Source organism: Megalops cyprinoides, chromosome 4, assembly GCF_013368585.1.
Source record: "Megalops cyprinoides isolate fMegCyp1 chromosome 4, fMegCyp1.pri, whole genome shotgun sequence".
Classification (NCBI taxonomy): domain Eukaryota; kingdom Metazoa; phylum Chordata; class Actinopteri; order Elopiformes; family Megalopidae; genus Megalops; species Megalops cyprinoides.
The window spans coordinates 22,892,938-23,181,295 of record NC_050586.1 but is presented as its reverse complement, the minus strand read 5'-3'; the positions used below and the strand labels follow the sequence as shown (position 1 = coordinate 23,181,295).

At 40.9% G+C, this 288,358-nt stretch overlaps 1 protein-coding gene across 1 annotated transcript; it reads right to left on the bottom strand.

The window, feature by feature from the left end:
• Nucleotides 1–113,170: 113,170 nt before the first annotated feature.
• si:dkey-215k6.1 (transmembrane protein 132C) lies at nucleotides 113,171–278,643 on the bottom strand. The gene is made up of 9 exons (XM_036527031.1): nucleotides 278,030–278,643; nucleotides 225,303–226,191; nucleotides 191,699–191,839; nucleotides 155,135–155,321; nucleotides 134,116–134,259; nucleotides 119,406–119,611; nucleotides 117,749–118,022; nucleotides 115,988–116,179; nucleotides 113,171–114,552 (listed from the first exon to the last, which is right to left on the bottom strand). Exons 1-9 carry the CDS (start codon nucleotides 278,121–278,123, stop codon nucleotides 113,365–113,367), a joined length of 3,315 nt encoding a protein of 1,104 aa, XP_036382924.1. The 5' UTR covers nucleotides 278,124–278,643; the 3' UTR covers nucleotides 113,171–113,364.
• Nucleotides 278,644–288,358: the final 9,715 nt, after the last annotated feature.

Here is a 288,358-nt window from a genome sequence, read left to right as displayed (position 1 = left end):
TCACTGCCCAGATGATTTATTCTCTAAGAAACAGGCAACGATTTTTCTTTTCAAAGCAATTAATTTTAATCAGAAATAATTACAAGCACGTCACTGAGCCACTTCACATAGCTTTGGTTAGCTGTTGTCTATGCAATAATCCAAATAGTTATAAAATGGACATTAGCTTTCTTTTTGTTTTGTTTTGTTCGTTTTTTGTGCGATTTGACTGAAAACAACATTGATGTCCATTAAAAACATCACAGTTGGACTGAGGTGTTTGTCATTATGGAAATGGTTTTAATATTATGAAGTTTGCTGTGGAAAAGACAAAGAAAACTCACTTCTTTGAAGTTAATGCACTGCTACACATAAGGATGTAGCCATTAAATTTAAAAGATGAAAGAGCATTCATTCCAAAGGCATGCATATTTGTTATTTGTGAGTATGAGAGAAAATTTGAATTCTTAATTAGTTTGAATGATGAAACGTATTTCAGCCTCCACCCCCCCCCCCCCCCCCCCCCCCCCAAATATGAACAAGTTCAGCAAATAAATTAGTCATTGAACCAGAAACCACAGAGTAGGCCTATAAGTAAAAGTGACATTATGATTTATTCTTCTGAGAATATGCTGATGGCCCTTTCAAGAGGTGCACATATTAAACAACACACTGGTGAAAGCCCCTCCTGTGCCAAGTGTCTGTGCACTCAGCTGCCAAAGATCACCTCGGAGAAAAGGTTATCTTGTGGCTTTGTTTCGTTATTGCTATTTTGGAAACAATAGGTGTGGGCACCCATCTCCCGTCTGCTATTGATTAGTTGAAGCTGAAGGAGAAGAGAGAAAGGCATATATAGAAAGAGAAACACTGAGTCACTTTGCATAGGCCTGCCATGGAGAAAAAAAGATAAGTCATTAAGCGGTACTCCTTGACCAAATCATCAAAGGATACAGAGGCAAGGCTAGGCGTCTAGGCTGGGTAAACGCAAGACAAATGATGTGCTGAAGTGCGGCTGACAGATTGTGAAGAGCGTTGTTTGCAGACAGTGCCGCCTCCATCCATCACACTTAGCGCTGATGGCTCCAGATGTCAGCCACAGCTACTTCAGTGTGCCCAGGAGCCGGCAAATTGGATAAACACCTCGGTGTGGTGGATGAAAGGGCACAGCCCTAGAGGTAGGCCTGATTGTAAGGTGAAGAGGAACCCATCTGCTGGAGTGGCTCAAGTATGCAAAATGGACAGTTTAAAGGGGGCGGGGACGAGCGGAGACATCAGTGTTTCAATTTGGAAGGACTGTAGAGTGTTTGCTGGGAGTGTTCTTGCATGTGAACCTGGTCTGATTTCTCAAACATCTTTACAGTGCAGATCCGTAAGCAACTGTGTCCTCGTTAGGGCAATTTTCTTCATCTTTGTAAACTTGAAACATCCAGAGCACAGGGGTTGAATCCTTATGCAAACAGCATATTACAGCTTTTTAATTTTTTTATATTTTCTAACATAAAACCAATGTTCCCTTAAAATAATTAATTTTGAATTTCACTGTTTTTACATAAAATATCAAACAGAAACTTGATCAAACTGATCAAGGGTATGAATACTTTTAGGCACTGTATATATAGGCAGAGGAGTGGCGAGAGGTATAGCACACTATTAAAGACATTTTTATTTTGATTTTTCTGGAATTGGTCAGACAACAAATTATTTTGTTTGCTATAGTTGCCACTGAAATAACTGTCATGTGATTTTTGTTTACATTCAGATTTAATTGTTCCTTTTAAATTATGTTTTTTCCATTAAAAAATGTTATTTGAAAAGATCCCGTTAAAATTGCATTTTGACCAGAGTTAACACAATACATCATACATACTGTAGCAGTGTTGCTACTGAAAGTTTACAGGAGTGTTACAAAATGTGGTTCGGAGGCTTTTTATTTCCTTTTAGAGTTCTTGTCAAATGTGTGATTATGGAAACCACAAAATGGCTATTACATGTGTTATTACCAGAGGTTATACAGTTGTAAGTATTACATTACAATGTTGATTGTATGTGCGAAAACAGGACACTGCACGTATCTATGTCATTAGGGCCATCTCTGTTATTAGGTCAGACGATTTTATTTTCATCTTTGTAATCCTTGATGTCACATTAGAATGTGAATTTCAGCTGTCAGCAAAGGAATAAATGGCCTGGTATGCAGGATGTTGCGTCCATTTTAGCCAGAGCTCTGGATATATACAGTAGATTGAGATTTAGAGGGATAAAGTTTGATCACTCTCTAAAAGAAAGTGGCAGGGAAATGAATTGCCTTCTGTGTTCTCGTGATGAGCTTACGATGGAGCGCGAGAGCCTGGCACCTCACATCTCCCTTTCATCAAATGGATAGCGAGCGAATATTTGAGCATGTAAAATCTGTGCATAATTCATTCATGAATTCATATTTTATTTACCTGATAAATCCATCCAGTGCTTTGAATTGGTAACAGATTCATCATCTACCTTTTGATCTCCCTTGAGTCAGGCAAGAGGATGTGGTTTCAAAGGGATTAGAATCAGACATTTGGTATTTAGTCCCAACGAGTGTCAGTTAGAGTCAGCAGATGGCCCAGATTATTCAATCCTTCACACTTGCATGAATTAATAATTAAAGAAGAGGCCTTGGTGGTGGCCCAAACCTCTTATCAGTACCACCCACACGGAGCAATTGATCTGCAGATTAAATACCTTCCGGATATGTGGCTCAGGCCAGTCCATGGGAAGTATATTGATCATAAAATGACCAGTCTGAAATTGTCCAAAAGCAGTTATATTGTGTTGGAGCATCCATTGTTCAACCATTGTTACGATACAATCACATTCTTCCCCTTTTCTCTGACATGACAAATGACTAGTTGTCTATTTATGTCCTTTAGAAATTATGTGTAACCACACCACATTTCATTGCAAATAAATTCAGTGAACCTGGTGATTTAACCTCCTGCCTTCTTGCTAACAGCCAGAGTGTCTTCCTGAAAATAAAGAAACTAAAGCCAGATGTAGTTTATTCAAGTTCAAGTTTTTTCAAGTTTTTAACATGTTACATTTTCTGTGGGTGAAGTGCAGTAGGTTGCAATGCTAAAATGAATAGGGCTACATTAGGCTACTCTTAGTAACTCAAGTATATGGTTGTATCTTCTTGTTTTGTTTCGTTTGTTTTGAATAGACACACAACATTTTTGATTTAGATATCTTCGCTACAAATGCAAATAGTGGACATTGATATGTCTATTTGCTTTAATGCCACACCTTTCATTAAGTAGTGATTAATAGGTTGAAAGTACACATTAAAATCTGGGAGGCTTCTCTGCATACACTGGTTATAAAAATCCATGGCTCATTGAGGCATAACGTATGGAGGGGGTGGTGCATATGGATTGATTGCATTTTTATTTAATTGTTTTCTATCTAGATCCATGTGAGTTGCATGTGAGAGTTCTATATGATTAGCTTACTTCCTAGTCCTTACAAATGCCTTATCTGAGGCAGGGGAAAATAGGCTTTAAAAAACGTCTTGTGATTGTAATGAATGTTGGTGAACTCATCCTCAAAATCATAAATTATGTTCCAGCCCTGAGACTACACTGGAGCCCTTGTGTGTGTTGAACCTTGCAATATAAAACCATTGAGCTCCAAGCGAGGTGACATGAGATTTATATGAACAGGTTAACCTTGAAGAGGTTAGCCTTGCAGTGGCAATCATCTTTACTGTCTTTGTTAGTTACTAGAACCTTGTATGATAATATCATAGGTCTGACCAACTGAACCAGTCAAATATAGACAAAACAAGAATCTTTTGTATATATTTTAGAACTTAATACTGTTTCACCCTCCAAATATCATGTCATAGGTTGTTAATTTTTCCACCTATAAATGGAGACATCGTTCAGATTTACCTTTTAACACCACAGGCCTAGCAGAAAGAGAAAGACAGTGTAAAATTGCTGCCTGTCCGGAATGCATCACTCTAGTTAATAAGACACTGACTGATGTCAGTAAATTTCTGATCATGTTCCAAGATGTCAAGAATCAAAGCAGAACATGATGATCACTTTAATGGGATTGACATTATCTTTCCCAGACTGCAGTAAGTAATCAAGACCTGATTATACAGGAACTCTTAAAGACTGCCAATTTCTCCCAGTTCTGCTCCACTCTGCCAGAGTCATCAATGTCTGGCATTGACAATCTTGATTCAGGAGCTGTAGATCTGATAAATCTGCACTGACTGCAGTCTCCAGACAGAATTGACACAATTGGCAGATAAATGTCCTACATGGTCTTTCACATAATCCAGTTCTCTTTTTTTTCTGTCATGTAGGGGCAGGAGCTTTATCAAGAAAGAGCAATAGTCATTGTCCAGGAACAATTAGTTGTATGTTGTTGCAATCAATAATGTGTAATTCCTGTGGTTCGTTTGAGAGGTTTAATCAATCACTCAATTGATAATTCTAATTTAATGTGTTGTAATGGCCTTCCCACTAAGCATTTCACAGATAGATGAAAAATCTTGAAAAATGTAAGGAACTGAGAATATTGCTAAAGTTGAAAAGCCATCAGACCAGGAGGGATGAAGAAGTGAAAATGGAAAACAGGAAACCAAGGGAATAAGTTGCCTCATGGGTGCAGCCAAATGTTCCTCTAAGTTAAAACCCATTCAGAGATGCTTTATGTGGTCACCATCTAAATGGGCTTTGGCCTGATGATAGTGAGAGGTCCAGGGGAGAGAAGATAAATAGTTTGGTACAATGGTAAAAGGGTGACAGGGGTATAGACCAGCTACCCAATGTAAAGAGGAAATGAACAGATTTGTTTGGCAGAGTATATCCAAACAAAATATGTGCAGCAGTCTAGAGCTAAATTGTGGTTGTAATCAATGAAGAGGAAAAATGGAAAACAACCTTAATTCAAATAGAATTTGTGAGCAACCAATATGTGCCCTCAGTGTTTTGTGACTAATCTCAAAGGCCCTGGTGTGCTTCACCTTGCAAAGCCAGCCTGGACTAATTAATGCAACATTCCCATGCCAAAGGAATAACTAAGCACCATACTGCCTCTATAACACCAGCGGTTGCTAGAATGAACTCCAGCCTCACACAAGTGATAAGTGGAATTGCTTGAACATTTTGCCAGCAGTGGAATAGGCATGGTACATCCTACATGGCATGTGGCTTCTGTTTATAAGGCTCTGTCTGAATAGGTGTGTTTTAAGCAAGAAAAAGATGAAGTGAAGGACTGTCAGGGGCTTACACTTGTGTCCTCACCTGGTAAAGCATTGTGTTACTTGTATGACCCTGTCGGCACACTCACACCCACACAAAATCTGATTGAATTACGATTGACTCCCAGCAGAGGCTGATGCAACACTTCAGTTTCAAAGCCAGCTACACAGACACCACATGAAAAGACGACATGGCATTACAGGGTCCTTTTCCTCTGCATCGCTGTTGTGAGACTCTCCACGCTGGACTCTTTTCGCGTAAAGAAAACAAGCGACCACCTTACAGAAGTCCAGCCGCAACACGACGGGTGACCCGTTAGGCTCGTGCCTCTGTGTTCCTCCCACCACACAGCTCCCATTAGCCCCGCCGATGAAACGCAGCCGAGGTATCCACAAAGTGAGGGAGGAAAAATGTGAGGAAAGTGTGTAATAAACAGTGACAGCAAGCCGCTCCCGCCGTTTCATCTCACCAAGCGCCGAGCAGGTATATCAAAAGCACAACCCCCGGCAATTTCCGGGAATCCAATTTGCGCACGGTTTTATAAATATGAAGGTACCTGTGCGCGCTGCGCTAAAGGAGAGGCCAGAGTGTTAATTAACTTGCTATCTCAAACTTTTGTTAATTTTAATAGTTTTACAAGGATCAGGCAATGGCGCTAATAAAGCTCAGTCACTGTGGCAGGTGTAATTTCACGGATTAGCCCGGCAAACCCGGCGGTGCTGGATTCGCTCAGGCCCCGCAGCTCTCTGCCACAGCTTTGAAGATAACTTTTCCCATTATCCTAACAATAGCGTGCAGGATGCAACTTAATTCCTGCAGAAGCAGCGAACATGAGGACACCAGCACTCTCACTTGAGGGAAAGAAAAAAAGACCAAAAAAAAAAAGGCAAAGTTTTAAAAAAAATTTTCTTAAAGTACAAGAAACATTCCCGTACACCTTTTTCTGCCAGTGAAGCGCTGACGTGCTTCTCCGAGTGCACTTTATCTGCTCGCCACCCACTCTGCTGAGCTCTCGCTCGGCTCCGGCGCCGCTGTGACAAGCCCTTCAGATGCCGAGAAATGGGGCTGCCTTTGAAGTGGAATTGGAGCCCATGGAAGTGTCTGGTGTGTGATTAGCGCGGAGACGGTAGCGACTCGCCATGCCTGCAAGCGAGCGGGCGCCCCGCGGACCCACCTGAGGGCCTCCTGAGAGCCGGCCGGATGAGGACGGACAGGGCGCAGGCTGGGGTCAGGTGGCCGTTGTCATTAATCTTCATTGACAGTGTTGCTGCAGATGCAGCATACAGCAATGCGGAGAACAATACAGAGATCGAACAGATGCATTGAGAAAAGGTTCCTGTCTAATACAGAGAGTAGTATTAATCATGAGACAACAAAGGCGCTACAAAAACAGTGGAGATACATGCTAAGTAAGAGATAACGTAGTTAATTACATTTTAAAAAGCCCAGCACTTTGAATAAGCAGCATTGGCAAATAAATGTGCAGATGGCAGGTGATCTAGAATTGGTTGCTCCAAAAACCCTTGGAGATGTATGTGAATGCTTACATATGCAGTACTGATTGATTATATTGCAAACCGATTGTAGGAGCATTGCATATTTGTAGAGCAGTGACTTAATCTATGTACATGCTGTTTGTCTGCTTTGGCATGAAAAAATATAGCTGAGAGTGTGCCAATAAAGACAGTGGGGTCTAGTGCACATGTGTGAGGGTCAGGTCTGAGATAAAGTGGTCACAGGAGAAGCACATGTCTGCAAAAATCTGAAGCCTCTCCACTGGGTTTTCCTCTGCTCTGGTGCATGGAACTTGAATTCCTCATCAGCATGCCTGTCTAACACAGGCGACAAGCCCCTCATTTTTCTGCTAGGAACGGTCTAAACACTGATTTATATGTAACCTCCCACCACCGCCCACCACCCCCCCATCCACCCCCCACCCCCAAAGCCCAGCCCCCAGCTGCCATATGTCCTCCCCCAACGAAAAGCGGGCCACGAAGCGGTCTACGTTCCACATCCTCAGGTGAGTCTGATCAAAGACTTGCGGGGTGCACTTATGCAATATTAATGCGCCATCCGGGAGCAAGAAAAGGAAGAGACTCCAATTAAGTGCCCGTGCTGTCACATAGTCACAATGATGTATGGCACGGAAAGGCGTAGGCGCTACGGCAGGCGCACAGACGCCTATGCTTGAACAAGATGGAGCACGACTCCTTTTCGCTGTCTTTACTTCTAAAAATATTTAGCCCGCATAGATGCCCCCCGCTGGCCTCATGCTTTACCTAAACACAGTGTGTGGAGTCTGAGGTGCAAGCCAGGTCAGGAACCGGTATGTACAGGGTCCAGAGAAGCTCCCCAAACATGCACTCCAAAACTACCAGTAAAATTCTTTTGTGCACCCCTCTCCCTCCTCTAATAATCAGGGAACTCCAAAAAGTAAGTGCCAGCATTAAAATATTTGACCGCATTTTCTGAATTAACAAAAAGAATGCTCCACTTCATCCTGTTTACCGACACTGCATCTGCTGCATCATTTGCACCAGCAGGAGAAATCTCAGGGTTGCTAATTTTCCACTCTGTGCACCATTGTATAGCAATCAATTCTTTCAATGTAGCTAATGAAAAGCGTGAGTCTCTCTGGGTGATCTGGAAGTCACTTATTAACGCCTCCTTGCTGTCAGGACTCACTCTGTGTTGCTACTCATTGGACTACCTTTGAGATATAAGGAATTCATTTCTGTCTGTCGTCCTGATTTAAAGGCATTGTAGAAATTTCACCATGCTCCCCTTATCTGGTCATTAGGTGGTGTCATATTCATTTATTCATCTATTTACCCATTCATTAATTTCCAATTGCACACATTTGTGGATTAAATATTTTGAATATTATCCTCCAAGTTAAGGCACACATAAAAAAGTGGTGCTGAAATTAATTCAGTGTCCCAAAACTCTAATAAAAATTCTGCTTTGGTAGCGGTAATAACCTCACATGTGTCGATCACCTACCACTTTTTCATGACAGGCATGATTCATTCCAAATTCCAAGTCAATAAGGAAGACCTTCCAGTAACAGAACTAGCATTGTTAGTGTGCAGAACCAACCTTTCCCCTCTGTCTTTCAAATGTCTGGAAGGATCTGTCCAGTTGCAGGTTGACGAAATTGAGATGTTAACATTTGTTTTTAGAGAATGGGAAGTATTAACACCCCAGTCGTCCACAGAGAAAAAAAAAAAAACTACAAATGACAAGATTCTGTACCTAATCTCGTAACATTGTGCACATTTGTCATGCAATTACTGTTACTGCATATTTATTATTTTACTGTGTATATTCCTTTGCAAAGGCAGTACTGAAATAAATAATGAATTGTGCAAAAATTGTGTATTTGATTCTTAATTTCTCAAACAGAGTGGCTTACTATGACAGTGAATCCCATCTCCATTCTAATTCCCCCTTGCTGATTTTCCTTACTTTGTTTCCTCAATACACTTATACTGCTCTTCTCTTCTTACCTTCTGAGTACATACTACTGTACGTCTATCCTTAGTCATCTAGCTTCTCCAATTGGTTGCTTCACTTGACAGTTTCTGGAATTTGAGAAGGTGGGTCTTATGGAGGTAGTGACAGCCTTTTATACATACACTTGGTTGTGGCCCCATGTGAGCAGAACTTACAGGCAAAATTATACAGTTCATTATCAATCATATTCTATAATTTACAGTAATTTATAAATTAAAATACAGTCATTTTTAGTAATTTAGTAATTCATATTTACATTTTTACTTCATTTGTGCAGTTTTTGCTACATTTGTAAAGTCTCACTTCCATTTCTTTTCCTGTACAGTGAATGCTGTGCTGTGCATGATGATAATTTTGTGTGATAATTGCAACTGTATGATTATCAATGATGACTAATGATTGATAAACAGTAAATCTACCAGGTCAATACATTTAGAGTGTCTCTCTTTTTACATTGTGGAAAGAATGGATTTGTAGCAAACATTACAGTAAATATCACATACCTTAATTTAGAGGAACAAAACAGTTTTGTGTCACACTTCAAGTTCTAGCTTACTTGACACTGAGGCACTTTTATCTTTGTGTAACGTTATCTTACCTTTAAGAATACATTAATCTATATCTTAACTCCGGCTCTGACCTTGTAACAGTGAACATTCACAGGGGAAAGCAGACTTGCTGTCACTCGTGATTTGCTACTGTTTTGCACTGGGATTCATTTATGCAGGACATGTACCCTCTTCTTCCCATGTTTCACCTTCAAGCAACCTGTAGCCAAACCTATTGTTTAGAACATCTCTACTGCAGCTGAACACATGCACTTTTGTTGGGGTAAGCATATGCTAAATTTCCTCCTGAATCCAGAGGCAAGTGGATACTTCAACACTCTTTGCATTATAATCATAAGAACATATTATGACGAGAACAGGCCATTCAGCCTAACTAAGCTCGCCGTTACAATTAAAGAGTATCCAAGTCTGGATTTGAACACAGCAAGGGTCTCTGGGTCATGGAAATCACCGTAGCTAATTCACTTTCGATTGGGCCCCCAGTCAGTCACTCAATCAGCACATCTTTTTTTCAGTTACACTTTATTTTATTTATTTATTTGTTATTTATTATATTATCAGTACAGTATATGTCATTGTCAAAACCATACAGATAAGAAAGACAAAGGCTTAGTCTAATCAGTTTTTTTGTCCTTCAGTTTGCACAAAAGTAAAAACAAAAAACAACAAGCATTATTTTTTCATTTCCTACCCAATATTCTGAGATTAGTGGCTGCTGAAATTAATGAATATTTTTTAAGAATATAAAAAGTGCTTATTATTTGCTTGTATTTGGTTGTTCAAATTTCAGTGTTAAGTGCAATCTGGGCATATGTTTATTAAACAGATTTATGACTACAGAACAGTAAATTATTGCAAACAAAGAGCATACACTCTGGAGTATATGACTCCAGAAAGAAAACAGGCACAACTGGGAATCCATTGCCCTTATGGCACAATTACAAAATAAATGCTGCACTGCAGGATACTGTGTTTTGCTGAATACTGAAAATATTCATGACTGGCTCACTAACATCCCCCATAAATTACCTATGACCAAATGATTTAGCATAGCGTATCTGTTGTGATTTACGCTAACATGGAACTTTTCTGTCATTGACAAATACAAAGTGTGTATGTTTTGACAAATTGTAAGGAAAAGCAGAGTTCCAGAGGGGGCAGGCATGTTTCATGGAATGTGAAAATGTATTTTGATGTGTTTCAATCACAGTCATTGGCACACAAATGGCATGATTTATTCAAATGTGACATGATGTAAGCTCTTCCTAAAGACCACCTAACAGTGAACGCATGGTGGACATGATTTTGTTAGAAGCTGACAAGGTTAGAAAGAGAATCATACAGTACTCAGCTTAAAGTGTACTGGTAGGTTCTTAATAGTGACAGAGATTGACAAGTTTAGCCCTGCATGGGGGAAAGCAATCACACTTATTTGAACAGCGTGCACCTCTAAGTTGTTAATTCTGGGGATTTCCTGTGTTGTGTGATTGGTTATCTAGTGTTTAATAAATGCTTGCTCTGTAGGAGAGAGAGGATTGTTAGTGAGCAGGCACTATTCATACTTTTTAGAAGTGCTGCAATAAATTGTGCACTTTTTTTCATGTGTTTCATATATGGTTTGCTTAACAAGTTCCTGAGGCAATAATTTAAGGCTGGAGGACTTGGGGCAGGGTGTGTGGAGCAGGGGGCCGGGGGTGAGCATCAGAAGAGCACTGCTTGGCAAACATATCTTCAGGAATTGACAGTAGGGAACCATCCCAGTCCATGAGACAGGGAAACCATCCAGCCACATCTGAATCAGATGCTTGACATGCTGAAAAGGGTCAACACCCAAACCAAAAAAGGAATGCATGTAGTGCATATGCATGTAGTAGTACATGTGTGTGTGTGTGTGTGTGTCTGTGTGTGTGTGTATACAGTCCTGAAAGCCGTTCACCCAACCCATAAAGGCTTGCATACTCTAATGGTTTATGGACTGGGATCTCTAGGTTGCAGCGAAAACATGAGCGCTTTTTGGGGCATATGATTCTCATGATCATCGCCAGCCAATTTGGCAGACAACAACCTAGCAGCAGCAAGGAGCAGCTGTTTGGGTGGACACTGTGTGATGACATATTTTTTCTTTGCAGTGGGTTGCGCTAAATGAATGTAAATGGGGAAGAGGGAAGTATATGTGCATGCTCACTCTCAGGGATACCTGCTAGAAATAAGACATCACTAGCTTTGAGAAGAGCAGAGATTCAGCTTTGTACATTGTGTTGTGTAAATCAGAACAAAAAGGAAAAAAAACGTGTGCATTACTTAACTATTTTCCTCAATCTTCTTCAGACACGGGTCTCTGCATGCATTTCAGCTTGCCTGAAGGACATTTCACACTGGAAAGTGGACTGCCATCTAAAGCTCAACCTGGCTAAGCCTGAGATGCTTTACATCCCCTCCAGGTCCTCCCTTTTTTCAGGACCTCTTCCTCAGACTAGACACTATGAGCTACTTCACTGATAGCACTCCTACTGTCAGAAGCCTGGGGGTAATTCTTAATAACTAACTATCCTTCTCTTCAAAGGTTGCAGCAGTGAGTCAGGCATGCAGATTCTTTTTGTGCAACATCCCAAGGATCTGCCCCAATCTCACTGTGTATTCTACACAGGTCCTAGATCATGCCGTGGTCCTCTCACCCCCCCCCCCCCCGCGCCATCAAACCCCTGAAGCCAATCCAGAATGCAGCTGCATGACTTGTCTACAACCTCCCTGAATTTAGTCAAGTCACACCCCTCCTCACCTCACTTCACTGGCTTCATGTTATCACTCACATCAAGTTCAAAACCCTGGTGCTGGCATAAAGGACAGTAAATGGGACAGCCCCCTCATGCGTTCAATCAGTCTTCAAACCATATATATTGGCCGGATCACTGTGTTCTGCAACCCTGGGGCAACAGACTCTCCTTTCCTGACAGGGTCGCCCCTCTCAGCCACGATGCCTGTCTGTGCTGGTCCCCCAGTGGTGGAATGAATTTCCCACGGCACAGCAGAATCACTGGCCATCATTCGAGATTCATTCGATGCAGTCTGAGGACCCACCTCTTCAGAGTGCATCTTGGTTTCACTCAATCCCCACCCCTAACACCTGCCTTGTATTACTTGCTGCTTATTTTACTTTATCATGATGTATTATGGATATTGTGATCTGGTGACTCTGTGATATCTGGTAATGTATGTACTTGACTTCCCTTAGCTTTCTAGGAAGTCTAGTCTCAGATTAGTTAAATTGTGGTAGTGCCTGAATGGTGCTGTGCTCACACTCACTTGAGTGTTGTTAGTCTGATTTGACACTTTCATTCATTTAAAATAACTGGATATACTTCAGCCTCTAGATGATTCATGCTTCACATAGAACACTGGTTCTGCAACCACTCTTTCAGGTTTTTCCTCAACAACAATGAAAAATTCCATTCATTCCTCACCACAGGCTCTTGTTCCCAGCACTGTCCAGCTTGGCTTGGTGCAACTGTTGGCTGTCCTCTCTATCTGTGTACCCACACCACTTCTACTCATTAAGAATGCCAGGTTATGCAGCTAAATTTGTCTTCAGCTTCCCAAAGTATGCCCACTTGTTTCTCCTTGTCTTTCCTCACTGGCTTTCAATCAAATTCAAGACCCAAGTGTCAAGGACAAGGCTCCTTCAAATCATCAGACCTCACACCCCTTACTTTACACAAATTTTCTATTCAGATATCTCTGCTCATCATATACAGTCTGGAAATTCCTTTGCTCTTTGGTGACCCTGATCTGCAAAATTTTAATTCACCACTGGTAATGAGCAAGAGATTGTGTGTCTGTTGCTGCAACTCAACACTTGGATTTATCACATGAAAAAAAGTATAGTAACTATTCTCCATTTTAAATTTTAGGGTGGAATTCTCAGTAAATTCAAGATATGACATGTCAGTCTCTAGTTTATCTGTAATGAGCAACAACATGACACATGATGAATTGTTCTGTCCCCGTACTGTCGCTATACTTGCTGTATGCACTTTTGTAAGTCGCTTTGGATAAAAGCGTCTGCTAAATAAATAAATGTAAATGTAAATGTAAATTGTTACTTAGGGTCTTGGCATTATAGCCAACAACACAACATTACAATTGTTTAAATGATTACATAGTACAGTTGAGCTGAACATAGGCAGTGCTTACCACTAGATGGAGGCTTACGTTAATGATTTCATTACATTTTGCATGAAGTGCTAGCAACATGGGTCATATTTTTATTATGGTTTTTTACGGTTATAATCCCTCATTGTTTTGGCTGAAAAAAAATCTGGGAATTTCATCATTAGCAGTGTTCATCAATGCACTTGTCATAGAGTACAAACCATAATTGTATGAATAGAATTCTCAGTGATATTTTCCATTTAAAAAAATTCTGGGTTTGTATTTTAATGCAGGTTGGTGCAAAGCTCATTTCTTATTATTTTTATACAGTGTAGGTACTGTAAAACATAAATTAAGTATCAAGCATATGTCAAAAAATCCTTGATATTTGTGATGCTGTGCTGTAATTATTAATCAGCACAGGTGAAATTATGCCTGCTACCTGTAGGAGGGTGTGTTGCCAGTGGCAACTTGCTAGGAGACCCAAGGGGCTTTTGGGTAGAGAAAAGCTGCTGCTTTGTTAGTTAAATACTGTCAAAATTATGGATGGGTATTATTTATTCACTCTATAATTGTGAATATTCATTGCAACTAAAAAAGTATTACTAAGTAAGCACAAAACAAAGCTTTAAATAAAGTTTTAGCCCTAGAATGTTGGAAATTTATTTAGTTTTGTTTTTATGATTCTCTTCCAAGGAAAATTTAGCTTGTTGCCAATTTTTGTTCCCATTAATCTGAACCACTTCCATCCATAGATGTAAAGAACTAACATTAATTTCCTCATTTGTAAAAAGTGAATTTTCTGTATGGCAAACTACATGTAATTATGAAACATGAACATATTTGTTTGTATTTAGCAGGAGTGAGGCAGTGTTTCCAGTTTTTTAGCATAATATTCACTATGTTTTCCTCCCATCAGGAAACACTTACTTAAGTAGCTATAATCTATGAATTCAACATATAACTGAAATTGTTGCCTTACAATCCAAAAGATATTTTCTTGTGTGTTTTTTTAACAGATGGTTTAATATATATGCACCCTACCCATGATGGCTCCAGAATTGCTTTCCAATAAGAAAATTCTAATGCAAATTCAAAACATTTTCAAAACATTGTCCTCAACAAAACAATGAGATAAGTAAAGGGCAAACAAACACTGGCTGTGTCTGAGGCTTGCCATTTTGGCATGGGACAAAAACATTTTTTGCACACTGGGAAGCAGATTTTGCACAGGCTGAAGTTAGAACAAGGTTACAACCATTTTAGTCCGGAATTAAATGTCTGGCTTTCCGTCTTTCTCTCATCATTCCCCCGCCAGTACTCTCCTAGCAATCTGCAGAGAGCCAGACAAGCTGGATTAACATGAGATGGACAAGACCTCACACTCTAAAGCACTCCCAGGGCTGAAGGGATCTAGGGTGGCTAATCAGAGTCATTACCTGGTTTACGTGAAGAATCCCATTTGATAGCATTAAACCCAAAATTGCAGAAAAGAGGCTCTGTTTAATGAAGACTCAGGGGTATTGAAGCACATTATTTCTGCCATGCTGGGTTGGACACTGGCCAGTGGGAACTGGGGAGATTCCTATGTGTTTTGCACCAGAGGAGAGAGAAAGATGATCAGGGTGATGGAACTTACCACATAATATTATACTTTTTTGATGTACTCTCACTGAAACCTGGATCTTCTTTTCAAATTTAAATGTGGATTAATCATCCAGGCCATGAAGCCATGGAGTACATTAAGCAGTAATGTACCCTCTGTTGAAGTGAGAGAGGAGACAAAAAGGAAAACCATGAGCTATGTGTGTGAAAAGTTTATATCTAAAGCCTGTTGGTAACTGCAAAGATTCCTCCCCCACCCAACACACTCACACAGTTCTACCTCCCAATTTACTGTAGTAGCCTTATTATTTAATCATCCTTAGATTGTGGTTTTAGGAATACCACAGTTTTGCAATCCATAGCTTCTGATAAAATATAGCCCAAACTGTTACTGCCTCACAGCATGGGAATTAGCAATGTAGCCTGGGCATCAACAAGATATTGAAGATAATGAGCACTGACCCCAAATAAACTGTGCCTGTGAGCAAAAGTATAAGACCCATTGACAGGTTTCCAATGGTAGAATTAATGCGCTCCCCCATTCATCAGAAGCCTGTCTGGAACGAAACAACCAAAAAAAAGGCTGCATAAATCTGTTGTGCTAAGCAGGTTTTAATTTCTCAACATCAATATCACTTCCTTAACCACCTTCCCTTTAGCAAACCGATAAAATGGCTCCGCGAGCAATTAGAGAAGTAGATCTGGTGACACCCATTTAAACTGAAGGAAAGTTGTACACGGGAGTAGGACAACTTAATTTTTTCTTGCAAGTTGCCATTTGCTCTTTAAGGAAAGTGTGGAAATGCACTCAGATGATAAAAGCAATGCAACAGAATGAGTGTGCAGTGAAATATCACCTTATCTCCTTCCTGTTGGTGCACTTGCAATTCGTGGATCCACTCGCTAATGTAGACAAAGGGGCGCTCTGAACTTATCGCTGTGAAGCCAGGTGTTCCAAGGCACATCCTTAATAGTGCTGCTCCCCTGTATCTGATAAACTGGAATATGATTGGAACATCAGTATGCAAAGCATACTGTCAGCTTCACACACAGGCAATGATTAACTGTAACAAAAAGGCCTTTTGGTGTGAGGAGATTTTTATCATTTGAGACATAAATCTTTTTTGAAGCTCTGTGTTGAATCTTGGGAAAGTATGGAGAAAGAAAGTCTATTAGATAGGATTAGACAGAATTAGTATTGAAACATTAATACTAATATAACTTTAATAACAAGTAATTATGGTGCGTAGATCTTTACATATCAAAATGGTAGTCTTGTCGGTATGTATGCACACATATAGCATTCCGTATTAAAATGGATCATTTCCTGGATCATTCCTTTAAAACATCAATGTGAAGGAAAACTGAAACTTGGAAGAAGTCCACGCAGTGATCCTCACTAATTCTAAAATTTCAAAAAAGAACTTGAATGTTAATATTGCATACTGTTGAGACACTGGGTTGACTAAATTCAAACTACCTTATTGTTAGCCATGTAGCTTTCCATCTTTCTGCTTTTTGAACACTTAGCAATACAAATTAAATGCCAAGGTCATGTTTGAATGTGTGTGTGTGTGTGTGTGTGTGTGTGTGTGTGTGTGTATGTGAGAGACTGTATAAAATTGCAGAAATTTCATTCACACAGAGTGTAACATGTGAAAATAAAAACCAATTCACACATACATAAATCAGCCTTGAAAGATTCATTATAGTGCCATACATACTTGCCACCTCCACACTCATGCAGTCTGTCATGTGCTCTAATGAGTGCATGCAAGAGTGTGAGCAGCCAAAAGTGCAAGTATAGAGCGAGCATCAATAAGGTTTGTTTTGAAAGGCATGTTAGGGTCATCATTCAGCACCAGTAGCTGGTCTTCCAAGAGGCGCCTATGTGCTTTGTTTTTATTGTGTATTATAACAAATGTAATGGTGACGCTTTCATTGTGATACACATTATGCCGGACATTGACATTTACAACGTTCATGAAAATGCTGCCATTAATTGCTTTACGATGCAAAATCCTGATTTATGAGAAGAAAGATGCCAGCAAATTGGATTGGGATGAGGGTGACAAAAAGAGGTCATGATCGAAAGTGGCAAACTAAAAAAAGTCTTAAAAGGAAACATAAATTGATATTCCCCATCAGGGGGTCTTGTTTTTAGTTCGTTGTGTCATTTTTCTTCATTTACTCTGTTGTATTCATCCAGTGAATTCATGAGAGGGAGCTAAAAAACTTACTTTATCCTTTGAGCTTGTGTGCTGTCTTGCTTGCCCTGAAGAATTAAAAAAAACTGTCTGAAATTTCCAACTTGCTGTTCACTGTATTACATCATAAGTATTTACATCTGTGTTCATATCTCATGAATGTACTTAATACCATATTTATCTAGGATTTACTTCCTGACGACACGGTTTGCAGGGATGCATCGTGTAACAAAAGAAAGGCGTATTCATTAACTATGTAACTACTACCAGTCCGTCATGGTGGATTATGCATGTGCTTGATGGATGCATATGCATATGTACTGGAAACTATTATATACTTTGTGTGTCAATCTATGGTAGGGCATCTTCTTGGATACATCAAAGTGTGCTCCATGCACACACCTGAGTTTTTGAATAGCACTTAATGCTTGCTGGTGGCTGCCAGCTTTTATTGTCTTGTGAGCTTTGTAGTATGAAAGCATGGGTGCAGGAAATCCACCACTGTCTTGGTGTGTGCTGGTCATGTCCAACCAAAACATGAATAATGTAAAGTTAACCACTTGCATTGCAATAATGTAAAGTTAACCACTTCAAATCCCTAGAGAATGACCTGGTAAAACTGGGGAGCTTTTTGGTGTACCATTAGGAAGCCAGCAGGGGGCACCGTTCCTTCTGGACCAAGTTAATTTCCCCAGTACTGTGAAGGGGGCACTGCGCTTTAGGTGCTTTTTGGATGAGAATTTAAACTGAGGTCCTGACTCACTGTGGTTATTAAAAATCCCATGGCATTTATCAAGCCTAGTGCCATAGGGTCTGCTGCAGGAAACTTACTTGGGACTTAATATCAGTCTTACCCTGCAATCACAAGACAAATCTTGTTGCATGAAACATGCATGCTGGAAATAGACCATACATCTGTGGCCAGTCTTAAGGTTATTACAGGCTCATCTATGGTGACAAATTCCTCATATCTGTTGTTTGTTTGGACGAGAAGAAGTGGAGGCACAAAGAAAGAGGACAAAAAAATTAGTAAGAAAATTTTGCTCTGTTGACTGTCCTGGTGGACTAAAGGTAAAACAAACAAAGAATGTTAAACACCTCATATACTGTTCACATTTTCTCACCAATTTTTGGAAGGCTTTATCTGTGTACGATCATGGCTTGAGGCAATGGTAAAGAAAATTTGCATATACTTTTAGACACACAAGAAGACTTAATTATTGGTCAAATGAAAATGAACAAATCACTTGTGCAGTTTATGCCTGATTTTGCACAGTTTCCCCTCCTGTATAATTTCACACGTGTATGCCTTTCTGTTGTTTGCTGTGGTATGCAATTAAGGTATCTTGCCATGATGGGCTAACTCATAATGAAATGACAGACTGTCACTGTATGTGCTTATTGTACATTTTCATTCTCCTCATTGTACTTTGCACACAATATTTATTTATTGTAGGATGACTATAAATGTAGGTACTGGTATTTTTTTAATCAGGTGGGCATAATGAACTTATTTTGGATAATTATGGTGTAGCTCTCTCTCTCTCACCTGAATGCAAAAATATAGTGTGCTTTCAGTGATTCTGGGACAGAAAGTCCCATGATGGCACAGTCGCATAGCCAGCGTTTTCCCCCTTGAAGTTTGAACACCTGCTTTGCTCTCCACTGCAGTCAGTCAGACAAACGCATATATGTGGCAAACACTCGTACCCATGACTACTTGGCCAGGGTTTAAACTGGTGGAAAAACAAACATTCTTTCATGTGTTTAAGTGGGGTTTTCTTGCATTGTGTTCAATCCCAAAACCCTCTAATGTGCAGTATGTTCCAGAGCAACGCTTTTTGTAAAATCTGACATCACAGATGATACTATCAGACACACCTATGAATGATTAAATTAATAAGCAATAATTCCAAGTAATTAGTATTAGAATTCCTTGTAATTCGTATTTTATACATCAACTTCTATCATGAATCACAGTGCCAACATGATAGTGTTAAGTGTAGTGTGACTGACTGTAGTGTTTTATGAGGCACTGACACTTCTGAAGCAGATTTCAGACTTCAGATTTACTCCAAGTAGAACTGATATAGGTCCTTCACATCTTTTGCTTTTTAGTTTTAAACTGCTTCCTTAGTTCATACCACAAATTTCCGATTGGATTGAAGTCTGGAGATTGAAATGATTAGCTGAGAACATTTGTTTTGTGCTCTGTTAACCATTTCTTTGTAGATGTGGATGAATGATGCAGTAACCTCAACTTTTCAACAAAATTTAAACTTGTTGGCAGAAGAAACTGTTTTTGGCCAGAATGTAACAGTTTGTGTTGGAGTTTATGACTATCTTAATAAAGGATCCATGACCTATAGACAGAAGACATCTCCAAAGCATTAAAAACACTTTTTATGCAATACATAAAACACAGTTCACGCTCAGTTTTCATTTTATCTAACCGTGAGACATCTTTGCAATTGTCATTCAGATCAGATACAGTTTGACAAATTCTAGTTGCCCCTATTTTGTGGTAAGCCTTCAGAATGTTCCTTGCAACCATGCCATGAAATTAATATTCATGCATGCAACTTTCAATGTATTTTGACACTTTTAACCTGACAATGCCAGTTTTTCTAGGAGATCTCCAATTGATGACTTACGATTTCCTCTAACATCACGTGTCTCTAAGCCTGTGGTGAAAAAGCTTTGTATCCTGTTCCTGCCAGGGTTGCTACTCCACCAGTAGTTTTAAATTTCTTAATAATGGACACTGCTGTGGAAAGTGGAAGATTCAGCTTTTTTGTGAATTTGTTTATAGGCTACTGCCAACCTGTGGAAGTCAATGAACATTCTCCTGCAGTCTTCAGAGAACTCTCTGACCTTCACTATGATAATGCATGTTACTGATGAATCACTTCTGTGAGCTAGCTCATTTTATGCCACAGGGAAACGTTAGGCAGTGTTTGGATGCATCTGTGAAATTCCAGAAGCTTTCTTTTAGCTTCATCAGTACATTGGAGTACATTTGTTAGTTCTGATTTTGTTCAGATTGCTTTAGGTGTCAATATATACAATTCTTGTGTTTTCTGTATTAAAATGCATTATTGTGAGCATTCAGAATTTGCTCTATGCAATGCTATTGATATCAAAGTGTAAAATTTTAAACCACAAAAAAATATCACATATGTGCACTTTCGGATTTCTGACATGTTTTTTGTTACATTAAATTGGATTACATGCATTTAGCAGACGCTCTCACCCAGAGCAACTTCCAGCACAAGAGAACATAAGTATATCCATTCAAGTTACAGTGTGAGACCAGGCTAACAACACTCCCAGACCAGTTCCTATTTAGTTGAGAGTCTTAAATATGGAGGTCACTGTAACTTGCCATGCCTTCTAAGTCACATTGTCAGGGCAGCTTCCAAATAAATAAGCAACAGGACTGCCAGTTCACCTATATTAAGGTCAGATTACTGTTGGTAGCAGCAGCTTTTCACACAGCGTTTGATAAAGAAAAGTATTTATTACTCTAACTGGAAAAATACATGACTAAATCATGGACATTAATCAGCTGAAGTCTGATCAACAATTTCTCCTGATTTATTACAACAGTTAGTTGATTGTGCACAATAATCCTGGGAAATGGGTTAGTATTTAGAGTGATGATGCACATCAAGTCTTCAGTGACTGTTTTTCTTTTCAAACTTTGTGTTGCAACTTTATTGAACTCTTACAAAACTTCCTACCTGTGCTGAGATTGATCACCCACAATATCGATTGCCATATCAATAAGAAGACAAACCTCTCTCCCTCTCCAGGATACTTCCTGGCCTCTCTCAAAGTGCTGACAAAAAGTGTCATTTATGAGGAGCCTGCATTTGCATGTTAACTTTGCATGCTAACTGTTCTTGGGACGTGTTCTTGGGACTGTGTTTCAGTTAACTATTCAATGGGCCTAGACCACGAAGGCCAGCATCCTGTGCTTATCTGTTGCATAAAACTCCCTGTGTGACAATTAGCTGAATATTGTGGGTCATTCAAGGGGAAAAACTTCACTGACACTTCAATATCTCCACAAAAAGTTGTACTTCTCTGATAAATCGTTGTCTAGAGAGGTCTACCCAGGGCTCCTAGTTTAACTGCTCTGTTACGTGTCATAGTTTGAAGATTTTATTAAGTTTTTTTTAAAGAATTGCTTTTCCAAAACTTCACCCTCTCAATCTAAATGTAAATCCTAGTGAAATTTCAGAAGTCATCATCATAGAATTCTGGAGGCACAGAATTCCTCTTAGCCTTTTTTTTCCCACCGTGAAAGTGTTGAGTTCCCTAGGTGCCTCTCAGAACTTTTCTCCACACATTCACATACAGTATGTGTGGGAGGAACAGGGAGAATTTGTGAAAAGAACAAAAGAAGCTGCTGCAAATAGAATTCTTTTGTTTCGAAAACCACAGCCTCTGAATCTGGGCTACACCATTCAATAAGTGTTTGCAGATTCCAATGACACCAACAAAAACGTAAGTAATGAATTTTAAATATATGCCTGAATTAAGAAAACAAAATGTATTCATTTGTTTTGTACCTTTAGCCTTAGCCTAATTCGATGGCATAATCACAAATACTCCTTGACAGAGACATTTTGACTCTGCCGAGTGGTAGTGCAGTACTTGCAATCATTCTGTGTATTGTTCTAAGCATTTAAGAACAATACAGCCACACTAACCCGCAGGAGTGTTTAAACATAGGTTTCTTAATACAAACAAGGGCAGGCAAGGGATCTGCAGGCACAAAGGATAGAAATGTTGCTTTCCAGAACCTTCAACTTGCAATACCTTTTCAGTCATCAAAATATCAGATAACCACCTTTAAATAAATCAGATTGCTGCAATATCATAAAATCCTCCCTCAAGGCATGCTAAAGCCAGCTGTAGACATTCTGTCATCATAACAGCCATCATCATGTTTTCTGGAGACTACAAAATGACACTGAAACAGTGAATAGTTCATTAGTAAGTTAATTACTCATTATACATAGAAAAGCAGAACACTTAAAAATTTAAAAAGGATGAAAAAGGATATATCCTTTATATCTGAACTTAAATACACAATAAAATGATTTCTTACGAAAATGTATTATGTAGAAATTTCCCTTTAGTTTTAAAACTGTGCTGTTTTTCAGGAGATCATTTTACTATCATTTTACTACTGTCAGCTAAATGTTGTTTGATATACTTATTTTATTTCAGGCACTGATGCAAATTATGTTCGGCTAGCTAGCTTTGTTCATCTTGGTTAAAATCTTACCTAGGATCCTACAGGATCTTGTAAGAGCCTACAACATCTTAATTTGAAACAGATCCCAGGCAAGATCCTGGCCACAAGCAATTATCCTATGAAAATTAAGGATTTTATCCATATCTTACAAAGATACACAGATACACTTCATAAAGCCTTTATAAGCAACTTCGTTTAAAAGTGTGACCAAGTATTTTTTGGATGTCTTTCTTTGGACACAGACGAAGAAACCTTTACATTGTGCCACACTGTTGTATTGTTTTATGGACTTATTTGCTTTTGCAAACTTTTGCACGAGCGGATGCCGTTTTATGTTTTATGCCAATACATTTTTTATTGCAAGCTTATTATGTTGTGGAGTTTGCACACACTATTTTGAGAATGAGTACTGTGTTTCAGGAAATTCATTTTAGCAATTGAGAGAAAATGTAAAACATTATTAAACGTATCGATGCTGATAGCTTTAATTATTTTGTTCTGCAATGCATTATAGCATACAGTGGGTAAATTGTGTCATATTTTATTGGTAGTAATTTCAAATTGTTATATCAAACTTATGATAATAATGTGGCATTCTGTTAATTAATAATAATAATAATAATTGTCTCATTGTAATTGATCATTTACAGACTTGAGATTCATGGAGATTAATGACACTTTGGGGATCCATTGTGACGTTTTACAGGTATGTTATAGCTGAGCATTCAGTACTTGACGAAGATATATGCTGAAGCACTGAACAATTGTGCTGGAGTCTAATGTCTTAGGACTGCTATAATGAAAAATGAATTTTAAAAAGCACATACATTTTTCATTCTGGAGTGCCTGAAATAATTTCAAGTTGCTTAATCTCACTGGGAATGGGGACCAATTATTTGCTTCAATCAACTGTTTGTGCTTTTTTTTCCCTGAACTTGCTGCAAGGGTTTCTTTCAAAACATTAAAGTATTCAGAAAAGTCTGCACATCTGAGTGGTGTTTGCAGATGCTAGTAAAAAAGCAAAAATCTGATCAACATCAAAGACAAAGATTTGCAGCAACACTGCCTGTTTCAACACCATTTGCTCTGCCCAAGACTGTAGTATCAAAATATCAACTATAAAGACCAGTTTTGCAAGATGGGAGTGTTGCTGTGAATCTCTTTCTATTATATAGATAAACCTATAAAATCCATGATGTTGCAAATTAAGTGTCATTTTGTAGTGCAGAAATGGTTACATTGCAAATTTGAGTTCCCTAACTGAGAAAAACTTCCTTTGGGAGTAAAAACATGAGTGGCTGACCATGACCTCTGGTCTTCATCTACTTTCTCAGGAGTCCATCAGCCTAATGCATTGTCAAGCAACAATCTGACCCCCTGAATTATCCACTTCTGACATGGCTTGTGCCAACACAAAGCTTAGCACTCTTGTCTCCCCTGATGGGAGATGTAAATGACTCTGGTGCCCTGTCAGTCCCGTAATTGTTGTCAGTCAACTAGATGGTGTGATTGCCTGCCTAAAATGGATTTGCTTAAAATAACGGTGTACTCATGAGAGGAGTCACTCTTGTTGTGGCCTTAGACTTGCAGTCATATCATCTTTGCAAAGAGGCAGAAAAAGGTTTCAAAGCCTCAAGGTTATGTCCTTGAAAAATTAAAATAGACATCCTATAAAAAATCTTGAAAAAAAAGCTTATATGAGACCAACAAGGCACCATCCCCAATTTCTCTGATAGAAGTTTTATTTTGGTGTCAAAATTGGTTTAACAGTTTTAACATTTATTTTAAACATTGGTATTGGGGTGAATACTGCACTTTACAAGGACAACATGAATGTCAATAAAATCAAAACATTTCCTGCAGTGAAGCTACACCTTCTCTGTTTCTTCACATTTCATGTTCTTTTACAGATACTTTCACCCAGTTTCCTCATTTTATTTTTCGGTCAACACTAAAGAGCAGGAAAAGGCTAGTGGACCACATATCCCTGTAAATTTGGTAATCCAAGTATCATGAATAAGCCCTCTAAAGACTATGGGTGAATTATCCCCACTACTTATTTTATTTACTACATCAGCTAATTTTCTTTGACACTAACATGGAACTATAACCAGACACTTTCGAAGTCACAGTAATAACGACCAATTTGCCCCAATGTTCTCAGAACATTCAGCAATTTTATTTGCTTTTTTCTCTTCTTCTCCTTCTCCTTTCACTGGCATGGTGGACTACCAACATTAAAGGTGGTAAATAATAATAATTATTATTATTATTATTATTATTATTATTATTAAGGGGTGCTGAGATGAAATTTAGGTGTGCTTGAGCACCCCTAAAAACGGTCTAAAATCGCCAATGTGAGAAGGAATTTATGTTTATGTTCTATGAGGATTTGTGTGGTCAGCTCAGTGTTCAACCAGTTAATTAAGATACTGACTTTGGGGGATTCAAATTCTTCAGCTGTGTGACTTTGTGCACCATTACTTACTTGCATATGCCAGTATACTGTGCCAGATGATGGCTTGCCACAATTCCTTGTCTTTCATGGGAATGGAGACCCCCGCCATATTGAGACCTCCTGACTCCTGGCTTCACCTCTCTCATGACCACATCTTTTGTTTATTATACATATTATATACAATTTGGTCTAGGGTTGCATATTTTGTCTAGTGCATATCCCCTGTGAATGGAAAAGGTTTCCTTTACTATCTGTGGTTAGGTAAGTCATCCTTGACATGACTCATTTTCAATCAGTTCTTCAATTTATTGAAGCTCTAGTCCAACTAAGATCAGTTATCCATTAGGCAGACAGTGCTAGCTAGCTAACTTCTCTGACCACACTCACAACTATGACAGACACAAACACATTTTACATGCTGAATGCATCCCAACGAACACATACAGTAGTTTAACAATTTCATGTTTCAGGCCATGCACAGCTATTCTTCAGTTCTGTATGTGATTTCTGAATTCTTTAAGCCTACAGGGTATTTATCTCACCACCATCTGCTGATGAAACTATATGTATTATATTACATACAATCAGACTTGTAAGGGATTGCTGCAAATTTAATAAATTCTAAATTGAAAAATGTTGAACTAAATTGACAGGTAGTCTGCTGTACTTGCTAAACTATGTATCCACTTATGCAACCCTTGTACACTGATATGCAATGCCTTCAGCAGTGATACGAGACATGACCTATAGAACATGCATTTCCAACAATTCCATACAATTTTTCTGTGCAAGTTCAATTTATTTCATAATGTGAAAAATTTAGGTTATTGTAGCTGGAATAGACATCTAGAAGATTCTACATCTCTTACTATCAATTTTAGTTAATCTGTTAATCTAATCTTTAGTTAAATTAGGGTTATTATCATTCATGCAGGTTTGAAAGCTGTGAGATAAGTACAACACTCTCAATGGACTGACATATGTGTTAATTCTACTGGAAATAGACACAGAGAATACTAAGAAGAAAACCCATAGCATGAGAAAACATAAAAAACAGCTACCTACCCACTATGCCAAGTGTTTTTGAAATATGTGGTTTCTGGACGTTTCTATCCTGATAACTTTGCTGATACCCTACAGCTCTGATGTGTCTTCCCACAACCAACATGTCCTCGCTCTTGTCCAAAAGCCTTCAGTTGTTAACAAATTCTCTCACTGGCAGGAAAAAAATGACTTTCATTAAATGAACAGCAGTAGTTACAATAATGATATTGAGTTGAGTGTCTTCTCAAAAATAAATTGAAATCAACAACCACAATATTCCACAGTATTTAAGTAACATTTGAGAGAGCTGTAAGATATTGATATCTGCTCAATTTTACATTCTTTAAATTCTACATACATTTAAATATCTTTTTACACAGATTTGTTTCAGTAATTCTTAATTTTTTATTTTGCTGTTTAACTCTAATATTACCAGGTTGATAGAATTCACCATCCAAAGGTAAAGTGAAGCAAATCTGGAAAGGTTTATGCATGTATGGATGTATGTATGTATGTATGAATGTATTTATTTATTTGTTCGTTTATGATAGAATTACACTTTTCCTTAAAGTGACTTAGAGATTTTGTGTGTTCAAAACAACTTTTGATTAACACAGTAAGATTAGTTACTAGTCTGCCAATGTATGTAATAGAAATCCAAATTAAGATGGTGTAGAACCAGTCCCTGAAGCAATTGGAACATTTACAAATTAGAATGCATATTACAAATGTAAATGGATTTTTCTTTTTTTTTTTTTTTTTGCTTGTTTCTTGCAGTCTCTGTACTCTTTTCTCTGATAATGTTTGATTATCTGTTTAGTATGCTGATTTGCCACTTCAAATTGAGTCAATTTGCTGGAAAGGTTAGTCACATCCAAGACTCCGGAAGGTCCTTGCAGGTCTGAAGTCAGGGGAGCTGTCAGGCAGGCTGCCAGGCCTTGCAAAGTCATGATCTCATGCTGACCAAACACTGCTCTCCGGTGGTATCCTAAACATCATTAGAAATGCAAGCTGACCCCTGCCCATTTCCAATTCAAAGATGTTCAGTACAATCAGAGAATGAAAGGATATCTCCCATTGTGGTAACAAAAAGGTCAAGACTTTCTTTCGCTTCCATATAAGCCCCATGATTACACCACTAAATTGTGTTTGGCATGGAACAGTCAAGATTTGCACATCCTGTGCTGCATTTGTGGCTAATGTTCTTTTTGTGTTGGACATTGAAATTACCCCAGGCTTAACTGCAATTACAAATGTCAGTGTTTCAGCAGATGCTTCTATTAGAAAACATGATTTCAACCAAAAAGCAGTAAATAAAAACAAGCAAAGAGACAGCTGCCTTTGTGCAGCATAATGCATACCACTGAGAAAGGCCTGGTTTGGAGAGAAACCTTTCTCTATTTAGTGAAGTCCAGATGATATTTCTGATTTTCATGTCCACTGTGGTAAACAAAAACATTTCACATAAAAGTACACCCAATTTATAAGGTTGGTCAGGCATTTAATGGGCAATTTCCTGAGCATAAATGAGGTAAAATATGAAGAGTATGTATTTCCTACTTAAAGCAAATAATGACAACAAATAATGATAGGAATCATTTATTTTATCATGGTCAGACAACATGAATTCTTATGTTTCACCTGTCAGTTAGCTCCTTTTCCACACACACATAGTTTTAGAGAGGCAATCAGGGTGCGAAATACGGGGGGTCTCGGGGGGTCCGAGACCCCTTGATTGACACTTGAGACCCCCTGAAAGCCTCAACAGCAAAATTTTGGGAGATCTCTGGAAAAATCTTTTAAAAAATTGTTTGTCACTTGCAACTGTCACTAAAAATGTCCTTTAACCCTTAAAGCCCGACAGACGCAGCCTGCGTCCAAATTCGCATCCCTACTTCTCAGTTGAATTGCTCACAAAGTACTCATCGCTAACGATGCTAGTTGCTTGTCTATGCAACAAAATAATTTGGAATTTACATCAAATTTAATCATAGTTACAATCTGCATACAGCTCTGTGTCCATCTCCACACCCACTACTCTTGTTTGAATTACTCATGAACACGTCATTGCATAAATATGGAACACATATCACAAGAAAGAGCAGAACCGGAGCGTTGTAATGATGCTAGTCACATATTTGTATACCGAAGTAATCACATAATGAATACAGATCAAACTTCTGCAAAGTAATATCTTTACTAATTTCTTCAGCCATTTTCACACTCCTGCTTCTCAGTTGAATAAGTCACAAAGTCCCTATCGCTTCACAAATCAAAACACTGCAAATCAAATTAAACAGAACTTACCCTTTCCAATGATACTAGTTGTTTCTCTGTGCGAAGTGTTGTTGAGTAATCCGGTTTTGAAATCACAGCAAATTTCTGTATTGTCTCCAACACAGGGCTGACATTACATCCCACTTTGTATGAAAAATAAACACAAAATAATGTATTTGCTTTTCATTGTAATGATTGTAATGAAGCCATCTCCCAGCGCCCTCCCATTTTTATTGTTTCTCCCGGGAAACTCCCTGCATGGCAAACTTTATTATGATAATTGTCATACACGGATCCATAAATTTGGTATGTTTGTCTGACGTTGCCAGATTGTCTATATAACACAATGTACACACACACTACACAAACAACCATATATTTCCTTATTTATTTACTATCCACCCCCCCCGGCTGAAAAAAACTCCCGTATTTTGAAACCTAAATGTTGGCAGGTATGGGTAGGGGGGACCCTCCGATTGCCACCAGGTATTTCGCACACTGGAGGCAAGTGCGTACTTAGCTTAACTACCACTCATTCCCAGGGAATTCCCTATTACTACTCATACATCCATTTCCATGGCTTCCTTTGTCATGGGTTTATTAAGGAATTGGCTACAAATTTGGGCCTTCTGTCTCAGGAAAAATAATCAATTTGTAGCGGTTTTTCACAGGGCTGTAAGTGGTCAACAATATTTCACCATTAGTACCTCATCTACAAATTGTTCTGAAATTGACTCCTGTTATGACCATCGTTCAAAGTAGTTTCTACTGCCATCATTGTAGAGTGCCTATTTTCATTAATTTGATCCCAAGCAATTTAAATATCTTAACTGTTACAGATATCTTTCCAGGTGTGACTGAGCCATGAGTCTCTGTGTGATGTAAGTGAATTTGGACTTAAATGATATTATTCACAAAATAAATTAAAAGTATAAACCAGAGTCTGCAAGTGAGTCCACACTTCTGGAACATTCTTTGCTGCAGCCGATGGATTTTACTGTGTCTGGTGTCATCATACTCTCTATGTCAGGTCTTAGGTTCACAAACCTTCTTTTTTCTTGTGGGTTATACTGGAATGGCATACTACATCTGTATCCCTTTTTGCTTGAAGACTGCACAATCTAATTCTATTTCCTTCACTTCGGGTCTCTGTTGATACCCCTAAGCTCTGTCTTTCAAATCTTCAGTACTGACCAAACAGCAGACACCTATTTACAGAACCCTTTCATCAGAATTTTGGTTTTTTCCACTTTTCCGCCCCAGACCAGATGTCTGGTTTACCTTACACAAACCCAAGACACCAAGGCAACCCAAAGGTTGATCCTGCATGCACATTGACTTTCCTGCATAACGTCTGTGATGATTTCACCCCAGGTTGGGCATTGCAATCTGAGTCTCAAAAAGAGATGAACTAGCTGCAGGCTCAAAGCTGTGCTTGGACCACAGCTGAAGAAAAAAAAAATCATTGTTATTACACTTTCCCCAGAGTAATTGTGAGACACTTTTATCAGAGTGTATAACTGTCTCCAAGCCTTGCCTTTTTGACATTTAAATTACAAATGCTCACCTGGGTATTTAATAAAATTTCATATTGGCTTGAATATAAATTTGATTTAAATGTCCTGGGTTTGACATCCTTCTCTACTTCTCAGTCATTCTTGTGATGCTAACTAGATATGTGAACTCCCTTCTTGTGATTATTTTAGTGATTTCTATTTTGACAGTGTTGATTGTCTGCCTACGCATTTTTTTTTCTCCGCTGCTTTGGTAGACAACAAACACAAGCCATCTGCAATATCCTCCTCTTCATGTTCGGCACAGGATAACATGTAATTTCTGTCAAGAGGGAGACTTTCTGTCGTAAACCAATGGTACCTCAAATAAATTTTATTATACTGTTGTCCAAAGTATGGTGATATCTCACCTCTACTTAAGCTCATCACTGCTCTGCATACTGTACTTTCATCATCTGAGGACCTATGCATGTTCTGGCCTGCTCATGGCATCTGGTTCACCAGCACAGACCTTTATATCTTCTGAATGAAAGCACCTGGGACCTGCACCCATGTTCAGTATATAAATGTCCCCTGTGCCATCGGCAAAGGAGAGACAGCTGATGTCTCCTCGTTAGGAGCTAACTGGGGAGCAGAGGATTGGTGGAACAGCATTAGAGACCCCCCGTCCCTTCCCCTAGGTAATAATGCGCTCCACTTCATCACATATTGTGAGCTCCCCCCGTGGTACCCAAAAGGGTGCTAAAGGAACTAGCCCTACAGTGTAGTGAAACATCTGGGGGGATAATAATAAAAAGTCAACAACATTCAGGCTTTCAGACATGCAGTGAGAGACAACGTGCCAGACACTCCCAGTGTCATTTAGAAGGGAAAAAAACAAACAATTGTCACGAGACATCCATACTGGCATGCAGCAGACAATGTATGCATTTCACTGCCGGTAGGCATGTGATTCCTCAGCACACATTACAGAAAGCTCTTGCATTTATGCCGACACTGTCAATGACTAATAGAGAGCCTTTTTTATTTCACTAAAAGGAAGGCACTGAATCTTTTCTGTTCTATAATTAGGTTTCAGGCTGCCAGCCCCAGCTCGATACACTGCAATCATTTTCTTTTGGGGAGCTGGTGTAATGTACCGATTTCCCAAATGAAAGTCATCTGGGCTGTCTTTCCTCTTTCCTGTATCTGTGCACAAATCAAAAGGGCTTATTGGAAACACAGGGAGTCCATCCTTGCAAGTGCAATGGATATTTGAAATAGGAATGAAAATTTTAGAACACATCATTTGGCACAGCAAAGGGCCTTTTGTGTCGATTTTTCTGAGCTGACTGGGGGAAAAAAATTAGCCGTCAACAATAAATCTAGCTAGGAAATTCTTTGGCATAAAGCATTGCCTTTGCGTGACACCAATAAGAAAGTAAGCTGAAATTTCTCCACTAAGGAAAGCCAGTGACTTGGTAAGAAATAAAAAACCCTCCCTATTCTGAAACCCACAACCATCTAACATACCACAGGGTGTAATACTTGTGGCCCAATGGCGGCCAGCAAACTTTAAACTTTTTCAAAGATATGCCACATGCTCTGACCGCAAATTGTGTTGGACATTCCAACTACTGTTGCATCCCTGGCAGGTCAGTAGCAGTGAGAATCGGAGCCGCAGGCAATACCATTGTACAGGTAAGTATATGTGAGGTATGCACTAAATGCAACCTGCATGCTGGCAACATTTTAACAAGTTTGTCAGTGGAGACATAGAGGAGACGGTGTTGTTGTGAAGCTATACAGCAACAAATTACCTACCTAATGTGTGTATATACAGTAGAAATGGCTAATTGCTATGTTTCCCAATTTTATACAAATGCAGGTCTGAGTTCTCTTTTTTAATTGTTTATTTGCTTCCGTTTACCCCTTGGTTGGGAGACGCACAGCCAACATATATTAGTGTTGGAGCTACTGTAGAACCTGGTCATATGAAGGCAAAACTGCGGAGAATTTTTACAGTCTGTTATCTAATACACCCAAACATTAACTAAAATGGTGCAAAAGGCCTGTAAATAACAGGTAACAATAATAACAATAATAACAATAACACGCTTGTGCCTATCACTGCAAGATGCTACATTTTATATATCCAGGCTAGCTAGTTGTCATTATCTGTAATTTTCATATTGGCCCAAATATAAGGTGATCTTGCAAGGGAAATTACAATATTTATTAAATTTATTACAATAACTTCTGCAATCAATGAGGAAAAAAAAACTTTAGAGGATACAACACTGAGCTTGTTTTTATAATTTAATAACAAGGATACTGAAACCTAATATGCAATCAAAAACTATTAACATGTATTTCTAACAAAAAAGGAGCTTCACCTTACCTTATCAATTCTAAAGATTAGTGCCACAAGGCATGTAAAACCAATTAAATTTTCCCCAACACCTGTACATTACTTTGTTGCTGTCACAGTTTGAGATGTTCTGAATCCCCCAGTGGGTATTGGCTCTCCTATACTACATTATGGGACTTAATCTGACTAGATAAATGAAATGTACTGGATGTTAGAAAATCTTCATAAAACAGCCGTTTTTAGCATAGGTCTCTGGAAGCCTCTGAACTGCATCACCGGTATCCCTCTAACTCAAAGGATATAACTCAGCACTGCTGTCTCCCCACTGGTATCATTGCCTTAATGAACAGCTATCCAGATTAATGGAGTTTAGTGTCCAGGTGCCCTGGAGCTCCTGTGCAAGAAATCTTATTTCACTCCAAGTAAATGTACTACCTCAAAGAGACTGCCACATATAATTGCCAACACTTAATTTGTTTTGCAGAAAAGGGCAATATGGCCCCCTCATAGAATATTGCCTAGTCTGGTTTGCTTGCACACAATGTGGCGAATTCCCTGTCTGACACAGATTACCTTGTCAGGATGATTTTGCTTCATTGAAAGAGAAACTTTTTTCCCCTTAATACTACCCCAAAGTGGTCCTTGTTTTGTTGTGAGGGTTACAAAAAGCACTCTTTACCTTGTCTTTCTCTCAATTTGCTGTAAAACTAAATAAAGTGACAGTAGAATTGACTATTGCAGAAAATGGATGATCTCTGGAAAAGTGGTACCTTTTTTTACATGTGCCTGTTGTCATACCTCTCAAGTATATCTGTTGGGCCTCTATTCAGTGTAACTGCAGTGTGCAGTTTGACCTTTACTTTTGCCCAGTTATAACAATGTTTTTACTAAGTGCTCTATATATTAAGTAGTCACTGAAATTTACTAAAAATGTGCTGCAAGAAAAAAACATAACTCTTACCCAAATGTTTTAAATTGAGGATAAAGCCTATTTAAATAAGGCTAAACAGAGGTCTTTTTTCCTTTTTATTATATATATATATGTACAAAACAAAACAAAAACATACATTTAAAGTCAAAAAGAACAAAAAAGGAAAGAAATACATCAATCAATACTTTTTTAATTTCCTTCTTTCATTATGCCCTAGTCCCCTCCCCTTCACAGACAATCATTACCAATCCCCCTCACAAGGACAACTCAACCATATTCCCTTTAGCTATTCACTTCTTTACTACTTGACATACTACTTGTCCTTATATACATTTAGCCTACTGTTTTCTTGTGTCATGTCACCCTCAATTGTGCTGTGATGTTTTACAAAGAGTTTGAATCTCTCTGTTTGCAAAGCCTCCACAGATTCTGACTTAAAAATAAAAATTTTCCCCAAAAGTATTATAATGTTGACTATTATTTGGGTGCTATTTCTTAGATCGCCCAACAGCACGGTGGGCAAATCTAGTGTAAACTGACTACAGTATGAAGACAACCCCTCTGAACCTTGAACCCCCCCCCCCCAGTATCATCCCTTTCCCAACGTACTGTGATGTAAAATCTACCTCTATCCACCCACCTCTCTTTCCCTCACCACACTTCACACATCTCCGACACCACTTCATCCACAAAGGGCATCCCTCAATACTATCCCACAAAAACGTTTCATGCTGCCAAATAAGGCAGTGTTTCCATTGGTGATCCAAACGTACATCTTCAAAAAAAAAAAAAAAAAAAAACATTCAAAGCGCCTAAAGTTGCCCATCTGTTTCCTCTGAGAGAAAAAAAAAATTGAACAAACACAGTGTGACCCAAAAAAAGGTAGGAAAACACTTACTTACAGCAACGTTGTTATCTTGGAGTCCCTGAAAAGCTGGTTGTTAATATACAGGTTTATCCACGGTCAGTCGCACTTTATTGTTCTGTGCCCTGTTGCTTTTCATTATGGGAAAAGAGCGCGTCTACTTTCCACGATTTCTGGAGGGAACTGCTCATACATAGAAAAGGCTGTGCCTTTGAGTTTCCTTCCACGCTCAAGCACTGACATTTTCACTTTAAAATGGAGAAATCGTGCTACTATCGGTCTGGGATTCTTGGGATCCTTTTTGCGGCCAATCCTATGCGCTCTCTCAATTTCAGCTTCTGCTACCTGCTTGTCAGACATCTTAAATTCGTTTTTCATGAACTGTTTCAGCAGATTTTCAGTCGCAGTATAATTTTCGTTTTCCTCCTCCTTCACTTCCATTACAACAATAATGTTTCGCATGCTTCTACATTTCAAGTTCAGTAGTTCAGCTTTCATTTGCTTATTTTCAGAGTTTTTGGGTTGTTATTAGGAGGGTACTCACGTTTTTTTTTTTTTTTGAGAGCGGCATTTTCTTGTTTCAGGTTTTCTATTTATTAGTTTATTATTGTATTCTATTGCTGTTTTTAATCACACAATATCTTTTATGACATCGTGCAGCAGATCCAGCTTTCTTAGCTGTTTCATCTGTTCATTCATTGACGCTAACATCGCGCGGTCTTCTTCTGATAGCGCCATAGTCATTTCAGAGTCCGTTTCACTGGAACTTAATAGTTCTCTCGGGCGCTTTGCGTCTTGTTTAGAACACATTTTAATATAGTAACGATCAATAAAACTCTCGAGTTTCTCAATCTCGTTTTGTTCCAGCTTGTTTTATGATGTAGTTAAGGTTTAGTAACTTTGTAGATTTACATGGCACGTTCAGCACACCACCCGCTCCGCCATCTTGATTCACACCGTGCCTTGGCCATGTAAAGTGAAAAGCATAGCGGCATAATCTCTTCTGGGATTCTTTCTGTCTTTTCATCCCTCCAAGACAACACAGCCCCAAGCCATTGTTTATAGCCAGGTGAAGATTTGGTTTATTCATTGATTAACATTTTTGTTCAGTAATTTCCACACTTCATTCATCTTCAAAGAATTATGAGACTGCAGAATCCCATTTCAGTCAAGGGGGAAAGGGAGAGGAAATAACCATAACACAAATGCAAACCAAAGAACTGTTACATTGGTTTCCTTTGCAACTATTTTGCAAAATGAGCATTGCATAAGAACATGCTGTAGTCCCTTCCTTGGCACACACATTAACAACCTTGTCAATGTACTGTGTGAGATGAAAATGTGTGAAAATAATGATACACTGTCACAAACAACAGTTTCCTTTGAGGAATTAATCTGACGGGTAGGTCACAATATTTCCAATCTCCTCACAGCTGTAACATCAAAATTGGACGCAGCAATATCCGTGGTAAGGAATTAATGCACATCCCTTAATACATATTCAATAAAAAGACTCTGTCTGGCACTTGTTCCGCCTCATCTCTTATGATTTACCGAGAGAGGGAGCCGCGGTGATAGATGGCTGTGTCCCCAACATGGAGGACTGAGCTGAATCTCTCAGACTATACACAAATGGCAAGAATTGCAAAGCTAAGTGCACTCCTTTGCCAAATCTAAAATCGATACACCCTTTCCTCAGCATGTAACGTGCTGAATCTGTAATATTTAATGATTCCCATATAAATATGCAGTCAAGCTTAGGGTGTCCTCTCATATAATGTTTGCAGCTACTAATTCCTAGGTATAATCCACCCCTGGTATAACCACACAGAAGACACATTTAAATGTTTAATAAAATGCAAAAACATACACAGCTGCCATAGGACTCTTCTGTAGTACTCTGTGTGTTTATGTTTAAATGCAGGTAAGAGCTTATGCATTTATGAAAAAATAAGAACTGTTTTACACAAATCATAACATTTTTCTTTGGGATTAAAGACCAAATGATATCAGTTTTACTGTCTGACCCTAATGAGTTATGTATTCTTTCATATTGGTGCCCACTTACTGTTCTTGCTTTCACTTTAGATTTACCAGCTATAATTCCTGACATTTACTAGCTGTGTAACCGAGAAAGGCTTAATTGATATCTCATTCTGTAAGAATTTCTATTGGCCACACTTCTGGGAATTTCTGTGTAACCGAGAAAGGCTTAATTGATATCTCATTCTGTAAGAATTTCTATTGGCCACACTTCTGGGAATTTCTCCCAATAATGCCTGACAATCACTTGCATGAGTTAAAATGCTTTGGAGATAGGCAAAAGTCAGAAAGAATCACAGAACTAATGTCAAACTGAGGGAACACACACCTTCAGCATCATAAAACAGCCAGAAACCCAGTGGCTTCTGTCACTTTAGCCTGCGGTTGCTGTTGCAATGAAGACATAAAGCAGAGCTGACATGCATGTATGGCTTTCTAAGTGGGTGACGAGTGTACTATGCATTTACCAATCAAGCCCCAGCAGGGCTGGTTGATGAGATGTGTTGAGCTGGGTTACTCTGGGATTTTACTATGGGCTGGAAATTGGATTCAAGAACGGAGATGTGACAGAAAATATAAAGTACCTTAAGGCCAGATTCACTAAACAATCATGTGTGAGTAGCAACAGAAGAGGCAACGAGGAGCATATATTCACCATTTTGAACGCATAAAATTTCTAATAACGTTTCTCTCTGATTATGTTAATTATGTTTTAATACTGATCATACATATACTGTGTATATTTTAGCATACAATGCTCTCCATGTTTCCCTATTAAATCGAAACACAACCTTGATATATAACAGTGTGGTGTTGTCTCTGGAAGAAAATTTATTATCAAATTCTAAAATTGCAAGTCTTGAAGATTTCTGAGAGAACAGTACTATTTCATTTCACAATCAATGAGGCAACTAATGAAATATAATCCAAGCTGTTGTTGTTCATAATTCAAGTGAAATTTAATGAATTTCTAATAATGCTTATTGTCCACACAAGCAAGACCAGGGTGACAATGGCATGGAAAAACACCCTTCCAGCCAAGGTGAAGGAGGGCAGTAACACAGGATTCAACTCATTCAATTCATGTGAATGTAAAATATCTTACACTCCTTATCCATTACAGTCTGAGGATTTGATTAGCATTGAAAGAATTTACCATTTCAGAAAAATGCAATTTTATGGAGTTCCCTATGTCTTGCACTGTATATGGAGTAACAGTCTCATGCCCCTGTGCACTGTGCCTCACCTGAACTGAATGCTGTCCTCTCATTACAAACTGTCTGCTGCCAGTGCAAACAAATTTACAAAACTTGCATAAAGAACAAAAAACAATGAAATGATTGTTCTTGAATCATTCCCATAACTTACAACATAATGCTGGGTTATGGAGAGCTGAGCGTTACAGGCAATGTCAGCAGTTTCATCTATATACCATACAAAAATGACTTGCCATCAGTGTTGCCATCTTAGCGAATTTGCTATATTTAGCTACTTTTCAGTCCCTTTTAGCAACTTAATTTTAAAAAGTGAGTAGCAATAAATCCAGCCAATTTTTTTGGACCAACGGTGAAAATGCTAGTGTGATAGCAGTGATAACAGAATCACAACCCTTCCCTCCTCAAATGATAGCGAGAAGAAACAATTCTGTGTTTGAAACACATTATTTACCTTATGTAAATAAATGTGTGATTGTGTCATTAATAAGCAAACTGATGTATGTTGTCGTCATGTGACTTCTAGCAGCGAAGAGCTACTTTCATTGAAAAAGAGCTGGCAGCAGTGGGTGCCATAGCTTCAGTGGCTCTAGCACCATAAGAAAATGGATGCAACTCAATCATTCTGGGTTTGGTTATGACATACACAAAAGCACAGGTGAAGATTCAGAATGCCAAACCAGAACTTCATCATGCCAGGTAATTACTACAATATTCATAGTATCAGGTGTGAAATCATCAGATGGCCAAGAATACTGTGCACTACATAGCATGCTAGAGTATGATTTGGGACACAGCTGACGATTCTGCCCATTATACTTAATCAAACACTTCCACTAATGTGCTCTTTTGAATTCTAAAGCCTTTTACAAGCTTTTTCCAAAATTACGGACATCAGTAAATCCCGTTCCTGACTGAGTCAGCAGACTGGGCCAACAGTACATTCACTTAGCAATGATGCTACCAGTCAGGTACTCTTCCTTCCTTTTATCCATAAACCAGAAGGACTGAAACAAACACAAAAAATGATTTTGATCCCCACTTTTAATCCAAATAATCAGCAGGTTGTGGTGTATGCTCTGATTTAATGCAATTTTTTTCTTAACTATTCTATTCGTATAGAAAGTCATGTAAAATCAGTCTACAATGTTCTCCATTTACAGCTTTGTAGGCAATCTACAAATTCATTATTCTGCCAGCTGGTGAACTAGCTAGAAGGAAGTGAAACTAGCAATTAGCCAAGTAAATACAACAGTAATTTCAAAATAAATAAAACACTACACAACATACACCCTTGTTAAACTGGACAATCTTCCAATTTTACAAGACTAAAACAATGATTTAAGTATCATTATCCAGATATTCTCTCATATTATTCTCACATACCAACTTCCTGCAGTCACCTGAATTCACTATTCATGTGATTGTGATTGGCTCTGTATAAGGTGACTGAACTTAAGTAAGATTGGTCATCTTATGGTCCTGTGTTAATACACTTGCACAACCAGCTCTGTACAAGTATACATGAAGCTGGGTTTCCAGGCAGGTATATAACCCTAATGTTTTAGAGGAGGCTTGGCTTTCTTTGCATCCTTTAAACAGCTGACACTGTTAAAGTATGTGCTCTTCAGTTAGTTTCACCTGTTTGCTACAAAGAGCAAGAGCTAGTTCACTAAGAATGGCTTTGATGACACTGTAATTTTATACAATCAGGTATGGCCTGAAGCATTTTTTAGTATTTACAGATTCATATGATTAGTAACATCTTCCATTTGAATACATTACAGCAACATCATATTATTTGCTATTTGTTTGCCAAGGAATTCCTATCCACTTAATTTCAGCATTCACTTTCAAAATTTTACTTTCAAAACAGATTTTGAAAGAAAGCACATTGAGGCAGAAGGCATCCAAACATTTAAGCCTCTGCTGCTACAGCATACTGTAAACTTCTGTTTGTAGATAAATTAGACGTTCTTATGCCATGTGGGCAATGCAGGTTTGGGGAATGAGAGAGAGTATATTGATTACTGATTAAATCTATGCACAATGTCATGCAATATGACATCACAGAATCCTGCAAGCAGATACATTTACTGATAAATTTTTAATTTTGACAGATTTAATCCTCCATAAAGATTTTATTGGGGAGTATATAAAGAAATGTCTGGAAATAATTGTGCTTATTATACTTCATGCAAAAACAATTTTACATGTCCTGAATGGGGGTTTAATAACTCTACCAAACATATGAAAAGCATTAGGTGTACAACAATGTCAACACTATTCAAATAATACCATGTGAATGTGTATAATCATTGGAATTAGTTCAAGGTGAGTATTTGATGGGAACTTATTGTCATATGTATGAATGTATGAATGACTGAAAGAGGTTCAAGAACATCCTAGAGGGAGTGTGGGTATGGGAAGACTGTTAATAAGTGTGAAACCTCCTACTGTGCTTTCCCAGCATTGTCATCTCTGTAATTAGCAGAAAAGGACTGAACCATGGGGCTTTCTCTAGTAAAGGAGGGGCGACTGCATCTGGTCTGCAGGGTGAGAACCTGTCTGATGGGATGACTGCAGGTTTCTCTGTGCAATGTCTGTAAGCCCTTTTTCATGCTGTGTCACGAGGCCCCTTTCCTCCACTAGCACTATCTCCACCATCAGACTCCTGCCAGGGTGAGCTGAGCTGGGGTCTGTCGCAGTTAGAAACCAAAGATTTGTTAAAAGTTCCTTCTTTTTAATGGGAGGTTTGTGCTCAAAGGAAACCTTGAGTGATTTAACCAATGACAAGTCTGCCACGGCTGATTTTTATTATCTTTCATGTTATGCATAAGGAATGAAAGACATGTACAGAGAAGGATCAATATGATGGTAATGAAGGGAGCAGAGGAATGGAGTTGCCAGCAAACCTTTGAAGTACAGCAAAGTGAGGGATGCGGCGGAAAGCGACTGTCCATTATGAAAACGATAATGAATTCAATGCAATCTAAGAGTTCTTGTTATTATGGAGACGTGTACCCTTCCTGACTTGTAAGTTCAAAGGGAATCAAAATTCAGCGTACTTTGTGATTCAAAAGTATATGTATACGAGATTATTAACTTGAGGGGTATTCATAAAAAAATGTGTTTCAAAATAAAAAGGCTTCAATGTGCTTATGAGAAAATATGCTTTTGAAAAAATATGCATATAAAAACTACAAATATTGATGAAACACACATAATACTGTTGTATGACAAGCTACTTGAAAGATATTTATTTCTTTAGGCTCTACTACAAAACAATTGAGTGCATTTGATGTGTTCAGATATAGTCTTATGTCATGAAATCCCAAACGCAGCCCATAGTGTGAAGCTCACCAGGAATTAATGCACTAAATTTGTTCTAGTCCTTTTGATATGAAACAAAGAAAAGTGAATTTTTGATATATGCAAGATGTCATTAAAGAGACCTATTTTAATTAGAAACATAAAATGCTGCAATATCTCCAGGAGAGTACTCTTTTTAGATGAAAATAAATTGTTCAATTACTGAACCACTAATGGATGAAGTATAATTAAGGCTGTCAAGAAGCTAATTTTCCTTTATTTTCATGCTATTAGTCATTTTTTCATGTTATATGCAGCAAATGTTTTTCTTTTTCTTTGCCAATTGCCATCGGAGTGGCACTGTATCAAATTGAGTGCCACAAATGCACCGCCAGACTTTCAAAATGAATTCTCATCTGGATATATCAGTGCTTTTGTCAGGTGTAAAATAAGTTTATTAATTCTGAAATATGTTTTGACTTAGAAAGATCCTTTTGACAGTGTGGGTCTATGCTTCATTCACACATTGTAATCCTTGGAAAAAAACATTCAAATGTACACCGATGAACCAAAACATTATGACCACTCACAGGTGAACCGAATAACGTTGATCATCTCCAAACAAGGGCATATGCAGGGCAGGAGTAAAGACCTGAGCGACTTTGACAATTGTTATGGCCAGACAACTGGGTCAGAGCATCTCTGAAACCGGCAAGGCTTGTGGGGTGCTCCCGGTCAGCAGTGGTGAGTACCTACTGACAGTGAAGTATTATGGAGTCCATAAAAGATGGAATGTAAAAACACTATGTGCTGTTATACTACACAATTGTTATGTATGCATGCATATACTGGATGTACAGAGTCCTGAGAACATTGAATAACAATTATCTACACAGACATACTTGCAATGTAGAGTCTGAAAGTCATTATGTTGCATTGCACAATGCCAAAAAAAAAGAAATAAAGCATACGATCTGCAGAAGGAAAGCTAATGTTTATGCTGCATGAAAGTTACTTTGTTCTGAGATGTCAAAAGTGTGGCTCAATATTTATATCTATAAAGACAAGGGGAAACCTGATACAACTGTAACTGGCAGCACCACAATTAGAATCTGATTGGCATCACACTTAACCTCTGCAGGTGGCACCCCATAATTTCCATGTCAGACTGGTGACCAAGTTACCTGGCAACCCCTCACATCATATTATGTAATGTTTTGCTATTACGAAAGGACTGTGCCAGTGACAGTAAGGTTAATGTGCCCTTAAATTACAGCACACTTTTACGTGAAATATTATAAAAGGTGGTGATGCCTAAAATTCTGTAGTGTCACATAACATATGGTCTCTGATTAAAGCCTTTCCCATATTATTTGATTTCTGCTCCTGGGAAGTTATCTTCTCTGGATACATATTTCACGCATGAAACTGTAAAACATTTTCTTCAACAGTTTGGCTTAAGATCTACAGAAACTCAAAGGATAATGCTCCTGCAGTCCTGTGCACATTTTTACATTTTATTTCATGGAAAAAAGGGTCTGTACCTTATATTTCTTCCCCATTAGATATACTGTGAGAGGAAGGAGACCTTTCACAACAATCTACTGTACAACTTGCTAGTTAGTCAGAAAAATGCAGTGAGAATATTGGACATTGGACACTGGACATGGCGTTGTATTTCATGAGATTTACTTTAGTAAACCATAGTTAAAGGATGCTATTGGTCTCAAGGTATAGTATTATTCACTCAAGCAAGAGTTAGAAATGTGTTTCCCCTAACAGCTTCTTACCATTTCGTTTCTGGTCCTTGTGCTCCGGACACAATAAGGTTCCTAGCCAGTGGCAGAGTGTACATGAATGATTATACTGGCTTCCTAGCTAATGTTAGGTAGCTAGAACTACTAGACTGGCTATCTAGGTGAAGAAATACTACTTTGTAGAAAAGTATGCTAGTTTAGGTACTCTATCCAGCAGAAGCTAATATTTTGTGAAAAGTATTAATCAGAACATTAACACCTTAAAAACAACCACTAAAACTCCCTGTTTTGTCAGTGTTAGCTGGCTTCTCTCTGCCACTGACCTGTTCAATTAGAGTACTTCCTGATTTGTAAACATTGTTTACTGACGCTTTTATAACATTGCCATGACAGGTATTACCATTTTATCCACCCCCTGTTACCATTTGCATGTGATGATGTTATTAAAAAAACAAGAGGAACATGGTGAAAATATCACCCACTTCTCTGAAGTGTAAGGCAGGCAGGCATTTCATGAATCAATATGAAAATGTATCACTTTGCACAACATAGTTGAAAAACAAATCTCAGAATTCTTACTACTTGCGTTCTAAGAAATTAGTGTTTGGATTGTACCAGCAATGTCCATGATGGCTAATGTATCATTTATATGCGATAGTAAAAATTGTCATATAAAATCTCATTTGTTGTCATCTGCACACCAATGTACCACATAGGCTAAGGCTATGATAATTTGACACACAATATTCAGATGCCACTATGGACAGTTCTCCATTTGAAAATGACAGTTTGCAAAATGACAGTACTGCATGTGGATGGGTATAATGTGACCTGTTACAGCAGATCTTAAAGTAGATTGTGGGCCTCCATTCTGGTAAATTAGCAAGTAGGAGGGTGCTTTCAGTGGTGGCATCAAATTTTCATATATTGTTTATCAAGAGAGGCTACAACTAATGGTAATTGCAATGCCATATGTGAATGTGTTTAGAAGGGATGAATGATCCTATATATTTAAATAAAGCAATATGATAAAATTTAAATTATTTTTGATTATTATGTTACAGTATGAATAAAGAATATTTATGACTATGCAGTAGGTATACATACTTTCAATACAATACATATAATATAAATTCATTCCTATGACAGAAATTAGAATAGAAATGAGAAAATCAAAAATTGTTTAAAGGGCCAATAACATCAACAATCTTATTTAGTCTACAAAAATATGAAATAACCATTCCAAATATAAATCTTAATAAACTCTACAACCTCAATACATTATCAATAACATTAAAATCAGTTATCTGTATATCAAATAACCTTAAACATATGCTTAAACAATTTCACTGTGATACCGCTAGGCAAAGTAGCTATAACTAAGTGATATTAGAGTGACAGATAAAACTGATTTGTTTTGATACACCAAACATTAAAAATACCTGCATACCTAGTCAGATGGGCAACAGAAATACACCGCTTTATGACGGCTTTACATTGTATTCACTTCCCTATCAAGAAACAATTCACATTCAAAGACATCAAGAATACATTAAACTAGCTAACATATGTTAACAGCTGACGTGACAGGCTAACATTAGCTGGCTTTAAAATTTTACCTCAGAATATGACGATTTAAAACAAATAAGCATATTACAGAGCTTCACAATGGAGCACAGCTACTACAGTACATGGCTACATGTTTTTTACACGCTATATATAAGATGAAAGATTCTAAGATCACTGACCGCTTTTCATAACCTTTTCATAATTTATAAACGTGGATACGGCAATTTATAAACGTAAACGGCATATCACGCAGTCTACCTACAATTTACTTAAACGAGCTGGTGTGCGCGACGCTGACGTCACACCAGAGCCCACAGAAACATAACAGAATGATTAGAAGAAAGGCAATGTTGTGGAAATTCATCACATAGGTACTCCTATTAAATAATCAATAAAACTTGTTACAGCTGGACTCTCCTTTTACTTGTAGGTATCTAAGTAGCTAGTCAATGTTAGCCTTAAATTCATGAAATAATGGTTCTTAGTAAAAGTGACAGGTATTCAATGCGTAATGTAAGGTAATGTAACAATGTAAGAAAATTTGTTGTATAATAATCAGTATATCAGTAATTGTGTCAGTAGATAAAGGGCCAGATTTAGCTATAAACTGTAACTTTCCATCTGTAGCCCTTTTAGTGTAGACTGGAAGACAACAGTGTTTTGTTGTTAAGTTTGATGGATCCATTAAGCATCATCCAAAGTAAAGTGGGTGTGAAGACGCTGTGTAGACATTATGTTGGCATCCAGGCTACATAATTGCTGATAAAGAAACAGATTTATATATTAATTAATCTGTGCTGCACTACTCTAAAATCTGTCAGCCCAAAACTTTGATGGTGCTAATCAATCTTCAGCTGATTTCCCTGGGAGGATAGGCAGAGAATGATGTGAAAGAAATTTGGCTATGCTGACTACTTTGCATGCTTTTGTAACTTATCTAGAGCAATTTACAGAGGTTGTTTTTTTTTTTGTTTGTTTTATATCCATTTATATAGCTGGACTTTTACTGAGGCAATTCTAGTTAAATACTTTTCCCAGAGGTCAACAGTAGTGGCCTGTTGAGTAATCTGATGACATTGGAGTACAAGGTTATTGCTCTGTGTTCCCCTCTGTTTCTCATTTCAAATGATAATACTGTAATTGTTTGCATCATTTATATGATCATTTATTCTCGGGATAGCTTAATTCTCAGATCTACCAAAAGAAGAGGGGATTTGCTCATAAACCTAACTTTGGCTATGATTCAGAAATCAAGGGGAAAATTTCCACTTTTTTTCTTGAGGTATTTTGTGGTTTTCCATCCTCTCAAGAGCAAATTGTATGCAGAATATCTTTTCAACAGTAATGTGTCAATTGAGTGTATCTTGTCTGTTTACAAGCAAATGCAGCTTAAACAAAACCATTTGTTTTCATACTCTCTCTCTAGGTGATATGTTTTCATTACTGCACCCTTGCTGTGCTTTTTACAATCCATTTACTGTTGTGTCTGTTATTATTTGCATTGCTTCCCTGTGAAAGACTCTTACAGCTCCTTTCTTAAGAGCATAATATTACATGTTGATTAACTGATTGATATCCAGGTTGTTCTCTGCATGCTTGTTTTGTACCCTAATTCTGCCCACTTCTCAATGGGCACAGAGAATTCCTGATAGCTCATCTTTGAGCTGTAAAGGGTAAAGAATATTTAGGGACAGCAATTACAATACTGATTAATTCTAATGTAATGACAGCCATCTGATCACCCAGTCACATAGAATATGTGGCAAAGTGTTGAATGAATGAAGTGTATGGATTGCATTTTCCTTTTATTATAGCATGAATAGTTAGACAAGTACTTAAATGTCTTGACAGATACCTGTTTGCTGTCACTCCATTATGTATATCCCAGATAACACTACAGATTAACAAGCATGCATATGCTGTAAAAGGTTATGTGAATGAGGTCACAGGGCTTTGTGTGGTGGCTGCTTCTTCATGAGCAAATCACTCATGGAAACTGCAAGGTCTCATTTTTAGGTAAGAGGTTGTAAGAGGTTTTAATGTCTGTAAAATAAAGGTTGTTGTTGTTGTTGATGATGATCATGATGAGCTATTCTGTTGAGGGTCTTCAATAACATGCATGTCAGGTGGTGTGTCGCCATGTCAGCTGCCCCCAGTAAATGCTGCATTGCTGTTCCCCTTCATAATTTGTCTGAAGTGCTAGTTGCACCCCTGATTGGTATGGCAGTTTGGACCATTTCCAGAGGGACAGCTTAGCACCTTCCTTCTCCTCATCCCGATGCTAGCCTTGAGCCTTTCCATGCACAGTCAAGCACTGTTTCCACTTTATCAGAAAAATCATTCAGCCACACCATCGTTTTCTTAGCCATTTAATCCCCTCCTTTCCCCCAAATAGACCTCATGACAAAGACCCACTGAGCAATGGGGCCCAAGAGCCAAAGAAGGAGATCACTCCTGGCAACTGTCAGTGACGACGCAGCCACGGCGACCTTGTGTTTGATGGACAGATCCCTCATCCCCACCCAGCACCTGTATTTTTACAGGTCCTTTCCAGTCCCATCCTGACAGTTGCCATGGGTGGCTCCCTATTTTCCCCTCCAATGCCTCAGTCAGGGGCTGTGGAACATGATGCATAAGTGTGAAAACACAAAGGCCGTGAGTTGTTGTTATGGATTCATGCACTTAACGCACTGAAGATGGAAGAAATTATTGTTCCATATTGTGAACCACTGCACCGTGTATTGTTAATGATACAATGATGACATGTTTGCAAGTTGGCAGTAGCAATACTGGCAATCAGTAATGAAAGTTTTATTTTCCAACACTTTCATTTAACTTTTATTGACTGCAATAATAGTAGACACTTCTTCTGTTCAAATATTCTTTCATTGCAGTGTGTGTCAACAGTATGTTTTGTATTACACTATACCCGTGTTATTTACAGAATTGTAATTCACAGTTTTGAGTATTTGTGTCAGGTAGTAGCCTTTATTCCTAGACCATTATCACAGACCGTAAACCACTTGCTTATCATATAATTACTTGAAGATTGTGACGGAGCGCAGCGCGTCCGTCACTGGGAGCGGCGGCCTTTCCGCCTCCGCATGAACAATGACATGAATTAAACCGCAAATGATGCTTTACCGTCTGTTTGTATGATGTTAATTTGTTTTGCTGGTATGCTGTAGGATGTCTGGTCAAGGTCTGGGGTTTAGCTAGAGTCTGTGATAACACTCAAAAGTTGTAATGTATGTAACACGGAATCAATGAAAGACGCAAAACACGGTACATTGTAATTTAGAATCGTAATTTATTTAAAGCGGCTATGTAAGAGTTCTTTAAGTGCGCACATTTAACATCAGAACACTTGCTAGTTGGCTGTTATTTATGCTGTTTCTAAATGTATGTACCTACTTACTGGTGGTTCCTGTACTCCTGTTGTCTTCTGGGTGTGAGCGAACAAACTTGGGTGCAGGAAGGGGAAGCTTTTTCTGCGCTCTTTTCGCGCTCCGATAAGGAAGCGCTCATTGGTGCAGGGGTGCTGCGTGCGATTTTATTTTAATCGTTAAAGAAGTGTCTTAGGGCATTGATAAAATAAACATCTGATTGTCTGTAAGAAAGGTGTCTAGGTGTCTAGGTGCTTTGATCAATGAAATATTGTGTGTAGTGGTTAATTGATTTATGTCTGTGCAATGGTTGAGCCCGGGGTTTCATATGGTTGCTGTGTAGCTCAGATGGGGAGATGCCTCTGAAGTGAGAGGTCGTGCCATTGGACCTTTGTAATAGGGCCTAGTTAGTATATGGACATTGTCTCAGTGTTCTTTTCCCTTTTTGCCAAAGTGTTTTGTTTGTTTTGTCTTTAGTGTCTGTATGCTTATAACCCTGCCGGTAGCCGAAAGTAAAATAAAAAGTTTTCAAATTGGAAACTTTTGTCTGCAGTTGTCCCTCATTCAGTCTTTACCACATCTCAGCTCGGGCACACTCCTTTACAAAGATACATATTATTCACTTCGTTCTTGCAATATTACATTGGTTACAAATCCCCCTGTTCCCATAGCTTTCAGAATCAAGTCAGTGCAATATGCAAATATTTCTCCATTCACAGGAAATTCTAGAATATATTTCTTGCAAATGGCAAGTGTATTCTAAATATTGGTTATGGTTGCTCTCATGTGTGTTACTTTATACTTGTGTGAGGACACTCTTTGTATTGCAAAAATCATATAACTCACAGTAAAACATATTCTACTTATATTCACATGTGAAAGCTGCAGTCACTTCAATGTTTCTATATAATATTTTGACATATTGTGAGAAATTACAGCATTCTGCCCCAGAGTGTGTAAACCACCAGGCATCTAATTTGAATAGCCATGGCATTCCAAAGGGCTTGAGATCATAGATACCCTGACAGGATGGTCCACACCTCTGCTGACACCTTAACAATTGGGTCAAGCGAGATGGCAAACAATTATAGAATGGGACTGGAAGTGGGAAATCAAGAACCATCTCAGACAGAGGGGTAACAACAATGGTATCTTAGCTTACTCAAAACCGGCACTCTGATTTCATTATCATACAGGCAACGGGTCCAGTTCACCTACATCAAGAGCGTAACCTAAACTGTGTATATGAATTAGTCTGAATGATCAGGGTTCACACCGACACTGCTGAACTCAAAGTCTGTGTTTTTCACATACTTCGATACGGTTTTCTGCTGAATTGCAGACTTTCATATCAACACGCATTCTTCTTCTCCATCCATATATAGATTTTGGATGGTATATTTTAATATTTACTGACTATTATTTTTTGTTTGGGTACTGTATCTGGTATGACTAACTTAAGTATTCATTCAACTGATATCAGTGTCACATCTATTCAGAAACCACAATGCACAAGCCCTTGTCATTGGGCTTAGTGATGACAGTTTCTGGGCAGCAGGAGTAGAGGACTTGTTGACAGATCTGAGAAGCCTTCTGACAGAGCACCAACAGCATGCAGTCCTTTACCTTTTACCAAGTGATGTTCTTATTCCGCTCCATCTGATTTTAATTACCACAGTTTTCAATGACTGCCTGCTGGAGATCACATTAACAGGTGACTTGGTGCATTTGTAATTCTTAATGATGAAGGAAACGCATAAATATAATCATTGTCACTGTAGTACATATTAAGCACACAATTCCTACATGAATAATCTGGGGCACATGCATGAAATTCAGCATGCATCACCTTTTTTGTTTGCTTTCTTCCAGCATGCTTTTTTTCCCAACCTATGTGTTTCTGCAATGAATTTGCTTTTCTCAAACCACCTCCTGCCTTTTCATCAGTGACAGCATGCATTTTTCCTCAATTTTAGTCCATTACATACACATTACAGACAACACACTGACTGACAGCCTGAAATAACTATTATACTGTTATCTCTCCTTAGTACACTCTTGGGCTGGTTCACCTTATTGTTCACATTTCTCACATGTGTTCTGTATCTTACAATCTGTTTGTTGACACTGAATCCCACACAGCTGCTCTCTGAACAAATTTTCTGTGTGCAGTCCCATACAGTATGGCAAAGTAGAGGTACAGCATTCCAGTGAGCCTGCACAGACAACTAGATGTGCAGCACACCTGTTGTGTTGAACATCATAAAAAAAATGGCAGGGGCAAAAAGCCAACTATACTTCATGTCGCTGGCATCCCTCCCCCATGCGCATTCAGATTGTTTATAGCCATGACACCCTGACTTCTGCATTCATTATTATTCTTGACAAATCTACCGTTAAAATGTTTACAGTTTGTCTAAAGCAATGAGGTGTCAAAGCACTTACAGCAGCTACTCAGTGCGGGAGATTTTGAAATTCTAATGGGGCCATTATCATGGCCTGGGGCCCGACTGATGGCTTTACACTTCCTGCTCCACTAGATTTCTCATGGTAATGCCATCTAATCTGCTTTAGGATTTAATTAAACAGCTGACACTTTCCTTTTCCATTTTGTTGTACGGTGTGTAGAACTAGGATTTAAATTAGTTGCAGATAGAGTCTGGGAACATTCCTCAAAGTGTATGAAAACTGGAGCCTGGTAGATGCTGGAACATTGTTGGAAAGATCACTTCCTTGGAGCTGCTCAGGAAAATTCCATTATTCCAATTCCAAAGCGAAGGGCAGCTAGGAATACAGGCCCAGTCATATACCAGCACAGTAAATGCCAACAATCCATATCTGAGATACAAAGAGGAAATTTCACATATGCTAATGCAAGTTTGCCAAGCAGCCATTCTCTGGATAAACAGCAGGAGCATCCCAGAGGCTTCATCAACGAAAATATAGCAGACAACCCAATACATAAAACATTTGCCTCCAGCTAAATAGCAATTATGGCAGCATCAGCTGGAAGCTTGTTGTATTTCGATTTATCATGACTTAACCATGTTTAGAGGCAAACATTTCATTTTCCCTGTAATGCTGCCAAATTAAGAGACTGGACTCCATTTATATCTGTAATATTCTTCAACACAGAGATATCAAATAAATATTATCACGCTTAAATATGGACAAGGGAAGAAGAGTTTGATATTTTCTTTATTCGAACCATGTGAAGAGTCACAGTTCTGAACTGTATATTTGGCAACCCCCATAATTACTCTTGTTATGGCATGTTTCTTGGTATCTTATTTGAACAACACAATAACTTTTCTTTGCCTACAGGGTTTAACAACTAGGACTAGGTCAACTGGTCTAGGATGAGGTCTCCATACCCTGATCTTATCCATGATAAGCAAAACCGAGGATCAGTCATTAGAGGCATAACTGCAACTTCTGTCTCTACACCAGGGTAAAGAGGACTTCAGTTTTGCAGAAATTAAATCAATCAATAATGTTTACACAGATATAAGTGCTCTGACTTGATAGCTTTCGTCTACTGTAGTACTGCACACCTAACAGTTGGAAAAGTTGTAACATTTAACACTTGAGTAACTTTTCGTATTCATTGTTGTCAACCGTGAAGAATAATAATTTATTGGTTACTGAATAGTGTTCTTGGCCAGACTCCCTAAACTGCCTAACATTATTATAGCAGAAGGATGCATTTAAGATACTAAAACGCTGCTACAGTATACCTTAAGGAACAAAGCATTACAAATTAAAGGATGAATTAAATTAAGCAATTTTATAGCTATGGAATACTCATTTTCAGTGGGATTTGACAGTGATATAACTTGGTGTAAGTGTTCAGTTCTTCTGTGATGAACACTACTAGTTTACACAGCTAACAAGCTAAGTAGCATACACCTAGCTAGCTAAATTGGTAAATTTCATGTTATTTGCAAAAACTGTGCCTATGACTGCATTTCAAAGAGGAGTGACTGTATGACTGTATTTCAACTAAACAAGGAGTTTCATTCCAAAATGCATTAATTCCATTTGCATTACTTTTTATTACTTGACATCCATTAACATCCTAATAATTAACTATGATCTTACATTTTTGTAAGTTATATGTGCAAAATGTTATATATCCCCTTTGCATATTATACATTTGCACAAAAAAGGGAGGTAACTGTGGGTGATGTCAATTTCTATTTATTTGTCAGTGTGACAAACATCATTAGCTGCACCTCAGTGATCAGTCTGATTGGTGTCTTCTTTTCCCCATAATGTTGTCTGATCTTGCCCTTTCCACATCTGTGATTCTTTTTGAAAACCTTGCATTCTTTCCCCATGGCCACAGATGCACCATATTCTAGCAATTCGTCAAAAACCTCATTGTAACCTGGTCAGAATGAAAGTGACACTTTCGACTTAGTCTTTTAACTACGCTGTAACTAGCTATCAAGTCAGTTCTGACAGCTCACTAACAGCTCATCTAGTCAGTTGACTAGTAACAAGTAAACAAAAAAGCTCATTTACAACTCGTCAAATTAGCTTTTCACTTTTGATTTAGACTTGGTCAAAAAATAAAATCAATACATGAATTTCTTTATCAACGAAGCAAGGGAGTTGAACAGTGAAAGTAGCACCCAATGTGGCAGGTAGTTTAAAGTTACATTTTAGCTCAACAATAGATACAGTGAGTTTTGATTTAAAAAAGAATGTCAGATACCACACACCACAAAACAATGCATTTTAAAGCACACCTAAAATGTGCTATTTAAAAATATAAGGACAAATATTTTATACATGAGAAGCTTTCTAAAAGCCATAATTTCTGATGCAAAAATGTAAATATGATAAAAAAAAATCTGTATAATTTTCAGAACAAAACTTAAAATATTCCATTAACATTTACAAATTTAGCTAGTTACAGGCTTAGGAAGTTGAGATCTTGCAACACTAATGAAGTTAGCTATAGTAGGTAGTCTTCTAGCTAGCTAACTAGTTTGACCTCACTATCCACCTACTATAGCTAACAGAAATGCAGTTAGCAGTTTTATCTAGAATTACTTTTGCAGTTCTTTGGATGTGTTATCCATTTACTGTAAACAGCTGGGTATTTCCTGAGGCACTTTGGGTTAAATGTCTTACTGAAGGGTGTAATAGTGGTGGTCCACTTTGGAAGTGAATTGGCAATGTTTAGGTTGGGAGATGTACTCTGTACCACTATGCCATGTGTGTTCCACATTCCAAAAGCTACTTAGGTGAATATATAGATACTACCACAAAAGCTGGCAGGAACAATTTGTGTCACGCATTTAGGACGTCGCATCTGGGTAAATATTTTGCATTTGTGTAAATCTTTATCAGGTACAATTTATTGAATTAAAGACATTTGCAGAATAAATGACCCCATTAAGAGTAATTTATGAAAACGAATTCCATATAGAGGTTTGCACAGGATCTGCACTAATGGACTCATTAGTCCAGTGCTTTCCTCTTAAATTCAATTTGAATTTTTTCAGATGGGATTGCTGTAATTACCTACAAAATGCAAAGGTGCCATTTGCACCTTTTGTATCCCACACCGGTCATTTGGGATTCTGTTGTTTCCATAACTTACCATAAAGCAATTAGGAAACTGTGCATGAGAAGAAAGGAGTCTGTTTGTATCAATGAATAGTTTTAGAATAGTTTAAGGTAACCGTGATTTGGATGTAAGAACCATTTGACACAAAATAACAGCCTCCGTGAACTAGTGAAGGCCTCCTGGTCCTGTGTCTTTTCAGAGAAGTAGTATATATTCTACAAGCACTGGAGTCAATTGAAAGTGAACTCATGTAGACCTGGGGCAACTGCACAAAGGGGGAAAAGGGGGCCAAGCCTCCTCTTAAAATTAATTGTTTGTATTTTTAATATTTCACCTTTTTCATGTGACGTAATGAAAACTGCATAAATTTGGTTCGCACAAGTACAGAGACCTTATAGACAACCAATCATACCTTTTGATAAATATTACCTTTACCACATAATCCCTAGTACCTTGTATGTGCATAATGAATTAAGGTGACTGCTGGAGGGTGGTACATGAGAATAATTTATTGAAGCAGTGGATTTTAAATAATTGTTTTGTTCTTGTTAAACTGGAATGCCAACAAATTGGCATTTTCTAGGGTTTTTTTTTTTTTTTACAATTGTATTGAGTTGTCCAAGTTAACTGCTGGCTACTCTTATTACTATTTTGGCTAGCAGACTAATACTAGCCAGTTGTCTATATGGAGCCATCTGCCTATAATGGAGAACATCATGGATCAAATTACATGACTTGATTGAGTTCATTAGTTACAAAGAAAAAATGCATTAAATGACTGCATAGATCAAAACCTGCTAATTATTTGGGTCAAAAGTCAGGATGGAGAAATCAGTATTTTCAGTCCTTCTGGTATAAGAGATTGCAAATTGCACAAAACAGTGAGGAAAAATAGGGCAGTTCTGAAATGACTGGAATTAGCATGGTGGAATTGGCTTTCAGAGGGTACACTGAGGACAAACAATAAGGGCAATTACAAGGACCTAGTCAGAGTATCTGCCCAGTATGTTGAGGTTCTAGCTATTCTAAATCTTCAGCTGTATTTTCCCTTATGTCAAAAACAACCCAGAATGATCTAATTGCCTCTGTTTTGCAATGGCGCTGAGAGACTAAAGTTTTCGCAGGTCCTTTTTTACATGGCAGATAGGTGAAACTACTGACCTTTCCTGTCATGCCCAGCTCTCCATTATACCAAGAAATGTGGATGTTCTGGGAATCATTTGGGAAACTGTTTCATTGTTTATTTGTTTGTTTTTTGTTTTTTTTTCAATATTTCAGATGGTTACGATGCTTAGTCAGTGTTTACCTTTGTGGTTACATTACTTACCTTAGTAACATACCTTTACCTTTATTTATGTTTACATTTACATTTAGTTACTTAGCAGATGCTCCTATCCAGAGTGACTTAGGTTACAACTTTGCCTGTGATCTATTTATACAGGGAAACAATCTGGATTAAGAAACTTGCCCAAGGGTACAACAGCAGTGCTCAAGCAGGTAATCGAGCCTTTGAGTTACAAGCCCTGCTCCTTACCACTATGGCACACTGCTATGTCTGTTAATAAGTTTATGCCTTACATGTGATATTTGTTTTCATCAGCAACAGGCACTTTGCATGTGAGAGGACAGCATTCAGGGGTTAAGAGTCATAAGATATTTTGTGTTCAAATGAAGCATTGAGTCCTGTGCTACTGTCACACTGGTCTTGCAGACGTGGATGTTGAGCACTGCATGATATATGGGAAAATGTTTACGCAATTGATAAATGCTGTTCTGTTCTTTCTTTAGAGGAGAGGGATGTCATCAAAAAACACCTGGAAAGCTAGAGAATTGGTTATTTACCCAATCCTTTCATTATCTATTTATTCCTAATATTTGTTAATATTAATTTATTAATATTATTCATTACTTACCTTTATTACACATTAAGATAGTGAAGAAAAATAAACACTGCAGGGCAAATTCACTTCTCTTAGGGGAAACATGAGTGAATACACTGCATGTTGAGAATGTGTTAGTTTACATTACAACAAGTTACAAGTTTTCAAGATTAATAAACTGATTTGAATGACCCATCTTAACATATATGCTGAAAACCATGTATAAATGATTTGTGGAAACCTATTAAACATTAATTCATTTTAGGAAGTACTCATTGACTTATCTTGCCATTCACGTCATAAAATAATTTCTGAGAAGTGATGCATACTTTAGGACAATGAATACATGCACTGAATGCTATTATTATTTCAGTAATATATTAACTAATGGCTAATTAATTGGACCATGTACATAAACTGTATATTTCTGTATATTTTCGTTATTAATATTTTTAGAGGAAATTCCCATTGTTCAAATACAGGCTTTGTGCTAAAGCACAATGCTCAGAATATAAGCTGAGCCATCAGCTTTGCTTTTTCTTCCTTGGTCCCCATGACCAATGTGTTACAATCACTCACTTTATTGACAAAAAGCTCAAGTAGGATGGCAGTACAGGGTGATAAATTCTTCGGAAGACTTGCAGTCCACAATATATTCAATCTTGAGGCACTTTACTAACAAAATACTAATCAGGACTCCTTAAACTACAGCATTTGCAGATTTACCATGATCAAGGTTATTAAAAGTGTACAGAAATATTTAGTATTTAAGTAGTAGTATTTAATCTTAAGAGGAAATTGCACCATCATACATTTACAGTTTTTGTTTCATGCTGTTTTTTAATATGTAAAAATGTGTGCCAGCTTTATGTGTTTTTTTTTTTTTTTTTTTTTAATAATACCTTTTTTCCCTGCCTTCAGAACATCTTCAATGAATTGGAAAAAATACTTGTGAAAGTATTTGCAATTACCTTTGATACCAATGGTTATTGATATTTTAATATTTTTTTGTTTACTGTTGTTAAATTATATTTAATTTATGTGCATAGCAATGTACTATTCATGAATTATGATTTACAAAATAACAGTATTGATAATATTATCTTTCCTTGTTTGGCAGTGGCTGTGTTCAAGGTTAAGCAGTCATTGTTTGAAATACTGTGTAGTTCATCACAAATAACATTGTTGGCCGTGACTGTTATATTTTTTCACTGAAAGGAGACAGGGATTTCTTTGCACACTATATTGGATTATCACAACTATTTTTAGATGATGCCTGAAGCATGAGTAGTTTGGAAGCAACATTGAGAAGTATCGGCAAGTCACCTTGCATCTGATAAAGCTGCTCAAGGCTGAGAGAGATAGGGGAGGTTATTAGATTTCACTGTTCTGTAAACACTGCTGTTGTCCTCTGTGTACTGCTTTTTCTCTAATCAAAGTCACACTTTTTGGACAGTTTTAAAAGGTTCATTTTTGTGGAACTTATTTGAATTATTTGAATCATTTTCTTAGAATTTTTCTAGTATTTATTTTCCATTTAAACACCAAATAGCCACATGTTATAGCCATAATAATGAAAGTGCGAACAATGAAATTTAGTGGGGTTTTTTAAATGCATGCTTTCTCTGGTTTGTGTTTGTGTCATTGGTATGACTGTAAAATTTCTGTTAATGGGTGTCTTTTTTAATTCTTAAAAGCAATTAAAGGTATGATTATAGTGTGGGATTGTAAAAAATCATGGATGTGCTGGTTGTAGGCAATCACCAGTATGTCATGGAAATATACACACTTGTAGCTTTAAGTCATAGTACTTAAATGCACTGCTTATAAACTTCGTAGAGAGATTTTTTAAATTGGTCAGGATTTTAAGTGTCTCATATTTTAAATGTCACGACAAGAGATTTAGTGAATGGAATCAATGCTTGAATGAGGGTTTGAACTCTTGGTGTGAAGTCTGGAAGTGCACCTAAATTACCAGCTGCTGCTTAGGGAACACATGCTTTTATTCTACAGATGGAGGATGAATGTAGCTGGGCAGTTGTCAGAGCTCTTTGCTAGATTGTGCCCAGGAGAGTTTCCGATTCCTGCTGAGATACAGTTATGATAAATTTAGAGTGAGGAGATCATGAAGATACTGTAGATTGTTTGAAAATGCAGGAACTGGCGGAATAGATAGAAGTAAATGATGGCCTTTGTGTATAATTGGTAACTGACTTGGCTAGGAGCTGTCAGCTATAGATTTTATGATTACATTTAAGCAGTTAAGGCAGTACCCTTGCCAGAAACATTAGGTGTTTGAAGTGAAATACAAGGTTTTTGTTTTACTTTTTCCTTGCATGTGGATTTCAAAAATTCAGAGGCCTCTTGTCTCTGGATGTTTGCTTACCTGACAAAATCACAGCCTTTTAAAGAATTATCTGTGTCTTGCATTTAGCTGAATGTATTGTATTTCAATTTTTACTGATGTGCATGTAGATTTTGCTGCTTGCTTTTATATGCTGATTTGCTGCATGTGATTTTAATGTCTTAATAGACCCCTTTTCCATCACAAAGTGTTTCTACACTCTGACCTACAGCACCCCAAGTTTCCCCATCTGTAGTAAACATAAGCAAGTATGATCAAAAGCCTGCTTGGGGGTTGTGATCAACAGGTAACTGTTGAGCTATCTTTTTGCTATGGTGCCTCTGATAGGTGAGGTTATTACATGTTAAGCACTGTAACACTTTGACTCTGGACTGCATTGCCCATGAACATCTCTGTGAAATAATGTGTTGGGTTTTGCTTTTTGAATGCATCTCCCATGTCTTCAGATCATGAGGCAGAGAATGTTCTGGGACAGAGATGGAGCAACAGTGCTCAGGACTAAAAGGCTGTACTGTGGGTGCCCCATTTCTGGGGATGGCCCTTGTTCAGCTGGGCATAATTTAGTGCTCCTGAGAACCCCTCCCCTCACCTAAAGTGATTATGAGTTAGTTTTCCATGAGTATAATGTGGAGAAATACTCAGGACATGGGTTCTCTTTAGATGTGTGTGCATGTTACCTTGTACTGGACTGCAGGAGAGAGACAGGTCCGGGCAGAGTCCTGAGATACGGAGATGTTTGCTGGTTTGCAGGAGGAAGGTTGGTGTATATGGGATGGGGCATGGCTCACCATATAATATCAGGGCAACACAAAGGACAGGTTGGCTTAGGGCATTGGTGGATATCCTGATCATATTATTGTATTTGCTCCAAAAAGCTGTACAACTGGACAGCATGGGCTGGACTTTGGGTTTTCAGATGAGATTTCATAAACCTTTCTTCTATTATAGCACATGCACGTCTCGTACCTGCCACAATCACTGGTTTATTTTGCATAGGAGTAATGAGTGGTCAATGAACTGATTTGTCTGTTTCAGAGCTCATGATTGGAGGTCTAAAAGAACATGCTGGGAAATTGAACAGAGGGTTTATCTACTTACATTGTGCTCAAATCCTTTAGTTGTCTTATTATTTATCCCCCAGCTGACATTTATGTACTGCAGTTATATTACATTTATACACAGAGAATGCATTTACATATCTTATACACCCTACACGGTTTTGTTTGTGACTGTAAATTCAATTCAGATTTTGCCTGTGACTATAATATGGGGGCGACTTGGATTGGGCTAAATATTGTATTTTTGACTTTGCACAATGGAAGCATGCCTGCTCGGACTATTCATGGTGATTGGTGCAGTTTGAACACAAATGCTCCTATGTGCATCAGAGTGAATCAAGATGCATGGGTATTTTTCTTTGCAGGTCGATTGCCTCATCCAACAAACCAAGGTAGTGTTCGTTTCCCTGACAGCTGCTTAAAATGGAAAGGTTGCTAAATATGACACTCCTACAGGGCTTATCTTTGTTGCCTGGCAGAACGTGAGGGATTAGAAATGGTGCTCCCCCCTAGGGCAAGCAAAAAACAGTTCAGCGTTTACGAGCCACTCCACTAAGGTATTCCAGTTGGCAGCCAGTAAACAGAAATGGAGCGTGAGGGAGGAAGAACAGGAGAGGGAAAGACAGTCACAAAAAGAGAGAGACATTATATTTGGCACAACATACACACCATAATGTATATCGTCCTCATAAACTATCACTGTTGACTCCTTGTTAATATTAGTATGATGCAGGTGTTTTGCTGTAAGAATAATTCTTAGATACTGTATATGCACTAAAACATTATTGTTGTGTGCTGATATTGTAGTACTACAGCTCAATCTGAAGTGGAATCAGATGAGCTAATTGCTGATTTGTGCCTACATTGTCACTGATCTTGGTGAGCTGCTGTGGTGTGATAAAATATCTGAAAAAATTATTGTTGTGGCTAAAATATTATTATTATAAAATGTTATTATTACTCACTCTCTCTTTATTATTATTGAATGGAATTAAACATGGCCTCTAAGTAACTTGTGTACATAAGATAGTCATAAAAACAAAACACTTTTTTTGTAAACCCCCTTTCTAAAATCTTGGATTCACCTCTGAGCCCTGTATGTTTGTGTTGGTACATGATTTTTCTGTAATTCACACCAATGGATGGTACATTGTCAGTTTCCATCACATCAGATGTAGGACCAGTGGACCAGTTCTTTGGGGTGAAGTGAATGTAACATAGGGTGATAAAAATGCTCATTCAAATCTCCTGTGATGTCAGAGATCCAGTAAGAATATCTGTGCCTCAGTAAGACCATTTGCACAGTTATATTTGCCAAGTTGCTCCAATGGATCTGCATGCTATGAGAGAGAGAGAGAGAGAGAGAGAGAGAGAGAGAGAGGGAGAGAGAGAGAGGACAACAAATTAGAAGTAACAACCAATTTGCAATCTAAGAAACAAATGTGACAAGTTAATATTCTAACAAACTTTTGGGGAGTTGTGGGTAGACCTTAAAAGCAGAAATTTTTTTTTCATCAATCTACTAACCGGTTCAAGCATTTGCATTTTCTTATTCTCAAAGCCTGGAAAAAGTGAGCAATAGAATCTCAGGGTTTAGATGAAAGGGGCTGCTGACAAATAAAAATGAACAGCAGTATATGCCAAAAGATCTGATTTATTAATAAGTGTTTTGTTTCAGTTTAGAACTTTCAAAGACAATGGGAAACATTGATTTTTATTAGGGATGAAGCCACCTCATACACGGCTTGACTTGGTTTGAAATTTCCATCAATATTCATGTTCCTGCTGCATAAATTACCAGCTGGAAAGATAACTGTTGGGTAGGAAAATCTAAATGAAAATGTTCTGGTCTGATTTGCCGTGCTGGGATAACTAATCATGTCGGAGCACTCCAGGGAAGATCAGGGGAGGTTAGGAAAATTGGATTTGTACGTTGCCAGAAACCTGAGTCATGTTCTTACCTTGAAATCGGTTGCCTTTTCAGCCGTGATTGACAGGGGGATATTCTGCTCCACATGTTGAAGGAGGCTATGGACAGGTTCTTACATTTCCTCCCCTTATAGCCTAGTATGTGCAATGATTTGGAACTGATTCTCTGGTCACTGGACAGATGTGTGAGCCATCCACATCATTAATTGGAATTGGATGGGCCTTTAAATGGCTGTCATGAAAGGGGAGAAATGAGCCCTGATTAAAAATTAATATCACAGCTCTAAATGTATTAGAAACACATGCTATATGTTTAACAGCACGTTTTAAAATACGAAAAAAACTGAAATTATATATATATATATATATATATATGTGTGTGTGTGTGTGTGTGTGTGTTTGTATATTAATTAACATAAAGCCTGTATAACATATCGGCAAATTAACTAACCTATTTTTGCTTTTGGATTTTAGAGTATCCACAGGCTCATTGCTTTCCAATTAAAATTCTTGATCTTTTATGAACACTAAATGTGGTACTGTAAAAAGCTCTGTGACAGACAATGTTGGCAATCTTTCAGGACAGAAATATGCCACGATAACATGAAGTTCATATTTGTGTTTGGCAAGCGTGTAATAACAGCTGGCATGTGACCCTCAAGTGTGCAGTACAAGCAGAACAGGTTGTCCTCTGAAGCAGTATGTTTTTTGTCACTCATAATAAATGTGTCGTTGAGTTGGACAGGGGACATATGACGGTAAACAGCTGCAGTTAGGGTTCTTTTATTATAACTACACTATTCCTGATTTCCCAGAGCAGGATACATCCCAATTTATGAAAAAGAAATGTTTTTAAAAGAAGAAATAAAAAATATAAGAAATATTCAAATATATTTAAATATATTTGTATAATAATTTTGTTGTTAATGGCATTACTTTAATATTATGTAATATTATGTATTATTGTATTCATAATGGCTAATTCGGAACTAGGCCCCCCCATGTTTTCATTTGTTGTGTGCAACTGAACAGATATACCTCTTTGCATTCTCAAGGGAGACTCATATGTATGTTTTCAGTAGTTTTGTGCTATTGGTTAGTTGCCTGTGGATCTTTTACAAACAAAAGCCTGTCCTATGTGTGACTCACCAAATAAGTAATCTTTGTGAAGTCTCCCTATATTGATTCTTACACATAGCATCATCCATTTCCAGCAAGGAATATCATAGTGTTGGTCAGATACTTTTAACTACGGAGAAACAGTGTAAAAGCTGAAGTGTCTGAAAGAATAGATGCTCAAAATGTGTCAAAGGGAATGCTGACCTTCTGAACCAAGCTGCCACCAGGCAGACACAATGGCTTTATGAATGATTACTCTGAGGGTGGTGTTCTCACAAATTAATCAAACTAAATAATTATAACATTGCATTTGCTGTTCTGCATTTTGTAGTTTAGATAATCATAATGAATGTAAATTTGTGTTTTTATCCATAAGCTCCACCTATCCAACAGATCAGTTTCACCACAGGAGACAATGGAATGGTTGTTCCCAAAGCAGTCCAAGACAAAGGAATTGCTAGCTAGCATGCCAAAGCAATTGGACAACTTAAGCCCCCCTGTTATTCTCCATTGAGGGACTCTTCTGCACTGTGCTGAATTGACCCTTAATTATACACTCCTTCTTATCCAGATCATTTCAATAATTAAGGAGCTGATGCAAGAAAAAGGCACAATATAATGAGAGTGTGTGCCAAGAGTGCTTTCCCACAAACTAGGAGGCTAAAATCCAGAGGGAACTGACATTCTTATGTTCTCCAATCAACCAAAAAGAGCAATTTGAAAGTGAAAATTCTCTCAGCAGTATATCTGTGCTACAATGCATTTTTTTAAAATGACCAAACGTATATAACAGATGCCAGTGCATACTGTTAAAAAAGGACAATGGACAATCTGCATTAAAGCCCCACAAAGAAAGTTTTCTTTTATACATTAAAGGGAGGCACCTCTTGAAAGGATCTCAAAGGGTGCAGATGTGAATTTTGTCTGTGTTCCTGCCAGCTAAAGCTGGGAAGGGGTGTGGGGAGGAGGGGGTGGTAGAATCAAAGCCAAGCACACTGTCGTGCCGACGCAATTCGGGCTGATTGATAAACTTCAGGGTCTCTATGTCTTTGGGAAACAATGCGAGGAGCACAAACAGATGGAGCGCTGGGGAAGCGGCTGTGAAGATGGGCATCTTTCATCTCGACAGAAGCGCCAAGCGGAAGAGCGGTCTGTCGCCCGTCGACACACACAGATAAATGAAGAGCACTTGTGCAGATCAACAGAGATGGCTGAGTGATGTTGACTTGACTGTGAGATGCAGATGCGTGTAACTGCACAGTATGCAGTTAAATATGTTAACATTGCTACGGTCTCTAATCTATGCATGATTTTGCACATCTTGAAATAATTCTTGATAACTGTCCTCCCACCAGGGAAAATTGTATGAGCAATGTACCTTCTAATGTGAACTTTCACACAGAGAGATCCGTGGTGGGTTTTCTTTTGACTCAGCGGTGCTCTGGTCTCCAGCACAGGCGTGCAGCATGTCCTGTGTGCTCCAGCTGCGCTTATTAGCCAGTCAGCAGACAAAAGCCCTTTGGAAGCTAATTACCATAACACCAAGACAAACGCAGGTCTAGGCGCCTGTGATAACCCTGTCTACACAGTTTGTAGCCTACCCGAGGAGTGGAGTGCTTAGGCCAGAAATGTGATATGCAGAATTACTGATGTCGTTAGGTAATGAAACTTTTTTCCATGCACTTCTACAGTTTAAGTGGCTAAAAATGGTTTATTATCACTCATCAATATTACATCACCTCCCAGAGCAATTTCCCCTATTAACACAGGAAAAACCTTTTCCTTCCTCTTAGCATCAGCGCACTTCGCAGAATCTGGATAAAAGCTTTAGATGCCTTGCTGCATGTTCATATTCACAACAATATTAATGATGCAAATGCTAGGGCAGTGCTACTCCATCATACTGTTTTGTTTGATGAAAAACGAACATAAATTAAGTCAATGAAAACAGTTTCAGGTTTTGTTTATTAAATTCTGTTGCCATACCACTTTCCTCTTGGCTTGAGACAATGGGATCAGCACATTGTAGTTGTACAGTGAGATTGTATGGTGAGGTGTTTTAGGTCAAATAATTGGTGATAGTGTCACACTTCCCCATATTGCACAGGCTTGAAGGCCATCCTGCTCATCTGCTTTGCTCTGCAAGGTAACACTCAAACATAAAAATGCATATTTTCCCACAGGGGTCTTGCAGACATATTTTAGTAACAGGGGCGGATGGCCAGTTATTCATATTTCATTGTCAAATAAATTTAAGGCTTTTAAACATATTGCCACTTTTTACTTTAAGGTATGTTAACTTATTGTAATTTAAATGCATTGTAAGCTGTTGTATGCAGGAGGAAACCGTTGTATGATTGACATTGTAGCATTATTTTATTTCATCGTTTAAAGCTAGCTAACATAAAATATGCTGGTATTACATACTGATGTTCCATTTGGAGATAAATATCCTGTGTCCTGAGCTTTCCAAATTATTATCACGCTTTCAAAACTACATGTGTTGTACATTTTGTGCTGTTGGATTGTGGGTATTGTAGTGAACCGTCTCCCAACAGGATTTTTTTCTAAATCTCATGAGTTAAATGGATTACGAAGATCTCATGCACCAAAGATAATCCTGTAGTATTTCAGTCTGTTAGCAGCAGCATATTTAAAGACCATTCCAATTGGGCCTGTGAGATAATACACATATGCAAATTCATAATGGATTTCACATGACCAAACGTTCACTGCAACTGGGGCTGGATCTAGAAAACATAAATAGAGACCTTTGGATGGTCCCACACTAAACAAACAAATGGCTATCACCACTGCTTGTGCCTAGAAAAAGTCACATTTCCCAGAAAAGGACATTTGTAAATTGTCAGGAAAAAAGCCCGAAATATCCACCAAATGTGTGTAAGTGGGTATGATCAATTTACTGGAATTATATTATTATAGACAAAACCATTTGGATTTAAGGTGGAAAGTGAGTGTATTCAGCACAATAAATCTTACAACAATGTGGGTTGTCTGGAATTTACTCATTTGCTACATACTTTGGCCCTGAGTGATGGAATATCAAACACCTGGACAAAAAAGTGCAGAAAGACGATAAAGAGAGAACAAATGAACTTATTTGAAAAAAAAAAAACTATAATTCCATAATTCTGAAAAACTATTTGATTATTTAATTAAGTTATTTGGGAAAAAAAGAATATTATATGTTAATAGCAGCTGGTCATTTTATTCCAGAAGGTGGATTTTGGAGGGCTTAAAAACCTGGAACCAGAGATGAATATTCTAGCCATTTCACTGAATGCCAAGAATTAGAAATGTGTGGAAATATGACATACTGATAATACGTAAGACAAAGGAGGTCTATAAGAAGGCATGAGAATGCACCAACACATTGTTGCTTGCTGCCACCTATGACATCTCATTGTTTTTGCTGCCTGGTGCATTGGTCTGGTGCACACAGTGAATTGTGTAAAACTGTAGGACATCAAAAGTTCTCATCTCCCTATAGACTACTAACGTCTTTATTCCCATGGAAACAAATAATCTCTTTGCTGTTTGGATTGTTGATGGTCCTTGCATGTGTTTCTCATTAACTAACGAGATGAGAGCTACTTTAGTCACATTAGTGTTATTGGTCTTGGGCTTTGGTGAGACATCATGCTTGAGAGTCAGAGAGCCATTCAATCACAGAACTTTGTAGTGTGTCCTTGACTGTGACTGAGGAATTAATAATGATAGTGTCAGGTTTTTGATTATTTATAGAACATTATTTGTTTATGCATGCATGCACCTATCCACAGGCTGAATCGAATTTTCACATTTTGGGCCCAGGGATAGCTTGATGAGGAGCATGAAGTGAGATGAGAACTTTTGAAGTTGCACTCTGAGTAAAATGTAATGAGACATGAATTGGATTGCTTTTTCTTAACTTGAGCCTTTCTTTGTAGGAAATTCACCAACAGTATCACCAGTTTCTCACACGAACACATATCCACGCTTGTGTAAAACTAATACAGAAAGGCCCAAGGTGTGCAATATAGTGTATTTTGCTTTCACGAAAAGCTGCAATTACAACATTATTCTAATGTGTGTAGATGTGAATTACTGCAGCTACATTGTCTTGTCTTTTTTGATGTGGATCTAATACCCATAATTTTAATGATAATCAATTACAGTATTTCAAAGTAATAACAAAAATGAGTGAATAAATATAGATCATTCTTTAGCAGATTTTGTATATATAAATCAATTTTAAAAGCTGCTTTAGTGCTTACATTTGTCTAGTTTTTTATTCAGCTTTAAATGAAACTTAGTTATCATGAATTCTATCACAAAAAGTGGAATGTGATAAGATGAATCAATTTTTTTTATTGAATTGTTTCTTCATTTTCCATGCTTTCTGATTATAACAGTATGATGCACCTTTGTGAATCATAAACATGTGAGAAAAGAGGGACAGAAAAAAGGGACCACAAGCCTGTTTTCACACCTCTTTCCTTTCATAATTTGGGTCTCTGGATCCAAGGTTGCCAAACTGGAGAAAGGGGATCAACAATAAAGAAAAATTATATCAGTGAAGAGTAGTTATCAGTAGCAGTTTCTCATAGGAGAAAAAGAAAGCTAAGCATCCTCTAAAAATTAATCAAAATAGTTTTTAAAAAATATTTTCATAAATATAAATCTGCATTTGATGCTGTTTTATGCCGGTTGTTTTAGCTTAAAATATTTATTTGCTTAAAATATTATAATATTTTCAAGCCAAATAACATATTTGGTTTGAATATGTTAAAAGATGAAAGAGTCTTCAAAAATAGAAAATTGCATTTCAATAGATGTCAATGTGATGCTTTTTCTGGCTCTGATTGTATGATGACAACATAATGACAAGAATTTAGACTACCTGGAAGTGATGGCTTAGGACTGCTTCCCATTGAAATATGAATTGAGTTTAAATACGTGTTTCTGAATAAGAAAAACACTTCTTGTTAAGCTGAAAGATCAACAAATTGCTGTGTGTTGTCTAGGGGTGTATTTTGTATTTTTCAGTTATAGTTGTATTTTGCTATTTAATTTAACTGCTGACTTTGCTAACTAGCTAGCTAGCTATTTTGGCCAGCGCACTAATGAGAGTTAGCAGATTGCATGCATGTCTGTAAATGGAAACCATGGATTTTATGTGACTTGTGTGAGTACGATGAGGACCAAGACTCTGATGATAAAGGCAACAACAAGGAGTTTTAGACAAATTAATTGGCCAATATGATGAAGTTTTGGCTGGGTATTTTGAATCTTAAATGGTGTTTTCCTTTATGCGAAAAACAAACAACGGAATGATTTACTCGCCTCCATTTTGCTACTGAGACACCGCAGCTATCGCTGCTCCTTTTTGTTTAGCAGACAGGAGATAGAATTGACATTGCCTGTCACGGCAAGCTCGTTATTCTTCGTTATGCAGATGTTCCGGGAATCATTCAGGAAACCGTTTAATTGTTTTTTGACGTTTCAGATGGCTGTGATGCTTAGTCAGTGTTTACTTTTGTGAATGCATCATTTGGCCTGTTAGTTTTCTTTAGCAGCTGGCATTTTGCATTAAGAGGACAACATTCAGGTCAGGAGAGATACAATGCACAGAAGCATGAGACAGTTACTCCATATCCAGAGCAAGACATAAGGAACTCCAAAAATCTGCACTATCCTCAGAGGATAAATATTATGAATGCCTATCAATCTCAGATGACAATGGATAAGAAGTATCCATACGGTCACCCTGGTCTTGCTTGCATGGAGCTTGCATGCAGCATTTGAGAATGTGTGGGAAAAATATTTATACAAATTAAATAATTAAGTTTGACTTGAACAGTAAGCAATCAGATTTACAGCCCATTAGCTGCCACTGGTAGTTATGTATATGGATCACTGTGAAAAAAAAAACATGAATTTGTTTCACAGTTCCACAGTGGCTCAGTGTGTGGCTTTGGCTCAGCATATCCCCCTTTACTTTTCAAGGAAAAAAGCCACATCTGTATGTAGACCATGTATTATTAATGCAAAAGAAAATACGGTTGATTGCTGCCATGGCATGTGCAAAGTGTAAAATTATGTAACAGACCAGCAGGCATTTCTAAAAGTGGACCCCCGGATGAGAGAGCAGATTCCCACAGCGTCCTGCTTTTTGTGAGCCTGGACATTGCTAAACGCAGGCTGCAGGAAACCTCTTTGTGCGCGTCCTCTGTCCTGTAAACCAGTGGCCGACAAATCCCTTGCATTAGAACACTTAGCCAGTCTGCCCTCTAGACTGGTAGCTAATGGGCTGAGAAATCTGAGTGAGGCAGCATTCCACTGTGCTGGCTTGCCGTTGCAGTCCTATAGAGGGCGCTTGTGTGATTCCATGCAGGAGGCACAGCGCAGGCATTTGTGCTGGTTTTGTGCTGTCTCTGTGTTGGAGAAACACAGGCTTATAGTCTTTTTCACATAGGGGAGGCATATCACTGAAATGTGTCAGTTTCATTTATGCATACAGCTATGCATTTTTATGTCTATGAAAATATTTTATTTAACTGAATTTGCATGATCAATAACATTTGTATTAATTATTGTGTTAATTTTGTGAATTTCTTTCCATATAATTTGTGTACATGCTCCGAACAGTGTCTGTGTCAAATACTTTTGATTTTGATGACATTCAGTGACCATGCTGCATTCTTGTCTTGTGGTATAATATGCTTTGATATATGTGGTCAGTATTTTATGATTGATGTAAGGTGTTATTAGTCCTATTAATACTCTTGATGTACATTATATAATTGCATATGGAGGTGGCATGTAGGCCACATAGAGGAGGGTGTCAAATATGGTGTTACCAAAAAAAGATTGCCTATGACTTAAAGGAAGTAGTGCTTTTTGTCATAACTTACACAGGGCCTTTTGTTCTTTCAGACTCCGATAAATCGAAAAATGTTGTGTAAGTTCCGACAAAATGTTCTATAGGCCTGCCTTGCAGCAATATCTGTGCTATCCAACGTTGGTCAATGTCTGACTGTAGCAGTGTTTTTACCCCCTTTTTTCTTTTACTTTTCTTTATTCTTCAAAGTTAAGAATAAAGGGGAGTTATTTTTAACAAACCTCAGTGTGGCTCTCCTCCTTCAGAGGAACAGCTGTGTATGTCATGCACAAAATGTTTCCTCCTCCTTCCTGCTGTCCTCCCCGTCTCCAGCTCATTTTAGGATCAGTCGGCTTGGAGCTCTCAGTCCAGCAGTGTTTTTGGGAAGAGGGAGAGGCTGGAAGGGATGTTGGGTGGCATCCTGTTGACATGTCCACGGCTCAAAAAGTCTTGAACCCTCGTATCTACTCTGAGCATGAGGAAAGATCTACAAGGAGGCAAGGAAGTTGTTACTCTGGGGAAAACTGTGAACACAGCAGCAGGCCCACGTGATAAAATTTTAATTTGCCCACCTCCCCACCTTTCAGACTTCTTGTACCTCTACCCTGGTGTGACACAGGCCCTCCCACAAGGGCATCCATCAGGAGATTAATTGACAAGGCCCCAAGCGCTGTGTGTGGAAAAAGTAATTGTTGAGCTCCGGGGCTGTTTAAATGAGTGAGAACTCACCCTGAGGGAAAGGAACCAGGAGCTGCACTTGGAAAGGCAGTGATACAAACAGCTTGCAGCTTCAAACACCACAACCTTGCACTTTAATCCACTCCTTTTATTTGGGGTCACCACAGTCCTCTTTGTGTTATCAACAATTCATTAATATGTAAATGTTTGGCTATGCTGTAATCTAGTGTAAGAATATACCCATAACATGTTTCATATACCTGAACAAAAGGCTAGCCCAAGGGATGATATTTTTGGATAGAGGGGTCAAGGCAAAGTTATCTTGAGGAATCTTTAATTATATTTTTTCCATCCACAGCACACAATGTTCCCTGTAAAGTCATTGCATGTGACAGTAAAAATGTGTGGAAAAAAATTCGGGTAACTTCAATTTCTCTTTCTGAGAACACACCTAGAAAACCATACTGTAAATGTTATGTAAAGTCATCGCATCATTTCAACTTTAGCTGACCTTTTACTCTGTTACTTTGTACCAAATCAGCGAAAACAAACAAACTTTGGCTCAATATTATGCACTTCACCGAACTTTCAAATTTCTACCTTGTTAGTGGAAAGGTCAGGCAGCCCATTTTTTCTTCAGCAGATATGTTTTTTATTTGGATAATCAGGTAGGATGTACAAGCACCATTTTTGTGGACAATTCCACTTGAAAGGAAAGAACATTAATGACTATTCATATGATTTATGTATCCATCCTTGGAATTAGACTTTAAACTGAGGTTATGGCAGTACTGTGGTTATTAAGGGTCTAATGGCTCTGATTGTAAAAATGGTGACCAGGTCAGATTTCCACTCTGGCTCTCAGACAGGCTATTCTAATGATCCATAGTATGATAAAATGACTGCCCTCTCACTATATCTGATGTGTGTGTGTGTGTCTGTGTGTGTGTGTTGGGGCTCTAGTGCTTGCCATGGCTCACCCAGGTGAGTGCTACACATTGGTGGTGGATGTTATCATCTCACTGTAAAGCCACTTTGATCCCAGGATAAAATGTTCCATATGAACAGAAGTCATTCTGGCTGATGCATCATCATTACTCTCATGACTCAAATGTGACTGTGGGGTGCATGTCCCAGGTAATGTTTAGAATCCCCAAGAATCAGTTTGTCCTGTGTGCCTTGCCAGTAAACTGCAACAGCTAGGCTAACTGTCAGTAATTTGAGGGAAAAGAAAATAAATACTGGGTAATGCTGGTGCAAGCTGCACCACTGGGCTTCCCATTACCTAGCTGGATGTCAGAACATTTCTTCTGTCCAGTAATATCATAGAAAGATAAAATCTCACAGAGGAAGTGAAGAAGATTCATGCACTGCTGTTTTTACACCATGCCTGTGACATAAGCTTGATCTGTCTTTTGTCAGATCCTTGGAATATGGATGAGAAGATATTTAGGGAGCATCTATCAATGCTGATATCAGTGGAATGTGTTATTAGAATGGGGGATATGGTGAAAGTCCATGTGGGGGGTAGAGGTGCTGAGTGCTCTCATTCAAGAATAGAGAGAAGGTGCACGGCACAGCACCTCCCTCTCCTACCCAACTGGGGCATGCTGTTCTGAAAATATTGCTGTCACATTAGACACATTAGACATCATGGTAATATTGCTACAATGCTGCAGAAGTGTGTGGTAGGTCTTAGCAGGATAAGCCCCACAGCACAGAACCACATGCGTTGCCTCACAGATCGATCCTGTGATGGAGTGCCCAGCAAATCCATGACCCTGTGGCCAGGCGCATAAAACACAAGGTCAATTTTGGAGACACAACATTAATGTGAATGGCTTTCACTTTCACATTGCATTAGGCTTGCAGTGTTGACCTGATTAGCACAACACCTTGGCAGGACACAAATAATCACCATTGTGGAAGTCTTGCTGGAAAGTGAAAATAGATGGGCAAGAGCAATGAAACTGGGTTTTGAGCAAGCAATTTCCCATAAAAGCAGAAAAAACAAAACAGAGCAGAGAAACATACAGTCAGAAAAAGCAAACAGTATTCACCATTTTATAAAACAACAAAGTAGGTCCCTAAAATGTGTTGTTGAGGCAGGTACACTGAAAAATGTTGTGTTCACTTCTTTGTATTTCCAAGCCATCCTCTGTCATATTTAATTAACAACTGATGTGGGCAGGGCATGAGAGACAGTACAGGTAATCACTGACATTGCTGGAATGGTTGAGGGGTCAGGAATACCAACTGAGGTTAAATAAAGATGCTAACTGCCATTGTGATGGGTCCCTAGCTAACACAGAACACCTCCCCTGCACTATAATATGGTCAATTAATATTGGGGACGTATATTTACATTCAGGTACTTAATACAGTAATAGGACATGGCCAATGGGGTGCCCCCTCACAGGAGACCTTGCCAATCCAGCTGATCTGAGCAGTATTTAGTTTGTGCTGAGTGTAACATGCAGATGAAAACAAGTGCATTCTTTTTCATATTTGATTCTTTCATATTTTATCTGGCCACTACATTGATTCTTGGAATTGCTTTATGAAATGTGTTTGCTAGCTGCCTCATCTATCTTGCTAGAACACAGAACATAAGCTATTTACAATTATCAATTGGCTGCAATTGCATTCGGACAGTAAGCTCTTTTGAATAACAACATATTGTAACTTAGCAAGACCTAGTTACAGGTAGCTTGATGTGTAGGACAGTGTGCACATGAGACTGATACCATGTGGCCTGAGGTAAAGCAGAAAAGTAAAGCATATGGTGTTTTGAGTGCAATCGAAGTAATGCATATAGTCACATAATTATCTCTTCCCCAAATAATGATTTTGTCCATCTGCCCCTCATTGTTAAAATCCTGAACACCTCTGATACAGTGTCAATATCTTGGTATTACTGCCTTAGCAGTTACTATGTCTGATGTTTTTTTCTAATAGAAACTAGACTATTTCTGTAATATAAACTTACTCCAGCTGCTTTACAAACTTTCAAAGAACACATTTCTAGCATTTTAATTGCACCACTTTCAGCTACTCCAGACAATTCATATCACATACTGTATTTGTACCCACGAGGGAAAACTACTAATTAACTATTAACATTGTTACCCTAAACAACACTTACAACACAGCTGCAATGGCATACTGTGAACGTGTTTAATCAGACCCCTGAGAGCCAATAACGAAAGGATGACTATGATCTGCATTTTCAATTATATTGAGTTAAGACATACACTGAGTTCCAACCATTTAACCATTTAATATGCACTATGAGCATATGGGTGTTTAGATTCGGATGACTTACATTAAAAATTAGGTTATGCCTTCTTTGAAGTATGTGTGTATGCTGTAAAACATTATGTAGCTTACTAAATGGATTCATAAAATCTTGATAAAGCATAATAATACATTTGTAATGACTTATAGTATGTGACGTAAGTGGTTGTATACGTTTGTTATTGCTTATGACAGCCCGTCATACACATAATAACAATCCACATAATGCATTAGGAGTATGTAATACATCTGAAAATGCAATGCATCCATAAATATATGCATAATACATGTTGTTTCAAGGACAAGAATCTCAGGAGTCCTGGGAGTCTCAATTGTAAACAATATGGATGATTACCTATCAAACTAATCAGGTCCAACCAGGACAGGTTAAAGTCTTAGATCTCCAGGTAATAACGAAGTCATGCACACTGCATTTAAATAGTTGGGGGAAAAGCTATATTTGTAAAATAAAATACATTAACATAAAAGTAAAAATAAAGAAGGTTAAAAGAAAATAAGGTTTGGTTTCAGAGGGTTATCCTGTAGGAACTCAGTGTTTTTCAATATAGTTTCTTCATTGAAATCAAGTTACAACATAAAATAAGACTACTGCCTTCTCTCAATATTCTGTTAATGAGGCCAAATTAATTGTAACAAAACACAATTTTTTTTAAAAATTAAATTTGTAATGGATTTTTGAACTATCCCATTTTAAGACCAGGCATTTTCATAAGCTTACATTAAATGTCTTCATAACCCTGTATGAAATCAAAATCTTTCAAATTATCCAGTCCTGACCGTTATCTATCTCTGCACTCCACAGATCATTTCCAGTTTTTCCCCAAAAAATATACAGAAACAAGGAATGTGGAAAGTCATTGCCTCAGGATCCTTATCTTTTGCCACAGACAGCTAATGTTTAGAAGACCTGGATATGATCCCTGCTATCTTGGTAAGCACTCTGTCGTGTTCTTAATTCTATTGTCATTACAGGAGAGAGAGAGAAAAAAAAAAACATCAAGATAGACTGCTCAGGAAGAGAGATGCAAGGTTATATGCTGTTGACAGACAGAGGGGGCAGTGCACTTTAAAAAAGAAAGATTATCCTGCCTTGAAATGAATATCTTCAGCCACCTGTGCTTTTTCTGAGATAGAAGGGCAATGTAGTCAGGAAATGTTCGCAATTCTACGAGGAATAAAAGACAAACAACACTTCTGTTGAAGCTATGCCCAATGTGTAAATGAATAAATATTGTTTTTCAATGATAGGTGATGTGCTCTCCTATTGCAGCCCCCCAACAACTGGATGTCAGGGGACTACTGTTGTGACAGCTTAGTATCTAGCACAACACAATGTAAAAAAGTGATTATGGTCAGATAGCATGGAGGGCAAAAATTGGAGGGGTAGTCTGGATCTGTGTGATTTTTGAGCTACATTATAATCAACTCCAGCAATGCTGAAAATTAACAATGATTTAACCTTGTCAAGGTACTGTAACCCTAAATCCAAAAGAAGACTACATGGTTATCTCCTACATTCAGAGTAAACAGTTCATGCTGGATTTAGCAAGTCAGTTCATGTTACCTGATTTGCCCAGTACAGGTGGGCCTCTAATAATGGGAGAAGTACTGTTTTATACAGCAAATTAAAGTACTGCCAATTCCTTCAGTAACCGTTATTTTCATAAATCACATCATAATCACATCAAACCCAGCTGGATGTATTTCTCATCAACATAAATACCTTAAGACTACTGTTCTATGTCGCAACAATCAGACCCAACCAAAGCCAGTAACATCTTGGTGAAATCTGGCATGTCAACACCGAACTCATACCTTTCAGCTGTCCTTTGGTTGTACCAATATGTTCATTTTCAGCTGTCCTTTGGTTGTACCAATATGTTTTCAATAGATATTATTTCAAAGCCAAAGCTTGTCAAATCTAATGCAAGAGTCTGGCAAGCACTTGTGAGCCAAAACAGCGTATAAAATCATCGGCTGCAAAAGGCTGAAAGTCATGTCATACACATACTGCTGCCCAACTGAGCATGTGAAACTGATTTAGACAACAGGGGCATTTAAGGAGCAGGTCTTGTATGCCAAAACCTGTACAAGTTACAGGTGGTATATTGCTGCTGTACCCTTGAGCAAGGTACTGAACCCAAATTGCTTCACTAAATATTCTGTTGTATAAATGGATGATATGTAGGTGACATTAGGCACTCTGGAGAAGAGTGTCTGCTACTCAAAAGATATATATATATTCTTGTGTGTGTGATGCAATGGGTTTCTTCCAGGGTATTTGGACATGAAAGGTGCAAATGACTTTTCTGTGCAAATGCTCTACACAGATCAGGATCCAAATGCACTAAGGCCTAAGACATAATTTATTCACATCAGAAAATGACAAAAAAAAACACAGAATGAACAAAATTCACTTGCACAATATTTACAATATTTCCAGTATACACACACAGACATACATGCTTATATATATTTATGATTTTTTTGGCCTCACAACAAACTGTATCTAAGTGTTTGTTGTCTGCCATTTCCATTAAAACTAATGCTATTTTGTCCTTTTTCTTTGACTGAAACAGATGACCCTGCTTAAGTTCAATAATACATTTTGTTTATTTCTGTCATTCTTACAGCTGTCAAGGGTGAGTAACTCTCAGCATTGATGCCTTGGAGTCAAACATTTAATCAAAGCATATGTTAATCTACTGAAATGTTTTCAGGTCATCCCTATTTATTTTCAATATGGATTTAGCACCATTGGGTCAACTGTTAAAATAATCCTGATCAGGAGTGTTGTGTAAATGTTCTTAATGTTATTTTTTATCTCTTTGACATATAGAATAGAGTGAGTCACGAAAACAAATGGCCAACAGCACACTGTTGTGAAGGAAAACAGCAAAAACCCCTCCAGTGTTTTAACAAGAGGCTAACGTGAATATGAATACCAATTTACTTGCAAAGTAAAATTGCCCGGTAGAACTTATTATTTGGGCCTGTCAACATGTAATTGCTGAGCAAAAAAATATGGCAAGGAAAAGACCATTGAAAATAAAATATCTAAGCCTTCTTCAGAAAAGGACAGAGAATCTAGAAAAAAATAAGCTTTCTCAATGTCCTGAGGGCCCCTTATATCCAATATTTAAGTGCAATATACAACAGCATATCAGATCTGTATTCCACATAAACAACATACTGGCACATAAATAAAAATACCCCTGCTGGTGAAAAGTCAATATTGACCCATTCCATTTCTCAGTTTCAAGAGAGCAAAACCTGATATCAAAGTTTATTTGATTATTTATTTTACATGCATAAATATGTATAACATCCAAGTCATCTCTGTTTTACTTTATGAGTATATATTTCATAAAGATATTCTGACTCATTTTTTGTGATCTGAGAGAGCTCTCCTCTCTTCATTAAAAAGTATCATTTTAGGTGACACTCTGCCACATCAATAGTGATGTGAAATGATGCATTTGTCACATAGTGAGTCTGCATAAGCATACTGAATCTCTAATGATGCCAGGACTGTCAGGAGGGAAGAAGATTCACAGGTATCCCTGCTTGAAGGGATCCCTTCTTGAAACTTTTCAGCAAGTCATAGAGTATGACAATTTGATTAATCTTAATCTAATCACATCTCCACACATGACCACAAAACCAATTACATAGGTTATGTGAATATCTGTAGCTGAAATACCAGTGCACAAGACTTAATTGCAGATAGGTTTTGAAGTTAAATAGTTAAATCATATTGATTGAACAAAACATTTTAAAGCTTTTAGATATAGGATAACAATTCATTATTATTATTATTATTATTAAGGATAAAATAATAATTAGAGGTAGTAGGAGAGTAGTTGACAGCACCAGCTGAGACCAATGACTTTTATTATTTTTAAAAATTCACAAATAGACACCACATGTCAATCCACAAAAATGAATATCAAAATCCATTAATGTTCCGAGGTTCAAAGCTCACAAATCTGTTGAACATCATCTCATTTGTACTTACGTTATGATTCAGATGCACTCATTTATTCTCTGTAGCTCGCTGCCAGATGGTGCTGGAGATTTGTACTTATTTCCTCACCTCTCACCAACACTGCTCTCTGGCGTCCGTGCCCAAGAGCTGTACTCATAGCTAGCTGGGTGATAGCTGGCAGGTGTGCAGCTAAGTTTGCCCAGCTGGGTTTGGTGACAGACATCTGGCCCACAGTAATTCAGCTTCCCCCCTCAGCCTCCCAGTGCCTTCCCCAGAGGTTCTGTTTATCAGTCCACCACATGAGAACTTTCAGTGCCTGTAGAGGTTTCCTCCCTCTGCCAAATCCCCTCATCTCACTCTGAATCAACCTGGGCTTCCACCCTGACCCCATCATCCAGGGGTAAACTGTGACCAGGCACACTTTGTGCTCTTTTTCGTGTTGCATTTTCTCCCTGTGCTGCACCTAGCTCCCCTTGAAACAGGTATGTGTATCACAGCAGTCACCACACTTTGTTATGTATGGTAGGCCTTTCAGAGGCCTTTTACATATACTTCACCATCAGAGTGCAAATGTGCCTCCATTTGTGCTCAGAATACAGATAGTGGGGCTAAACCCAAGCAAATTGGAGGCATTAGAACTCACTCAAGAGGAGAGGATTGGCAAACAAATTATGTAGTAAATGCACTTTGGGCAGGAAGTGCTGTAGTCTGCCCTCCTCATTGGTAGGTAGACAGCTGAATTTGACATCTTACAATACATCTATTGAAAAAGACTGTACACGCACATCATCAACAAAGATTTTTAATGCTGCCAGAAGTGAAATTCTGTCCATTTGTAATACACATTATTATATACAATATTTATGATGTTAATTGTTGAGGTTTACTGACTCTTCAAATTCAGAATATTGTTTTGGAATAGATGTTTAAATTTTATAGATTCAGATTGGCAGGGAATATCTCATACTTACAGAGTACCAAGAGTCAGGTCCTTTTTGGGGTTTCCCACAAAAACAATCCCAATTGGGCTCCCAAGTGGCTCAATTGGTAAAAGCAGGGGTGAGCACACCAATTGACAGTGGTAGTCATAGCTGCAGGACATGTACACAATTGTGCTTTCCAAATTGTGGAGAAAATGAGGGAAAATCATTGGACATTTGAAAATTATATTCCAAATATATAAATAATTTAATAAATAACTTTTACCCTGTGTACTGATTGAGTACGAACATTTACCTGTGCCCTATCTAACATCATTTAACCAAACATAATTTGGATAAATTCTCATATTGCCACACAATGAATACCCAAACTTGGACAATTTTCACTACCATCTTCTGCTTCTATATCTTTATTTTCTGCTGTATTATATAACAGAAAGGTGCTCAACCATGCACTTAAAAGAAATTAAACTATTTCCACACATTCTGAAAGTCCAAAGTGAGATTTCAGAACTGAAAAGGGTGACAGCCATGGCTATATTCAAACATTTGAACTAAAATTGCTGTATGAGACACATTTGTATGTATTTGTTTTGCGGGGCAGGGCCAGGCTAAATTGGAGACTCTCGTCCCTTACTGATTGTCACTGTCTTCTCTCTAAAAAATACACAAAACAGACTCAGTCTGTGTGTATGTTGTTGCCTGCCTGTTAAGAACACTGAAGTTGTTCTTTTGTCAGATTATTAAATTAGACTTTCAATTGCTTTTTCCAGTTTTTTCTCCTCAAAATTTTGCTGTATGATTTCAATAAAACGGACCTCAAAGGTTAACCGAAAGAAAAAAGACATTCTTGTTTCACAGTAATGAAGTTGCAAAGTAATAGATGCATTTGGGTTATACCCCCATGTGGCACAAAGGAAACCTCATATCATTGTCACTGACAAAATTAGGCATCATGCTGGGCAATTTGATAAATCTGGAGCATCTGATGAAGCCTTTTAATAAATATTCATCAATCATAAATATGCAGATATTGATATGCATATACCCTATCTCTTGTTCCAAAATGGCAAGCTTCATTGGTCTTCACTGGTCTCAGTGGGATTTTTGAAATCCCCAGGGAGGGATTTTCAAAACCACTTTAAATGTAATGTCTTAAATCCCTTAAATTTGTGGTATCTTAATTACCTTCACAGTTTGTAATCCAAGCCAATGCTATCTTCAACTACCATTTACTCCTCATTTATAATATCTCTACAGGCAATCCCAACTTTTACAACACTGAATGCAGCCCTGTTGACAATCATAATTATCAGGAATTTAATTGTATTTTCCCATAGGTGCTGTGTCAAAAGTGGGGTTACATTCCAAAACACAGGTAAAAATTCCATATATATGACTAGACAACATAAGTATAGGATTAAGTCAAATGTTCATAAGATACAATTACTATGTATATATTTAAATGTAATTACTCACATGAAGCACAACATAAATATTCTGCATTGTGACATGTACTGAATGATGTTTGTGAATGACAGGACACAGAGAACAGCATAACAGAAATGTTAATCTTCAGACTGCAGCATACAAAAGCGCATTCATACACAAAGAATAAAATAAGTGTGTCTTCCTCAGCTCCCCCTCATAGATTCAATGAATGAAAGCAAACTGGAATAAAGAATGCAACAAACTTTTAAGGAAACAATTCTTGGTTTTATCAGAGTTTTCAGACCTTGTTTTTACTAAACTACTTTCTTGCTCTCACCTGGTGACATTTTTATGAGTGGGATTGTTGGTAGAGATATTGGGAATGAAGAATTAATGGCAGTTGAAGGTAGTGTTGTTTCAGAGTACAAACCAAAAAGCAGGGATTGCCTTTATTTTCTCTTCTCCAGCAACAGGTATCTGATGCAGAGTTTTTTATGTTCCTTGTGAAATCCTTAATAGATTTATGAAACCAATGGAAGTAATAAAAACTCCCTTACAGTCTCCAGTATAGCAGACTGTAAGAGGGAGGATGCACCATTAGGGAGCATCTGAGAAGGTATGTGCTTTCGCAGTCTCCATTTTATCCCAACAAATCAATCACAGTGTACAGCAAATTATGCATTGTGTTTCCTAGAAAATCCTGTACATTCATTCATTGAGTGAAGATTCCAAATGGCCAACAAATTGTGTCATTAACAACAAAGTAGTTCAGAACAACAAACACGTCCCTCCAGGATACTATTTTATCACTGCTCCTGGTCCTACTTTCGTCAGCAAAAAAAAGAAGAAAGAGAGAAAATTGCATCTGCCAAAGATACTAATTTTGTGCCTGAATGACCACCTAATTGTATTCACTCACTACATGCAGAAGTCAGTTTAGTTTTTTTTTTTTACTTCTAGCGAAAAGCACAGGGGCTGGTGCCTGGAGATTGTGACCAGCTGAAACAAAGACCCCCAAGGAGGAGATTGTTTGCTGTCTGACCAACACAATTACAGCGAGTGTTGTCCCTTGAGCATCCACCAGGGAGCAGAGATCTGAGAATTGGATATGGGTACAAGCTACAGGACCCACACCATTTCTCTTTCTGTTGTTTCACTGACATGGCAAGAAGGCCAGCATGAAAGCCTTCAGATGAATGAGTCTATCAGTTATGAGAGGCACATTTGAGGGTTGGAGAGGTAGGATATGGTGTCTGAAATCTAGTGCTCATCTCTGGTGAGATATGTGCCTTTTATGAATAATGGTGTGAATGTTACCTCTTTAACAATGAGCCAAACAATACCTCTACATTGCCTTCAATAATACAGTTTAACAGATTATAAACTGTAGTTTTAGACTTTTTTCACCCTCCATGCACTGGATATGCTCAGTATGTTGCCTTGGTTAAGGTTTTCTGACAAATAAAGTAATGCTTGCTAATGTCATGGATTTTAGAGTGTACTTGTCCCTATAATCTCCTGTCAGACTATTGCAGTTACAGTCAGTAAATTGATTCAATGCTAAAGTCTCATAGAACCTTTCTTGTGAGGTTTCATCCAATGATATATCAAATCTTTAACACACACACTGCACTGACCACACATTGTAAACCCATTATAACTTGCACATTCAGTTCTCCTTCAAAAAAACACAATTGGGTTTTGTTCACTTTTATTTTAATATGAAAAGGTAGGACAAGTTCTTTATTTCCAGCTCAAGTCATTTCCTCATATGCACAATACCCTAGGGCTGATTTACAGATCTAGGCTTTTGCTGGTGGTGCAGAGTTGTCCTATGCAAGCTTACAACAGAATGGATCCTTCTGACGTTCAGACTCATGACACTCCGGTCAGAAGTCTTGTGTCCTTACCATCTCTTCCTGTTGCTACCCTGTGGGGCTACATCCCAGTGCATTGCAGAAGCAGGTCCAAACATCACCTGGCATTTCCTGGCAGCCAGGAAGAGATTACAGTGCGGCACAGCTCTTGATTACACGACTGCTGGGATGCCATCCAAAGCCTCACGGCGGCCTGATACATCCCAGCCTGCATCACATGGAGGCCAAATATCCCCAGTGAACGTGTAACGCTCTCACTGCTTTGCCATTACATAAAAGCAATACAACATCATTGTAGAGAAAGCTGTAAGAGTTGTGATGTGTTACCTTTTGTTCCGTGACCATCTGACAGCTGACGCCCCTCTGTGAAACCCTGTCTGTGGAGTCCACGCCAAGGTTCTGTCTCCATTCTTAGCTGAAGAACACATGAGTTATTATAGTAACTATATAGCTTTGATACTTAATATTTTCCTCTCTAAGTAGATTTGTTGTATTCTGAAGGTTGTCTCGTTATTTATGTTTAATTTTACATTGCTTTTAACAGCCCCGTGCCATAGGAAGAGTTCTCCTGCACTCCCTCAAACTCATTATGTATTGTGGCGGTGAATCAATACTATTCTCAAACTTGCAGCCATTGTTTCAATATCAATTTTATGAGGGTGATTGAGAAATTGACCGAGTCAATCAGTCATGTTGAACCCTGCTGAGAAATTCCCCTGTCACATGGTAAGGTGCAGTTTGCAGTTTGGTAACTGCTTATTTTATGTGTGCTTTTCCTTTAAAATCTGTCTCATCTGACAGCATTGGCACTTGTGCCAATGTGCAATGGCCCTCGTGAAATTTTCCTTCTCTCTGATAACTAAATCAACCCTATTTTCCTGTTGAGTCTTCTTGTGAAGTTTCTTGCATCATTAGTTCACCACAGTCAACCACATCAGCTATGTGGAATGGGCATATTCAGTAAATTGAACTATTTAATAAAGATAAAATAAATAAATAAATAAATAAGCAGTGTGGTCATATTCTCCCAAACCTTCATAGGTGTATTTTGACAAAAATACATACTGAAAATATGGTATTTTCAAAGCATGTAGTGAAACATTACAATGAATTTTAATCAGTTATGAATTTGCCAAACATAGTCCTTTTTGACCACATTTAGCATAATATTCTGAGAAAGCAAGATTCATCAATCTCAAAAATGGGGCGTCAAAGTTTTTTTCATTCACTAAGAATGAACTCTGATCACAGATGGCCTCATTTTTTTGGAAAATCACCTGCAAAAGCTATCTGAAACATCTTAACAACTGTTTAACTAAAGAATTACATACAAATTAAGTACAGTAACTACTATAAAGTATAATACTATAAAGTAAAACAAAGTATAGTATAAAGTATAAATATATAGTGTGTCACATGACCTAGACATTCAGCACATAAGTATGTGTCCTGTTGCTGAAGATGTTATTTTTCCCTCAAGGTAGCATCAGTTGAACACGTGTGCTGTTAATTATATCAAGCACATTAGGGAAGGCAGCAATATTAAAGCTCTTCCCTCACCCTATCAATTCCATGTTTGCTGCTTGGGAAATGAGCATTCCTTTTTTATCAAAGTTATCAAATCATCTAACACTGCCCTGCTTTCACTGTACTTGTAGAGTTTTGAGAGATGCCAAATACAGAAGCAAGTTGTTTTGCAAGAGCCAGACTCAAGAACATGGAGCATTGAAAGTAATTTAACAATTACAGGCAGGCCTATAGAATGCAATCTTTAGGTGACTGGCTTAATATTGACTTTAATCTCCTTCAAGCAATTCAATTATTGATAGACTTCTTAGCCTGTTCTGACAAATTATGTTTGTCTCCCATAACTGGAAGAGGTCTGCCCTTGTGTGGAATACCATCCCTCTAGTGTGCCTCATATGTTTCAGATGCCTCAATGTCTCAATGCATTGACAGCCACCATAGTCATTGGCATATTTGCATACCACATCTAAATATCTCCAGCCTTGAAAAGTTCTTTTAAAAAATTACACTAATTGTGATCGGTAATTAGCAATGATCTCTGTGAATTGGACGCACCATGTAATGAGCTTCATTTGCATACAGATGAATCATTGTAGCACTGAAATGGATATGGATAACACAAATTAATTATTCATGAATACCAGCGGTGCACTGTGTCATGATTTCCATGTCAGTGCAGATAAATGTGCTTTCCACCCTCTGCGGGTAGTTTGTGAATCACTTTTTTTCTGGCTCTTGTGATGGTTTTACTGGCACAAAATAGCAATCCTTTTGTGGATTCACTCCAGAATGTGATTTTTCAATACTCTAAGAGGGGTATATCAGGTGTTACAGGGGTATATCAGGCCACCAATGTAATCCAGCAAGTTTTTTTTTACTTTGCAGAAAAATACTTATCTGTGATCCAAATATCCAGGACACAAAATTTGTTATAAAGGTACCAAAAAAACATCTGCTAAGACGCACCTCCATTTTTGTACACGTCTTTTTTGATCATGCCTAATCAATGTTGTGTTCAATTTACCTGTAGTCCATGGACTACACAACTACGTAGTTAGTTGGGGATGAAATGATCTTTTTCCAGAAAAACTACATTGATGAATTCAGATCACAAATTGAATATACTAGATAGCTAGCATCATGTTTTTTTTTTTTTTTAATAAATGAGCTTATTCACAGAAGGTGATCATTTTAAAACAGTAAATTTGAACAATAATTTAGTTGAACAGCTAAAACGGTGATGGAGAAGCAAAATAATGTTCTTACACAAAACAGCTATACTTTCAAACGTGATTGAAAATGGTTATAATGGCATAACACACACAAGGGCGAACTTGAATAAAGGACCATCACAAAACTTTTTAAGGGCTGAGAAACATACACAGCATTCTCTATAAATCATGCTTAGGCCTTTTTGTCCAGCAAAATAACACATGGGATGGAACATTTTCCATGAAAGCTTTTCATTCACCCATCAGCAATTGGTGGGTAATTGTCAGTTAACGGAAACCATGTATTCTACCTTTATTCAAGAATAATTAAATAATTTAATAATTAAATTTAATAATTAAGTAATTAAATAACTTGATAATGCGTATAATGTGATATGATTGGCCTATATATTGATTCTTATTTCTTGGCTTCATTGGGAGCGTCTTGTTGGGTATATATGATAGAATGGTTTCTTGTTTCTTTGTAACTGATTTCCCTTCAATCACCCAGTAACTTGTACACAGAGCTCTATACTATCATTATTTTAAATAGATAAAGGGTTGGGATTCTCATGTTTGTTTCGCAATTGCTTTTGTTGTCTGTCCACCACCACAAGATCACCTTTTGAAACCAAAAAAACCACTGAAAAGAGAACTTCCTCACCCCAAAAACAAAACCAAAAAAGGTAGGTGTTGCACTGTGCATGGTGTATATACAAGTTCACTACTTTATTAATGCATTTGTTAGTATTTATTGTATAATGTGAAAATGTTCATGAACAGGAATTCCAAGCTAGCATTTTACAGAATATCCTTTCATCCCGTTTGTTGAGTGGCAGTTTGATATCAAATCTTTCCCAAAATGCTCTGTACTGTTTTGTTTATACTCAACCACTATTAATTATAAGCAATTCATTTTGTGCATGCATGTTGTCTTTGCAAGAACAAAAGTATACATTTTTCTAGATATTCAGATATTGTTTGAAAAAGTATGAAGGCAATATGTACCAGTGTCAGGGTCAATTTTGTACGTGAACTGCAAAATAGAGGACAATCACAAATTTAGCAATTCTCTTACATTTACCATCTCTTCTGCATTTACCTGCAATGTTCTTGTTTTACCATTTATAACCTGTTGTACTTTTTCTCCCAGTGGTGAACAATAAGGGACATCAAATATGTGACATAAGCCCATGTAAGACACTGTTAAAAGTTCCCCAATTACACTCCCCAGACATCACCTGATGTCTTGTTATACAGGCTGCTAGACTATAATATCTTTTCTCCAAACTGTATAAAGAGGGAAACATATGCATTATAAATTATAAATAATATTTTGGTCTCTGTATACGAAATGTAGAGCACTTCCCACAAAGTCAAATATTAACATTTAACAACTGGTAGGCAAAATTGTACATATACAGGCAAATTACAGGACTGACTTTTGTTTTATGTATTTGTAATTCTACTGCAGAGTCAGGAAGTCAGTGTGCAAGTACAAAGCAACATACTTTGTAAAGAAAAAATCCTTTGCACACTCTACTGTTCTGAGAGGCAAGTCCATTGAGAAAAGTAAAGCCAATTTAAGTTGGTTTTGCATTTTCTTGCCTTCAAAATGAAAAAATACAAACAAATGGGACTTTTTCCTCTATGTGGCAATTGTTGTGGCCTTTAAAATCTGGATTGGGATTTGATCAGAATTTCTTTAAGACCTTAATTTACCTCAGGCTACAGTTCGTAGGCTAGTGGTTGGAATGCACCTCATTCACTGCATCATAATAGCAGATTTTAAACGTCAAATCAAAGATGCCAGCAAATCATCATCAGAAATAAGATGTGCTTTGTGGGACAGAAAGAAACTCTCTGTAGGAACTAAACTCGTATCTCTTCTGGAGCAGTACGTTACAATATCACTGTGTGCTACTGCTTAACTCAGATCAAATGGAGGAGGCAGAGTTTGGTTTGCATCACAGTAATGTTTAGCTCCAAAATGGTTAAATGCCTTAGACATAATGAAAGAAACATAAACAATAATTCAACCATGTACTAGGCCCTGTTTGAGAGCATCCTCTCTTTATAGGTCAGTTCACTTCCTTTCTCCTCCCTCACTCTCCTGTTGCACAATGGGAAATCAGAACCAGAGCTCCTTTCTTATAGGGAATGCACATACTATAGAATGTAAATAACTTGTAATCAGATCACCATTATAAATGCATTGGCTAACATACATACACCCATTTACATAAATACATAAACATTAAGTGGCTTTGTAGAATTTACTTCACAATTGTCCCTTTTGAACCTTCAGTGACATAACTGACACTACATTTATTTGACTATCACAGCAGAAAAAAATGCTGTGAAATATGTTTTCACTGCTTACTTAATATACTATGCAGTCATGCAGAGTATATTAAGTAATTGTTGTATTTCGATTATTTTAATGAATTTATTTTGCTTTCGCTCAAACACTAAATTGTCATATATTTTCCTTTCAGTTTTCATCTAATTGCCACGGCAGTATATATCCCCCATTCAAATCAGTAATAATGCAACGCTTTTCACTGGAGAAGGTTTAATCACACGCAGCATAACCGGCTTATCAGCACACTCTTGTAATACATATAGTAATAATGTTAATCTTATTTAACACACGCATTTCTCTAATTCTAATGCTTTAAACAAATTATGTTTTGTCAAAGACTGCGATTACAAGCAAATAATATACTACATTCTCATCCTTAAAACAATTTTAATGTGCAAGGCATCTTTTATTTGTATGATTTTTATTGATATTAAGATCAGACCCAAAACATATCAGGTTAATTTAACCTGTGCTATGAAATCAGATATTTGTACTGGTCACTCCTATCACTACCCCTGTTCTTAATTACTTGATTTTGAATTATACTGTACGTGCTTGGCAAAAAAAAAAATCCCTGAGTGATCCAAATGTCCCCTGTACACAGGACTAACAAGAGCAGTTAAAAACCACTGTAAATATATTTCTTTTCATACAGACTAAAATATTCACGCTAAAGTAACTGTTTGGAAGACTACTTTTTGTCTATGGGCCTCTACCAACCGAGCCTCCAGGTAAAACGTTAGCAGTGATATGATTGTCTATGACCTCAAAATATGTTGTAAGTAAGTGCAGCTTAAGTCACAGCCAATAGCGCTGGCAAGGCCAAGTGCTTCTCTTTGTTTACTGCTCTCAGCAGAGTCTGATTATTTTCTTATGGCCATGTTCACAGCCCCTTAAGGACTTCATCTCCAGTTGTGCCCAATTATTGCCACCACAGTCACCCTGTTTGCCACTCTAGGTCACTCTTGTTCCTTTTGTCCTGCAAGGGGAAAGTGGTCAAAGGGGATGCCCAGAATGATCAGAATTAGGAAAAAAAAAAAGATGAATCCCTAATAAGAAATTTATTGGAATGTATTTATTTATTTAGTGGCATTCATTGAAATGTGTGCTTTTTTGCCCAATGGTGGTTTGGTTGCATATGCAACCTTGATGATCTGTTGAAGTACCTTTGTGAAATGAGTCTTCTTTTTTTCATTATTTTTTCTCTTGTGAAGATTATCTGTTACCAGTTGTTAGATGCCAGTTCAGTGATAAGAGTGATTGTTTGTTTTTCCATTTTTGGGATTCAGATTTGATTTATGCACCCATGTATCTCTTAAAATGAATGGTACAAGACTGTGCACTGAAAATGAATATAAATTACCCTGGGAAACCACATCTTATTGCCGAAAGGTAGTAGTGTGGCGTAGTGGTAAGATTGTGATAAGATTGTAAAGGGCACTGATGTTTTACCTTTGGGCCAGGTACTTAACCCACAATTGTCTCAGTAAATATCCAGCTCTATAATTGTAAACATGTAAAATCATAATCCATGTAAGTCACTCTGAAAAGATCATCTGATAGATGACAGGAATGTAGGTAGCTACAAAGGTACTTAATGAACTGCAATTTGTGTTTACTTGCTAGCTAGCTAGATAGCTACTTACTTTTTCAGCAAAATGAGCTGGGTGTTTTCACATAAAAGTCAATCCTCCCTTTCCAGCTATGTCAAGGCATCATGGTTAACATTCATGAAAACAAAAATGCAAAATGCTTGCAGGATATGACGTAGCTTGTGCAGCATAACCAAGACTGCAGTGCAGATTCCAAGTCTTTGGAGAGGCGCTGTCACAAGTCCCTGCTTTATATAACCGAAAGTTCTGGAAACACAGTGTGTCAACACCATAAGATAAAAACGAGGCTGGGGTTTCTTCATACCTCACTCGCAAGCCCTGTGAGTTCTGTATTTGGGTCATCTCCATCGCCTTTGTCATTGCCGGAGACAGATGATTGTAATATCTTGCTCTTCAGGCCTTTGCCTAGCCAGGTAGGAAACTCACAAAGTGTGCATAGACATTTTCCAACTGTTCCAACATTGTCAGCTATTTCACAGTACTGTGCACTGTGTGGAGCTAGCTACTGTTAAAACTGTTGTCTTTGAAATGTCTTAAGTGTCCCGCCCATCTCCCTTTGCAAATGACAGTGCTGCAATGAAATTATTTCTTTTTGTGTTCTCTAGCTAGCTAGTTTTCAGAGAACACCTGAGATTGTATCACCAATTCACAAACCCCAGCAACGTGGTAGCATCCTACCTAGGCTAACTTTCAAGGCACATAGCAATTTGTTCTTACAGAACACTGTATGACAAGAGTCATTATGTGCAGGTATTTATGTACCTGTGTGTATGACCAATGAGCACCTCCAGTCAAATCAATTTATCACAGCAGTTGAGTCGAAAATCCATTAATGAACGTGTCTTGCGTCCATGTGCCAAGTTTCACACGACAGAGAATATATTGTACCGCGTTTAATAAGTTAAATGTTCAACATTTCAAATGTAATAAATTCATTCTAATGTAAAATTCAATGCTTGTCAAATGGAAACTTGATTTTCTATGTTTATTTTCATTGGACTTTGCTTGTCTACATACCAGCAATGTTGTTGTTCCACACAGTGTCCACTGGGGGTGTACCACCTTTTCCTGAAGGATTGCAGGGAGAAAAGAGAAAAGTGTAGTCAGAATACACATATCTTGGAAAATGATGAGATACACCCTTATTTCCAGAGGTGGAAAACCCCGGCTTCAGAAAGTAAAAGTCCTACCATGTATTTCTTCTAGCCATTCACTAAACAAGGTGATTTCACTAATTAGCTCCTTTACCTGGCTGAAGAGTTGTGCTAATTAAATTCAGCTGGTGTAGTGCATGGGTGGAACAAATACGTGGCAGGACTTTTACTTTCTGAAGCCGGGATTTTCCACCTCTGCTTATTTCGAGCAACACGCCCACATTATGGGGAAACTCCGACCCAAACATGCATCTCCTGCATAAATGCTTATTTAAGTGGTTCAGGTCTGTGGAAGCACGTAAATGGGGTTTATGCGCATGTATCTCAAGTCTGAATAGGCCCCTCAGTTTGCATTCCTCAATATGATGGATGCCAGCTGTCCCAGATGAGCTACACCTGCTCCTCTCCAAAGTTTCTAGGTGCCTGGTATGACTGATATAAAATTTTCTGATTGTAAGCAGCAGTGAAAGTCAATTTCTCAGTACAGCTACTGATCCTTTTTATTTTGTAATTTGAACCTGGAATTTCATTCTTATATTTGTCAAGATATTGACTACAAGACATACATTAGTTTTGCAGCTTGAAGCTGTTCTTTTGTGAACCGGTGTGCAAGCTTTTATGTGCTCTTTTGATATTTTCACATTTTGTCTTCATGCACCTGGTTAAAAAAAAACAGATTTTTGGACTATAATAAGGTGGAGAAATGACTATCCATGATGTGTATCTCTGATATGAAATTCAGAGCTGAGAATGATAAAAAAGAAATGAACCTCTCAGAGTTAATTTTAACTTAACTTTTTTAATTTAGTCATTTCATCTCTGTCAAAACCCAGTTATTGCAAACATACTAAATATTGCCATACTCTATATTGACAGGAAACTCAAAAGACCTTCCTAAAGCAAATAGAACACCTTTACAAGCATGGCTTATGTGACCCAAAATGTGTATGTGCAAGAAAAACAAAGTTTCCATGAAATACAAATAATATCTAGATATTACTACAATGCTCTAATACTGTTTCAGCCTAACATAGAAGTGGGAGTTACGAAAATGCATATTAATATTCTTCAAAATCAGACCAAGTATATTAACTTTCCCAGCCTGCCTTTCTGGACAGCAGATGAACTGAAAGTTTTTTTTTTTTTTTTTTTTTTTTTTGCAAATGGGTACAATATATATCAGCAACCTGTTATTATTATTGTCATTGTTACAATATGGGTATAGGTAAAGAACAGCCAGCAACAAAGTAAATAAGCATCCAGCTAAAACACATAAAACACTGAAAATAAGCACATAAACAGAGGCTAACAATGCTCCCATTGGGAAAAACACATACATCACTAACATGCTGACAATGACCTATGAGCACAGCATAACCTTATATCATATTACAGCACTGTAATTCTCACTTTGTAGTTAGTAATTTAGACCACATGTGGGCACAAATGCATGGTAAGTGCATATAAGATTATGTCCAATTATTGACAACCTCTGAGTTGAAATTCTTTTCTGATTGACTTATTTACATTTTCAACAATTTTGGGGCACGGATGGAAGGCAAAATCTGTCTTGCATTTTCAGTTATGTAAGAACAAGGTTCAGTTTATCTCATTTTGATATCCCGGCAAGTTCAAAAATATATTGTATTTAGGTACAACCTGAAAAGGGTCCATTAACCATGTAACCACCTCACTGGTTACTTGTCATTTCTCAAGTTGTGAGAGAGCCCTAATTTTATTATTTTGAACATAACTGATATTAATACAACCATACAGTACAGTAACACATTTTAAACTTGAATAAATATACAGTTTTATTGTGTATTAATTTGCAAAACCTGATAAGATGCTTCTAAAAAGTAATTGTTTTCATTTATTGTCAATCGTCTGACCTGTAAAGATGACATTAAAAAAACTTTTCCCAATGAAGATGACTGTGAAAAAATAATTAAATTCAAAATTCAACAAATATATTTTAAATATATTGTGTAACATAATGTATACAATGTATATGTTAAAAAATATGATGTGCAATTTGTATAATTACATATTTGCATGTATGAAAGTAATAATTTGTGTATTGTCTAATGTATTCATTACATTGTGATTAAAAAAAATATCTGATGTTTAGTGTTTCATATTTTCAATTTTTATGACTTTTTATCAGGGGAATCACTCACTGTATGAAACATATATTTGTAATGCAGTGTATTTAGATGAGCACATAACACAGAAATAATGATTGAAAACATCATTTCAATGATATTTGCAGCAGATATAAGTATTTTAATCATTCTAGTCACATTCTACAGTTAATAAATGAACTACCAGCACACATTCCCTTTCTACTTGGTAGGCAGTAAAAATGCAGCTTAATTGCATTTTATGTAGGGCATTTACAGCACACTACGCGGAACAGCATGAATCGGTACACTTGAAATTGCTTAAGCATCATGGGAGATTATTCTGTGTTGCCCAGATACAACTAGGACATGAATAGAGGAAGGTACTTAGAGTAAGTGTCACAAAACAGAGTGTTCAGTTCTGTTCCATTAATGATCCCAGCAGGGGTCACAGCATACAATTTACCCAAAGCTTTTCCTAAAAAAACAAACATCAGCACTTTAGAGCAATTCATCTGAATGCAAAATTGAATTTCAATGTAACACCTGTTAATTTCAAGCCTGTACACATTTAAAAACTGAAATGTACTTATTTATTTTTTCCTTGTATTCTTTGTATTTCTTGTGCTAATGAAAATAACAAGCAGTCTCTTCATACAAGTGTCTATGGTTGTGTATGCTTTCAACATTCAACCAGTCCATGTATTGATTTTTTTCATGTGGATATATAACAAATTTTATAGTTACAGTGGGTTATATATTCAGGTTATACCACATGAATGGACTTGTCCATAAGATTGTGGGAATCACAGAACTTATGCCCATGGTCCAGTTATTATACTTTGCCTATATTACAGTATACAGTTGCTTTCTTAAGATAATAAGGATTCTAACTTAAAGGATAGCACTCATTCAAGAGGACATGTTGGGAGTCAATTTAAGAAAAGCTATGATTGTAGGGATGTAATGATATATATAATTTCGCAATATTGCAATAAAAAAAAATCTCGATACCGATACTTTTTATTGTGGTATTATCGTACTGTGAGTTTTTGGGTTTGTTACATCCCTATATGATTGTGTTGTGTTGTGTTAACTAGATAAATCTAGCAACAGCTGACCTCATACACGGGGCATTTTTCACTCTTGCATCAGGCATACTCTGCCCTAAGATCAACCCATTATGACCCTGTGATTCAGTTACTTTACTTCAGTTCTGAACCCAAGCCTGACCTTTGTGACCCTTGTTTTAAATGTATTCTGAAGTCAGGTACTTTCCTCCACAACCATTCTTTTTTCAGTTAAAAGTGATGCTTTAAAACAACACCAAAAGGGATCAATTAAAACTGACTGCATCATTGACTAAGAATAATTTGAGGAAACTTCTTTTGCTAAGCTTGCTAAGCTTTGCCCTATTCTGTTCAGGGGTATTATACAGTGAATTAACATGCAAATTGAAAATCTTTGTGACTCTCCAGTGATTGTCTTATTAAACAGTGAAAAGAACAGTCTCACGTGTGTCGCAGGTGTTGATTAATGTTGTCTCAAATTAGAACAACCACGCTTACACCGCTAGAGCGTTGAGTTCATTAATTGTTGCACATTAGCCTGCAACTCCTCCCCCCCCCGCCCCCCACCATCACCCTTTTACAAGCACACCCAACCAAGTGCAAGAAGGATAGTTTTCAATCAACCCTTCAATATGTCATTCCACCCCCTCACCAATCCCCCCCATGTGTTAGTGTGCTGACACGTCAGGTTGCTTGCCAGCATTCTACGCCGATGGAGGCTCGGAGATCAAGTGACTCAATTGAGTTTTCATTTGCCGGGGCAGAAGCAGATCCATATGGAAGACGTCGCGGCAGCGGGATAGCAGAGCTCTGGGCTGATGAATGCGGGGAGTCTGAGAGTAGCGGTTTGTTACTGCGCTCCGACACCACACAAACATATTGAAATGATGCGGCGCGCCCCTCCACGGTGTTCCATCTTCTTGATGTTTCATTTTTATCCCTTTTCGCCTGATTTATTGTTTGATGCTGGCTATTTATTACATAAAAACGCAAAGGTCTGAAAAATATGATGTGCAATTGGAGGAGACACCTCCCACCTTTCCCCCATCCCCACCCCCTGTTGTCTTTCTCACTGGAAGGTGGGGGGAAAGAGTGAGGTCCCGGATTACATAATGTGTCAAGTGAAGGAAAAAGTAGCAGTAAGTAAAGCAGTAGATGAACTGCTTATTTAAATCACTGGGAAATATTAAATGCTGGATAGGGCCAAACAGCAGTTGCAGGAAGTGAACTGGCAATGCATCTCTGTAGCAGGTGCAAAAGTGAAAGGATGATTGGGCATCAGTCATTCATTTCATTGTCCTTGTCGAGAGGCTTGGCCTGACTGCTGGAATAGCTCATGTACTGGGACAAGAGCCCATGCTGGGACAGCCTGTTTGGACGTTTACATGCTTTAAAATGGGGAAAAAAAGAATTAAGTCACTGTGGATGGGATGCGGCAGTTATAAAAGGACAAAAAACCTCAAAACAACTCAGTTTTCTGGGTGTTCCTTACCTTACACTTTACTTGGTATACATTAAATTGTCTCAGGAGCATAAAACTTTCCCATTCATTTCCCAATTTCTGCTCACAAAAGGTAAGCATGCAATTTTCCACCTCTACAGGAAGCGAGAAGTGAGTGGATCCTGAGCTCTGACTCCATGCAACAATCTCAACATTTACCCCCAAAACGTGCTTAAGTAGCTGTCTTGGCAAAATTAATGCATTTCTGTATTCATGGGGATGCTACTATTTTTGTAAATTTCAGTTCAAACAGATTGTAATACCTTCACCAATGTGGAGCAATGTAAGTAGAAATTTTTCTCTCAAATGTGAAATGCATTCGGCATGTATATGAAACTTTGCTTAACAGTGTGTCACAAATTGAAATTGAAATGGACTAATTTAGTTGTTAAACAAGCAATAAAGGATTTTGTGTGTAAATTAGTACTATAGTGTAGGTTTATAAAAGACAAAAGTTTATAAAATGACAGCTGAATTATACTTTAAACACATCATTCATGTTTTCAATTGTGAACGCTTCTGTTTTTCTCTGCTTGACTGTTAGAATATCCCTCCTTCACCTGCTTCATGGACATCATAACTAGTTATAGGTGGAAATTATTTTGGTGTTCCTCAAAGGGACATCTTTAGGTGTTCACCTCTTGACAAACACATTCCTACTATCTTCTGTATCATCTGTTGATGTGACGAAACAAAACAATACATTTCATCTGATGTTACAAGAATATACTGTCTTTTTTTAAAAATATTATCTATCAACAGTTAAAATAAGATGTACAAATTCAGATGAAGACAAATTAAGAAACATATGTTAATTATTCATTATCTGTGAACAGTATGACTCATGACATCTTTCTTTATCATTCTTTTTCTTGGAAGTTCACTGTTTCAACAACTCCCAGGCAGTAGATTAAGTCCAACGAGTATCTTTTATGTTTAACCACTCTTGACCTAATATATAGCAGTATTAACATGTTGTCTACATAAATTTACATTTTCCATACAGCTGTTTAGATTAATAATCTAGTCCCACCCTGAATTTAAATATATGACCTTCCACCTGCAGTTAGTCCAGTGTGCTTACTGCCACTCAGCTCTTTTTCCTATTTTCATTTCAGATGATCCTCTTTTAAACACTAGTGAAAATGCCAACGAGCTCTGACACTCCCATTTACCATTGTCTTTGGGGAAGACCGTCTTGCAGAGAACGGAGTGAAAGAGAGAGTGATGCTTGAGTCTGTGCAGAGATGGTGGTGTTTTTAATTCAAGCAATAAATCAAGCCATTATATTTCATTTAGGACCAGATCTGGTCTCAGCAAGCCACGGAGGCTCGAGACGAGGATGTGGAAGTGTGACAGTGAGAGAGAAGAGGTTTCGCCTGGGTCAGATTTTATATACGACACCCTCCTGTCTGTATCTGTCGGCCCAATAAATATGTCACACAGCTATAAAGCTGGTCTATTAAAAACTGCCCAGAGGTAAAAAGCGTGGGTAATCTTTAAATCTTCAAACAGTTTTCATGTCTGTGACATCCCAAGGTCACAGTATTAATCAGCTGTACAGGAATGCAGGTATGTAAGCTTCATCTGGAAGGCTGGCAGCTGTTTGGAAAGAGCTTGAGTTTGAGGTGGCTTTGTGTCTTAGGACATCCCAATTTGGTACAGCAACGACAGCATGGGCATTGCTCTAGCTACAGATGCCACACTCCTTATTCTGGAGTGAATCTCATACACTTACACATACAAAGATGTATCATACCTATTCATTTTCACACACCATGTGTGCACACATACACGCACAGCTATGTGTACCAAAATTAGACATTGTAATGCAATGAGTGTTTATCATTTCACAAACGATAAATAGAAAGTGACTGACACAATATTTGACACAATATTTGTGTTTGCTTCCAACTGGGGACCAAACACCTTGGACCTTAATAGATAAAATGTCATGCCACCTGTACTGCACAACAGCTTTGGGGTATTTATCATACCATATCACTTGATTCTATGTAGAGGGTCAAAAAGCATGACCCTTGGGGGTGGTGAGAGGGGTGTGTGTGTTGGCTGCTTAATACGCCCGCCTCGCTCAGATAATCAATCCAGGGAGGAAACAGAAGACTGATTCCATTACAATGGCCTTCCTGGAAGGAAAATGAATAAATATTAATCAAGCATTGATTAAAGTGTTAAGACGATGGCTCATTAATTCACACAGCCCACGATGAGGACCCTTTTCTCCCCCTGGATTATATATCGAGCAGGCTGAGGAGAGAGTGAGAGAGAGAGAGAGAAAGAGAGAGAGAGAGCTCCCTTCTTGGCTGCTCAATAATACTTGGGAGACCATTGTTAGGGTCTCCCATTAGTCACCGGCACAAAGAATGGGTCCTGAATACAGGAGGGATATGAGCTGACAGGACCCTCATGCATTAAAAAACCCAGGCAGATAGGAGAGGAATTGCAATGACTCACAGGCGATGCTATCGCTGAGCTGGGTGCGGAGAACTGCTGCAATGTAGCACTCCACGCATCAGGTGGAGATGTCAAGCCCAGGAGATAAGAGCAAGCAGTTTGCAGGGCCCTGCAACAAATTAATCATTTCAGGAGGAAAGACTAGCAAGAGACCTCAATTGTACTGTAAAATGCACCATGGTTCTGCAGAACAAACAAATCTCCAAGTAAAAATGGATATATAAGGGCACCTTATTATAGAAAGTATTTGCCATTTGTTCAATGAACTAAGACAGGAGTATGTATTTTAATGTCACCTGGTTTCATTGCATGAAATGGATTCAATATAAAGTTTGCTGAATCACGTACAGCATATATAATATCCATTGTATTTAGTGGTGTAGGTTTTGTGCATTCATGTTTTGCTTTATACACTGGAAAACTAGAACTATAATTATTGCTCAATGGTTATTTCTATGACCGAATGCCAGGCAATGGATAGTCTTCTTGGTAATCAGGGGCAAAGTCCAGCACATGCCTCTGGCCACATTGTCACTGCATTCTGGGATGAGTGAAAGACTAGATGACCTTCAACTGTCATTGACAACACATGTGACAGGTCAGAACCTGAAACATCAGGGGAGAACACATCACCACCACTCTTCTGAATTGTCACCCTGCCAAAGAGAATAACTGTCAAAGCCCTACCATGAACAGTTATATCAGGAACATAGTTCTTAATCATAAAGACCTGGACTAACTAATGATTAAACACAGAGTCCTTAAAAAGTCGTGCATGTATTTAATTGAAAAATACATTATTCATTAACATCTTGCTACAGTATATTTTATCTTAACGGTATATTACTAGTTTCTATACAAATGTATCTGTCTACTACCAGATTAAACAATTTAAGGCACTCAGATAGGAAAAAAAAGAAAAATCAAAAACAAAAAACAAACAAAACTTTCTTTTAAATGACACTAAACCAACATCCAATTGTTTCATCTTATCTGTAGAGCATGCCAAAATATCATCAACAGATTTACAAGCACAGTTGCATTTTAAAATTGAACCCCTTTGCTTCTCAAAAGCTCAACAGTATAAAACTCCAACCACATGTTTTATACTCTGGGTTTTATGTGGCTTTATCTGTCCTGCCTTAATTAGTTTAAGTAAAACGCACTTCAGCTCCAAGTAATAATAGGGCCATAAAGAGGCCAATTTATGAGTTTATCAATAGAAAACTTTTAGTTAAAAATCAAATCTGCCTGATGCACAGAAAACAAAGAGTAAGGCACCACATATAAATTTGTTGTTTTTTAGTGAGCAAGGTTTGATGGTTTGTTAGCATCAATACTGTGATGAGATGCATAGCCCTGGTCTACAGAATATAAAGGCTGTGGAAATGGAAATAACCTGGAAATGACTAGGTTGCTGATGTTCAAGCACCTGACAGTGCTTTTTTCACCCCATTTTTTTTCCAGAAAAGCTACAGAAAAGAATAAAAGCTTTAACCCAAAAGGAAAATTTCATTGTTATGTTGTCTGCTGCAGCATATCCTGGCTAGAATGAATTTAGCACTTGACATGGATTTCATTGCATGTACAAGGAGGTGGGGAGGTGGGGAGGTGTGTGTGTGTGTGTGGGGGGGGGGGGGGGGGGGTGCAGGGAGGGATGACAGGAGAAAATTTCTTTTCTCTTAAGATTTGCAGACATCAAATCATCAAATACTATTGAGCAATACATTTAACAGGAATACATTAAAATATTAGTAATCAAGCTTTTTATTTTGGTGTCCAATTCCATAGAACCACAGATACAACTTACTTTCTCTCTCAAAACCCCTCATACTACCAGTACTTCTGCTGTGACAATTACTACTACTAATGCAAGAGCCAAGCACCACAGGAGAATCATTTACATATCATGGGAGCTTTGGCCACATCTAAAAGGGACAAATAATATGAATGCAACTACAAAAGTAGACATCAGGAAATCATTTGGTTTCTTAGACACAAACCAATCTGAGAGCTTTGGAAAAGAACGCCATTTGGAAATTTGTCATTATTGAAGCTATCAGGATCCATACCAGATGTTTTTATAGAAGCAGTAATGACAGGTTTTTTTCATGTCATGGAAAATGCATGATTCCACTGATGATGGGAGTGGTGGGATATGAGTCTTGGTAAGCAATGCTGGAACAGAGTCAAAGAGACATAAAGTGCAAGAGTGTTATTTTACCAATTATCTTTCAGACAGAGGCCTCAGCAATAGCCTCAAAGTAAGATGGGGTTTTGTAACTTGGGGTCTTGTAGGGTCGGTAGAGGCTCAGTGTCTAACAGCAGTGGGGTGGAGGCAGTCTGCAATTGGTGGCTAATGTCACCAATCTTATACAGAAAAAAATCTTACACTGCTCAGAGCTACTGTCTAAGAAAGTGTTATTGACAGGTTGAGCCTTTCAATTTGTTTGTTCAATTTCGTTTGTTCATGGTGGAGAAAAGAGATAGACGGTTCATGGAGCATTTCCCTGTCACATCAGAATAGGAGACTCTGGCTGCTTTTAAATTATCTCTGTAATCAGATAGATCTTATTGGAAAATTTGGGCTTGAACAGTCTTCCTCAGCTTTATTCAAGTCCCATTTGACTGGGACACAGATCACCTGCAAACAGAGTTGTAGGGTGTGCAATGCAATGGTGTGACTTCACAGAATGAGTTTTCACTGGCACAAACTCATGTGTGGTACTGGTTAGAGTGCTGTCATTCTGTGGAAGCACGGGGAAGAGTTGTAATACTGAGGAGAATTGGTGATTTTATCAGTCATGAGAACAGGATTCATCCTGGGGAAAGAAATTTCACATTTGCAAAGGTTCAATGGAACTGAAGGTAATGGCTCTGATCAGACAGTAATGGATCAAAACCAGAAAGAACGGGGATTTCCACACGTATGGAACAAGCCACTTCAAATGCATGACCAAGGTCATGCTTTATATCATCCAAATACTGTGTCATCCTAAAACATGGAACAAATAGCTGGGGACAAGCGAGTAAATCAGCAAAGAAAGCCTGGCATACCCAGTAAATGAGTCTGTCAGAAAAAATAAGTTGTCTGTTCATTTCTCTTTGTCATTCATTGTTACACGCGCGCACACACACACACACACACACACACACACACACGCACACACACAAACAGGCAAAGCAACACATTTTGGCATGAAGCCATCTTTGGTCCAACAAAATAAAAACCAAGGTGTTGCATGAGGACAGCATTTGTGACAGTTCAGACAGGAGGAGTGAAGGACCACAGGAGACCTATAGATTTTATTAAAAACAAAACATGGGAAGTAGCAGTGAGTTCCAGAGCTAAGAACTGAAATGCGGCACAGAAGTCCCTGAATGTCAGGGCTATTGGAGAGAAGGGGGAAGATGCCGGTATTGGCAAATAGTTTGGTCCAGATCTCTGAAGACTGTTCTGCTTCACCAAACCCCACTAGCCACGTCCGTGATGGATACAAATAACTTCTGACTGCTGTGCTGCAGCAAATGTAAATAAGGTTTACAGTGAGCAGCCTCAAAAACAAAATGCTCTTATGAGCATTCAGCTAAGCATGGAAAAGTAATTTTCACACTGGCTGGGCAGCTGGGGAGGATGGGAGTGTTAATCTATTTCAGATATCCCTTGTATCCCTGGATTCGGTGACAGGGAAGAAAAAAGTAGATCAAAGTAATCTGTGTATGAAACAAGCCATACATCAGGAGGAGCTGGGGGCGAGCCAGGAGGAGAGCGATCTGCATTCCGCCCAGAGAGAGGAGAAGAGGTGCTGCTGAAAAACAAATCCGTGGGGTCGTCTCATCACTGCACAGGAGAGATATCTCTGCCTTGCTCAGGTTAAGCTCTGGCCAAATTGAATTCTGTGAGGCCTCCACAGGACGGAGAGAAAAAAACTATTGGCTTTGAGTGTTAAAGCACCATTTGTCGGCAATCGTGTTCTGTTTTACTTTGAGATATGAATATGTCTCTGTGGGTTGGCGCCATTCACCTCACTCTCAGTGGAGCCTCTCATTTATCACACGGGGCCTCAGATGGTCCTTGCAGCAACCAATAACATAATAAGTCACGATAACATAATACTTTTACAGCAATAATATAATAGTTAAAGAGTAACCTCATAAATCAAACAATAACATAATATCTTGCTAATAATCATATTCAACAATAGAATAATTCAGAATAATAATGGAATAGAATAATAGAATAATAATTTATCTGAGTCATTATGGAATTGGTTGGCTACAAGGTAATTCATTTTAATCAATAATAATACATCATTATTGGTACTTTATGTATTATTTTAATTAAAAGTAATAATTAACTGGAAACTTCAAGGATTACAAAAAGAAAATCAAATTTCCCCTGTTTGGAAAAGGCATTATGTGTACTCAGTTTATTTAAAGGCTAAAAACTGAGACTTTCCAACCTCTCAGATTAGCACAAAGTCGGAATGTTTGGATGTCAGATTTTGTTCTCGTCACTGGATTTGAAATGAAAGCCAGTGAGCCATTTTTTTGCTCAGAGACTAGAAGGCAAACGTGGGCTGGCCCCAACGCATCCTCACCCAGGTCTGTGAAATTCAGCTGCACGGCAGATGCTTGTGGCAGCAGCTACCAGCTTCAGTCTCACATACGTGTTGAGTGTTGTCAGCAGGCCAGCGCTCAACGGCTGCTATGCATGACATAGGCCAAGCAGACCACCTGTTCAGGCCAATGAAAAAATAATGGATAAGAGGTCTATCAAAAAACAAAACCACATTTTTCTGCTGCTTGACAAGCACAGTTCCACTCCTTTCCAAATAACCCTGGTAATTAGGAAAGAATTATTGGTTCATATTGAAAACATTTATCATTATTATAAGGGGGGAGTGTTCATAGCAGTGTGTCCTAGCAATCCCTCATATCAGAGAGGGTATGGGTATATGGAGAATGCAACACACTTCTGAATAAGTTCACCTCTTTTACTGTAGAAGGAATTGGCAGACAAACAAGCACACATTTCTCTTGCACACTAGCTTATCGACCAATACTCCAAAACATGGAAATGCACATACGTAAATCTGACACATGACATACAATGTATAATCCAATCCATACTTACAAAAGTAAAAAATAAATCTTACAATCACTCCCCTCTTAAACAGAAATGTCCTAATTTCTAATATTCATAACAAAATAAATAATAAATAAATATATAAATAATAAATAAATACTTCATAGTAAAACATAGTAATACACTTTCTTCGAGTCGTGGGGTCATTCAACCACACCATATCACCAACTCTGAAAGGTTTGAACTTGGCGTGTCTGTTAAAGTAATGCTCATGCCATAATACTCATTCCTTAGTTTGCAAAAACTTCCTGAAACACTGTTTCCAATTGGTTTGCCAGTATGGAGCCATAGTTCGTGTCACATGGTGAATGCCAACATCCAGTGGTGCAGCCAGGTTAACATCAGTAGGTAAGCAAAGTTCTCTACCACAAGTCAAGAAATATGGATAGTATCCAGTCCTAGAGTTTCTAGTAGCATTAATGGACACAACAACAGCAGGTAAGTACTGATCCTAAGCACTGATCTCCACCTCTTAGCTAACTGGTTTTTCATCATCCTGTTAAAATGTTTAGCCATCCCATTTCCAAGGGGTGGTTGTCTGTGTCTTTTTGATTTTCAGTCTTGGATGTATTTGTTGAATGAGCTCTGTCTCGTATTGTCTCCCTTAGTTCCTCGGAAACACCATGTTCACTTACATAGCTGTACAACTTTACTGGCTTATTTGATCCAACTTGGGGTAAGCAGTGACATATTTGGTAAAGTGGTCTTAAAAGGCAATTCAGTGATATCAGCACAGACAAACTGAAAAGGTTTGGTACCTACAATTGACTGCAGAGGGTCGCTGAGGAGCAGTTTTCCTGCAAGCTTCATATGCATAAAATGACTTGCAACAGTGGTTAATGTCAGTTCACATGTCTGGTCAATAGCACCATGATTCACATTCTTTTCAAACTGCACTCAGAGCAAAAATGTCCGCAGCAGGTATTACCATGAAAATAGTGCACATTTTCTGAGATGAGAGAGTTTGGTATAAGCATTTGATAAACATCTGGTTTATGTGGGGAATACTATGTCATGTAGATAAATGCCACATTTATTCCAGTGAAGACCTCTGAACACTAGCTCCATATGTCTCTGAAACATTGCTTACTTTTCATACACTCACCTGTAGAGAAGGCTGCTTGGGCTTTATCATCAGGATCTAGTTCAGCTTGCCAATAGCCAGTAGTGAAACTAATACACACTTGAGAAAACTGAGAACACCTGGAGACACCCAGTAACTATGCCAGACTGGTCTTTGTTAAGTCAGCTCTGCTTTCAATACAATACAATGACATCAGATGGTCAAGAAACTCCGCTACCTCAATATTCCATAGCAACTCATCCACTGGGTTCACAACATCCTCAGCAGCAGACTGCAAACAGTAAGTGTAGACAGCATACTGTTGCCCACCATCATCATCAACACCAGAGCCCAACCATCATACTTGGGGAAACAATAGAAACAGTGCAGGTCATCAAACACCTGGGCATAATAGACAATAATGAGACAATAATCTCATCTTCAACCAACACACCACAGACATCATTAAACGCTGTCTACAGAGAGTCTTTGTTATTCATAAACTGAAAAACCTGTCTGTGCAACCCCACCTTCTCCTCCTCCTACATCCCAGCATCATTGACCACTATTCCTCTGTGGTACCATCTGTTTTTTTATGATGCTCATAGTCACAAATAAAAACAAACTCCTTATGGTCACACACACAGGCTCAAAGATAATTGGTCTCCCCACTCCCAACCTACGTGACCTCATCACCACAGCAATTACAGACCAAGCATGCACAATAGCCCACGACCCACATCGTCCACTCTACCTGCACTTTACACTTCTCCACTCCAGCCGTAGATACAGAACTTTCATGAGGGCAAGAGGGCCCGTTTCAGTAAAAGTTTTGTTCCCTCTGTCATAAATGCACTTAACAAATTCCCCCTGTGATCTCTCCCCTTGACTCTTTGACTACTGCTCCACATGATAAGTGCCTTTATTGTTGACTGTGACATGCTTTTACAGTGGCACTGTGTTGCATGCATGACATTATGGGGTGTTATGTCTGTTACATGTATTCTTTGTGTTTTGTGGGTGTTGTTATGTAAACATACTTTTTTCTACACAGAATCTATTGGTGTTGTCTTTTTATCTTTCCATCACCACTGGGCTGGCCCAATTTTATACTCAGTCTTTGTCAGAATCTTGCCTACGCTAGGCACAGCAGGAAGTCATGTATGGCTGGTCCCTCTCTGTGCACTGGGTAGGGCTGGATCACTGGACTGGCTCTTCTGTGTGGGCTGGTGCAAGCTGGCTCGTTGCTCTTTGAACAGAAGTCTGGGTTCTTCTCATATAGACACTTGTGGTCCTTCTTGGTTAGACTCAGAGGCAGTGCTCTGGGTTTGGATTAGCTTAGAGGTCTTCTGCTTAAGCTAAGGCTCCTTACCAGTCCCTCTAACTTGGTTTGTCACTGAAACTACAATGCTGAACAGATGTTTGGCACAGTCTTGCTCTGAAACTTCCATCGCAAGCTTTCTAGACTTGAATTCTGGTTATGTCATTCATCAGCTTCAACGGGGAGACAAAGAAAACACTCACCATGTGGTGAGGGCTGGGTCCCTTGGTAGACCCAGAAGAAGGAGCAGCTGAGCTGCTCAGGGGAGGGGATGATGAGGGGTAAGGAGTGTGTGGGGTAAGGAGCGAGCTAGAGAAAGGAGCAGATGAGGCTGAGTGTGTTGGGGTAAGGGGTAAGCTACAGTACATAGAGGGTGCTTGTGGCACTGATGGTAAAATGTGCGGAGAAGCAATCACCTTGCTAATCAGATGCTTGTTCAATTTGTAAAGCTAAAGCCAGGGCAACCTGAAGAGTCTTCACTCCTTGCTCATGTCATGGGGCACGCATTCACAGATCTGATGCATGATGTGCAACATATAAGCAAAAAGAAAATCTTACAGAAGTGAAAATAAATGCATTGTGTTATTGGTTACTTATTGCCTTATTGTTTAAATATTAAATTGTTGGTTAGTTGCTGTATTAAAGATTTGTCATTGTCATCGGTAAGACACTGAATTTTTGATTTGTCATTATGTCATACTTTTTTTATTACTGTATGTTATTGGTCCCATTGGGCAATATTTTGGTTTTATCATTATGGTTTTGTTAGTAACTGTATTATTGCTTTTCCTTTATTTCATTGGTTAGTTATGAAATTACTGGACTCTCATTATGTTATTGCATCATTGGTTTGTCATTGTTATTGAGCTATTGGTCATTATGTTACTTTTTGTCACAGTTCTCCAGGAGGAGCATACATCCCACATCTGTGGAAGAGTTTAAAGTACGGTACAGTGTGAGAACTGATGGATTGGAATAGCCAGAAGACATCCATGCACTTTTGTGCAACACTTCTATGCACTCTTCCTTCAGTGGTGTTCATCTGCAGTCCATCCACGGCTTGGGAAGTGAACCTGCTCTCATCTCAGCCTCTCCCCCGTCTCTTCCAAGGATTTAGTCGGGTGTTCAAAATGCCTTTGTCTTTATGTAAATGTCCACCAATGAGAGAAGGGTATTAAAACGCAATGACACGTGAGAAGGGATTACTCAAGAAAGATTCTTGGGAGAGCCTAAAGCTTGCCGACTCATTTCTCTAGCTAATACATCAGTCTTTTGTCTCCTGCACAAGAGCCTTCTTTCACATCCAAACGCTGGTTGGATTCAAACGAGTGTTTGTGTTGGCTCCTGACTCATATGTCTCAGCACACAACATCAGTACAGCACTGTAACCAAACAATAGGCCCTGAAATCAAACTAAAGCTAAGACATGCTTTCTCACTGTTGGCCAAGGCTGTGCACTATTATTGCAGGCTTTTAACATGCAAATTGCCAGAGGCAATTAGCAGGCTTATGAATTTTTATATGCTATTCTGGCTATTGTTTGCTCAGAGGTTCATCACATCCAACACATGAAACAAGAAACAGTGCACTGCAACAACTTCCTGATACCTGTAATTATATGCATGATGTCCTATATAACATTTTATATTCCCTCCAGCTATGTCATACGTCCTATTCAAGACTTGTTCAGTCTCTTCAACATGTAGTGAAACATGTATCACACATTACTTAGACTGCAATGTGGGAACCTCTAAAAACACATAAATCCTAATATTTTTTGATTCAGTGTACACAACACCTGACTATGAAAAAAATATCTTAAAAATGTCATTTAAATATGATAGTGATAGATGCAACAGAGAAAACTCACCACTGCAACAGAATGTAAGAGATACATAGCTACAAGGAATCCAAAACATTATGTAGCTCAGCTAACATTTTGAAGGGAAAGCATAATGTCTGAGTGGTACTGAAAGCTAAATCCATAGTCTGATTGTGGATAGTTATGAGAAAACACATATCATTATCTATTCGGGCAAATGGTTTAATTGGTTCAAAGAAGTGAGTGTAACCTTTGGAAATGGGAGGACTGCATGTTTGAAGGAAGAAGAAAAATATAGTCAGAGTGGGAAGGGCAGACTTTCAGAGTACAGAGCCAGGAGCATCAAGGGAGGATGCATGGACACTGGTTCTGAAACGGACTAAACAGGAACTAAGCTAAATTGATGGTAATTCTTTCCTGAGGAGTGCTGACTACATACAGTAACCTTGAAAATATTGATGCTAACCGTAAACCCTCCAGCACTTTATTGGGGACGCAAGTGCCTGTGAAAGGTGAGGTCCTATGGAGTGTTCATCTGCACAACAAAGTAATTTCCATACAAAGAATAATCAATAAGGCCCATTGTAAACTGGGAGGCCTTGTCTTGTTCGTTTTCCACTGCGCTGGCAGTTCTTTAGCAGCAGTATAATAAATGCATTTCACAGGATGCCCTTTGTTCCTGAACACCTATTCTGATTTTTACACCCATGTGATTGTGTTATTGTGCTATTGTGCAGAGGCATGTCTATCTTTAAACCTTCCTCTCTATTTGATTTCTACCCCACAGATACCATCAAAGACAGAATGTAAATAAGCATTTATGCATAATTGGATACCTGCTGAACCTGTGAAATGCTGTTTTGGCAATCACTGGGACTGGCCACTCACCTCCCACCTCTTTTTCCAGAAACTGTGTATCAAAAGCTTGCCTTGCCAATTTACCTTGGTAAACAAAAATAGACTGTATTAACAATACTGTTACACTAGGTGACGGGCGGCAATTTGACCAGCTTTGAGCAGACTACTAACTAATGTCTCTTCATTTCAAGCATCCAACTGCCTGGATACCACCTATAACTCATACCCCCCCCCCCCCCACCACCACCCCCACACACACACACACACACACACACACACACCTCGTCTCTCCTTCTCCTGACTCCTGTACTGTTGGACTAAAAATATACAACCCTCATTAAATAACTCAGAGTGAGGATAAATGGATAGGGAGTCATTTAGAAAGATGAAATGGGCTAAACCTCAGACTCGAATCATCCCAAGCGTCATATATCAAGCAAGTAAGGGGACAAGAGAGGCAAAGTTTTAAGGATGGGGGCGGCAGCATGCATATGCTTTTCTGATTAAGCTGTTTGCTGGGGTGAAAGAAAGAGGGAGATGTCCTTTACTGATGCATCTGATCTATTACCATACACACTCCCCTCTCTCCAGCAGACTTAAACCTGCTCATTAATCAGCAAAAAAGCAGTGAATGTAGCACTACAGGCTTCGAGTGTATGCATTCGTGTGTGTGTGTAAGTGTGTATTTGTGTTTAGGGTAGCCACGATACATACATACTTAAAATAATAATCACATCAGTTTTGTTTGTTGGAAGCAACCTGGAACAGAGACATCTTTTTTCTTTTAATTGCTAAGCTTTGGAGTGGATTCCTCATTTTGCTGCCATTTGCATGTGACTTGTTATAAATTAAAGTCTATTATGGTGCACCAAGTAAACAGTTTTCCAGCAAACACAATTACTGTGTTGTTACATGCTTTGTGGCTATTCTGCCATCCAGGCGTATATTCTCCTCCTCTTCCCTTCTGCAGAAGTCATCTGGTAAGACTGCGGATCTCAAATGAGGGTGTTTCTGCTCCTATGCATCATTTTTACTCTGTGGACCTTTCTTATATACCTGATTATGTTTTCAGTACCTACATAAAACATACAAAGCTCACTTCAGAGGCTGAAGATGTGTGGGAGTCTTTGAATGGAACGACTGAGTGGAGGCTCTATGCTGTCTCCTATATCACTGTGTCATTTCTTTTAGTTATTGCATTGGAGAATTGGGCACACGTTATTAAATTATCAGTATTTATTGGCTTTGAAGGATGAATATGTCAAGAGGTTATGTAATCATGGAAACATTGCTTTGTAAGCCCCCCCCACTGAAATAGCTCTGCTTTCCTCACTTGAAGTAAATATTACCCCTACCAGTACATAAATATTACATATGCAGATTTACCGATTTAAGTAAGATACCCCAGGCATCACATAAAATGTAAAATATACCACAAAAATGCATATGCTACATTTATTAGTTGACCTTCAAAGAATCCACTTGGAAAAAAATATTTTTTCTATTTACTTCGCCTGTGCAAGTGGAAAATGCAAACCAAATGAGACTTCAGTCTCAAAAACGTCAGTTGCAGCTTAAAAAAAAAAAACAAGGACTTCCAAGTTCACACCTTTCTTCAAATTAATGCTAGTATAAGGAACATGTTTATATACAGAGGCTATGTAAGAAATGGATTGTTAGATTTTTCTAGATTCACCCACACACAATGGCATCAGACACTTAGGTGAAGTGTTTTTCGTTGTTAATGCTCACCTGGTATGGTTCCCCGTTCATTATTTATACTATTTCAAAGGCCACTGATTCTGAGCTCATGATAAGTCTTTCAGTAGGGGGAGTGGTAAATTAGGGTGCTACACTCATGACTTCTAGATCTAACTTTATGGATTCAAATCCAGAACTGGGACATTGCTGTTACAAGGCACCTGGCAATGGTCAAAACAGCCACATTATTAACAACATAAATATTTAAAGTGTATGCGTTACCTTGGATTGAAGGCTCTGTAGAGCCCATACTTTATGTAACATAACAGCTTGTTTCACTGCTCAAAGAAACAGGTCAAGAAACTCCTTTAATAGCAGAGAGCAAGCTTAATGATGTGTGCGACAGGGAAAGTGGCATGAGAAATGGAGATTGGGCCATCTTCGGTCTGTTGCCTTTCATAGTGTCCATGTGCCACTGTGCAGTAAGCAACACAAAGAGCTGTGTCTCTGAGGCACAGTGTCATTTTATAGCCAGTTTCTTGTTTAGTTAATCTTCACAGAGCACAAATGAAAGTCTTGCGGTTTGAGGTGTTTACAGCACACAGCTAGGTTGTTGGGTTGGGGGTGCTGAGCCAGCATTCACCTCTAAGATGCTATGCCGTTATGCCACTGACATGTCAGCCATCTTCTGTCACTAAAAAAGCACCTTAATTGAACCAGAGTAACCTTCAGTTTCATAGGAAACCTTGTATTGGCATATGTTGTCAGTCAGGCAGACTGTATTTGGCAGATGGATCTCGAAGCATTATGCTCTGCTTTTCTATGGCATAATATACATGTATTAATGAATTTGTTACGTGGCTTGTCCAGCAATCTCATATGATATAGGACCTTTCTGTACCTTACTGCCTGTAGACTGAGCAAATAACCCTAGGGAAAAGTTGAGCATTAACTTGCCCTCACTCATGAGTAATGTGAACAGCTTTCTTGCCTATGTTGTAAAATGTCAGCCTTAATAAATTCAGTAATCACTGCTGGTAATACTAATAACAATTATTAAAATGATAAAGAGTACAGTCAATTATCTACTGGAGGAGGGAACAACTTTTCTTCAGCCATTTCTTCAGCAGTTAAAGTCGGCACTGTTGTACTTGGAAGTATTTGGTACTGATTCCACCTCTGGATCTTTACAGTTCTTTTCTTCTCTGGATAAATGTTATTTTATGGCAGGATGATAAATATTGCTTGTACATTCTGAAAACAACACCTCCTGGTAAGTTATTCTTTTTGCACTTTGAGAAATGGCAGGCACAGCAAGGAAACGTGGATACAAGTGCATTGGTCCATAGGTTAACTATTAATTTCAAGCCTTGGCTGTCTGCCGTTTGACTTTGAAAGCGCACACAAGCCACCTGGCATCTGTCTATGACCACCACCCTGCACCACTAACCAAGGCAACACTTAGTAATGAAAGGGAAATGAAAACGAAATGCCATTTGAAGATACAGGCCGTTTCCCAGCTTCGTCAGTGCAGTCATTTTTCTTGTTAATGTACCATGTCGAATTTGGAAGGCGATGGCTTGAAAATGAAAGGTTGCATGTCTCACTTCGTTGGGAATATGTATTTGATAACTGCTGTAAATCAACATGGCAAGGAAACACATGTTAATGGAAGCCAGTAAATTGGAATAGAATTTGTTTAAAAGGAAAATGGAGGTGTGCATAAGGCAAACAGAGGCATTTGTGTCATTCACTGAAAAAGAAGGCAAGTTGATAGAACCAATGTGTTTTCAGCCTAAATTAACCCTTCTGCGAAGCCCATTCCAGTTGGCTGGCATAAACTTGACTCTGGATTCAATATACTCCCGCTTATGATTTAAATGATCTAATTAAACTATTAGTCAACAAAGAACATTAGTCATTACTTCTCTTCAAAGCAGTGTGCTGTGAATACGTACAATACGAGAATACTTTTTATCTTGATAGTGTTCTAAAACCAAATGTTCTTCTCTGAAACATCTATGAGCTCAAAACACCACATAGTGTGTACATTTATTTTAATGGAGAACAAAATGAGAGGTTCTCCATAGAAACACTAATGCAGCTATTACTATTTTAGGTCCACTGCAGAAATGCTTGTTTTATTCTGAGCCAATTTCCTCTCATATCATTTCATAAAAAGCATACACACTCCAAAAAATAACCTCTGTGACAAAGAATACTTTAGACTAATATTTCTTGTTGTTTGTCTATTTCAAAGCCTGTTTTATGTCAGTTCATTAAAATTGCATTTTTTGTGTGTAGACTCGCTTTGCCACTTTTGAAGATCCTCAGATTTTCATGTGTATCTATAGACTAGGAATTCTTGCATCACCCTATTCACACAGTTTATTGTGCTGTGCTGAGCTATTCCAGTGAACCTAAGTCCCCTTTATCACTTAGACACTTAATAGACAAAGCCCCGCCCCCCCCCTTTCCAGGCCCAGACTGAGGGAAAAACGGGCACTACCCTTTATCTGGCCCAAACTGGATCTCCTAATAGCCTTGATTGCCAACCTTTGAACAAGTTACCCTCTCCCATGTTAATAGAGCAGGCTGGAGACAACACGACCATGGGCTACACAGATGAGATTCTAATGAACAAATATCATCAGTCAAGGAGATATCCGAGCTGCTGCCACCTTCCTCTGTGAGTGTTTGGGGTGGTGTGGGGAGGCAGAGGTTTATCTTTGTTTCAAGGCATGTGGTAAAAGAGAGAACCTCTTTGTGCATCATTTTCATGCACACACCAACAGCCCCCATCCCCGCCCACCTCCCAATCACCACCGCCCCCCCCCCCCCTTCCACACACATACATATTTTGATAAAGGCATTCAAAAAATAAATCTGAGGGCAAACATTATGCTCTAGGAGACAACGCAGGACAGCTGACTCCCCCGTTCCCCGGCTGCTCTTTGGGCTCCAGAGCCTGTGGGGCTGCACGTATGTTCCTGCTGTGACCAGAAGTGATGAATCAGACTGTCACTCTTACCAGCACTACCACCCAGGGGCTGCAGCACTTCCGACAGAGCAGACATTGTCATCACCGCTACCAGACTAAATTGGTAACAATGACATTCTGCATCCAGCATCGTTTCCTACCATGTATGCAAAAATAAAAGCTAAAATTGCACTGTGTTCCTCACAATAGGAGCTGATCGGTACAAGGGAAGTTACTTGTCATCTGCTGCTGAATGGGGAGTGATATGACACTGCCTCTTTTAAAAACATTCCCTGTATAGTTCTATTTCTGATAGATAACTGCTGGGTGTGGCTGTGGGTGAGACAGGAGCACTCTTGGTAGCATCATGTAAGAGTTTGTTGGTGTTGCATAGCTTTTTCTAGATAGCCTTCAGCCAAGAAATGTGCTAGTCCTTTCAATGCCCATTGCACATTTGTACTTCCTATTGTGAAGAACAAAAGGTTTGCAAATAACAGTCTTAACAGAAGGCCAACACATTGAGCACACCAACTCTTTGTTGGCTTACACCACAGAATCTATGAACACACTTCAGAAGTAAAGAAACACACTGGAAATGATGACGACCAGCTTTAAGGGGACATTTCTGGGATTTATATACATATATTTCTTCTGTTGTCCAGGACCATACTCCCTTTCATTTCAAAACACAAAATGACATTAGAAAAAAGTATGTACTAAAATAAAGACAATCAAGAGAAAATCAAAATAAAGTTATGAGCCATAGAAAGCATGGACCCTCCTTTTTTGAACCATTCAATACACCCCTCTTGTCCCTTGTAAAGAAAAGGAGACATCATATTCACCCTAACACTTGACAGGAAGTATTTCTTTCTTATACCCCCCATATCTGCTCAGGGAACACATATAAACTAGCCAAAATTCTGTGACGAAAACTGGGGAGGCTGTGAGCAAATATGAGGCTTTCAACAGCTGGTTTTCATTTAATTTAAAAATTAGACTAGATTTTTGTGTGTTATCCAAATAAAAATTGTTTGTTAAAATGAGAAAGGCATGGTCTTCAGCAATGTGACCATAATTCCTGTGCCATCATTTTGAAATTTGGTGAGGTTTGCATCTAAAATAAAGAAAATGCTGTCCAAATGGAAAACTACACTACTAAATCTGGAGGGTTGACTGGTATGATTCTCCCAGTTGTATAGTTTATCCAGTATTGTATGTGGACACACAATGTACAGCCAAAACCCACCCCAAGGTCATTCACAGTATGCTTTCCAACGTGCTTCAGTCTGCTATCTCAACAAACATAGCCAATCATCATGACAGTCATGATGATGAAAGCACTGACCACAATGGCTATATTCTAAAATATATAAAGATCTAGGAGAAAATGGTTGTACAGTCAGTAAGCCAATATTTACTTTGACATGGCATATGAATAGCCCTGTCACAAGTTATCTCATGGCTTAACTGGTACTGTACACATACAATATGAACAATATTAGCTGTGACTTGCTTTATTAACAAGCATTTTAAAGCATTTTTATTTACAACATTTTTGTATTGTATTTATAAATAAATATTACATTCTTACACTCTACAATGTTTGCTATGTGTATCTTCTGTATGTGTTCACCTGAGCTTTTAGGTGGGAGAGTTCTGAACTGTAAGTATTGTCAAATAAGAGAAAAACATGGGGGGAAAAGGAAAAAAAAGAAATCCAAAGAATATGGTAAAAAGCCATGGAAACTGAATAGAGGATAAAAAGAACACCTTCACAATAGGAAACAAAACAAATCCATACATTATCAACAGATGTGGGTAACTGACCGAGTCCATTCATATATTGTCCCTCTTTCACGTCTCCAATTCTACAGGTATATGGAGGGCATGTTGTCAATATGACTTCTCTGTTTTTATTGTTGCAAGAACCATGACACCTTCTTCATCCTGTCCGTCACCTTTTAGGGTTGCCAAAGCCAGGCTTCCTGTGTCGCTTCAGTGTCTTTGGCTCCCTCTTGGTGGAGCTGACATGACACACGTGTTAGGAGAACACTGGGGTTCTGCAAGGCCTGTCACACAGCTTTAGTTCCTGTCATTGTGCAATCGGGGCCTACATGTTAATGCTTTGGAACTCACACTTCACTCCTGATGATGAAAGAGACTGTACATTCAATGCTGATGGGAAGCACACAGGTCTCCCATGGCCCGTGCTTCCTTTGGCTGTCCACATTACCTCTGTTTTGTTTTTGGTCCCAGTTTCAGCACTGTATATTAGAGAAAATACTAGTTTTGACACTTCTGTTTTGATTTCAAAAGGGCAGATTTTTGCCATCTATAGCCAATGAATTCAAAGTTAAGGTGACCTTTGACTACAGACTGATTCCACTTTTTGTGCATGTAGTCAGGGTGTTACCAACATATTTTATTTGGGAGAGTACAGAAAGGTCAGACTGTCAGAAAAGAGACAGAACAATAACTTAATGAATTACAATAAACTGTGTTGACCTTGCCTTGGAGTACAAGGGCGGTGATGCGCCAAAGAGTGATGACCAGAAGTGGGGCACATGATTTATACAGTAAGTAGCTTCTTTTATCTTCCAGCCTTTTTCTCTGGCCATTGTGTTTTTGTTTACATGTCGGCAGCTCAAACTGGCCTTCACTGCCACTGAGTAGAACAGGTCCATATTGAGCACGTGCATGTTCATATGTAACTTTCCCTTCTAAAGGGGAAATAGGAACAAATAAAAACTCAAATTACATAAAACCAAATAAAAAGTCAGAGGCCAAACAAAAAGCACTCCTTTGTTCTGACTTACTTTAGCTGTACCCATTCTGAAGTTCTTAAGAAGAGTCTCCTCAAGTCAGTTTGTATGTTCTAGTCCTGTGTTTTATGTTCTGCAGTAACTTATTTGTCTCCATTAAAACTGTCTATTGACCACTCCATTGACTATAGAAGTCAGGTTTGCTCTGTAGGATTCAAAGTCATGTCTGGGAATATCCCCCATCTCTTGGCGGCTCCTCCATTCCCAACTCCCAGCATCCTCCTCTTCCTTGCCAGGACCAAAGGCATTATAGGTGAGTTAAAATCACTTTTAGTCTCTTTCGTGCTTCTCACAGATTGTCTTGTAGCCTTTCCATGTACGTTCTGATTTCTGTGGACTGCCCCAGATCCATGTCCTGACACACCCACTTGATGTCGTCCTCATTGCCTATGAGGATGGAGTTGGTGTAGGGTCCTCCGTCATCTGGGAGAATGGTGGCAAAGGAGGTGAACTTGACTCGCTTGCGCTTGGCGCTGGGCGAGTTGTTGAGGGGCTCAACTTTTGGGTCCTTGCCGTTGCAGGGCCCGGGGTCAGCAGAGCGGTGAATCTGACCCTGAATGTTCTTCTGAGCCCCACCATTGAGCAGGTACTTGCTCTCCTCATAGCCCTCCCCCCGGTCAATAATGGTGGTGCACTCATCAGGGTGGGTGGAGGTCTCTGTGTGGTGCTCCAGAAGCTCTGCCTCATTGCCCAGCCACACCCAGTCATGGGCGTGGTTCATGTTGCCCTGCTCCAGGACTGGGAGCTGCTTGTGGCGATACCTGAAGGCAAAGGTCACACAGTTTATGAGGAAGACCAGGATAGCCAGGCAGAAGACACCCAGCAGGGCGTACATCCCAATCTCAAGGTCCGACAACCCTCGAGCAGTCTGGGACAGATCACTTTCCGCACCCCCTGGGAGATCAACCTGGGCAGGGAAGCTGGTGAAGTCCACAGGAATGTTTACAATTTGGCCCGAGTCGCTGCCAGCCAGCTTGTTGCCCCCGACACGACTGGTGATGGTGGTCTTGGTGGTGGTGCTGACCTTCCGCATGGCCCCCTCTTCACGGTCAGAGGAGGCACTGTTATATTTCCAGGCATCTCCCCCGGCCTTGTCCTGCTCCAGGCCCTTCAGCCTCCGCTCACTAGTGCTGTTGTCAAGGCCACCATTTCCATCTCCCTCTTCTTGCCCCCCACCCTTCTGGTCCACGTCATTCTGCCCAAACTTTACACGGACATTCCCAGTCCCCATCGCCAGCACACTCTTTCTCTTTGACTTCTGACAGGTCTCTGAGATGACCATCTCAACCCTGACCAGGGGACCCTGCCCCTCTCCTTCAGCCACCACCACTGGCCACTTGAGCGGTTGCTCCTGATAGGTAGAGACTATATTTTCATCCAGGGAGGTGGCGCTCAGAGTGAAGTCTTTGGGGTCGTAAATATTGAGGGGTGTCACAGAGCCATCGCTGAACTGGATCCAGGCACTGATGATAGCGTCCTGCAGAAAAACAAGAAAGACGGAGTCACATCAACTTCTCCACTGTTGTTCAAAATGCAATCCTGCCAGAGCCTTCATCACAATAGGTTCATGCAAGATTGCATTCAAAGCCCTGCACATTTCACGGTTCTCTTGTTCAAACACAAAACAAATATTTCTGCTGTGGTATCACTAGCTCAGTTAAATTTAATGTTCCCATGTCACAGACAAAGAGGACGTGCGGAAAACAAAGTTGATGAGATATAAAATTATTCTCATCAACTTAACTTTAGTTAAATTGTTATTCATTGCTGTGAAAATGGGCAACTTTTCTTTTTCTTAAAAGTCTATATGCATTTTTAATTTCCCCAGATAAAAAAATATAAGATAATTTGTTCTTTAATAAAACACTCTATCCTTACTAACACCTAAACCCCTCAAGAAAAGTAATTAAACCTCTATGTTGGAGGCAACAATTTGTTTCCTCATTGATAATGAGAGGATAAATACAAACAGAGGGAAAAAATAAGACAAAAAAACTGAAGGTTAACTGCATGGGAGTAAATCTGCTTTCATTACCACAGACTGACTATTTTCAAATTAGTTTTTAAAGTAATATTAACTTGAGACATACTCCATCATAATTACACCAAGGTTCATGGCTTTATACACAATGATCTGACACTACATGCAAAGCATTCACACAGTGAAAAATAAGATGTTCACAAGCTACTGTCTTGCTGTATGTCTGGTTCCCTAGCAACGCTGGCATCAAATCCAAACTATTTTCTATTAAACTGATGAGACAAACATATCAAGCCTGTTAAAAAGTTAATATTGTTGAAAGTGTTTCAGAATTTAGATTCTACATGTAATTTTTATTACTAACTATTGTTACTTAAATCATTGAATAAGTGATTTGTGAAGTATATACATCATCTGTTCAGATATCAGACAGTCACTGCAACACCTGTTGCTAGGACAACAAAAGCTTTTTTTACACTCATTTTCTTTGTATTCACACAAGTGTTTTGTTGAAATAACACAGGATTATGGATATGGGAGCCTTCAATTGTGCTGGATGATTTAAGAAGTTACTCTGTATTTCATTTATCCTTGATCCTTGAAGTCAAATGTTTTGTTTTTTTATCAGTAAGTATGCAGTTTATTCTTAGTGCATCCTACAAAGAAGAGGAAACTTGTGGCCAAACTAAGCATTAATTTCTGTTAAAAATAATATTAAAAATTCCTTGACATACTATGCTAAGCATGCATTCAGCTGCATTGCTGCATTGCAGCAACTGTTTCATATTTCAGATCTTGCTTATATTTTATCTGTTTGTTTGCTTGCAGACTGTTTAAACCTCACATCGTATTCGTGTTGTGTGTAATGATCCATGAATCATACTCCCCTTCCCCTCCCTTCATAAAAATGATTGTGACACAAGGCAGTCACCTGTTTGGAGGAGTGCAACAGGTCCTGGGCAGTGGCTGTGGCCACAATGGCCCGGCTACTTCCTGGACTGGATTGCAGGGATAGTGTCAGCCCGGCCACCAGCTGTATCCCCAGATCAGTGATGGTCACCTTGTCATCCAGCACAGTCACTGTCTTCTCCGCCAGAATAGAGTCCGAAAGAGGTGACAGCACCTGAAGAAGAGTCCGCTCATCATTACCAGTCCTACTGACATCATCTTGCTATTATACGCAAAGTTCTAATCTCAAAAGTCAATCAAGACCACTTAGCCCAAACAAGATAGTGGATTAAAAGAAGAGGAAAACAGATTTACTACAATACACAGTGAGGCAATAGAAAATACCTTCACCTAAAAAGAACCACTAAGCGAATATGCCGATGTTGAGCACAATCCCTCAGTACCATTCCCCTGCCACTTGTTGAGTGACAAAAAGGGAGACTTCCCAGCTGAGAGAGCGAAATTGAAACGTCAAAAAATCAAAAGCATTCCAACGATGGCATCGAGGGACTGCGTTGTATAAGTCCCTCTTTGAATTTCAATTACGTTTGCATCAGCGGCGGCCTCAGAGCCTTGCCAGAACACTCAACTTGCAGGCCTCAATTTAATTACTTAATAGTGACATAACTGCAGCACAGTAAACCAAACCATGTCCGTCACAAACATTCTGACATTTTTCTCTGGGTGTATGCCAGAAGCAACTCTCAATCAGCCTGCTATCACTGGATGAGACCTCTGAAAATCCTGTTAGCAAAGAGGACGGGAGTTGTCAAAATGTCGGCAGGCGGGCAATCATGACAGTTTCCTGTACAGATCTGCAAGAGGGCAAATTGTGATACTCTTCTGGCTGAGCCAACGCTCACATTGCATTTAGGTAAACGGGCCATCTCAAAATCAACTGAAGCAATGATGTCTGAATCAGCCAATTATGATTACAGACAAAACCTTGCTGCAAATAATTGCAAATGTCCTAGAGTTACATAAACAAGTCTGGGAGTGGATTGACGGTGCTCTGGTACGACATTTCTGGGACAAAAGACAAGGCAGTTTGCTCTGTTTTCAGCTGATTACTGACCAACCTCTAGAAAAGCCCAGGAACATCAGAACTCGTCATCACACTACAAAGGATGTCATTTTAAGACTAACTCAGTGGGGTATTTCTTTTCAACACAAATGTGTACAAACAGGATTATAGAAAAAGAGGGTTATTTTCCTGAAATATGGCCACTGTGTTATTGTAGTGTTGTTTTGGACCACAGAAGAGTAAGAGAGAGTGTGTGTCTGTGTGTCTGAGTGTGTGTGTGTCCGTGTGTGTGTGTGAGAGAGAGAGAGAGAGAGAGAGAAAGACAGAAAGTGCTTTGTGTCTGTGGCAGTATGTTGTATATAGAACTGTCTTTTATCTTAATTGGTCATTTTTATTGGACAGAAGATTGTTTTATTTATGACAGTGCATGGTATTAATAGCAGGATTTTGTCGATGGCTGAGTGTATTGTATGTCCTATTAGCGTGCCTTTGGCAGTATTTTGTCATTGACAATTCATCATCTGTAGCACTGGGTTTTGCCTGACAGTACATTTTATATTTACATGTTGCATCTTTGAAATGCAATACATGTATGTCTGTGTATTATGTCTCTGGCAGCTGGTTTTGTCTGTGGAACTGTGTTTTGTCTATGGCAGTACACTGTCTCTGACAGCATCTTTGTCCAAGGATGTCCAGCTGCAGCTGACATTGTTTGCATACCTGGATGGTAGTGATGCCCAGGTCCCTCCCCATCAGCACCCGGCCGTCCAGCAGCCTGGCGATCCGCGGGTCTTCCACCTTGAAGAAATCCAGCACCAGGTCCGTGATGTCCACCTGCCAGTCAGGACCAAGCATGTACACCAGCTCCCCACCGGGATCAGCTGGTTCCGCAACAAAGTGGGTCAGAACCCGGACCAGAGCGTACTGGTACTGCAGCGTGCAGCCTTTGCCCTTCTTCTCGTCTTCCTCGTCATCCTCGCTGTCACGCGTGGGTCTGTGGGGTGTGCATGGCTCATCAGATAACATGGCACAATGCTCTGCAGGACCAGACACACCCTACTCTGCATACTCTGTACTCTGCAATACTCACAAAACGCTCTGTGTGCTTCTCTTTCCCGGACTCCTGATAGAAGAACATCACCTCTGAAGCTCTAAACCAGACAACAACCACTGCTGGAAACAATCCACAAGTCCACAAACTTTTCCTAGACATTTAAAGCATGGCATGCTTCCATAATTAGGCTGCCCTATTCTTTGTCAGTTTAAGTCAACACTATACTACTCCTTATTATCATATTAACAGTCTTCATAGTGCTGTACACATGACAGCCAAGAGTAAGTGTTACCTTTCCTGCATCAGAATCGAAGCCCAGCAGGTTTGCTGGGAATCTACTGCTTGGCAGACAGACAAAAAACAGGCCACACCGGCACACAATCTCCCTTTCCTAAAACACCACCGTGATTACAAGATTTCTCTGCACATTTCCCCGAAGACTTTGGAGATAGCTTCCTCCTCTTTCAGCAGCACACTACAGCGACGGAGAGAGCTGTCTTCAAATCTGGGGAAACCAAAATTGGCCAAATTGAAAAATGGGCCCAGCAGACAGATTCAAGGCTCCTGCCAGCCGCTGCAGTAATAACACCACCTCCTCAGACCCAGGCGAGAAAGAAAGAGCAGGTAGAAAGGAAATAAACCCGGTGACATTAAACAGGGAGAAATGGTGAATATTTGTACTTTTGTTTTGTACATTTGTCAATGAAGCAACTGCAAATAAGTTGACAATAAATCACCATGGCAATAATATGCATATGCTTATTGCATATAAATACAGCCCTTGGAACTGCATTGGACAACATCTCTAGAATACATTGGTTGTTTTATACTTTTATTCATTTAAACTGCAGATTCTCATAACTGTATAAACCTAAAGTTGTTTTTTTTCTGCATATTCTGTCACAATGGTGAGATTTTGTGACTCTAAACTGGGAGAAATGGGACAGATTTTTATAGTGCATCTAGGGTGAAACAATTTAATTTAAACAATGTGACATGATAATACTTCCTGCACAATCCTAGGTGTGTTTGTATTACATACAAAACACCTTTTAAACACTCTTATAAATAGAACTGCTCTTACATTACATGGTGTTGTTCACTTGCTTTGAAAATGCTCATATTCATCACAATAATTTCTATGCACATTCAATCTGCTGATTATAGCACTAGGCTTCTGTTATTCCATGAACTGAGAACAACATTTCCTGTGAAAGTGCTCAATACCTGTTCTTCGAACTCATCAACTCAAGTGCATAGTGTACTTCCCTTATCACTTTTTTGCACCTCAGCCGAAATGCTTGGAAACAAGGGGGTACTCACCTCTTGTTGGAGAGGATGGGCACCCTCCAGCCCTTCACTTGGCTGAGCTCTGTGTCCGACACCTCAATCTGCAGAGGCAGGCGGGGCACCCACACTGTCAGCTGCAGCTGGGTGTGGAGGTACAGGTAGGTGAAGTTCACTAGCAGAGACTGCTTGCCCCTCATCTCCTTCCCATTCACCAGGACCGCGTCGCACCCCGGCGACACCTGTGGGCAAAGGCATGTGCAGCCTTGTCATTTGAGGCCACCTAACACCATTCCCCGACAGGTTACAGCAAGCAGCCTGCATCCCCTTGCATTCATGCTGGGTGCCCTGCATCCCTGCTGGCTTGCAGTGACAGAATTCTGCAGGTATCACTTTGGATGATTTAAGATGCCGCCTCGCAAGGCTGACTTTCCAAACAAAACAAGGGACACTTGTTTCACTTGGACTCTCATCCTTGTGTAGTTGTTACCCATCTTTGGAAAAACACGGTCCAATAGGTGATGCTAAAGTGTTCAGAAATCATTTCCCAGAAATCTACTGGCAGAACAGAAAGGCACCTCGAAACAGCTGGGACAGTTGGCCACGGACTAAGTGGGACCCAACGGAATGAATCAGCTTCCTGTCTGTGTTTGCCCTTCTCTGATCCCAGTGGCTTCACTTGGGTAATCTTGCAGTCTGCCAAAGGATTCTTTCAGGTGTCCCATGACACACAAAGGGCTCAACTGCCTGGGCACTGACACAGGAATTGGATAATGATGATGCAGTAGCAGTGTGACGGGCCTCTCAGACAGAAATATTGCACAGACACCAAGCCATGATTATCTGTCTGCACCAAATCGGGGCGCATGATGAACTATCTTGGGAGCTGGGTGATAATGCGCTTTCCGAGATCAGGTCCAACAACACCACCACCAAACAAAATTAATGTTACTGGAAAATGAATTAATATGCTACAAGATGTGCAACAGCAAACTCAATCTGAAAAGTTCAGTATTTCCATATCACACTCAGTGACAGATGTACACAGGGGGAAAACAACTTTGATGTAATCAGTGTCACCAACACCTAGCAACTATTACTGAGGCAGGAGATTGTAATAATTGTGCAGTGGCTCCTCCTGGTAATTCGAGATGGGAGTTTTCATCTTGTCTGATTGCTGTTGCATTACAATTTCTTCAGCACACCCTGCAATTAGACAATAAGCTAAAACATCCTCTCTTACCACCCCTGCATCAGCTATACTGCTGCAGGAAAAGGGGAAGCAGTTTGAGGCCAACCTGATACATTGTGTATGTGATCATATATTGATACATTTTATATGATATCATCTTAAACATTCAAAACATACCATGCTGGAGTATGGTCATTTATGAAAGTAATCACTTTGTGGAGGAACACATTCTTCAAACAGTGGTCCACCCAAACTTTGAAAACTGGAACAATTACAATATATTGACAAAGCAGAATTATTAATTGGTGATTATTATATTTAAATGCATTTCTCTGCCACCTCCATCTTTTCTCCAACCCCCTGTACAGACTGCTCACTTTTAGTCCTTGGGGGCAGTAATTCAAATGGTAGTTTTTGTTCTCAGAATCAAGCCAAGGACTCAAAACAAAATGTTAACATGCACAGAGCTGTTGACGCTGTGAGGGAGTGGAGTGGAATGGAATTGCTATTGATCTGGGGTGAGGAGCACGGGAAGGATGAAGGCAGCAGGAAGCTGCTGTGTCGGGATGTCAACGCTCATCACTACTTAACATGCTTGTGATGGACTATCATTCTCCTTCAGACCACAGATTAACTGTATCCATTCAGAGTGGCAGTGGAGTGGCGTTGACATGGAGCGCTCCAAACCTTGGGGTAAAGGCTGATGTGATTTAATAACGGATGGCCTCTCTCTCTCTCTCTCTTCTTTCACTCTCTTTCTCTCTTTCTCTTTCACTCTGGCCTTCTGATGAATTTGATTAATGCCACACCAGAGTCTTCAGGACTTTTATGACACCCTAATGATTCTGGGAGGTGTGACGGCACTTTCAGAACACGCCGCCTTCCTGCCATAGCGTGCTCTTTTAGCGCCTCTAGCGCTTGTCACGGTCTTCCATCTTCTCACCATCTTGACAATCTGTCACATTTATCTAATTTCACCCAGGGGGTCAAGCAAGGGACACCAAATCTGTTGGGGGGGGGTTCTACATAACACACTTTTTATGTGCAGTGGCCCATGCAAGAAATGAAAATAATGATGTTTGAAGCAAACCCCTGCCGTTGGTTTTTGAGAGCTGGATTGCTAGACTGATATTTGTTAAGTCATGAAAAGACACCCTTCCCTCCCAAATTTTTTTTCTTGGAATTTTTTAGTACTCCTGAGAAAATTAGGAGATGGGTTACCAGTTGCCAACTTCCCTTGTATCTAAAAACTGAGATATTACAGTTTACAGTTACTGAGATCCACAGTCCTTGCAGCACTTACTTTCACTGGTTCTGACTCTGATGAATAGCAAAATGTTCACTGACATGTTACACTTTCAAATATGAGTCCCATTTCCTTTCCTGTTTGATAAAGAGCCACTAAACAATTCTCTGATAAAGATTGTTAGAAAGTGACAAAAGGGCACTCAACACTCAATATCTAGCTGTGAATGCCTTTGGGGTTCTTCGAAGTGAGGGCCCGCGAGACTGGCTGGAGGTTTGGGCCTTGGCTAGGCTTCAACCCCATGCAGTCTATAGCATAAGAGCGCTTCACATTGTCTACTACTGAGATGGAACCAGGGCTGGTGACTGCAATGACTTTTTCAGACTAAATAATACTAAGAACAAAGCAAAGCATTAAATACACCATTTTTTTTACAGAATTCAGCAGATGGTGCAGGGTTGGCAATAATGTTCATGCTGTACTCGTACGGATAAATTAACAATGTACATCCAGGATTGTTTCGAGAAAAACAACACTTATGATTTCACTTCAGCTCAAATTGGCTTTTTTTTTTAACTGTTTGTAGGGCGATTCAAGGAATGGACGAACACTACTGCTCTGTGTACCAAACAAGCACGGCAGGAACAATGCTCTTGTAGATGCTCTAGCCACAGCACTTTTTAGCGTTCCAGAGCAGAAAAGCATAACATCAGAAAAAGAGAGCGATGGAAAGTGTCTGTGTGTGTGTGTGTGTGTGTGCGTGTGTGCGTGCATCTGTGTGAGACAGAGAGAGAGAGAGAGAGAGCGAGAGAGAGAGAGAGAGAGAGAGAGAAAGAGAGATGCAAAACAAGCAGTAGATTATATATACACCTTACATAGCCTGAGGGACTCTGAGGAATTACTACTCCATGAAAGCAGAACTTGGAGATAAAGGGAAAGAAGATGGAAAAAATGAAGCAAAATGTTGTTTTTATCATAATGAAACATATGCAGATATTTGTACATGTATGGATGATTGCTTACAAAAATATGGTTGGAATTACAAGAAATTATTTTTCTGTTCAATAACATTTTATGCACGGTTTATGTTTTGTAAATTTGTTGGCAATACTTGCTGTACACTTTCACATTGGAATAAAACTCATTTGAATTTGGTCTGATTCTGACTGACAGTGATACATAGAGAGGGAGGGGAGTCTGGCCAAACATGTATTTGATGGTAAAATTAAGTAATTCATTGATGCCCCTGCAGAGGCCTCAACTCCCGTGCACTTTGGATATTTACATAAAGAACCTTCAATTCTGTGCAAACTGGTATGAGACATAATGCATTAAAAAGCAACTCCATAAATGTGTGTGGTATTCCTTTTTTCCATCATTTCAACCTCATGTGTTAACATATATGACAGTATGTATAGAGTACAGAGTGATAGTTTGGTAGGACTACAAAAAAGTGCAGGTCACCTTTCATGAGTCGGTTATACAGACACCTGATGCTGTCTTGACTGGTCAGAAAAGTAGGATGAGAAATTGAAAGAGACAATGAAGTTCAATAAATTACTGAGCGACAACATGCATTCCTTTCTGGAATTCATTGAAAATCCATACCCAGCTTTTTCTGTTTTACTGCAACATACCGTTCAAACCTCTCCTGGCAAAAGCTCAATATACCTGAAGCCCCAGCCTCAGCCCCAGTGGTAAGAAGAAATTAGCAGAGGCTACCCGTATAAAGAGGTGATAAAATTCAAAGTTGACTACAAATCGCTAATGTGATCTGTTGGGTTGAATATTAAATCACATCATTAATACCAAATCTCAATATTGAAATGATCACAATTTCAATGCGTGATCATGCTGTTTGAAACAACGGGTGCATTCCAACTGGAAGCAGGCCAGCTGGAAAAGCTTGAGTGACAGCGTTGAAATATGAGTAAAAAGAAAATGACCCTGGAAGACTGTCAGAATGAGAGAATAGGAATATTTTCTGAGCAGACAACAAAACAAAGGAAACGTCTTCCAAGTGCAAGCGTGTCCAAGACAAGTGTTCCAAATGAAAAGCTTGATGAATCATTCTAAAGAGCAATTATGAGCAATTTGGAAGCTGATATGAGATTAGCTGATTCTTTTCAAAACATCAGCGAACATCCGAACGCAATGAAAATCTGATATCCCGTCGAGGATTTAATTACGGTGATTCCAATTTTCACAATTAAGAGACACTGAAGGCGATCTGATAAGGGCTGTCAGCAGCGGGCTTTCGACAGTAAAGCAGGGCCACTCCACGCACGCTTCCTTCCTGCTGGCTCAAATCACGGTCCCCTCCCACATTGCTCTGTCAAGGCGCTCCTTTCTCTTCATTCACACTTCTGTCCGCTGAGCACTTACTCTTAGTATTTGGGGGGCCGAGGGGAAAGACAGAACAGAACAGAAAGCCCAACATCTGCCATCCAAATAAAACGCGGGCCTCACGCCGATAGGCAGAGCAGGTGTTGGTTCGGTAGGAGCCATGATATCAAAGGCTTCTGCTCCAGGCCCGGTGTGCTCAAAGGCATCTGCCATCTCAGTCTGTCAAGGGCCACGTGCCGAGGGGGGTCTGCATGCAGGGAGGGAGGCTACACTGAAGGCACCATGAGAGAGGCTAAATCGAATCCAACAACAGGGCGAGGCTGTTAAATAAAAGAGCTTTCCCATTCTGTTCAGATGAGTGGTGCCCGTGAGATTGGGGAGCGGGGGAGTCACGCTGATGTCAAACTGAGTTCACAGCTACCAGAAAGACTGATGCTGAAAGTTGACAGCAATCAATCAAAGCCGCAAAGTGAGGCATGACCGATTCCCTTTGACCCGTAACAATATGTATGGTACTATACTAAAATAGCCAAGAGGTCAAAAGATCATTGAAGCAGATATTAACAGATAATAAATGACAAACATTTTGTATTCCCTTTAGAACACTATGAAGTCACATCTAATACACAATGAATACCTAACATTACGGTGAAACACTGTGTTCATGTACTTGTTTAAAATACAGGCATGTTTGTTATTATAATCATTGCTAAAAAAATCTAAATAAGCTCATCTCCTATTCTGAATACAGGCTGTGTGCATAATTTGCCATTTTCACCTGGTGTCGTTTTGCAGTTGTTTTTGTGGCTGGGGGTTTATTTGCAGTCAGCTGCTGGCCCAGTAAAAAAAAAAAAAAAACATTCCCCTGTGTCAATGCCAAACAGCTGAGCAATGGTTTTGGAGACACTGAAAAATTGATTTAATCTCTCTGTCTATTTTAGAAAAGTGGAAAAAAATGTGGATCACAGCATTTGGCATGAACAAAGACCAGGACCAGGCAGCTGTCTTCCAGGGCACAACAAAGAGGAAATTGTATTTCAACTGGAGGAAACAAAGGTAAGAGCCCTCTTTTCATGATGGACTAGACAAGAACCAGCCATGGACCAATCAGACCACCACAGACCACAGCTTTTGAGACATCACGAAAGGTTCATTTCAGAAATGAAAAAGCCTTGGCAATATCTGGAAACACTCTAAGACAATAGAAAAATAACTTTGCTTAGGTAACTGTAACCACAAGTTGCATGTCTATTTGGGTATGGACTGTGTCTGTAATTCACATTCGTATTTGTAATCCAATTCTTCCTCTCCTTCTTTGTATTACTACTACTACTACTACTACGATGATGATGATGATTATTATTATTATTATTACAAAACAACACTCCAATTTTCCCTTTTTATCTTCTCATTGTAACTTCAATGAATGACCCACTGATAACTCGATAAAATGTTGCTGATGACAGATAAGTGACTGATACCATACTAAGTTATCCTACAGAAGTGTTCTGATTTCTGAAGGACCTGCAGCACACAAAGTTTCTACCAAACTTTTCCAAGAGAAGTCACAGAACAGCAGAATACTTTAGACAAAAACACAAAAAGAGTTAGGCGATTAGGAATAAATGTGCCAAGGATTTTCCTTTCAGTCCCTCCAGAATTTTGAACAGCAAGGAACTCTCTTCCTAGAAGAATTAGCAGCTTAAATGCTGAACTGATTCCACAACCCCGCCACCTCCCTGCAGATTATGGCAAACCCATGCTCTCCTTTCCTGTGATAGATCACTGGTTATTCAGCTGACAATGCAAAACTGCCACTGCCTGGAAAAGACCGGTTGTTTCACAAACTGAGCATCAAATTATTTGGAAAAGTTGCTGTTCTCTTTCTGCCAGGGTTGAGAAACAGAATACCTGACAGGGAGGAGAAGAGCCTGAAAAAGAGGTGAAAAACCCATGGAGGCCAACACACTATCTGTCTGATAGAAACAGAATGAAGCATATTCAAAATTTCACCAAACATGGTATGTTATCCCTCTCCTGACTGGTGACACAGTCTTCAAAAGGCGTTAATGTGAGTGAAAAATGTGAAACCATCTCAAACAAGGATGGGCCATGGCTGTAGTGGAGCAAGCGGGGGGGCAGAGGGTGCAGCTAAGGGGCCCAATCTGCCTTACTGAACATGCATTTTGTTGTTTAGTTGAATATTTTGAATAAAGTTTGTTTGCGCATCTTGATTGCAGCAAAAAAATAAAAAGTCAGACTGAGGGCGCCGTGATATTTACTTTGAATGAGCAGAGACACAACAGAGTTACAGAAACCTTTATTTGCTGGCCAGTATCCTTGTGTAAGTGTACAAACAGAAAAAATACGCCCTCTGATCGAGTCCCAAAGTATAGGAACTAGGCGATCGCTGGCTGTCTTGTTTTATTTCCCATCGCCGTCACTGCTGACGGAGCCGCGGTATTTAAAAATGGTCTCACACAATGAAGTGTGCTGAAATAGCACACCTCATTATAATAATCAGCATTTCTCTCTGTTACGCCCTGCCGTCTCCGTAAGTTTCCCCTTGGATCTGTCTTGCATTACCATACAGCCTATAATAGGCTGTATAAGAGCCCACTACAGGTCCTCGCCCCCTCTGAAATGAGCCATCGGCTCCACCCCAGGCCCATGGGCTTTTGAAGAGCACTTAATGCCCACAAGCACTTGGTCGCAAAAATATGGCCATGAGTTTGTCCCATTGAGGACTTGACAAGTAGCATCTTTGACAAGAGATTTGATGGGAGAACACTACCCAATTCTCCATTCACTAGTTGCTTATTTTTACTATACCAATTTATACTGCCAGAGAAATTGAGGTAAAGTGCCATACCACTTAAATCCACAATTCCCCCGGCCAGGCAAAACACTTCACCCATAATTCCACATATGATTCCCATAAATGAAAACTGACACAGCTTCAAGAACAGCAGCAAACAAAAAAACCAGGACAGATGCTCCACTGGGGTGTTGTTTATAAGATTGATGTGAATAGCAAAATAGCATCCCTGACAGGATTCACAAAGTAATGGTTGTCCTCAATTGTGCACTGTGTCACCAGTTCAAACCAGTTCACATGATGCAAGATGTAGCTCCATAAAGCTGAGCACTGAGGCAGTAGCACCACAGAGATGTTAGCTGGGCAAAGTGCTCTTGCTACCGCAAGGGCTTTCCCCAGGATGATATAGGCCTACCCCTGATCTGCTTAAGACTCCCACCTGACCATCTTTTGAGAGGTGCATTATACCAATGGTCTCTGCTGATTCATACTGCTGTCACTGGCCGATTCCATTACACACATCCTCCTGGCTCTCTCAACTCCCGCTTATTATTCTTATTTGGTTAGCATAATAACGTTTCTTTAGAAAATCTCTGAGCTAATCATATCGCCTGTCACCTTGCATTTACCAACTAGAACAGAACTGCTCCCTGATGCCCGCTTTCATGACGACCCATGGCAGAGAGAGGGACTGCTGCTGACATCATAGTTCCATGTACACCATCTGCTTAATAGATGATTAACTGTAGTAGATCTTTGCACTATGCAGGAAGCCTACTCATCAAATTTGCATCTATCTAATTCTAACTTAATTGACATGTTATGCATGTTTCATTTTTTCATGTATTGAATTTAACACAGATGTGTAGTGTTAATTTCAAAAATACAGAAGGGGATTTTTCTTTCTCCAAAAATATTTGGCACTGTACAGGAATTGATTATTCCAGCCAGGCTTGCTTATCCTTATATATGACAATAAAATGTCTCCAAAATGTCCTCAATAAAAACTGTTTTGTGTTACAGAAAACTGTCCTGTTAGTTAGGGGAGGGCATTTTGGGGAGCTAAGCTTTTGGTGAAATGATGTACATGAATTTGCATAAATATTTGCATAGGGATATAAGTCAACTGTGCCCTGAATGTGTCTTTTGTATTAGTGTCCTGAATGTGTCTGCATTTGTGGTGTCTTAACACACAAATGACGTCCCTCTGCAGGGAAGATAAAGAGGTCCCAATTTGTGAGCTGTGATCAATCAAATGCAAATCAAACTGAAACTAAAGGAGAGCACACGTGACCCTGCCCACGATGGATTCATCTCTGTCTTGCAGTCTGGGATCAAGCACGGGAGAAGGACGGGACAGGCCCTATCCCTTCTAGAGCCAAAAATACCGCTTCTTATGCAGAGCAAAAACAGTCAACGCAGTGGCACCAAAAAACAACGCAACCTCGGAAACGGGGGAACCACAAATTCCGAAAGGCAGTCTTTACCGGGAAAGATCATTGCAGCATGTGCCAAAAAGGAGTGCACGGCTCCGCAGTGCAAACTCAGGGGAGCGCCGCATTAGCGAGACAATGCATCTTTAAATTGCCACCAGCACGACGTGCCGCTGGCTTGACTCAGAGCGGGGGATTGTTAAGCTTGTAAACAGGCATAATTGGTCATGCACACAAAGTAACTGTAAATAAGGTGTGCGCAGGGCCCCGCTGGTTGTTCTTCACACATCAAAGAGCCACTCTGGAGGAGAGGAGCAGCGGTGAAGGAAGTAGAGTGCGGCCCCCGCGCCATGTTTGTTTCCTGTCTCTGCGTTGTCCCTTTATTTATTTATCCTGCTCTTTCTAATGTACTGGCACGCTGGTGGGTTTTGCTTCAGGTGTGGAGCAGGTTTCGTTCCAGGCTCTTTTAACACGACACTACTCCCATTTAAAGACAAAGAAGTTCTATTTGATTATAGCATCACTCTGCATGAGCACTTAAACATGGCCGATGTTACTGCCTGTTAATGGAACTATGCAACTGCTAATTGGGAAAGAAGATTGCTGTTGTGCATTTGATTTCCACACAGATAATTGCCATGAAATTCCCATCTTTTTACTCATTCCACACATTCAAAGAATAATCAGGTTAGGTGTTAAAGATAATAATAGACATTGTTTCAAAATACAAATATTGGCATTATCTCCAGGCCAATGTTTCATGACTCAAGCCCAGAGGGACCACAGCACATTCTAATTTTCCTTCCAGCCTCACTTCCATTGGTAAAGTGAGTTGTTAATTGATTCCTGGAATCTAGTCACTGACTGAAATCACAAATGACTTCACAAATACACTTCAAAAGGAAGAAAAAGGACAGTTTTCAATGATTCTACCTAATACAGAATCAAGTATGCAACAAAGGCATTCACAATGCTACCCTACACCATGATTGGGAAAGCAAGCAATAATACTACACAGCAATAATACACTGTATTATAGGAAAAATTAAGTGTTTATAATTCATTATATCAGAATTAATCATGGCTACCCGTACCCATACTTAACAGTTCAAGGCCTTCTAGTGTACAAACCTAGACTTGAGTAAAGTGAAATTTAAAGTGAAAAGACTTTCTCTGTATAATTCGGCAGTGATGTCCAGTGGCATGGGACATTAACTTTGGCTTCCTCTTGTGGGCTACATTCCATTGTCAGTGCCTGATGGCATGCTAATGCACAAGTAGAGTTTGCTAATAGTCCTCTATGGGTTTGAGATGGGAGGGGAGGTGGCTGGAGTAGGCCCATTTGGAGTCGAGGTGACAGGAAGGTCAGGCCACAAGTCATTTGAAGTTGAAAACTACCCTCAACTGTTCACTGTGTATGCATTTCATTTCATTGGGCCCTAAGGAGCGGTCAAGCCAAGACTACTACCTGTCTATTATGAGGACGGATTTCAGCCTGGGGACACTAAGTAGGTATTTGCCATCAGGGCCTTCCACGCTCTTTCGAACATGTGTTAGAATTGCAAAGTAATTACTGAGTAATTAGATATTGATTAGAGCCTATAACATTTAAAAGGGTTAGGACATTAGAGCATTGAGTTCTGCATGACAACCCTGATTACAGGTTTTAAGCCATTTGGAGTCTTAGATTATTTTGCAACTCAAGGACAAAAGGAGAGCTGCTTTGCATTGCTTTATAATCATCTGAGTACCAGGACATTTTGAGGTTGCAGCCATTTATGTCCGGGTGCATTGATCCAACATGAATCAGTGAGGGATAACTAGCTTGGAAATTATCAAATTAATCTCATACAGGGACCATGTGTTGCTTGAAGAAATGTCGCGAGCAATTCTGAGGCAGGGAAGTAAAGTATTTACGGGCATACAGAATGCAAATCAGTCCAAAAGCACCCCAATTAGAGACTTGACATTGTGGGCCTGATTAGTTGAATCAAAACGTTGACCTACCCACTACTTAGAAAATCCATGCCTAAGGCAAAGAGCTGTTTATTATTTCTGCATTTGTCCCCTAAAAACCAAAACAACCGTTCATACGGGCACAAGGCCAGAAATGAGTGATTATATGTTATGTTTCTGACAAGATAATTGCAGCCTCTGTAAGGTTTTAAGGGTCATTCCACACAGAAGGTGTATTTTTGGTGCCTGATTAGCCCTCTGGTGTCATGCTAGGACAAAGGGTGACAGCAGTGTTGCAGCAATGCTCTCTGGGAGCACAGGTAAGGGAAAAGCATCTGCAACAGCCATACATTTGTGTACACTGGTGCTGGCAGGGCCTCTCCAGGGGACCGCAGTGCCTTGTTTGCCAGGTACTGCGCATCAAGAGGGGACAGGCTTTGCACAGTAAGTGTCACCGTGTTTGTGTGTCTGGTTTCCACCTTACAGGGCCACCTCCGTGGGTTTCACTGTTACTGTCCAGAGTGTGACAGCATGTGTGTCCCGATTTATCAATCAGCCCGCTCATAAGGGTACTTGTTCCTCCACTAAGCATGGCGTCCACTATAATGACTAATTTATAATTGGAATGTTAGGCTTAAATTTGTACGGAAGCAAGTTTGCATAAGTACAGTACTATTGAGTAAGAATGTCTCATATAATTTTGAATTATTATATATATATATATATATATATATATATATATATATATATATATATATATATATATATAAAATATCATTTTTGTTTGAAAGGATGAGCAGGCCATTTTGGCTATTTTAGCAAAAACAAAACAAAACAAAAAAACAGTTGCTCAGTTATTATTTACATAATATTTTAAAAAACAAGTGAAAGAATGTTAATATTCAACGAATATTGTTTTCGTAATTCAAATTCAAACCTATAATTTTAAAAAAGTTAAAGTTTTATTTTATATCACTTATTGTATTACTACCTGAAGAGTATATTTCAATTGATATTAAAGACAAAAAAGCTTCAAAGAAAAGCAGTCAGTGTGCAAGAAACCTACTAATTTCCATAAATTCATATGGAAAATTTCCCATAAAATTCCCAGATTTTTGTACCTCTAGCTGCCACCTTTTAAAGCTCTCAAGACTGACAGGAAGCTTTCCATTCAATTTCCACTTCAACTGTGCATAAATCTGATCTGTCAGAAATGATAAATTCTATATTCTTAAAACATGAGTGATAATTTATAAAAAAAAAAAACAGTGTGCTTTAAACCACAGGCCTCAATACGAGCAGACACTTTTTTGCAGGGCAACCATACAAAACCTTCATATAAGGTACAGATGCTGGACTGGAAATGACAATGATGAAAGGCAACAGCAGATATCACTTCTAAGCCCATTAGCGCCCAACTGAAGGAAAGTGCCGTTTGGCGTTAATCCACTTTCGGTTCATTCGCTTTCTGTCAGAGGCATAATACCTGCTGGTCGCTAATCCTGTAAAGTTTGATTGGGTTAGGACTGTCCTGTTGGCAGGTAAGACCGCGGCGCCTGTCTGTTCACATTGGCAAGACCCCTGACTGTTCCCCCTTAGAACTGCATGCACTTGGAAAGGACAATTTCAATGATGCGACTGGTTCAGACGTGTCAAATGGCGGGCCTCCCTAATTAAACAACGCCGAAAGAAGATCAATTTGTAATCCTCTTTGTTTCATCCTTTTCTCCCTTCTTTGTCGAATTCAATAACTGCAGACATTACAGGAGAAATCTTCACAGGAGCCAATTATGCCCCTAACCTCCTCAATGAGGAGTTAATGTTCAACCCGTTTAACAAGGGATTTGAATAGTAAGCCACAGGATCCCAGCAACTGACAAGTTTATTTGCTTTCTTAAGCTGTTGACACAAGCAGTTTCCGACTGCAAAGATGTTTATCTATGCAGCATTAAAAATTCACCAACCCAGATGAACTCCTCCATACAGTCTACTCTCGGCTTTATTTTCACTGTGTTCACTGTATCACAATGCCTGTGAAGTTAACGAAGGGCCATTTTTTGATTGTGGACACTACGACCGAGACAAATCCAGAGCCATGAGTTCAGACTCTTCTCACTTTTTTAGGGTAAACAGCATCTGATAAAAAATTAAATGTACATGTAAATTAGCTAAAAATGGCACCTTCATCATCAAGCTTCCAAATTACATTTCAGAAGCCACAACTCAACTATCAGTGACATACTACAGTATACAGAATCCCTGGTCAGCTGCATCTTGCTGTAGTCATAAGTGATTTACAGCTGTGTACTGATGCAATTGTTTACGAAATACTTAGACCCGAGATGATGAAAAACAGCTTGGGTTCTCCAATCAGCTCAATATTATTTTGTAGAAAGAAATTCTACCCCAGATGGAACATGATGGAACCATCACTAAACAGGAGATTCACAAAGGGCTAATAAGACTTGCTATTATTCTAAGGACACTCTTTGTGGTTTGCATTGAAAGAGTGACTCTGTTGCTTCTCTTATAACACCAGTTGTCTTGTCACTTCACTTCTTGTTCTCGGAAACTGCTTTTACTTCAAAGCTGTCAGATACACATCTTTTCTTTTGGACAAAGGCCAAGGTGTAAATAATAGGATCTCATTGTCCCATTGGTGAGACCAATTTTAATACAACAGACGACACATTAACACTGCTTTGGATAACTGCCATCGTCACAGAGTAAGACACGTAATGTGTTTTTTTTTTTTTTTTGTCGTTCCCCTCTGTTCATTAGAAAAAACATTGCAGTGATAAAACACCCGCTGCATAGCATAAATCACATTATGGAAATGATGAATAGCAATCTCGGTTAGGAACTGAGTTATAAGCTGAAAACAATTTGTTGTCAGTGACCTCAATTTCAATTCTTTTGCTGAATGCTTCTCCATCAGTCCTTAATGTGCTGTTTTACAGGCACCACGGGACTCTAATCAAATACACATCTCAGCCAAATTTCATTGGTTTTCACTTGTTCTTAACAGGCTTTCATTTTCTCATTTCATAATTTGGTGTGAATCAAGAAAGGGACTTCAAGCAGTACAGTACCATCATAGCAGCAGACTATGACCCAAACATCTCTTGTCCACTGTCTCCCAGCCATTGCTCTACAGACTCCTATTCTTCAACTGGCAATGGTGTCACTCACACCCATTGGCTGCTTCACCAGGACAGCCACAGTATTTTGTTTAAATTAGTTCAAATTAACTTGCCTGCTGAGTTGTAGAAGTCTGTTTCAGACTGTGAATAAATCCTCCTCTGGAATAATTGCAAACAGCCATCTGTGAGTTCCTCATTTGTGTTGAATATGGCACAGAAATATCGAAGTAGCTTGTAAAACAATAATAGAGGAATGGTGCAGTTGTTCTTAACATTCAGCATATTAGACATTCACAGTTTCATGAATTTGCAAGGCTGGGTCTCACGGAGTTAAAACTAATGATTTGTTTCTGTTTAATTTTACTGTTTCTCCCACTGCTCATCAGTTTACCAAGCAGTATTACAGCCAGCATTAAGGCTAGAGGAAAAACGTCTTCATAACCCTCTTCTAAGCCTAAAGCAGAAACTGCAAACTTACTGTAATCACATATTTCAATCATTACTCTCTACAAAAAAGAGAGAGAAATGGCTGATGGTTAATAATGTTGCAGAACTTTTGCTGACACACCAACAGACTGCCTATGTTTGCGCTGCACAGTTTCAGGGCAGTACCTTGACAACATCCTCATCGGTGGAACTGCAGCCGATGGTCTCCTCCACTTCCCGCACGGTGCCATCCCGCTCCACTGTCACCACTTTCACTGGCACCGCCACCCTCTTCCCCGTCAGGATGGCCGTGTTCAGGATTTCCGTGTCCTAGAATCGGGACCAGAGAGACAATCAGGCACAGGCAATGAGATATTAACAATGCACTGTAATTAAGAATTCTGCCTGGATTCAATCAAAGAAATGCAAGAGTTTCTTCTTTTTTTCAATAAAAAACACAATTTATTTAATCAATTTTGTGGACCATTCAAATTTAAACTTTCCAAATTGGGTTTGTGCAGAATAAAATGTGCACTTGTATTTAAATTTACTGATCTAAGATTAAAGTTGACTGATCAATGTGAACTCATTTTTTAGAAAGGTGAATATGCATTCATCATGCACAGATCAAAGCAGAAGGCTGAAGTTAATTGTGTGGGTTCTAGTCTGCTGTATAAGGAAATAGTTCAGTTTAGTAACAGAGCCCAAGCAGAATGTGATGTAGGATTGTTGACCATTACAGACAGGGAAGGCTGGCTCAGCAGTGCCTCCATTTCACAGAGTGCACAAGCAACACTCCATGTCCCCGTGTTTGATAGCTCCTCTGTGTTTGGATTGATTGCACAGTTAAATTGTCCCAGCCTTTTTGATGTCAGGTTTAAAAACAACAGAAACGCTACATGGCAATTTGCAGGTGATGGTGAAAACTCTCTTGGCCACAGTGGTTCATGAGCCAAACTGAGCTGTAGGTGTTCACCGTAATGCACTTGAGGGCTAGTATTTTTTGATTAGCGACTTTCAACTTTGGGGTACTAGCTTGTTGGGTGAGTGAGGTTGATCAGTTTTGTGAAAACATCGGGCAAAGCAATGTTGTTTTCCTCACGTTTTCCTCATGTGACATACATCCCGATGAATGCCACCTCCCCACTATGTTAGTGGCAGGCAGGGAATCATCTGTCTGTGTTGAAACAAAATGTATATATCTAAAAATCTACGCATGTTTGAAAGAACTCAGAAGTGAGTGCAAGGCAGATCTTTTTTTTCTTCCTGACACAACAAGATGAGGATTGCAAAACCAACACATCCAGAGAACCACAGGAGGGAGAGAATTACACGGTAAGCCAGCATGAGATACTAACATGATAGAGAAGTGAGAGAGAAACACATAGCTATGTCTTACAGAGGGCACTCTAACTGATGGGAATGACAGACACAAACAGCACGTTCCAGCTCTGCTGCTGAATCAACTACAATGAGGAAATTCTTTTGGCACCTTTACGAAAAACTTCATTGAACAAATGTATAGAACCCTGGGGACTTCCTGCTCTTCATTTCATCTTTTATGACTCTTTGGAATAAACTGGAAATTCTTTGGAATCTTACTAACAGGGCGCAAGATATGAACTTTTGCCAGAGGAACTTTGAAAAATGACACCACGATTTAGCCTCTGACCATTTTCACGATAATCACTGAGGGAGTGAATTACTAAACATAACAGTATCACACTGAGTCTGATCAAAGCTAGCAGAAACCCACACTGAATTGACATTTAAACTTTATAAAATGGCTGGTAATTGCTCTCAAAGAGCAGGCCAGTGCATCTGGCCCCCTGACCCGTCTCGGTGGCGATAATGAGGAGACATTAGAGCGTGAGTCTCGGCAATGACCTCGCTGCCAGTTGGGGTGCACGGGGGAGGGGGGAAGGGAGCAAGGTGGCATAGAGAGCCAGGCAAAATTAATGCCTACTCCAGGCTCTAATTTATTTCCGACCTTTTTGTAATGAGTACAGAGAGGAAACTATCTCTGAGGTAAACCCCCTCAGCAACACCCCCCACCCACATACACACACAACATTCCGCTCCTTACTTATTGCAATGAGGCAGAGATATTGCTTTGAATTTCACACAACCACCTGCATGGTAGCATCACTAGCCCACTGATGACTGCACAGTTGTATATGTATGACAAACAGCGGGTGGGCTGCAAAGCACACAGCAGCCACCAGAGGAGAGGTTTTTCCAGAGAGAGAACAATTTAAGCTAGATGGGCTCACCTAATGACTGCGGAAGGCTGAAGCTGCCATTTTGCTGGAAAACAAGGTCTTGGCCCAGGATCAATTATTGCTTCATTTTCATTTTGCCTACCATCACCACCACCATATTTTACCAGTCCACCTGCCCTCCTCTGTCACTGACAAAAACACCAAGATGGCAGACCTCAGGTAAACGCCCACCAGACCCTTGTGGCCTTGCACAACTGTGTGCAAGAGTCATTTCTAAAAACGGAAACAGCAGAGCCAAGCTACATCAGAGCACAAGATCGATATCAGCACGCATGTAATAACTGAGTGAAAAATGTACAGTTGAGAGCCAGCGCCTTTCTTGGGGCCGATGGCAGGATTAAAACAATGGGCACTTGCGCGGTCATTACGGGAGGGAATCCACTCGGCCGCTCTGGGTAATTGCAGTCAGTGCTGGGCTGAAGAGCTGCCTAGGGACCCATCCATCAGGCAAGGGACAGTGCCAGCTCCCCTGTTGCGCCCGGTCCAAGAACTGCAGCGCAGCAAAATCTCAGGCACTCCTTCCTTGTAGGAAGCATACGTACAGTATTGAGACCTCACAGTCTAAGATTCTCTTCCACCCTCCAGAATTTAGCATCCTCAATCACAGCTTTATCCATTAAGGAATTACACATTCATCAGATTTATCACCACTGGGGTTAATACATAAAAAATTATCTGGATGCTAAACCTGACAAAAAATATGCTGTTCTTTAGCAATGCATATGCAATGCAAGACATAGCAGTGTATACTGAAAGCTTTTTCTGGCCTCTCTGGCATTTGCTGTCAAAGGACCCCAACAAAAACGCCTCCTGGTTTGCAGGATGTAAGTGATGCATGAAATGACATCATCACAGTATTAGCATTAAAATTAAACATCTTGCCCTGTCTTGTCTTAAATAACTCCAGATATAAACATGACTTATGTTTTACTGATTTCCAATACAACTGTCTAACACTACAAGAAAATACCTTCAAATGAAATGAGCAATGATCAATTGCTGCACACACATAGATAATGCCCAGCATTGCTGCTGTGATGGAACATTAAACTCAGAGCATTTCTTCCTCATATTCAGCATACAGTGTCATTGGGGACAGATTACCAAGATCAGGGTCTACCCTTTGGTCATGTGGTCCCCCTCCTGTTCTCAGTGAGACATGTGACAAAAAATTACAATTTTGGTGGCTAGATACCACATACCTTTATGTAGCCTATCGTGTGTAATTCAGCACCCCCATTAAGTCATTTATCGATGCAGGAATCACTTTAAGTGGTTATGGAACAGGCCTTGTGGTGAAAGCATCTGATAGTCAAAAAGTAACGAAAATTCATGAATACCACACTATGTTGGATTTAGTCTTACTACTTAGTCACTACCTAAATGTTTATGAGAACATCATGAAAGCAATTAGTGTGAGGAATGAGGTGCAACATTAATTTCCAGTGTTATTTAGTGACAGGGAAACAGCCAGAGCCCAATAATGCAATTTGGTTGGGGACCAGCATCCACTTTGAGCATGCTGTGAATTTCAGAGCAGAATGAAGAAAAACTCACGTTAATTTGGCCTGCGGGGAGATTGACAAGCAAACAAGGAGGAAGAGAAGGAGAGCAAGGCTTTGCATGGCTGTTAAGAAGCTGTAGAGTGACCCAGGGCAGTGACAGACTGTTAGATGTTAATGCTGATATAAAAAAGGAATATGGTTTTAATATCTATTGAAAATCCCACCGCAGGCAGAATCCACTTAGAAGATGCGATTCAACAGCATGGGGTAATCAGACGATGAGGATTAAAGTACTGGAAATACAGATTAGGATTCTGATTTTCTCCCATGCTTTCTTATTTAACAACAGCAAACATTTATTACAGAGGATTGTGGGTAATAATGTCTACTGTATTAAGATTTTTGCTGTTTGCATTTCTATCTTTTCTCAAGTCATTTCAATGACATTCTGGAACTAATATTTTCAAGGACCATGGTGTCAAATTGGCAATTGTTTTTTCATTTCTCTTTATAGTGAATTGCAAGAACACACAATCTATCCACAAACAAGAAGCACAAAAAATAGACATAGAAAATAAAAATAGAAAAAGAAAAATTCTATCATGAAAAAAGGTTAAATACAGCATGACTAGGAAAGGACACAAATTTTTCATGGTGGGTACTACCATGAAAAAAAACATACAATAAGACATCTGCCAGGGCTCTGCCATTCACACTTTGATGGGACTGATAAAAATGTGCTCAAAACTGGTAGATAAGAAGCTACCTATCAAGTAGCTCAGAATGCACTATATGAGAAGATGACTGTAATCCATAGAATTACAGAGTACTGAGGTGTTATTTAAAAAAACTGAATCTCCATAGATGAGGTCAGCACCATAAATACAAACCTCCTGTTTGAGCTATTCACAGAGCCTTTTAATATATACATCAGTCTCAATATACTCCACTGTCTATATTCCTTCATTAAGAACAAATTCTTTGAGAAAAAAAACAAGGGATGCCAAGACTTCACACAAACAAATACTGTCAGCAAACAGTACTTAAAGCAAAGAAATCACCAGATAAGGAAACAGCTCCTGAGACTCTCCCAGGGGCAGTTATCAGTGTTGTGAGGAAGAAGTGTCTTCGCAGCGCACAGTCCAGGAAAATGAAAATTAATGTCCATGACGGTGCATCACTAATCCCTTTATGGCCGTCCTGTTAATGTGTTTTGCCTTCAGTAATAAAAAAAAAATCCTGTTTGATTTTTTTAAAAAGTATTTTATGCTTGTCCTGCTAAATTATTAAGTGTCCTGTCACATCAGGTGCATTCTACCAACTTCAAAGGCAGGCACATTCCGTTTGAGATATTGCATTCCGTTTGCATGGTGTGAATGGTCACCTGCCACAGCATGCTGCATTGGAGCAAAAACAGAGTCTAAAGGCCTCATAAGCAGAACACATTGGGGAAGGTCCTGGTAGGATGCTATGCATAACACCTGATGGAAAAAGGTACTGCAATGCAGGGAGCCGTGTAAAAATACATCAGAGGACTCGCTCTGCAGGGTATATTAAGCAACAGGGCTGAAGGAAACTAATCACGTCTCAAACTGGGAACTCTCATGCTACAGTAATTCTTGCTCATGCACAATAATAATGCTTTGGGGGTTTTCCAATTAAAAAACACAAAGCAAAACTCAATACAATTACAGTTTTCACTTTCTGTAATATTGAAAAAAAAAATGATAAAAAAAGTTGTTCAAAAGACAAGACATACTGCATTCATTGTGTTATTTTTTTATATTTGAAAAGGCCCTAGTCTGGGAGAAGTACGCCTTTCTGCAATAGAAAAAAGAAAGTTACCGCAAAGTGGAATGTTTGTAATGCTGCATAAATACACATAACTCTTGGGCTCTTGCTTTGTTGCTCCCTCACGCCACGTGCACTGCCTCGCAACACAGCTCCTTCCGCAAAAATTTAGGGAGCGTCGTTTCTCAAAACCACTTTAGCTTGACTTGCAGGGCCCCGGGGCTCCAATTTCCATGCAATCTTATTTCTGCTAACACAGTTTTGATCTTTCACCATGGTCCAGTGCACGTTTGCATCTTATTTGAGCGAATAGGGGGCGCATCCCTTTGGTGGCGGTCACAGAGAACTGGAAGTGCGGACATCTAAAAACCCCCATGCAAGACACACACACTGCATTCGAGAAGGATGCTGACCTTGGTCAGAATACTCAGGTTTGGTCCTAACATAGGAAGCGAATCTGTACACACATTCCGATGAGAGCTGACAGAGAATTCAGTTTTTTTTTTTATGCAGCCACAGGCAGATGTGGAGTATTTTGTTTGTGTTATTTTGTTGTATTAGAGTTTAGTATGAACCCCAGATCCATACAGGCTCAGTGTGGCACCAACACTCCAGTGCTGCAAGCTAAACCCCCAAGTGTCAGAAACTGTGACAACAGGGAAGACACAGGGAGATAGGAATAACAGCCCTGAAATAAGGTTTAAATCAGCTCTATATATACAATGCTATGTCATTACTGCCCTGCCATGTCTGAGAGCAATTCAAAAGGGGGTTTAATCCGCAGCTGTGAGATTACCAAACAATTTATGCTAATTTCAGATCAGAAAGTATCAGTGACCAAATCCAATTTTGACGCTACTACATATTTTGTATTTTGCGGAATGTCCTGTAATCCCATAATCAGAAACTTCCTTTCTCTGCATGTCTAATCACAGAAGTCCCAAAACATCATGCTACGTCATCTGACTTCGCTGTAAAGGTTTTGTTTTGTAATATTACTCTTTTCAGTGCTTCCAATAACCTTGGGAGAGTGGTCTCAAAAGAACAACAGATTATGTGCGTGTCTGAGTGTGTGTGTGCGAGAGTGAGTGTGTGTGTGTGTGTCTGTGTATGCACGTTTATATAGAGCACTAACATAAGTGACTGATTTCCTACAGTGAAGCCCAAAAATAGCAGTCACACAAAGCTATTTACTTATTAACTATGCCTAGGAACATTTTCATAGTGAAGACAAGGAAGACTTATAAATGCTTAATGTCAGTGACAAGGAAACACGGCATTACTCAAAACCATGAGTGTGTATTTTCATCATGACCCGCCTCATCAGAAAAACAAGGTTGGAGTTTTCTTTAACGTTAATGACTGCATGATTATTCTGCTATACACAACTCCCAAATTCACATCTATCTGGGTATAAATTAGCTATCAGAATATAATGATGTATCATCATATAATTTTAGCTCAATCAGTACAAAATTATTTCCATCTTGGTATATTGCAGTATATCTCTATTTTGCACTAATATTTTAAATGTATTTGCAATATTTTCTTGGACTGAATAACATACAGTATTTCAATACATTTTATTCACACAAGTATATTTTTAGTATATTATTTCAAAATTCAAAAAAAAAATTGAATCTGAAATTCAAGAGACACTGTGGTCATTCTGTTTCATATTAAAACTGAGAAAACATTTTACCACTGTGTCAGGAGCTGCTCATGCCAGTGGGGGACTTTTATTGTTGCTATCTTCTACAGCACACATGTTCAATTGGGTAAGCCATTAAAAGCACATTCAGATCCTGTCAGGGTGACCACGCAGCTCCCATCTCTGGTTAGATTAGATCCCCCATGATTAATCAGTCACCTGAGGTACTGAGTTACCTGAGCGACCAAACAAATTGTCTGTCCCTGTTATACAGCAAATGTGTGGCTTGTTAGAGAAGGCAGATAGCAGACCTCAACTGGATTGTCTGCCCTAGCAGTTGCACAATCACTCTCAATATTGCTGTATAGCACACTACAATCTTCATTAAAATTATAATAAAATTCTGTAGAGTTCTTATTGGCTGAGAGGATCTTAACATGGTGTAGCATGGCTCCTTATGCCCCTACTTCACCCCTGCATCTGTGCTGGATGTCTCTGAAGGCAGCTGGCCCTATTGTTTCTTTCCACCGACCTACAACACACCTGCACATGGGATGAGAGCAGGAAATGAGCCAGCTTGAACCAGCATCATGATCTCTCAAGCTGATTTAGGCACTGACACGTCCAGATGAGTCACAGAGGACCCACGTGCACTACAATCGGCGGAGATGAATCATGCGGTGGAGTGTGTTATCTGCTACATTCTCAAAGAAAGAGGGAGAGATGTTTTTATCTGACTTCTTGCCACTTTCTCTCCCTTTGGTGGCCCTTTCAGGAGTGCCACTGCTTCGACACCCCCGCTGGATCTCAGCGCAAGCCACGGCAATGTTGACGACACGCACCCACAGATCTCCACATGGCTGATAAGGCTGAGTAACTCCCAGACCGTTGCCCTGTAAGTCAGGATCAACTCCCTCGACCAGTCCGTCCGTCCACTGATGGCGGAATGCGGAAGCAACGCCAGCGAGTGCACCACACATGCCCTCCCGACCATAGGTTTCCTTGGCAACGCGCAGCACGTAATGACACACCGCCTGGCTGAGCACAGAGGTAATGAGGCGTGCGCGTTTTGATGCATGGAGACCAGTGGGGCCCCGCCGAAAAGTGTCCTGTTTAGACCTTGTCCGAATGCTCACAAATGGGTCAATCAGAGGCACAGCTGATACTCAATTAGTCAAAACCCCACTGGCGACACACATTTTCGATGACCAACTAAAGAAAGCTAGAAAATCCCTTCGACTTTCATCAAAATTTACAAAATTGGAGCAATGTGAACATTTTTTTCCATAACATGAGCCACTCATGTGAGACATGATGTAAATGTGATTCATAAAAATGCTGATAAAAATTCAGCACAGGTACGTCAGAGCCTGCTGGCGCCATCCCAGGCCATATAAGGACTTCCTGGGCTCGTTTTAGAACACATGCTGACACAATCCTAATTTGTGGTGGCAGAAGAAGCCTAGCCTCAAACTGCTCAGTGTGAAGTACCAGTTGAGGTGAAAAAGAAATGTTTGACTTAAGCACACACTTGGTGAACAGGTTCAGGACAAGAAGAGGAACATGGCTTCCTCACTGAACTCTTGGACTGGACTTTGGAGTTTTTCCCCTCATTCTGCCCTCACCCCCATTTTAATCCCCTTGATAAACCTTTTTAAATTTTTTTCCTGGTTGATTTGTTTCACTTGGTCACATGGGTTCATCTCACACTTTCAGTCTTGCTAGAGTGTACTGCCAAAAAATAATGCTTCATCATTAAATAAGTAATGCTGCAGCCTTGTACCACAAAAAACTTTGTTTTACTGTGACATTTTTCCTTCTTTTTTAGCCTCTTCTGTTAAAATCCGAATATTTACAAGCAACCACATCTATATGCACATGTAGATGTATACACACTCCATTTGCATTGTATATGCAACATGCCAATTTTAATGTGAATTATGCTCTTTGTTAAGCAGTAATGTCCCAAATCATTAAACAACTAAAGTGCAATTTATTAAAATGTCAGTAAACCCGACATCTATATCATAATAGCGTAAATGGGATAATTAATCATATAGCTCTATTTCAACATTATACTAAGCAACTGCAAGCTGTTGCTGCAAGTTGCAGGCATACCTAAGGCAGCTCACTCAAAATGCAATCATATTTTAATTAAACTTTGCTGTGTACATACAAAAGGATCGCTGAAGAACAATCATACCATTAAATAGAAATCATACTAAAACCCATTTGCTCATTTGGTTAAAATTCAGGATTCTTTTGTGCAGAAAATTTGTGGCGATAATAAGATGCATGTGTGATTCAGTCAGAAATCAGACACGATTAAATAATTCAGGAGAGCTGTGCTGTGTAAAAAAGGCTTCAAGTCACCTGAACACTATGAATGTGGAAGAAGTCCAGGCATCCTAGATCAATATACCTCATGTAACATTTCCTGGTCAAATCTAGTAAGAAATGTAAGATGACACAGGAATCTGTCACGACACATTTGTCTACATTCTGTCTGTAAATTGTATATTACCTTGTACTGTATATTGCCTTGCCAAGCTTCTCTCACTAATTATGCATTTCTTTTCATCAAAATGGTAAAGGGAAAGTCACAAAATACATCTTAAAATATTTACCATGGATACTGAGAGGGGACACAGCACTTCAGCACTTCATCCTGATTAAAAATCCTGATTTTTATTTGGCTTTTATTTATGTTATCCTTAATGCGTGTAGCAATGTCACCTGTGCAGACATTAGGTCAACTACGGAACACCAGTTCACTTTTTAATCGTTTATTTGCTGTTTGTAGGAGACTCAATTTGTTCCATGGCCAGCATATTTTGGATTCCTGGCAGTTTTAGCTAGAGGGTTTTGTGAAGTAGCCTGATTTTCTCCATCTTTTCTTTCATTCTTCCTCCCTCCTTCCTTCCTGCTCTCTTCACATGCCTCAGCTGTGAGGGGTAAATTGGAAAGAGGCACTTAGCGGCGATTTACTGCGGATCCATTAAACACATCAAGAGCATCCTGCGAGTGTGCCCTGAGCTTCGTCTGCACACCGCAGCAGAGACAAATTTAGATTGAACTGCCTTAATGCACTGGTTATTTGTTCCAACACATGGGCCAAGCTTCTGTTTAGACAAAAATAGGTGTGCTCTGTTGACTAAACGCACAGCACTGGTTACAAGCAAAGAGGTCAGCACCCACAGCATTTAAGCAAACCAACAAACTGCCTTGTTTGTGACTGTGGATTCCAAAAACAAATGAAATAACCACCCCACATGGTGATAGTACCCTAGATCTACTTGCAAAATATACTGTACAATGTACTGTTAAGATGCAGAGAAAAGCTCAACAATTACAATCAAAAGTCATGGCAGGGAATTTTCAGAAGGGATAAAGTGTATGGCTATTTTGACACATCCACATCCACAGACACACATACACTTTCACACTTACACTCCACCCCAGCTGACCACCATAACAAATATAGTAGCTTAAAGTGAAAGACAGCAGAAAGGAACTAAAGTCAGCCAAGTATATTAAAAGGTTACATAAACTGTTGGCATATCCGCAACATGGAGCTGGAGCTAGTTTGGAGAGGTTTGGGAGAGTAGGAGTCAGGGGCGGCTGCCAGGAATAGATAATGTGCCTCTAAAGACTGATAGCACAGAAATAAATGAAAATTAGCTGCATGACAATGTTAATTACACTTCATATATTAGTCATCTGGTAATTGAACCATTCATTCTCCCACAAATAGAGCCCTACTGGGCAGAGGGGAGGAAGTAGCATCCCACTGCGCTAATGAGATCGGGGCGTCACAGGGATTTTAAATCAAAATGCCTAAGTGTCACTGCAAACCCCTAGGGGAGGTGGGAGAGGATGTCATGGTGCCACATATCGGACACAGAGAAACACTAACTGACCTGGCCTGGAGGAGGAAGCTGCACAGCTGTAGTCCTAGTCAGCCAGCAAGACCCTGCATCCTTCTCCCTCCAACATGTTGTGGTTTCTGAGAGTTTCTTTCTGCTGAATGTTTTAGCTTGTTCTAACTAACAACTTCTGTTCCCTTTCTGTTTCCCCTGCTTTAGTTACACATAAAATTAGGAAGTGCTTTTCTGCACTACTCCACTAACAGACTAACAGAATAGCTAAATGAGTTATTTGTAAACTTGTTGATGGCTATGTCAATTACTGTCCTGCTAGCCTCCTTGCAGCCTTAGATTAAAGGAGACAGAGTCTATAAAATCCAGTCAAACACATTCAATGGGTCATGAGGTTTGTTCTCCCAGGCCAAACTCAATAAGAACAATGCCATCAATATCTGTAACCATGTACAGTGGGCTAACCTGCAGATCACTTAAAAGAAACATATTTTGTCCCAGGTGATTCTAATGTGCACACGTTCTTAAGTGGGTGAGTACAAGGGTGAGTACTGCAATTATTTTTCTATAAAATTGCTTATATGAAAAATGTGTGAAAAAGAGTAGTTTAGCTGAACAAATCCAGGTCACCTGTACCTCGCAGGATACTACAACAAATGTTTGACCATAACATTAAAGAACATTCTTTTAAAAAGACCAGAGGTATTTGGTACCAGAGTCCATTAATCTACTTAAGACCTTGTTTGATTTATCTTATTTAAAACAACCTGCGCAGAAAAGCCATTAACAGTTACCACAAGTATGCAAAGTACCAGCATTTATTTTCTTCCTTTGATTACTGGGGCTGCATGTTGATTGCCGTATGCTCACTATTAATATCAAACCTTTGGGAAACAAGCAATTCATCATGCAGGATTATTAAATACAACAAGGCAGTTTGCTATCTAATGTATGATAAATGAAGACAAGCCTTTTTACCCGCATAAAAGAAGGGGAGAGAGAAAAAGGAGATGAAGACATTCTGTAGATATGAAACCTAATGGGCCATCCGAACATTCACATGAGAATCGTTCTTTCAATTTCCCAGCCTCTAATTGCATTAGGCTCTGTGCTGCCGCTACCCTGTGGACCTATTAGAGGGAGGCTCAGGAATTCCACTGGGCTTTTCATTTCCACCTCTGTCAATTCAAGTTAAGTGACTTGCCTAATTTCTTGCGAAATTGCTTTCTTCCTCGGCTTGGTCTCACTGGTAACAAGTAGGGCGAACACTGAGCCGCAAGCACCCTCTCCGCAGCTCGGTCAGGCATCCGTCACGGCCCCCGAGTCACGGCCGCGGGCTTCTTTATAACAATGATAGCATTAAGCAAAGGGGATGATTGATTAGCTATCCGCGCACGATATCAGCCACTTTCGAGATCTTCAGGGGAAGGTGAAAAGACCTCGTGTAACCACGCACACGACAAAAGTGAACGGGGCAGATGCGTCGACCACAGTCGTCTGCTGTTAACGAGTGGGAAGCGCGGAAATCAACACCTGCTGTCTGTCTGTTTCGGTGAAAGGTCTAAGACTGCTCAGCAAGCGAAAAAAATTGTGACATGAGAAGCATTTCTGTCCTGCATCCGGGATGTTTAGGATTTTCCCAAAAGAAAAATTACAGTTGAAGTGTGAGTGGCTGTAGACAAATCTGAAAAAGTAAGAAAAGTGGAATAAGAGTGCTGCAGTGCTTTTTACTTGCCTGGTGTTAAAGCAATGCTTTCCAGCTCACACACTGACTTTTTGATGGGAGAGCTATTCAATCTGGGCAACCCCTTGTGGAGAGCTGTAAAACAGGCCTTGCATCACATTTGGCACGTACTGCTTCAGACCAGCACCACTGGGAATATCCTCCATTTGAGCACCAATGGAGAAAGCAGGGGTTTCTGAGCAGGTGAAGAGCTCTAGACTCGCCTGGACTGAGGTCTGCTCTTCCAAGCAACACCAACCTGCCTAACAGGCATGACAGGTACATTAGCACACCACTCTCAATAAACCACCAAGATGCAGTTTTCATCAAGCAATTGAGAAATATATTGGTACCACTCAATTAGGTATGAGTATATTTGATAATTAAATATTTGATAAATGTATATATTGTATGCTCTGAATGGTTTACTTGATTTTAGGTCAAGTTGTAGATTCTGAGTTCACAATGTTGTTATTTACAATTAAATGTAATTTTAAAAGCAGTGTTCCAACAACCAGTAGAAACTGGGAAGTGATAATCTTACTAGCTACTTAAAACCCACTTATTGTTTATGAACTGTTTTCAAGAGTCATGGTTAATTGTTCCCTCCTGAACAGCTCCACCATACCTCAAATCAATATTCAAATCATACATCCCGGCCAGATCTCTCCATTTTGCAACCTCAAGGTGACTGACTGCCCCCTCCTTGTGTGGTTGTGCTTCCCAGGCACAATACTGGCCCTCCAGTAGTGGAACAAACTTCCCACTGTGGTCAGGACAGCAATAACATTGGTTAGCTTCCAACACAGACTGTGGACTCACCTCTTCACCTCTTCAGACTGCACCTTGGCTCCCTTCCTGTCTCCATCCCCTACCACTTCCATCTTCCCATCTTTTGTACAAACTGAGTTTATAGTATTTTATGGTTCTGGTTATTACGGCTGTATGTTTTTCTAAGTGGGGTTATTACGAATGCTACGGTGTACTCAGGGTAAGCACAGTTAACTTGCACTAGTACTTTAATGAAGTTACATATATACTTCTCACTGGTCCAGGAATATTTTCAGCCAGGTCTGGCACTATTTCTGACATTAATCAGGAGAATATACTTACGCTCTCCCACAATTTGCTCTGGAAAAGAATGTCTTCTAAATGACTGTAATGTAATTGAAATGTATAAACATTCAGTTGAAATTAAGTATGACCCACTTGTGAATTCAATGTGGAAACCCTCTCGTTACAAACTCAAAGGGTCATATCCTGAACATACAACTGAGGACCGGAAACGGCTGGATGGTAACAGCTGCTGATGATTGTGAGCATTTGAGCATCCCTGTCTCTAATCATGTAACATAATTGTGTGAGCAAGGATGAACTATTTGACAATCACTTCAAGGCACCGAGAGGGTGAAAACACTTACGATAAAGATCTGCTGAAATACCTGTTGAAATATTAATCGCAAATGGTAAGCAATACATTATTATTTATATAGTGTATACTTTATCTGTTGCATGCCTTATATGGCAAACTGTCTGCAATTATATACAAAATCTGCAGTTTCTCACGGACAACACATGCGGGAGGGATTACTTTTGCAATTTTCAATAAGTAAAAAGGCATACCAACTGGACACTCTTCTAAAAAAGAAGGTGTGATAAAGTTCATTTCCTTTAAAAAGTAGGTCAGGTTGGGCAACAGGACGGACATTCAACTGCTAAGAATATCACTTGCCTGACTTCACTAGCCTGATAGGACTGCTGTTAGGCTGCAAGGTGATACAGTACCTGTGCATACATATAGAGACACGACAACTTTAAAGAAAAACACATCATTCTGACACATGCACAGTGCAAAGTGAATTGGGGCATACAAATATGTTAAACAGCATTGCACAAGGGTTGAAATCGGGCCTCATCTAAACTGGTGAAGAGTTGGTGTCTTAAGTTCTGTTGTCACAAACTACTTTTCAGCTGCATAACTGATTGACTTTACCCTTTTCTCACACTAATCGTCTCCTTAATGAAAATGCTGGGGGAACATCTAAAAAAACTTAAATCTGAAAGGATTAATACAAACATTGCGCCATGTATCCCCTTAGTTATGCATACCCAGGTCTTCCTGCTGCTGCCTGAGACTTGATTGATATAGTACACTAGTCACCATATCTCCCTTAAAACAAATCTAATTTATATGGATAACACAGCAGCTGTTTCATTGATCTATGCAGAGGTGAATTATTCGAAATGGGTCATTGTTGTTTTTCCCATGTTTGAAAAATAGATGGCCCATACTCTTTAATCCATCCAAAGCAAGGTCACAGTTCTCCAAAACTAATAAAAGTGCTGCTCTTCAAGGAAGGTTCTGTGCATGAAATATTAACGAAACAGAATTAATTAATTCTAGGCAGCACCTCGGACAAAAGTATCCGTCATCATTTTTTTCAAGACTTTCAAATTGGATTGGAAAACCAAATGAGGTGCATTACAAAACAACATCACTATAAAACTCAGAGGTGTCAAAAAAGTAATGGGTTTTTTTTTGTCTTGCTCCAGCCAGACTGGCGTCAATGTGCTGCTGTCTTTTTAACACCACATCTCCCAGACAATCATGGCAGAGCCGACTTTCCCAGAAAAACAAATGAAGGAGGGGCAACTGTTAAACTGTACAGTGGAGAGTTCCACTCATTTGAGTACCATATTGCCCACTGGGTGAGTCACAACTCATCAAAATCAGCAAACAACAAATACAAACAAGTGTTCCAATTAAGAATTAATTATGCGCTGGTGCTCTGTGCTGCTGTTGCATCCGCAGGGACTGTTTAGTATAAGGAGCAGTGAGCGAAACCACACAGTAATCTTCTGGGGAAAAACAAACGCAAACGAGAAAAACAGACTCCACAGTCATTGTGGGGAAAAAAAAGACGAGAGTCCATTTTATTCACATAACAAGCCCACAGTGGAGTAATAGCCATAGTTTGCAGATAAAGAAACAACAGCAATGCTGCAATTTTCCAAGGCCTTTGAAGCCAAAGTTACCAAAGAGGAAAAATAGCCCTTTATACTTTTTCCCATTTATAAAAATGTGAGCCTCTACAGTGTGAAGCAAATTGCATGTAATAATCCATATTTTCCAAAGAGCTTGCTACAGCGCTGCTAGATTCACAAAGGCCAAATCATGTGAGCTGATATGGAAACAACAACTCTTCATTTCTTTCTCAAAAAGTTTGTGGGAAAAAGTAACAGATTTAAAAATATCATAAAATATGTTTGTTAACCTTTGATTCGAAATGCATAATGTGGCCTATAAGGAGTATGCTCAGCACCACTTGATAATGCTTCCTAATATCTGAAAAAGGCACCTATGAAGAAAAAAGTACAGTACAGCAACATTGTGGGTCTCCTTAGTAGCTGTGAGACAGTACTCATTCTACCACTAAGACAGATGGGACTTATGCATCATTCTGTCCCTCTATGAGACACCACTGATACTCACTCTCTCTGTGCGACGGGACTAATTCTCTCTTCTTGTAAGACTGGACTTGTTCCGTCTCTCTGTGAGACAGCACTCATTGTCTCTCTCTGTGAGAGCAGACTCATTCTCTCTCTGTGAGATCAGACTCATTCCATCTCTCTGTGAAACAGGACTGTCTCATTCTACCCTCTGTGAGAGTGCCTGAGATTTGTTTCTCTGTTTGCCTCTACAAGCGCATATCTGAGATAAACAGTGAGAATGCTGCAGACACATTACCAGGCTGCCTTTCATCTTGTGTGCGCCTGCGGCTATGCACCTCAACTTATTTAACACCAAACATCCTGACTTCAAGCCTTCCCGACACCAGCCTGAGATACCTTCCCTATCGCGGTGTCAGTGCAGCACCTTCACCACGACCTAACAGGAAGAGATACTAGCCAGGAGTTATTGGGTATATTCAGTAACTTTAAAGGGAGGGGGAAACTAAAGTAGAATGCTTAGAGCTTTGTGCTGCTGATACCTTATCAATCCAAAGAGCTCTGGAACACTGCCCAAACACTGACGAATACACTGCCCAAATGCTGACGTTTTACTCACACATTTTTTGAGACTTCCTGTGCAAACACAACATTCCTCTACGCAATGTGGAGGAGAAAATTTTGGATCCTTCTCCAGGCGTGCTCAAAAGACATAAACGTTGTGGTCCTCATTTCTAACACAAGCAATTCCTTTGTTCCTCAAGTTCCAAACAAAAATTATAATAAATCAAATGATGCTTCACTGGTATCAGACTGTACTCAGTGCTCTGGTACCATTCAGTCACTTGTAATTCTTGGTCATTCACGGAGTTCAATGCTCATCACAGCTTGTCTTGGAACATTTCCCTTTTCCCCCACGGCGCTTCGCCTGGGCTGCTTGCCTGTAGCTCCCTGCTTCACCCCTCATCAGCCTTGGGGCACCGTGGTAAAACTTTACAGGGGCACAAACGGATTAGAAGTCATCCAAGGATAAGAAAGGTCTCCAGAAAGAGGAATGTTATCAGATGGAATCAATTGAACTGTATGGCGAGGGCCAGACCTTTCTGATGACCCACATAATCGAGTCAGAAATCCTGGAGCTAGAAGTCTTTCAGTCTTTCTGACTCGACTGTGGCTCTGGGCCCTCTTCCCACATTTGTTTCCATCAGTTCTTTGCACTTCAGTTGCGTCAAACACCTTTTTTTGGCATCTTCGTCAAGAAGAGGCAATGAGCCCTGCACTGAAAATTGGCAAGGAGGGATAATCTAGGACAATAAGGGAAACTGACAAAAAGGAGTGCTTTCTTTTCATATTGTCATTATTTGAACTCTTAGCTCAGGACCTACCTGCAAGCAGTCTCTTAACCCCTCCAAACCTGAACATTTGCAGGTATTTCAATGAAATGCCAATGGGGAGAAAGTAGAAAATTTAACCAGCAGGATTTACAATTGAATGCTCTGTATTTTTGTGTCTCTCTAACCTTTTCACTGAATATGCAGTTTCCCATGGTGCCTTGGAAATGACTGACTAATGGGAAGTGGAAAAAAATAAGCTCTGACATTCATTTCCATTACAATGCATTTCTTGGAGTAGTCAGCAGTGTGTACACTCTCCTCTGTCAACCACAATTCATTCAAGACTTTGATATCAGCAGATTTGTGCCATTATATTGTGACATACCTGACAAATCTATGATTGAGCACAACTCAGACATAAAAAGTCAGACTAAGTACTTTAACTATAAGAAATGTAAAATCAAACAGGCATGTCTAAAATGTCAAATTCCCTCACCTGTATTTTTAGATGGGTATTTATTAATCTCTGACACAAAGCATTGAGCGGCATGGACATTTAGATTCTGTGTTTTAACATGCTTGGTTACATTCGGAATATGACTGTGACATCAATTTGGATTCAATCGACATTTGCACATGTGCGCTAATTTTTGTTCTGAAGTACAGTTTGATGAGCTCAGTAATGGTCAAAAAAGCAAATATTTGCGCTTGTTTTTAGTCAGCGTTGTTGATGACAATTTTTACTGGATCCAGAGGTAAATGTCTCAATTGAGAAAGCTCATTGGGGCACGCAAAAGCACCATGATCTCTGACCACATCACCTCAGGGCATGATATCCATATGATAAATGAGATGCTTCTTGGCTGAAGCTGTTGTACGCCCCCCACACACACCCTCAGGAACACACACACAAACACTTACTTCAGCACAGACTGACTTCACACACTCCAAAACATTATTAAATAAACAATACATGGTTAGACACTGTTCACCACGGCAGTCTGTTCACTTTCTGCATTTAGTTCACCTATGCTCTAGGAATATCCTGTGCTACCACCTATCTAAGTAAGATATTCTGTGGCCACTGGTCATGATAAAATTCAAGTATGATTATGTTTTGTACATGGCAATCTTCCAAAGATAAAAAAAGAATCCCACCTAGGTGATACCTCTAAGAACAAAAGGGAAATTTCATTCAACTTCAAGCCATGTATGTGAGTATGCCCATTTTAAAACAATTCTGATTAAGCATCTCACTTGAGGCTACACTGAGAAGTGTGAAGCATCTGGGATCCCAATCTACAGCCTTGCAGTGAGATGTCCAATTCCCTTATCACCACCCTACCCAGTAGGGGCTGAGCGACAGGGTGCTGTACACGAAGGGACTACTTGGCCTCCCCTGCACAGGACCTGAGAGAAACCCCTGCATCCACCCTCACTGGGTCCATTTGCTGGGGCATTGTGGCATGTCAGTTCTGATTAATGGCGGTGTCACGGACCCACGGCGCTGCGTGGAGCACCAGGGAGACACGTAGCCTGACCTTTAATGAGGTTAGGGACGGGAGAGCGGAGGAGCACTGATTAAGTACAATTAAGAATGTGGCCACTTATTTGGGACTACCGAGGGCAGAGACAGTGCTCATGGGCTCTGGGATAAGAATTCATTGATGAGCATCTCTGACATTTAGAACAAGAATCACCACACAGGGAGTTGGTCTACAGGGTATTTCAGGGTGTTGGTTAGCAGCTTACTGTACTCATTGGACTTTCCAAATCAAAAATAATATCAACACAAACCATTTCTAGGGTTCTTCATTGTGCTACAGAGCCCTCAAAAATAAAAAAGTGCTAAACTTTCATGAACATATATATTTGTGTGGTTGCAATATGTTCCACTTTGTGATTATATTATGCTCTCACTTTGTGGGAATTGCTTTACGACTGTAGACATAATACATGATACATTTGCCAAAATCTGGGCATTTTAGGAGTCAGGAAAACACAATGGGCCTAATCCATCAAAATATTCATGAGAATATGAGCGTATTTTATTCTTGGAAAAAGTATGAAAAAGTAGAAAAAAAATGTATGAAAAAGTCACATCTGATTCATGGAACCTGTGGAAATACCCATTTTCCTTCTTACCCTTGTTCATATATTGATGAATGCAAGTCATTCTTAAATTAGATGCTCATGCACATTATCTGTAATTAGCATAAATAAAGATCCCAGTAATCCTATATAAGGATATTCTGACTTTCTGTTGTCTATGGGTTTACCAGAAATGTCATCAGCCAGGGTTTCAGCACATAACTAAGGACAAAAAAGTAGCACTGATAAAGGTCTCTTGACCAAAATGGTTTCTAATTTGCACTTCACCTCCTGCACTCAGGCACTTTTTCTGAAATAAAAACACATTTTTTACAGAACTCTGCATTTGCTTTATTTTTATTTGGTGGTATTTTGTTAGTTCCAGATTATAACCATCTGTAGCTTTACTTTTGTTTCCCTAAACCAACACACCCATGGTAAACTCAGAGTTAAGTGTTACACTATAGATGCAACATCAAATGCTTTTTCTGCACATAACAGCTGTCACTGACAGTATAGACAGATTTACAATTACAATTTGGCAAATAATTATAAACCACCTGAGATTACAATACCTAGTATTTTTATTTATCTATTGGAAATTGAAAAGTGTTTACGTATTCCAACTGTGAAAGGGCATTTTGTTCTCATACAAATCTGATAGCTGCACAATTTGAAAGAAAGGCAAAATGCATGTCTTCTTACTAAAAATAATGTGTGTTTGTGTATCAGGTGCACGTGGTCTGGATTCTTAGTTGATTCCAAAATTTTTGTCAAATTGACTGCATGCACATCAAATGCACAAAATTGTTGTTATGCATGAACAGTGACTCTGGCCCAATGTATGCAAATGTACATGTGAATACAGCACCTGCATATATTTTCTACACAAGCATTCAGCAGTTGGACTCACAGGTGTATATACATGTACATGTGCTCACTAACAATGACACAAAGACTACCTTTGGATAGACAGTATTTCTATTCTTTGTAAATGAAATTAATTTCCACATCACCCAAACTAAATACACATATGCTGTATGGAGATATACGCAGAAATACACATTCTGTCAACAGCAGCTGATCAGAACAGAAACTGCTAAGAAAACCAACAAGTTTGGTGATGGGTTCCCAGAGTACCCATGTACAGTAGCTTGATCCATGTTTCCAAGAAACCCAAATTCGAAAAGCAAATATTATTATGTTTATATAACATGTAACAAATAAATATATTCTAAATCAGACATCACCCCTAGCAGTGATTTATTTTTTTTTTCCAAAATTGTCAGTTGTGTATCATATAATTCCTACCAGCAGTAGTGGTAGCAGTCATCCTGTATATGTGTGTTAATTTGTTTTCTTTTTTTCATCTTCTATAAATGTCTAATTCAAAGTACCATAATCCCAGAATGTGAACTTTACAGTCTACTCATTTCTGAAAGGTTTTCCACTGTATAAATACACCCACGGTGAAAACAGGCTGAAAAAAGCTCCTCTTACCTCTGCCAGTGGGACAATGCCCTGCAGTTCCCTTTGAATAACGTAGATAGCGGAGGTCACCTCTGCCAGTGCCCCTGCTGATCCCGGGTACTCAATCTGCCACCGCACCGACTGGGTGGACTGGAGGTTGATGAAGTTGTCTACCTTAAACTCTACTAGCATGACCTCGTAGAAGGAGCCCTCCAATCTAGACAGAACATACAGAAAAGGGAAAAAGAATTAGACCCAGGGGTGTAACAACCAGCAAAGGAGATGCACAGCAAAAAAGAAAATCTAATCATATTCACAATAACAATAACAATCAGATTAAGGAAAAGAGGAAGAAGAAGAATTATGATAACAAATGCTTTAATTATAAAAACTTTAATAATATATTAGGCATTTTTGAAAGAAATGTATTGTCTTCAAAGATAAAAGGCAAAAAACTGCAACAGTAACAACAAGCAGCACAGCAGCACCATGAGAACAGTAAAACAGTGACCCCACTAGATATTGGCCAGTTTTAAAAGAACAGCTTTTAAGTTGCTTTTGGTGGCAGTCACAGGCTAAAGGTTCATACTAGGATATCCTTTAATTTGGGTTCAGCATAGCTGAGAGCACGATTGTAAGTGGTGCAGACCTCAGTTGTGGGGATGATTAATTTGCCAGCACTGGAGGTGCGCTAGGGTGGGAGTGTAAACTGGAGGAAGATCGGTGTGGCAGCGTGAAGCAAGGCCGTAAAGAGATTTGGATGTCTTCAGCAGTACCACTGTACCGGACTCTAAATTGAACAGATAACCGACAGTGCATGAACGGGGTTTCAAATGAAACGCGCCTGGGATTTGGGTCCAGATAAGAATTCCTGAAGCAGAATTCTATGTGTGCCTCAGTTTATTAGAGAGTCTGTCCAAAATTGCAGCAATTTGAATAAGACTTAATTCGAATCATCAAGCTGGGATGTGATATGGGCACCGACAGGAGCTGTGGTGTCTGTGTGTGAAAACAAGGGTCTAAGTCTCAAAATGTTACATAAGAAGAAAAGCAATTTACGTAACAGGGAGCAACTAAAGCAGTCATGTTGAGGTCTGTAATTTTGAACAAGGTCACTTAGGGGGCAATGGGTTCCGTTGTGTCACTGTTCAGTTTCAGAAAATTTCTATTCCAGTTTTTAATATCCTGAAGGCAGATGACAAGGACAGACAGGGTAACTCAGAGGTAGATTCGGTGCCAAGATAAATCTATGCGTCATCATCTTAACAGTGAAGCCTCACGCCATATTGCCATAACAAAAGAACAAGGATAAGCATACACTGTATAGGGTAAAGAAGAGAGGATCATCCAAACAGTTCTGATTTCACTGTGTGCCTGTGTCTTTAAGCATGCTTGTACATATACACGTGTAAGGTGAGTTTGAGAAAAAAAAAACCTGTAAGTGCTATGGGAAAGGGTTTCAATTGCAGATGTTCAAACTCTAGTCTTGTATTCAACCGTGATATATAAGCACACTGTACCAAATCCTTGACCCCTGCAATTGTCACAGGACTGACCTTTGCCCCAGACAGCCTCCAGCAAATCCCAGATGGTGGGGTTTTATAACCTCAAAAACAGGTTTCATTACAACTCCTCAATTGGCTGTTTGATGGATGTCACAGCTCCTGACCTGCCCTCTTCCAAACTAATTTCATCCCAAATATATAAATAAATAGATGCCACTTTACTACTTGGTAGAGGGAGAGGGGTAAGGAAGGAGCAGGTGGAAAAAATGGATTGTGAGGATATATGAGTTTAACACTTTTGGCCCTCTTTAGAGCATGTAAAAGCAGGTGCGGTTACCTAACACAGAACACACCACGTTGTTATCTTGGGGAAAACGAGAGCTGCTCTGAAGGTACTGTTTTCCAATGTGCTGATCCTTAGTACTTGCATTGTGTAGGTGTGACAGGGGTGTAGCCATTTGTTTTAGGGAGTGGAGTGGCACTCAGCTCAGAGTATTTCAGAGTATTTACATAGTCCTAAATATCCACCACATTAAAGCTACTTTTAAAGCAAATCTGACATACTGTAATTGTTTGTTTTAGCACATCTTTTTGCTTTGTTTCATATTTTGTTCATATTCATGGATAAAACATGTATCAGTGAATGCTTAGTCAAGTTTGCCAAACAATCAGTAGCTCTGCAATTGTTATACTGATCTGTGTCCTCTGTAAATGGGAAGCCAGCTTCACAAAACCTCTCATTACAATTCGATGAAATGCACTTCTAACTCTATCAAACTGAACACTGCACCTCACTCAACAAGAGGCAAACTTTCAGTCTTCCTAAGTTTTGCCACCTTTAGTGAAACCTGTATTAGGCAACATTTACATCTACATTTGCTTGATTGATCACTGAGAGACGTGGATTAGATTATTTTATGACAAAAAAGATGATTAACTACGGATCATTCCATGTCCGCGTGTTGAAACTGTACGGTTACTGACATAAGTTTTATCCATAATTTCAAATTAAACTTCAAATACAAACCCAAAGATATATACATGAGTATTTACGTCTTTTTTTTTTACAACCATTTAATAGTATATGATCATGTGGAAAGATTAGTTTTCTTAGTGTCCTCAGATTTACTACATCATATTGGCTAATTCCAGCACATTTCTGAAATTTCTTTTAACAATGCCAGGCATGAGCAATCTAATCAGGAGTTTCTTGACAAGTACAGACTTCCTAATACCTGTAGTACCCTTCACATGCATCACTCCATACAGCTAGTCAAGGGATGTAAGTGTCATGTTGCATTATTTAGCATTATTTGCATGAATGAACTTTGCTGCCTTTTTCCAGAAATTCATTCTTCATTTCATACATTGGCATGGCATCATTTAGAATTCCAGACAACAATCTATGGATGTAATTTCTAAAAATGGTCAGTAAATACAGAGAGAATTAGGATGGAAAGTGAATATCAATTGAGATTCTAATGCATTACTCAGTATGTTTATGCTTCTGGCCATGCACAAGTTCTTGGCATGCTATCCACATGTGGGCTACTAGATGACAATGGAACCTCTTCAGTGGTCAGACTGTCATGCATAACCCTTCTCGCTAGGTTTATAGTCGCATACATTTTGAGCCATGACACAAAAAGTAAGTAATCATGAACTGTGTAGGGGGCAAAGGCTGTTTCAAGGGCAATGTGGCAGGCATCCTGATAAGCCACACAGACACACCTTTGTCTCACCCTCTCCTTATTAAAGATGTTCTCCCAGCCTATGTGCACTTTATGGCATACACATTAGTGACATTCAAATGCCTAAATAGATTTGAGTGTGCCATTTCCACAAGAGCACTAGCTATTAGCGTCTGTGTATAAGAGTTGTATAAAAAGGACGTAAAGGGGGAGGCTAACGAGAGTTCAGAAACTCTCTCCACCAATAGCAGTGTCCTCAGCCTTGACCCTCAGCTAGGTTCCTGTTAACAGAAACACCACTGTATTTGTGTCAGTCCACCCTTGATTTAGCAGGCCCTCCTTTGGTCCCTCTACAGGGGAAATTAGCTGCGTACTAATTCACAGAGCATGGATCAAAACATCCATCAGACCACGACCAACCTTGTTCAACAGCCGATGGAGAAGAAAACAAATTAGGGGCAGTAATGTGGACTAAGAAGATTACCTTGCCAGGGCAGATTTAGAAAAGTTATTTAGTATTAAGGGACAGATAATAGCATGCCTGATTGGAATAGGTACTGAGATGTGAAGTTATAGCCTAAGCAGGGTGAATCATTGGATTAAGCACTTAATGCATGCAAGACAGGAGGCTTTAGAAGTACAAGGCTATTTGGCTCAATTCAAGTGACTATGGAATATCATTCCAGGGTCTGTATTCATGAGGCAATGCAATGCCAGATCAGGCTTTTGCGATTAGTAGAAACTGAGGCAACTGAAGATGCATAACCAGTGTCTCAGACAGGAATAGCTGGTAAAAGTCTGAGGCCTGGTGTTCTAATCTGAATTGGGAATGACCTTATTTTATTTACTGAGGTGGACAATTCAAACAACGCTGTCTGATAATTAGATATGAGCAGTAGAGTCAGATAATAAACTGGATTGTTGTTCAAGTAAAAGGACTTGCAGCTATTAGCTTAGGCTGTGTATGTTTGTTTTATGTATGTTTTATGTACTTCAGACATATATGAACACCAGCACAAAGCATGCAGTAGTGCTGAAGAGTGAAAACCATTATCAATGACATACAAGCATCATCTGACATACGGAGATCATTGCAGTATGTTGGTTTCTTTTCCCGACAGAAGGACCAGTGGCAAAACGTTTCACAATCAGAACTTTACGAACCCTTTCCATCTTGTGACATTTGTGGTTGTACATTTGCACTATGCAAATGGTATCTCTTAATTGGGATGTGTGTCTTGAGGTATACATAAACACCACACAAGGATCAAGACTGTCCTGAACGATACACAGATACTGTACTAACAGAATGTAAAGGTGTCATATTCATTTGCTTTGGACCCCTAATACATATTTCAAGTTTTCCATACAGTTGGAAAGAGAAGAAACTCAGCTTTCTAACAACACCAATTTTATTTCTCAACTCCAAAACTTAAGTGAATTGCACCAACAGTTACAGAACAGTGGTTTTGAGAAAAATGCCTCCAAAGTTAAGGCTACAGTTACACTCTCCTTCTCGTCAATTACCTGTCACCATTTATCTATGCTCGATTGAGATACTCTGTGTATTTACAGTGGTAGAAACTTTGTATTCCTGTGACATTTCTGTTAAGCTACTAACTAATTAGCTAACTGCTTCATTTACCTTATCTCACATGAGGAATGACAAAAATTCAATCTGATGCAAGCTGGCATACATTTATATAGTATTTCCAATGGGTGATACACCTTTCACAGCAAGATTATATCTTGTAAACTGCTGTCATCCTGGTTGTGGTTAGATTAATTGAAATTATGGTGATGGGGAACCATGAATGTATATTCCAAGCTTCCAGACAATACAAAAATGCCCAGCATTCTGAAAGTTTTTAGTATTTATTAAGTATGATTTTCATATTAAAATGTAAGGAATTATAGTAGAAAACATGTTTTTCTAGCAAAATCATTAAAAGTCCCAAAATGGGTAAAGTGCTACTTGACAAAAATGGCCATTATCCACTAATTTGCCAGTGGGACTTCCAAATGATTGTGATAGAATGCTTCACATATTTGGATAAGAGGTTTATATTCACTGAGAGTTTTGTCATTCACACAAAAATGCTTAAGGCAGAGAGGTGCCACTCTATTTTTTGACTTTACTTTGATTTGGTGCCAAACACACATTTGCAGCTCCTTACAGTGCATGAGGTGAAGTATTGGCGGCATGTGACTAATCTTTCGATACAATTCAGGCCCACATCTCCACCGCCTCAGTAATAATTTGTCAAGAGTGTTAAACATATTCAGGAGGGCAGATTTCTCCTTCGCAGCTGAATTAATTAGACACCATTGATTTCGGCCATTCGCCACCACCAAACAGAAGGCACAGTATTTATTTTGTGTCAGGAGGAATATAACCTGGAGATGGATTCCAAGGCTGCTGGTTGCACAGGGTGTTTAACCTTTGCAGAGAAAGCCATTTTTCCAAGAGGAACCAAAAACCGGTGCTAAAATGATTGGGGGTTGGGTGGGGGACAGTCATAATTACTGAGGCCTAAAAAGCAAGGCCTCAATTTGACAGGTTTATTCAGGTGAGGTGGATTTCTCAGGTGTGACTTGCAATTGTCAGCTTTTATTGAAGTTGCCCTCTCAAGAGAGAGGAGGCCCTCATTTCCCCCATTCCTCCCCCTTGGTTAGAGGCAGTGAAGACAGACACACGGGAGACTACCGATTGGATAAAGGTCTAGTCTGACCTCATCTCACAGTGGACTAAGCAAGACAAGCCGAGTCCTCAGAAGAACTGTGTTAACCGGCCTTCTTTCTTGTCCTGTTGGGGAATTCATTAAACTGGATGCTGGAGGGCAACACTTAGAGCAGGGGTGTCAGACTCCAGTCCCTGAAGGACTGTGGGCATTTTTCCTTCCAACCTTCTGTCTTAATGGCTCGACAAAGCTAATTATCCACAAATTCTGCATGTTCTTGTGTTAGTGAAGAAAAAAAAAAAAGATTAACACCAAACACTAAAATGCACTCTGAGCTTGGGAAATATGTGGGTTACTAAATTCCTAAAAATCTGGAAGCCTTAATTACATAACAATATCCTGCTAATTCGATAATTAGACCAACTAATTACATAGGGGTTCGGCCAAAACAAAAACAAGCATATGCTAGCTACCCCCCTCAAGTTAGTGAGTCTTTCACGCCTGGTTTAGGAAGAAGGGGGCGTTGGAGCTCTAAAACTTTTTTAAGAAAAAAATGTCTGACTCCCCATTGTCAGTCTGGACATTAGTAACAGTTCCTTATTATCTGCTCCAAGATTCCTGTTGGAACAACCCTCAGGTGCATCCTTTTTCAAAGCAGGAAAAAAGGATAATTTCAGAGTCGGAGCTCATTGGACGCTTACATTCATTTCACTGAACAATTTTCTGTCATCTAAATTGTACTTTAAGAGACAACAAACAATTTCAAGGAACATTGTTACATTCAGGTGAGATGGATTTTTTTGCTCTTTGCTGTATTGCTATGGTGCAAGATACCCCCATTTCCCTGCCTTTTGCAAGTTTAAATATGGCTATTTTGAAGCAAAAAATTCTTTTACGTTGTGTAGCCCATTAGTGTATAATGGTTCCACAGAGTTCCTTTTCTGACAATGTTTGACTGTACTTTGGACACAGAGACATGAATAGCAGAATCATTGGAGCCATTCATTTTCATCTGTGAAGTGACAACAACATGTGAGGTAACCAACTTTCGTATGGCATACATTTCGCAAATAACTCTTTATTGTTTTGCTAAAGTACAAATAAAAATGACCAAAAATATGCAACTCAAATGTGGCTTCTACACCAAAATCACCATATATATATATATATATATATATATATATATATATATATATATATATATATATATATATAGTGTATAATAGTATACATATTGTAAACATGTAATCACATATATAATACATATATTACATATATTACATATATTTCATCTCTTGTCCACCAAACAAAATCTCTGGTCTTTCTGATCATGGTGCTTTGGAAACAGATTATTATGAACAGATTATTATTAACTGTATATTACATATGCATACGTATATGTTTGTAAAGAAATACAGCTGATGACTCTCAAATTTCGTTTTGCATTTCAATGTGAATTGCATTCATACTCTTTGTCAATCTATTGATTATAAAGCTATAAAGACAGACTTTAAAAGCGTTAGTTGTTGCAGAGAGAGAAGGAACATGTTTACGTGTGCATCAGGAGGAATGTGATAAGGGGTTGAGTAATGTCTTTTGAAGTCTTGCAGAACATTTTGTGAAATTGAGGAAACTACATTTTCCAGGCAGCAATTTTGAAGGCAACAGCAAGAAAAGTATTTCACACACTGTTCGGTATGCTGTTACGCCAAAACAATTTTCTACCATTACACAACATAAATTAGGGCAGTATTATGGCTTAATTAAGGGTTACACTTGAGAGAGTGTCAGGCAAGCAAACTAATCAGATACTGTCTCCGAGCTTGGCCATTACCGCTGAGCACTGAGACAGACAGCCTAACAGGACCACACAGCAGGCATCTGGGCAATGGGCCCTTCTCTGTGGGGGACTGTTACTATCCATTTCTCCAGGTAGGCCAGCTTAGTCACTGGGGCACCACTAATGCCAAAGAGGAGAAGGTGTAAAATTTCAAGTCACTCACCTTTATTTCAGATGACTTCCACATTTAACAAAGCTCAATTGAAAAAGACACCTCTGTTGTGGAGTGTTTTTTAACCTGGGAGTTACTACACAGTACATTTTTCATAACAATCCCAGCAAAAGAGGGACAATGACAGTACAGGGGTTTGCAATACCCACTTTGTACCAAAGTCTATGTTGTAAAGTTGTGATTTCTCATATTTGCATCAGGCACACACAGCCCTGTCAAGGCAACATTTAACACCTCTGTGTCAAGATTAGGACTCTCTCTCCTAGAGGATAATGAGCCAAAGCAATGTTCCACCCCGCAGAATTGTATTTTCAGCCCCACTCAAGTTCAGCATGCTGCTAAGTATATAATGAACAGCCATTTTCACCTTTCCAGGGTTCCACCTCTTATCACTGAGAGCACCTAACAGCCCTGCTGTTTTGAGTGATACACTGACAGGGTCCTGTTTTCCTCTGTATCCCATTCTTTATAACACACACATATCCACACACCCAAAGGCATGTACACACACAGACAGGCATGTACGAATATATTTATAGCAACCCGATTGTTTCTAAAGGCAATGTTGTGTAATAGAATAACAATAATGTTATAAAGAATGACATTCAATTTATTTCAAGTTACAAGTAGGCCACATCTGCTAAGACTGGTGACATTTTATACAGGAGGAAATTCTTTTAGATCAAATATATTACTTTAAAAAATGGCAAACTCAACAGACAGTGTTTGAATACGGAACACCCAAAGTCTGAACAATAGCAACAAATGGAAAAGAATCTTGTTCAAACGAACAATTCTTTTCCACAATGATAAGACAGTGACCCCAAAAGGTAGCACTCCCTGGTATTCTATCAGAGAATATGGAGTAACAGAAGAGGCAACGTTATCTCCTCTAGCCGTGCAACACAGCCGGATACTCCAGGGATTTGAAAGGACGTGGCCCCACCTGAAATTCACAGAGGAAATCCCACAGGGGAGGGGGGTTGAGTGACAGAGGAAGGGTGAGGGAGGGGGGGTGGGTGGCTAGGTGGGGGACTTGAGGAACTTCTTGTACTTGCGCTGTATAGAGGAGAGCCGTCATTCCTACCAGAAGCCTCAGGTAAAACTTGACACAGCGACGACTCGGGGAGCATGGCGCGGCGGGATTTCAGACAGCCGTCAAGCGGCGGCGGGGTGGGTCCTTGAGCAACCGAGCGTGATCAGAGACACGGAGCTGTCACCAAGCCCAACCTTCACGACTGAGCACTGCGTCACGGCACCCGGCCCGCCAGCTCCGCTTAAGACCCTTTTGCCCTGAGCAAACACAACTTTGCAAGCCCAGGCAACACTTCCAGGTTCTGCCAATCTCTTCAGAGGGACTAGACCTTTGTGTCATTTTCAGTACATTCTGAAATTTTACACCACTTCATAGAAAAACTGCTCTGAAAGACTCCAGTCCCTGTTTTTTTTTTTCCTTTTTGCCTCACATTACTTTTCTACATTTTTTACAACTAATACTAATTGTTAATTAATTCAGTGGTACAGTGCTTGTTGCATAATTTATAGCAGAGGCCTATATTTTACAGAGGGTGTAGCACATTCAGTTCATCCCTTTCTGATAACAGCCAAGGATGTGTTGTGTTAAATCATGTTGTGCAATGTCTAATCAAAACAACCTACTCCCAGCCTGTGCATGAGTATGCTGTTAGGGGAAGGGATTAGCGAATGTTAGCCAAAGTTGCCAGGTGACATGCAGCTGTGAGAATGGACCCTGGTGTGGGCAGTGGGGGTGGGGGGGATGGACCCTTCTGCTGAGCACAGACCATGTAACCGAATGAGAGCCACATCACTGCCCCCTCACACACCAAACCCTCGACAGCTTTGGGAGGTGAACCGCAAAGGCCACGCTGAGGCCACTTTAAGGCATGCCTGAGCTTCTGTCTGTCAGAGCGACTGTGCGGAGGATTGTACAACCCCCCCCACCACGCATCTCCAATCAGCCTTTCCTCGCCGCCCTCTGGGATACTGGGAGGAACACACCCCGGCCCAAATGAAAACCCTCCTTAAAGCTATCACACACTCAGCGCTTGGTGATGTGTCCCCAGTGACGGTCCCTTTCTATTAATTACCGCTCGTAGCGTGTTGTGCGAGAGCCGAGAGGGGACTCCGAAGGCGCACACCCTCCGAGTGTCCTTGAGAGCTGACCAGCATGGGCGCAAATGACAAATTGCATGCCACCATAGACATTTTAATAGGATTTAAAGGAGCACCCCCACTGCAGAGCTTTCTCTTCCGCAAAAAGAACATCCTAGATGAAATAAATAGAGATGTGAGAGGATGTAATTTCCCGGCAGAGCCACGACACGCGCAGGTGAGTCCCTTGATGAGGCAACTCAATTAGAGACATTGTTACATTACCACACACACACACACACACACCTACATGCAGAGCGTGGGCCCAAAGTAAGAAACAATGCCCTCCACCTGCGCAACCCCGGCTTCCAGAGCCCAGGTAATGGCTTCCTGCACACCATCATCCAGCCCCGAGCACTGGCAAGGAGCCTAATTTGATTTGGCTACCGCAGCATTTTTTAAATAATCTGCATGGTTTATTGGACACTGATTGGTGTCCCCTGACCTCTGTTCTCTGGCAAATACGTTTCTTCTCTGCCAATGAGACAATGCAGCCCATTAGAGCCGTGATCCACAAATTGGTCTCTTTGTCAAATGAAAACACGTTATCGGATGGAGAGATTTAGGGCCGTCTCTGTAAGCTTATGTTAACAGGCAATACATAATGTCAAGTAATCACAACATAAGAAACAAAGCAACATTGGCAGGAGCCCTGCTTTTGAGTGCACTGAAACAATGCACACAATGCCCACATCAATTAAATCAAGTGTTGAGCACATGGGGAAACGACAATCCTCTGGGATCCTGCCAAATCAGGATTTAACCTTGTGCTCTGTGTTCACAACACATCGAATCTACTGCGGAGGCCAACATGTCGCTTTCCCTCACTATAGGAAACAAACACATTTTATCTAGATGCAATTAATAAACAGAAAAATAAAGGGAGCTGAACTGCTCCAGTGTCAACCTTGTTACCAGGTCTGGGGCACATGAAAATGAGTTGCTTCTTCTATTTTCTTTGCTGCACACCAACCCTCGAACATCAGATGGCATCATCGCACAACCCCTGGTGTACGCCAGCATGGGCACCAAGCTGGGCTCGTGATCCAGGAGGGGTAAGAGAGAATACAGTCTTATATGCAAGTCAACGATACTTCCTTGAAGTCATGGTAAAATTAATCTCTTAGGCACACTGGTTCTTGACATTATATTTAGTGTTTCAAAGTCATTAGTTTACCGCTGACCGACAGATCTATCCCCTACTACTATCCCCTATTACAGATCAGATATAATAAAGAGGCTCACCAAGCAGTATTAAAACATTCAGAAATGCAAGTGGTGTACTGCAGGTTAAGTGTTCTCTCTTTTCAGTTATTTCAGTGTTATAATATCCAATGAAATGACAGACCTTTTCCTCTGCAGCTAATGGTTTAAATATCTCTTAAGTTAATGCCACTCCAGGAGTCCAATAAGAGGGAAAGCACCGAGCTGTCTCAGGTGAAATGCGCTTCTGATAGCATTTAAGGGACATGACACGGCAGAAAGGAACAGTGACTTAAACTCGCCGTCATCCTCAGAGGTAAGCCACTTAAGACTATTTTTGGCACTTTTGCAAGGACAATGTTGATCGATAAGAAGTGAGTCGTGACATAACGCCGGGAGGGGGCTGACAACATATGAGAGAGCTGGAATGTGCAATATAGTGTAACCTCTCTCTCTCTCTCTCTCTCTCTCTCTCTCTCTCCCTCCCTCTCTCCATATATCACTCTCTGTCCTTCTCCTTCTCTTTCTTTCTGCCTCTGTCTCTGCAGTACAACACAGGTGTCTTCCTGCGCATCAACTGCTCCTGTCCATCTAATTCCCAGAACCCTTGGATACGCTCGGCTTCCTGACATCTGCCTGCATGAGAAACCTGCTGACTGTCCACGTGGAGGCTTCAAGTTCACTGTCACAGCAAGCAGAGATCATAAACAAGCAGCCTCACGCTCTCAGCCAGCACCTGGTTTGCTTGGGGAGAAAAAAAAAAAAAACAGCAGAGAATTCATTTCAACTTCTCTCAAAGCGATCAGCTGGTTACCAGTCACTTTTCTCTTTACATTAGAGGACATTACACGACACAAACTCCCCTTTCAGGCCCTAAAAACAACTTCAAACATGGAAAACCACTTCCTCCTCCACGAGTGAATGAACAAATCACACTCGCCTCATGGATCCCTTTCAAGGTAGCTTGTAAACAGCATAATCAATCTTTCATCTTGATCTAATGGAGCGTCTGAAGACCTCTGGTTACTCACAGAGAAGGAAAAAACTGGAAGGTATACGGTAACATCATGCAACAGGTACCTAAAATGCATCTCAAGGTCAATCGTACAGTCCCTGATGTTTTTCATCAAAGGAGCAGCATTGCTTCCACAAAATCGTCCTGTGGATGAAATCACACTCAATCCTGAACTTCAACTGACAATTAAATCCAGGTGTTACTATATGCAATACTGCAACACTTTTTTCATTCATTCTGGTGATTAGTGATCATGTTGAACCGTACTCGGCCAAAATAATGCTTGCATTCGACTGTGTGTCAAAAGACAAGCTCTGCCTGAACCCGGGTGTGAATGACCCAATAAAGGCAGAGCATTAGGCATTAGAAGCATGGGAGGAAAGCAGACGCTCCTGACAACACCAAGTGTTGGTGGTAAATAATTGAAAGACCCCTGGAGAAGTCCAGGCCTGGGCATCCCCACTGTGACCGTGCCACAAGAAGCACGCTCCAACAAACACTGGCCCTCTCTTCAAGCAAATACATGCAAATGCTCTCAGCCCTTTTGGAGGAAGGGGGGGGGATGCATGGCATGAGCTGTGAAGAGCAAACAAACGAATCAGAGCCCAACAAAAAGCAGCAGCCACCTTGGTGAACCACGGGTAAACATGAGCAAAGAGCAAAAGAGAAGAGGGTTGACTACAGGAGGGAAATGGGTCTCTTATGACATGCAGGCTTTTCATCTTGAGCGCTGCATCACCTCATAACATGTGACATGCATGCCACTCAGGAATATGCTTTGCCAAAGCACTTTGTTGATCACACCACAAGTGTGGCTGTCTGCTTCGAGTTTAATCAGAAAAGATTCAACAAAATGGTCAGGTTACAGCAGATTGTGTATCACATTTAGTCCATCCGTAGTAGGGGTACTTAGAGTGAGTACCCCTACTCATTCTAAGGGTTGCTTTTCAGCATTGACAAAGGCCCCGCCAACCAAAAGTTATGGTGCTACTAAAGACAAAAATAACAGTAAAGAAGCCTTCAACCTCATCATTATTTAATAACTTCTGATTAAATCGTATTTAGCTTGATTGTGATACCGCTGGTGGCGGAAACAAAATGCAGGTAAATGCGCAATGAATAAAACAAAACACACCAGGGGTGAAGGCAATTTGCAGAGTGGCAGGATAAAGACCTCTGCTAAATGCGTTCATCAGTGCATTATTTTGAAATTATTTGTAAGATAATTCAGAAGTGTATCTGTCTTTTTCCCCTACGAATTTACCAAAAGTTACCGCACGCCATGCATGTGCTCCAATTAGTCATTCATTTTCTGTCATCCACTGATATATGAGAGGTTTGTAGTAAAACAGTTATTTGAAAGGAAGTTTCGAGGGTTCACAAGAGGTCATCAAACAAGCCTGCAGATGAGCAAAAGATTACAGTTTGAAGAGCGATCAGTTTAGGGACCTGTGCTTGGGCTTCCTCTGCCTTTTCTTTAAACACTAAAAAACTCTGGCTCTGGCTCTGGCTTTTGTTGGGTTCGCAATGTTTTTCACCACAACCCCCTCCCCCCAATTTTCTTTCCAGACACCCTTCCATTCTGATCTGTCCCACTTTCAGATTTGAACAAAGGAAGCTATTGAAATGAAGCAAAGGAATGAATTCACCCACCCCGCTCCAAAAAAAAAAAAACAGGCAACATGTAATAACCATGCTCAAAATATGAGAACAGCAGTGTTGCGCGTTAAAGGGAAAAAAAACCCTGGGTTGAAATGAATATGTGACGGAAACACATCTGTCACCACATCCCTCCGCCCCCCTGCCAATCTCCCACCAGAAACACAAAATAGCTGTCCCGAACTGACATGTACTTTATCTTTTGTAATATATCGATTTAGGGCCACAGGATCAAATACTCCTCTTTTTTTCCCACGTAAGAAGAGGAGAGGAGGCTGAAGTATACTGCAGTGGGCTGGACCAGAATGGGGCAGGACGTGGTTATCTATCAGGTGGGCGTGCAAGGCCAGAAGGTGAGTGTGAAGGAAGGACTGTTGAAAAGCATACATGTCAAACGTCCCTGTACACAGCATGGAGGAGCCAGCCTGCCACATTTGAGAGATGAAAACTCACCTGATTGATTTGTTAATGGGACTCTATGTAAATGTATTTCAATATTTCCTCCCACCCATGAAAAATCAATGAGGATATGAAGAAAAGTGGGAACTGTAATTCAGATATTTTGAAGAAAATGGGTAATACTTTGGTAAAGGTATTGACACTAACTACAATCCTACACTTATTGGGCTTACTCGTTTGACTGTGAATCTGCTGAAACAGGATGCAGATGGACAGACCCCTAATAATAATTAGGGTCCCCTAATAAGGAATGTTGAGACACCTATCCAGAAATCCTATATTCATTAAAATGGTGCTCCAAGTGAAAGAAGCTCAACAAGGCAAAGCTGATGAAGGCCCTCCCTCTGTGTGCAGAACAAATGATGGCAACAAAGTAAAATAACTTCTGTATAAATATACGGCAGTGTTGGGAACAGAGTCAAGACCGATATCATAATCGAGTTTGTGCTTGCGATTTCCTTAGTTTAAATACAATTAGCTTTTCTCCAGCCGTTGACAGGAAATTGACTCACATTAGACTCAGGAGTTCGACCCAGGCATTTGTGCCGGGCCCGCTTCATTTGTATGCAGGCACGTTTAATAGAGTCCTTTTCTTTTGCCGGGCCTTTGTGCCACAAACAACAAGCCTCCCTCTGCTTAAAATTCATTGCCAACATAATGCAGAAAACAGAATGTAAACGATTGATTTTTTTTTCCATAAAGGAAAATCAGGGGACCGATTTTATGAGTCCCCCTCTCTAAAATGAAAAGCTTATCCTGTTATGAATGTCGAAGAGTCCAACAGAGGGTTAGGTATGAAATAATATACAACTCTTTCCCTTCAAGAGGCAGGCATGTGTCAGAAGGAATGTCACGGTGCAGCTAGGAGGGAGAATTCCACGGAAGCAAATCCAAACCTGATTTGGGCCTTCCTTTCCATTCTGAGTTAAACCTTTCCCCAGTAAGAGCCACAGATGAATAACCACCAAATTGGCATTTCAGTGAGAAATCTGTGAAATGGTACGATAAAGAGTGGCTCTATATCTCTGTGGTACTTCCAAGTTGAACAATTTGTTATCTAACAAGCAGCCTTGAAGCAAAATCACAGTTACAGTACATTAGCTTTTATTGCAGGTGTGTGCTTACATACAGTACATGACAGGTTGACACTATATAATAATATAAAATGCAGAAACATGTCTCTAGAAATTTCTTCTACATTTAAAAAGGAAGAGAAGATGAGTAAAGGATTTAAGTGCTAGGAGATTTAATTTCCCACACAGTTGGATACCTTGATGGAGTCAAAACATATTTTCACAGTTAGGGATTCAGAAAAAAAATATGTATATGTACCTAAAATATGTACTTATATTTTTTTCCTCTACAGTATTATCAATCAGATGTCTAACACCAAAATATTATTTTTTTATTTTACAACTTTAAATATTTTCATCAAGGAAAATTCATTTTTAAATAGAGTAAAATAAAATGTTGTACAGTAGGCAACGGGCACATGACAACTCTAGTCACAAAATTTCAGGTATCAGTACTTTCAGTGGTACAGCAGATGTTTTCACACATTCAGATTTTTCATGGCAATGTTTTAATAATCATGGGTTCAAACATTTTAATGCCAATTGTCATGCAACCATTTACGCAACCATTTTAAACCTTGCCATTTTAAACGTTGTAAACCTTAATGTCAAAAATACACTGAAAAATTAAGGAACCATGAAAAAATGAATCCTGGAGAAAGTTTGTATTCAATGAGTCCTTTTCAAGAAAAATTGCTTCCAATGGTCCCAGTAGTAATATGCAGCAAAAAACCGGAGGGGGAAAATACTGTGATACAGGCGAAGAGGTCGATCTCCGCTTGCCGGGACTATAAATACTGGCGTATATTCGGGGACTAAAACATGCAACTGCACGGATCAAACTGACTGAATTGGGCCAGGTATCAGGCTGCCTGTCACTGGAAAACTCAGACCTCGGAAACACCAACCCCCCAAAGATTCCCGCTCTGACTGCTGTGGTACATCTTGGTTCCATGGGAGCACCACTTCAGCCTGCCCCTTGCCTGTCTACTGTCAGTGTCTGCCCCACCACTGAGGAAGGACCCCTCTGCCCCTCGTCCCATATCTCACAGCTCCTCCCACCACCTAGGACCAACAAGACCTCATCACGCACAGCCACATTGGAGCAAGCCCGCTGGTTGGCCAGCTGCAAGGGCAGCCTTTCACGTCATCTCAGGCAATTACAGTAGCTACATCAAACTGAATACAGAGCTATTTCATTTTAGACTAATTAGGGGGAAAAAAGCCTGGCCCCGGAGGACAGGGGATGGATTCAGAGTTTTCAATTAAAAGGGAAAACGGACAGTAGAACACGGAGGGTGATGCAGTGGGTAGCCTACTCTGATAACCAGGCCAGGGAGGTGCTCCCAAGGCCAGGGAGAGGGGCTCAGATCCAGACACAAGCCAGCGGAAATTAAAACTCTGATGCTACCATCATAGCCATTTATATTTATCAAGGCCAGTGCTCAACAGTTCAGATGCCCCCAGCATAAAGCCAATGGAAGTGAAGAAGTTCAGTTTCTCAGTCAAACTGGCACATGCTGCTGAGAGGCCCATTGCCCATTGTAAAAGAATACTGGAAGGGACCAAAGTCCTGTCAAAAAAATAATGCTTGAAGAGATACTTGCATTAAGGTTCAATAATGGCTGTAGTGAATGCCGACACTCTGTATCGTCATAGACTAAGGCCAGATGATTAAGTAAGTTAGGATTTTCTGGAACCCAGAAGGTGATGATAGCTGAACCTTCCAATTTCCAGCCCTCATTCCAGAAGGGGAATGGAAAAAGACTTCTTAATGGAAGGATCTCCTCTGGGAATGGAAAAATCCATCTCCATACTTTAGAGTGCCGGTCTGGGATCTGGCCACAGCGCCCCAGGGGAGACATCAAGATCGTTTTGGTGCTGCTTATCACTTGACTAATCAGCGAAATTGATTTGATCTTGCCCGTCGTTAAATTAAGGCCAGCTAATGTCAGCCTGCTTGGCCTGGTTTAAAAGCAGCGGCCCTCTGAAAGTTTTTGGGTCAAACGGGTGTCTGTGGACAGAGCAGTGGACGGGGGCTGGTAGGCAGCATCAGACATAATGCATTTGTAATAGCAACTGCCAATTCCTTAATTTGCTGCTAAAGCGCTGGCCATAATAAAGGTCACTTGGGGTACTGGGAGCCGCCCACAGGTCTATGGCGTAAGTCCAGCAACACTACAGTAGGACCTCTTCAGAGAGAGCCTGGGGTGTAATGTGCATGCATGCTAGAGTGCGGGAGGGATGGGAGGATGGAGGGGTGAGGTGGCACTGCAGGCCCCTCGACCGTCCATTTCACACAGGCTGAGTGCTCCTCTTTGAGGAAAAAGGTTATTGATTTTAACTCGAACAGAATTTAGAGCAATGCTATTAATGGAAAAACATGTATCTCCAGGGCACCAGTCCAGCCCAATGTGTGGCTAAAGTCATACTGCAGAGCTTTTACTCCGAGCCTTAAACACAAGAGAAATATTTTTATGTGTCTATGATTCAAGAATCTACTGAAGCACAACCTTCAAACTTCCAAGGGTCACCCCCACTGCTTTCAAACCCTTTCATTATTATTGCACACAGTTTACCATCAGCCTCTGCTGATATCATATTGTAGTGTGCATTAAAGCAAGACTTAAAATTACTACCTTATTGCCAATACAGAAAGCAATGTATCAGCACATAACCCTTAGCTTTACTGGCCAAGATTTGAAAAGGTGGAATCTCATCCTTTTATCTCCCTCTTTGTTCTGAATATTGTTTTGCATAAGTAGAGAATTAAAGCTAAGGAAATGGAGGCAGATTGTTAACCAACATAATTTACCCCCGAAAACAATTCATACTGATACGGCCTGAAGGACTGAAGTGATGAGATCCTGGAACATCTTGGTTGCCAGACAGTATTATGAGCAAGCATAATGCAAACAAAGCTGTTTATCAAAAGAAATTTACATTTTTAAATGGGATAAGACAGAGAATTCAGTGCAGAGAGTTAAGCACCGGTATATTCTGGGTAAATGTTTAAAGTGGGGTGGGGCAAAACAGTCTGCAACCAATGAAACTGAATTGCACTGCAAGCCAAGCAGGACATTCAAATTTGAATAAATGCCTTTTATTTTTTATCAGGAGTGCAAATGCCCTCTATTCCAAATTAAAAATGTGTCACACTGTGCGTTTAAATGCGCTCATTGCTCATGCGTACTGTCATTTAATTTCTGTTAAAAACACAAACAAATGAATTTCCTCCTTTGCTTTCACCCATGGATGAAACTGTGAGACTGGCCTCCCCCTGATATGAGAAAAGTGACAGAGAATCTCAGGGGTGCACATTACCGTCTGGGAGGATTCCACTGTTTGTGCTGAAAAATTAAGAGAACGCGGCTGCACATGAGATTGGGGAGGGACAATGAGTGTCGGATTCAATCCTGTTACTTATTCAGAGTTTGCTGAGCAACGAGATGCTTTTAAGAGTGGCAAACCCAACAGACTGAACATTTACCCGCCAGCGAAAACAAATTATGATTCATCAGACCAAAATCAAAGCCATGCGAGGTTTTAACCATTCCAACTGAAAGAAGTCCACTTCAATATTGGCAGAATGTTCTTTTTAATTTTTTTTTATTTTATTTTATTTTTTTATCAGTGAGTGCTAGTCACTTTCAAAGGCCGCCACAATGCGGAGCCTGCTCCGTACGTTTTGTTGGCTGTTGTTTTTCTATTGGTAATGCGTTCTCACCATGCCGCAAAGGTTAAAACCTTAATGGTATGACTGCTCTTTAAATAATGAAGCACTCTTGTCAGATCTGTTATGAAGGCCAATGCAAATAGATCGGTAATTGGAAGCACTCCTTCCTTCAACAACATTGGGCGGATTAAATGTGAAAACTCTTCACACCACCCGTGAGCATGTGTGTGTGCGTGTGTGCGTGTGTGCGCGTGCATTCACCATGGCAATGGTCTACTGTGTCCATCCGAGAGCCAGCACTGAGACAAAGCAGCAACATCAGGAGACACGTCAACAGCAATAAAAAGGCGGCAGCTACGGCGCACACCTCCACATCCACCGGACGGATCCAATAACGCAGCCCGCCAAAGAGGTGTCAAGTCATCATGTGCCATTTCAATTTATGCCACGGCGTTTGAAACACTGCGCTCATAAGTTGATTCGCCCGTCACGTTAAACTGGATTACGGATGCACTGGCATGAAGGGACCAACGTGAAGGCACACTTTAACAGCGCTCGAAACGCACCGTCACAGTGTCGCAAGCCTTGACTGCTGCGACTGCCTCTAACCTGCTTTGATTTTTAACGCTGGGCCAACGTCCACACCGCGCCTCAGAAATTAGACAGGCTGCAGACAGAATAGGGCCAGACCCTGCATACAGATGCGCCACCTCTCCGCTCCCCGTCCCCCTCGCTCTCTGTGCCCGTCCACTTTTCTGTCAGGCGCAGCATCGATTTGCCTTTTTTTAGCGCTAAGCGCTCCCTAACGTTTCCCCTTTCTGCTCTAATGTGCGTCGGCATTCGATTCTGCGAGCAGCCTGATGTGGCCTGAAGGCATGTAAATGAGGGCACTGTTTTTTGGGGAAACTGGGTAATGGCCCGCGATCATTACACAACTCTGGCATGTCTTGGCTGAGGATCAATTATATCTTTTCACATGCAAAGTATTGCCAAGTACAGCCTGACAACCAGCAAACCCTTATTTTACGCATAATACATGACACTATTAGCGTGTAAGGAACACCCTTTATAACATACCCACCGTGAGCGGCACAACTTTTAATTTTTTTTTTACTTTACCAACACAGATCCAATTTTTCACATACTGTAATGATGAGCCAGGCTTCACTCAGATACTAATTTCATGCATGGGGGACCATCTGGATTTCGCCTGTTCCACTGGCACAGTGATAATAATTAAAGAGAAAAACAGCTTCGCTCCCGGCATCATCTGGAAGTGGCCAAGCCACAGAAACCCCTCACAAATACTGCAGCGCTATTTGATCTAATGAGGAGAGACAACGCAATGCATGTGTTTGGATATGAAGGATCGGCTGTGCCAAAGAAGGCAGGGAGGTGGACCAGCGTTAGATGAGTCTGAAGACAGGAGTGCATCTGGCTCAAGGGAGTTGTCTCACCATTTCAGCTTTTACCAACTCAGACCCTGTTAGCAGTCAAAACACATACATAAAGCAAGTGTATATTAACACAGCAGTATATACAAGCACGTTTAGGGCACATTTTGCAAGCAAAAAGCCATTAGCTGAGGCAGAGGCTGTACACATTCACTGCTTGCATGTTACACATATGTGTGACATGCATGTGTGATGAGCAAACTGTCTGTAACCTCTGGTTGTTTGCTCATCTTCGCCGTGTGAACCAGCCGACTAGGCGTGCCTCAGTGGAAACATAAAGGGAGGAAGACAACTCAGAGGAGAGTTCATTCTGGAGGCAGCACTCTGGGTTGCATGCATAAAAGAACACGTAACAATTACAGTGTTGCATGGCATGTTGTGATGCGCAGGGCTGTCGCATTTTACATGTTCATAAATACGCACAAAAAAGTAACGACATGCCACCCTTGGGACCCTGGACTCCTGGTCCAAAGGTTTCAGGGAAAGCAGGTGGGATGGGACTGCTGAACCCAGGAGAGTGCCAGTTTATCCATATTGCAACAGTAAAAGCCTAACAGGGTCATCCGTTCCCAGAATGTGTGAGTATTAGCATCGATGCAGGCTGCCAGGCTGAGGTTTGATTTGCCAATATGAATATATAAATGATAATTGTGCTTCCCTCAGTCAAACAAACAAACACAGCAAGGTAGCGTAATCATATCTGGACCTATCTGCCTTGCATGTGTGACTCCTTCTCTTCATTTTCAATGCGTTCTGAATATTTTATGGGCCATACTGTTGTTTTTAACACCTAAACAGCACTTCATGCTTTGAAAGCGCAGACAATGAAATCTACTTAGAAGTCCGATGTAACTGAATAGGAGCACAGAGGAAAAAAAATTAGCAGAGTGCACGCAATAGAGATTTCATTTTTAATCCAAAAAACATCCTCACAGGTGTGACAATTTTATTCGTTGCTTTTATTCATTGTGTCGTTTTCTTGCTTAACTTCCAACATAAAACATCTCTCTACTGTTATATTTGTTGCCAACCACTTAAGACTTTTTTCTTTTTCCAAAACAGAGAAATCATCAACAGATGTGTGATTACAGGACATTTCGTTTTCAAAATATCAACTCCTTCCACTCTTACTCAGAATAAAGTAGACAGCACTTTTGAGTTGAGCTGTAGTCAAACTTAAATAATTGAAGACCTGCATTACAGTAATGGTTTTGTCTACAGCCCCTGATTACAGTCTATTACACAAAGTCTTGAAATCTAGTCTTTCCTTGATTAACTCATTACAGTGAACTGTGAAATAACATTTCTGTACAAACTGTGAATTTGTTCCCTTTTTTGCAAGAGACTAACCAGTAAATTCTCTGCTTTTGGCCATGTAAAATCACCTGAACCTCCTTTTACCTACTGAATTGAAATGCAACTGAAACTATAGATAGCTTATTCCCTGCACAATCAGTGCAAGCAGTGTTTTGTCAGGAATATCACATGGCAACAGCCAAAACCCAAGCAAATGCTCGTTAATGCTTGTTTGTCCTTTGATGGAAATATCAGGAATCGCACCTGCCTGATAATTAGTCCCGAGTGCATTTCTGCCACAGCCAGTGATGTGCCTTGCAGTGATTCAAAGCCAAATATAGGCAAATTGGCCTTGCATGTAGACCTTAATGGGTGCTTGAGTGCATTTATCAGGCAGGTTCATCCTACTGCCGGCCAATGAATTGAAGCTGATCAGTCGGCAGTGACATCAGAGGGGCCATATTACGTAGTTTGGTCTGTTGTGTCTATCTGTTTTCAAGTAAGGTATACAAGATTTTAAAATTTTAACTTCTCATTTATCAAAAAAGACAAAAAATCACATTATTATTTTCTTGCAAACAGCATGCCTTAGCTGGCAATTTTGCACAGTGGGAAACCAAATGCATTTCTAGATTCAAGGAGGAAAGCAACAACCCTAATCATACTTTATTCATGTCAGTCTGAGATCAGTGGAGATGGATATGCTTTTATAATCTCGTATTACCATGGTCATTAAGACAATGGCGACTGTCAGTGACTGACGGTCATACAATTTAATTACATTTAACTAATGTTACAACTGCATTGTTTTTGCTAAATTTAACTTTATCCTACATGTGTTTTACCAGCTCCCTGTGCATCATTATCTGGTTAACTGTGGACATGCTGTTGTTAGCCAACATCCTGCAATGTTTAGCAACTATTTACAGACCCGCTTCAGCCCAACTGCTTACTCCAAAAACCAAACCATGTCTTCCTCCATGAGCATGTTCTTTAGAGGTTTAAAATGACCCATATCTGTGGCATAAAGCACACAAGGTGGTACAAAATGAGACGAAAAGTGAAAAGGAATATCTATGAATGGAATGCAAAGGCATCTACAGTCATAGCATAAAGGTTTGAAACAGTTCCAGTCAGCCAAACACAGAGGAAGGCCTGGAGAATGAAAAAAATGGTTGTAGTGAATGGTCTTGCCTAACTTTCAAAAGCTATCAAGCACTGCTACCACCATAAAAAAGTTCATTTCTGCAGCACAGACAAGCACATAGGCAGCACAAATTAATGAGCCATGCTGATGGGAGTCTGATGACACAGAGATGATGAGTGACATTACACACTTCATAAAGGATGCTAGATATTACAATAATCATAATAAGGTGAAGATATGCTCTCTCAAACAGCGCAGGTGAGCACAAATGTAGCACAAACAAAGTACATATGTTTCATGTAATGCTGACACTGTGGGTGTGCTATGTGACATCACAGCCCTTAAAAATAATCGTTAAAACTAATCTTTGAATTAATGGATGTACAGACTGTTTTCTACTGCTCAGGTGAAAGTAAATTATTCACCTTCATGTCATTTGTGAGGGTAAATGAGAAGGAAGTTGAGAGGAAACTGAGGAAGATTGTGAAATAGAAGACTGAAAGGGAACTGACATCCCTCAAAACCATCCAATAGAAGATATCAGCTGAACTTCAGTTAAGGTTACACAGATTGCAAGGTGCTTTCAAAAGTCTGGGGTTAGCCAGGACAAGCCCTGGGCTTATGTAAGTGAATTGATGGGGAGCAATCTATAATCACACACAACAGAAAAGCCTGGCTGATGTGGCGGAGCATTATGATCTGATACATTGGCCAGTATCTGAGTCTCTCCTTGATGTCAATCCATCACTGCTGGTGAGCGACAGGGAGCTCAGACTCATAAATAGGCTTGTCACCTGCCTTAAACCTGTTAAGATGGCTGTCAAAGCACTTTGCCACCAGGACACCAATCTTATCAAAGCAAATGGGATCTTCCGCTTTATGTTGGTTGAATCAGAGAATGAAATCCCGATGTGCAAGGACTGGAGCTTGCCCTTGAAATAAGATACACGGACAGAAGGAAGAGAAACCTGGACTCTCTTCATGTAAATACATATAATTCTCTCAAATGTAGATATTCATTATTGCAATATAAAATAGAAAAACATACTACGACACTGATGTTATCGTGATATAAACATAATATGAATAACCAGTCTATTTTTAAATATTTAAATATTTTATGGTAAGATATTATACGTATTAATACAACATAATGAAGCTTAATTATATGCACATCTGTGGTCTGAATTATTGTTATTATGGGTTCCTCCTGAATCCACTCTCTTAATAGATACAAGGAATGTGGCATATAAATTGTATAACAAGGTCTTCACATAGGAGTTTCGTGTCTGAATCCACTGACCAGACATCAAATCATCTTCAGCCTCCGTCTCTAAGCTTTTACATTTATCCTGCTCCCATCTCTGCAAGCAGAAAGTGCTTCCTTTGTCTGCAGATGTGCCTGAAAACTCACTTTCAGAAGAGTAATGGAAAATAAATGTAAATTTAAAGTCTTCAAACTGTTTCATCTCAAGTATTTTTGGCTTTGACTAAGCAGTCCTAGAAATGGTAATGTTCCTTACTCACTGACTGACTCACTGATCGTCTGGCAGGGTTTTTTCCCTCTACATTATGAAATATGAATATGTGCCCTGTCAAACCAAACCCATCCTTTCCTGTGGGGGAATGGTTTAATTTACGAACAGGCTATGTTTAAAATTAACGATTTAACCAGAGACAATGTCCTTTATTCTGTGCTGGTGTTAAGATTTTTTTTTTTTTCATGAGAACATGAAGATTGGGATTTTTTTTCTTGTTACCAGCACTCCTGTCTGGCACCAGTACATTTTTTGATAACTGTCAGAGTGGTGAACACAAAATAACAAACTGTTATTGTCAGAACAACATGTGTGTTATGTGTGTCTGGGTGTGTGCTCTACATATAGTTATGCAGCAATGTACAGGTAATTAAAGCTAAATATAACTAAAGCATTTTAAAATTTGTATTTCATTACAGGTCATTAATCATTTCTGTGAGAATTCAAGAATTCCATGGGCAAGATGTGAATATACTCAGGATTAAAATATCAATTGCATATCAATTTATATGTCAACTTGTGTTCACATATAAATTACAGATACAGAACTGCCTTGTGTCTTGAAGTATGTTTGACTGCTGAGATCCTGTATTTCAATTCATGATAAATGAATGGAGATTGAATGTAAATGCATTTCATGACAGTCCAGTTTATGAATATCCACATGTAGAGCCATTACAGCAATGCCACCATAACTACGCCAATACTGTTGTTGTCTTTTTGTTGTTGACACATTAGCATTTTTCCCTTTTAACACCCAACTTTAGTAGTCAGGAATTAAACATTTTTGCTCATCACCATCTGAACCACTGAACTCACTCAGGAGTGCAGGGCAAGGCACATGCAATCCTCCAAAACACACATACACCCACCACAATTATTTCAGTTATTTATTTACCCTTTTTTTACCAGAAAAATTCCAGAATTCCAGAATTACCAGAAATAAAATCTCTTTTTGCAAAGGAGCCCTGTCCAAAGTTTCAAATACACACATTAAAATATAACAGCATATGGATATGTGGAGAGCATGGAAACAGTTAGAAACAGAAGCATTACTCAGTTACAGTACTGTGGATCATGCTTTTGATTCAGTGAGGATAACAAAGGTACTCATTTTTATCTTGCATACTAATTAAAATGGAGATACAGCCCCCCAATAAAGGAGGCAATGATGTGCGAGTGGCCCTGCATTTATGACAAAACATAAGCACAGTGATATACTCTGAAAAACCGTAGAAGAAGCATGCTTACATAATGTCAGCACAGCTGATCAGAGGTACAAAAACAGTTCTGCTTGGCTTCAAAGAAGTGAGATTTGATCCAGTCTCACTGTTAGTTTCTTTACAAGGTTATCAATATGGGTTTACCATCAATCAATAGGTCAGGATACTTGTAGGACAGAACATGGTCAATAGATTTCCAATAGTAGAGATTTCCAGATCAGTATGCATCAACAAGCATATTATAAAAACCTTAAATATACTTATACCTGCATTCAATACAAGTTGTAGGTGGTAGCATGCAGCCTGAATGGACTTAAACACTTGTTACAGATCAAATATAGCCTGAAATGTTTGATTTCAAGCCTGTTTTTCAAGAATGTGAATTCCACATCATGATGTATCTGGGGTAAAATAATTTTAAATTTTGAAGTGTTTGCAGGAATGTACTGTGGTATAAAAGGGACCACTTATACATAGTTACTGATCATACTATATCATGTATCTAGAAAAACAAATTTGTTTAGTTAAAATTGATGGTACTGTGAATCGTTTTCACTGGAATGGTCATATGCAATGCTTTACATTGTAATAGTCATTGCTAATGATTACAAGGCAATTACATTTTGAATTATTATTACAATTGTCCAAGTAGTGCAAAGCGTAACCACCAAATGATAAAAAGCAAGGTATACCACATTTATTTATTATAAACAAGTTCAAATTTAACAGATGACTAATATTTTCTGGACAATTAGATTTCTCTTTCACTTGTATTACACTTTTATTTCTCAATTTGTTGTTCAGCCAAATACGTCACACAGCAGACCATAAGCAAGACAGTTATGGCCTGTGCATAATGGTGCAGAATTAAAATCTGGCTCTGGATGTGATTACTCCACTTTATTTCATTTTCAGCCAAATGGTTCCACTATGCTTTGCATTATCGCCCTTTGCCGGTGATGTTTATTAAGCCCCAAATGACTACAGGGAGGACTTCTTCCTTGTTTACAGTTTTTGTGTCTATGCAGGACTAAAAACAAACCTAATTACGGGGGAAAGGCGGAAGGAAGCCACTCGCGATTCACGGCAAATGTTTGAAACGGGGACCTGAGACAGAATTTGTCTGAGTGCCTGTTCGATCTGTCTGAATTATTTGGATACTCATGGCGTGAAACAACAAAGGGGCTTTCATGTCGAGAGAGAAGAAAAAGCAAACTACTGACAGAAGTTTGATCATGTAGCAAGTGCTCAAAAGTAAAGTAAAAAAAAAACTGGGGACCCACCACTGCAATTCCATCCTCCCAGACTATGTTGATTGATGTTAATGAGGCTTCTGTCTGTTTTCAATAAATAACAAAGTTTTTAATCTCTGTATCAATACATTCTATCAGTGCTGTGAGTGTATATTCTAGGGCACTGCTTGAAAATAATGGTCCAATGGGACTAAAGAGCAAGATGCTGTTTGGCTTGTGTTCCTATTATAATAATTACATTCGGCATTATTCTCATGGCCATATGATTTATCATAATAGTAATAATCATGGCATAAGACTGAAACCTTTTCTAATACTTATACCAATGCTCCAATTCCTAGTAATACACTGAGTAATAATAATGATAATGATGATAATGATGGATAATAGTAATAGTAATAATGTAAAAAATGATAATAATTAGAGTCTGACCGATTATGTTGTGTTGAGTGCGGTAATGATGGAAGTATCTGATAGACGAAGTGAACCAATGAAGAGCATTTCTTTTATGAAACAGACATTAATAATTAGGACAAAATTCAAATGTAAGATATTTAATAACAAAACCACAGATGGCAATAAATGAACTTCCAATATGCAGCACAGAAACAAATAAACTGGAAGATATGAAATGAATTTTAAAGAGAAGTAAAGGGGCTATATACAACAATTTTTTCGATTAAACAGTGAAGCAGCCTTCCCAGTCCTCTCCTGTTCTATGCTTAGAGCTAAGTGGGGCTGGACTTGATTAGGACTTGGGTGGAGGAAACAGGTTGCTGCTGGCAGTGACATTTGTAGGGGGGGTTCCCTGGTGCCCTGGCAAAATCCCTGATCAGACTCAATCTTCAATCTGGCAATGTAATAATGGCTAAAATATTTCCTTCTCTCTCCACTTCAGGTGATATGCCAAGGGCATTCTGAGGCAAAATGGCAGCTGTGCATCCTCCAGATGGATGGTATACCATTGGTTGTGGTTGGGATGATTTATCCCTTCACTGTTTAATGCTTTTTGGACCCTGGAAAGGCACTGTGAATACATCATCAACATTATTTATTTATTTACTTATTTATTTATTATCACAGTCTTAATACTGTATACCATACAAATCTTTTCTAAATAGTAACTGTAAATGTACGTTGGACAAAGGTACTCAACTACACAGCATTCACTCTTACAAGCACTTATGTAAACTTCTGTGCTCCTAAACTACTCCAGCATCAGGCCTTTTAACACACATCAGCTGGAGAATGAGGAAAACATCATAGGATGTCCCCCATGTGTCAGGACTTTGGTCTTATATAGTTTCATTACAGAATTTTGCCCCCTTTAATAACACATTCAGGCATCTGAGGTATTGTCAGAGTTAGTCATATGGGAACTAGTATGCACTTGGTGACATGCAACAAGGAGAGGAATGCATCCTTGTTGGTGGCTTTTGCAAAAATAACAGGTGCAGTTCAGCATTTGTTTTTTGCTTCTGTGATCAGCTGTAAACGTACAGCAAAGTAAAAAGACTAACTGGAGCATGATTGTGAATCAGATTGTATTGTGCTGCAGTGCACTGTGTGTGTGTGTGTGTGTGTGTGTGTGTGTGAATGTATGTATGAATGTGTTGCCCACAGGGTGAGCGGGATATAAAAACCCACCCACGAGAAATTACCAAGGGGTTATCTGTGTTCTGCGAAACAGTAATTGTTCTCATCAAACAAAATAAAATGTCCCCAAAAGCCAAATAGATGTCTACAAGAATTCTAACTAGACTGCCATGCTAAATAATTTAGACCACTATAAATAAATTTGTGCTTACTTCACAGACTCAATATGTTTGCCAATAAATGATTAATCAATTACCTAATTTCTTTTGACAGTAATTCAGTTAGTGGGCATTGGGCACTCTTCATACAACTATTAAAATCAAACAGTATATAAAATGTTTATAAATGCAACATTATTTATTTACTTAGTACAATTCCGCACAGCAAAGTTTACAATGTGCACACTGCTTTCTGTCTGCTTCATGGAATTGGGCCATAAGAAATGCTTGTGGTTTTATGAGACAAAACAATTGCAATCAAAATGTGCAAGAAGAAGTTTCATTCCCAGCTCCAATTCCCCAAACAGGGCCTACCCGGACACAAGGAAAGTTGGAGGTCACAAACACGGAATGGGTTTTTCTGTTTGATTTGGATGATGAAAAGCCTAATTAACGGAGAAAGCAGGCGTCTCAACACTGCCACCATTTGCTAAGGGTTCAGGGGAACAGAGAAGGAAATTAAAGCACCTGACACAGGGGACTTCAGGCCCCTCACACTAGTGGCTTCAATCTGACATTAATGCACAAAAAAGTGAAACCTACCCTCCTAGGAGCGGGTTTATCAGGAGGAGCGCAGAGAGAGGCCCTTAATTATGCCACATCCCCACAGCGGGGTCTCTGGGGGAGGGTAACGTGTCGGCCGTGCAGAGGGAGAGCCAGTCAGCCCGAAGCTATTTTAGGCATGCTCCATAAAACTGCAGGCACAAGCACCATCGACTCCATTCCTAGCCATGACCTCCAGCTTGGTGTTAGATGGTGGCCCAGAACCACAAACTGGCCACATCCTCTGTCGGTGAGATCTCTGTGGCAGGGGAGAGGGTCTCCTGTAGACCCATCTGGGTGTCCAGTGCAGAAGTAAATCTGTCTAAGATCACAATGCAGTGGTCATTTGACTCAGCAGAGAATACAGAAAAGATGCTTGGGCCCTCAAGAAATTTTCAGTTTAAAGTTTTTTTTAAACTTTTCTTCTGTTGCACTTTTCAGATGCTCTTGTTTTGTTGGAAAAAAAAATGTACCACTTGTTTAATCTGCTCCTCAAAGTTCAAGGGCAAAGTACACTACAGTTAGGGTGAATCAAAGCCACGTGGACTGGGGAGTTTGGCTTTTGCACAGGCAAACATTCTGTGCCCCCCAAGCCCCCCTTTCCACACCACCACCCTCTCCCACTGAACTCCAACACTGCAGCATCAAACCCAAATTTTCACATTAACCGTATGCAAAAAGGAGGTCCTGGGGCCAGTTGGCCAGCAACTTCAGGAACGTGGGCCAACTGAGTTTAGAATAGCCCATTTGGGCTAAGCTCCAGGGGTCATGCGCAATTCAAGGAGGTTGCTTTCTGGTCAACTCGCCCCAGTTTATTGGAGGCAAGCCTTCTGAATAAAAACAAAGGGCCTTCCACAACCTTAACAAGCACATGCTCTGCAAGGGCCCAAAGAAAGATGAGGGACTCCCAAAGGGAGGGTCTTCCAAGACACTTGACCGTGTGTCACCTCATGAAGTATTCCCAGGCCTCTCCCTCCAACATCACAGCTCTAAAACATTCCCATTCACTCACAGGGTAAATATTTAAACCAACACTATTTTATGATCAACCTGGTATTGTCTGTAAATGGTATACTGTACTTGGGATTCCTTTAATCAGGTTATATGAACAGCTTTTCTCAACAAAGGCCTACTATATGTGAAAATATGAAATTGAAAAAGCGAAGAATAAAAAGTGTATAAATAAAAAGTGTGTCAAATACAAAACAATTATATAACAAAAAACTAATATTACCACTTTCATATATGAAACCTTTTACAGTGTTGTGGAGTATATTGTAAAATTGCACTGATTGTAAACTCTCCAATATCTGCAAAGCATCACATATATAAAGGAAAATACAGATCTAGTATATATAAGATAATAATTACTAATAACTAATATTTTATCATGAACTAACATATGTCATTAGAGTTCTTTTCTGACATTGAAGGTGTTTAGAAACAACAGGGCTCATTTATGCAATACCCACTTGAAATTCACACAACTTAAAAAAAAATTTGCTCATTGATTAGTGCCAGTAAGGTCGACATATGAAATACTGTAATCAGTGTATCTCTGCCACCTCACAGCAAACTATGCCAAATGTGAGTGAAATATATCACAACTTTGAACCCCCAGAATATAATGTTCTCTAAAATAAGCTGAGATGAATCATTTCTGAGTGGTTCAGAGACATACTGTGGTGTTTAATTCCAATATGTCAGCGGCAGTCACTCATGCTCTGGCTACATTTTACAATGTCTCCATAACCTTCTAGAAATGCCCAGCTGAAAAAAAAAAGGCTGATGTGGGTCTGGTAGATTTGATGCACTCTATAAATATAGATTTTGTACTTCTGCTCTTGTACCTAGTTTTGCAGTTTGTCTCTGTGCCGATACTGGGAAATCTAGCATGCACAGAGCTTGGCATTTCATTTAATCCCATCTTTTAGACAGGTTCAGGGACCCAGACACCCCACAGTACTTTGAAACATCTCTGAAATGAAGTGCTTTCCATCTTTTTCGTGATCCAGCAGTCTATCGCACTTGCCACCACGGAATGAGGGGAAGGCCCTCTCCCAGCCCTGATGCTGCCCTCTCCCCTGTCCGGTGCATCCCAAACTACGCCAATCCCTCTCTCCCCTGGAGGTGACCTTGTCCACAATTTTAAATAGCCACAGTTCTTGTTTAGAGGGGCACTGCTCCTACTATAACACAATGCGCAATCAACTGGGTGAGTGGATCTCTTGGTTCTCTACTCACCCTTCAGTCCACCCACTTGGAACGGTGCTGTTTAACCGCTCTTCCATTAACATATCTCCATGCGCTCAGCCTCTCGTTTCATTCCATATTCGTGTCAGCCCTCTAACGTGACAAGCCCGTTAGGTCATGCTACAACACAGCTCACCTCAATTGCTGTTGTGTTCAGTATAGCAGTACAACACTGCCTCAAAGAAGTATGGATGTAGATTCAGAAAGCCTTATCATCAAATTCATCCCTGGAGAGAGAGTAAATTAACTTGTCTGTCTGGTCGACCTCCTGCGTTTCCCATGTAAACGCTTTTCCAGGACGATCACACGCACAGCATATCTTGTAACATGCATATTGCATTGATACATATTTCAGAACCTCAGGCAGCTAATTGCGGGCTCTTTCATTTTTTGACTCCCCTGAGTGATGAAATGTAGCTTCCTTGACCTAGTAGTCAGAAGTCATGGATAATAAAAGATCACTGCTCGTACAGTCTACTGCTTATTACCAACAAAAACAATTGTTCTGTAGCAGGGATGGTCAACATACATTGAGATCTAGAGAGTTTCAGGTATGCAGGTTTTCATTCAAGCTTATGTATGAAGTGCCCACTGATTGGACATGATTATAGCAATTTCTTGATTGGATCTTTTATAACAATTTCTTGATTGGATCTTTCAGGTATGTCAATTACTGTCACAAAAGCAAATCTTACACCTTCAGGATTTTATCTATCTAGGAATGGTGTTCTCCAGTTTCTTGTGAGTGAGTCTTGATTTATCATTGGATACTTTTTTCCATCAATACAGAAGTATGGCTATACAAATAAATAAAACCAGTTCCCATGAATCATCTTTACGGCCAAACTGTCTTAAAAATACTAATTGGACCATGAAATTGAGCCATAGGAAAACAAAGCAAAAGCACACTATTCCTCATACAGTTTATGCCGGAGCTACCTTAAGGTTTTCCATACATAGTCAGTATTCATGTTGGATTTATAAATTTTATTATTTTACTTATACATTTACACTTTACAAAGTACATTTTCACCCAGACAGAAGGTCAGAGGAGGTTGTTCTGATCATCGCTTTCTGTCACACATTTTCTGCCAAAAAAAAAAAAAAAAATTATATTTATATATATATATATATATATATATATATATATATATATATTTTTTTTTTTTTTTTTATTTAACATATTCAGTGCCTTCCTTCAGCCTCGAGCCTCAAGCCTTTTGCCCTTCAATCTAAGTCCCTTTGGACAAGCAGAAAGAGGAGATACCACAGAGGAAGATAATGACCTTACGTGGCATCTGGGAGGGATGCAAATTTTGCACTGCACATATACACTCCTTAAAAGGAGATACTTCTTGTTTTGAGACAGTCTCAAACACTGTACGTACATAAATGTGCTTTGATATTTTTGCACTTCTTCTGAAGTCTTCTCTTGAAGCTTCTTCTGAAGATTCTTACAATAATGGTATAAAACATTTTGTGGAGAGCAGTACAAGTTTTTCTTAGAATAATAAAATACTTCAGAATATTTATCTTGTGTATGTTTCCTTTCAGACAACTGTAAGAAGAAAGCAATATTACTGTAATTGTCTCTACAAGTTGCTTCCACATACATGTCAATTGTTTATAACCTTAAAGAAAAAAGTGAAACACCTTGGAACTCACGCCTCCTGTAAAAGACAATCAGGCTTTTGTTTATAAAGCAGGGTACTGTACTCTGCTTCACTCTGCTAAACAGCCGCAACTTTGCTCCTCTAATATTGGGTCACGTACAGAGAACACATTTCAGTGGACATCAAGGTTAAGAGGGAGACACATGATGCATGAGCTGTCCATTCTGACAGGCCGAGTGATCAGATTCAACCGGCAATCCATCATGTCCAATTTATCAATAACAATCACTCTTAGTATGTGCTGACAAAGAGGAATGCCTCTCCTACTGGTGCAACATGTCCAAACAGCAACAACCGCCTGGCCAAGATCAAATAAATCCCTTTCCAACAGGTGAGAAAAGGAGAGTTCTTCATGAGTGATCCATCATCAGGATTTCATCAAAGATAAGTTAAGCTTGTTCCATTGTCTCTAATATGACAACACACTCTTTGCTTTAATGGCAACTTTTGTGAGCCTTGGGTCATTTATACTGTATATTTGTACTGGGTATTTGAAGCAAATGATGTTACATTACTGTCATTTAGCAGATACTCTTATCCAGACCAACTTACATTAGTTACAATTTTACATGCTATCCATTTATACAGCTGGGTATTTACTGAGGTGGTGGGGGGTTAAGTACCTTGACCAAGGGTACAGCAGTAGTGCCCTATCGGGGAACTGAACCAGCAACCTTTTGGTTAAAAGCCCTGCTCCATAACCACTATGTTACACTGCCACCCTGCATCTTATTTTAGCTCTGGAATCAACAGATGGACAAAAGTCTACAATTCCACTGGAGCAGTGATCCATGTTCACTGGTTTTGCAGAGTAACCAATCAGAGAACAGAGTAACTGATCCTCACTGTTTATGCCTTCTGTTTATCCACGACAGTCCAACAGTGCTGTGCTAGTTCATCCCACACAAGTGGTTTAGTTCTGCAAAGGCCTTTAAGTCATCTTGATAAATTCCAGTTTAATCACTGAAGAGGCAGGTGGAATCACAGCACAGCTCAGTGAGGTTAAAGGCCACACAATGAGATATTCTTTCTAAGGTTCTGAAAATTCTAGTAAATTGAGGTTCATATTTGATGAATAACCTGATTAAGGCAAGTTTTATAGCTAATTTTATTACTTACTACTTAACTACTCATACCATAACACTATTGAAAGGGATACTTTTAAATCAGTTAATTTTGTAATTAGCACCAAACATGCCACACATTCTGATGGAATTATTTCCTGTGTGACAGGATTTGTGAAATCACTGAAAATTACTGCTGAAACTGTTGTCAAATTCTACATATAGCTTACTATCTCGCCATTCCCTCTTCCATCTCATTTGTTTAACTGGTGCATTTCCATTCAAAAACCGGTGGGAAAGCTGCTTTAGGCACGTAACATTTGCAGCATTCTTTGGAGCCATCAAAGTTCTCAAGTTCAATTCATACTAACGGCATGTTCTAGAGATAATTCCATTTTAATTGGTATTGGCTGAAATAAAAGATAACACTGTTTCCCCTCCCTGCTGCTAATTTGCAGGTGGTGGTCTTAATAAGCTTTCCCTAGAGTGATGAGAGCGATGCTTTAGCAGGTAGCTCTAGCGAATCTGGCCAGGGGTTCTCTCAGCCCTATTTACAGTGGCCATCAGCCGATCAATACTGTGGTTTCAGCGACACATTCAGCATTAACCCCCCCAGCCAGCCACCCCCAGCCATACATTACTATAAGCTCATGATACCTTTCATTTCTACAACTTTCAATTGCCAGCAACCACAAGAGCAACAGGAATCTATGCTTGCATGATGCACCCTGACTGTAAATCAATAATCTTGGGTTTACCTCTGTCTGATCTTGTCTGTTTGGTGAGCCCTCACTATCATTTTGTAACAGAGAAACACATCTCATACTGCATTTGCCTGAGGAGCTGACACAGTGGTAACGTTTTAAATGTGAGTATATGATCAGTGAATGCCTGCAATATTGCTTTGAAGGCAGATGCAGTTGCAACACAATTTATTAAATGAAATGACAAATATTTAGTAACCAAATGTCAGTTATGTTCAGAAATGTGGAGAAAAGATGAAATGTTGTAACTGAGCATTATTAAAAATAGCATTGAAAGAGCATGGCTCAGCTTATACAAACAATGTTCAGGTATTCTGTAATATGGAACGGGTCAACCTTAAAGCAACTGGTCTATCAATACCCACTTCAACGCACCTTAGTTCTCTGTCAGTCGTCAATACGGCTTCTCCTCCTCGCTGCTAATCAACTCAGAGTGTGTTTCCTCACTGCGCAGGTAGATGGTGCTCAAGAGAGGGTAAGGAGTTTAAGAATAAATAAAGCTCCTTTTTACTGTTATTAAATCTGTCACCAGCAAACTCTCTGCAACAACTGAATCAGAAAAAAACATTAAGGTCCAAGAACCAATTTTCCTTTCCACATAAACACCTAAAGCACAGGGGCCGAGCAATTACTGGCAATATGACAGATTTAGTGTGACACGGGGTCATAAATCTCCCACACAGCCCATCTAGGGGGTTTCTGTGGCCTCCGCCTTTGGGACAGGCCTTCATAAATTCAGGCATCCCGATCCCCAACCTAGCCCATTAGAAGCTCTCCATGTCGGCGGGTGGGCGGGCGGGCCTTGAGAGGAAAGCCCCGGGTTGGATGAAGCTACACCAAGCCCCTGAGAGAGCAACAGAATGCAAGCCTATTAGAACAGCAGCTGAAGGGGTGGCAAAAACCATGAGGTGATTGTCTTCTGAGCTCCCAAACTGCGCAGCAGGGCAGAGATCTCCTGCTCAGCTTGAGCCCCCCAGTGAAACCCTGACAGCCTCGGTCATCAGCAAAGCAAGCAATTTCACAGGCTGAGAGCCATCAGTGGATGGTTTTTACACGTGGAGTTTGCTTCCTCTTTGTCCATTGCAATAAAATGTAATTAAACAGGTGTATTTCCTCTAGCCTGAATCCTAGAAGAAGCAAATACTGTGTACCAACTGCAACCTGATCACCTGGCTTATGGTGTCCATATTTCTTACACAGCAACAAGCTGTGAGCAAATTGTTTTGAGGACTGCTTGTGGCCAGCTGTGGTACAAATCAGTACAACTGTCGTCTTTACAGACATGAAGTTAAATGTAGCAAAAAAAGAAGCATGCTATATCAGAACTGGAAGATGGGTGGTAATCATGGACTTAAATTAAACATGATTTCTGAGACAAAGGTTGGGTTGAAAGGAAGCCCTTGTTCAAACCCAGAAAGATCCTTACCTGTCCCCCACAGAGCTTGGTTTCCTCTGGCAGATAATGGACACACTGGAACTCCCAGGGACCACTTCCTGTTTGATCTCCCACGAGCCCAAGTTGCTAGGCTTCACCTCCATGAAGTTCACTCCCTCTCTGAACAGGGCTCTGGAGAACAGAGAGATGAGAGCACGTGTGGTTATCATTTACAGGAGACATACGTTTGTCTATTTGGTCTGGTCAATGAAATTTCAAGCCTTTACACTGAACTGATCATTAACAGTCCATCTAGCAACACGCAAGTTTTCAATTTTTTTTCAAGGTTTTTGTTAGTAATTAAAAGACTAGATGGTACAAAAAACTAAACTAATGGTTTCAGGACAATGAAGGAAATCATTCCTCATTATACATGTGTTTATTATTTCTGAACTGCAACCATACAAACTACAACACAGACAATTCGTTTCAGTGTATGGGAAAAGAAAAAAACTATCAGATTCATAATCTCGAAACTGTACCGAAAAATGTGATATTAAAACTTGTGCAGCTTCAGTTCTGGACCAAGCAGAGTGATGTGTTTCCCTACCTCTGTCCAGAAACTCCCCTTTTCCCCTCCCTTTCCCCCTTTCTGTGGTTTCCTCTGATACTCTGCCGCCCGACTTCGCTATTCATCACCTTGACAAGACACTTGGGGAGTTTATTAAATGTGCAAGTTATTACAAGGTGGCGGCGACCTTGGCAACAGCACCAACATGACTTCCTTTCTTCAGAGGCCTACTGCGCTATCAGCATCCTCTACTGTCTTGCACTTTCCCTTTTGCCAGTGGAGGCAGGTTCCTGAGGGATCATCAAGACCTCTCCTCCCCACTACCAAGGAAAGATTCCTGACAGTGCTTTTGTTTCGCATTCAACAATGGTTCAGCAATTACTTTTCACTGTTGAAATGTTTTCCTTGACTTCCTTAACAGCCCGGTTTCAAGCACAAAAACAGCGACAACTCCCCTCTGAAACCACTGCTTCATAATTTAAGGCAATTGTTACATAAAATCAATTCCCTGCTCCTTTATTTTGTTTGGGGTCTTTTTACAAGCAACGCGTTTTATGTTCTTTTAAAACAATTCGCTTCAAAGGAAGTTACAGAAAAGAAAAACATTGGGCCGAAAAACAAAAATCAATAAAAGCAAATGGTGTACAGAGCCTATAATAGGATAAGCAAAATAATGAAATAAATCCAGAGGATCTGAACTATACCTTTTAGTAGCTTTAAAGAAAGGGCTTGAGTGAATCACAAATTAATTGAGGGGTATCTTAAATGGAAAATACACAACAAATTAAAAACAAAAATGTCACATATGCTCAATCAGAATATACCATCTATTGTGCAATTGTATCAAAAAACAAACTAATTTTATTGCACCTAAAAAATACTGATTTAAATCTGAGACAATTCAAAATGTGACAACATGGCTCTGTATTCAGCTCAGTTCATCACTATCTTTATTTGGCCAAGGAGATTTTACAACACCCAGTTACAGCACATCAGATACACACACCATACACAGCAGCATAACATAGCACACCACAGGCCAGTGTTAATAAAAACCTTGATGTAAATAGGCTTTGGAATGTAAATTGACATTCACTTTTTCTGAAAACGTGGAGCTTCTGATGTGAGACGATGTAGCTGTCTGTCCTCGCACCACCCCACCACCCCACCACACACACACACACACACACACACACACATCAGGATTCCCTTGGATGAGCCTGTCCAAGCAAGGCACTCTGCAAACCTCTGCAGAGAACTCTGTGAGTGGTGAGGCCCATCAATCACCCTGCACTGGCAGGCCTCAAACACACCACCATCTCCAGCTAATCTGAGAGAGAGAGACAGAGTGACAGAGAAAGGGAGAGGGCCGAAGGACCAGTGAGCCGCGAACACATAAACATGACAGTTGAGTGAAAAAATAAACGCTGCCAGCAGCTTCTCAATATCCGTGTACCTACAGGGCTACAGCCACTTGTATACCTCCAGCTATTCTCTTTGTCAGCCAGTTCTGTTGTTACCACACTGTTCTATCACGCAGCCTTATCCAGCGTGCCTTACACAGTTATGCACTTATGCATACAGCGTAATTTCTTGTGAAGGCACCTTGCTCAAGGGTACAGCTGAAGTGTTATACCTTCAAGCCAAAGCCATGACAGTCAAGTACTCTCACTGCAACCCAATTAGCCATATTGTCATTGCAATGCCACCTCTTATTATTGTAACAGTTGCTCCTTCAAATGCATCTTGGCACAAACAGGCCTTTGATTTCACCAAAGCATTGCTGCATAGGAGCCCACACATCCGCAGATATTCCACACACTCGATTCATGTGGGACACGAGCCTATGAGTTTTCAGGATGTCACGCACCCTTTGCTAGATACTAATTTCTCCCCTGTATGTTCGCCCATCCTGGAAGTTCAGATGTGAAGTTCTAAGAAGGAATGGTACCAGAGAGCACAAAGGGGGAAAGGAGAGTGAGAAAAGGACAGAAGGCATCCGAGGACCTGGGTCCTTGAGAGGGATGACGTGTGACCGAGTGCCAGGACACAGCAACATTGTGACGGACGGGGGAGAAAGAGTTTCACTCCGCAGGCGGCCGTAAATCTGCACCAGAGAGCAGGAACAACGGCTTGCAAGGCAATACGTCTGGGCCGCGCTTTACCTTGAAGCCTTCTGGGAGAGGTGTGAAATGGAAGCAGTCAGATTTATAACAAGCTGAAGCTCAGAGAGATCCTCTCTATCACTCTGACCCGCCATCCTTGTCCCGCTGATCCAGTCTTCAATGTTGGTAATACCTGGGTGGAGGATACTCAGAAGATACACAAGGTAGTAGCAAACCGTTTTTATTTCCCCCTCTCCCCACCCATCCATAGCCCTCCAAAAGGTGCTGCAGTTAGACTGCGGCTTTCAGTTTTTTAGCCTACTAAATGTAGCAGGACTTTTGTGAAAAAAAACCGTGGCAAAATGCATATTCCAAAATCCATATACTTTAAGTATACATTAAAAAGTTCCTACTGTAGATGACAAATGAATAAATCTGTCAAGCAATGGCCCACTCAAAAATCTTAAGGGAAGCAAGCATTGCTCCTGTACTTACTGCATCATCCTGTACTTTACTTAACTTACACAATCGATTTGCAAGTTTTATAAAAACAAGACCCCCCAGCCTGTTTTTGATTTACTGCTATAGCAGGGAAATCACAGCACAATCCCTCAAATTGTATTTGTGACCACCTGACATACAGAACACCGTGGGAGTCCTTTACAATGTGTCACATCATTCACGCTGGGAAAAAAAATCTGACATTTGGATTTTCAAGGTCCCCTTTTACGAAGGGATGTTTGATAGCCACAAAAACAGAACTCCAGTGAAAAGATGACAGTTCACGCCTGAGCAGAGTCAATTCTAAGCCTTCAGCAATGCTTGTTGCTGTCTGGCGAAGACACGTCTCACATAAACACTCCATCACGGGCGCTGTATCAAGCGGGGATGTTCTCCATCTGATTCCGTGTGTGTCTCAACGCAAAATGAAAACAGAAACTGTGAGCAAACAGAGCTTTTTTTGTTTACTGAAGAACTTCATGCAAATGAAATTCGGGCACGAAATGAAAATCGCATTCTCTTGAAATCGCAATCAGGTCGTTTGTTCGGGCACAGCGACACAGCTTTGGGACAGTGGGAAAGTTAGTCCTGGCACAGCGTTGTCATAAAGTTACAGCAGAACGATGTAACACTACATCATCATTATTACGTCACTAACAGCTACATTATGACAATGCAAATTCTCACAGGACATCCCTCAACAATGAACAGCAAGACACAGAGTTTGATTTTATTTTTGCTACTGTCCCATCACCATCCTGTAATTCATTTTATCCTCCTTACCACACCTCCAAAGAGGGGTTATGAAAATAAGAACTGATTCAGATGTATGGACACTATCATTGCAATTTACTCAAATTCATGTGTTCTTCACGTATAAGTACTGAAAACATCTATATAGGAGCTCTGAGTTCAATCAGAATTGATTGAAACTGCAGACCTGATTTAGGAGTAAACTGTGACCAATCTGGGATAAATCTTTATTTTAAAGACGCTCTTCTAAATTGCCAAAGAAGCTCCTAATTTGCAGATTAAAAGAGCTAGTTTATCTAAGGGACCAGCTGTTTCATTCAGCATTTGTTTGTGCTTCAAGTACCCTAACAAGAGAACATCTGCTAGCACTTCACATTATGTAATTTTGCTGCAAACTTTATTGTAGAATTAATTCTACTGTAAAATAGAATTTTTTTATTGTTTAATGAGCAATAACAAATGGATCCTCACCATCTAATTCCATAAAGATGAAACAACCATCTTTTCAGTGCATGAGAATAAATACCCATTGGGCTATGAGTTGTTGTTACTTTTGTTAAATGTAAAATGTTAGCTTTCCCAGAGAAGAGTGCACACAATAGATCAGTAACCCTAGTATTTCAACATCAAATAAGGTGGGAAATACAGAGAGCAAACCTGTGAAACCAATGCTGATCGGAGCATTGAGTGTTACTTTTCTGTCTCAGCTCCCTGGATTCCTGAGCCAGACTGTGACGCGTGTGGACCGAGGGCTGACTGTTGTGCAGCAGCAAACCACTCGCATCAGCAGTAACAATAACAGTTATCCTAGTCATAGGCACTGGCCCCGTGGACCCAACAGCGCGGGCCCTCTGTGGGCAGTCTGTCCACGGGAACGCTTGGGTTTTAATGATCTGCAGAGCACATCTGTTCCGGCTGCAGCCAGCAAGAGGCTCGCCGATGCCGTGCGCCGGATGGCAGCCTGCCAGAGCCCGCCGGCCCTCCACCCCCCTCACCTCCCAGAATACCCTTTAAGAGATTAAAGTGCTTCCCTGACCGCAAAGCTCAGAGTTTGATGAAGAAGTCGACTGAAGTCTCCCGACACATGCAGGAGGCACGCACGCAGACATGTACAAAAACACACGTTCAAATGCACATTTGCATACGCATATGTGCACGCACATAACCCCAAATGCATGGACATGCAAACAACACGTGTGCACACAGACACAAATGAACACAAGTGAACACACCTATATACACACACACACACACACACACACACACACACACACACACAAACAAGCACACACACAACATGCACACAGACACACACACACACACACACACACACACACAAAGAACTAGCTCCAGTCTTTCAGCCTGCAGTTGCACCAACCCCAGAAACAAGGAGAACTGTCTGTTAAACCCACTTCCCAGACTCCTGTTTTTATTCTTCCCTACAAAAAGTAATAGGGATGAGGCTGTGTGCAAGAACATGGTCTTCTGCCTGCAGTTTTCATGTATTTCTAAAACAAGGAGCAAGACCACAGGCTCACAAGATCAGGGCTCCACCATAAGACACGCACACACAAGCTTTACTTGTGGTTAGATGTCACCAATTTGAAATGAGTAGACAACAAATCTTTCAACCCCATCTCATTCACCAAAATATAAAAGGACTAAAAAAATGTCCGACTTACACACCCTCCATATACAGAGTGCCTCAGCCTCAGTGCCTCAGTAAGTGGACCTTGCTCCAGATCCTCTCTGTGGCAAACAGGTAGCATATGTGCCCTCCCCTAAGCATCTCAAATGCAGCTGCCCTGATTTGGGATGCTCCATTTTATCTCATCACTTGTCTGAGTGACTCTGCATCGCACCTTCCATGTGATTAGCAAACAGCCAGCCAAGTGCTGTATTTGGACTGACGTCGCGAGGAGGAAAGGTCAGCGATTAACATTTCCCGCGAGTCTGTCTGTGCACAGCAAGCAAACGCTGAGCGGCATTAAGGCCTTCGAACAAATCAAATTGGCATTTAATTGACTAGGGACTTGGTTTAGGGGAGTTTAGCTGTTAATCGATTTAGTATCACCCGACTAAACAACGGCCGTAAGTCAAACGAACCCATGAGACAGCGGATCTTCAGTTTTAGATGCTTATTTGAGAGAATGAAGCATCTAAGATCACTACGAAGAGCAAGTCATCTTGTGCACTGGAAAAACAGCACATTTGAGCACATAAATAAGTAAACCCACTTCATGCTGGAGAGTACAACAAACAAATACCGTCACCAGAACACACTGATTTGCCTTCAGTGACTCGCTTGGCTTGCGACCAGCCGGACAAACGGCATGGGGCCGTGAGAGGCTGCATCAAACGCTGTCGCCACAAGGGCAGCAGCAGAGGTTTGTCTCACGATTCTACGCACCCAGGTGCCACCCGGATCAAGGCGTCACCAAGTGACAAGGGCAGAGCAGGCCTCCACTCGCTGTCTTGGCAACTGCTCAAGCGGGCCTCCCATTGGCTCACTGGGGACAGCCTCGGGGACGCAGCACCGGACTGCAGATGCCACGTTTTACTTCAGCCGACCTCTTGGCTGCAGCCACCTCAGCGGGGGCCAGGACTGCACAAATTTGTGGGGGGGACAGTGAGTTGCCGGAGGGGTATGAGCAGGCAACCCCACTTCTGCTGCAAAATTGACAAGTTGAAAAATAACATGATGAGACTGCAAGGCTGGAGAGGCCAGAGCATATCATGAACATGAGAGGCTCTGTTATTTGAAACTAGTGGATTCTGAGGGGAAAAACTCTAATCCCAAATACAAAAGGCTCTTTTCCCTTTTCTTTTTTTGTATGTTTTTTCCCTTTGTATTTTTTGATGGCTTGCCAAATGACATTTTGGGGCTGATAAAATTTGAAGGTGACCATAAGTAATGTGGTACAAGTAGGACGATGTTCATCCTGCCTTTGTGGCTTTTATGTACTCTTCTGCCCTCAATTACAGGAACACTCCCCCCATCTCCTCATCCCCCGCTCTGCCCTGTGGCCCACACCAGCTACCCACATAGAGGGACATTCCCAGAGAGAACACCAACTCTGCGCTCAGAGCAGCATTTTTGCTGCCCCATCACATTTGCTAAGCTAAGATTTTGACACTGGCTCTCTCGAGGACAAAGGAAGTTTAAAGAGCTTACACTACTGCTTGCTGAATTATACATTTGCTACTTGAGAGTGCTGATGTAACCAACGAGATGCCATTGTCTGCTAATACAGTAGGCACTATGGGAGAAAAATACATGCCAAGGCACAACAAAGAATCTCAAAGAATGTCTTCATGTAAAATCTTCATATATGAAAGGATAAATCAGTTTCAAACATACACAGCTAGTCGCCAAATTATCTGTATTTCATGAAATAGCCAGGTAATTAATTAAACCATTAAACAAGCTATTAATTTCACTGCAAATGACAAAATCTCCGAAAATTAAAATCACATCTGTATGACGACCAGCTGCGAAACTACGAGACTCTTTTCAGATTCAACCCATAACCTTTATGAACAAAATTCACACTGTGTCCACATCCTGTGTCCAATTTTTCACCCCATCTTCACTGAGAGGAAAGTACTATTATTTAAAAAGCATTTTCTGCTTGGTGATTTTGGCCAGCCTGAAATTTACCTGGTAGGGAGTTTGCATTAGCAAAGGATTTGCATTTCAGCACACCTGGTTTAGCATGGATGAGGTACTACTGTGGTGCTACGGTGCAAACCTAGCACACTGGACAAAGGGTGAGAATTTAGTGTCCCTGTCAGTGTTTTGAGACACCGGGATCATTAATTGAGAGGGATTCACGTAGAGATAAAGGTCAAATTACAGTCGGGAGCCAGTCTATTTGTCTTTCTGTTTACTGTGGCCCATACCATGGTTCATTAGCAAGTTCTTAGTATTTATTATTCATTTATTATCATTGGCATTTATGGTGACTACGCATTTTAGAAAGTTTACTCACAGCTGAATACACTTTCACAGAAGTGTACTTTCTAATCTTATTTTAAACATCTGGATCTCCAACATGCCAAGTAAAATATGCATATGTACATTCAATGGGAAAGGGTTCTGAGGCCTGTTATGAAACCACCAATCACAGAACATTAGTCACCTCTTTGGCTGCTAGAACAGAATGCATTTACTGTAAGAGGCTCAGCAACTGCTTTAATATCCCAAACCACTTTCATTGAGAATTTGCAAATGACACCACAGCTGTCTTAGGATAATCCTGCGAAATGTGACGGCCTTAGATGCCTGGGATTTAGTGTTGTGGTTTCTCCTGCTGAAATGCTTAAGTGTGAAAAGTCATGAACTGCAGTCAGTCAAGGAAAATTCACCTGAATTATATGTTGCAAACCATATGTTAAAACCATATGTTAAAACCATTTAAAGAGAAAATGGACAGTTCAGTTCAACTGTAAAGCACTGTACTTAAGTAATGATTGCCAAGTCTCTTTTTATGTTATTTGGTTCAAAAGTCAAAAAAGAAACCAGACACAGTAGCTATAAACAGTCAATAGTGCCCACAAAACCTTGGCATATCAATTCAAGTATAGCAAAACAGTGCTCTTCCCTGGTTGAAAGAATGTTCTGCTACACTGGTCCAGAGAGTTTAACACTTCAGAACTAAGTCCAGTTCAGATAAACTCTCTTAATTGGCTTGTTAGAAATGTTTAAATGAGGTATGCATTGACAACTCTGGTGGAGTGGTGCAGGATAACCGCAGTCAAGTTCTGGGAGGTGGTGTCAGATTTGCTCAAGCAGTTATTAGTTGAACCTACAGCCTAAATGTGTGGATGAAAATAACCTTCCTGACCTCTGGATCTCCAGGAAGAAGACTTTAAAGAATCTAAAGAGAGGTGTAAAAGTCTGCTAGTGGGGTGATTTCCTGTCCTGCTTGGTTTCTACCAAGCATTTTTGCTTACTTTTTCCCTTAACTTGGTTTTTCATTCAAGCCTCATTCTCCCTAGTAGAAAAAGTAGACCTTCTTCTTACCCTTTCCTTATATTATTAACAAATTCCCTTTAAAGGTAAAGGAAAACCTAAATGAGCATGTTCATGCAGTTATAGTTTTTTATATATATATGTATATATTAACACTTAAGGCAATATTCAAAGCCACCCTAAAAGCAATATGCATGAGCTATTGAGTATCTTAAAAATCAGAACACATTCAATGTGTTGCCAGACTCTTCCCTCACTTAAGCTAGTCACACCTCCAATGGTATGCACAGGTAGTTCACCTTGAAGTCTGTAAACAGTTCTCCCAACAAGAAGCAGGCTGTTTGACTGACACCAAACATGCAGTAACTTCCTACTGCATGCTTCTCCCTTTATTCATCCCTCCCTTATCTTTGAAAAAACCCCTTAAATTGCAAGGTATGGAGCAAAATTTCAAACAATATTACCAGTTACTATACAAATAGCAATTTTCAAATATATACATAACACTTACTAACATCTATGTGTTGTACAATACCTGCTTTTCTTCAAAAAAGGTGCAACACAGGATCTTTTACGTAAAAAAGCTGCCTTTCTTGCTCGCCCAGCTATAATTTGATACAGCAACCACATGGAAATTGAACACTTCACTAAAGTGTGCTTTTTAAACAGTGTGATGTTTTCATATGTCCCACAGCTGTTTTCTTTCACGCGCAGATTTGCAGTTTTGTGACATTTTTTGGACATTCCCTCTAAAGGGCTTTCGTGTTGTTGCTCCACTTTAAGCGACTAAAGCCCGCTGTGTGGGGCGTGGATAAAAGGACTTATCCTCGAACACAGAGGCCGGACTCAAATTCAAGCAAAAATAAATACGAAAACTTCCTCTCAGTAAGTTAAATCGAGGTCCCTGGATTTGTTATGTGGAGGTAAATCGTGTTCAGCCTGTGGTCAGACATGACGTGGAAAGCAATACAGAGAGAAACGCATGTGTGAGCAGACTTCCACCACCTTGCTGCCAGCTGCAGTCATGTTGCTTTGGCAAGCTTGGTAGAGGAAGCCTTCGGAGGCCTATGATGGCATCTCACAAACACACATCCCACTTTCTGGTGGCATACAATATTTAGACTTGCTTACAGTAATGTGTCTTTGGCGGGTTCTTTGCTCCGTGCTCAACTCCGAGAAAAAATATCTGAGAGTCACCCATCGGATTTGTCGGCAACAATCCAAAGTTTGTAGGACATGAAATAACACAGCATAATAAAAAAATGAGATATTACATTTTGGGAAACTATAAAAAAAAGACCTCAAGGTTTACAGATTATTCCTTGGAGAGAGTATGCACTACATAATTACCACTCACCAATTACTGCATTATGTAAGGATGTTCAAGAGGACTTTAACTCCAATTAAACTGTAATTGCAGTGCAGCAGTTGCCTTCAGTTTGATCCCTCTCAAAGAAAAAAACACATAAAAAAGGAAGAATCCCCTGGCCTAGATAATGTAAGGCAGTCTCAAACTGACTCATCAAGCCAAGTGAAAAATAAGTAATCCAAGCTGATGATTATCCTGCTATTCTCCCACTGTCTTTTCCCTCGGAAGTGACCAGAAGAGAGGTGTTGTTTTACTCTCAGTGAGAGAGACAGAGAGAACTGTGCTCTTCTTTTTTCTTTTCTTCCTTATTTTTTTTTTTTTTAGCTCTAATTGTGTTGTGGAGAGGACTGAGTGCTCCCTCGGCAGTCAGGGGTCCATCAAAGCTGATTCATCACTCCCCCCTTTGCTGTGATTAAAAGTGGCCACATTGACAGTGGCAGTCATGTCAAAAGAGAGGAGGCCGAACCAGAGACAAGGACCACTATTGGTATGGGAGGGAGCACGGCTTCTCCTTTGGCCCCCTTGGTAGCTTTCATGTATACATGCAGACACCGAGGTCTCCCTAGCTGACTGTCTCCCTGTACCGTCTTTCTTATAATATACCAGTAACACCTGGTATTTGATTGAGGGGAAGGCCAATAGGCAAGGCTCCTGGATCACACTCCCTCCACCGGCTTGTCATCTTCCCACAGTGCATCCTGGTGCCATCAGTTCCCCAGGTAAATGGCACACATGTACACAGACATTCACGTCATCTAAAAGAAAACGACTCATCAGACCAGGCGACCTTCTTCCACTGCTCCAAGGTCCAGTTCCAACGCTCGTGTGCCCCTTGTAGGCGCTTTCGACGGTGAACAGGGGTCATCATGAGCACTCTGACCGGTCTGCAGCTACGCAACCCCATACACAGCAGGGTGCGATGCACTGTGTGTTGTGACACATTCCTCCCGTAACCATCATGTGACTTGTGCCACAGTAGACCTTCTGTCAGTTCGGACCAGACGGGATAGCCCTCATTGCACTCGTGCATCAATGAGCCTTACGCGCCCAACACCCTGTCGCCGGTTTGTGGTTTGTCCCTCCTTGGACAACTGTCAGTAGGTACTCACCACTGCTGACCAGGAGCACATCAGTGTAGATCCATTAATGTCTATCAACACTAGACTATGCTCAAATGAGCAGTCCAACATGCAGGAAGCAGACAGACTATCAGGCTTGTGTTGTTTTAGCCTTCATTGATAATAGAATCAAATTTGTCTCAATCCATGCATCAAACCACTTCTGTGCGCTTTTTTCAGGAGAGAGGCCTCAGACTCAAGCAGCAGGTGAAGATGGGACAGTTTTTATTCATGACTTGGGGGGGAGGGGTCTCAGCTGATCAAGATTGTTCTGATCCAAGATTCTGGCGAAGGAGCTGGGGCAGGGAGCAGAACGAGATAAAGGCAGCTTGAAAATGGTGCCTTCAAAACCGGACAACACAGAGGTGGGCACCATTCCAATGTCAGCACCAGCAGTGTACCAGCAGTCTGTCTGTAGATACATCCTAGCATTCTGCATTGTGTTCTGAATCATCAATGCTCTGCCTACTTTGGAAAAAAACAGGGAGGACACACATAAAAACACACATGCACGCGCGCACACGCACACACACACACACACACACACACACACACACACACACACACATGCATGCACAAGGCAAATCAACAGAAGTATACCGACAGCACAGTAGCATTAACATGGAGATAAAGCACATGCAAGGTCTGTTTCAATTTGTTAATCCTGCTTTGCACTGCCATGCAGGTCTCCCTCATCACTTCTCGGCCTAAGGAGACACAATTGCCGTGGACTCTCTGCGACACACACCGTCAGGATGAATATAATGCAGCAGACCAGCTCCAACACATTCACACAGACAAAGATAAGGGGGAAGGGGAGGGCATCCAGCCGAATGACCTTTCCACAAAATAAATAATTAAACTGTATGTTTGCATTAAATTGGGCTCAAATCAATGTCAACAGAGGCAGAGCCATGGAGACGAACTGCTCGTCTCGGCGCTCCCACACCCAAGGTGCTGCTGACAGATAAGAGTGCCCAGTGTCATTTGTTAGGGGGGCGAGCCCTTTATTTTTGGGATCTGTGTACCTCCCAGTTTTTTTTTTTTTCATCAATGGCATTCAATCACTTGCCTCACGCCCCGTCTTTCTTTTTTCACTGGGCACATCATCACACACTAATAAGCCTCCCCCCTTCATTGTGCGAGTCTGCAAAGTAATTAGGTTCAAGCAAAACAAAAACTTTTGCTTCTTTTCTTTTTTTTTCCCTCCATGGGTCGAATTTCCTCAAATACACCTGCACAGGTAGACAAAGCAATGGACTTTTCACACCAAGAGCGCTGCGTATGGCTAGGGGGAATGACATGGCACTATAGCCAGGCAACATAATATGACTTCTATGTATTGCAGGCAGAGACCTCTCTGGCATACGGATGCCCGGCAGTCAGTTGTGCCCCCTGCCCTCAAGGGTGCAATGTCATTCATCCCAGGCATTTGTCCCAAGCTTGATGTGGAAAAAAAACACAGGCCTTCATAGTTAGGAAGCAGTGTGGCATATTGGTAAGGAGCAGGGCTTGTAACCGAGAGGTCACTGGTAAGTTTACCTAGATAAGAGCTTCCTCAAAGTGATAGTAATGTAATGTAATTAGGCTAACAGAACATTCTTCTGTTCAGGGCACAGGTCTGTGTAACTTTGTATGGAAGCAGACACATTGGGTCACTAATGTTAAAAAGGTACATGCCACATAACAACAGGACTGTTTGTTGTTGATCTCTGTCTGGGTGTTATTTGGGTATTTCCTCACCGGAGGTCATTTAAGCATGTCAAAAACTGCTAACAGAGCAGACCCACACAGCCCACCACTGCTACCAGAGGCCTATAAAGAGATGTTTCCATTTCCATGTCACTTTCCATTTGACTTGCACTGGTTGTTACTGTTGAAATCACTCAAAGTGACGCACCTACAACCCTTGTCATCCAGCACTGGACTTTTCAGAGTATGTGTGACAGAAAGGGGATCAAGGGTTGGTTTGATGTGGGGGGGGCAGTCAACCTGGGAGCTCAGAGCACAGAAGTCAGCAATCAGTATGGAGGAGATTGCAGAGGCTCTAAAATTCGGGCTGATCGCACAGAACTGCTAGAAGCAGCAGGTGTACCACTGGCTACTCAAAAAGGGCTGATATAATGAAAACACCAGCAAGTGCCACACAATGATGCACTCCAAGGCTACTTAACCCTGGTCCCAGAGAGCTGCATCCTCGCAAGGCTTCAAGCTCTCACCATCTGCTAGTACTACAAGATCAATGGAGGAGAAGCTATGCTGTCCTTCAATCAAGGTGATGATGAGTCTGAACAAGGTGGTCAAGAATTTGGGTGTTATTCATGGTTTCCAAAGGCCACATAAAATTTTAAAGGCCTCGGTGACACCTTCCATTTTTCCAAGGGAGGCACAAAGGCCATGTCTTAAAATACTATACTACGTCAATCCATTTCCCTGATTCTCTCTGAAGAGCACCTTGAATAAAATGGTGACACCCACCCCACAATGTCTGCAGTCAGTAGTAGTTTGGTATTATGGTAACACATATCTGTGACCCTCAACATAATTTATCCACCAGCATTAGTCCAGCCTCATCACAGTGGGCAACAGGCTGCCTATGATTGAGTGATATAGCTAATTATAACAAACACACATTTTTACACAATAAAAAGAATGTTAAACAAGACAACAGAGATGAATGAGTGGCAGGAAACAATTATTCAGTGGGCTACCGTTAAATTATGAAAGCAAAACGAAGTACCAAGTACCAAGAAGGACTTCATTCACAAAATGTTAAAGATGAATGCAGTACCACTGGTAAAAAGAAATTCTTTGTTGGCAGTTACGTCTCAATGGGCAATTTTAGTCTAGCAGCCTATTTTAGAACAAGCTTTGTGGGAACAACAGACACCTCTCTGCATGAAATTGCCGGAGGGCATGTCTTTGAGGACCACTGGCATAGACAGTGTATTTGTGTGTACAGTAAACAGATGCATCTGTTCGGACTCTTCTGCTTGTCCCTTTGTCACCCTTCCTCATCCAGACCCCCTGCCATGCAGAAAACATGTTTTCCTTCGATGTGTGGAACTGCCCGACTAGGCATCCGATTGGACGCTGACAGCTCTGATTTGCGATCGTCTCCCAGTGATTGCACGCCAAAAGGTATCAGCGCCTGAGCATCAACCCTCCACGCGCCTGACAGGGGGAGCAGTCTTCAACTGTCAGTCTCTTGCCCCTCACAGATGCATAAGCACGCATCGCAGGGAGGCATCACTCTTCTACCCAGCAGCCTTTGCAGGATCGGCGCCACATGTCTGATGTCACACAGAACCCCCCCAAGGCATCGGTGTCAGGGAGCAGGAAAGGTGGGCAGGGTGGAGGTGTGGAACATAGATCTTCACCTTGCAACTTGCCCCCTCCCTCCTTTCTCAACATCTCCCCCCTCCTGTGTCTCACCTCTCCCCAGGAGGGAGTTTTGGGAGGAAACAGCCTCGCGTTCTGTCAGTCTCTCTGCACCTGCACCCAGACAGGTTGAGAATGAGCGCAGCGTATCTGGTGTGAGAGGTGGTAACTTCTGATTGGTTCTGAGAACTGCGATCACACCGTGTGCTCAGGGAGTGTCTATGTGGGTTCAGTGACCAGTCAGGTCTTGCTGAAGTCGGCAAGTGTGGTAGCCATTGCCTCTCTACCTGGCAGTGCCTCTCTACCTGACATAATGACTTTGGTAAGAACCAGTGGTCCTGTCTGGGGGGAGGGGGCATATTTGTAATGCTGCAGCAATCAGAACAAGATCCCACTTCCCTTATGAAACCACAATCAATCAAGCTGGCAAGGATCTGAATTGCCTACCGCTTATGTAAAGTACATGATAAAACATTCTCTTAAACCCTTCGGTTCTGTGAGGTCCCAGGCTCCCAAGCTTACAAGGAGGTGAAATTTCTGACATGCGGCCTGTTATTGAAAGTGTCAGCATATCTGTTGCCTTTTTCATTGAAATGTCAACTTGAAGCAGCAGTAAAGGAAAACCCGCGGCGCTGTGAGATTGCAGTGAGCCAAAGGACAGGAACCTTTCTGCTGGGGCAAACGTGTGTTTCAGAGAGCCGGGCTACTCCAGTCAGATCTTTCAGCAGCACGTTCCCAGTCAAGGCCAGCTCTGCAGAGAGCTACAAACACCAATCAGTCAAAACTCGGGTCCATCAAATTTTCCACTACATGCAGATACACAGGTTGTCCGCACGCCCACACTGGAGGGCCCCTGAGGCTGCCGAGGGCTTGTTTCAGAACAGAGAGGCAATGCATGCGTCTCCTTTCAGGTCCATGTGAAATGTGCTTGTTTGGGTTTCTTAATCCAGGTAATTAGCAGGATTTATACTGTTGTCTTGCCTGGGCACTTGTAACAACATATTTATTTGCATTGCAGATGGGATCGGTCCTGCAGAGAAGGATGACAAAGGAACGACTTCCCACTACTTCCCAGGTATCACAGCAGAGAGGGAGGGAGAGAGACAGAAGAGAGGAGAGAAGGGGGGGATGAGAGAGAGACAGAGAGAGAGTGAGAAAGCAAGAGAGGGACAGAGAGAGTGGAAAGAGAAAGGGGGAAAGAGGGGAAGAATACAAGAGAGAAACAGGCAGAGAGATATGGGGGAAAGATGGACAGAGTGAAACAGAGAGAGATCTGGAGGGGGGGGAGAGAGGAGACAGAGACAGCAAGAAGGGGAAAGAGATACAAAGAGGAAGATACTGTGGGAAGGGGGAGGAGAACAGAGAGTGAAACAGAGATAGAACAGGGTGAGCGAAGCAGGAAGAGATAGCAAGAGGGGGAGAAAGAGAGAAAGGTAGTGCTGGGCAGGAGAAAAAGAGAGGTAGAAGGGAGAGAGAGATTTTGGGAGAACATAGACTTGCAACTTGCAGTGCAGAGTGCTCCATTGTTACGCTGAGCATTAACAGCTTTGATTAGATAAGCCAGCCTGACCGCCCATCATTTTCATCTCTGTACTAAGCTAATTACAGCTGCTGATACTTTCTGGTAATTATCCTAATGACATATTCCAGTAGTTGGAGACAGTATGCGTGTGTATGTGTCTGTGTGTGTTTGTATGTGAGGCTGGGTGAAAAAAAGGCACTCATGCACACACGCATGCATAAACACAAAGACAAAATGTGAGAAAAGTGGCTGAACTTATCATTCTCATTTGTCATAATTAAATAAGTACTTCATGTTTAACATTAACATAAAGAATATTCATTAACACTGAGTAAAAAAACAGGCAGATAGGTATAGCATTTAGATATGACTGATATTATGATTAATGCTATTGTACATCTTGAACCACAATGCAATATGTCTAAAATGACATCTTCTTCACTGTAACAAAGTAGATGTGTTCTTATATAAATGTCTCAAGATACCAATTTATTCCTTCAAAATCACTTTAGTTTGAAAGTGAAATGGTACAGTTTGTAACAATACAATGAGGCAATACTGTTGTTAAACATTAAACATCAGAAATATACAGAGGTAAAGAGACACGGCCATTGTAAACAGACTTACTGTGTCCTTGACACACAGAAGCATCCATGTATTGTAGTTTAGTAACTTTCACAAGTTGTGAACAGCACATGCTCTAAACTGCACTGAGAGTAACACTTGTCCAAAAACTCATTCAGCTGAGCTGCTCACCACTTATGGAATTTGATCGTCTCAGAGAATCTCTGGCGCCTGGCTCCGAGGCAGTGTTAATTATATGTAATTAAACCCTGTCTTGCTTAATTAGCTGATTAGCATGGTAGAGAATGTAAATATTAATTACTCCAAGCAGGTAACGAGAATACTTGGACACACTTCTGAGATATGGTACATGGAAGGGATGGACGGAGACAATGATGGGTAAAACAGAAATAGCCTCTGAGGGGCTGATGTGGACAGCTGGCCTACAGCCCAGCAATTTGGTTGAGGTGGGTGGGTTTAAGTCTGTTCTTATAATAACATTTGGAGTCAAACAATTAAACAGGGCAGCAGAAACAGAGAGGCTAATGGGGCATGCTCAGCTTTATTAGGTAGAAAATTCAAGATGCCACCATGGCCCAATGAGTGGGTAATTTGGGCAGGATGCAACTCTGTATTTGTAATTATGACAAGGTATCTTTTTGTTGAAATTCCATCACAGTTAGAGCAGAGATTGACAACCAAAGTGATAGACAGGAATGCTTGTAACCAGTCCTAACTGCAGTCCCCCTGCATCCCCTTCTCCCAAAGCTAATCTGCATCTACTGATTCTTAATGTCCAACATTTGAAAAATCTGCCCATTTCTCACCATCTGATCTAACCGGCTGCCTCCCTAGGCCCGGTTGCTCTCTCTTCTGAGCTATTGTATAGTAATTCCCTCTTGGCAGGTACTGCTGCCACTGCTCTCCTCTGAACCATGTGGATGTTCACTGTCCAACTGGCCATCTCTCTCCCCACACCCACTAAATTCCTAAACCCTTCCTCATCTCCCTTAGTTCAGTCGGGTTCCATGTTAAAGCTCTGACACCTGAGCATTAGCTTCTGAATTACACTGTCCCAACACAAAGGTCCATTGTGACATTATGCAATTAACTTAACTACACATATAAAAGGAGTAAGTGAAGTCAGTGCAAAAACACCTTTATGGTATGCAATAGACATCCTCTCTTCGTTACCCCATGAATACCTAAGCTGTCTGAGCAATGGTGAACTTCACTTGGTTCACAACTTGGATTCCCATGCACTGTATTTGCACTTGGTAATTTTCAGTTTCACTGAACTTTGTATTTCTGCCGCACTGCTACAGTTTCTGCTTATGCTGTGTAATTCTCTCTCGCCATGTGCCAGCAGGAATCAATAATACTAACCCAAAGGAAGTACTGCTTACCTGCAGTGTTTATGGCACTACCTCTTTGTTTTGAGATCCCGAATAAAAAAAAAAAAATGCATTCAAGTCTTTGCCTCAAAGGCGTCTGACATTGTGATGTTGCCCGATGCTGAGCCCCGAGGGGGAGCTTTCATCGAAAGCACAATGTCTTTCCATGAACTTCCTCCATCCTCCATCCACCATCCACCGCCCACAGACATGCACTGCACCGTGCCTCTACAGAAGCACCGCTGTTTTAAACAGGAGAGGCGAGGGAAAACCAATACTGAGATTTTCAGACGGGTGTCACGTCGGTGGACGTACTGGATGTACGTGGGAGAGATCTGGCTGGGAAGATGAAACGCCAACACCATCTCTCATCTACTGTGTGGTCTCTCTCATGTTCAGTTTAGAAGAGAAGTTAAGGAAAAAAAATATCAAGAGTGAAAACAACTTTAAAGATTTGGCTTAAAAGTCGGAGTTCCACTCAAGGAAAGTGGACCTCTCAAAAGCTACAGATAAGAATAGAACGATTTTACATGTAGGACACATTTCAAAAGAGCTTTGTTCTTCCTCGCCCAGTGTTGAACACAGGACCCACACTGGAAGTGCTGAGAGGTGATAGAGTATGGAGAACAGAATATGGAGGACTCTTTTGCTCAGTGGATTAAACAATCTCTGAAAAACACAAAAGTATTTTCAGGAAAGAACTACAGGCATTATTGTATGGCAAAAGCCCAATATGACACAATGGATGAACGATCAATCCCAATTCAGGCATTATATATGGAATTATTTCTTTTATTTCTGAGATCTGTATCTCAAGGGCTTCAGCCTGCTTTGAACTAAAAGGGTAACTCGCCTTTAACATCACTAATGTGTGGCATATACTTCTATGAAACAATGGCCATTTTTCAGCATCTTAAAACATATTACTGAAGGAAGGAGGCATGTATCACATAGCCAGATATACTGACAGTCTGACTAGGAAAGACAGTTATGAGCTTTGACCATGACATTGGGGTTAACTAAAAGGAGAACCATCTAAGCTTTGATTACAGACTCAGATAGCCCATCCAACAGCACAGCATCCTCATCACTGCATCAATGCATCCATTAGACCCTAACCATCTTCCACAGCCTCCTCAAGATGTACCTATTCAGACAGCAAGGTGATTTCCATGGGTTATCGCAGCATTATCAATGACCTACTTGTTTCTTGTTTTTAGTATACGATGAGTCTGCAGTCCCAGTCCTGTATGATGACAGACTAGGCCGCCCAGCACCTTTTCTTGAGCAGGTGGTCATCATGTTAAATTAAGGTAAGGATGGTAATTTAAGGATGAAATACATTTAAAAATTGCTGTCCTTGATAACTGTCATGGTCAGTTGTTTTGTCTCAGTTTTGTGTTTGCCTTTAGTTAGTTTGCTCTAGTTGTAATTCAACATAATGTTGATGTGTTGCGGACACAAGTACTGAATCAAGCCAGAATAAATGAAAAAAAATCGTAAACTTGTATGAGAACACAGATCAATCAACTGATCATAATGATGAATTACATTATATACATATGAAATTAATTCCATAATTTCAGTACACAGGAGGTATGACATTCCCCATTTGTAATATTAGGACCAGTAGTCCAGCATATCCAAATATTAAACAATATCATGAACATGAATCAAGCAATAGCTAGGTCATCATATTCATGTGTGATCTAACATGTACTAAACCATATTAATTATGACAAGCAATAATGTGTATCATAAGATACTAAATTTGTTTCATGACTAAGCTGTTAAATGGAATCACTAAATGGATGAATGACACATTTATATTCATGGTTTTAGGAGCTTCAGTAAAATGGTGTATGGCCACAGCTCAGTTTCATTGTTCTGGCCCCACATTAAGAGGGGCTGTGGCTGTGTCTCTGAGCAAGGCACTATAACTGAGGTCCTGTACAACTTTTGAGAAGAAAACTCATGTCTGCGCAGGCAATGGGAAAAAGTTGCTGAACCACTAAAACGCTTCTTTGAAACACAGTTCAGGTGACTGCTTCTGCATTTGCAGATCAACACTCACTTTTGCTTCTTTTGTTTCCCCCAAAATGTTTACATAATTTTTTTAAAGGTGCTATGTGCTGTATCCTGAAATCCACTGCATAGAGAGAGAAAGTATAAGAGGACTGTGAAGAAGAGGAATGGACCAATCAGCCATGCCAGAATCTCACCTTTGAAGTCAAAGCCACCGTTGAGCAGTTAGCCATCCATGCGCCATGAGAAAAACGCACAATCTGCCTTTGACAATCTGTTAGCATGGCACATAAGCAGCTCAAGGGAGGCAAGCTGGCCGGACTAATGAGTTTCTCAAAACCCCATTAAAAAGGCAGTAGATTCCCCATAACATGGTATTACATTAAGTTGGTACTTTATTGAAATAGCCATGAATCAGCCTTACATACAGACAATGTTTTCTAAATGTGAGCTTTGAGAGAGCTGAAAATATGCAATCATAACAAACCAGCAGAGGAGGGCTATAAAAATAAGGCATGGGTGTATAAAAAGGCTCCATAAAGGAGCCATGCATCGCATCAAGGCATCTCTCCCTCACCGCTAGTGGCTAATTGACCTCAGACCACAGTCTGCAGTGGCCCTTGTGACTTTTTAAAAAGCAGGACGCTTGCGAACATAAATCCTCAACACTGTTCCCGATTTCATCCCATTCCTTGTCGGGCTTTGCAGAGACCCCCTGCAGTGTCTGCTGAATCGGATATGATTGCAGGCACTTTATGCCTTCTTGGCAAACAGAGGAGAAGGGTTGGGGGGGGGACACGCACACATGTACAGATCCACAATCGACCTGATACTTTGGAGGACAGCAGGCCCACAGATACAGCTTAACGTTCTCATGCCCCTACCCTCCTCAATTCACATTCTCAGCCAAGCTGGAAGTGTCACAGAGCAGTCCGAATCTTGCAGCTTTATGCACAGCTTCCTTGCTGAGAGGCAAAGGCAGGTTCTCAGGGCCAGGGAACTGGCTCTTTACCGTGCCAGGGTCTGAGGTCATGGTGTCACACACAGCTTTAATGAAGTGACTAAGCAGCTGGAAATGACTGTTCCTTTGTGCCTTCTTATTGCAGCAGTCACAACTTCCCGAACACAGACTTCAATCAAAGGACAAAGATCTGAGGGAGAAACGGAAAAACACGTCGAGTCGGCACCCTCTGCTCTGTACGCACTCACACAATAACTTTCACACACACACACACACACACACTCAAACAGACCTGCGCAAGCACACACACACTCACGCACACACTCACAGGCAGGGTGCCAAACTCCACACGACAAAACAAATGTCATATGATGCTGTGAGCTTCAGAGATCGGGTCAGTCATGTGAAAAGGGCATCAAAATCAGACCCTCACCCACTCCCCATGTTAAACGGTCCTGCGGACGCTGCCATTAGCTTTTGTGTGCTTGGTCTGTTTAGGTTGGAAGTGTTGGAAGCAGTAATGCGTTACAATGAATATTCATGCCATTGGAACAGCATCAAGTAAAACAGCACCGGGCGCCAAATAACACACAAGTAAAGAGCAGCACAGAATGAGGGAACAGAAGGGGTTGTTCGACTGTGGGAGGGAGGGGCAGAAGTCAAGTCGACACTAAACCTGCATTTCAAGGGCCCGCTGACTCAATTATTCTGGCAGTACTAATAATAATCATCCTGGCAATGACACGATACAGTTCTGAGCAGCCTTGGCAAGGGGATACATCAACTGCGACTACAACCAATCACAGAACACACGCCCTGTGGGCGAATTAGGACTCCAGCCAGAACGTGACGTCCAGGACGCAAACAGTTGACATTTATATCCACTAAAACTTTGCAGCCATCTCAAGGGAAGGTTGAAAGAGAAAACTGTCAAAATAGTCTCTTCAATCACAATGTTACAGCTTCGTGTGAATTAGATTTCAAGAATTTGTGAATTTTCCTTTGGCAGCCTGTCAAGACTTTTAGTCTTAGATACTTTGGGTCCTCTTCTGAAAAAGCTATCAATTACTGAATTTGAATTAACTAATCTCTCTCTCTCTCTCTCTCTCTCTCTCTCTCTCTCTCTCTCAAGCATCAGTGGAGCTGTGGTTTCAACATCACTGATGCTTTACACATGATCATTGTATGGACTATGCCTTTCATATCCTTTCCTCACTGTTTTTGCACACCCACTTACTCAGCAGTATCCTAAAAGTAAACAAGTTTCATGCTCATTTCCTACTTGTATTCCCCCTCATGAAAGCCCCTTGCCACTCCTTTCCCCTTTTAGCTGTCTTGGTGTATCTGCACTGACACGTGTATTGATTCGCCACTAAATGCCAGGAAAAATAAAACACAGCAGGCTGAACCCACCCAAGAGGCCCTTTCTGAGGCGGCCATTTTAACTGCGGTCAAAAGGTTCCTCCTCAGCTGTCAAGATGCCACGGAGCCCGCGGAGCACTGCTAACAGGACCAGCCTGCAGACCTGGATCTGGGCCGCAGGTGAGGAGGTCGAGAGAGGCACGGCTCAGTAACACAGAAACCATCAATGCAGCATAGTGAGGCAGCAGTGTACAGCAGTGATTAGGCCTCTGGGCTCACAACACAGAGGACTCTGGCTTGAATCCTAGATGGTTTCGTATCCGTGAGCAGGGAATTTCAACTGAATCAGCTCAGCCCAGCTGTAACAAAAGCTCTACAAAAAAAAATGTTAGCTAAGGGCACCAACTCTTCCTCTTTACTGAGCTTAACTTCAAAGGGTTGTCCAGCAGTTATCCACGAGGAGCATCCTTTGTCAGTCATACTTCCACTCCAAGGACAATTAATAACAAATAAATGGTTAAACTGTACGGGACAGCAGACTTGCAGCACTATGACTGGGCAGTGTTCTGTCACATAAACGGTGATGCGCTCTTGTGCTGCCCATGTCTTAGCCAGCGAGCAAGAAAATTGAATTTTACCGCTAAGCTGCTAAGTGTATCCAACTGGACGGGACTCAGCTCAGCCCCTACACAGCCACAATGGATGCTCATCTTAGGTTCTGCCGACCCAATGGATTCATTCATTCCTCACAAAATGGTAACTTTTCATAACTGTAATTTCTAAGGAAACTCTTTACCTCAAAACCACAAACAAAGATGCTGTCTACGCTGTATTTCTCATAACAAATAGGCATCAGATTGTTTGAAACGTGACGGATATAAAACAACCAGTACACCACCACTCCCACCCTTAGTTTATGACCTCTGCCTTATGGTAACCCATTAAAATAGATGAAACAACCCAGAAGATTGCCTTCACTGCCTGGCTCCTAAGAGAATCCTGAATGAAACTCAAATGGCCCTTTTATAAAGGGGGGGGGGGGGGCTGGGGATGGCACTAGGGGCAAATGTAAAAGGCTGAAATCCAAAATGCAGGTCGCTCCCTTGTCCCAAGTAATGGGAGGATGGAGAGGTTGTGATAAAAGCCATGCATGAAAATCTTATCGTCTGCTTCCATGTGTGCCAGAAATAAAAAAAGAGTGCAATCCCCTTAAATGGGGATGCTGTTTACTGATTTACTCTGTCAGAAATGATTATGGCGCCAATGGCCTTCCACAGCCTGACACGTTTTGTTTTTTTTTTTTTTTTACAAATTGACTACTTTCCTTGTCATTTTAAGGAATATACAAACAATGTATTTGCTGTTGTTGTAATGTTTCTTATTAAAATGAACTGGAATGCTGAGCAGGGTACACAGAGCGAGGAGGACTAATTTTCTTCTTTGTTGCATTGTGGCATGCTTCGAGAGATAAGAGAGAAGCCCAGCTTAACTTTGTTAATGGAGCCATTATTTTTTTTATGAATTATTTATGTGGGAATAACTTGGAAACCTCTGTGAGAAAGAAAATCTATCTATAGATGTGTATTGCTCAATTCAATTAAAGTAATAACTTACACTTCTAAGTCTACATTTAAGCACTTCAAAAATCTCTTCAATATAGCTTTGCTCTGTAATTTAAAATACTGGATCAATGCTTTAAAATTAGACACATGGAAATAAAAAGGAATGTTTTCTTGGCAAAGCACACCATTGTGAGATCTATACTCTATTATTCAGACAAGCTGAAAGAAATAAGAGATATAATAATAAAAAATACATACCATCAATTAAAGGTATTTTCCAAACATATGCTATGGGAGAGAGTACACTCCTGCCATATGGTTATGGCATGAATAATTCCTCAAGCAACAACAGGGGGTTTATATAAAAAGACAAGCAGGTTTTCTATTGCTGTATTTTCTGTGCACTGTAACCATGCTTGTAATAGAGTGATTGCCAAAAAAGACATGTCACATACTTTCATCTCCCTCTGGAAAAAGGGAACTGATGACTTGGACCACAAAGAGGAGGTTTGCCTCCTAGAAGATAATTAACCACACATAAATGTAATGGGCCAGCCTGAACAGAGACAAGCATGCTCGTGTTTCAGAGTGGTTTATGTTGCTGGCAGCACAGGGATGGAAGCGTGCCTGCGGCTCAAAGATGGAATACATCAACTGTGGGGGACAGCTACACCCCCAACATCCCCTGCCCCCAGCCTCCAGATGATAATCCGATGACTTGTGGCATATGCCAACCCCACCATTCATCCCTCTCACCCAGTGGCATCAGGGAGTCATAAGAGGAAGGCCATGGTGACACAGACTCATGTTCTGGAGGGAAGTGTCTGCCCTGCCATAGGCCATTTCACAGACAGCACAGACAACCATTTGCTCATGCAAAGTAATTGTCTTCGGTGACAGTTAACGCCAGTCACCAGAGCTTTAAGTGCCGGTAATGTTTGTAAATACTCTTAGCAGGGCTTTTATCTAGAAGACAAACATGTGAACTTGGATTCAATCAGCTCTGCAAACACAGGGGGCCTGTCTGGTGAGAGAGAGTCCTTGTACTAGCTCTCCCCCCCACCCCCGCCCATCTCTGCCTCTCCGTTCCTCTTCCTCTCTCTCTCCCTCTTTCTCTCTCTCTCTCAGCTAAGAGCTTTTTCTTTGTCATCTGAAACGTTTGTTTGTGCTACACAATCCTCACCATAATTTGCTGAGAGGCCACTTCATTTTCTGATGGAATCTGATGCTGATTTTTGGCAAGGCCAGAGACTGCGAGAGACTGCCTTGGCTATTAGTCTGTATGAAACGTTTAGAACTCTTCTGAGCAATATAGAGACAAACATCGTACAAGGAATTCACTGTACAGGGAGGATGTATTTGCCTTGTCTAACTGTAGCAGTAGTTATTCTCTTAATGAACAACTGCACTTACGATGCTGACTAATAATGAACTGAACGAGTAAGTGTGTCACCTGTGTTTTAGTCCTGATCAAAGAACAGCACCACCTAGTGCACCATTCTCCTTTAAGGTGCTTATCTAGAGGCCAGAGCTCATTGCTGGAAAAGCTTGCAAAGGGTTCAGCATTTACAATTGAAAGTAAAACTGTCTGAAGTGAAAATAGGCTACACTGGGCAATGGTCATTGTCGCAGTCACATTTGTCTAGGGGTATAATTTCAGTTACAAAAGGAGGCAGCTGGCCTGGAATGGTGAAACTGGAAGGAAAACCGGAACTTACCTTCACCAGGTCACTTCATACGCTCACCGGGCCAGCCCAAGCTGCCGCTCCACCGGCGAAGAGCTCCATGTCCTTTTGTTTTCAAGCTTAGTTCAATTTGTATGAGCTAGTATTCTACAAGCACGGCAGCATCACACATGGAAACAAAACAAAAAGCAGCCTGGACGAAGAAATGGGGGGAGGTAGGCTTTTTCTGACAGACAGGCAGGTCCCAGGTACATCCCAACACACACTGGTTCCCTCCATTTTGGCTTTTTAAAAAGAAAAGCCCTCCCCATGACCAACTGGTGCCCAATCAGGAGACAAGGCATCGTCCCAATTTCCCATACCAGCCACCATTCCCAGAGCGCAGCCGGCATGCCACTAAATGAGTGTTAGTTAATATTTTATTAATAAGAGGCATTAGGAGTTCTTATGCCCCACTCACTAACGTGTGGGCATAACAGTCACATTGAGCTGCAGTTCACTGCTTTTTGTATAAATAAGCAACAAACAAATCCCAGCTCTACCTATTTATGAGGGGTATGTGCAACTACCGCAAACCAGTTAAAATCAATTTACAGCAAACAAGTTTATATGTATGTTTATGACACAGCAAAGTTACACTCAGTGATGGCTGGTAATTAGCTAGGTCACACATTCCAAAAGAAAATAATGGGGACTTGATAATGGAAACTGAAGATAAATAAATTTTGAGTAAAACACTGTCAATTAGACAATATGTCTACAATTTCAATTAATGTTAATGTATTACCTGGCTATTATTGTCTGTATGTACACTTGTTATTAGGAGCTACTGATACTATAGCTATATCCACTATAGCTAGCTATGACACAGCAGTAAAGGTAAATATCTTTGTGTTGCTTTTTGTCATTAGCTACAATGATCAGTACCCTGCTAAATTATTCCAGGTAAGAAAAAAAAGCAGCAAGGTTTCTATCATGGATAACATTACTAAGAAATGGTTATCTTGCTAGCTAGATGAAGGACTAGGAATTATTGCATTACTTGGGGCAGCTGCATCAACTTGCTATGTCTTTCATAGGACAAGACTATGTATTTTCATCAGATAAACAGCTGGTTCACTTCCCCTGTGTGTTCACAAACCAGATAACAAATACTGGTGTATAGCCTACTTCCGTGCTCCTATATCTTCAAAATATGCATGCAGCCTAGGTGATGCATTGATCATTTCAGTGAAAATGCCTCTCTGGACTTACAAGAATAGCATATTCTGCAGCATACAAGACCCCAGACAAAACGTTTCCTATTCCCAGTTACATTTATTGATGCCAGCTGCCACTGACTACAGTACCCCTGAACACTCATTCAGGGAAACCAGCTTCAACAACAGTGTCTCATGCTGACAATCAATCTGAGTGGGACCTAGTCTAGTTGCCTGTCCTGTTTCTCAAGAACACTATTGATTGGTGTCAGTTCTCACCAGTGAATGACAAGTTATCTGTCCTACAGTATCCACCTAAGGACAGCTTACATCAGACAGTGTAAGAGACACTAAAATCTATTTAGTATCAACCTGGGAGGGTAGAGGGAATAAAAATGGAACAAGGCACCTCCGTGAAACATTTTGAAAGGATGCCATATCGGAGTCTGCATTTCTTATTGTATCACCTAGGCACCATACAGTAAGTCTACAACCGTGTCATGTATTCATGGCATCTTCTGTGTGTGGACTAAATTTTGCATTAACAAAAGCCTCATTGACATATCCTAGAGATGGCTAATGAGTCTCAAAAACCATATGTCTGGACGAATTACAACGAGTCCAGTCATTAAATAATATTCGCCCACTCGTGAAACAGCACCCAGTCATTACACATGGATGATTAAGGGAAGTGTCAGGGTATACGCTGACACATCTGCTGGTTTACAGTAGTCGTCTCATTTTCTTTGATCATCTAAAGCGCACAGTCTACAATACCGAGCTCTTCAATTCAAATTCATTAAACCCCTGCCGCCAAACTTCTCAAAAGAGATATAGCGGTCCACCTTTCCCAAAATCCCAGTTTAACCCCCATTGATCCTGCTGTAAAGCACTGCATCCGCACTGCCATGCACAGGGACTGATTAGTGGGAAAGTAAAGAGTGGCTTTGAGGAGATAAGAGGAGGCACCCGGAGCTCCGGCCTCACTGGCTGCTCTGCGCTGGCGGCAGTGATTCATAGAGACATGCTGGGGCAGGAACACATAAGCCAAGGTTAGTACAGTCCCCTCTGAGCTCCTGGGCTCTTCTGTTGTGATCGGCAAGCAATTAAAGCAAGGTGAAATCTGGGTTTCCTGGGTCTGAGTTTCCAGAGCTTTTTTTTTAATGCAGCGTCTGTGGCAAGCCTTTTTTTAGACTTCTGATCTCGCAGCTGGAAAGACTACGTGGAGGTTAAGACGGGGCCAGGGCTATGCTAAAGTAAGAGGCAAAACACCCCCCAGCCATCAAACCCAGGTGTTGCAATAAAATAAAATGTCAGACCCACCTGCCAATTTAAACACAAGCAACCTAATAGTGTTCTGCACTGATGATTTTTTTTTTTACATCCTAACTGGCTTTTTGTCCAATCCAAATTGAAGCTGAGCTCTCGCTGACCTTGTGCACGACTGGAGGACCGGTCAGAGTTCTACCGCAGTCCTATCTGTGGAAGCAAAGCCCCGGACACAGCGTGAGGCCCTTTTTGAGCCCCGCAGATGTAGATATTGGGCCTTCCCTTTATCCAGGACAGCAGCGTGGGAGGAGCAGGGGATCGATGGGGGCAGCCAGGGAGCCCCGGCAGCATACGCAGCACTGTGTGTACAGGGATTATAGGGACTTACAAGGATCAGATAGGAGCTGGCGATCGTTTAAAACAGCCGGGGCCCGCGGTCCATCCACAAGTTTGCACAGCAAACAACGGTGCCGTGATCCTCTCCAGGGAGAGAAACCACCACCAGGGATTCACACGCTCCACTTCGAGACTCATCTTCTACTTAATTCCAGGATTTCAAAAGGCCAGCAGGCTGCAAGTGAGCAATGTAGACAGAGGTGGGTAGCACATCTGAGGCACAGCTTTTGATCACTATTGGAATTAATTTGCACACATAATTTTGCATGTTAAACTTTATTAGGTTTTTCATATACACACGTATCGATTAACACATGCCAATTTGCTAGTATTTTAAATACCACCAATCCCCCAGTACAGCAAAAGATGTTGTGAAACTATTGGCCCTTAACTAAGAGGAAAGGTGTGCTTATTTGCTGAGGCTATTTTATTTTTTCTGTTGCAACATGAGAAACATTGAGGCATGTTATAAAGCAGCAAATGCATGGTTTTCTGATGAGGATATATTTATTCATTTGGCAGATGCTTTTATCCAAAGCAACTTACATAGGTTACAGTATTTTACAATGTTATCCATTTATACCATTTATACATGGATATTTACTGAGGCAATTGTGGGTTAAGTACCTTGCCCAAGGGTACAGCAGCAATGTCCCAGCGGGGATCGAACCAGCAGCCTTTCGGTTACGAGTCCTGCTCCTTAACCACTATGCTACACTGCCGCTATGTGTGTTTTTTATGCATTAACCATATCTACTGGCTATTGGATTAATTAGACATCAGGCCCGATTTCTGATAGACAGACACTGTGCCAGGCTTTCTGCCAGTTCTTAGGAAGTGTAAACAAAAATGAAAGAATGACTGCTGTGCCAAAATGCCACTGCGCCCTGCATATTCACAACCATTCCCTACATTTTTGGACTATCACTCATCACCCTCCTACACTGAGTAAAGTGTTAGTGATGATTTGCGATGTCGTTGCTGTTGGCTGTTTTAGCCAAATAACACGCTAACATCGAATTACCAAAAACAACAACACTAAATGCACTTGCCAGCTACAGCTACAATTTTGCACCGTTGTGAAAAATATTAATGTCTGTTTTTAACCTAACTTTGACATACATGACTCATGCACCGAGTTCAGCTCTCCAACAGCCACTGCTCTGTCAACAGCTTATGGGTGGTTTAAAATTTGAAGGGACTATTCACAGACCACAACATTATGAGTCATTTTACCATCAGGATATTATCGATAAAAACCTAATTCATCATTACATCCCCATGATGTAGTTATGAGCCATGCACGGTTAACTATACTGATGACCCTTTTTTGGAGTAGGACCACTGGCCATGAACAATGACATATGTCTGACTATCTGGGATGCCCTCACAGAGGGAAATAAAGATAATGTCTATCTTCCCTGCCCTTTTTTTCCTCCAAATTACATCCTAAAGTGTTGTTCTGTGGCCCATCCTTCTTCTAACATTGGTAGGTGAAAGAAGGAAAAATATCAGAATGTGTGCCCATTATAAGGCACATGAGGCAATCAAAAGTGTATGGCAAATTCTGCAGTCAGGAGGTCACTGTGTGTTTATTTTTTTAACAGTCACTTCTATCCAGGCTAATTTATTGTTCTTATTACCCTTACCCATTATTATCCAGCCTATTTACTGGATAGGCTGTCAGTCCATACAGCTGAAAACAAATTCAGGTTAGGAACACTGCCCAAGGGTAGAAGGGAGGGCCCACTGGGAATTTAAAACCCATCACCACTTCATATGTCAAGCCCTACAAGTCTCTATGCAAATGCTCCTTATATGAGCTCTTCTGAGCAACTGTCCATGGATACGTTTTACTTTACAGTTTATCAAACCATCCTTCATTCATATTTTTCACAGCTTCATTTGCCTTCCAGCACATGAGGTTCCACATACACTGTGGGGAGTCATGCTCAAGGCTGTCTGCGAGGACACAGATGCAAACATTGGCATGTGAACACAAGACTGCGCTCCTACGGGAACACAGGATGCCCAAAAGGCCAAATGGGATGACAGCAGCATGAGAAAATATCTTTCACTCCACGTGTGACAGTCACCATCCCCATTGAAATTAGCAGATTCACATTCAGTGAATTAGACAATGCAGGCTCTTTGTTCCCACTGCCAGCGGTCGTAAATTAAAAGATGTAAGCTATCACATTGCAGGTTGAACATTATGTCATCTCAACAGGGATAAAATGCACTAAAGCTTATTAGCCCCACAAACTCTGTCACACAAAAAGATCATCCACAGCCTTTTACACAATTGCAGGGTTTATGCCGCTGCCTCAGGGCAGAGAGGAAAATTATTTATCCACTACGCATATTAAGAACTGGTGGGTGTTTGACCAGGATCCAGAGAAAAACATGCTAGTTTTGCATATTTTGGATGTACCATCCTTTGTAATTTCTTGAAGGAAAACTCTGTCAGTCATGTGGCTGAAACTCTTGCCCTCAGGCACATACAAGGTTTGAGGCCACACACCACGTTCGGAATCGCCAATTGACGACCCGCTCAATTCACCACTATGCTTCCCACACACAGGAAGGCTTTCAGCAAGGCACATACAGTGCCCACCCACAATGTCAAACGCTGTTTTTAACATTATAACTCACACAGTGTACTGCTGTGCACTACCATTCTAACTGACAAAGCCATATTCATACCACCACCCCCCCCCCCAAATTATAATGCCTCTTCTGTAACTCTCTTCAAAGACAATAAACATGTATTTGAACATAGTTCTGCTGTCAAGCTACAGTAGCCTGTATCCTGAGGACAGCCAAATTCATTCCAAAAAAGAATGTATAGATTCAGCATTTAATTATTAATTCTACTTAAAACATCCTAAATAAGCCACCTCTGTTTATCAATTATACATTATCAAGAGATCATTAATACCTTAACAGACTAAAGAGTGCAGAGAGGGGTCTGCTTCTTTTGATGTCATGTCATGTGGTTGACGTCATGTGGTTGCTGTGCCCTAGTTCACAGGAAATAAAGCAGCCTATGGTGAAGATGGATGCCATTGTGGAGACGGTTAAAATGAAACAGCAAGAAAATTTCAAGAAAACAATGCCACAGAAATCAACGTCTGCTGTGTGGGAGTCATTTGTGCTTATCGAAAATGGAGCCTGGTGGAAGGTCTGTGCTGCAAAATGCAAATTGCCATTTTGTCAAAACAACAGAGGGTGCATCAACTTGATGGTCGCCTCCAATAACAGCCTTTGCAACAAGGTCAGGTGCTCTGCTCCTTGGTGTATATGTGTGCTGTAAAGAGACAAGTAAGAAAAATGCTGAATTCCAAAACAGAGCTGGCTACTGCCACTCATGCGCCCATAATACCACTAATAGTGTTTTTTAGTAGTTGCAATTGTTTACATCTTCAATCCTTTATAAATTGTTTAAATGGATTTGAAAAGACTGTAGTTGATAGCCTCTGCAATTAGCTTATGCAATTCTCATAGTTTGCAGTTCTGTATTATTTATTTGTTGTAACTGGTTTTCAGACTTTACAGACAGTTTATATTGGTTAATGTGTTTACTTTTTACATGTGTTGGCTTAAACACAATTTTCTGTGTTATGCTACATCTATTTGTTCGCTTTTTACTAGTGTACATTTAAGCAGCAGTCATTTCCTGTTTTGATACTGTAGATACAGTTGATGCAGTTTCATAACCTGGATACAGTGACCAGGGCAACAAATCCTCAAGGCACAACAAGGCACTGCCTTTTAAAGAAAAGGGTTCATTGCCCTTAACAAAAAAATTAACTTCAGAGCTGTAGACATATTCATTTACATTCTTTACAGTTATTGGAGTGAAATAATGCTGCACCTATAGCCAATCCTTCTTCAGGTTCATGTCAGGCTGGGGGGGAGGCCTAGTTCTTGTTCAGTTTCCTTGGCTACAGTCAGGGTCAGTTTGGGTCTCATTATTGAAACCCATGAAGACCTATATGTACAATCACCTGAGGAGACATACTCTTTTTTGCCAGCTTCACATGGACTCATTTGAATATCCTATTACTTTTAATTACCCCTTGATGGCTTGTCCAAATGAACGTTTGACAACCAGTAAAACGAGGGCGAGGGGAAAAAGGAACGCTTTGTCTGAAGGGATTAATGGAGAATGGTGCTGAAATCACAGTGCCCAAGCCCCGCTGCAGTGTAATTGTGTGGAGAGCTCAGCATGGGGCACAAAGGCGCTGACAATGATGCAGTGTTCATGTGTGGAGCCTGGGAGCGACCCCCATTACTCCTTCCTGTCCACAAATGGAGACAGAAACAGTGGAATGCTAGCGTGTGGCTACGAGTAGACAACAAGGCGGCACCAGTGACACCCCTGCCACTCCCACAACTCTGAAGCAGACTCAGCAACATAAGGATACCCATTTCATCTAGGTTCTATCAAACCCACCTGGTGATCTTAGGGAAATGTGTAGTGAAATAAGGGGAGAAAGTATTCCCAGATTAATCAATGATCATTGTAATATTTTTTTTGTTTCATTGGATAACACTTTCTCCTAAGACAAATTTTTGGTTTTGATATAACCCATTGGTATGTTCTAGTTGGATTCAACTGGTACAGAGCCTTACACTTATAGCCACCAGTGGATCTTGCTGATTGTGCCAATGGCAGCTGACAACACTTGACTGTGTTAGCCCAAATATTCTGCAGCATGTATTGGAGGTCTCATTAGCAACCACTGAATGCCAAGTGTGGTAACACTTTAGCAGTTTGGATCTTAAACAACGACTGGCTACTGACCATAATTCTGAAGATAATATTGGCAATTATCAACAGAATGCTACATACATGTAACGTAAAACAAGCCAGACATCCTTGTAAAGGAAATGCAACTCCAAGGCATGCAACTCCTTTGAATGGATCTGTGACCTACCTCAGTGTGAACTGCTCAACTATAGAAGCTGTGGTCATGCTGATCCGAAAGCCAATGAGCTGCCCCTGTTTGACCGGACTGGGTGGGACCTGGATCTCAATGTTGTCATCCAACCTGAGACTGGTCCTGCGTGGCTCCTCCTCCTGGCCACTGAGCAGTTCCACTGAGCCAATCCTCTGAGTGTATGGCGTAGCCTCACCCTGCCCAGGAACTATACCAGCATTTTTGCTTTTCTTGGGGTCTATGGTACCACAGTCCCTTCTTCTGCTTTCCAGTGGCTGGATGGCATAGTACAGCTCCATAATATTGCTGTCCCCTTCAGGGGGCTTCTTCCGCCCTGTCGGTGGTGTGAACCAGCTGGAGGGCAGTTCCAGCTCCGCCACACAGATCCCCAGGGTCCCCTCCAACTGGCAGCCCGCTACCGCCTCGCCCATGTCCCGGTAACCCATGGCACGCACGCATGGTAGCTGCTCCGGCAGCGGGGTCGTCTCGTCCCACCGACGCCCTGCCAGGTAGAACAGTACCTGAACCCGGGGCCTCTTGGAACTGACCCTGGGGTTGACAATGTGCGCCTGCACCTTCCAGTTGAAGGTGATGTGGGTGGGCGACGGCAGCAGCTGGGGGGAAGCCTGCAGAAGCTCCAAGGGCATGGTGGCCTCGGCAGAGATGTTTCCATAGCTACAGTTGACGGAGGGGATGACCTCGGCGATGTGAACGAAGAAGGGCTCACTGCGTGTCTGCAGGCTGCCGTTACGCATCACCTCTTGCCCTGCCTCCTTCAAGAAGAAGACAGAATCAGCATTCTGGACCTGGTAGGACACCGGCAGGTAGGTAGGAAGGGAGGAAGAAAACCTGTGCTGGGCATCTGAAGCTCCCCGGCATTCAGCAGCTGCAGGACAGACAGACAGACAGACAGACAAGCAACACCATAAGAATCATGGTTTCAAGAACAGGCAGAAGGTAGGAGAGGAGTTACAGTCAGACAGAAGGCAAAACCCATGGTGAACTCATTTTGGCCAAGAGGGATGTGCCTGAGGGAAAACATGCTTGGACATCCCACTTCTAACACCACCTGCCCAGCCCCCTGGCGGGGGGAGGATCCCAACCTAGACAGCCTGGAGGGGCAGCAGATGTTACTGATGGAAAAATCAAACTAAGCATTTAAAAATAAAAACATTCCCTCTCGCCAAGCATGATTCACAATGACAGGAGCGCATCCATCTGGGGCGGCGGGAGGGGCTTGAAGCAGTTAAAAACATGCAAGTCCTGTGCACACATATGAGCCCCTTCCAGCGCACTGTGCTCCATTACTCTCCACACACACACACACACACACACACACACACACACACACACACACGCATGCATGCATACAGGCACACACTCAAACATACGGTGCCGTCATTGTAGTGCTCACAGCATTGTTGCAAATGCACACATGCACACACACTCAAATGGAAAAGCTGACACACATAAGCAAACAAAACTATATACACTACTAGAGCTCCCAGCATTGCCACAGGCATGCACACACAAACACATACCCATACTTGCACGCACACACAGCAATACACAGTGTGGTTTGTACTATCATACCAGTTTCAGTGATCTACAGAAATCCCAAACTGGATTTAAAGTTACTGGAACATGCATTGTGACAGTAGGTATCTTCTGTAATTAAACATGCATATATCATGGAAAAAAAATGTAAACTACCTCCTATTTTAAAAAAGTGTTGAGGCTCCCAAATGGCTTGGTATACTAAGGCACTTGTACAGGATGAGCCTATCCTTGATCAGCACTCGATTCAATTATAACTGTGTCATTAGCCAACTATAACAGAGCCACACAGTGACAGAACAATTGCCTTTGTCTGCCATTAGCAGGCGTTGGTAGTCTTGTCACTCTCAAGCACCCTGTGAATCCTCAGCCTTCTATGAGCCACTCAAATAATGTCAATGGAGACACACCTATTCTCTGATCAGCATTAGCTTCACTGTGGTGCACAATGGGACTCACAGCGTGAAAAACAGCCACTGCAGGCATTTCAGAGGATTGCATTCGAAATCCCTGGTGCTTACTTTGTTGCGGTGAAACAATCCTAATATGTAATTGGCAATACCAACACACAGGGTGCAAAAAGAGGTAAAAGCTTAAAAAAGGTGTGGAATTATTTGGCAATAAAGAGGAACATTTAATTGGCTGATGACCGCTACAGGAAGCTGAAACAGCTGCAACATTGCTGCAATGGTTAAATGCTTGCAGTGGGAGCCTATGCTGTCCATCACTGCCACTGAATAAAAGCAGTTATCACAATAGTCACATTTTAATTTTCAATTAAATTGGGTATCTTTCTATATATTCTTTTAAGGGTGTGTTAAGTGTTAATTTCAGGCTTCCTATTTATGTGTAGAATGGGAAAAGTTCAATAGCTGTAACGTTATATGAAAGTGTCTGATAATATTTAAAGTTTGCTAAACTGGAAAATCCTCATTAATAGTTGTGACTTCTGTAATTTTGGTGGCATTTGATTTTGACTTGCAGTAGGAAAAAGGTCAAGTTGCTAAACTTAAGAGCTTTTTGAATAACTCAACAGTGGGTAATCAAATAATTTTTAAAGCAACTGTGTGGCACTAATCAAGATGTATGTGAAATGAAAGGAGCAATTTATCTCTTCTAGGAAAAGGGTTGATTTCAATGTTCTGCTGAAAATCAATAGGAAAACATCTCTCAATTTCAAAAATGGAAAGCGTTCACAATATATCACAATATATCAAGGTCCAATTCAACATGAGTAGAAAACAATGCCACTTTAATGGTCACCATTTAAAATACAATTAAGCATTTTGTGCCTTATGAATTCAAAACCATACTTTCACCCTTAATATAATACCTCCACACTGTAATTTTGTGAAAGTATGAATTCCTTTCTGTTGCAAATACAATTATGTACACAGGCAACACATGCTGTTCATATATTAATGAACAAGGGCACACCTGACCTTAATTATTGCATCTCCTCTGCCTTTAGTTTATAGGACCTCCTTTCATGTTGGTCAGTAATATATTGTACTTTACATTTCCCTTCAAACATTTCAAAACAATATGGTTTAACAATATTAATATAAAAAACATTTCTGGGAGAACTAACAAGGATTTTACAAGGGTCTTTTAGCATTTCAAAAAATGGTTTTAATATGTCACATTTTGTTTAGTACAGCATGCTTTCTTCTGGACTTTAAGCACATTAAGACACTAAACTCACAACATCATCCGCATTCTCCTCCCAGCAGGGATACACACATTTGTGCGTTCGCACAAAAAAAACTGCAAATACATACACACAGCTTGAGCAAGAATAATGGGAACAAAGGGCTAATTTATTTGTGTCATTTTAGCTCTGAGAATCCCCTCGGCTCCAACACTGTAGCAGACAGTTGGATGATGGAAAGTGTGAAAATATAATGACGATTTGGAACAGTACTCTCCTCACATGTTTTGAGGTGCATCCTAATCCTCTTTGGAGGTACCTGACACACCATCAGCGTTTCCTGAAAATGAACAACGAAAAAGACGTCCGCGAGCTTCTGAGAAAGAGCAAGGTGCACGGCGCCCCGTGAGGGGCCGCATCTGAAGCACTTGCGCCCCGCCTCAGATTGGGACAGAAGCCTGGAGAAAATATGACGTGCCACACTGCACACAGAGGCCAGCATGCCGAATAGGACGGCCACGCACAGAAAGCTTTTATCGAGTGCCCATGTAATGACAACCAATCCTGCTTAAAAAAAAAAGAATGAAAAAGAAACACAATGTATTGGGCTTCGGGAAAGTGAGGCAATCAGCTACCCCTGGGGAGCAGCGATATCGAGGTTATGTACAATAAAATAAACAGCGATGGCAGTGAATGGTAAAGCAGCGGGTAGGGACATCAATCTGTGACAAAAGCGAATGCTTTATTGAACATTCAGGGCTGCAGACCGCCACATCATTCTGTGGCAAAATGTGTGGACGTGATTTGCTGCTTCACATTCGGCCCAAGTTTCCCTTCTACTTTCCCATGATTCCCTGTCCAAATGCTGCAGCTTTTCTTTTTTATATTAAGGTGGTGGTGGGGGGGGGGGGGGGGGGGCACTATTCCAAAGTCATTTGCTGGAGGTTGCCATTCAGTTATTTCTTGAAATTTCCTGCAGAGATGTAAATATGTTGAAAGTAGACTTGGGAAAGCTTCAGTAATCGGTGTGATCGCATTTTGCAACAACATCTACAGCTCCATCTTAGAAAGCCCATGGGCCTTTTCTGTGAGAAAAATAAAACTCAATTAAATGTTTGTTTGGAGGTACCCAGGGTTTATAAATCTACCATGTAAGGATCATTTATTTGGCCTTTGCCTGGTACCTCCAATGAATGGTTTCCTTAGGGTTTATTTCCAAATACTTATTGACTTCCTGAAGTATATATTTCAAGCTAGTACATACACCTGCCTCTGGACATGAGAGCAGATTTTGGCATCCTTCATGCACTTATTTATGGATGTAATACAAAATATGCCAGAGTCTTTTGATTGTATTTGTCTCACCTAAGGCGCTCTGGGAGTTTCTCAGATTGCAAATGGTTAATTGTGGGACTGCAGTGGAAACTTTGTCTTATTAAACATTGCAAAGCATTTATTGGTTGTTTATTCTTTTAGATTCACTTAAAACACAGTGGTACCAACTCATAAATTAACAGATGAACAGCACACATACCAATTTGCTCTCTGCTTTCAAAGACTCAAAATTATTGACAGGACAGCAGATAGGAATGACATGCCTGTTTATGGAACGATTTATAGTTTAGCTTGTGAGTGAAGGCCCATTGCCAAGTTCCCCACTACTACCAGTCCCAGAAAGCCTGCAGTGTTTACTCCAAAGCATGAAAAGAACAATGTCAATATCAACCCCAGTCAAGTTAACGCATCCTGCCACAAACTTGCTAAACTGAATGGGTTGAATTCACCAGAATAATTCCTTCTGTGCCTTGTGAAGCCAGATAGCAAGTCAGCAGCAACCGATCACTTCTGGAGAAAATACAATCATGCCGCATGCGTTCTTTGCCGATTTAACAACACATTTACTGAGTGCCTTTAGAAATGTGACTCAAAAAAGCTCACAGTTTAAAGCAATTGTACTCGCATGGCCTGGTTTTACTTCCATTGTGTATAACTCCATTCCTGGAGAGGTTAAGGCTTTTAGTCTTAGAATGCGCCCAGCACACAGTCTGGCCTGCAGAATTATTTCTGGCGTCCACCTCTCCAAGCTTTAGCACGCTTCACACCTCCATTCACACATAAGGCCTCATTGTCAGCTGTGTTTGTTCTATACTTTACATTACACGCTCCAGCAGCTGTTCTCACAGGGACCCAGGGAAATGATTAGCAGCACACTATGCTTTAGCAATGTACTGGGCTGCCTGACGCAATAGTTTCACGCGACTGCGTCAGTATAACACCGCCCCCGGTGCTCTCGCCCGGCACTCTGTCAAAAAAGCAGCGCGCCTCCAACATGACAAAATGTCAAAAGGGACATTCTTCACGAGCTCGAGCCCCACTGCTGTTGCAGTGTAGGCCAAGGGAGGGTCCTGTAGGGATGCAACGTGTCTACAGGCCCAAACTGAAGCTCTGCAAATCAGATTAATAACACTCCATCCGTGAGGAATGGACCCATTTCCTGTGCATGTACGGCTGGGGTGAACTTTGACCTCCCCGCTAATGGGTGGGCCGCCCCTGGTCCTGCGGTAATCTGTCAACATTACACTCAGCCACATCAGTGCCCCCGTGTCTCTGCTGCCTTCTGCCGCCCCACGCCTCTCCTCTTCGCCTCTATTAGTCCACTTTACCGAGAGCAGACAGCTATCAAATTGCTGCTTCCTCACGCGGTGGAACATCAGCGCTGCAGTGGCAATTCTCGCTTCCGTTGATCAAGGGAAAAAAAACAAAAAGGGGCGGAGTGATCTGCACAGCCTTGCTGGCACATGGCATTCACACAGCATCTCTAAAACACTGCAGAAAGGTCACCATACTGCCAATGGAGGGCTTTTGAGGGCTTTTGCATCAGTCCCTTTAGGAAGGTCTACCAAAGCAAAAGAGAAGTTGGGCCTCAATGGGTGTGGATAGCCAATACCCAGTGGGGTTTTTTTCAGAGCTCTCGGAACCAAACAGAGGTTACATTAGTTTTACTAAGATGTTTTGTTCTCAAGCCAGGGAGGGGGAAGCAGTTAAGAAGGATAAAATACCAGGATGGAACAGGTTTAAGGAGCTCAGGCCTCCCTTACCTTTCACTATATCCTCCCCACCACCCTAGAACCTAGAGCAACAGCTAGCTGTCAAACCCACCTTCACTCAAACATCATCATCATCATCCTTCTTCTTTTGCATCTTCTTCTTCTTCTTCATCATCTTCTTCATCTTCCTGACAGATTGTGGGGCTCCTCTTCATAGTTTTTACCTCTGCCTCGCTGCTCACAGTTGTGCATTTGACAGATATATCCTGTATCCCAGCACAAACAACCTTCCCCATCCCTATTCCCCACTGGTCAGCACAGTGAGCGGTGAGGTTTATTACATCCGCCTCAGGTGCAAAACCTGCTGCCATTATCAATGTCATTCATCCACCCCTGCAGACCATAACCATCCCTTGGTGTGGTTCATATCCGTCAAAGCAGCAGTGAGGGCATTCCAGTGACCACAGGTTAGGGGATCTCTTCTTTCCAGTCATTAGTAGCAAAGATGAGCCACATGAAGCCGGTAGCCATTGCTGTTTGTGGCTGTACATGACAAGAATCAGGACTGTCACAAGACCACACCGCGTTAGCAGCTGGAGAGTAGGCCTTTAATAGTCAGTCTGCCACTTTAACAAGAGTGGCTGGGCCGACCACCAGCAACAGCATGCACATACAGCACTACCGGTACATCTTGAAAGATTAAAGGAAATTAAAAGAACTTAAATACTGTGTGAGCAAACTGTGAGGAGAGGACAAACTCATGAAGTAGTATCCATAGTGATCTGAACGGCAGCCAGTCCCATTTAGTGAGGTGGCCTTACCCAGGGCAGTGTCGAGTGCTAGCATTTCACGGGCGCTCATTTGTACCTCAGAGCCTTTGCCATAAAACAAAAGGACACAGAGCTCACGCTTCACAGGGGCTACACACATTTCGTGCTGTGGTTGGCACAGAGGAGAGGAAAGCTTTCGTTCTCCCATAAATCAATTCCCCCCAAACAAGAACATGGGTCTACAGGATGTGCCCCTCTCAGCCTGCTCCCAATCCTGCGCCTCTGACACAAGAATCCAGCGCTCCCCCTCAGCTCACCATCTCATTACTGCTCTGGTTCAGAGCGCTGAGAAAAGGTGGGAGCGCAGGCCTGTTTAATTGGCACCTTCTTCAGGCTCTTGTTGGGAATCTGCACCGTCTCCTGGTAACCCCTGGCAGGTGGTGACAGCCCAGCGTGGGCAGTTGTCGCGGACCAAGATTAAAGGCAGGATGTGAAGGAAGAAAGGTAATGAAATGAATAACGTTTAAACTTCAGAACTTCAGAATCCAACTGAACTCTCTGAAGTCGCACACAGTACATGCAAAGGAAGAAAAAAGCAAACAGCGGCTGAGAAATAGCTGAAAACAGGATGCACGAGAAGAATTCATGAAAAGGATGAGCTGCAAGGGAAAATGTCCTATTGAACAAGCACAACAGATGGTCCTGTGATGAAGCGAAGAATGTGAAACTCCTACGACAAAATCACTTTTCTTTACTCAAGCACACCACAAGTATACAAAGTAAGCTCTTGCAATGCTATAAACTAGGCTAGAGACAGGGTTCTGGTATAAAAGGTCTGTAGTGTACACTGTGTACATTGAGACGGTACACAGAACAGAAGAGGTCTTTGAACGTCAGCCTAAACCATGGCGTGATAAGAGCCCTCAGTTCTCCCGGCACTCTCCAGTCCGTTTTACATAAGGGTTGGCCATGGGGCAACAAAATTCACTTCACCATTACCGCACATGTGTGTCCGCCACATTTTGTTACTGTTCAGGGGACAAAGAAGCAACCTTGGCAAGCACCGGGCTGTCCTGAACCTGGCATCGGCTTCCTGGCAATGGGCAAGAGACGGGGCAGAATTCCCGTCGGGAAGGCAGGACCAGATGTAGGCAATGTTGACAGAGCCCATCTGCGCTTTTTAAACCCTTGCTACCATTCGCACATTCAGCGAAGAGGAGGAGGAGCAGGAGGAGGAGGGGAGGAGGAAAAAAGAGAGGGAATAAAAACATTTGATAACCTGAAAATACGGCGCTTTGATTAGCTGGTAATGCAAATTGATTTCGGCCTAATTTAACATTTTAAGCATCGATTAAAAACTGCTGCGCAAACACACTCAAGGCAATCCATCAGGGCCTCGGCGAGGATTTACAAGCGCAACAGTAAGCCCTGCCAAGGCTCCCAGACGCATTCCAAGGCTTGAGTCACACTCGTCTTGTCCTGCTTCCCCCCCGTCTCCTCGGCTGTTTATCCGTTTTAGATATCTCCACACTGTACACCATGCACGAATTAGAAGAAAAAAATCACAGAAAAGAACTAGGTAAATGATACATTACAAATTATGGTGCATTCAAGTATGCCATCAGGCACAGCATAACTACTGGACTATATTTCTTCTTCACTTCAAGCCTCATATCATGCACCAAATTGTGTTTCATTTCTGTCCTGCTTTTGCAGGCACATGGTAGGCAAGTGACTGAACGATTTGAGATCACTCACTTACCCCTAAAAAAGACATGTATGTAAAAATACACAATCCAGCATATGTAACTTGCATTGCATATGATGGAAAATATATATCAGTTGTAGTTTTCATAAATGTAATTTTATATTTATTTGTGTATGTTGCAAATATTGTCCTGCAGTTAAGAGTATTTTCCTTATAATTATGTTTCTATATTATAAAGCCTTCTGAAATATATTACATTCTCACAGACATGGACACATTTTTAACAAAGATCTCACATCTCAATACAGAACCTCTTTCAAGTTACTAAGTGAGTGTCCATTCAAAGTAATTAAAAGAGAAAAACACCTAACACCCACTGTAGGTGAAAAGAGAACAATCTATTAATTCTATTACTTAGACCTTCATGAAAAATGTCTGTAATTACTACCACCATCAATGCTCCCCCCAACCCCACCCCCAAATTGCAAGACAGATTATGTTCCATTTATGAAGCATAAATTTATCATACGTTGCATTTTAAAGGCACCACAATTCTTATCTACACCTTCTTTTGAGTATTGATTTATGCCCTTGTCAGATTTCTGAAAATGACAATTCTTCTGATTTAGGGAGTCATCTCCTCCTCTATGCCCCGTGAGCTTCCTGCAATGGGTCTCCTGGTAACCTTGTGCATGTATGTTTGATTGTGGCCCAGGAGGGTTTTGGAGGTCTGGGTGCATTAGGCTGGCCCTACCTCCAGGCTGCCCACAGGGATGTTGCGGTCACACAGCCTAATGATCGGCACCCTCAGGAGGTCCTGGGTGAGGACAGGCAGGGCTTAACCACTCTGTGGCCAGGCAAGTGTGAAAAAGCAATTTAAAATGGATGCGATCCCACTGATAGTGGACAATTCCACCCGGGAGCTCTCACCCTACAAAGTCGCAAAGAGCCAGGAGAGGAGAAAAAAAGTGCTTTCCTCTCAAGAACAGTGCACCGATTTCCCTACTGGAAAAGGGGAAGGGGTAGGTAGGACACACAGCTTTGGCTAGGAAAATGCAAAGCATGTTGTCAGAGCCTAGTCAGGTCCACTAAGGCCTTTGAGATTTTTAACTGTGCTACCTGTGCTGTAATATATGTAGTCAAATCAATTTTAATAGGAGAGACATTTACCGAATGATGTGTTAGCCAGCAAATGAAATTTAAATGAAAGTAAAAGCTTCCTTTATATATACCACTTATGTACACTAAAAATCTGTGCTTTCCATTATAACTGCAGAGTTAGTGTAGTTATCCAGAGATATAGCTATCATACATTGACCAAAGGGATAAAGAATGAATGTTTCACAAGGACAAACAAAAGTGAGATTCAATAGCTAAAGAAATATTGACTAGTCTGAAACATATCCTTTAACCTGACAGCTAGTGGTGCAGCATCATTGTGTAGACTGTCAACCCCAGTTCTGTTTCATCGTAGTTTCTCCATCAACAAAAAACACAGTGGAACATACAAAGGACTCATACCTAGGCCAGGTTCTGAAACGACAGTGGAAAAGGCATTGCTTTCATTGGCCAGCATGGTGTAGAACTGGTTAGGGAACTAGACTGGTGGCCAATAGATTTCTGAATCTCTGAATCTCTGGTGGGACACTAGCCTTGAGCCACAAACTCAATCTGAAAGGCTTCAAAGCTGTACAGTTGTGTAAAAGGAGTGCACGACCTTCTGCAAGAGCATAAATGTACTGAGAACCTCCACGGATTTGAGTGCTGTGGGGAACTCTGTAGTCGAGAAGGTTATTAAATGTAATTAAGAACCAATCCAGACCAGGGCTGTAGAGTTCCCCCGGTTCCAGAAACGATCCTCTCGGCCCGATCTTTCCACCTCTGTGGCCACCGTGCACTTTGCCCATGGGTCAGATAAAATAAGAAACGCATCTGCTGATCACATTGACTAATCCCAAAATGTAAGAACAGGATTAAGCCTTTGACTATGAAATCAAGCACCTTAAGCTCTAGTGTGATTTGATTTATGGGCATTTCTGCACCTGCATCATCTTTCACATTCTAGCAGATAAGTGGGGAAAATAAATGGAACAGCACTCTGGATCTGGCTCAGGCTGCAAGAAGAAAGACCATTCCTATGAAAGTTAATCGGACTACATTAGCTTTGGACTCATAATGAATGGAAAATACCTATTGTTTCTGAAAGCACCATTAGCTTAATGGCAAAATAGTGCAGCAGACACACACAGATCGTAATGTGTAAGCGCTATGTAAGGCAGCAATCCCCTCTGTAATGCATATTACATGTGGGAAGTGTCATGAATAAGAGGTAAGCCCATTGCTATATAGCTTCCCTGACGATCATGATGCTTCACACCAAATGAAACGAGTCTGCCATTCAGATAGAAGAGCTCTGATTGATGAGTCTTACAGCACAAGGATAGCCAGGGGTTGGGAAGGTGTTAATTTGGGCTGCCCTTCAGCACAAATGAAAGACATTGTGCTGAAACGTGGATTGAGTGTAGCGCAGCTAGTGACAGGAAACCATGTGCCCCTTCTCTTTTTTGTGCTGTGTGTTTAAGTATGTCCCTTTTATCTAGCATATCGAAGTTACGTGGAATGTGCTGTAGAACATACACAAGAAAACCAACCTTGAGGCTTTGAGGGAGTTTTCGGTGCCAGAGTAGAGCCACTGCTGGTTAGTGTCCAGCGACTCACTGTCTGTCAAGTCACAAGAGTAGGGGGAGGCCAATGGCTTTAGGCAAAGCTAGTCTGACAGAGACAAGGTCGATTACATCCTAAATGCTGACGACTCCCTCTGGAGACTCTTAATGCAATTATGGAGATGGAGAATTGTTTTAACAGTCTTTTAAAAAGCAATTCGAAACATGCCCTTTGGTTTATTGCCCGTTTCTTCAGCAGTGTGTGAAATTTTGTTTCATTCTGATGTTGTGGCTTGTAGGGCTTGTGAAGCGTGATCATGGATGTTAGCACAAGCCCTTGCTTTTCTCATCAGCAAACAACTGCTTGCCACTTGTTAAGGAGAACACAGAAACCACTGTGTGTTTTCCTTTAACCTGCATGATGAAAGATGCAAGATTTTTTTTCCTCCAAATCCCAAACCACAAATCAGATTAATCTAATCTGGGCTCCCATGGGGCTGAGATTATTATGTTCATTTCAATATTGGCGGTGCTGTTATTTTCCCCTCTTTAAGTAGTTTTGATAAGCACCGATCGCCGGAGACTAAAAGGAGGAGAATCTAATTAACTTTGTCTGAACAAATCCGCAATTATCAGACACACACATACCACCCTCCCCCCGACCCACCGACCTCCTTCACACCTCTACCCCCTCTACGCTGTTAACTACCTAAACTCCTTTCTGTGTCCGCTGAGCAAAGCAGGAGAGAGCAAGAGAGACAGAAAGAGAGAAACAGACAGAGAGTGAATGAAAGACAGAGACAGATAGAAAGAAAGACAAAGACAGAAGGAGAAAGAGACAGAAAGACAGACGGAAAGGAAGAGAGAGACACAGAGACAGGGAAAAATAGGCAGAAAGGGAGAGGGAGATAACTGATCAGAGCTCCCTATGTTGTCCACTTTATGCCAGTGACTTTTTCCTGTGCTGCAGAGTGCTGTAATCCCAGAGGCCTTGGCAGATTTGGCTGGCTCAGTCCACTGCCTGACATATTAAGCAGAGCGTCTGCGCTCATCGCACCCCAGGGCTTCCAGAGGCGCCCCTCCAGCAATAAGCACTGCCCATCTCCATGGCCATGCCAGAGTTCCAGTGCAGACTCCTTACAAGCGCACATACGCACACAAACAAACACAATGCCACATACACATACGTGCATGCACACACACACCAGAAACACACACAGATATGCACACATGCATGCACACGTGAGCACAAATATGCATGCGCAGACAGAAACACACACATGCGTACGTTCACAGACATACATCTGTTCAAACATTGGTTTCTCTCTGCCCTCCCGCTCTTGACTCCCCACAATACACAGAATAAAATGAAAGCCAGGTATGTGATGGAAACACTTTAAAGACAAAGACTAAATATAGTTAAATATAGCTAGACAATATGTAAAGGCTTGAAAATATTATATGTAACCACAATCAGGTGTAAGTTAGGTTTAACTGTGGTCATATACATACAGTACCAGTCAAACGTTTGGACACTACTATTCATAGAAGGGTTTTTCTTTGTTTTTATTATTTTCAACATTTTAGAATACAAGTTAAGACATCAAAACTATAAAATGACACATATGGAATTATGCAGTGACCAAAAAAGTGTTAAACAATTCAAAACTATCTTATATTTTAGATTCTCAAAATGATTTAATTCCAAGTATAAACTGCATGATTCTATTAAACTGCACCAGCTGCACAGGTAAGTTACTGAATCAATCAAGATAATCGTGAATTAACAATTAAGAAGTACCTCTTTTTAAGCTGCGTCACTTCATTACTTGCTCTTAACTAAACAAGGTATGCGTTTCACCTGAATGTTTAATGCTGGCCACATTTCCACCTCGTCCTCGTTTTCATATAGCAACGGGGTAGCAAGTGAGAGCGCGGGTTTCGCCCAGTGGTTCTCAGTAGCAAGCGCACGCCACAACCAGCATGCAGAGGTGCACGGAGGGACCGCCACATCTGGGTCAAAGGATAAACTCCCTCCCGACTCTCTCGTGGATCACGTGGGAAGCGGCAACATCACCAGGCCGACAGCCCCCGTGCACTGCCCCGCAAATTAATTCACACCGACACCGACATATGATACGTCAATGAAGGAGGACAGATGGCGCATCCATGGCCGCCAGCGTTTCTCCCGCAATGCTGGGCCTTTCGGAATACTCGCAACCAGAGAATTACCCCACTCACTGTCCTTGGGTAGAATGGAATTCAGAATCCTCTAGTGCTCTCTAGATACAAGATTTGCTCCACATGATTGGCTGTTATGAATCTTATTCTTAAAATGCTCAAGCTTGCCTTTGCCGCAGCGAAACACACTACTGATCAATATACAGCACCGTGTTATCGGTGGCCTCTTCCCGTTGTTAGAAATTTGTTATACAAATTATTTTTACTGAGAAATTAAGGAGGGGCCATGGACAAATGAAATTGTGCCTTTTAAATGTAGGCTAACCTAAAGGTCACCATCCCCAAGACACTTCCCTTCAAGACAAAATTAATTTCACAAGAAAAAAAAAATCAGGTATCCAGGTACATCATTTACCATTTTGTTCCCGTTGTTAGGTTTGTGAAATAACAGTCTTCCCAGCTCAGACAAATATTAGCCATTCTAAGGTGTGATGCCTTACACTGCCATCTGCACGGGAACCCTGCACCCTGTCAGGATCTGCTTGTCCTCCTGTCTGCAGCTTAAGGATGCTTTCTGTTTTTATAAAACATCCAAAGTATGAGAGCTGTCACATTTCGTTTCACCTCTCCTTCTTTCCCCCCTTCTAGAAAACTTGAAGTTGCGGTAAAACTTGTCACAAAGGCAGGTGCGGATATAAGGCGAGTACTACATCTGAAAGGAGTCTGCTTTAAAAAGATGTTCTTAGCTTTGAGGGAGATAAGGTGCATTTCTCCTGGGTTTAATTCCCCTGTGCACTCAGGAAAATGTCTCTTCACAAAGGTGGTCATGCTTTTGAAGAGCACGCCTGGAGATGTGTTTGTTAATTACTTGCAGAAATCACTGAATGTGTCACAATGTAATCTGTCATTATACCAATTCAGTGGTCATGTGGTTAATGTCAGCCCTGACCCAGGATTGTGGGGATTCAATCTCTTGCTGAATCATAACCAAGATAAAATGGTATCCTCTGTTCCTCTGTTTGTCAGTCTGCATCAAAAGAGATGGGTTGGCAGTAATGGCCCTAAAATAGACTGGAGTCTTGTCTAGGGGGTAAGCTACTGCATTAGTCATTTCATACCAGGGAACTCCAGATTGACCAACTGTCGATTTGTCACTTGATGTTATATGTCTCAATGAATCTATTTAAATGATAATACTTTTCTTTTAAAACGAGTGCTTCTCATTTTGACGATGCTGCTCCAATTGCATAGTAAACAATGTCTACAAGCTGTCTCTGAAGTCTTGATCAAATATTTGCCTCTCCAAACAGAAAGACTTCTTTTGACAAGGCTTTTGGAAAAAATAATGTGACACAGGGTTGGCTCCAGCACTTATTTAAGATGGCACGCTTATTAAGGCAATGACATAGAAACCAGACTCCTATCCAAATTACATATCTCTGTCAATACGTACTCCTGGATCAAATATCCGGATCAAAATGAGATCACTCTTTTGCAGATGCATTTATGACTAAATGGCTTCTTTCTTCGCTTTTTACATCCCCAAGAAGAGCAAACATCATCTAATCAGTCTTGCAGCATGCATTTTATTTACCAGTCTGCCGAAGACGCATTCAAATTTATGCAAATGGCAATCTTTTTACACCAAAGGCCCGATCACAAAAACGTACTGGGAGGAAGCTGTGCTTGAGCAGTAAATAAAATGAATGAGGGGATTAATGGCTGCGCACTCAAGACGCAGATGTCCTCAAAGTGAAAGCGCCCTTCTTCTAGAGGGAGGGGAGAAGGGCGCCGAAAATTTGCATTCATGCATTTAATGTTCGACACACAGTGGAGATGTCAAGCAAAGTGGCATTTAATCTGAATGCTGCCGTTTCACACGAAGCGAATGCAGTTCCGCACTGAGCTGCCTCCGATCCAGTAATTAACGCACCCCACCAGCAACGAAAATCAAATCCCCCATGAATTTAACCCCAACAATCTTGTTTTTTCTGAAAACATTTTAAATGCTAAAACCCAAAATGTGGGAAATATGAAAAAATAAAAATATCCTAAATATAATTACAAAGTATAGACATTATTCCCATTGATGCAGAAGGTATGAGTCCCAGTCTGAATGCTACATGCATAACATGCATTTAATAACCAATGTGATGAGCTCCCAATTTCCATGCGTTCGCTGAAGATCACGGGAGAGACTCAAGACCCACTAGTTCTGTCAGTGAAGGAGTAATTTAGCAGAAGGAATGTGACATCGCCGTGGCAACACGGCCTCTCGCCATTGTGCTTTCACAGAGCGCAGCACGAAGTTCCTCCCTGGAAGGGGGGTCCCTCCGAATGCAGAGCCCTCCCACAGCGCAGCCTGCAGACTGCTCAGAGCAACACGTAAATGCATTCAGAGCAGGGTAAAAGACCGAAAACACTGGCTCTGTCATTATCCTCACCTTGTCTCCACTTACAACAGACAATGTGTTGGTGGGGGTGGGGTGGGGGGTTTGTGAAAACACCTAACAGTGCCAGCTAAAGTCTTCCTTGGTTCAAGGAGCACGAAAACACCCACAATCCACTTGGATCTGTGTGTGTATCAATCCACATGGACAGCATTGTTTTCATACACTGAAAAGTGGGTTAAATTGTACCACATGATTGTGCATTGAATCCTCATTAACAGGAAGCAGAAGGCACAACAAAGGCAAACACTATTGTATTACCCCATACTTCTATAAAAGGAGCAGTGTGGTTGAGCAAGTAGTGTACTATAGGCTAGTCAATAAACACAAAACATTTGTATTGACTGTACTATGATGAGACCATGGAGCCAAAGCATTGTTTTTCTTTCCCTCTAAATGTCCTTTGAAAAGCTGCTTGGGTCATAGGCAGTTCTAAAAAGAGATAACAGATGTTAGAAAGTACCTATCTAGAAGGTAAGTACTGTATCTAATAATGTGAGAACTTAAGAAGATTAATGATGAGGGCAAGCTATTAGGCCCTAGTAAGCTCATGATTTTGCCTAGTCTAAACTCCAGAGTGTATCTAGCACTGCCTTGTTTAACATACTTCAACGACATTCTTTGATGAGAAAGATCTGCACACATAGAGCTTCCTCTGCAGCTTCATATTTCAAATTATAATTACAAAAAGTCCAAAATTGAGAGTGTACTGCAATATATGGCCTTTTTTGAGGGTCTGGATTTTTATACCAGGCTACATCTCATAACCAATGCAGCCATGTAGGGAGCTAATTTGATCAATGCATCCTCTCCAAGGTGGAATATACAAGGGTGTCTGCAATCTGCAAGCCCCAGGTCTTGTTCTTCACTCTCCCCCCCAGGGAGCACACAGATAGAGTGCTGATCAGACCAAAGTGCATCCAGGGGGGTTCCGGGGAACTCCCAGGGGCTGTTCTTACACCGAATGAAAGCTGACAGCAGGGGCCAGCCTCGGTAGGGGTGAGAAACACCTGCGCAATGCCGGCCAACCTCAGAGAAGTCCAGGGACAAGCGATGGAGAGGAGGGAAGGAGGAAACAAAGGAACAGCCTCTACTGCCAGTGACACACCTGCTCCGAGCACACTGAAATACAATCTCTCAACCCACTGGTAGAAGTAGAAAGTTGAAGACCACACCCCTTCCCCTCCCCTTGCTGCCATTGGCCTGCTCTGGAAACAAAAGCACAGAAAGGTCAAGCGTTATTTCAATGCAGGTCTCAACAAAAGAGCCGGCATTAGGGATTTGGGGGGGGGAATTAATAAGTGGCCGGGTAGGAGCTACTCAGCCCTTCTGAAATATGGAGCTCAATGTCAGAGAATTGATTTACCGTCATCCGACAGACCCGACAGGTGACAGAGTATGATTTATGTCTACTTATGTCTGCGTTGTCGCGGAGAGATGAAAACTTACCTCGCCCTTTTGCTATTGAATACCGTCCCTGCGCTTCGTCATTTTTCACCCCAACACCCGCTGGCTGGTTAAAAGTCGCACTGTCTGAGGGACTCGGCCCGAAGGCTCCTCTCCTACGTGCCCCCGCAACTCGCCACGCCTCTATCCCGGAGTGCTCAAATCCATTCTGCTTAATTAGATTAACCTTTCCTTAATGGAAATAAATATTCCGCTCCAAACTGTCAGACGGGGGGTAAACATCGGCGGTGACATACACAAGATCCCCCGCCTGTTGTTTAGGGCCTGATAAATGACGGGCGGCCTCATGTGAAGTGATGACAGCGTCTCGGAGCGTGTCACCAGCATCCTTCTCGCCATCTCCCTCCGTCGTCTTGAACAAGTAATCAATGGGCCATTTAATAAAATTACCGAGTGCTTGCATGCAAAGCCCCAACACGCGTTCAGCAGACTGGCCGCGCAGCTCGAACTCCCCTACAGCGTGGCGGCTGACCCCTTTTAAATGGCTCATTTGACTTGCCGCCACCCAGGGCATAGCAGCCTGCCTCAGTTGCAGGCACTGAGGGCAGGTCCAAACCTGGTCGTTTAACGTAAACACACTCTGGTGTAATGAGCTTATAGCAACCTGGCTTCGTAACTTCAGTTTGTCGTTGACTCTGCCTTCTGTATTCAAAGTTGGCACGATCACATAACAGAGTATTGCTCTCTCCAAACAATTACACGCTGAGCATTACGTAAACTTGTAATATACTCCAGAGGAGTTTTATAGCCTTATGCTCCGTCCAGGCACAAAGGATGGGGGATCTATCACCTGCTTGCTCACACTAATCACCACCAAAGCCTAATCATCGCCCCGAGTGATCGTTATATCACTCCTAAATAGTCGTAACAGTACTAGTGATAACAAGGGAGAGTAATTAAATGTACAACTACAACGGCACCCTGAAGAAGTAACTTAAGAAGAAAAAGCATGATTGCTTTCTGTAGAGAAGAGAGAAACAGCAATACTTCCTTTGGCTCCATTTCTGATGAAGCGCTGCAAGAATCAAGTATGCATGCAACGCGCTCCGTTGCCAGTGTCTTTGAGAAGGGAGAAAGACAGAGCTCTTCCACAATCTGGTAATCCTACACTGCCCAGCTGGGTTTCCCGTGCAGCTGTCACCAGCATCTCATTATCTTAATTAACGGAAAGCTACGGCCCTTTCCTTTCTCCGCATTGCTGATCTCACAATGGCACAGGCTCGGCTGTCGCCCTCAGGTCCGGATACGGCGGCCCACGATGCGGGGGCGCAGGGGTCACCGAACCCCCGGCCAGATTCATGAGTCTGAGTCTGGAGATTGATGGCGCCTGTACACTGGCGCCCGCGAGGATGGGCATGGGTGCTCGGCCGTGGCGGCCGGATGTATCGGCTGGACGGGGAGCTGCGGAAGCCGGGCCCCAGTGTGGAGTCATGGCAAAGGCGTTTTAAAGCGGACTGAATGACAGCAGAATTTCCGCTGCCTGCCACCAGCCAAAAGCCTCTTCTATGCTAATTCTGTCTCCTATAAATGTGTGTGTGTCTGCATTTGTGTGTATGTGTTTGTGTGTGTGAGGAGGGACTCAGGGAGTTGCCTCACATGTCATAACGTTATATTACATTTCCTGTAACCTTCCACAACCTTGTTCAAAGCCAAGAAGTCAACTATGGCATTATATTTAATATATAAATCTTTAATATTTTATACTTACTGTGCAACTACCTCTGGTCAACACACACCAGAGGCTTCACCTATACACACACTGGAGACTGTTCATAAATGAATAACCACCTGTCTTGAAATTTGCTCTTTGTTTTGTTTTATGAATGTCACAGCAACACAAAGACGCCATACAACACAGTGTCAATCATTCCGGATGTTCACAGCTTTCCGGGTGGGCAATTTTAACGTTTCTTTTTGATTCTGTAACAGCCATACTCTCCCTTTCTTAACAAAAATGAGATTTACAACACACTGTAACAGAAAAGATTGCATACGGCCTGGCAATGCTGAGTAGAGAAACTGTTAAATATGTCTTGAGGCTAAATTATTTACACAATATTGTCTCTTTTTTTCAATAAACTAGCTGCAGTTTAAATGAGAAGGCTTTACCTCCATTGAATTATTCATTTGGGCTTCGCACATTTTGAATATGTTTGGAGGGATTTCTTCATTCACAAAATGACCTTTCTCTCCTCGTCAACTTTGAGTGAGGTGCAGCGCAAGCATCCTTCCCACAAAGCATTAATCAGATTCTCCAGCACCTAAAATTCAAAACCACCCACCACAGACCCATTTGTGACAGTAAATTACAAACTGGAGCGTCACTTTCGGAGGATTATGCCTCCTTCAGGGCTGTCAGGTCATGACTCTGAGGGGCTGGCTCTCACGGATCCCCCCACACTTGACAACTCTCCTAGGTGTTACTCCATGATTGTTTTTTCACTTTGACAGCAGTAAGGCAGGAAGACTGTCAACATGTCTGTTGACGAGGCTCACACAGCGCTATGTGCTATTTATTTTCTTAGTTCTCATCCATGCTGAGTTACACACAGATTAGGCTTTTACCTAATTTTACCTTTATCTATTCATGCAGCTGAATATTCACTGGTGCAATTCAGGCTAAGCACCTCGATCAAAAGGGCAGAGCAGCCATCTTAAGTCAGGTATTCCAACCTTCCCAGTCACAAGAAGAGTTCTTTAAACTTTATTCTTCACAGCCTCCAATACATACATTGTATGATTGACAAGTTGACAGCCTAACAACCAACCTTTGAAATGTGGCACGGGGGTTTTGCTGGATGTTGAACAGCAATTTGAAATAAAACTTCAAGAAAATCTTTTTCCTTGTCCACCGACTCCCACCGCCCCCTTCGCTTCCTGCCACACATTCCGAGAGCAGGGTGACAAGAAGCTAAAGTGCTGCCCCTTCTTCCCTTCATGGGCACAGCAAGGTGCCCATCCGACAGCACTTTTCCACACGCCATAAAGTCCAGGCTTCAGGAGGCCCTCATCAGACATAGAGGAGTAATTGTAACTGGGCAAGAAAAGGGAAGGGGACCAGCACAATGGTAAGACAAGACGCGACTTGAGCCCTAGCCAGCCCCGGCCCTCGTGTGCGTGGCCTACTCCTCAAGCTTTTTAGCAAATTAAGACAAGGTGAGTGGAGGGCTGCTGGGCCTGGTTCCAACTGGCTGCCGTCGAAGCAGGAACCCGGAGTCCATTATGGGGAAAAAAAACCCCTAGACCTGAAAGAACGAGACGCCCATTCAGAAAGGGGCACATGGCACAGAGAGAATGCAGAGCTCTTTCCGCCTCTTAGTGGAGACGGCTTTGCAGCCCCTACCCCCCCACCCCCCACACCCCGTATCTCGTTTGGCTGTCCTCTACTTTAATCCAAACAGCGGGTATCAGTCCAAGCACAGGTCTCCCAAGGCCAGTCTGTTTGCGGAGAAGAGCTTCACAAAATCGTGGCCTTCTGGCGACAGCCAACACACACGCAGCGAGGAGGTCATGGAGAGGGAAAATATCAGCGGGCGAATGCCACACCATAGGCACCTAAACACGTGGCCCTCTGCACTGCAAAACATACAAGCGGACAGACACAAGTCAGGAGATCAGATCAGGTGCTAATCCCTCAGTGACCTTTCACATAACACGTTAGTGTTCGAAAAGCCAACCCCCGTGTCACAACTGGTGAAATACAATTCCAGCTGATCAAATGACGGCCCACTAAAGAGGAACGGACAGACAGCGGCCAAGTGCAGGGAAACAAACACACTTAACAAACACACTTTGGTTCACAGTTCTTCCTCCTGAAGATCCTGCATGTTCTGTTCTCCTCTGTAAACGTACACTGCATCACAGTCCTCCTACCGTAACTTCCTATTCTGTTCTGTGTGTAGCTAATTAATGTACCAAAAGAGGTGTAAGACTGTAAAACCACAACGAATATGAGTCCATGTCTACAACATGCCCTTCCCATCGGGCAATACTGGATAGATGTGGGCTGCCGAATCTCAGAGTTCTAGGCAGTTTTGAGAACTACTTTGGTGTACCTGAGAAGTCAGCTATGATTGGGTCTGTCCCTGGGAATTCACCTAAATTGCTCCTATATGAATCGTAACTGTGTACATAGGTTTTAGAACGTGTTAAAGCTATAAACATTACATCTGCCCTGAATATAAGTGCCTGCAACAACAAAAATATCCCCCAAAGCGCTAACAGGCAAACAAGTCTACCATTCCAGGACAAAAAGTTGATCGAATTTGGTGTATGAACCTACAGGTGGAAAAATAATTACTCCGTTCTCCTCGAGAGGAGGAATACAATGCCTTCTTGAAAAATGATTTAAAAATCGGATTGCTCTGTCTTTACTTCTCTTTGCAACCAGCAATCATAGCAACAATATCAATTAGCATGGCATATTTAAGTTATTAAGAGGTATCAAAATCCTAATGGGTGTTGATGTCATTTTTCTTCATTAATCCTTTCTTCCCACACAGAATTAACAGCTATTCAGATGAGTGGCTTTCAAGATGAAGGAAGAAATATTAGCAGGAAATATTAGCAGAGAGGAAATATTACCAGTACAGCAAAAGACTGCAAAAGGAACCTTATTTAGCTGCATATTCATCTCATAGCCACTTTTGTCCCATGTCAATGGCATCCTCTACCAAGTCCCACTGCTCTCTCTCTCTCACAGATTATATCTGAAAGAGTCGATTTCCACCTCAAGGGCAAATATATGAAGAAAAAGGCAGCTGAATTCAATTATGTGGAAATCCTGACTGTCAACTCCTTGTTCAATAGATCCCCTACCGATTGACAGATTGTGGCTAGCAATTATGCCCCTAATGTTCCAAATAATCATTTTACGGTGCCATCATAAAATATATCTGGAGCTAACTGGGGGGAGGGGGGGAAGCTCCTGATGCTTTATTAAAATGATGATAAAATGCTACATGCTGGGACCAAGAGCTAAAAAAAAAGGGGACAAATACATGCTATAGGCTACACGCGTACTTGAGGAAATACATCCCCCACAAATAGACCCATTGAGAAAAAAATTAGCGGAATCAATCACAGATAGCCTGAAATGTTCACCGACTACAGTACACAAAATACAAAGGAAACACAGTTTTTTAATGCAGTCCTCCAACAACCATCCTTTATCACCAGCGGTGCCGCCAACGTGTTACACTTTCACCATCTGAGGCAAGTCTGTCTTCCATGGGTTACCCAGCAGGCTTTAGAGTGTTTTTTTTTCTCTGCCATCCTGTATGGCTGACACTTCGAATGGAGTCTCTGAGCGGCAGCTCTGCAGAAGCATGGCTGATTCAGTTTACACCCAGAATCCACTCAGACTCGTCCAAAGCGTACGGCTTCTGCCTTATGCACCTGCAGCGGTGAGCATTTAGTCGGATGACATGTCACTGAGAACTATGTAATGCCCTCTCCTCCTCTTCTTTTTACTTCCCCTACCACCACCACCCCCGCCACCCCCTCCCATCATCCCTCCGCCCGGTCCTCTCGTCCTCTGGCTGGTGAGAGAGTGAGCCGCTGACACTGAGGAATATTACCAGTGACACTCTTAAGGGGACGGCCGGTTTCAAGCCCTCGCTCCTCCAGCGGGCTGGCATCTCCACCACTCTCCGACTTCATTTGGCTGTCAAGACATCGACCTGAGACGCCGGGGATATAGGGAACACTTTCAAATGGAAACATCAGCTCCAGAGGCCTCGCTAGCGAATGCATCCCTTTCCCCCCATTTCTCATAAATGCCATACTTTTGCTTCAGTGAGCTGAAGACCTCACCACAAAGCCAATGAGCAAAATGGAGAACACATAGATTTAAGTGTACCTGACAGCACAAGAGCCTAACACTACGGTCAACAGGTCCCAGCTAATGTACAAAATACTTTCACGTTGAAACCTTTTCATGCTTCAGTGTTATCATGTACTAATGAACTAATGCTATGTATCATTTACAGAAGTGATTACCAGGCTAATCTCCTGTCAGTTCAGATATTAACACGACGGGGCATATTCAGCGGTCTTAAACCTTCTGCTTCTAGCTCTTTTCAGCTTAATCTCCAAATCCAATCTACCTTTGATATTAATCTAACAGTAACTCACAACAGGGGGTCACATTTTTCTCTTGATTTCCAAGAAAATGCAGAATGAGACATGTTTAGGTTTTTTTTTGTATATCGACCTTCCCTCTAATGTTAACAATTTGCACTCTGAGCTCAAAAACATCGATTCACTTCCGATGTTGTGTTAGTCACCCGAGTGTGGGCAGGACAAAGCGGGTCCTCTGTACAGGACAGCACGCTTTATTAACATGCGGCAGCCACAGCCGGAGCCCGGGGTAAAAACACGCTAAGCAAGGCTGTAGTTTTTAATTGCGTTGAGTGGCACTCCGAGTGACAGGCCTAATGCTCTGTAAGCCACTCATTAAAAAAGAGGAGCTTGGGCCAGGGAGAGAGGAGGGGTAAAAAAAAAGCGCTCAGCCTTCAGAACGCTCATACCGCCTTTAAAAGCTTTCGTCTCTCTCCCTGAGCACAACAGGAAATGCCCCCCCAATCCCCTTTCCCGCCGAACCGCCAATCCAGCAGATTCGTTCTGCCACCAATGACAGTGCACCCTGACAGCCACCTCGCCTTCCACATCTCCTTTTGATGGTAATGTCTGGTTAATTCCCTGTCCGTGCCATGCGTACAGTATCCGTACACATCACAGAAAACGCCTTTGAAGTGGCTCTTTACTGAAGCAGTGACAGCCCCCCTTGACAAATGATATCCATTAAGTCACCTATTAAGATCTCCTCGTGGGCTTGTCATAACATGATTGAGTGTAATTTTCCCATTAAAATGGCAGCACTTATTTTAAAGGGTGACCCTTACTTATGGCAGGATAACCAGTCGTAACTATTCTTGCAATGAAAAAGTTGACTCTACAAAATCTGGGCCATCCTTCCTGAAAGGACATTGAAGATGGTATTAATTGAGCCACGCTGCTGGTTGGACCTCCAGTAGCGAACCAAACAGCCTTCAACACACTGACCAAGAGTAGTTCAAAGATTACTGTCACTGCTACTACAAGTATTCAACCCTACAGCTGGAGATGATGAGAAGCTATACCTCAGGGGATTCCACAAGCAGACCGTTTTATATATCTGAATAAGCTTGAGGAGATGAGAGTGTCATGAATACTGTTACAGGAGCTGCATTATCTACAATTGCCTCATGAAGAATTCAGATATAAAACTAACATGTTATGGCATAAAATGTCTTAAAAAGGCAGCCTTTTTAAATAATTACAAGCATTCAAAGTGCTGCTTTGAAACGTCAGTCCTGGTGACAAGGTGCCTCCTTGAATGAAAACACCCCACTGTTAGAGACCGCATGCATTCAAAGTAACAAGGCCAGCGGAAGAATTTCATAATCATAAACTTACTTTCAAGTGAAAATGTTTTGATTCACCAATAACAGAAATCATTGGGGTTTCATTCTATTTCTTCTCGAGAGCATTTGTCATCAAAAATAATAACCTTTCAAAGACCCACACAACACTCTGCGCTCCAGCGTCTCAAAATGTGGAGGTCCAATATAGTCCTGCTGCCCACAGAAAGGAAATAGTGATGGATAAATTGGCTATAGTTAAGTCGACTTGTTCAGACGGGAGTCAGAAAAGTTAACTTTAGCGGGAATAATTAATAGGAAGCTACAAGGCAAGCACGGCATGGGGCATGCAAGAAATGTGGAGAGGTACAGAGAGTGAATCCACAAGAGGATGTGCATTTGTGTGCGAGTGTAGGTACGCCTGTGTGAAATCTTGTGGGAGATTCTGACAGTCTTGCTTAGCTGAGGAATTTCACCGTGAAAGTCTTTGCTTTCATGCCCCAGCGCTGAATTTTTATCTGACAAATTGAAGCTGGTTATCACAGGGACCTGACACCTCCGTCTTTCTACAGCGCTCCTATACTGATGTCAGTCTTACTTCACCAAGCTGAAAACCAATGCCATTCTGTGTAGTTTCAATTATGTTCTCATCTGCTCAGCTTACGTTCAGCACGGTTTCATTCCCCTCCCCAGAGCTAATGTATCAATAGAAGAATTTCAGCTTTCCCCCCTGCTGAAATCTCATCTTTCTGTGCACGGAGCATCTTACCCAAGACTGCTGCGCTCAGCTTTTCTGTCAAAGCCGATAATTTTCGGGACTGAATATGGCAACAGTTTTAATTGGGTCCATTCTGATTTCAGACTGTCGTGCTTTCCATTGTCTTCAAAAACTCCACTACTTCAGAGCTGTTTGGTCTTTTCATATCGCAGTTTTTGTGCTAACCCTTCAGAAAGTACAGAATTAATGTTCTTTCACTATTTGTCCTCCAAGCAGACTCGCCCATCAGACCAAAAGCTTGAAATGAAAATGTCTCACAGCAGCCACATTGTGCTGATTCATGGAGGAGTGGTAGTGCATTGAAAATAATTTCTTTTCTATTTCTGACACCACAACATTAGGTCGAAAAAAGTCAGAAAATCTGAGAATTGGCTAATGACTAGTAAGTTTTAGTACACCATGAAAGGTTATAGTGTACTCTTTAGTTAATTGGTCTAATTGGTTAATTGGTTTACCTTAAGTTTGAACTGAGAGACCTAAAAGAAAGAGTGTTTGTTTCTATATAGTTACTCTTGCTGAATGACAGGTTAGAAGGCCTACTGTAATAAGAAATCTGTGATTAAATGTTTGCGACAGATAACTGGGTGCACCTGGCACAACATTAACAATTATCACCATCTGAAGATATCCTGTCTTCTTGCACACTGTATGTCGCCCCTGGCCCACTAAATCCCAAATTCCCAAATTGGCCTCTGCAGCCCAATGAGTTAACACCGGCCACTGTCACAGGTCAGACTGAAACTAAACTAAGCCTGAGAGCTTGAAAGCCTTTTTCCACTGTTTACCAGTCAGAGCAAGCCTCAGCCAACCAATTAACTCCAGTTATCCCCCCATTCAGCCAGAGCCGGAGATCCCACCGAATAGATTAATTAAGACAAAATGACGGTCGTCTTAGCTGATTATCCATAATGAGAAGCATTACAAAACAGATCTGTCAGAACAAACCACTCCAAACCATGGGAGGAAAAAGGGAAGGTTTCATTCCTGTAGTAAAAAGAGTCAAAATGTCATTATGCTCTGGCATGAACTGGTAAAAAAAAAAAGAAAGCTGAGAACAGATGTTCTTGGGTGGACTGAATCTCAGCTTGAGCCATTCCCACAAGCTACTTTTATACGTTCCGACTTTTATGTTCATGGTTGCCCCCAACACACAAAATTCTCCAGCCACAACTGGGAATTTGTATATGCCTATATATAATAATGAAGCTAACATTGCGTTTTATAGATCACTGCTTAGCACCATTGAAACACTGCGGTTGCTACTGTAAATCTTTGGTTATATGTTCCATTTAGTATGATATATGTTGTCTATAAGGAGAACTGCTAGGTAATACAGTATGTTTTTACTACTGCATATTTTTTTCTGGCATACCATAAGTGCATCCTACCTTCTTAACCAGATGACTCACCCTGGATTAGAGGAACTTCCAAACAAATTATAACAGTGGTGATAATTATCATGATGAAGGTTACACTTTATAATATGGTGCTGCTACAAATGATTTCATAAACCATTTATAAGTGCATGATTTATTATTAATAAATACATATTTTACATTTCGTTCAATATCAATAAATGTTAGTTAGAGGCACAGTAGTTGTAGTAATTTTCAATTATCATGTAGTGATAAGTGGTAAAGGACACTGAAAAATGAACCAATGAGACCACCTGAACCATTCTGAAAGACTAAAAGAGAAGTTTCAAATCTGATGTTTTTTTGGCCCAGTCAGATTTGCAGGTTCTAATCTTTCTCCCTCATACACGGAACCATCCCTTGAGACACCATGACCCCATCTTTTCCTGTTCAGAAAGACATTAACCTCATACCCCTTTCTGAGTTTGGAGCCAAGCCCTGATGGAACTTCGCAGCACCTGTCAGACAGTGATCGCTTGGTTTGCCACTGCAGCACTAGAACTGCACTTTCCAGATGACACCACACATAGCTGAACAGAAATGGAGATGTATGCTGCAAACCAGGGCAGGGGATGGGGGGAGGGAGTAAATGTATAGAGATTTTAAGCATTGTTCAATTAATGACAGCCAGCAAAATAAAAGTGTAAAGATTAGAGAATGTAATTTGGGCCAAATCCTGGCTGAGGCACTATAGTTGCACTCATCACCAAGGTATGGAAACTGAACCACTTCAGCAAAATCCTAGCTATTTAAATGAATACTGTGCACAAAGGTATGTGATATGGGATACAATAAGGGATCTGCTGTGCAAATGAATTATAATTATAATAATCCAAGGTGGAACTCAGTGGGTAATGTGTGAGCAGGCCAGACAGGCCAGAATTTGCAGTGCTCAAGCACTTACTCGAGTGCTCAAAAAAAATAAAATTGAGATATAGCTGAATATCAAATTAAATGAAAATAAACTATATTTATTTTTTAAAATTAAACAAATCTGGGCAAATCTGTTTGTCCCTTGTAGCAGCAGTCACTGTGTGAACAGCAAGGGAAAGTAACTATCAACCCAATTACCGATTAATGTGATTACACTGGGGCAAACTGATTAAAATTCATCTGGTGAGAGAGGCCTGCTGCTTTACTCAGGACAACCAGGGTCACATCACTGGGTGTGGCTCTGCTAGGGAGGACTGCAAGAGAGGACTGGTTACACTGTCTAATGGAATGGTTTGTCTGCACGCTTCAATCACATGTGGTGTTGCATCAAGCTATTTTTTTTTTCAGGTATGTCAGGCTGGCATTGAAAATCTTACATTCCATTACAATTTCTGCTGTTTTATTAAAATGTTTTCATACAGTTCCCCTTTTGATGACACAACTAATGCCATGCTGAAGCTTAGCAGTGAATGAGTGCATTTCAGTTTACAGGCTGCAAATGCAAAGAGTAAAAACTGCAAATGTTCAATCCCTGTAGGTAACTTGTAAAATAAAAAAAAACAGTTAAAAAGCAGTTCCTCTGTGAAAAGACTTCATTTCATACATGTACTCATGAGAAGAGTTTTTAGGATCAAATATTTATTTACATGGAGAGTTTAAACAAAACATTCATACTCGTAGTCTATTTAAATAGCCTACCTGGAGAGATACATATTTAGAAATGGTTTTTAATGTTTCAATTTTGAGAACCCCTGCATCATACACACCCCCCAAAATCACCTACACGAAAAAAATACATGTGTTTCCATTGTAAAGCTTAGTTCAACATCCAATAATCATTGTCACAAGCTCAGAAGAACAATATTATCGTTTCTATTCACAAACAGTATTTGAGGCAAAAAAATTCAGTCTGGAATCTGTGAAGGGGCTTTGCTTTATTTACAGAGCATGTGTTTGAACTGATTCATACAAGTATGCTGCTCAGTAATGACAAATTGTCAAACTCACAGTGCCACATGAATTTACCTGACCGTTAATACAAAAAACCTGGCATTTTGAAAATGCCAAGTTTTATTGCCTTCTTGTCTCAAAGAACTGTCTAATGAGGGTAAAATATGAAAGGTTGGGGAACTCTGCACCCCAGCATTATTTCTGCCTAAGAACCATGGTATTGCTCAAGGCGAGGCCTCTCCGTGGTTCCCTGCAAGCACAGGCATAAACACATTGATTAAATTCCTGAATCAAAGGAAGGGAAGAGGCCAGAACTGATGAGGCGGCAGAGTGTCTCCCCCTTCTTATGCAGACGAGGCTCATCTCTGGAAAAATGAAAAGCTTTTTACATCGGACCGGAAGACTGAAAAGCGAGGTCTGCAAAACACACACAGGCACGCGGGGTGTGCAAATCTGCGCAAGCGCACACGCACATACAGCGGGCTGAGGCAGGAGAACACCCACACGCCGAAAAACACAGACATGCAAATAGATGAACGACAAAGGAAAAAAGCCACGCTTGCCTCCATCCTCAGAGGAATGGGAAGCAACAGCACACCACACTGCTCAAAGACACCCACGCCATAATTACGGCACTCCAAAAAAAAAAAAAAAAAAAAACACATCACCTGTATACTTTTGGCATTAATTTCAAAAACGTATCTTTTGCAGAGGCACGGATCCCAAGCTCCTCTCAGATGACAGAAGATGGAGGGAATCTAAAGATAGACCTACATGTCACTGTGCCCCCCTTCCCCGCTGCCTGAGAATCAAAGAACACAGAAGCTGCGCCACATTACCATCGCAGTAGCGGCAGCTCGTGGCCGCGCTCCTCCTCCTCCCATCGGCGACAGTGAGCACGTGTGGTGCTGTGCCCACAGACAAGGGGACAGGGGCATTGAATCCCGAGCAACCCTGACCATTGGAGAGTGGACCCCCTGATTTTCCTAGCTTGGTGGCACATTCCCACTTTCTGGCCCCCATAATGCAACTGGCGATGCTTCCACCATGGTAGGGAGCAGTGGCTCATGTGGAGCGTGCACCCCGGTGCCACTGAACAGCGTCCAGGGTTCGTCCTCTGGACTGCCCAGCAGAGCCAAATGAGAGACAGATTGGGCCGGGCTGGGCAGGGCCAGGAGCCCCCTGCTTGCCAAACGGTGCAGCCCTGCACCAGATGCCTGCAGGGTCTCCGTGCTACGGTACGCTGAGGGGATGCGAGGGCACAGCTGCCACGGAAGGGCAGGCTCCAGTTTCGGGGCCAGACTGAATTAGCAGACCCACCTGCTGGAAAGGTCTAAACCCTGTGCAAAAACTGATGCATAGTATGTTAGCCTTTCTTGTTTCAAAAAATGAGAAAGGATCCTGTTCCTGTAATCCTATTTCATTAATCTATCAATAAATCAGCTCATATCCTATATCAGCTCCTTTATGCCTACTGGTCCTTTGTGAGCATCATGTGTAATAGTGGCTGATTGTGCAATCCAACATATCACAGTAAGTACTGAAGGGAATGAGGGTAATCAATATACCTTTATGTTTTGTGCCACAGTATAGTGCACTGCATACCTGTGTGCTAAAGTATGGCTCAATGACTCAATGGCTCTTTGTAAATTACCAGGGCAGGCCTGCTAAAATGAGCCTGAGTTGTCCCTTTTGCACTGACTGACAGATCACTACTGGCACTGTCGTTCTAGGGCGGACATGTTCCAATCACATCCCCCCCAACATAGCCACACACACCCTTGTCAAAGCAGAGCCGACCTCCAAATCTTCACAGGAAGTCACAGCGCCACCAGCATATCGTCCTGTGTCATTTGTGGTGAAATTAAACCTGCCAGGCTGTGCAAAGCACATGTTTCGCCACTATCAGAAATTATGCAAGGAGACACGCTAATGAAGTGCTTCACTGGGTCAAAACCTTACTGTCTTAATACTGTTCCATTTCACAGGACCAATTTTCCACTGAGGCCAAATTGTTTTGAAGGTCAGTAATGTGTTTTAAGGACCCAGAGGGCCCCAGGGGGGCCTTTCCGTGGCTGCCACAGGACGTAAGGCTCTGGAGTGTCAAAAGGACTTTTTTTTTAAGAGCAAGTGCACCTACACCAGTGACACATTCCACCTCAAACTGCTTTTCACGCTATTGCAGCATCTCCACAGGGGCAGCCCCGAGAAAAGCCAGCAAGGGCAAGCGTGTGAAACGATGTATCAGTAATGCACCAAGGCTCCAAGTGCAGGCACAAAGAGCAAGCCAGCGCTCAAGTTTTCCAGGGACATGACGCCACAACTCAGCTTTCACAGTGAAAGGACAGCCGTGCAGAGGTTACCCTCTGCACTACAGGATCTCAGGAATTCAGTTGCAGTTCCACTTCCTCCCTGTTCTATCCTAAATCCTACCAATTTCTCCCTCAAGACAGTCATTCAAAACACATATTGCCTTGGAAAAAAAATCCTGACTGGCTTTCACCTGGTTAAGTGTGGGGAGATGGAGGCGGGGCAAATCAGCACTTTACTACCTCAGCCACCACTAGGGGGAGCACAAGTTATGAGATCGCCCCTGTGTGATTGTTTGGGCAGTTTGTTCCTGTTACGGACAGACTTGGATCAAACGTGAAGAAACAATCGCCTGCAGGACTTTAAGAAAAGGATTTGATTCTACAGCTGCTCTGACAACCTCAAGGACAGTGGTGGCACACACTCTACTGAGCGCCCCCCTGTTTGTATTTCCTGACCCCGCTGAGTAATCGACTCAATGGGGGCCTGGCCGTGTCGACGGGGCTCCTCGCCGTGGGAGAGGTTGTCGTGGGGCAGATCTGACAAGCGGCCCCCCCGGCCCCCTGCGACGGGACCCCCCCCCCCCCCTCCACTTCACAGCGGCACAGCTTTTGCAGTGGTGAAGGCACCTCTGTGAGCTGAACTGTGAATTAGCGGTAAATATAATTAGCCTTCCAGCTTTCACTCGGGGACAGGGTTCAAGCCGGCCGGGCTTCCCTGGGGCCGCGGCGACCAGATGCACCATGCTCACAATACAGCTAAAAATACCACGTTAACAGAAGAGATTAATTAAAATGAACATGGTTCACAGAATCTCTCTCTCCCGCTCTCTTTCTCTCTCTGAGCACGCTGAACACTTAAAGAGGCACCGCACCGTTCGGGTGTTCGCTATCTGATTCCACTGTGGCCAGACTGGCAGACGGGCACCTCAGTGAGTTTCGTGCTGAATGGAGTGGCACGCTCCAGCATGTCCCCAAAAACAAACCTTTTGGAAAGGAAAACTGTACCACCCAAAATCTCTGGTGCAGGTGTCCATAAAAGCTAAATCTGTTGTAATAATACACAGAAGTAATACATTATTCAACAGAAACCAATGCTTTTAGGCTTTGACACTTCTGTGTTTTTGCCATGAAAAAAGTTATTTTGAGGTCAACAGGCCTATGTGCATTTTGGCCTTTAATCAGCTTAGCGGTCACTGGATGAAAGCTCTTTTCAACGTGAAAAGAGGGATGTTGAATGTTAAAAAAGTTACTTTAAATCCTTTTTCATGGGGCCAGCTGTGGGCACAAGAAAGCCTTATCAGACACAATAGTTACTGCTGCTAGACTCAAATAATTCCTGCAGGAGTTTGCCGATGAAGCAAGCTGTTTGAATTGAATTAATTTACCTTGCATACCTCCTCCAGCAGGGAAACTGAATCCATAAAGAATGCTTCGGGGACCCCTTGTGCAACGGTTCCAGCAGAAAACTCCAAAACAAACGAACTCACTCTCTGCAGCAGGGCTCCCTCTCCCTCTCTCAGAGAGCTCCGCCACATTCGCCCGAAACGCCCGTTCAGCCGTGCACAGTCAAACTCATGCAAGGAATTAATTGCCTTTATTGTCTTAATTGTCTTTGTATCCCGGCAGCGCGACATAATCGAAAGTGCAGAGAACAGCGGGGCTGTCTGGGGGGGGGGGGGGGGGGGGGGGCAAAAGCAGCCTGGTTGTTAACGAAGCCTCCCTCCCTTCATAGTTTGCACTGCATCTCCTTGGAATTCACGCAGGGAGGGTGGGGTGGGGGGTGGGGGGGTCCACAATCCTGCTGCTCCCGCATTGCCTTTTTCTAGGGGCACCCGCACACAACAGGCCTGGTGTGGGACGGCAGACTTAAGAATTTCAGATGCCCTTGGAACATGACTCCTGTGTTCTGGCACCATCCAAAGGTCTGTTAGCGCCGCTAACACGAAGCAAAGCCTGAAAAGAACACTCGCGCACCACTATTATGCTCCCAAGTGATTTATTTCATTTCACCCATGAGAAGTGACTGTGTAAAGCAGTATGTGGGTGTTCTTTTTTGATTGTGAATTATTCTTTTTCCCAAGCACCTGCATAAGTTTATGGATGTGCTTATGCCTCTGTGCTACTGCCAAAATAAGCCCTGTATTCCCACTGGCATTTTTTTAAAAATTATTAGCGATGAGCCCCAGAAGTAAGAGCTGGCAACTGGAATGCAGCCACATTTAGGCGTATTTCTTTCCCCCAGTTTTCACCTTTCAAATGAAAACAAATTTTTCCTGCTTTTGTCAGATCAGATGGCCACCTAGAAAAGTCAGCCAGCAAAGTTGCTGCTGTTGGGGAATTCACTGTGTCAGCTGAACCTGAGAAAAGAGTTTTCACTTTTTTAGTAAAGGGGAAATAATGAACCACGAATTACGGAAACACAGACAATGAGAAATCCTTTAGTCTCTGGGCTTTGTGGTCTCAGTCCAACAGTGTCTGGATGAATGGTTTTCACCCCCATCTTCTTTACTTCAGTGCTGAAGGCATTTAGCCACGGGCTTCTGTGCCTCCAATGAACTGGAACCAAGAACAACTTAAACTGCCTGATCCGCCCCAGACGCTACGGCCAGCAAGAAAAGGTCTCTGCCTCAAACTTGTCCGATGTTCCTGCTAAACTCTTTTCCGGCTGCCCCGGTCCATTTTGATGGCGGCCTCGTCTAACCTTTACATTTTCAGTATCCCACAACAAAGTTAGCATTTGCTATATCTTTTAACGTTAAATCGTTGTTTCCTCAAAGCTAAAATTAGCTAGAAATTTTCCAATCTAGTGCTTTAATCGCACCGGTTTTAGCATACGCGCTAAACGGCTAATCACACCGGTGTGACCGTACGCGCAAAAGGGTTAACTGAAAATTTGCACAAAGGTTCTAAATAAAAGGAGGAAAATAATCAAATATGAGTAAGTACCTTTTATTTTTCGAGTATATAATTCAAAATGTAATAAGAAACAGGCCTTTCCATGTGGTCATTTTATATCAACTATTTATTCATTAAATTTACAGAAAATGTGCTATATCACGATATGTATCGTTATATCGTTAGAAATTACCTATATCGGAATATGAGATCTTGGTCATATCGCACAGCCCTACTGCCCAGCCATAAGGCATTCAATTACAATGATGCCTAACCACAAACACGACATTGCGCCCCACGTATTTAGGCCTGTTGAAAATTCGGCTCCATTGTCCTCCTCTGCTGGCCTATTCCTCGGAGTGCTGCTTTGAATCCAAATTCCAAGGGCTCTTCAGAGTGCTCCCTATCAATCCAGAGAATTTTTATTTCACTCTTAATGCCCACCTTTACACCACACCCCCGCCCCGACCTGCGCTCAGTGCTGGGTGACTGCTACATCTCACCCTGTAAGCCACGGAGCCTGAGGTAATGCGTATCTGACAGCGGTGCCGCCCACACCCTCCACCCCACCTCTATAAAGGAGCGGTTTCCCTCCAAATCCCTTAATCCATACACCTGCTGTGAAGCAGGAGACAGATCTTCCTCGTCCTGACCTGAGGTCAGCAGGAAACCCGGGGGGGAAGCGGGCCTTTGTTCTTCCTCAGCGGGTTTGAGATCGTCTCTCTCAACCCCTTTCCGCTCCCTGCCTCCACACAGGCTCATGCCGCAAAAGCACTTCCAGCGTGACAGGTTGTAGGACATTTGAAAAAAAAGCACACATACACACACACACACAACCACCAGTCACCAGTGAGGTCACCGTCCTGCTGTGCACTGGGCAGAGACATCTTAAACCACCCGGAGCTCCGCGGGTGGACCCAGCATCGCTCAGCCTTATTTTTTTTTTTACAAAGGGAGACAGAGTGACAAAAGTCAAGCTGCCTCTGCCACGACACCCCCCTGGACCTGGCAGAACAAGAGGCATGTGCTGACCTTGATGCACAAAGTCACCACTGGGAAGCTGCCGAGCGACTGAACTGGACGACGTTCAGGGGACACGTGGATGGACAGAGGCCAGCTCTCGCAGAGGCCCTCTTTCCAGCTCAGTTCGACGGGGATCCTATGCAGCCTCCAAAAAACGGGACATGCATTATTCTGTCATCATGCACCAACCTGTGACCTTCAGGGCACATGACAAACTCTGCAGGACTGACCCAGACCAAATGACATGCTATGATAATAAAATCTTTGTGCATTGTTGTTGCTGTTTTTATTGATATTGCTGTTATCATTGTTACCGCGTTACCATGTTACCATGTTATTATTATCATCATCATCCACAGTCCACATGTATTTACATATGCCTTTACTTAAGGCAACATAATTATTTAAAAAATTAAGTATTTTTATTAAATTGTGCATACATTTCCTTTTTTAATAGTGTGGATTTTGTCTTTGATAGAATACACTACAAGCAACTCAGCAGCCATGTTCCAACCTGCAACACAGAGCTCCAGCACCCAAACTCCTACACCAGCTCCAAACACTACAGCATGTGAACCAACCCAGTTCGACAAATTACAAAGACAGCAATCATACAGAAATATTTTCAATTTGTTCAGCTAATTCTTTCTTTCAGAGTGACAGAGTGATACAGAAATCCATACACATAAATAACTAGGCAGGGTCTAAATACTCTGAGGACAACAGGAACCAACAGGCAAAGAAAATGAGAGAGAGAGAGATAGATAGAGAAAAGTCCTCTCTTCTTCCTTCTTGACAGGCGGCCTGCCAGTTTAGATTATCCCTTCCCCTCATTTACAGATTAGCATGGAGGCAAATTAAAGATACAAGGCTCCAGGCGGAATTTAGGGGTCAGGTGCATGAAGCCGGAGCCAGTGCAAGAGAGAGAGAGATGCTGGGAGCAAGGAGCAAAGAGAGGACAGGCATTAAAAGAAGTCTATGTGATCAGGAGCACCACTCATGAGCACACACACGCACACACAAACCCCAAAAGGGAAAAAATGCCTCCAAATCCCCTAATTCCATTTAATTCTGCCCGAAGTCCATTAGGTTGTGGTAAGTGTTACAGCCACCAACACCCGGAGCTGACCAGGCCTAAGCCACTAAAGCCCCCAGCATGTCAGCTTTCAATGACCACTGACGTCCATGTGACGTCGGATTTGATCGAGTCTGTCGCAGAGCCAGGCGAAATTCATTTCAGCTACAAGGCCACTTCCAAGAGCAAGAATCCTTGCAACAGCTCCAACACTAACAAAGTAGGTTGATTTATGTTACTTAGTACCCATCATTGAAATACAGCAAAGGAGAATAAGAAGGAGATTACACACTAACTATAGAGTCGCTCTAACTATAGTTACACACTAATTACACAGGGTTTTTTCTCCAAAGCACTGCTCCAATGCTCTCAAAGTACCCCTCCAATGGCTCAAATATTGACCACACCATTACTCCTCTGTGGACCTTTCATCTGATTTTAAACTCAGTACTCCACGATGTGATTGATTGACAGCATGTTTCTGTATCGATTTACCTCAGTGGTCACTCCCCCTTTCTTAATTGGGGCCCACTGATTAGATGCAGACCCGATTCGGCTATTCCAGGTGTTAATCAGCCGCTGGCTGACAGGAAATCCGTAAAAGCTGGGGTCTCTGAGGCCAGTGCATATGCGCATTGAAGCGCTAGACCCCAATGTTTTGCTGCTACCGTGACAGCCTGTCGCGATCCCTGCTGCGTTGTGTAGACTGTGGTTAAAGCCCACAGCTGCCTGTGCTGCTCAGCCGATGGCGACAGTCTTGCGAGTGCTGTCACCCAGCCAGGCAGAGCGATAAATAACTTGGGGGAGGCCCATCTTTTAAGCAGCAATTAGGACTGCAGATAGCCGACGAACCGGCCTTAAAGACGGCCTCTGATGCATTATCGTAATTACGCAACTTTCGGCAGCTGTTCCCGCCGAAGCGAGCGGCTGCCACTGGTGGCCACCTCTGCGAGGGGGAAATGTTCATTGCGAGTGTCTTCCAAGAAGCTGCAGCCTCCCCGCTGGAGCGATGCGTGCCAGCAGACACACACACACACACACACCGTGGAGGGGTGGGGGCGGGGACAGCGGTGTGTGGCTCGACATATTCGAGAGGGACAGATTCTGGGAAAAGGCAAGCATCTTTGTGGGTAGGCCCAGAACAAACCACCAGGGGATTTTCACAGAGGAGCACTGAAAATAGGTTTAGCAAGGCTGTTTCCTTAAAAAGGGACTGAGGACTGCTCGTCCAAAAACCTGTCCAGCTGCAAGAGAAATACCTTGATTTTCGGTCCAGCAATCAAAAAAATTGCTTTGATTCTCTTCTAACTGCAGATTGGCTAGAAAATTCCAAGCGCTGTACCCTTTCCATCTTTTGACTTTTGACCGAATCTGTGTGACACATTCTAGCCCAAAGAAGAGGGTTATTTCAACTGTCACCATTCTGAAAATTTCCAAGACTACATACAAAAGTGTTCTTAAGACAAGGAAATATTCACACAGGGTAGTCACCATCAGCACTGTGTCCTATGACAATTAAAATGGGGTTCACACAGCATTAAACCATTTCCAGGCCCAAATGTCACACAGCAAATAGAAAACTGTCCGTTCATTTTCCCCTACAACATTTTGCACTCAGTCTCAAATCAGCTATGTGACTTTGCTCGGTCAAACTGATAATGGGACAGGTGTGACCTGCAGCCAGGTGTGGGAGGGTCTATATAGCTGTGCGCCTGAACAGGCAGCTTGAACTCCCTCCATCGCCACCGCTGCGCTGGAGCGGCACAAAGACGGCGCGCCGAAAGCGGCTGCGGCAATGCTTGCTTTGCGAGAAGAAGGAGCGGAGGGAGGAAGGAGCCGGTCTGGCATGCAGGATGCAATTTCAAGGCCTGCCAGCTCCCGCCGGCATTGAATGGCATGGCCCTTTAATCTTAAGAACCTTGAACCACGCCTCAGATCGATCGCGTTTGTTCTGACGGCAGGGCTTAGCGCTTCCTTTCCCTCATATTGTGCACAAGTTCGTGGGTCAATGCCCAGATGACTGGGGAGACAAAGGTCCTTCAACACCCTCCACAGCTCCCCATCAACAAGGGGGGGGGGGGAACTCTTGGGGAAACTTTTTCTGCCCTATTCCTCTGTTCACATTTATAGAGGTCAATCGCTATTCTTTCCAGTGGATTACAAACACACTGTCATATTCTAACTTTGAGAATAATTTCTTTGCAGTTCTGCTCTGCTGTTTTGAATATCATGCCAATGAGGCACTTCAAAGCACTCTTTCTGGCATTTGAATTCACAGGCGCTAAACTTGTTTGGAAGGGGGCTTCCTTACTCACGACTATGGTGAATTCCTTGACAGCCATAATGCTACGGACCTTCTGGGGGGGGGGGAGGTTGGGGGGGTGGACTGAGGCCGCATGGTGCTAGGGATGATTATGATTATAATAATGGAGTGGAGCAATCATGTTCTTTGGAAGAGCTCTGGACTCCTACACCGCTATCCTCACTCTAGTCAGGTCTGCCATTCACAAGAGCCAAAGACACAAGCTACATCTGAGGTTTATACCCACTTGTCCCAGGCATCTGGGTTGGCCAGTTAAAAGTAGCTGATGCTGTTGAAATCACTCGATTTGGCCGAATTGTACATCAGATCCATTCTTTCCAAGAGAATGACAAACAATATCCTTGGGAGCTCATAAACCCCAGCATTACATTCCGTTAATACATTTCAGATGCAGTCTAAACGATTTACAAAAAAACACAAATCCTGCTCGGTACTGTGTCACAGCCAAATGTTTCCCCTGGGGAAGAGGGGGAGAAGGAAAATGGGAGTCTAGATAGATGTCAAGCTCCAGAGACAGACACGCAACATACAAGCCTGGATTTAAAAAAAAAAACTGGATTTAACAGATCCTTTATTTCTATATGGGCAGGGAGACGGAACTAAAGAAATGAGAAAAGCAAAAGGGCATATAATCACAGCCCTTTACAGTTCATGAGTGACCGAGACGGGATTTAGCCATGACAGAAGTCCTGGCTTCAACCACACTTCAATAAGCCAAATCCATAGAGGGTAGCCCAGCACGGAGGGCTAGTCTGGGAAAGTGATAATAAAATCATCACACTGTTTCTTTGATGCAAGCCTTAATTATCTCTCAGAGGAAAATCTATTGGGTAAACAGCACTTAAATAGCTGGCTGGGAGTGCACAAGTTGCTTTAGAGCCCACAGATATTCACAGCAAGGGCAAAAGTGGCATATTCAGTATACAAGTATACAAAGTACAGGTATGACCCATGTATTAAAGTAGACGCATAAGGCATCCTGGCTCTTTGGATTGTTGCATAAACAGGGCTAACGCAACAATCATGTGAATATATCACACTGATTACTCAAACTGATGTTGTATGTGCCTATGTTTCATTTAGTGAATTGATTATACAATGGATTCTGATTGGCTGAGCACTGGTGTAATGCTGTAAAAGCAGTTGGAAATGACATGGAAGAAGGTATATGTGAGATAATAGTTCTTGGAGAGGTCACCTATAAGCCTCTTCATCTGATCTTAATACCTCTTTTTCTCTGAACGCACATATTGATTCATCTCCGACACGTTGGCCAGGGGTCATCCATGGCTAAGTCACTGATAACACACTGCAGAACTAGAATATCACTCACTCACTAGAAAACCTCAAGACGCGTTACATGTCCATGAGAGACCCCAGAGGGACCTTCTGTACAAATTCCAACAAAGCCCTCTTGGCAGATTTGAAATTGCTGACAACTGACTCTGAACAGAAAAGGCACGCACGAACAAAAACATATGCACATGCACTCAAACACACAAGCACAGACATGCGGTCATGTGTGGTCACGAAGCAGAGGCAGACATCGGACTCCACCGACATTTCATCCTGAGCCACTCATAAGCAGACTCAAAGAAAGAGACCCGAGTTTCTCCGAGCCCATTTAGGGAAGTTACCGGGGGAGATTACACATTCTCTTCCTCGCGCTCCTCCTCAATCGGCCCGCCTCTGAGAGGTAGTGCACGTACAAACGATCGGGCCTTATCTGGTGGACGCAGGCTTGCATATCTCCTGCCCTGGAGGAAGGGAAGAGCGCCGCAACTTTTCAAACGGCACAGAGGAGGATGAGTGACGGGCGGGCGTCAGCACCGGCTGTCCCCCTGCTCTCATTCCCAATCGTTTCCGCGGCAGCGACGCATACATTATTGTCGTCTCAAATGTCAAGGGCTGAGTCGCTCGTGTGACAAAAAGAAGTGGTAAATGTCAGCCGTGCATCAATATGGCGGCCGGAAAAAAAGGATTTGGAGAGGGGGAAGCGAATCTGATGTCCGGTGTAGAATTACACACCAGGCCCTGCGCATGAGCAGGTTGGACAGCATACCAACTCAATCAAATCTGGAGTTCTGAGGTCTCTTGTTTGCGGATCCATTGTGAAGTTCTTATCTGGATCACATTAGAGGGATTGAAGACCGCATCAATGACAAAGCACGGCGTCAAAGACAGAGCAAAACAAAAAAGTATCCCTCTCCCCCCAGCGAGGGCTCTGGCAGCCATGGGCGTAAAAGTTGCTTGTTTGTGTGGCAGACAGACTGTGTGATCCTCGGCCAAGACCACCCCCCCACTCCCTCTCCTCCTCCCAGCATGCAATGCAGCAGAGCCGTCCCCACCCCGTGCGTGCACAAGGTCAACGGGAGAGTGGCGGGAGGCGGCGGGGCAATCTGTGGATGCCCACGGGTGCCAGGACTCCAACGGAAACCGCCGCAATCAGGAGGAGTAATCACCTCTCAGATCCCTCTGCTAACGAGTGGCGCGGGCAGGCCGTGCAGCGGGCAGGGGATATCCATCACCGACCCCCCTCTCACTCCCATGGAGGTCAACGGAATCAGCCCGAGACGTGCGGGCCAAAAACAAGCCAAGATGGGCCCAAATCGTCCGTCTTCTGCACACAGGGACGCCAGGGCCTCGTGCCTCAAAGGTGCAGTTTGTGGTGTAAAAGGAAGCTAGAATACTGACTCATTTTTGCCTCTGTTCCTACATGGAAACTCTGTTGCTTTATCACTGGTTGAGGTTCACTACGTCAATAGCTTTACACACTTGTGAAAACGCTTTGTGAACAGGACACATATGGCACACTGAACACTTGTAACTTGGCCTGGATAATCGGGCATTCAAAGAAAAACACAAAGATCATATGGGGTACATGAACAAAAGGTCCTTTAGAATTTCAGATGCTCCAGATCACTCTTGATCGCAGACAGGTTGAAAAAAAAATCTGTCTAAAATCAATAGCAGCGGATCCCCAATAGGGGTGACCTGGCAAAGTGAAACACCACAGAAAAAGCCAAACTAATCAAATAACCCAGGCACCGACTATTCCTAGGCAAACCCTGCCACATGCAGAGAAATTGAAAGGGACGTTTTCGATTTGTCTGAGGCAAGTGGGAGAAAAGAAACGGTTTCAAGAGTGAAGTTCTACCCTGGCAAACTCCCCCGCCCCCTCCCATCCCCTCTGGAATGTCTGCCAAGGAAGTTAGCAAGAGAGCGAAGCTCAGGTGGATGTGCGCTGAATTACCACTGACTTCATTTGCTTAATGAGGGCTATTCAACTTTGTAATTACAGCTGAAGTCTGTACAACCCCAGTGCAACTCTTAGCCTTTTAAAGGTGTTAATTACTTCCTCTCAACGCACTGCATATAAAGCGACATACAAAACTCAATAAATACATAGAAGAACACATCCGCTCACGGCTCAATGGAGCACACTGACCTTTTCCTGTACTAGAAGCAATTCCTCTAAGATCTTCCAAGAAGTGAACAGGCAAGCACTGCAGGACCAAACTTTGGTCTCTGACTTGTACACGTCTTTCCACCCAGTTGCACCCAACCTGAAAACACACCAGGGCCATGACAGATGCTAAGCAGCAGTACTGTTCGTGAAACTTTTTTTGCTGCATGAAACTCAGACACCACACCTACTCGAAGTTGGGACCTCTTGGGGTACATGTATTTTTAAAAGCTACATGTCTCTTCAAAACTGACAGGATGGTCCTGCTCTCCTATCTCACTCACACCCCCTTTTCTTCTCCCTGCACTGGCACACAACAAAAGAGCTGATCCCTGGATAAGCGGGAATTAACGGTTACAATTCCCTTTTAATTACGCTCATGTCAAATGGCAGTGGCAGAACAAAGAAGACTGTGGAAGAGATTTTTTTAATGTCATTCAAATTCAATACATCTTACAATTACATGTACAGTAATCAAATTGTAAAACAGAATGCAATGCACAGGGGATGTGTCGCAGGGGCAGCTGGCAAGCTATAAGGGGGGGGGGGGGGGGGGGAGAGACAACTTTCCTGTGAAATGACTAGGAATGTGAATGGCATAAACACATTTCTGACTATCGATTAGTTCATGGCTGAGAAGGGAAACTGTCAATTAATCATTATTAATGGGGGATGAAATATGTTCGTACTAAGGAGCTTTTTTGTTTTGTTTTTCCACCTTTTGGGCAAAAAAAGAATTTCACTGAAAAAATGCACCAATTACTTTAATCAACACAGATGACATGAAAGACATAAGAAATAATAACAATAAAAACAAATGTACCTTTCTTGACATATTCTTTTCATAGATCAGAACAGGCTGTGAAGTGTGCTTCTATGCACACTTCACAGACTCATCCAAGCTCCATTATCATGCCTCATCACAGCAAGCCCCGTCAGAAGAAGCCTGGTTTTAAAAGACTGATGAATAAGAACCTGCATTTATTTAATGAAACGGGTTGTTTATTTTTGGAAATATATCCCAACATTACACCACTGCATTTGTTTAATGAAATATGATGTTTCTACAAAATGACAAACATAGCTATTTAAAAATTTAAGCCTTTCTTTAGAAAAGCCTGCATAATTAACATAATGTGCATTTTGCACACGTTTACTAAGTTTCATTATACTCCACTAAGGTTTAGCTCCAAACAGTATGTAACTGGACTCTATTTGTACTCATAGCCCATTTTCTATATGTGATCTGGATGCTGAAGAAAAGGATACTGACATTTCTTCATAGCAAACTCAATTAAACTTACCTAGCTTGCCAGCCAACATTAGCTTAGTTGCATTTCAGCCAACAAAGCTAATCTTTTAGCCAGCTCAATGTGATGGCGAGCAATTGAGCAATCAATGAACTTGTGCAGCTACATTAGCAAGCTAATCAAACATTACTGCTACCAGCTATCACATTTGTAAAAAAACTGCACAAGTCTTCCATACCAACCCAAATACTGCTGGGATTTCATTTCCAATCCCCCACCCCCCCACCAAACAGCAGGTCAACAGCAGGTAAAAGTGCCTCACTTTATAAACATGATCAAATGTATTACCGGCTGTAATGCTTGATAGTTAAAATAAATGTCATGGATACACAAACAGAGTTCAGAATGCAGGCAACTGTGACTTTTTTTATGAAAGTGACAAGGAAAGAAAAGGATTTATGACCTAACCAGTGAATGAATTAATGCCTCAGTTTAACATTTATGTCCCCTTGTTCAGCTGCTCAGCACAGATCAGCTGTCCCAGGCCCAGAGCAACTTTTAGAGTTAGCGCCAAAGCTCACTGATATTTGTTCTAGAAGGCTGGAACAAATGTTATTGTGTAATGATGCTGAATAAAATATGCACAGAGAGCATTATTTAACAAAGTAAAAGATTTAAAATGTTTATTTCAATCACCGTGTGAACTGCTGCAACACTGACTCACAACAAATTAACAATTGACGTCAATTGCCTTCAATTAGATTTCCAGTCTATCTACATGAATGCTCCAAACTACTTAAAAGTGCTGTTAATTCATTATGACAGTGATTATTCTCCCAAAAACAAACACAAATGTTGGCCTCAGAATCTCAAGAGAACATAATTAAGTTCAAAAAAGTGTGTGGATTGAAGACACCCAGTGACTGGAATGGTCTGCCAGCCCACCTGAAAGCCATTAGAAATTCCACTGCAATTAAAGCTTGAATTAAGAGACAGAATTAAGACTGTTCTTCCGAACAGGAAATACTGTAATTAATTGAGCATGTTTTGCTGTATTGAACATGTTTTATAGCTCCTGTTACATAACCCACCTCAGGACCACTTCAAATATGATATCTTAGGGGGTTTATCCGGTCTACAAAATTTCTAAATAAATTAAAGTAAATTTATAGTACCACTGATATTTGAGGATCACAACATTACCTTTTGTTTTAATCCTGAAAATCAGCTCGAGGATGGTCATGCCAACAAAAGCTAGCTCCTTTAACCAAAATGCAATTGGTAACATCATCTTTTACCTATATCTTTTACCACTGACCTAGTGAGCAGCTGGTATGGTGGCTCACTGATGCAAATGAGATTCCTTGGCAGAAAAACCATGTAGCATTAACATTTCAGACTAATTTGAATACACTCAAAACAAATTATGTTGCTTTATGTTTGCCACATGTTTAGTGACACAAAATAGATTCATCATCACTCACAACTGCTTAAGAAAACTTCTAATCTAGTTGGATAGTAACAAATGATGTCGGTAGCAAGAATCTGATTTGCTTCATTACATGTGAGTTTGCGAAAACTGCCATCTGCAAACAAAATATGGCCACATAAATGCAAGAACACATTCAGTGCAAGAACATACTAAATGCAAGACCTGCACTGCCTCAGTACAGTAGCATTCACTGAAATAGAGCTGCTTGTCAGTCCTTTGATAGGGGATCGAGAGCGAGCGGAAAGCGTTGCCATCACGCTGCGAGACTTGCCCTTTGTCAGGGGCTTATCCGGGGGAATCTGGAGCCGAGTGCCCTGGCTGGCTGAGGGGCCAGTCGAGGTGTGAGAGCTCCCAGGCAACCACCCAGCCGAAGGAAAAACACAGTGCTGGGAGTCTGCCGACAGACATGAGCTGCAGATAGAAGGGGGTCAAGAGGGAAGCCTGAGTGTGCAGTCGGAGCGGACGTGCAGCCAGCAGGTCGCAGTCACACCTCCGTGTCCCCCCTCCCACAAGGCTGCGGGCAGGGCCAGCTCCCTGCATACTTCCATCTGACGCGGGTCTTTGACGCATCCGCTACATTTCCCTAAACTGAGCTGGGATTGGCAGACGGGGGGTGGGGGGGTTGGGGGCGAGGGTAAAAAGGCTGGATTGAGGGGATCTTTAATTTAGCATTTAGCTCTTTTCCATTCTCACTACTGCAGGGATCATGCCCACAAACTTGCTGAGACCACAGGGAAGCTTGAGGAGGAAATAAAAACCCCCAGCTGAGGAATGGACATTCTAACTCAGAGCAGAGAAGAGGGAGAGAGGGAGTGAAACAGCCACAATTTTAAAAGAAAAAACTCCAGGATGTCTCCCTGGTGAAGGAAAAATACAACTAAAGCTACATCAGCAGTTTCTCCACCAGTACAACAGCAAGTTTGCACTGAAGTGATATCTCACCTATAGGAAGCAGTGGTCAAAGGAGAAGATACCCTACTGTAATTTGGTGGTGATGCATGAAATTTTCTTCCCTTTGATGGTGACACATTTAACAAAATACTTGACAATTAGTGAACATAGCTTTGGAGCAAGTTCTTAGTATTGTTTGCAGTTTAAAACATAGAAACTGATCATGTTTGTGTTTCTCTCCAAAAAATGTATAGTATGAGATTAGAGTGGGATCAGCAATATGTTTTTAACAACTAAGGTATCTCAACTTCTGTATTTAACATTTAAATGTTTGTCTCTATGTTGCTGAAACTACAAGACTCTAGAGTGCTCTGGGATATAGGCTTACTTAATTGGAGATGAGGCCATTAATTGTGTGGTATTGATTTTAAACACCATCAATACTCACAGAATCACCATAACCATCAGTAATTAAAGATTAAAATACATTAAAGATCTTTCTCCATACGTAAGGTATACTGAAGCTTTGACGGATATTCCCCAGTAGGTACAGAGTGCTAGGTATTGTGTGGAAAATAAATCTTTGATGTCACCGACCCTCCTCTGTCCCTCCCACAAGTATCCAAGCATTCACTTCTGTTTGGTTTCTGAAGACACCAGTGTAATTCATTCCCCATCCTAAGGTGTGATGGACTAATTAAAAGTAAGAGCATGGAGGGTGTCATGAGAAAAACAACCCTGCCCAGCAGAAGGAACTTTTATATAAGAGCCAGAAGTGCCACAGTGCCACACTTCCATATTAAATTAGAAGGAGAAATCTGCAGTCGCCGCAGACACAAAGTAATACATACTGGCAAAAATTAGCTTTTATGTTAAGTGTGTCTGTGCACTCAAGTGTCAAAGAAATTGATTTCTGACTATAGTATGGGGACAGCTCGGTTCACCGAAGTAATGATTTTTCCCCTACTACAGTTTAAAATCAATTTCCTGAGATGAAAGTTTTCAATTTCATTAAGTATATAAAATGGAAACTTGTTAACAGCAAGTTCACCACTTTTGCAGGTAACGGATGAAAAAAACATTCTTAATATACAGAATCTTTTGGCCTGTAACATTTTAGAGATTAAAATGGAAGGATCTACAGAAAGATATCCACAGAATCACTTAATGGATCACAAAATGTCAAGGTTTAAGTGTGCCGACAATAGCAATCCATTTCTGAAAACATACTTGGTAGTTGATTGCTGTTACTGTACCGTAGCTAACCACAGCTCTATTCAAATGAAGGTAAAATGGACACTACTGTATATATGCAAATAACAGCAAATAACACATTTCATAAAGTTCTTGCATTTAGATCTTCCACCATTCACCAGGAATCAGCCTTTTATGAGCACTGAATGAATGCTACTCAAGAGCTTCTCTCGCCTTTTCTCTAGGGGCAACTTTTCCATTGAAGATGCCATTCAAAATAGTTGTGCACATAAAATTAAATTCTTTAGTGATTTCTCTTTTGTACCACTGTAGTTAAAAGCTTTGCAGCAGATTTAACCCCTGCCAGCACTGTGTGTTGTGGTCTCATCAGCAGAGCGCTCTCCAAGGAAAAGAGGGGCACAGAGGCTAAAGCGAATCACTGGAATCTTTCCTCCATTCCTCCGGGTTATTATCTCAATTAAGACACAGACGATAATGATCACATTCATTACCTCGCCCGCGGTCCGGGAGCGATAAGCTGGTGGAAATGTCTCCCTGATTGCTGCCACCTTAAACCCAACCATGAATTACAGACCTAGCCACAGTCTTCAGGAGTGTATAGCATTCAATTATTAAACACACCAATATTATCTGGAATGACTTTCTGTTCCTCTTATTACAGTGATAGCACCATTTGTTTTCTTGGTTGAGTCAATAATGGATTCATCGATATAATTTATCCTAGGCCTGGACAGAAGGGGTTGCATCTTTTTAACCTGATTCTGGGCTTCTGGTTAAGTGTCAAAGGCCCACAGTAAAGGCTTCCTTCCCCTATTTCAGATAGAAAATACTTATTACTTCACTCTAATGAAAAAGCAGCTTGTGTCATGGAGCCTGTAGGAAACTGTCCAGCCCTCTGGGCCTGTGCACTGCCACCACCACACCCCCTCCCAAAACACCTATCAAGAAAACAGTAAATGATGTTCATAGCAAGTCCATTAAATAAAGGATACTACATGAGAGCATTACAGTTTAGAATGCCTATCTCCATCGGGGCAAGTGCTTTGTCACAAAGCTGTTCTCTCTATAACAAACCAAGAGACTGTTTACTATACACTGTGAAACAGAGGTTTAATTATATTTGCCATGACAGCCCTCCGGCTGCCCCCATGCATGTGACAGTCTGAGGACTTGACAGTTTGATTCGCACCTGCCCATTTGTTGACAGTGTGACAGCGACAGACTCCTTAGCATCCATTTTCAGATCTGCCTCACTCTCACAAAGAGGAAACAGCACACTGCACTGAAGTTAATGCACACTGGGCGATACTAAACCATTCTAAATATCCAGAACAGAACAATTAATCTAGGATAGAAAACATCCATTTCGCAATGTACTGTATTATTAAAAGGAGTGCAGCATGTTAAAGCAATCGCTACCATGTAATAAAACAGTATCACGTGGTTAAATACCTACAACAGATGTATAGGTGTTTGTCTGTAGGACACAATCTAGTTCAATTGCATTTGACTTCACAGTTCAATCTCCTTTTTAAATACATTTCTCTGATCTAAATTCCAAAAATGCATTCCTGTGTGCTCAATTGATTTGAGGTCAGTGATTCTCATCCTTTTTGATTACTGCCCCCTTTCCATTATGTCATCTTAAGCATCAGCGACTCCACCACAATTTAAAAAAAAATTCTACTGTCAACAAATGTGATGTTTTGGTTTTCCTCTGTTTCTGCTTCTATTGTTTTCATTTCTCATCCTCTCTCCCCTCCATATTTTGAAGATCTCTTCCTTTTTGCTTGGGAAGCATATTTTGCCAATGTGTGCACACTGCATCCTCCCTTGCATCAGTTACCCTTGACAACCACAACGTGTTTGCAATATTACCATAAAACAGTACCACAGACACAACAGCACCAGTGACCCATGAGTAAGATACCAGGGAGGATGAGAATTTACAATTAAATGGGTAATTTTCCTTACCCTATTTTTAATGTTTTTTGTGATTAGCAAATTCTCCAATTTCAGTATGAATCCCCTATTTGCAGCCAATTATTTCTGCTTTAACTGTTTCTAATGTTAGTTAGTGTTGCTGGCATTACCTTTCCACACCTTTTCATGTCATTTACTTTGTACCATGGACATCACATTGCACTAAACTATTTTGGGTTACAACAAAGAGAGTGGACATTGGTTTGGAATCAAACCTTTGATGATCATAAATATATTGTGCCATGCCCAGTGGACACATACAATACAGCCTAATTTTCAAATCCTTAAAACTTATACATTTTTCCCATCATTGCTTTCTTTTTGCTGTGCTCCATGAATACATGTCGGCTCCCCAATAAACAGGCTGCTTATTGTGCTGTTGTCGTCACGCTCTAAAGAGGCCATTCTGAAGACTGGATATGGATGGGAAAAAGCAGACACATTAATTAAAGCGGGCCCTATTCTCTATTCCAGTATAGTTAAAATTGTGGATAAAGGCAAGACATGAGAGGAAAAGTACGTGATCCAAGATTAAGAACCCAGGAGCACATCTGAAACCGATATTAAAGCCACGGTATACGATCAGCCAGTTTGCACCAGCCTAGTCCTAACGGAGCTCCTCAGCAAAGCGGAATCGCCACATCAGCTGCACTCACCATTAAACCTTTCACTCGCTCTCAATGTTCCATCCCATCAGCAGTAAATCTGATACACAAGTAACAAATAAGACTAGACCACTGCACTTACTTTGCATTGAATCTATCACAAGTTCATTATGTGAGCGTTATGTTCTCTTACCGTTGTGGGCATTAGGATAATGTCCAAGTGTATCAACATCAATGTTTTCACTGTTTTTGTGTGCAGCCTCTTCTTTGTGAATATAATGCCTTTCCCCCCAGTCCCCTTGAATGAGAGATGTAAGAATGTTCTTAGCTGGGGATGACAGCGAATGAATTGAGCTGATAGGTGCAAACTCTCCCAGGTGCTGTGCAATGTTAGGACAATGCCATGGCAATACTGCAATAGTGATATTATAGAAAGAATATTAAGTGTTACACTGGCAGCAGGTAACTATCAACTATGTCTAGGGAAATGGCCCATCATTTCTGAAGGGGAGCCCTCAAACCCACCACTTTTCATCCACCACGACAATCGAAGATGTAATTCCATCATGCCCACCTTCTCCTAGCCTCCTTCTCTTTCCACATGTTAAGGACAAAGTGATCAAGCTGATTGTCTGAGTGTCTCTCCAGAAACCGGCAGTGCCACATTATTATGCACTTGGATTTATTCATACATTTCAGGTAAAGAGGATCTCATACATATAAGACTCAACCTGTGAAAGACCCTCTTTTATCTCTCTCTCTCTCTCTCTCCCTCTCTCTCTTTCTCTCTCTCTCTCCTTTCTCACCTGCACACAGCCATTTTCAATCAAAAAAAACATTCAGAGGCCTCAAAATGCCTGTTTCTTTGTCTAATTTGGCTGGACCCTTGTAGGACATGCACACTGGGGATTGATCAAACTTGGACATTGGGTATCTGTCTTACCAGCAAACACACTGAATACTTCTAAATGCTTCCAAGTCGACACATAACTAGTAATGATATCACTCCACAAGGGAACACATGTACACACGAAAGATTTTTTTCGTGACACTGTTGTGAGGAAATATAGCACTAAAAGAGACGAGAGACTTTATGATGCTGGAGGCCTCACCGAGATAATCGGGTACCAATCATGGCACCGTTCGTTTTCATGCGCAACCATGCGGCCATTGATTGCTTGTTTCAAGCGGCACTCCTCGCGCACAATGGATTGGGAGAGCAGGGGGTCAAGAACTGCTCACTTTCCCGCTGCATTCCGCTGGGCTGCGCAGCGGACTGTTCGATTAGCCTCTTCGCTCGGAAGGAGCAGAGAGCATTTTATTACGACGAAACTGGCGCGCCGCAAGAACAATCACGTACCGGCACATAAAGCAACGACAGACGGTAGGCAGAATTAACCTGTCACCTCTGCGTGAAAATGCTCAGACCTCATTTTTCCCGGTGACTTTTCAATGAAACATACTGAGACACAATGCAGGACAGTGCAAGAAGGTATTTCCGTCGTACAAACTACCGCGTCCACAGAAACACCACTTCAAAGTGAAATTCAACTGAGAGATAACCTTGCATGTGATTCTACACAGTACTTGCAGAAAATAGATATAGATTTTCTAATAACACGCCACCCACTATGTCCATGACCACATTCAGGATGCATGATCGATACATTCTCCCAACGGTAATTCTTATTTCATTCGACCAAAATGGTAGTGGCAAGTGTATGAGTCTCAGCATATTGCAGATCCCTTGGAGGCTTGCTGCAAAATTAGCTGTACGGTCCAGATATTCTTTACCTCTGGTACCCCGTGCTGGTGAACAATGGCTACATTATTCTCTGTGGTCTTTAGCTCAGATAATGAATGGGTACAATCGGGTTACCTAATTCAGATTAATGTCTGCGAGGCACAGAAGTGATACATGGACTTTACTTCCAGTCTCACAGTGAGGCAGAGTGGATTTTGTACAACAAGAAATGGAGGCCTCGGGGTTTGTTAAAAATGAGCTTCTTAACTGATAACCGTGTACTGCTTGTAAGACAAAAATACACAATACGGTCATTTGCAAAGTGACTGAATATTTTCGGTTCTCACCTGTTAATCAGTCGTCCTTCCCTTTCATGAATATAAGTAGCGATACAGAAAACTATTGTTTAAAAATAAAATGCTATTCGAACTTACTATTTCGAAAGCAATGGTTAAATATCCAGATGAATATCCTCATAGAAACAAAATAATTGTCCGTGTCCTTTTGATTAAAAAAACTATGCTATGCTCTTACATCCATTTTATGTGAAATATTTTACATATTTTTCTTAATTCCGTAACTTGCTCTATATTTTAACTGAGTAATAAAAGTAAGAAAAAACCGTTTTTATCGTAAAGTGACGAGCTCTGTCCCTGCCACTGTTTCTGATGGAATACTGCTCATTATGCGCCACTTGTAAGTTTCCCACTCTTACAAAAACTTAAACATACGGGTATTGCTCTTAAGGCGATAGATATATTGTCCGAAAGGAGTGAGGTGAATTTTGGCTACAATAATCAAAAGTTTAGATCCTCAGCACCAATATTTCTAGGAGTAAATACATTTTAAGACGACAGCTATCACAACGGAATCTTATGACAACCGGTGCTGTTTAGAATACGTAATAAACAAAAACTGTGTTTTCATTTAAGACATTAAATTATGTCAGACTTGATAAACCACCCTTTCGCAAGAGCGCTAGGGTTAACAATTCAAATTCGAAGCGGATTTCAGCATTACCCTGACATGCCGACTAACAAATGCAATAGCATGTGATTGTATGTATTGTGATTTCAAACTGCGAAGATCCAGGGAAAGGTAGTTCTGTTTCATGTCTTGCACTGATGAAACGAAAACATTTGTAACGACATTAACTTCTAAGAGTTCAATAATAGTGAAGTAATTGGCTGTCAAACGCATATAATTTTTTGCACAGATTTAAAACAGTTTCGCAAAAACAAACAAAAGACTAAAATAGCCTAAATCACGTCACAAGACTCGCAAAACAACGCAATGCGCGAATTAAAACAATCTTTAACTTTCGTATGAAACTGTTGATAGCCTTGAGTGTTTCTGCGTCTTCGCTGGAAAATAAAGCCAAGTTGAAATTTAGATATTATGACTACTTTATAAAAATGATCTTCCAAGTTTATAACTAGCAACAAGTTTGAAAACGAGAAGCGTTAATTCTCTTACCTCTCCAGAAAGAAGTCAAGAAAATCATTTTCAAAATCGGGCAAGCCTGAAGCGCATCCCCCTTTGCAATCCGTAATCTACTCATCTTGGACATTTTCAGTAAACTGTTCAAAGATTGCGTCCGTATTTGTCTAAATTCAGTTTATAGGTAAATAATTTTCGGGTAACATAATCCAGTTTTGAACGAACCCGTTGTAGAACGCAACATTAAATGTTATGTCTGCTCGTTCGTTTGCGTCAATAGCAATAGTTATCATAAATCCCTTTTTTTTCTCAAAAACGCAACGCATTCCTCATTATATTCCAGCATTAGCAGTAGTACAACGCGAGGGCATTCTGGTGCGTTTTCCGTCCCACTCTTGCCGATTGACTTTTCTCAAGTTTAAAGAAAAGCGGAATGGTCCGTTTCACTTAATATTGCCGTTGTAATGCATGCAGCACGTCGATTGATTATTCCATCCTTCATTTGGTGCAAATCATTGAAACGCCCTGTGTTGCTGGAAACGCCAGACCGAGCTGTGCGCGAGACTCCTCCATGGCATTTGCGACATCTCGTTCAAACTCTCATCCTTCGTTTTATCTTTCACATCTACACTCAAACTTGGGTACGTACTTTTCCGAGGAGAAGAGGGCAAGTGAAGGGTGGTGCTGTTGCGGGGGGCCGGGTTGGAGGCGGGATCATAGTGACACGTTTGAAAGCCAATAGTCTCGTTTCTGTGGAGAAGGTGAGCGAAAGGGTTAGTTCAGCGGCAGCCAACCAAATTACTAAAAATTTCCCAAATAAAAATAAAACAGGGAAAAACTGGTTGTCGAAGCCGACAAAGTGACTTGAACAGACAGAGGACCGAGCGCACGACGTATTTGAGAATGATCTTCATCTGACTGCTTTCTTCTGCAGTTTCGCGTCAAACACAACTACGTACCTTTAAAAGTATAAGCTTTCTTCTCCTTCAGTTGAATTGATTAATCACATTCACGTCCGAATTCTAACACATTGTTAGGAGTTATTTTTAAAAATGTCCGACATACTGATACATTTAACAAACAAAAAATTGTTACTTTTTTCACCTTCCACGGTTGCGCTCAAAATTATTAGTAAACCGGTCCAATATGTAAGTGCACACACTTTTGACTACCACTGCATTTCAGAGTGCAACGGAATGGGGAAAACCCGTCCAAATGTGCAACTTAATATGGGAACAGTTTTTAAAAAGGACTACACTTTCAACAGGCGGTAGTTAAACTAAAGCGATTCTTGCTATGGATAACATAAAGAGCTGTTGTATACAGATATCCATGCACGCCACCTTACATTATTCCCTTTCTAAGGTTAGTTAAACCTTTACTGTTCACGCACAAGATAGATTGAGTGGCAGAATGTCAGCACATGAACAAGTAAGCAAACATGCTCAAAATGAGACGCGGTTGAAGGCGCTGCAACTCATGAAGTTGAGACACTTTCTACGGAGGCTAATGGGAGCCACCGAGGATATTTTGCTCCATTCTTTTGAATACACTTGAGGCATGTGACTTCTATTGTTCGCTAAAGAAATGCAACCCGAAAAATTACTTTCTAACATTCTCAACTCCAAACGATTCAAAGTCTGATTTCGTTGTAATTCAGACCGATATCTGGAAACAGCCTGGCAATTGCTGCCTGGCTGAAGTGTGAGGTCTCATTAGAGGAGTGCTAGCGACCCCTGGTGGGAGTTGATTAATAGCTGTTGTTGAAGCCTTGGACTTTCTCGTGACTAGTGTGGAGTAAGCACACTAAATGCATAAGCCATTATATTAAAAACAAATCATTGCTCTAGGAAACTGTGACATTTTCCCGTGAACACCTTAAACCTCAAATGTCACATACCAATGGCTGACATGAGACTACAACTCTGCTGATGTCAGAGGTAATATACACACCCTTAACAAATGGGAAACCTTTCACGTTTGCTTACAAATAAGCATTCATCATTATTAGTGTGATTGCAAAGATAAGTTTTTGAGATATCGACCCCAAACCAAGTGTAACCCGTCTGGTCTGACCCCGATTGGTGTGTTTGTATACAGCTAAGCCATACCTGTGCTCGTTCTCTCGTTTTTTCATACCCTTTTTCCCATAGACTCCCATTCATTTTCAAAATCACCCCCCTCACACTTCATGGCCTTCCCACTCGGTCACTTTTCACCCCATAGCCACCATACCTCACATGTTGCCTCAGGACAAATCACCCAACACTCATCCAAGACCCTCTTGACCTTCACTTATCTTTTTGTCATTTTGTCCATCACTTTTTTCCTCATTAATTCATCCCTCCATCCTGCCATTGACTTCAATTCATTTTTCAAAGCTCTATCACGTGGTCACACTGTGTAGTAAATGTAAATGTACCTCATATGCTGGCTCAGATCATGCCACCCAACACTCACTGAAACCCGTACTGACCCGCACTCATCTTTTTGTCATTCACTCATCCCTCCATCCTCCCATTCACCTCAGTTCATTTTATAAATTCTTACCACGCGGTCACCTTTCGGCCTACAGTCACAGTACCTCAAATGCTGGCTCAGGTCATGCCACCCAACACTCATTGAAACCCATACATAACCCATACTTTTACTCGTTTATTCATTTCTCCATCCTCCCATTCACTTCAGTTCATTTTTCAAAGTCTTACCACTTGGTCACCATTTGACCAATAGCTGCTTTGCTGCTTTATGTCATGTGACCCAACACTCACCAAAGGTGGGTATGTCCCTACCAACCATATTGTTTACCCTAGCAACCACCTAGCAACCAATTAGCAACACTCTAGCAACCACTTAGCAACACTTTGGCAGCCACCCAGCAACACCCTAGCAATGCCCAGCGACCATATTGTTCACCCTAGCACATCACCTAGCAACACCCTAGCAACCACCTAGCAACTGCTTAGCAACACCCTGGCAACCACCCAACAACGCCCTAGCAACCACCTCATAGGCCTATACCTTAGTAACCATCTACCAATGTCCTAGCAACCACCTAGCAAAAGGTTAGCAACCACCTAACAACACCCTAGCAACCACTTAGCTACATCCTAGCGATCATCTCATATACATTAGCATGTTTTCACTGCCGCAATCACACTCTGCATTTTCTTCAGGAAATGCACTTTTCTAGTTTGTCATTGTGGTTCTAGTATTCGATCAAGTAAGAGTTGCAGCAAAATGGTAATCCTTGAGGGCTAATTGCAATGACCTAAGGAGCGGTTTGAATTTACTCCTCACCAATTTTGAGTTTACAAGATTATGAATGGCTGGTTCATTTTTAATAGAGTTCAGCAGCCTAGTGGTTAAAATAGGCCAAGTCTGCCCCACTGTTTTCACATGTGCTCACTTATTTTCCCTGTCAGACCTATGAAATCATGTCAAATATTTCTGCTACTGCTATGCTCAGTTTTATCCAGTGAGCTGTTTCTGACTGTACTGCAATCACAAGGGTAATAAGAGCACAAATCTGTCTAAAAAAATCCGGTAAAGACATAATAATTTCAAGACAGCATCCTCTCACCTTGGTATTCAGGCTTACCTTTGTTATATTTTAGCATGTATGAGTCATTAAGTTAGTTTTCATTTGGAAATATTGTCTACTGGAATTTTTAAAAATCCAGATAACCTCCTGCTGCGTGCATGTAATCAGGAACTTTGTGACATTATTGACGTAACCAGTGCATGTTCATAACAAGAAGATGCAAATGCAGTGGTATTCAAATGGGACCAGCTGAATGCTGAATGATAAAACACAAAATCCGCTCGTTTGATATGCAATTATATGGTGTCAGCTCCGGGTGATGACTAATTGAATATTTGAGTGTCAGTGGGTGTAAACTAGAGCTGCATTGCAACCTAGTGACATCATCAGAATTGCTGCTTTCCACTGCCTATCAAAAACAGTACAAAAAAGCAAAACAACAGGCAAGACTCTCACCCAACAGTGAGAATTCTTTTCAACACTAGTTAAAATGTTTTATTTATTATATATTTTTGTTCCTTCAACAGCAGCTCAAGGTTCCTAATTAATGTCAGTCTGTAGGTTCTGACAGACAGTTTGTGAGCGTGTTCAAATAGCACCACATCACAAACGCCAACAACTGCTTTTGTGCTTGAGTTATATTTTACTAGAGATTGCCCACAGCACACCAGGCCTACTCACTGAAAAGAAATGGAATACCCTGTTGAAAACAGTGTAGTCCTTTCTGACCACAGTGAAAGCTATACATTATACCTATTACTTAGGTCTGACGGATTGATGACACTGGCCCTAGCATGTAGCACACATGCTATTGTGCAGACTAGTCTCAGTTCTTTTTCCGCATGGAGATCAGGGATCAGGTTTATTTAAATTCAAATGCAGTATGTAAGCAACAGAAACTATCCCTCCAGGCCTGTTTTCAAGGTAGAGTTTGGGGAGTGCAAATTTCTGCCTGCATTGTTGCATACCTACGGTAGAATTGGCAAATGGGAACAAGAAACACGTTCCATTTATCCTTTAGTGCGTGAACTAACAAGCAAGGAAAATAGAAACTTACATGTTTGCATTTCTGACACCCTGCAAGGGGTCTTTAACAACGAATGCAGCCAGGAGAATGGAGGGATGGAGGAGGCAGCTGCTGTAGATTCTGATCAGGTGGCATGCAGTCCCAGCACATGGGTTGTGGAGCACGGACACAACGTTGCTATTTGGACAGCGCTCCCCGTGGAACGGCTGCCAGTGTTTGTGGAGCATTGTGATATAATTTCATCCCTTCTAAGGCTGTGCTCACAAAAGGCCCAGGCAGGACAGGAATGCCGCAGCTTTGGAAAAAAAAAGATGAAAGGATTTCCACCCCCACGTATGCATGTGCATGCACACATGTGCGCATACAAACAAACAAACGTGCACTCACCAACCCACAATCGCTGTAACAGAACAAAGATATCTACGGGGTTTCATGCCTGGTTAAGATGCCCATGTTCACTTTGAGGGCTTGTTCCGCAGAGCTCTCAGAGCAAGTTAGAGCTGAAAGGTCAATGCTTCATCTCCTGGGCTGTAGCCACTCAGCTCTGGTACATTCTGAATGTTCAAGCGTACAGCTCCTTGATCTGGTGACAAATGAGTTAGAAATGAAGACAGGGCCCCTTTTTCATTGTTCAAATGTTCCTGAAAGAGGCACTGTCAAGGAATCACTCAACAGCCGCACATAAGAGGAAACGAGACAAGACAAGCCATGTGCTCAGCCAGACCCCACCAATCCAACCTAGTGGGAGCTCTGTGCTGTTGAACTGAGCTTGGAACAGTTTAATTAAAATGAAATTTAATTGATCTGAGTTCATTATTTCCTGGCCTGCTGCAGTCAGTCACATGTCAAGGTCCAGTTATCAGGCCCAGCTATTGCACTGTTCTCACGTTACTCGAACATCGGCACAATATTAAAGGAACATCTGCAGTGAAAACAATTGACTTACAGCACCCTGGGCACTGGGTCAACACAATGCTAAAGCAGGCATTGGTATACTGTGATTATTGATATCTATAGTATTTTCAGTCTTAGGAAATGTGCAGTAAAATGGGAGAACTGTCAGCAAGACCTATCAGCGAAAACATTGAGTTATTGAATTGTTTCATTTATTTCTCTATTGGTGAATTTACCAATTTACCAACTTATTAAACGCAATTGCAAATTATTGTGACAAGCAGCCAATGATAAATATAAATAACCTAGTGAAAGCACCATTATACCTGTAATCTACCTCTAATCCCAGACAATAGATAACATAATCCAAGTTTTCTGGTAGGTTTACAGTAAAGTGTATATCCTAACTTGAAGGATTAGCATTCAAAAAGAAGATGTGTAAGACTCTGCTTTAATTCGACCGAAAGGGAAGGGTGTTTTCTTGTTGAGGCAGAAGAGTGCAGCTTGTTTTCCACACTGTATTAGTGAGACATGCTTCAAAAAACACGCTCGAGGACATGCTGCTTTCAAGTGGCTCTGTTTAAGTGCTAACCTGCTAACAAGTCCCTCACAAAGATCTCAGCGGATCCTTCCTCTTTGTGGGCAATCTCCCCTTCATTTAGGCTATTTTTGATAATAATCACCATACTCTTATGCCTAGAACCATGTCTTAATGATGCCTCAAATCCCGAGATCAATTAGACTCCCGGCCATTGTCTGAGGGTTCTTCTCAGCAGATGCAATTTACAGCACAGTATAAATCAATGGGGATGAGCGGAGCTAATTTAAACCATTTGATGTCAATTTGGCCTTGACCCGGCTCTTCCTAATGACTAAATCTGTTAAGAGTATATTACTTGGAAAAGCATGGGGGCATAGAGGCCCATAACTCCTGCCTTTCCAATACCCATATAAAATGACCATATTGCACCTGTCCTTTGCCGTTTGTTTACTGGGCTCTTCAAATGAAATAATAGCTCTCGCTGTTATCAGTAATAAAAAGAACTCTCCACTGAAAAGGCCTCACTAGTATCCATAGTGCCAGACCCCGCTGAAGCTTCTCAAAACTGCATATTTGAAAATGAGTTTGATATTTAAAGAAGTATCATTCATTTATGGGCTCATTTGAGAGTCCATTATTGATCCACAATCAGTCCCGACTTGTTGAGCAGTCCTCCCGGGACACCAGAGAACGGCGTGTTGCATTTGTTTCAGCTGGCAAAGTGAGTGTAGATTTTGAGCTAATCTAAGGACCCACCGCGATTTATGACTTGGCACAAGGGCATTGCAGGGGAGGGATGCACGGCTGATCAGTCCAGCACCTGTGACACTCTATTTCATTCCCAGTAAGACGTTCTACTCCTCTCGTGCGTGGGTCCCAGTCCCTGGAGCTGACGGAGTCTGCAGACGGCAGCTGCCCACTCCTCCGTTTGTTAGCAGAGGCTTTCCAGATAGGACACCGCTAATCTCATCACTTCTGTCGCCGTAGCCTCCTCAGGCTGGCAGGAGTGCCACTTGGGCCTGGCTGTCAGCACAGTGCATTAGCACCTCCTTCCCATGATACACCAGCTTAGTACCTCTGTTTTTTATTTCCTTTGTTTGTAGCGCTTGTTTTTTTTTTTTCCTTTTTTGGGGGGATGGGGTGCTGTCATGGTGTTTCAGTGAGTATTACAACACTGCACTGGGTTTTGAGTTTTGAGTATTGTGTGGTAACCATTTTCCAGCTCAGATCACTTGAGGCTCGAAAGGCCATCTTGCAGTGACAGTCTTGGTATTGTATGTATGGTCAAGGGCTTTAATACAGGGAACCTCAAGTGGGAGAGGAAAAATTTCCTCTCTGTAAGACATTGTTTTTGATTGATGCGGAAAGATGCTGTTTGTTGTGAGCCCCAATAATACAAGGGAGACAAGTCCACAGGATTATGTCCATCCAGCCCTTTAATCCAAACCCTACAGCACCCACATAAAAATACACATCCCTAAATATTCATTAAAAATAGGTTCCATTTAAATTTGGCCCAATCTCATCACTACTAAAGTACAGAAATTGAAATGGCCACATAATAACTGTGTCTTTAGGGTGTTCATTTTAGCAGTTTCATATTATTTCAATGAAACATTTATGGTTTAGGAACAAGTGCCAGTGTGTGCTGATGTAAATTAAATGTTAATGTAAATGGATTCACAAGATGCCCAGAAGCAGGCTCTAAGCATATTACCCCCTTTCTCCTTTTCAGGTTCCAGTCTGATGCAACGATTGCCTGGAATCCCACAAGGTTTCTCCAAGGAGTGGGCAAAAGGATCTGTGTATTTCACTGCTGACTCTCTGCTTGAATAAATTACACTTTGACCTTTTCAATGGAGCTGACACCTGGCAAAATGTGAAGAATAAAAAATGCTCTTGATCAGATATTTCTTAGACCTTCCTGCCATAGGCACAAAAGCCCATGTCCATATCACTGTCAGTGGCATATTCCATCTGAAGAAAAATAGACCTACAATGTAATGGTCATGGATTCTGCATGCACTCTGCTGATTTACTTTTATTTGATAATGAATTCTGGGTTTGTCCTTTTTTTCCAGAAGCTGAGGCTATGAAGACCTGTATAAAACCTGCTGCTTTGCTGCTCTGTGGAAGCTGCTAAAATATGTTGACTGTCTTAGCTCCTGGTAGTCTCTGCCTGTTGCAGTTAGCAACATGAGCTGTGAAACTTTAATTTGACTGAAACAGTGTATAAAATATAAATGCACTTTAATACAGTTGTAACAAGGAATGGGCAAAACATGAACTTAAACCTCTCTGGTGGCTATTTAATCTAAAGCAGCTGCATTTTACAATTTTCTTTGTAAAATCTGCAGTCTGTTGAGTTTTTCATCTTGTGCTAAATCTGGCCCATTTCACTTACTGTATTTTACTTCCTTCCAAGCCTACTGTTTTAACTTGCACATTAACAATATAAACAACGACTAAACAACCAACATCACCTTATTGATTTCTTCATGTTACTGTTTTTCAGATAGTCATGAGGACTAACATAACAATTGACTGCAGAGCTCCAAGACTTGGAGGGCCTTATGCTCATCTAATCATGATGGCCCGAAGAATCAACGTAGTAAAACAGTTTTGCCTTTTCTCATCACTCTTCTAAGTGGAAATAAGAGCAATCTATAAGAATGTAGACAACAGCGCACAGTGTGGTTAAACCGGCCAGGATGTATCAAACCTCATGGAGAGTTTCAATGACATGCCCCATTTCTCCCCATTCAGTCCTGCCAATTAGTAAACTCCAGCCTTTGGGAAACTTGAATTATGTACTCTGTCATCATCTACATAACACAAGCCAAAGATAATAATAAAAGAATCTCTGGTAAAATGTTTCTCTGAATCAAGCAGTTGATTTTGTGAGGTGCTGATTTCCTCATTTCCTGAAGAAGGATCTACAATTGTGCTGAAAGTCATGCCCAGCAGATGCACATTTCACATCTGTTATCAAATACCATATACTACTACTACCACTACTACTGCCACTGCTACTACTACTACTACTACTGATAATAATAATAATAATAATCAGGCCCGGCACTATGGGAGTGCTTAGGGGTCCAGACGGACTGTAGTATACCCCCAGTTGTCTCTTTTGTTGACTTTTTGTGCACCCCTGTGGATTGCAATTGTACCCCTCTGTATTTTCTCCTGGCACCGAGCCTGATAATAATAATAATAATAATAATAATAATGATAACAATGATAATAATGATAATAATAATAATATAACACATTTCCCATGTAGCAGGTCTCACGGCCAATGATTCAAACAAACATCCAATTTGCAGCCAAATTACCCCTGGGACAGTCGTGATCGTCCCACCTGCACGGAGAGGAGGAGAATTCATTACGATGCATGCAAATATTAATTTTGATATTGTCCTGTCAAACGAGGGGACTTAATTATGGTGATTTGCATCTGATTGTCTCCCTCGGGACCCCCCGACACATTTGAGATCTGCGTCGGCTGCTCACGGAATTTGCATTTCCCGCCCTGTTTCTGTTGATGCGATGAATAATAAAAATAGGAAGAGGAGGGCATCTACGTCTCCTACACACCGGGAGTCGGAGGGAGCAGAGTCAGCCGCATCCCACCGCAGCACCCATTACCATACCATTAAACGCTTCTGCATTGGGCTCCCACCTGTTTTAACAACTATCTGTATTCACTTAACGTGGTTTTTGATTGAATCAGCACCGTCAGTTAATTTGCTTTTCAGTACGTCTTACGTGGGTACCTGCGACAAACACTGTCATACCATTACAAAGTGTCTGAAGACATGACATGATAGATTTTTTAGCGTTTTTGGACTTTTGGAGAATCCACTATCTCTGCAGATTTATGTACTCGAAGTTTGGTTAAAGTGGAAGGACCAGATTTATTGTTAGAAGAAATGGGGGAAATATAGGCCTAGCCAAACGTGTTTAGAACTAATAGTGCATACAAATAATTTTAAAGTTTCAGTGAAACGTTGCTGGGAGCTGTAGGGTGTTACTGGTCATACAGTGGTATTTCTTGAATTATTTTTCTTATCACATACTTTGCCTCTCTCTTATTCTTTCATTCGGACTCTCATTCTCATTCAAGTCACCAAGCTATCAAAATATAACGCAAGTCCTTTTGCAGTGTTTTTTTGCTATTGTATGTTAAATGTTGCTAGTTAGCTAGTAGTGGATAAAATTATGCCATATTTCGTTTTTCTGTGTCACACCTTGTTTCTGCTCTTTTTTCCAACATGATCATTTTATGTACTGTAGATGCACAGCTCTATACATATCAGATGTATTTTTCGTTTTGTTGCCTACAGAGGAAAA

Coding starts and splice junctions, on each gene's coding strand:
- si:dkey-215k6.1 (XM_036527031.1), bottom strand. CDS start 278,123: ATGTCCAAGATGAGTAGATTACGGATTGCAAAGGGGGATGCGCTTCAG. Junction 155,322..191,698: donor CCAAGCTCTGTGGGGGACAG/GTAAGGATCTTT, acceptor TGTTCTGTCTAG/ATTGGAGGGCTCCTTCTACG. Junction 134,260..155,134: donor GCATTGTCCCACTGGCAGAG/GTAAGAGGAGCT, acceptor TCCCGATTCTAG/GACACGGAAATCCTGAACAC.